The 264913-nt window shown below is 42.3% G+C and overlaps 9 protein-coding genes across 9 annotated transcripts; 5 read left to right on the top strand and 4 right to left on the bottom strand.

The window, feature by feature from the left end:
- The first annotated feature begins 102548 nt into the window (after positions 1-102548).
- tmem121ab (transmembrane protein 121Ab) lies at positions 102549-103493 on the top strand. The gene has a single exon (XM_070849760.1). The coding sequence runs from the start codon at positions 102549-102551 to the stop codon at positions 103491-103493; it is 945 nt and encodes a 314-aa protein (XP_070705861.1).
- A 13285-nt stretch (positions 103494-116778) lies between these two features.
- On the bottom strand, positions 116779-147500 carry slc24a4b (solute carrier family 24 member 4b). Its single transcript, XM_070849257.1, has 17 exons — positions 147338-147500; positions 142161-142268; positions 132600-132676; positions 129665-129739; positions 129494-129578; positions 129281-129384; positions 128856-128930; positions 128713-128738; positions 128505-128558; positions 125566-125660; positions 121745-121914; positions 121343-121484; positions 120562-120728; positions 119299-119413; positions 118790-118902; positions 118038-118103; positions 116779-117641 (listed from the first exon to the last, which is right to left on the bottom strand). The coding sequence occupies exons 1-17, from the start codon at positions 147498-147500 to the stop codon at positions 117492-117494; spliced, it is 1785 nt and encodes a 594-aa protein (XP_070705358.1). The 3' UTR covers positions 116779-117491.
- Positions 147501-159696: 12196 nt separating this feature from the next.
- On the bottom strand, positions 159697-168354 carry cpsf2 (cleavage and polyadenylation specific factor 2). Its single transcript, XM_070849577.1, has 15 exons — positions 168231-168354; positions 167697-167863; positions 167442-167601; positions 167238-167343; positions 167012-167141; positions 166791-166906; positions 166301-166488; positions 165887-166177; positions 165609-165709; positions 165068-165271; positions 164832-164984; positions 164321-164543; positions 163745-164059; positions 163058-163192; positions 159697-160211 (listed from the first exon to the last, which is right to left on the bottom strand). The coding sequence occupies exons 2-15, from the start codon at positions 167843-167845 to the stop codon at positions 160119-160121; spliced, it is 2364 nt and encodes a 787-aa protein (XP_070705678.1). The 5' UTR covers positions 167846-167863; positions 168231-168354; the 3' UTR covers positions 159697-160118.
- Positions 168355-168562: 208 nt separating this feature from the next.
- Positions 168563-170170, top strand: LOC139218044 (NADH dehydrogenase [ubiquinone] 1 beta subcomplex subunit 1). Its single transcript, XM_070849579.1, has 3 exons — positions 168563-168654; positions 169574-169718; positions 169991-170170. Exons 2-3 carry the CDS (start codon positions 169579-169581, stop codon positions 170025-170027), a joined length of 177 nt encoding a protein of 58 aa, XP_070705680.1. The 5' UTR covers positions 168563-168654; positions 169574-169578; the 3' UTR covers positions 170028-170170.
- Positions 170171-170212: 42 nt separating this feature from the next.
- On the bottom strand, positions 170213-176169 carry riox1 (ribosomal oxygenase 1). The gene is made up of 15 exons (XM_070849403.1): positions 176061-176169; positions 175739-175885; positions 175435-175601; positions 174630-174729; positions 173793-173906; positions 173310-173416; positions 173114-173221; positions 172936-172970; positions 172645-172823; positions 171532-171636; positions 171278-171419; positions 171060-171180; positions 170758-170857; positions 170584-170670; positions 170213-170452 (listed from the first exon to the last, which is right to left on the bottom strand). The coding sequence occupies exons 1-15, from the start codon at positions 176145-176147 to the stop codon at positions 170393-170395; spliced, it is 1659 nt and encodes a 552-aa protein (XP_070705504.1). The 5' UTR covers positions 176148-176169; the 3' UTR covers positions 170213-170392.
- Positions 176170-177073: 904 nt separating this feature from the next.
- extl3 (exostosin-like glycosyltransferase 3) lies at positions 177074-207385 on the top strand. The gene is made up of 6 exons (XM_070849471.1): positions 177074-177244; positions 195951-198586; positions 199680-199807; positions 201846-201990; positions 202114-202242; positions 204243-207385. The coding sequence occupies exons 2-6, from the start codon at positions 196451-196453 to the stop codon at positions 204450-204452; spliced, it is 2748 nt and encodes a 915-aa protein (XP_070705572.1). The 5' UTR covers positions 177074-177244; positions 195951-196450; the 3' UTR covers positions 204453-207385.
- Positions 207386-209528: 2143 nt separating this feature from the next.
- Positions 209529-215357, bottom strand: LOC139218117 (synaptotagmin-14-like). Its single transcript, XM_070849666.1, has 7 exons — positions 214421-215357; positions 214057-214194; positions 213124-213383; positions 211943-212374; positions 210890-211070; positions 210442-210498; positions 209529-209845 (listed from the first exon to the last, which is right to left on the bottom strand). The coding sequence occupies exons 1-7, from the start codon at positions 215355-215357 to the stop codon at positions 209529-209531; spliced, it is 2322 nt and encodes a 773-aa protein (XP_070705767.1).
- Positions 215358-224635: 9278 nt separating this feature from the next.
- LOC139217773 (cytosolic 5'-nucleotidase 1A-like) lies at positions 224636-231249 on the top strand. Its single transcript, XM_070849220.1, has 6 exons — positions 224636-224712; positions 224799-224991; positions 226776-226905; positions 227097-227219; positions 228343-228527; positions 229820-231249. Exons 1-6 carry the CDS (start codon positions 224636-224638, stop codon positions 230183-230185), a joined length of 1074 nt encoding a protein of 357 aa, XP_070705321.1. The 3' UTR covers positions 230186-231249.
- A 3276-nt stretch (positions 231250-234525) lies between these two features.
- LOC139218181 (cytosolic 5'-nucleotidase 1A-like) lies at positions 234526-240822 on the top strand. The gene is made up of 6 exons (XM_070849740.1): positions 234526-234713; positions 234850-235017; positions 235691-235820; positions 236012-236134; positions 237252-237436; positions 238729-240822. The coding sequence occupies exons 1-6, from the start codon at positions 234600-234602 to the stop codon at positions 239092-239094; spliced, it is 1086 nt and encodes a 361-aa protein (XP_070705841.1). The 5' UTR covers positions 234526-234599; the 3' UTR covers positions 239095-240822.
- The last annotated feature ends 24091 nt before the right edge of the window (positions 240823-264913 follow it).

A 264913-nucleotide genomic window follows, 5' to 3' on the forward strand; every position in this document is an offset into this window, starting at 1 on the left:
ATAAATTAAGTTCTGTACAGCTTTATTGTTCTGTTCGTTCGACACACTTAAAAACAAAAGCAAAGGCAGAGCACACAGCTTTCAATTCATTCTCAGTGCAGGGCTGTTGCACATACATTTTGGGGGCCAGTACTCAAGTGAAAAAAAGGCAAACATTTCATAATCACTCATGGAAAATAAAGAGACATACAGTAGTAAATCTTTTACTTACATATTCATTTCAATACCCATACACTCATGCAGATGCTTACTACTACGCATGTTTTCAAAGTGAGCAATTTACACAGAGATGACGGTCTTAAGCATTCACTATTTCTATGTTTGTCACAAGAAAACAATGCCACATTGTGCATGCGTCAGTGGTCTATAAAATAAGTACTCAAAATCGAAAAAAAGCTGTTATCTGAATAAATAAGATAATAAAACAACCCATCCATCAATCCATCCAGTTTCTGCTGTTCATCCTTATCCTTGCAGTGGCAGCAGACTAAGCCTTTTGACATGAAGGACCAGCAGTTCTGCTCCAAGCTCCCTCCTGATGTCTCTAAGGCTGAGCCCAGACACCCTGCGGAGGACATTAATTTCGGTCACTTGTATCCACTTCGCTCACTACCCAAAGTTGATGACCATAGGTGAGGGCTGGAACGTAGATTGACTGGTAAATTGAGAGCTTTTGCCTTCTGGCCTTCAGCTCCCTCTTCACCACAACTGCTGACATCGCATTAATCCGTCTGTCCATTTTACCCTCACTCAAGAACAAGACCCTGTGATAATCTAGGTTGGTCGTGAGTTACTGCCACAAACACCACAAACTATGGTCTCTGCCTTAGAGGGGCTGACTTTCAATCCCAACTGCTTTACACTCAGCTGCAAACCACCCCAGTGCATTCTGGATGTCACGGTCTGGAGAAGCCAACGGGACCACATCATCTGCAAAGAACAGAAACAAACTTCTGAGCTCGGCTGCACCTTGAGATCCTGTCCATGAATTCTACAAACAGAATGTGTGACCAGGCTTGGCGCAGTCTAACATCCATTAAAATGTGTTTGACTTTGTGTCGAGAACACGGACACAGTTTTCATTTTGGTATACAGGAACAGAATGGCTTGTAACAATAGCCCTGGTACCCCATGCTGCCGTAGCAACGTGGTCACAAGTCTTCTCCAAGTCCACAAAACACAAGTTGACTGAATTGACAAAAACTCCCATGACCCCTCCAACAACCCAGCATGAGTAAGTGCATTCTGCTCCCCTCTCTGCATTTTGTTCTCCTCTCCTCCCCTCTCATCTCCTCTCCTCTACTCATTTCTGTCTCCTCTCTTCATTTTATTCCCCACCCCTTTCCTTTTCTCATGTTGTCTTGATTTGCCTCTCCTCTCCATCTTTTCTTCTCATCTCCCTTCCAACACCTCTTTATTTCTGTCATCCTCATCTTTCCTTTGCTCCCCTCTCTTTCCTTTCTGCTCCTCTCTTTTACACTTCTTTCCTTGTTTAATTCTCCTCTCCTCTCCTCTCCTCTCCTCTCCTCTCCTCACACCAGGACTCTACCTATGATACCTCCCCAGGCTACTATTTCTTAGATCCACCTTAAGCACAGCTGCCATGCTCTCTCTCTTTCGGTCTCTCAAACACACACACAACAACCTGCCTTATATAAACACACAGTGAATACGATGCAACATGACTGCATAGCCCATTAACCATGTAATGCATATGTATTTGTATCAGTTGGCTGACAAAGGAACTAACCCACCAGAATTTACTCGCTTTCATTGACAAACTACTTTACATCAGCTGACTAATTGCTCAGCTAATAAGCCTAATGGTGGGCTATTATATTTATATATATATATATATATATGTCTGTATTTAAATGTTTTAATAGTAGTGTAATTTCACAACAGTGACAAGAAATGCTTAGGGCAAACATTGTTGTTACCTGGCTGGCTGTCACCAATGAAAACAGGTCAGGGAGATGTGAAGGATGCTGTGTTAACTGTGTCCCCTATGACATGGGATGTCAGAGAAGGTGGGACAGGCGCTCATGCGATCTCACCAAATTAGAACTAAAATGCATTTGACGGGGATTACAACACACTTTTAATTGAGACATGATGCTGTGGGCCAAATTTACAAACTAACATGTATAATTAGAGAAAGAAATATAATATAGGGCACTTATCCAGTCAGAGGGCAAAAGGGCACGTGCCTGTCACACAGGCTGTAAATCAATGATAATAAACCACACAATAATCACAGAGCTTCCTCTTGATATTTAGAGACTGTAGACACATCATGTCTAAAGGTAGAACATTTCCATTTTTCTTTTCGTGCTTTCTTTGGAGAGAATCTACATGCTGACATTATCGAAGGTGACATGAATTTAACACTTACATTTATGCACATGTGTCTGCACAACCTACAGGGATGAAGAGTTCCATAGGCGTCAGTAATTTGATGAATGTATTCTATGGAGCAGTGGTATGGTATTTGCAGAAGTAGGAGCGTGTTTTCATGTCAAAAACCAGATGAACCCTACATTTCCTGAGGAGCATCTGCCACTAATGTCAGGTATTGACATTAACCATAAACAGCCTTGAAAAACAAGAACTTCTTTACCCTCCTATTGTAGTTATTGCACCACCAATCAGAATAAACTGTCATTTTGTTCCACTTCATTCATCCATCCTGACATAGTGTTCAAGTCAGCCAATTTCTGTTTGAGAGGAGCACTTATTTTGGCTAGTCTCTCCCTAACAAATCATCAGTTGGTAGATGCCATTTTTAGTGCAGCGTGGAAGCTACAGAAGCAGTTGCAAAGAGCATTCAGGGTTTTTTTTCACAAGGACCAAGGTAAAATCCCAATTTAAGTTTTATCTCTATGTATTTTGTAACCATTTTTCTGTCATTTTTTTTTTTCATGGCTATGTTGTGCAGAGCACTATCATCAGTGTCACTTATCAAATCTGTAGCTTTTTGCAGCAGAGCTTCTTTTTCTGGTGACTGAAAGCGCCATGATAAACAGAATGTTACCTCCTGGATAAAAGCCCGTTTACAGGTCTCAGAGTGTGTTACTGCATGTGTGAAAAAAGTTCACTTAAAGCTGAAGCTGTTGCCTGCATGAAGTCAAATAAACGTCCTCGAGTGATGAAGAGTCAGTGCTGGTTTGGGCTGAAGGCATCAAGTTTGAAAATGAATAAAATCTGGAGGTGCAGAGGCCACTCTGCTCGAGTCCAGCCAATCTAATGGCTGTCTAATAGCATAACACACCTGAATGTCAAACTGCCAACGGTTGATTTGTGTTCATCAGGTCATCTCAGATTTAATAAGGAAGAAGAATGTGGGGAATAAAACAGAGAGAATACCCTTTTAATATATGATCCCGGAACGGGCTGAAGACAGCAGAAACGGCGCTTTAATGCAGCAGTATTATGAAGATTTTATTTTCCAATACTTTCCAAAATGCTCAGAACCAAAATGCTCTGTTTACAAAATTCATTGTCGCACTCAAAGACTCTCAAACCATTCACGCTCCTTCAAAATCTCAAATACATCAGTGCTAATGTTGGCATTTTGGACGTAGACATAACATTTCATAACTCACCTGATGAGAGCGACATGTCTGTGTTTGTTTTTGTGCGTGTGAATCACGGACACAGCTCGGGTGATGGACTTACTGAGCCACAGTTAATCTAAGCTGACAGTGACCTTAACCAGGAAACAAAGCTCTGGGCTATGAGCTGGAACACCGAGAGAGAGGGAAAGGGAGAGAGACAGCAGGCGATAACAGCGACAAAAAGAGAGAGAGAGAGGGGAAAGAGAGACGTAGAGAGACTATATAGCCAAAAGTTAAGTGTGACCAGACGTCACGGTTTGTCCGGTAGTGTCCTGTTTTCAAGCTGGATGTCCCAGTTTTTTCCGATGTCCCATGTCCTGGTTTTCAACATTCACTAACACATTTTCCCGGTTTTCACTACAATAAAGATAATGATTCTAATATTATTCTTGTTTTCAGCGCTAATGCACCATATGTCTGAATTCATAGATGATTGGTCTGTATGTGTTCCACTCAATTAATGTGTCACCGTCAAGGCTGTTGCTGGGCTATGAGGCTTGAGGGGCTCTCTGCCGTTATTTTTCAGTATGCTAACAGCTGGCTGCCGTGCCGAGGAAAAAGCCAGCCTTTTCTAAAGAGCTGCAGAAGGCTTCCTCCTTCCTTTATTAGGTACCCGGCGATGAAAGACGCAGCTTTCATGGTGTTTAAAGGTTTTCGTGTTTAAAAGTTCACTCAGCAGTTGTCCCTCAAATCTTTCTAATCTCGTGTTGATCGTTCAGGACGATTTTTTACTCATCAACACCTTTGTAAAAATATTGTTGATTATTCATCTTTAACTCTGAGGCTTATACATTCATCTTTGCAACGACATGTAATTTGGGGCAACTGGCTAACTCCCTCCATCATAAGAAATTATTCTTGACCATTAGGTCATGGGTCGTAGTGGAAAGCTGAGTGGTAATTTAACAACCAACCCTTCAATTAATGGCCCACCTGCTACCAACTGAGCTACAGCCACTCTTTCAGTGACCTGCACGAAACCCTGATCTCAACCCCATCTGACACCTTTGGGATGAATTGGAACCAGGACTGTGAGCCAGGTCTTATCGCCCAACATCAGTATTCAGCCTCACTAATGCTCTCGAGGCTGAATGGGAGAAAAGCTCCGCAGCCAGGTGCTAAAAGGTTGTGGAAAACTTTCACAGAAAGCTGTGGATGCACTATTATTGCCCATTGGTTTGGAATGAGATGTTCACATCACATATGGGTGCAATGTTTGGGTATCCAAGTACCCTTTGCCAGTATGTTTAAAAAAAAAGGCGGAGGAGTGGAAGAGAGGAAGGCAAGAACAGAGGGACAGCACGATAAAAGAAGGAAGGGAGAGAACGTTAAAGATAGAGATGGATGAATGAAGACGAAATACTGTATGTGTCATATGAAGAGGAAAAGAGGAAATGTGGGAGGCATCGAGGACGATTTGTATGAATGAAAGAAAGAGCGGCTGGGAAGAAAAAGGAGAAGCCAGAGATGGATGAATGGGAGCTGGAAGGAGCTATGTCAGGACAGGCGAGGTAGATGGATACAGGGATGGATGGAGGGAGGGGGTTAGTAAAAGGGACTGAAGGCAGTGTGTGGCCCTGGCCGTGTCACCGCAGGCTGTAGTGCTGGCAGCCGGCCAGCCGTGGGGAGGAGAACCAATCCAATCAGCTGTAATGGAGTCAAAGGTCACTGTTCACTCCTGGAAAATTGCTATCGCCAACTGCCTGAGCAAGAGACATCCAGCTAAAAAGCACACATACACACAAACACACAGATCACTCACTCCTCCAGCATCTGTAGTATATCCTGATAACAAGAAGGGTACATGTGTGTGTGTGGGTGTGTGTGTGTGATTGTGTCTTTGTGTATCCTCGTCAGATATAAAGAGAGTGCAGAAATAGAAAGGATATGTTTTATGCCTTTGGTCTTGTGCTTGTCCACTAAAATGGACAACCAAATTATTGATGATATCGGTAGTTAAGTACAGCGGTTATTGAACTCTCTGCTGCTCTGTGGACCAATACAGCGGGCACATGTACATTGAAGCCATGAGGAAGAGTCCATTACACTTTTTATGAAGCCTGTTGTTTCTGGGTTTACTTTATATTGTTGAAGGAAAAGTCTGCTGATCCTCTATATATTTCTTGTTATCAATAAATGCCATGAGAGGACCAAAACCAACAATCAATTAATCCTACAAACAAGTTTTGCCTGTGTAACCAAGGCCTGAAATAGTTTGTTCCTTTATTAGCATGAACGCACTTTTCAAGCTCCGCCAGGGCATCTAAACCAAGAATTTCCAGACTCTCTAAGTCTTTATCATCACATCTAAATTGTTACTATAAATGCAATTGAAAGAATTCACTCACATCCGTGGCAATCAATGTATAATGTCCCTTTGATTGTATATTTTGATGATCATTATTGATGGGAGCTGCCAAGAGATAACCAACAAATATGATGACTGGCTCGTTTAATTTCAATTTCATTTTGGTTTACATCAGTGATTGTGTAGATGAAACATCAATGCTTGATGAAAAATCAAACATTTTTCAGGGAGTACATCTAAATTCAAGCATATTCCTAACCATGAAAACAAAAGCATTTTCTAAACTCTCAGGACTTGACATGTGCGTGCACATCACATCAGTGTTTGATGCAGTGTTTGATTACTGCTGATGGTTTGGCAGTCAGACACCAAGAAATGCAGCAATGCACCGGCAGAAGGACAAAGAACAAAGGGAGGACAAAAGCTGCTGGCCAGTTCATGGAAATGTGGAAGTGAGCAATGCTGATTTTAAAATACTCCATTCAATATTTCTGGCTCTGTAAATGTTTGAAAAGTACGAGTATCCACACGACACATCTGTTTGTCCTCACGGATTCACACAGCACTGATGGTTAACTGTGTCTATTCTCTCCACAGGGCTTAAACTTTTCCATCAGATATTTTCGGATACTATTCACAGCTCAAATGCCACAGATTTGTCACAGTTCAAATTTCATAGCTCTGCTCCAGGTATTCAGTGACATTCACTCACATTCTTGAATTATAAATCGGACAATCGCTTTATTTCTAATGCACTGTACTACCTGAGTTCATGAAATGGTAATACTTCCCAGTGGCTTGGACCCTCGGTAACCACTTTTCCCTCACACCTTATTTCACATTACAATTTATCTTTGAATAGATTTAAAGCAGAGGGCTGCTCCTTACACCACTTAAGTACAGGCAGACAGAAACCTTTAATTGCACATTTAACCATCACAGTACATTTGTAGGTCGGGTTTCTTGCCAAAGCACATCTATAGCTCACTATTTGTGCAACCTTGGATTGCGATGAATTGTAGATGACATTTCATGCTTTATATCATTGCTGGAAGGGAGGAAGAACGAAGTCCTTGCTTCTGTAACCTGAAATTGAATTTCACTTTGTTTAGCAACCCAATTTCGTCCAGGTTATAGGGATTCCCTCCATAATTCGAGAGAAATCAACCAGAAGCAAAATTTTTAAATGGAACCAAATGTGTGCTTTATTATAAGCGTGACATTTGTTCGTGCTTTGGCACTGATCCATACATAAAAACATTCAATCTTTAAGTTATAATTAGGTTTAGATCTATGGTTGAACTAATTGGCTATTTAGCGCAAATGTTTCTTTAAGTAACTGAGGTAATTGGACCGCCTTACAACAGCCTCTGATCCGCTGTGCATGCAGGGCAGAGGGCGACAGGAAAAACCTTTTAGAGTAATACATGTGTTATAATCATTATCCTTTCCCTCAAGCCAAACTGCATGGTAAAAATAACCCTCGTCAATAGTCCCTGGCCAGGATATAGTATCTGTTTCCATTCTGAGTAATGATCACTGAGCTGCAGCACACCAGAAAAATCATACTGTTCAAACAAAGAGCCCAGAGGCGTCAGGCAGAGTGGCGGCTGCGCTCGTGCTGCTCTCATCCACTTTGCCTCTCAGGGTCCAAGAGTCAGAGATTGTCAAGTAATTAAATACTACACACCGCCATGATGTGCGTCGTGTCTAATTATTATCTGGACACCCCTTGACAGCCTGATTAATGCCTGGGCACGCTGCTCCCTTTGTTTCGTGCTTTATCTGTGACTTTGTTGACTTGCCCGCTCTCGTTTGCATCTTTGCTTAATCTCAGAGTGCATTTCAGGCATGAAATATGGCCGCTTTATTGTTTTTAATTAAAAACACATTTTGCTCAATTTCCCCTCATTACCACGTGCAGTGAGGAAAAGAGGAGAGGCATCGTTTTCTAAAGAGCATCTAGGACCTTTCTGCTCAAGGGTGTCAATTTGTGGTGATTTAAAACTACTTTTGGATTAATGGGGAGAAAACAACATTAGAGTTTTTTTTTTTTTATGAGGCGCTTAGGGGACAAATGGTCTCCAAACTGTCCTATCATTTAGTAGGCAGCTAGTCCTTGAAGTGCCTCAGCAGGGGCGCGTTAATATGAGACCTCACAACAAAACCTTGACAACCCCCTTGGTTGGATGCTTCAATGACAGCTGCACCTTGTGAATTAAAATTTGGGAAATTAAAATCCAATAGGCAGTGTAATTGATCCTCCTTGTCTGACCTGAAAAAACCTTTTTGCGATGCTCACAGCATAAGTGACAGAGACAGCCAGATGCCCAGTGAGAAGTAGCTGGGATAAAAATCAATAGGTCTCAGCATCTATTACCAGCAAAGGAGATGGAGTGAGGCGAGAGAAAGACAGGCGAGAGGGACACAGACAGCTCAACAAGGCAGCGATAGCTCGGGCAATGAGGCTGACAAAAGCGCAAGAGGGTAACGGGGGAGGCGGGGCCTGTAATGAACACATATACCGTGATGTTCTGAGATGTAGTGAAACCACTAAAAAAAAAAATAGGCTTCCATCCATTTTGAACGTAAGGCCTTGGGTAGAGGTGAAGCTCATCAGGAGATGTTATTGATTTTACAAGTTCTCTCACATCTTCACAAACTACAGTAGTAACAACTTTCCACTGAGATGATGATTAGATCATGATTGTCACGCACCAAGAGTGTGAATGTGAGGATTTCTTCCCCCTAAAACAGACATTCAGCATTTTGCAACAATCAGATTTGCGAATCTGTTGACGGTTTGTGATTTCCCTGGAGAGGTAGCCAGGCTGGAAATGGGGCAAAAAGAAAGAAGATAGGTGAAGAAAACACTACTCCGTAATTGTTATGGGTTTTTCTGCTGGAAAAGTGGCTCTTGTTTATCTACCTTGTGAAACCACTAATGAGGGCTGTAAAAGCGGCGATAAAGTGAGTTTTAACCCGGAATTACATTTCACTAATTTGACAATATCATTGTATGTGACTTATCAACTTTCTCAGGTGTCATACGTAGCAGCCCAGTTCAGGAGATTAAATTCTGATTATTTTTAAATGGCCTGTCATTCACTATGTCTATTTTTTTTATTTATTATTCTCTCATTCTACACTGAGAGTAGCATTTATTTATGGATTTGGCTTGTTCCAACTCTGCTTTCACTGAAACAAATATCCAAACCCTATGTATTTTTTATGGCCACATATGTCAACAAAGACATGCTGTATAAAGACTATAAAGACATATTCTAGAGCAATACGGGTCTGTCTTATATCTTCATTCATTACACGCTTATCCAATTATGGGTACAACTGCATTATAGTGTGTTGTAATTGTGGGGGGGTGGGAGGGATCACATCAATCTTTTAAACATCAGTTATTTATGATTCCTGGATCAGTGTCATCATTCCTCTGCATTTGGCATTTTCAGTGACGCTGTATGGGAGCACGTCCCAGTAAATAAAACAGCACATTAGCATTAGTTCTACCTAACGCTAGCGTTACTCGTCTTGTGTTGGCGGCTCCTCTCAGCAGATTTACTGTTTGTGCTCATGCAGCCTTGTTAAATGAGCAGTAGCATTTTAGGAACCACCGACAACATTTCGTGCCACAGTTGTATATTTTGAAGAATGTAAAGTTTTCAGGCAGCATTGCACACGGTAATCAGTGTGGAAAGTTGCGGATAGTTTGACATGGTATGTGTTTTTGGCAAGCTAGCAGGAGAGGTATGGGTCATACACACATACAGACACACACACACACACACACACACACACACTAGAGGCAAGAGCACAGAGTTACTTAAAAATGTTGTTGTTATCTTTTTCCATCCCTGTATATTTGGTATCCTTCAAAACTTTGTGATCTTCACTAGAATTTAAAGAAGCTCTGTGAGTTTCAACAATGTTTGGCCTCATAGCATTTGTAATGTCCGGCCTACTGGCAGGTCAGTGGGGTTTAACGGGTTAAAAAACATATCCTTGGAAGTGCGATCGAGTTGAGTTGGTGCTAGTGCGTTGTGTATGAATTCTTTCTTGGAGCTCCTTTATTGGATTTATCATTTCTTTATGAGTGTCTCTACTGCATCAGCAATACAGCGTGCTCTCTGAGTGGGCTAACAAGGGACTGTGACTGGTTTACGAGAGCAAACATTCCCTTGAGATGTAGCTGAACTGAACAGGTGATCTGCAAAAGGTCGGAGGTGCTGCGAAAAAAGGTCATCTTCCTCAGAAGTGCTGTCTCCTCCTGCTGCTCTCTACAACAGCTCAGTGACAGTCGATTCTCAGCTACGGGAGGTCAGACTGAGGCTACTGTATGCGTTTTTGCATTGACATACTGTATGCGTGTCTGTGTATTTTATCTCCTTTGAGCTGGCACTCTGCTCCGCCTGCTTGTTTCCGGGCACGAGTGTGCATCCAGCCGTCTGTTTACATATGTGCCTCCAGGGACACGTATGTGCAGTAAGCAAAGTCTTTGCCTTGTGCTCCTTCCAGCTTTCTCATCAGCATTCAGTCCTCCTCCCTCCTGCCACCTATGCTAGTGACCACCGGTGTGTGTGGCTGACATTTCTGGCTGCCTGAGGACAAAAACCACATATCTCGCCGCTCCGTCACCCCACTGCTAGAAAAAAGGTGAGTAGCTGTTATTTATTTCCCCTTTTTCTCTCTTACACAAATTCAGTGTCTCTTCACTGGACCAAAAACCCTGCTGAGGTTGTCCATTAGAAGGGGACAAGTACAGCAGTAATACTCAAATACAGCCTCTGTGGCCTATTTCGGTCTGCTCAAGACAATCAAGCAGCCATGACATAAACAAAGTCTGACTGGAATGTTTCCATAGCAACAAAAATATGGTGCAATGACATTTAAATCAAGGCCACTCTTTATTAGCCTCCCTTATGTTTTCATTCCAGGAGACAATAGAGAAACTGAAAAGAGCCCACAGGTCCTTAGTCTCCACAGGGTTTCTCACCACAGCACACAGTCTATCAGCACTCTATATTAAGTCTACCAGTAATTTGTCAGCAGCATAAAGCTCATCAGGAGAGCAAGATCCACTCATTACTTTCCTCTAGACTGTTTCATTTCCGATTTGAATCTCATTTGTCTCTCAAATTTCGGATGCACCCTTGGGGTTTGTCTCTTAAAACAGGGGAGCAGACTGATTGCTTTTTAAACAAGATGATATAGAGGGAGTGGAGTATTTAACCAGTCCATTTGTCTTGACGCAACATTCTGTTCACCTCGCCTCAAATATCGAAAGACTGCTTCCTCGTATTTTCAACCAGGCAGACAGCGACGTCAATAAGATTCAGCTCTAATACTCCCAACCCGAGGACGTTAATACACCACAGAGCCAAACACGGTAGCTATTTTTCTCCCCGCGCATCTCCTCATTTCCTTTCTTCTCATCTGTACTTGCTCCCCTCACTTTTATTCCTCTCTCTCCCTTTTATTTCTTTTTTTTTTTTACTTCTCTCAAGTTGTTTTCAGTAAATCTATGATTCAGCCACTGAAATCATCTTCTTTCATTTCTATTTCTGGGCGCTTCCCTCTTTTCACTGAAGGTGTACGTGGGGAGCGATGAATAGGAAGGTTATCGGGAGCGAGCTGAAATGGAACCGTCTCTTCAGATTAAGATGCGTGCCACCGTGCAACGTGCAGTGAATGAGAAAATATTGCAAGGCTGAGTTGTCGGGGGGGGTTGGGGGTTGGAGTTGGGCTTGGGGGGTGGGGAGCGGCGGCAAGTGGTGTCTACGTGAGGTGCCATGGCTGCCGGATTGAGGGCAACACTGTGAAACATCAACAGTGATTCAACTGTAATTTGTGCTACTTTATCCATTTGAGCCTGAAACCCTTTTGTTTACTACAACTTTCAGAGCTCTGTTGAGTCAAACCGCTAAATGTCGGGGACTAGAATTGAAAAGAGGTGTTCACACACTTCAAAACACATCAGTGTGGGCTATTTGGCGGCGAGTGTAACGTTATCAAGATGAGACTGTAGGGTGGGATTTCACAAAAGACAAAGCAAACAAAACACTCAAAGATTAAGCGCCCAAGGTCAGCCAAGAGTGAGTCAGATAGGAAAGTTTCTCTCTCAGATTAAAATTCATCTGCTTACTCACAGCTTGGATCCAACTTTGTGAACTCCTTTACACTTCAGTTGACTTTTTAACGATACCAGATGAATTTCGTAAATCCTTGGACAATTACAGATGTTCTGATGACCCTCAAATTAATCATTGCATTGACCGGTGACATTTCCCTTCCCTTAATTTGCTCCTGACCAGTCAGGGTCATAAACACTCATGGGAGACCAACTTAACAGAGTCCGGTGTGAACACTTATAGCCCATATGCTCAGGTTGCTTCCCTGCTGCTTCGTCTGGGGGAAACCAGACGGGTCCCAAGAAAAGCCTAATTCAAACCACCACCTGGTTAATGAGCGAATACTAGAGGAATGATTCATGGCAGCTGGATACAGGCTATCACTCTTTGACTTTCTGTGCCACTCCAGGGCTCAGGGGCTGACTGACTGATGGATATGGAGGCACCGCATACCAGAAAATAACAACAAAACTCTCACCTCTGCAATAAATTGTTTGCTAATGGATATGGACAACGTGCCACAGGAATTTATGACATTTGCGCCCTCATTTGTTGGAGCGGGGTGATGTTGCAGATGACATTAAATGAGTCCGGCTGCAGCTGCAGCTCACATTAATCATACTCTCAGAGTCAGAACCTGTCAGGCCAGATTAGGAAGGGAACAGAGCTGGCTTTATTATGTCACTCCCTCACTCCTGGGTCAAGCAAAATCACGGAAAGTTAAGCGTGGGAGTGCAATGTTTGTGTGTTTTTGCCACAGACTTCATAAAACACTATGATCCCATTCCATACAGTAGCAGCTGCACGCCTGCACTTCAGCGGTTGACTTTGTGCCTTTGTGCGCTTATTTCTGTTTGTGTGTCTTTGGTAATAAACCGTGATAGGTGTCGGGTTGTTGTGACATGAGTGGCTGGGCGGGTTAAGGCTTTCATTGGTCGCGGCTGGCCAGACACTGGAGAGGCGATCAGCTCCGGCAGCAGTTAGCCACAGCCCATCAGCAGGGTGACCTTACCGCTGCTCTGTAAATTTCACAGCTGTTTTTTGGGTGTCATAAAGATTATACTTAAACACCAGATAGCAGCTGATAAACAGTGATGCCTCATAAACCCCTTGCTGCAAGCAGAACACATTTGATACCAAAACAAGAAAAAAAACGTATCCCTTATCATCAGGATGTACTTTTTTTTTAATAGAGTTGAACTTCAGTGTGATTGACTGCAGAGGAAATATAGCGTTGGCGCTTGCAGCTGTTTTCTACTCTGATACTAGGAGTAGGGCCTCAGCCACAAAGTGTTGCCTCAAATTCTGAGATAAGAATTTCTATTGCAGTTATGACAGATGAGCTGCTGTAGACAGCGTAAAATTCAACAGGCTCTGCTGAGCTACCAGGAAACGTAGGGATAGGAGAAATTGAAATGGAAAGGGACAAAGAGAAAGAGAATTAGCAAACAGAACAAGTTTGGGAGAAGACAATGGGCGAAACATAAGAAGAATTCAAATCCAAAGTGCCATTGAGTAGACTATCATTTCAAGGCACAAAGCTTGAAGTCACTTGAGGTCTTTTCTCATGCATATCAATGTGTGTTCAAATTCCCTTTTACAATCAATGAGCCCCTCACGTCCTCAAATGTCAAAAATTACTGTAAGCATTGGGACGCTTGGGCACACTCCTTCCGTGCCACCACGTTGATTCAGCAGTGGGGGCTGACAGATTGGTGGAATAATGAACAGCGGCATGCTGGGTGAAAGCGGGTGTTAGCACGACTTTTTTTTTATGCTCTTCAAACTCTTGTATGGCAGCTACAGCAGTGGCAGTCCATCTTCCCTCCTCCTCTGCTCCTGCTGTTCCTGGAATGGTAGATGCTCATGCGTAGAAACTCTTTGAGCGACAAAACAAACAGGTTTGAAAAACTTCTTCTCCTTTAGAAGCCCCAGGTGACTTTAATGCCTTTGTGTGATCTGGGCGCCTTTCTTGTTCTGTCACACTTTTCTTTACTTATTAATCCATCTCCGTCTCGCTACAGCTTTGATGCTGCTGACAGCAGAGCTGTCCTGATTCTGTCACCAAAGAATCTCTAAAGGTGGGGTACAGTCATCATGATGGGGACTACAAAGGCTCTGGAGAACCCCAATGGTGAGATAAGAGGGTGTAAAACAGCCAAGAGTCCACACAGACGATTTTAGGAGCAGCATCTGAAGGCATCCCGGCAACAAAGATGAGGTACATTAACTGGCAATTTGTCCGTTAATGTACAGTACAGCTCTGTCGGGCTATTTGGAGCAAGAAGGCTTCCCAAAATGTCACACAGACACACACTCACAAAACACACACGCTTGCACACACACAGGTTTCAGTCGTAATGCCGGAGCAAGGTACATTAGTGCATTAGACATTTCTCCTCGGCACGAAACCCTCTGTAATCCCCCCCTGTGGATAGGACAGGCTTTGCGTTTGCGATTCCTTTGGAAAAAAGCAAGATGGAAGACTGGCAGGGTGGAGAACATGTAAGAAATGGTTGGGCAAGATTGTAGCCAGAGGAAATATGTTTCAGAAAGGAACATAATGCACCCTCTGGGTGGATTAGCAAACACTGATACTCACAGCCAGGGGGATGGCCTGTCAAAGCTCTGCAGCTGTAGCGAGTCCATTGTTGATACAGCACCTTCATGTCGGTGCATGCATTTGACAGAATATAGAAATAATTGATGAGAATAAGTTGTAAATGATTAATAGAGAATATTTGCTTTGTTTTGCTCACTGTTGACAGACAAGTAGCCCCTGGCTGTGGCTATGTATGTTGTTTCTCTTCCAAACAAACTAAGAGGCTATTTCAGAGATGGCGGCTATCCCAGTTGTAAATTACTTTGGAGTGGAGTCAAGGGTGAATGTGTATCTGTCTGTGTTTGTGTGTGGGCAAGTCGACCGGGGACAATGTCTATCCATCATTTCAGCTATCACATGGGGTTAAAATAATTGAAAAGTGTTGAAATTACAAATGATGGCATTGGAAGAAAACTGTAGAGCATGGGTGAATTCATTTGCTCAGTACATGCTGTTTGTCTCTGTTTATCCTGTGTTTTGTGAAGGAGTACAAACAAATAATTTGGTATGCTAAGTGAGACCTGCTGCATTTTATTTCTCTTTTAGCAACTGCTCCTCTGCTCTGAGCTGCTATTATTCTCATCCTCACTTCGATGTAGAGGTCTGAAGTTGATAGGGCTCCAGTGAATTAAAACATCAAAAACCATAAACACATGCTCTCCAAGCCTGTTTCACACTTTTCAAGGCAGGAAATCACTTTTGATAAATAAGTTTATGGAAATACCATGCAAGAATAAACTAGATGGATTGTCAAGCAATTTAATATTGATGCAGGGATATAAATGTTAACCAGACAAGGAAATTGCCTCAACTAATTAAAGATCACACACCTACCAAGGGACTGCACATGCAATGTGGCAGTAATTCAAATCAATCAAAGGTGCACCTTTGAGGATGTCTGGTGTCAAAATGTCAGGTGTAATTATCTTGTACAGTCATGAAAATGTACATTAACTAGGGTTTAATAACTTAACTGCCCCCTCAGGGTGCAAGCCTTATGTAACCACAGTGTATCACATGCTCACAGAAGAAACGACGAACATCATAGTCTTCAAGAAACCTAGTTGAGGTTTACTATCCATGTATTTTATTGTGCAGCAGAGGTTTTTAATCTTCATTGGTATTCAAGCTAATATTCTAAAGTATGCAAAGTTTAAAGCCTAAACAGTGAATGTTACTATTTGGACATTGAAAGGGTGGCATTAAACTGGCACAGAAACTGAAACTTCAAGGGGGAAAAAAAGAGGCTTTGGCTGTAAGAAACTTGTCTTGGCAAAATTTACAGCTTGGAGCTGAAAAAGTATAAAAATAAAAAATGAGGCACGGCATTAAAGCATCACAGTGCAGAGTGAAGAATAACGGACTTCATCAGTTTTGACCGTGGACTTAAAATCGATCCACAGGGAGCAAGAAGCAGGGTACATTCTGGACAGGTCAGTAGTCCATGTTTATCAGCAGTGACTATAGCAACAAGGAAAAGCAACAAATATGTAATCAAATCACTCGCACAATGTGAATGCATTCATATTGAGTGTTAAAAATAAAACAAAACTAGGCAAGTGAAAAAAGAAGTATGATATATACGGTATATATAAAAAACTAACTCCAAAACAGACAAAAGATCAAGTCGAGTCAACTCACTTTCATTTATACAGCATTGTAACAAGTTATCTCATGGCACTTTTCATCGAGAGTCATATATAGTTAAAATTCTTTAATGTACAGAGGCTCAACAGTTCCTCATTAAGAAAGCACTTGGCAAAAGGTGGCAGGGAAGAAATCTACCCTTTAACAAATGGATACCTGAGAACCTGGCTTTGGTGGTCTGCCTTGACCAATCATCAGACAATGTGTTTCGAATGTGTTTATAAATGGGTATCATTTGCATAACAATCAAAACGTAGTATTGCTAGATGAGATTACTTGAAGGGAGCATATATATGGTGAATGGTATTCGTCTAAGCACAGAATCTTGTGGAACTCCTCTTTTGGCGTGTAGGGAGGACTAATCATTCGTTCGTCAATCTGATAAATAGGGCTTAAACGTAAATGTGGTTCCCTTTAATGGCAATTAAGTGTTCTAGTCTCTGCAGTAGGATGTGATGGTGAGTGGTGTCAAATACAGCACTGAGATCTAACAAAACAAATGCAAAGAGAAGTTACTTTTCTGATGCACAAGGTCACTTCTAACTCATAAGAGGTCATTTGTGGGCTTTAAGAGGTTTAATACCAGCTACTTTATAGCAGTGTGGTATATAGTCAATAAAGACACATTGATCACATCTAGTAAAGAAGTGCTATGGGTAAGGCTTCCGTAAGCAGCCTAGTTGGAATGAGGTCTCAGCGACAGTGTGATGGTTTCAATCAGGGGTATTAAAATACAAAATCTCAAAGGTCCACAAAGAAAGGTCTGTTCTTTAAGGACAGTCAAGCTTTTAACACTTATACTGTACACTTACTTTGCTTTTACATTTTCCTAAGCATACCAGAGTGTGGCTTTATAAATCTGATGAAAAGAATACATATGCATATTTCTTTCTTTGTGCATACACAGTTTTAGTCATGAATCTACGCAGTGTTTTATGCATCTGGCCCCAGGTGTGTTCAGAGGCTCTTCAAGAGTTTTGTCAAGACGTCTGAGAGTGATCAAGGACACAGTGCTATGAATGCAGAGCACCCTGCAGATGACAGTCCCTCCTCATGAGTCACAAACGTAACTCGGGAAAATGTACTGACTCCTAGCAAACAAGTGTGGGGTGAGGTACTGATAATAAAAAGGAAAGAGATGAAGGAAATGACTCTTCTTCAGAAGACTGAGACGACTCTGGAGGTTCCTGCAGATTCCATCTTTCTCAAATCCTTTTTTTCAACCCGAGAGACACCAGCTGCCTGCAACACCATTGTGGCATTGTCTCCTGCTGCCACTATCTATCAGTTCATGCCTGCTGTGAACATGTTTAGCCCCTTCTCTTCCCTTTCTGATTTCAACCCCCATGAATACAGCACCTCAGAGTCTTGGGTCCAGTGATTCTCTGTAGTATTGCTGCACTTACACCTTTCTCCATCATTGAAGCCCCCCCTCTAGGGTCACGACTTCTGTTATTCACCCTCCTGGGCTCGCTGATTCTGTTACTTCTGCCCTGGTCTATAGTGCGCCCTTTGGCTCAACCATAACTGCAGGTTTCCTGGAGCCAGATGATACCAGGTACCAGGTGCCATGGATCCAACCAGCCTGACACTCTAATTCATTTGGAGCAAGATGCCAAATAGGTATTAGATGAGGCAAATTATGAAGGCACTGTTTGCCAGAAGCCTCCTGCCAGTTCTTAAATGGCTCCTACTACAAAAGACGGATACAGTGAAGCTGAAAACTTACCAGCTTCTATATGACACAGATTGATTAGAAGTTATTTTAATTTGTGTGTTTAAAATTTAAACCGCTGTTTATGAGATATATTCTGGACTATTCTGTCTATATGTCAGTTGTTTTTTTGCCACAGTTGAAGTAGCCCGCTGCCACTGACAATAAGGCCCACGGTCACGTCAGAAAGTATAACAGTAAAATGAATCTGTGTGTCTTTATGAAATATTTAGTTCCAGAGGCTGGTGTGTTATTTGTCTGTTCATACGAAGATTCAATGCTCTGCATAGTTCAAAAAACTTCCTTTATGTTCTATTTAGAATAAAATTTTACAATTGACAATAAGCAAGCAGGTTATTTTTATTGCTTTTTACTTGTGTAAAAAAAAAAGAAATCTACTTTTAAAGCCCACAGTTCTTTGGTTGTCAATAGATCCACTTTTGTGTCTCTGTGGTTTAGAGAGCAAAATCTGTTTTTCCTCATGCTGTTTTTGACAAAAACTCCTGAAATGACAAGAATTGCCAATTCAGTCATTTTGATATCATACCAAGGAATATTAAAGTAGTTTGAGTCAATGGTGGCCTCAGTCTGTGAGGTATCATATTTGAAAGAAATTTAGTTCTGAAGTTGTATTGAAGTAACAGTAAATTACCCCATGCTTTTGTCAGGACATTTTATAGTGCTGAAACGAAATTCATCCATTATCTATAACACCACGCTACCCTCGGGACTCAGAGAGTCTAACGGTTAACTAACAAAATGTAAATGCGAGGTTTGTGCATGAAGCACATCATCTTTGGCTGTGCCTTATGTTTTGTTTTTCTCTCTCTATGCAGCACTCATCTGTCAGCAGGCCTGTGAGTGTGAACAGAAATATTTGGATGAATGTTTCACACCCTTTCACCACAGTTGTTACCAGCAAAGTATTTATTTTACAAGTCAGTTTCTTAATGAGAAGGTTTTTCATTTAGTCTGTCTGTCATCCTTTCACAGACGTATGAATTACTGTTATATCAGAGGCAACATGTCTGATTTCATTTTGAATTAAGCCAGCATTGAAGAGGAGCAAACTGCCACAGACAGTAGTTATTTTTAAAATTAATGAAAAGAATGCAGAAAAGTAAAAACTATTTAGCAGCCGATTTTGTCTTCTGTGGTCTATCGACAGTGAGTCAGGCCACTCCAGTTCAGGAACAGGTCATTCTCCTTGTGCTGGGATTTGATAAGGTGTGTACACTGTAGACATATGATGGGGATGATAGGTAAGAATGAGTGAGTGTTCCCCCTGAGATATAGTGAGTGAAAAACAGTTATGGTCTGTTATCTAAAAACATCTTCATGGGTTCATGGCTTTGTGAACACTACTTTTGGACCTGGAGAGCCCTAAGCTCAGAGGAGCAAGGGCTCAGGGAGAAAGATAAGAGGTTAATGTAGCCTAATAAATGTTTTTTTTTTCAAGCCTGAATGTATCTGTCTTCATGAAATAAAAGAAAATGTGATGTTATGTCACTTGGAAATTGCAATTTTACAGTGGTGGATATGTCACTCCACTTTGTACTGCTAAGGGGCAAAACATGGTCAGCTTCTCTCTTGTCTCAAGTGTCTGCTCTGATGACAATCTCAAGGTGAAAGCCTTGTCCCAGGTCCTCAGCTACAGCAATAGGTGTGGGTGGTGGAATTACCAGGGAGCTGTCCGAGCCTCTGTCGAAAGGCTGATTTACAGAGTGTACCAGAATTAGTCGTCTTGCCAGAGGCACCAACATTATTGACTTGGAAGCAGTAGTTTGCAAAAACAACAGCCAAGAGCATGATGGCTCCCTTTACGGTTGTAGTACTGCAACCCTGATATAGTGGAGCCCGAACGACTGAATGATCACTGTCAATGGAGCCAGCACAATTTGGAAAATGTTATCGCTCTCAGACCTCTGTAGCACTGGCACTCTGGTCTTCCACCTTGGGATTCATTTGAGATGGCTGTAATTTTCGACAATCCAGTTTAGAAAAAAGCGGGTAAGGCAGCTGTGGCTCAGCAGGAACAGAATGCCGTGTGTTAACAGCAAGGTTGGTGGTTTGACTGCAACTTCCTTGCCACATGTCCTTGAGCAAAACACCGAGCCCCAATATCTTGTGATGATAAGACCAGCGCGCATTGTAGCATAGCTGCTGTTGGTGAATGGGTGAACGAGAGGAAAAAGTTGAATGAAAAGTGTTATATAAATGTTGTTAATAAAAATCATTCCATTGCAGTCTTGTTTTATTTCTCTGCATACCACATTAAAACTTGTCAAACATTATACTGGTTTGAAAAAGTTGTCTGCTTTAGCAAAACTAGCAAAAAAGTGAGACAGTGCTCCCAAAAAGAAGGACCCAGGAGAATCAGTTGTTTCTGTATCCCAAAACAGCATGTGCTTACGTTCAAGTGACAAAGCCCACTAGTAGTTGCAGCAGTCGCCTTTAATGTATCACAACTTTAAATGGTTTTGATGGACCACAATATTGTTCAGTCTTGTGGGCTCATGTCTTGTATGTGCTGACAGGAATGAAGAGACACTCCGCAAGCTGCCTCAAGCAGATGTAATTCAAGGTCATTGGAGGAAGGCAAACTATATCATCTTCACAGATAACTTTTATGAGTTCTGAAAATGGTATCAGCTCTGCTGCTGCATCTTCCTCAAAACTTTCGCAGTCATGCATTCCATTTTCAATGCTAATTTCAGGAATACCATCGAGAGAGGTGTTTGTTTTCAGAATTTCTGTGGTCATTGAAGTCATTCCCACACATTGTATCCTCATTCAAATCAAGTGATGAAATACAGAAAAGAGAGTGAGAACAGTTGGTTGTCATTCTATGTTGCAAGTGCAACTGAAGTAAATCAAATAGGACACAGTGATGTCTATGCTTGAGTGGCCACTGGGATATTGTGTAACGGAAACACTGATCCCAATGAAATAACCAGACATCTGATGGAAGTCAATTTGATAAGGTGAACAGTAGCAACCAGTAGTATAAAGCTGCACTTTTCTCGTATGCTACGTTTGTAGCTAATCTAGCAAGGAAGATAATGTTAGTTAGCATCCATCCATCCATCCATTTTCAACCGCTTATCCGGGGTCGGGTCGCAGGGGCAGCAGTTTTAGCAGAGATGCCCAAACTTCCCAGGCCCCAGACACCTCCTCCAGCTCATCCGGTGGGACCCCGAGGTGTTTCCAAGCCAGCCGAGAGATGTAGTCCCTCCAGCGTGTCCTGGGTCTTCCCCGGGGCCTCCTTCCGGTGGGACATGCCCGGAAAACCTCCCCAGGGAGGCGTCCAGGAGGCATCCGAAACAGATGCCCAAGCCACCTCAGCTGGCTCCTCTCGATGTGGAGGAGCAGCGGCTCTACTCCGAGCCCCTCCTGGATGGTCGAACTCCTCACCCTATCTCTAAGGGTGAGTCCGGCCACCCTGTGGAGGAAACTCATTTCGGCCGCTTGTATCCGAGATCTCGTTCTTTCGGTCATGACCATAGGTGAGGGTAGGAACGTAGATCGACCGGTAAATCGAGATCTTTGCCTTTTGGCTCAGCTCCCTCTTCACCACAACGGACCGATACAGCGACCGCATTACTGCAGACGCTGCCCCGATCCGCCTGTCGATCTCACGCTCCATCCTTCCCCCACTCATGAACAAGACCCCGAGATACTTGAACTCCTCCACTTGAGGCAAGGACTCTCCACCGACCCGGAGATGGCAAACCACCTTTTTCCGGTCGAGAACCATGGCCTCGGACTTGGAGGTGCTGATTCTCATCCCAGCCATTTCGCACTCGGCTGCAAACCGCCCCAGTGCACACCGGAGGTCTCGGCCCGACAAAGCCAACATGACAACATCATCCGCAAAAAGCAGAGATGCTATCATGCGGTAGTTAGCATAACTTTTCAAATTGTGCATCAATCCAAATAATCCCACTGTTATAGCAAATGTGTGTTCGCAGCTTTAAAACCTTTGTCAAACGTTGCGCAGACAAATAACATGATATAGAGGGAACAACAGCACAGCAACAAATATTAGCTAGGCTGAGAGTTAGTAAACCGTCGCTACAGTTGCTTCTGCAAAACTAAATTGCAGAGAGAATAAGAACCATTCTTTCTATTGGCCGGCAGGTGGGCGACTCTCCACTGGCTCCAGAAAGAAGTCAGATTGTATGGAGGTCTATGAGAAAATGAGCCTACTTCTCAATTGATTGCGGCAACCATGAAACCAAGATGGTGACAACCATAAAGGCAAACTCAAGGCTTCAAAACAGCAGTCCACAAACGAATGATATCGTGGCAGCTACGTCCACTTCTTCTATTCAGTCTATGATCATAACACTTTTCTTTCCTATTTGTTTCCTCTTTGGCTGTTTCTTAACAATGCAAATGTGTTATGTTGTGCCAGATTTGTGTGCCTTGTTGTGCCTAACCCTAACCCAGCCATGAGGAGATGTTGAGGCCATCCAGAAAGACAGAGCTTTGCCTGGGAGAACCTTAAGCGGCTAAAGTTTAGCCACTCTCTCCTCTCAGGCGCAGCCAGCTGTTCTGCCGGCCCACCCAGGCTCTCTGCAAGAAGAAAACAGCAGAGAAGCACAGGACGCCAGACGAATGGGCCATCACCACAGCCGACAGGAGAGATGAGACGGATAAGTGATGTGAATGCTGCTCTAAGAGAACCTTTGTCCGACCTAATAGAAAAGAAAAATGAAGGAAAATGCCAAGATGTTCTAAACTGGAAAAATGACGCCTGGACAGATAAGTTGGAAGAAAACCCAGGGCCCTCAACCAAAACCCAGGAGAAAATGTGCCAAAAATAAAAATAGAAAATAGGCTTAGTAGGATTTCTTTTGAGGGGATGAACAACTGCAAAAACTTTCTATTTTTTGATGATGCTTTCCCTGCCTTTGATCAATTTCCTTTACACTTCTACCCCTCAACTGTATTTGAATAGTTCTGATATGTATGAAAAGTTTTTTTCTTTGGAAGGCTATTGTTTGTTTATTTTTTCAAACACATTTAGTACCTAGCATTAGTGTATCAACATATACTTGGTAATTATTAGCCTGGTTTGTCAATAGTACATAAAGACAACTGCTTTTCTTAATGACTTTACACCCCCATGGTGCTGCTTGCAGAATTTATATTGTATACATTACACATCTGTTACTACTGTGCGATATAATTAGGCAGATCATTAGAGTACTTTAGGTTTCAGAAAACAAGGAAGGACAGACAGCATTCCACGTACCCGACCTGATGTGGGAGAAAGAAAGAGGCTGCCAGCAGTACGGCTGAAATGTCTGGACGACAGGAACAATTTTACTGAGTATGGATCTTTCATTTCTACAGAGCAGTTAGTTTTCAGATGAGTTGTATTTCAAGGTGTTAAGTCTTTCCTCTTTGTTAAGTGGGGGATGAAATCACAGGCATCTGGAAAAGCACCAACAACAATAAAGTCGCATCTGCTCTCAGCGAAGTCTTTCTTGAAGTTTTTGGAGTGAGATTAGCTTTCACAGGTTCCCCCGAGGAAGATGTGACTGTATTCCATGCAGATGGCTGCAGGAAATGAGAAAAAAAAAAGACCCATAAAGATATAAAATTCCAGTCCGCTGGTCAGCTATGATATTAAGTTAATATACTAAATGTAACAAGGGTCATATTTAGATACAGTTGATTTAACTCTGTCCTCAGGCCAGCTCTGTCCTGCCAAACACATACAAACAGTACATCGACATAAAAATTACAAATCCAGTGTAGTCTTTTTTCACAGGCCGTATCATTTTCAGAATGTGTATTATCTGAATTTGTGCACTTTTTCTTCATACTACTTGGAGGATCTTAAATGCTTATAAACAATAATGAAAGTATACTTTAACTAAACAAAATGTATAAATCCTAATCATGTGCATTCAATGTCTAATATATCACAGGACATTTTGCTCTGTAGGATTCATAGAATTCCTGAATTTATGCTAGAAGGCACAATATACTGTAAAGTGATTGATCTTTCTTCCTGGAAGTAGGTTTTTTTTTTTTTGCTTAAACCTAACAAAACCATAGTGTAACCATAAGGGTATCACATTTATTTGTTAACAGTGATTTGTAAAAACGTGATATCTAGATGATTCACTTGGAGACACATTTTCTGTCAGCTACAATACACCTTTCACTTCAAATGTTCTATTTACTGCCTGTACTTCCTGTTTTTCATTGTTATGACAGGCTGAATAAAGCCCTCGGTGCTGCCAAACTAGCATGGAACAGTTTTTGAAGAAGAAAATCTCCAGAAATGTTGGTGCGGCACGGACAATATCTGCGGCCAGCAGCAACACGAAGGACAGACACTGGAATGACGGCTACATGTCGTATGGATTCATCTTTACCAGACATCCATCATCCCCCTCTCCCTCTGTGCCTGGTGTGTGGAATGAAATCAAAACAAGTAATGGATCTGAGCAAACTTAATAGACACCTGACAACAATTCATCCGTCACTAGCCAGCAAGGACGCATTGTATTTTATTCGTTTGAAAAACCAACACAAACACCAAGAGGAAGTGATAATGAAGTGTGAATCTCATCCATCCCCACCACAATACAGCAGTTGTGTGCATCGTCCCGTCAGGTTTACAACTGAAAGTAAGTCACGTTTACTGACCCCACAGCCCCATTTCAGACTTGAGATTTTGCATATTTTCAAAGTGTGCCGCGGCTGACAAAGGGTTGAGAAGCGCTGGTGTAAGAGACAGGGCCATTGGTGTGGTTCAGGTCTTTTACAAGGGAAGGGCAGCCCTAGGCTATGTTGCATTAGAGGCACAATTAACTGTGTTAATATGCACTGTATCCTCCCCGCTTTCAGCTTTCTGACGGCCAGCAGTAGCTCTGACCCTCATTAACCCGGCCACTGTACCTGTTCCTCAACTCATATCAATAACCAGCTGGCCCTCACATTGCATAGTAATAATGTTGGACAAAGTCATATCTGCAGAAAGTATGTTATTCAGGAGTGGAGTGAGAAAAAAGTTAATTTCTCATTTATACTCATTTTTAAAATTAGAAAAATGGGCTCCCAAACCCTGCAGGCAGTGGCACACCAATGACAGTGTAATTTCGTTAAGAGAAAGCAAAATGAAAATTATCAACGTTTTACCCGTTGGCAGGGACAGATGGAAAGTTGGGAGAAAGGCCTCAGGATTTACTTAAGCAAAGAACAATGGAGGTAAAATAATTAAGAACTGGTATGTCATGCCACCAGAGTTGACCGAGCATAACTTTTTTACCATTCAGAGGAATGTAGCTGTATTTCTTTGTGCATTTTTGAGGCTTGAGTTGGATTCGTAACTGAAGTTTAAACGTCCTTTTCCTAATTCTGGGTTACTTAAAAATACACAAGAAAGTAGTGTCAGTGAAAGTATATAGATTCAATGTGGTGAAAAATCTTTTTGGCTAAAAATGTGTTTTATTGAACAGAAAAGAGGTTTGAAAAAGCTTGTTTACCTGTTTTCACACTGACTGCTCTTTAAGCTGAATTATACATCTCACTCGATCCGCGAGCCAACAGCTGAACTCTCATACAGAATAAATCCATTAGCTGCAGCCATGACTGAATGTGAAAGGGGCAGATGCAGAACAAAAAGCAGGTTGGCGGGCTGGACTCACATGGTGGGAATGAATGCCCAGAACAGGAGCCAGTGGACGGCGGATCATAGGAGAAGAGTTTGCCAGTGAAGTGAGCGGTTGCTCTCGTTAACCCCCAAGCCCCCCAACTCAATTTTCCCTCATTGTTGCGCTGTCTCTCTTTTACTTTCTCTTTGGATGCAGCTGCCTGCCTGCCTGCGTGCGGTTTCTGTCCATCTGTCTGGTACCTTTATCGACAGCCTCTTGTTTCTTTCCCTCCATATCTGCCACTTCTCCTCTGCACATCCCTCTCTCTGACCCTCTGGCCACAGAATTGACAGTCAAAAGAGCAACATCTGGCTTTTCATAAGGATCTCAAAGCCCCACAGAGTCATCCTGAATTATGACCAAAGCATTTCCTCTCAAATGAAGATAGCTGCCACATCATCTGTCTCCTCATTCACTCTCCCCAGCTGGCCACACAAAATGCCTGAAGATGTCCAAAAAAAAAAAAGAGAGTTTTCTGCCATTTCTGTGAACCAGGTGACAGCGATCAGATAACACAGAGGCCTGGCGGGCAGAACCGATTGTTTATGCATAACAGCTCTCAAACTGGTCCTTGACCCAGTTAATTAAAATACTGGTGGAGATGTAACACAAGAATGTCTTTGAAGTTAAACACAACAGTCCTATTCATGTTCCCAGATTAGCATTCCTTTCTCACCAGTTTGATTTAATTTACCAAGGACTGTGCAATTGCACTGCATCTGGAACACACTGCCACTGCACCGCATTAAGTAGACCGGTGAGTAAATAGAACAGCTGTAATTAGAGTTGGACTGAACTAAAACTTCAGTATTGCTGAGAAATCACTACATACATCCTGTTTGTTCTGTGTACGTGTGATTTTATTAGACCTTTGTCACAGAAGACGTTTTGCCATGTCACAATACAAAAAGCACTGGTGTGAATAATAAAATTACCGATGGCATGGTTGTTCATGGTGGCATGGCTCACCGGGACACTTGAATATAACAGTCATTACTAACTGTGTTTTTCCTGCTGTTGTTGTGACAGCAGCCTTTAGCGGGTGTGAACAAGTGGAATATAATGTTACAAGAGGAATATAATCCAAATATTGAATGTTGCACATGGACAGGCCGCATGGATTGCAGCTTGAAATGGAACAAAACCAATGCTGGATCCTCTTGTATCAATGAATCGTTGTTAACAGAACACCAAAGTTGACAACACATCTCTTCGCAACACAAGCCGTCAAATGTCATTCAACTGCTGCTGTGGAAACGTCCACACAGGCTTTAGTCAGTTTTTAAACAGTTTTATACAGTTTTTAAAAATGGAGCACAATAGCTGCCTCAAAAGAAAAAATGAAGACAATTCGAACCATTCAAACTTCAGCATTAAAGCAACATCATCATTGTATATGAAACCCCTGCTGTACAAGGACACCAAAGTGGTGGTTCAACTTCTATCAACTTCAAGTCCAGTGTATGTGAAAATTACTGGGTGTGGAAAAGTGTTGTGTGACAGCGGGGAGCCATGGTGTCCTGAGGGTGAGGAAATGAGAGAGGCAGTGGAAGGTGCAGCCAGGTGACAGGACTGGGGCTCCGTGCAGATGGATTGCCTTCTGACAGACAGAGGCCGGCCCACCACCTCTCTTCTTCGCAGATAAATAATAGGAAGGAGCAATGGGCAAAGACAGCCAGGAGGGATTGAGTCTCCGAGAGCCGCTACTCAAAGTGCAACGCCATTTATCAGTGTCACGGCAGACAATCCATGTTAGCCAAACACACAGCAAACACACAAGTGTACAGATGCACATAACAACCGCTGGCAACAGGCAAGGAAAGTCCACGTAAGAGATGTCGACTCTGGCTTCAAGCAATTTTTACCGTGAAACAGACCACAGACCAGACTGGCTTGAACTGATTTTCACCCGTATTTTATGTCCTCGTGAACCTCACTTTTTTTTTTTTTTTTTTTTCAAATTAAAAACTTTCACTTTCAAAGTAACAAGCAACAAGCACAGCTCAAAAAAGCTTCTGGTAATAGAAAGTGAGGAGAAAAATGGGGGGAACGCAAATGAGCTTCTCATTATGCATTCCTTGTTTAACTAGAGTGGTATTTTTAAAATTGGATTTTTATGCAGATTTTTGAATCATTGATTTTTTTCTTGAACCAGATTCTTGTTATTATGCAAACTGATAAAGCATGAAAATAATCATACATATGTTCATGCAGCACAGCGCAACTCACTTCTACTTTTACATATTCACGAACGCACGGTCAGGGATTTATATGACCATATTTACCCTTTGCTTATTGCACAAACGGGATCAAACAATGTGTTAACAGCCCCGAATTACCCTCCACAAAAGCATTTCAATTCACAGAACCGCACATGCATATTAAGCAGAGAAACACAACTGTAATATCACACAACATTAAACAAAAGTCAAGTCCCGCACAAGCACGCTGAAGTCTCCCATGGTAATATGATAAAAATCACTCATCTCCTGTGTACAATCACTAATGCATCAAATGAGTATTCTGAGCAAACAGATTTCAGAGTAAATATGAGCCCTGCTGCGTGTGACCTGTTGTAGTCTACAGAGCCTGATGACGGAAATCTTTTCCCAGTAAGTATGACAGCTCAATCCTGCGTGCCACTCCCGTCTCGTTGTCTTTATGTCGTCCTCCCCAGGCGACAGGTGGGGACAGGTTGACAGCTCTGCAGCAGCTACAAAACAGCGTAGCAACCCCATTCCGTAATGCCAGTACGGCCTGACACCCAAAACAGAGACAAAGATTGAGAGACAGCGAATGAGGGGTGGGGAGGAAGGAACCCACAGACATATTGTGCAGGGAGTTGGAAAAATGTAAGAGAATTTAAAGTGGGGTCACCATTTGTCTTCAGAACAGCTTCTTTGGATTTCTGTCACATGCTTTCTTAGCTTAGTGTCTGGTAGATATCGGACTTTCCTTCAAGCTTCAAGCTCTTTTAAAGGGTAGAGAATTTAGAAAATCTAATTCCTAATCGAAGGATCAGTGTTAATTACATTTGGCGAACTGATAGGCTATTGACATCACATTGTGCTTGTGCTGGAAAACAGCTTCATGGAATATGGGAACATCATGAGGCAACAACGTTTGCACCTCATGGTGCATCGATTTCTTGGACACAAACATCAGACCTGGGGGCTGCATCATAGAGTGAGACTGATGGCTTAGCCGGCTGCCCTCACGCTCACAGTAACTCAGGTTTTCCTGGTATCACAAAGCTGGGTACATCACAACGCTAACATACGCTGCACAGCTATCCCCAAGCACTGCTGACATGCAGGTAAAACGCAGCACCATGTCGCTATCGTAAATTGATAGATTTGCCGGTCTCGCATGCTCCTGCATGGGATGCAGGTTTTGGCGCTCGTCTTGATCAGCGAAACGTGCCAGAATGAGCTAGAGGAAATTATTTTTATTTTTGCACTTTTGGTGACAGGGGATAAAAGCGTGAAAACAGTCGGAGGAAAAAAACTGAAAAAATTGAGTCATCATTGAAGTGACATATTTATGGATCAGTTGAAACACCTTCTAAAGATAATAATACTCGACAGGGAATAAACATCTGCAGTATAACCATGTGTCCACTCTGAGAGTCTCTATTAAACAGAGAGGCTATTGCTGACTGTGCTAATGGCCCTTTGATTGTCTATAGCTGCATATTAACTGCAGGATCCGTCAATCATGAGTGCAATATTTTGGTCAGATGAGCCTTATAAGACTTTCCCCCCCCCCCTTTAGTATAAGCCTTATTTCATGCAGAGAGGATATCCTGAGTTTTCCTCTGTAGCTTTGACATCAGAAAGTATTTTTGTGTTTGGCTTATTCATAATCATTTGTCTATCATGTTACAAAGAGCACAAATATCTGTTATCCATTTATTTCTAATACCGAGACGCAGAAGAAGCTGAAAATTATTTACAGCCATAGCCTTGCTTTTAGCATTTCGATGTAATATTTTTTCTTCCTTCCACTCTAGTTGTGTGATTATATTGCATATATTTTCACCTCCCCAAATATAATTTTCTGCCACAGCAGCAATAACATTTCCTCACGAGAATAATCATTTAATCGAATGCCATCTTTAATACTCCGCTCTCGATGTGATGGTCTTGACTTGTAATTAAGAACTTTGTCTTTTTGCACAACCGGACTGAAAAACTCACAGTCCACTGAGCCAGAATCACCAATGTTACCGGGTACTGCTGCCCACCAAATGTTGTCCATACACTCCCCTCCAAAAGTATTGGAACAGTGAGGCCAGTTCCTTTATTTTTGCTGTAGACTGAAAACATTTGGGTTTGACATCAAAAGATGAATATGAGACAAGAGATCAACATTTCAGCTTTTATTTCCAGGTATTTACATCTGGATCTGATACACTACTTAGAAGTTAGCACCTTTTGTTTGAACCCACCCATTTTTCATGTGAGCAAAAGTATTGGAACATGTGACTGACAGGTGTGTTTTGTTGCCCCGATGTGTCCTGTTACATTGATTATTCAAACAATAAATAGCGCTGAATGTCTACGTTCAGTTTCAGATTTGGGTTTTGCCTGTGCAGACTGCATTTATAGTTAGAGGCGTAACCAACAAGAAAACCAGAGAGCTGTCCATGGGTGAAAAACAAGCAATTGTGAAGCTGAGAGAAGATGGAAAATCAATCAGAGTCATTGCACAAACATTGGCCATAGCCAGTACAACCATTTGGAATGTCCTGAAGAAGAAAGAAACCACTGGTGCACTAAGTAACAGACGTCGAACGGGTAGACCAAGGAAAACAGCAGCAGTTGATGACAGAAACATTGTGAGAGCTGTAAAGAAAGACCCTAAAACAACTGTTGACATCAGCATCAACCTCCAGAGAGCAGGAGAGAAGGTGTCACAGTCTACTGTTCACAGAAGACTTCATGAACAAAAGTACAGAGGCCACACCAGAAGATGCAAACCACTCATTAGCAAGAAGAAGAATAGGAAGGCCAGGCTGGAATTTGCCAAAAAGTCCAGAGACAAGCCTAAAAATTCTGGGACAAAGTTTTATGGACTGATGAGACAAAGATGAACCTTTACCAAAGTGATGGAAAGGCTAAAGTTTGGAGAAAGAGAGGATCTGCTCATGATCCCAAACATACAAGCTCATCTGTGAAACACAGTGGAGGTCATGTCATAGCTTCTTCTGGGATGGGCTCATTCATCTTCATTGATGATGTAACACATGATGGCAGCAGCAAAATGAACTCAGAAGTCTACAGAAACATTTTGTCTGCCAATTTAAAGAAAGATGCAACCAAACTGATTGGGAGATCCTTCATGGTGCAGCAAGATAATGACTCAAAACACACTGCCAAAACAACACAGGAGTTCATCAGGGGCAAGAAGTGGGAGGTTTTAGACTGGCCAAGTCAGTCTCCAGACTTCAACCCTATAGAGCATTTTACCTGCTAAAGAGCAGACTGAAGGGAGAAACCCCCCAAAACAAACCACAAATGAAAGAGGCTGTGGTGAAAGCCTGGAAAAGCATCACAAAAGCAGAATGCAAAAGTTTGGTGATGTCAATGGGTCACAGGCTTGATGCAGTTATTGCAAGCAAAGGATTTGCAACTTAATATTAGTCTTTTCACGTTAATCTATTTTAAGTCTATCTGTTCCAATACTTTTACTCGCCTAAAAATTTGGTGTTCCGTTACAAATAATGCTATCTTCTAAGTTGTGTATCAGATCTAGGTGTAAATACCTGGAAATAAAAGCTGAAATGTTGATCTCTTGTCTCATATTCATCTTTTGATGTCAAACCCAAATGTTTTCAGTCTACAGCAAAAATAAAGGAACTGGCCTCACTGTTCCAATACTTTTGGAGGGGAGTATATATTGGGCCTTGGATAAAAATTCATTTTGACTTACAAATACCATAAATAAATAACAGGCATCTGAATGACAGCATTCTGTTATGTATGGAGGTAGTGTTGCCAGTTCTGAGGCAATTACAACGAGACATAGATTTTAAACAGTCCTGCAGCCGTGTCTCTCCTTCCTTTTCAGGGCGCTTTAACTTGTGACCTCTATTTCTCTTTGCCAGTTCAATTTGTCTCTGCTTATTGTCGTGAGTTTTGAAAGTGTTCTACTCACTTCAAAAAGCCCTGCACGTAATTGAGCACAAACTGTGCTTAATTTGCATCTCCAGTGCTATTCTGTTAGCTTTGTAGTACCTGTTAGGGTGGGACAAAAATACACATTTATCGTTCCCATTATGGTCCCACCTGCTGTCAACCTGAGGAAAGGTTGGAGGTTTAATAAGCAAGACTAAATGAAAACACCTGTATGGGTGTGCATGCTCTTAAAAGTCACATTGAAATTGTATTTTCTGTCACTGATGATTTTTCATTTCTTATTGAGTACCAAAAAGATATGTAACATTTATTAAACATCTGCCCCTTATTGGTATTGCTCGGAGGGGGATGGCATACATTTTTCAGTGTCTGAAACATAATTTTTTTAGTGCAATATGTGTGTGGAGAGGCACTAAAAATGATCTCTAACATCGCTTTAATCCCAGCAGCCACACAGGCACTTAACCAGCTGGGGGTTAAGTGATTTGAACACTCTGTATTTACTGAGTGACTAAGTATGCTACTTTGGGTGCATGATTCGAATAAAAGAGAGGCAGCTAATGCTAGCTAGATCCTCTTCTTTTAATAATGTGGTGCAATTGCAGCACCAACCGCACATTATCTGCCAATGATGCTGTGTCACTGACAGAAAAGTAATGCCTTGAGGGGATTAGCACTGATGTTAGCGAGCTATGATGACTAGCCCCCAATTTCTGAGGGCAAATTAGTTATCCTGTCTTGCTAGCTTTCACTATCTTGAGCGGAATACAAACTTCATCTCAAATATTGAGTATAGTGAGGCGACTAAATGGCACATGACAATTGCTATGTCGCTAAATCGGGGGAAAAATTTCTCAGCGTTTGTAGGACATACAGTCTGCCTCCCTTCCCTTCAACAATGGCCCTCATATGTCAGTCAGCCACTTACATTGTTTCCACTTGATTGTCCAAAATTGGCTTTATTCTCATTTAAAAATGGAAAAACACACACAATGATTGTGGTAATTCAGATGAAATACTCTACACAGGAAATATTCAGAAAAAAGACCACAGTAATTGTCTGTTTGACAAATATTTGATGAATCTTCACTGGAATTCAAAAGCTTTCTGAGCTTTATAACCCAATGAACCATCATTGCTGCAGAACTCCTTGGATGGGAACCAGCCTCTGTGTATCAAAAGTGAACTAGATTCACCGCCAGCAGCACCAGCAAAGCAGACTTTGATTGACCATCAAGGGAAAACAGAGGTTCACTGCAAGAGACTAATAAGGACTTGGGGTCCAGGCAGACATCGTAGAGAACGTCAAACACTAAACGGGTTTATTGGCAAGTTTCTGACATTCAGCGGGAGGGAGAGCGGTTTAAACACACTGCTGGAGGGACACTGCAGTGTCACAGCCACTCACAATCTGATTTCTGGGTCCCAGTTCAGGAACATGTCCAATTGGGAATCACTTATGAAGTGTCTGGTGATAACAAGTGAGGCTGAGGCTTCTATCAGGAGCAGACAGATTCACGCTTGACGCCTGAGTCCAAATGGAAACCCTTTTCCGCTCAGAGGGGAGACCGAATCCAAGCCGCTGGCAGTATAGACCGCTGGCTAGAGGGTTTGCTTACACTTGTGGATGGCATGAAACAGAAAATTGAGAGATGGAGGAAATCAATCAAGAGAGGATAGAGAATATGAACGATTGTTAAAAAGAGAGAGAGATCTGAACAAGGAAAAATGTGTACAGACCCATGGCATAGGCCTACTGTAATTATTCTGGTACTAATAGAGGATAATATGACATTTTGAGTTTGTTTTAGTCCATTAATAGATGTTCTTCTCTGCAGTTGTGTATACACCAGTGACTGATGTGAAGCCGTGATGTGAAACAGTGAAACTGCTTTGATTATAGTTTGATTTGTTTTTTTAATCCGCATGAAACTCCCACAGCAAAATAAAAAGTTGATTTCCCCTCAAGAGAGCAAAATAATTCAAACCATCTTTGTTCAGATAACAAACTTTAAAATTGTAGAAGTTCTTACAGAATTTAATAGGATTTTAAATAAACAAGATATTTAGTGAATCTGAAGAATTGTCGTGGGGATGGATCTGATCTGACATGCAAGCTCAGTTTCATATATACGACAGCTACTGATGAAGAGTGTGTCATGCAGCTGGATGAGCCGGAAAGACCGCTAGAATCCACATCAGGGGTCACCAAGCTGCCGATCCACCTGTCAGTCTTTGCAAGTTAGCTAAGAAGTACCTCAGCTGAAAGGTAGTTTGTTCATTTTCGTCCACATTCAAATTCAAATTGTTCTCCCACAGCTGTAACTGCATCTGTTATGTTATGTGACTTCTAATTCAAAGCGATCACTTCCTGCTGCTCTTGTTTGACATTCAAAAGGCGGCTTTTATTGTGAAGCAACTGCAGTGAATGCATTGTTTGTGACTGAGGTCTGGCCTAACTTGGGCTGACTGTTGTTGCTGTTTCTTTTATTGTTTTTATGATCTTATTTATGACTATGTTTTTATTTTCTTTTACTCCTGTAAAGAACTTTGTGACTTCCTTACTTACTTACTAACAAATATTGTTTCGCGACAATTTTGGTGACACAAGTGCATTTTCCAGCAGTCAGTTTTAGATATTACAGGAGTAACTGTAACTGTAAAAGACTGCAAAAGCGAGATGCTCTGTTGTTTTTGGGAGAATAACATTGGAAAACCACCAAACTGATCCAATTGTAGATACCATACATTCTTTTTAGTCTGGCGGTCTGTCACTTTGTAAGGTGCATCTTCGAGTCTTATTTTGGGACCAGGTGAGGGTCTTTTGTTTCATCCTGTGAGTTAGCTTCCTTTTAACAAACCGTACACAGTATGTCTTGGTTTATATGTGGATTCAGATTTTTTATTTTTGTTAGTTGTTTCATTTGACTTCAGAGATGCTGCAGTCTAAGGAAAATTCTGTTGTTTCTTTAACTGACTAAATTTCCTTATTTTTGAGAAAGAATTAGTGCTTCTGAAAATGTCTAATAACCAGCTAGAGTTCAAGTGTAGCACAATAACAATTACCTCCAGCTCTATCATAGAAATGTCATTTCGCATGCGTGCTCCTCTCATTCACAGTTGAAAGCTATGTTTGACGGCCGCCTGCCTGCCTGACCTGAATTTGGCATTTGGTGCCCCAGACTGAGCCGGTGGGGGGCGGGGGGGGAGACAAAGAATCACGAATAAGCTGATGGACGGGAGACAGAGAGCAAGAGATAGATGTGACTGAATTGTTGATTTAAGCACATCACAGGGAGGAGCTCGGATAGATTGAGAGACGCAAAGGCCGGAGCACTGGTGGCAATGCAAAGAGACACGCCGGTCTTGAAAATCCTTGCATCACAGCTGGAAGTTCATCAGAGGAAAAGAGTTGAGGCATTTTTGAAACGAACCCAAGGGAGACAGATGGGGGAGAGAGTCAAAGAAGCAAGCCGAGTTGTAAGATTAGACGAGGTCAAGGGGATGAGCATGACTGGAATGTGTAACTAAGAAAAGTTGTATTTGACATCTTCAGCGGTTGTTTAGTCAGCTTTTACTAAGACATTGAGAAAGCTGTCATTGTACAGAGGTGGTGTGCTCAGAGAAAACTGTCCAAAGGCCAACAGCACTCCTTTCCAGACTGAATATCAAACATAAAGCCTGAAAGTTTCAATCCTTTATCTCCTTGCTTGAGGACTTTTTCCCTAAATGCAAGTTCAGGCCATAGAGAATTAGCACCATCTATTTAAAAAAAAAAAAAAACATGTCTTGTTACTACTGAACACCACTTATCCTGACTTAACGCCATGTTGAACCTTGTCAAGCACCTCTAGTCCTTGTCTGAGTGTCTCTGGGGCAGTGATTGGAGTGTCAAGCCGAAACACAGCACAGCACAGCACAGCACAGCACAGCACAGCACAGCGTAAGTGGCTATCTGGTGCTTCATTTGGGAACACTTAAGAGTCTCACTCCACTAATTACGTAGCTCTAATTAGCTTGCGGGTAGAATCCAGTAAATGCCTAATTGTCTATTGACATTATGCAATGAGCTGCAACAAAACCCTCTATCTCAGTTACCGTATCGCCTCAACAGCAAAAAAATATAGGCTGCTGAAAGTGTCAGTCTTGGGGGCTTGAAGTGTTGTGGCAAAACACAAGCACACAGTGGAAAAGAGAATGCGAATATTCATATTCAGTATTCCAATCATGACTTTTCAAAGTCAGTGGAGATGTAAAAGACTCAAGTCTGTCAGAGTTAGGCATAAATATTGTCCGTGTCTCTTTTTCTTTTTTGGCTCCCTGTGTCACAGTTTCTGTTTCTCCCTTTGTTGCTTCATCAAATCCAAATTAAATTAGATTTACTGAAGTAAAATACTCATGTTTGAGTGACAAAATAACAATATGAAGTTAGTGAACAATACTGAATTGCCAATAAGACATAAAATGATTAACAATAACAAACACTGTACCGTTCTGCAGCAGAGGCACACAAATCCCACAAGCAATTCTGGGATCCTCAAAAACTCACTTTCTTTGTTCAGGCAGAATGTATATGATATAGATGTAAGCATCTACGGATTCTGCTTTTCCAGCTTTGGGACTAAGCTCACATTTACAGCCTCTGTGTGTGTGTGTGTGTATATATATATATATATATATATAAATATGCTTACATTTCTTCTCGAGGCATTGGATATAATAAGAAATAACTGCACTAATGAATGCCTGTTATTCATGCTTTTAATCCAGTCCTCTCAGCTTTGCAGGTGGAACATTAGAAGCATCAGCAGCAGCCCAGTGAACGGTCAGTTTTTCAAGGGAGGATTTGAAAGATGGAATTTAGTCATTTTGGTCCTCTTTTGATGTCGCGGAACAGACTGAGCAGATGCATCGGGGTAGCTTGATGTGGCACTTGAAGCTGCTAGTGTGCTTATGAAAACAAGTGCCACATTTGAGAGCTTTTCTCCGTTGTCTTATTTTGGTGCTGTTGTGGGTAGAACTGCTGTTAATTCAATGTTTATTCAGACTTAGTCAGGGCATGTGTTCTGCTCAGGCAGACTCCCTCGAGGTTATATTATAAGACCAATAACCAGGCATCAAATCCTGATCCTATTTTGAAATCAAGACATTGGTTTGTGTTAAAACTAATCGTGTAGGCCACGTTTCATATGTGCAAATGCCTGAATATTACAAATGTTTATTTCTGGCTTGAGTGTATCTTAACTGGGCTTCTGGTAATAAAAAAAAGAAAACATTCTGTTATGAGAAAACTTTCTGTAGGCTAAAAGCCTCTGATGATGATGTAATGTTACTGAAATATTTAAACACATCCACTGATGACATGCTAACTAGCCGGCAGTGTTGGGTAGTAGAGGCGCTACAAGTAATGGGGTTACTAGTTTAACTGCAGTTCTCATTAGTGTGGTGGTAGCATCACTGCTTTTTGAAACAGCTTTTCAGTGGATTAGCTCTTTTATAGATCAAGTGGTGCAGTAGCTTCCACACATGCTATTTTCCCGAGCATTTCTGAAGCTCAAACGCAGTGAGAAATAAAACTGCAAAGGATCCATATGCAGATAAGTATGTATCTGACAGGAGCACCTCAGTATGATATCACCGACCAATCCTATCTTTACCTATCTGTTAGCCCCTGGGCTGATGCCTACAACGTCTCTGCAGCAAGGGAACACAGACACACGGGCTTAAGTTTACTTGGTGGAAAAGGGAAGCTGACAGCAGCAGACGTCCAACACAAATTGAAGACACATTCGGGTGATTCCCGTATAAGTGAACACAGCCAAGCTAACCATCACTTGTCAGTGGTTATTCTCCATTTAGTTAAAAATCTTTAGTTAAATTGTGGATCTGAACAACAAAAGGCCCACAACAACGTTCTTCATTATTAGAAAGATTTTTCCTTTCGTGATCTGTTATTTTCCCCATTAACTTTTATAATGGGCGCAGTAAAAGTCAGAGAGAATAGGTCTGTCTGTCAGCAACAAACATTTTTACATCATTTATCGTCATTTCCATTCATTCACATGTGAGGCTGATTAATCCTAAATGTTGGGTTTCATTTGAGTTACATAATTTCAATTTTCCCTGAAACGTTCAGTCTAATGAATAATTTCCACTGTCTAAGACACCATAATCATATTCTGAATTACAAAATAATGACTTCACAATCAGAATATTAATAAATATAGAATAAATAATGAATAAATAATGTCAGCCCATTCTCCCTGTGGAGACGGTTCCTGCGCCTCTAAGCAGGATGCAGTATACAGCCTAGATACAGAATGCAGGTTGTTCTTAATGTGCAGGTGTTTGTTAAACCGGTAACAGGCTACAGAGAGAAAACACTGCTGCTCCGGCACTGTGGTGTCTCCAGTGAATAAGGGGGCCCATAATTTCCACACCCCAAATCAGGACCTCAATATGTACGCACCACAGGCAATGACATCAGGATGGGTAGAAATTGTTTTAGCACTCAACACACCTGCCGAACGCATCGTTCAACATCATGGACACTGTGAGCGCAGCAATTTCATTTGGAGCTCTTTAAAAAATGTCGACTTTCTCTTCTGAATGACAGCTAACCGCTACCATACTGACAGGTTCTGGAGGGAAGAACTGCAAGCTTTAGCAACAGCCTTGACATGATACATTGATTGACTGAGGCGCAGGCCAATCAGTGTTGAATTCAGACGCATCGGGGCATTGTTTATATGACTGGGTGGGACAGAACATGATGAACATCTATGTAAGTGCTGAAAAGTGATTATAATTAATGAATTGTTCTATTTGTGGTGGCATCCCTCATTTAACCAGGTAAAACTCTCACTGAGAAACGTACACTACAAACGAGTGAACAGAATATCCCTTTAATATGAAATAGATCAGGTGCAGTCTCTAAAGTTATTTGGCAATGAAGAGAAACAATCACACCGACCGTCGGTATTACTTTCCTGATCCTTTATAAGTGACTTAAATTCCCCCACAGTGATTAGCTCTGACAGTTTCAGCTCCTTCTGTGCCTTATTCCAGGAGGAGGAGGAGGAGGAAGTGTATTTGAAAGCTTTTTGGCTTAATTCAGTTCTTACTGAACTGTTCTTCTATATTTAGAGAGAGAGCATAGTGGCACAGTGACTTTGGATTTTACACATGTAGGTACCAGCATTAGTAGGAACCAGCCCACGGAGAGATTTATATATGAAAACCAACCAATGCAAAAGTCTGCAGACTGGCAAAGAACACCGCTTAGCATGCCACTTAGTTTCTTCAGGTACGTTTATGGAGAGCAGATCACTGTAATTCAATGTGGTAAGAAAAAGTTGCCTTAATCAAATGTTTCCTACCATGAAGAGAGAAACAGGATTTGTTCCTAAAAAAGAAACCTACCATTAGTCACAGCTTAGAACAGGGGTGTCCAAACTTTTTTCACTGAGGGCCACATACAGAAAAACATACAAAGGGCTGGGCCACTCACTAGAAGTGAGCTGTATTGCTAACTTTAATTCACTAGAGGTGAATCAATCAAATGTAGGTAAATTCTGCTTGATAACTGAATATGATTCAAGAAAAAAAACAGCCTTTCCATTAGTGGGCTTTCATTTAGTAGTTGTGGTACAAGCTGGTCTTTGCCTTGTAGGCTCTTGTTCAGTGTGTTAAGGTGATCAGTGAGATCCACTAAAAGTGCCAACCAGAGAGGGTCACTGAGCTCATGAAGAGGTCCTTCTCTCTTCAAAACTGGTCCATTTCTGATCTCAGGGAATAAAACCGCTGCAGCACAGAGCCACGACTTAGCCAGCGCCCATGAGGATGGTAGAGCCCCCCCAGCACCAGCATCAGAGAGGGAAATAGTCTGTGCTAGAGCCCTGATGCTCGAATTAACAGCCTTACCTCCACTTTCTTGCCCCTCGGTGGACACCGTAGATTCCTTTGCGCTCGCCTGTCCCAGCTGGAGCCCCATCCGTAGTACCTCCACACAGCTCGTCCCATTTAAGTCCCATCATGCCAACTGGCAAAAACATCCTCACCCGTCGTGGTGCTCTTTAAACTGCTAACATCAAGCAGCTCCTCCGTAATGCAAAAGTGATCTTCATTAGTTATTAGCTGTGTTCTCATCGCACACCGCGTCTGAAACTTTCTACACTCACTTGCTGTCTTACGTTTCCTTCATTCTGCCATTTTGGGTCACCTGTAGCACATTTCTTCTTCACTTACTCATTTTATAGAGAAGCTGCCTCGTTCAAGACAGTTACTCCACCTAGCGGTGAGACTAAGAAGTACAACACAGTCCAGTGCAGGTTCCATGTGTGGGCCGTATTACGGTACAATTTTAGAATTTCCTGCGGGCCAATGAAAATTGGACCACGGGCCGCAGTTGGCCCGCGGGCCGTACTTTGGACACCCCTGGCTTAGAACAAGGTTGTGTGTGGTCTGAAACAAGTTCAGATCAACAATGACACCTAAATATTTTTAGGTTGTGACAATTTCAAGCCCTTGAGCAATTGAGATCTTTGGCAGATTACATATTAACTCCTTGGCAATTTGAAAATCACAGGTAATTGGATTTGTCGGCATTGAACACCACTTTAAGGTAGGACATATTATGCAAAAGGAAATTCAACATGAACGTTACCCCGATGTGTCTAGAGACCTTCAAACGATGAGAAAAGACCACGTTGGCTCATTTTTTCTAGCTCCATTTTTTATTTAATTATATTTTTGTATGTGTGACATCACATGCAGGGATCTTTTGATCATGTGAACTCCTTGATGGTCCCGCCTGATGACAACCTGAATTCATCTTGCCGCTGGCCATTGTTATGGCTCATGCTACGTCTGGTAATAAGGTGAGGATGGGGGAGGAAGATGAAGATTCTTTTACTTTCCAAAATTTCCCTGGGTCATTTAAGTCACTAGTAGTTTTAGAAAGGTAGAACGCAGATTTGGCCTTTTTGATGAGAATGGTAAAATTAATTTGGAGCTACCCAAAAATCAGCTTGGGATTTGGATTATTTGTCCTGAGCCCAGGCAATGTAGACTCAACATTTGAGGGGAAAACCAAGGAATGTTTCTACCTTTCACTCTAAATTTTTATAAAAGGGCATGTTTATTTATAATTTCAGTAAAAGCATCATAAAAATATTTCCAAGCTAGTTCTACATCATAAATAAAAGACATCCTGTTCTAGTCAAAGTCCCACGAATCACGATGAGAAGCTTGCTCACAGAAAAACTTTAAATCCTTAATGTTTAAGAGCAATTCGTGGTCTTGATTTTGGCAGCTGACTATAGCTACAGCATAATGGTCACTCAAATGATTTGCAAAAATACCAATGTTTGTTTTGTGAGGCGCATTTGTAAAAACAAATCAAAAGAGAGAATTTCTTTGCAAGTTAAGTTATTAATTAGTTGTGTAAGATTAAGAGTCACAGTTTTTACACAGATTTTAAACTGTCACAGACGGGGACAACCGGGCCCATTTAAAATCCCTAGCAAGGAGAATCTCATTAAAATCTAAGGCCAACAGTTGTTTGTTCAACAGTGATAAAGCCTCACTACTTGCTGTTGGGAGTCTATAACAACGTACAATAGTGATAAATTGACCGTTAAGAAGTTTCAATTTCATGGTAAGCAATTCAAATTGTCTGCTGAGAGATACTGATGAAAGGATTGTAGCGTGAAATTTGTTTTTTTTTTTAAATGTAAATGACGTCACCACCTTTTCTTGGACAGTCGCAACAATAAAAACATTGTAACCCTTAAACTGCAATGTCTTTGTCCGACATTGTCAGGTTTCTTTAGCCAGGATTCAGAAAAAAAAAAAATAAAAATCTGATTCAGATGATTGTGCCCAGATTTTTACTAGATCCAATTTAGGAAGTGGACTTCGGTTATTTAGGTGATAATACGAAGCCCTGGACTAGCTTTAAACTCACAAGTGGGTCCTCAAACAATTAAAATCTGGGCCAGGGTTAGGTTGAACATTTCCTGACAGTATTAGCTAGAGAATAACATGACATTTTCCTTTCACAGAGTTCTGTGTTGGCACTGATTGATTATTCCTTGCTACTGGTCTACTTAGGACATAAAAGTAAAATGAAAACAACCAGGCATACATGACTAAATAGGTTAATAAAATAAAATAGATTAATGAGATCATCAGTAGTTTGTGTAATCCAACTGGGAGAGCTCATGAAAGATTTAAAATCTCAATTTGTGCCTTTCTGAAGAATGACAGATGTGGCGTATTATGGCCTCCGGATCTTTCAGTCACCTCATGTGGATACAGTACATTCAGTCAAAAGAGAGGTTGAAAGAAATGTGTTGATTGGCATGTGCTAGGGAGGAAAAATTGCCTTTAGTGATGAAAGCCAGGTCACCGCAGTAAAATCTAAGTTTTCCACCCCTCTGAGTCAGATGATGACGTTGCTGGACGTCTCACATACAGAGGAAATCATGCCCAGGAAAGCAATGCTGTGGATAAATGAGTTAAAATCAGGACACACTAGGGTATAAAGGAAGAATTGGAATAAAATTTCAGACAGCACTATAAGAGGTCCTCTACTTAAAGTGGGATTGCATAATAAAAGTTGACGAGATGCAAGAAGGCTCATCGTGTTCCCTGCCTATAGATCATTCAAGTCATTCAACCATCAGAGTTACATTTCAGTTTGGTCATCGTATCATCTGGATAACTCCCAAAAATAATTGGTATTTTTCATAAACACTGGATATTATTCAGACAACACTAGAACAGCCACTCAGACATAAGGACAGGTACAAACATGCTGCCACCTTGGCTCACATATGAGCAAGATCCTCCAGGCTCAGCAGCTGATCCTCCAGGTCCGTGAGGGGTCTGTCTGCTCTGGCACAATCTGAGAGAACTCGCTGAGAGAAACATTTTCAAACCACAGTCATTTTCAGCTGAATACAACTAAAATCTTGTCATTATCGCTTAGTCTGACATCTCTTTTTGTGCCAAAGCAAAGAAAATTGAAATTCCCATCCATCACTGAGAAAAATACCATCAAAATGTGAGGCATTTTCCCAACTATTTGAATTTGAGTTCGTTTTAACTCGAGTAATTCTCTCGCGGAAACCAGGCATTTTCTATATTTATACATTTTACAGCTTTCAACTAAAAAAATACATTTGCTAGCTCATACTTTCACAATAAGTCAAATTTCACAGCGTGTGCAAATTAAACGGTGAGTGAAACGCTTAAGGAAGGAGAATTTTCTTCTCATTGCAACTAATTTATTTCTTCCTTCAGTCCTCTTTATCTACGCTTCTCTCCATTAAACGTCTGAATCGCTGAAGGTCAGCTGCACCATCTTTGTGTGTTGCAGTGCAGTAGTACTCAGAAGGCAAAAACTGAGGAAGAAAAAAGGAATGGGAGATTTTAAGATTTGGAAATGATGCTACACTACTAAACCCAGCAAAGACCTTCATGATTGAAAGATCTGAACTTTTCCATGGTGTTGAAGCTTAGCAAAAGTTCAACCACGAAGACTGTCTAGTCATGATTATTCTCACCTTCTCTCTCTCGCCTCTAACACATCGGCTAAGAGTAGGCATTTCCGCTTTGGCACTAAAACCAATCAAATTCTCGCTCAACCCCTCATGAGCCAATCCTCTCATGGCTGTGAAAAGTTTAAAGCTCTCCCTCTCTCTCTCTGCACTGTCACCTGTCAATGCAGCCAAACTAATGAGACCCTCCTCCACCCCAATCACCTCTAGTCCTCATCAGTTCATCACCCATGGGTCCTTCAGCCGTTCTCATCAGCAGTCTGCTCTGCATCATTCAGGACTTTGCATCACTCTTCACCCCTGCGTCTAGACTCCATCGGGGGAGTGCTCCTATCAAATGATACATCTTTACCTCCTATATACATGTCATTTTGATGGGGTCAAACTGCCAAAGGCTTTATATCCTCTATCATGCACTTGTCAGTAAATCTGCTTGATCACTCTTCAAGCTCTGTCTCTCCGGGTTAAAAAACACAGACTGAAAATGATTTTTCTACACAGCCAGGACAGTTTGTCAATATTCAAAACAAGAAATAAGAGAGCATTGTTCAGTTTTTTGATGGTTAACACAGAAGTCGTCATCCACTCTACTGAATGAAGCCCCGTTTCAACAAAACCAGAAATAATTATTTTACCATGGGGCACATTAAATCCATACCGGCCACAGTTGTGCTAGCACTCCTTTATTTCTAATTTATTAATGCTGTTTTATTTTATTACTGTATAACCTGAAGCTCAGGGTAGACCATTTGTAGCGGTGGAGGTTTTACGTAGATCACCCAGAGGTCCAACCTTGACAGATTGGAGGGAGAGGGTGGCTGGTTGGAGCGAAGGGGAGGGTAGGCAGAAAAGTATCCAGTTTGTAATGCACTTTGATTGCAGTGGTCGTATTGGGCTGAATTTTAACGGACAGTACGGCAACTTATGAACAAAAGAAACACTGTGTATATTACATGTCATATTCATCAACTGAGAGCTAATTTGGTCACCATAGTAATTAAGTCAGGTGCAGGTTGTGTAGGACGCCCCCACCAGTCTCACAGAAGGTGACAGCTTGATTTGCGGTTACTCTGAACATGAATCCTAAAAAGAAACCCACAGAAAAGTTTCCCTTTAATGGAGAGGACAAGGACAACTTTAATTTTTTGAATTTGAATTTAATTTTGAAGTGTTTCTCCAAAGGATTGAGAGTCATAACTACCCCAGTACATCTTGTTGTTGAGGTAGCCTTACAAAATAGTAAACAGGTGTATATCATTTTGCTAGTTTGAGCACATTCAGAAAAATTAACATTTAATAGTGCACTGGGCCAGTGAAAGTGAAAATTATTCATGTGTCCCAGGCTCCCTAATATGGTTGTTCCCAAGTCCTTACTTAATTTAATCTATTTTGGCAGCAAAGTTGGGGTTTAATGTTAGATTTATAAAAAGCCATTGAATCAGTGTTGTATAAGAGGGGTCATTTTTTTCAACATATATAATCTGACTGCTGTAAAAACACAGATTTAAAATGTAATTTTCAACCTCAACCATCCAGCAATCTTTCCGACTGCAAATCAAATGTTTATGCAACAACTTTTTCCATCTTGGGACTGTTTCGTTTCCATTATTATGTGAAAGCTGGTATTCGGCGATAAAAGCTGTTGTCTGTCACACACACTCAGCCTTCACTTGTAAAACCACTGATGTTTGAAATAATTTCTTGGAAATCTCAAAACGACTATATTATCCCCCCCTTCCATCTGTCTCTCCCACTTGCATGTTCCATCAAAGAGTATTTAAATGAGAAGATGTAAATCTGCTCTTGTACGGAGACGCTAATTAGCACATTTGCGCCTATATAATTTAATGTGACAACAGATCATATCATAGTAAACATGTAGCCACTCTCCAGCGCTACTTTACATTTCACTCCTGTTCCTCTTACTTTGTCGCTTAAGGAAATTAATTGTTTTCATGCTGTACACATGGCAAGCACAAAGGAGAATTTGCTTTTCAACTCAATCCCAGTTCTAATTAATTTAGTGCTGTCAGTCACTTCACAGGGTTCATGTCATGACAGGTGCAAGCAGGGTAACCGGAATACAGTGGAAGGACCCAAATGCAGATGACTAAGGCAGATCTGGTGCAGTGCGGTGCTTTAACGCAATGAAATCTGGCAGGGAACAAAGGAAGTGAAATGGTATATGAAGAGAGGGCTGATCGGGGGAATGAGCTGCAGGTGGGGAGATAGGTGGAGAAGCTCAGGTTACTGCAGGGCTGATGAGAAGTGGTAGCAGGTGTGTGCACGAGCGAGGCGGTCAGGTGATGAGGAGAGGAGGGGAAAATCCGAGGGCATCCGGTGGATATTTGGAGAATGGCATGTTTGGGCAATTCGGGGATAAGTCTGTGGCCTGGGAAACATGAGACAGTGACAGAGAACAATGCAGACTGTGGCCGGACAGATTATTGACTATTGTGTAAAGAATGATATTGACAGGAAGTGGCCCGGTTGTCTTTGGGGTAAAGAAATGCTGCTTTACTTGATGCCTTTCATGCCCATCTGTGTCTTGATCCCTGTGTGAAGAGACTGAAAAGGGGGTGTCGTGTGAAGAGGGTTTTGCCTGGATACAGCGGCATGAGTGGAGAGTTCCTCTTGACATCGGCGCTATCATTAATTCATTGGTGTGTTTATGAATCTTAGCTTTTTTGTCAAAGCTTGAAAGCATCCCTCTTGGTTGGCATGTGTGTGAGCAGGGAGACACGTGATTGTGTGTCTATGTGGTTGTATTTCTGAATGTCCGTGTGTGTGTGTGTGCGTGTGTGTGTGTGTGTGTGTACTTGCTTGCTGGTATCTCTTGGGGCCAAAACAACACTTCTACTAAAATACAAACACAGCAGCTCTGCAAAACTCAGAGGAGAATTGTATCGCTGCAGGTGTTTTTCAAGGTGTTGAGGGCCCAGTGAGAGCACTCCTGTTTCCTCTGTGCATGTATGTCAGTGTGCATGTAGGTGCGCATGCTCTTGCAGATGCGTACAGGTAAAAGCTGTCTGGTGGCGTGTACATATATGCATAATCCATCCATATCACAGGAAACTCAGTGAGGATAAGTTGTTTGCATGCAGTGTGTGCGCAGAGGTTGTGAAGGCGCAGGTGTTTTGTCAGTTTGTCAGGGTGTACAGATGTCACCCACCCTCAGGCAGTACCTACTGGTCACTTTCCACAACTCGGAACAGGCAGTCCTCCTTTGATATAAAGTGCCAACTCCTCAGCACAGAGCTGCACCACACAGGGTGAATTTCAGGTAAGATGAGAGGTGTATTAAGTTCTGAAATCTGCCCTGAAGCCTTACCTTTTCATTGGAGAACACACACCACGAAACACTCTTATAAACACACATATGCATCCAGCAGGCCACCTCAGTTTAAGCTATGGTAATAATTTAAAATAAAAACCTGTGAAAACTCCCTTCAAAGCAGCCTTTTTTTGCCAAACTCCAGCTCACAGACTAGATGTAATTACTACATGCACTCAAGATACATTAAAACTGACAGACTGAAAATATCAAAATATTCCTACACACACACACACACACACAAACACACACAAATTCTGCGTCGTGTATCCGTTAAGCATAATCTTATGTCTTTATATACGATGGGGAGTGTATTATTACTACACAAAGACACAAAGTAAATGGTTGAGTAAAGCTCCAACATTGGCAGCAGGTATGGCAGCTGCATGTCAAAGGGGTTGCCATGGTGACTGGGCACAGTCAGCTCAGCCATTCCCTCCCTCCTGCTCCCCGTCTCTCTCTCTCTCTCTCTCTCTCTCTTTTTTTTTATCTCTTTCACTCACTTTTTTGCTCCTAGTTATTTCGTCTCATACCGGTGGGCTGTTCTGTATTACTGTGGTGGACTTGTGGACATAGCTGACGAAAGCATCGGGGCAGAACATCCTCACACCCATAATGAGCATCATGAAGCTCATCATTAACATGTAAAGTACCAACACAAAAATCTGCCTTCCGTTCCTAGTGAGGGGGCATGTCGGAGAGAAAGTTGCACTGGTTCCTGCAACATGCCTTCATGTCTCTTTGTGATCGTTGTTTCCCCTCAGAGCACCATAATTGGGGGGTTGGGGGGGGGCAGTGTGAGCCCAGAGTGGATAATCACATCCTGACAAGAGAAATAATCATGTTCTGTAGCAGAGCAGGGCAGTTACATATCTCAGACACAAATGTCACACTGCTTTCTGCTCCCCTGCCATACATACTGAGGTCACCAAGTGCCTCTGTGTTAATTGCTTTGCCATGGACTTTGTGACACTCAGATGGTGCAGTACCCCTTTAAAACCCCCTGAGATCACGGCCAGCACAGCTCTGTATCCTCAGAGAGTTTACAAAGCCCCTGGTTTCCTGGCTAAACCCACTCACTGATTCTCAGCTGGCCTTAACCCGCTCCTTAAAGCCAGAAAAGACTTATGCAAAGACTTCCTTCCCGTCACTGTATTCACAGGACTGTCATTAATGCCATTTACTATGGTCTTTAACCCGCTCGTTAACACAGTCGATTAGTGCAGAGGAGCTAGGACAGGCTGGGACAGTGGCAGAGCATAATGGCTAAATGTCAGCCATATTCTGTCTGCAGTCTGAGCCCGTAATGAGAGCGAGGGAGCTCTGAAAATAGGAGCTATTGCTTGTAATGGGAGTCTAACGCAATGACTCAATGGGTTCTTTGTCTTGCTGAGCTCCCATACAGGAGCACAGTGACACACATGCGCACACACTCACAGTGGCGCACTGACGTTTAGACAGATAGAAGCGCACACACATGGGCACATGCAAAGCTTTCATTTCCTCACGCAGTGACTCAGAACGTCACACAGAAAAAGAAAATGACACAGACATTCATTTTGTGTGAACGCCCACACTTGCACATGGAAATATACCACATGATACATATACTTTGACTATATGAACCACATTATTGCACAGATTCCTCACAACGTCAAATTAACCCTGCTCACATCAACATCTTTTTTTTTTTCCCTTTCGTGGGGAAGGGCGCAGCGTGCTAAGAGAGGCCTTTCTTCTTTTACAAATGAGGCTGTGGCTTGCAGAGGACAGTGGGGAAGAACAGAAAGGTACAGAGAACTGCCACAGAGCAGCATTCCCCATCACTCCCATGTTGCTAGTGTGTACAGACAGCACAGTGTGTACCAAAACAGTCCTCTGTGCCTCAGATACATAATTTGCGCCTTGAGGACCTACTACATAAAATGTTTGAAAATGTAATATGATGTTTGAGAGCACCAATAAAATCAGGCCTTTGAGGCCCAGAGGATTAATGTCCGACCTACTGTCAGACTATGGCCTCGTGGTGGGTGACTTTATCAGAAAAACTCCCTACAGTATTTTTAACCCAGTGAAAATCAAACACTCCTCTCCCAACTGGATTACTGATATGTAATGTTTGGCAGGGTTTTTTTTTTTTTGCCATGTTCTTATATATAGAATGCTTTCCATTTTCTTACCTTTGAACGGTTCGAGAGCTGCTGATGCAAGGATAAACAGCTTAGTACTGATTAGGGGTGCGACAAATAATTATAAAGATAAATTAAAGATACATCATCACCTTTTTTCTCTTGATGCGTAATCATTTTCCGTGCGTTTTATTCAACTGACAAGCGCTGTAGCCTGAGATTTTCCTGCATTTTGCCCATTGACCTTACCACACTTAATACTTACATTACCTAAGATGCCACACGGTGGAGATGGCGGAGAAGAAAGTGCCGCCTTCAAACAAGTCAAAACTCTGGCAGCACTTTGGTTTCTACTACAAAGATGGAACAAACACAATCGACAAACAACATGTGGTGTATAAAACCTATGAAGGGCAACTAAGATACACAAGGAGTACAATAAATATGCATTGCCTCATAATGACATCACCCTGAACGTTCAGATGAAGTTTCGTTAAAAAAACGAAGGTTTCTGAGACTTGACCCAGACCCTGGATGCACAATATGAAATGCCTAGTTTCACCAAGGCCATAACAGCATTGTCTGCAGAGACGAGAGCAAATTTGGAGGACACGCTTGAGTTAACAGCCTGAAGTATGTCTACTCAGTACACTCTTTCTCTCTCTGTCTGTCCGTCTCTGTGTGTGTGTCTCTCTCTCTTTCATTCACTGACACACACACACACACACACACACATTCATTCATTCAGTCCCTCACTCACTCGCTTCCTAAACTGAGCAATAGACTCACAGAAAAGACATCTCTGGGCGGATGAGGCCAGGTCTGCATTCACCTCTGTATTGCTTCCTCAGTCGACAATGTGAGTTTTTTTTCTTTTTTCACATCAGTTGCACAGATACGGTGCTATATCATAGTAGGATTAGGAACCTCCAGTGCCGTGATATCATTATCACGAGCAAAAATATCATGATTGTGTCATATAGTGAGCATGTCTGCACTTCCGATTCCCAGTACTGAACTTAATAATCAGTGGTTACTGTGTTTGTTTGTCTATGAATATAAATGTTGAACTCAGAACTGTGAGACAATTATCTTCCATCACTAAGTTTGTATGCTCGATCAGGGTTCAAAGATGACTTCATTATTCTGTTAGAGAAGAAGAGATCTCCCCCAATCAACGTTTCAAATAACAGTGTCACTGTTTATTTTGGAGGAATTGGGGCTTATGGCCAAAAGGCACAATCATGATTTGTTTGGTTCTGAGTGGGATGAGAGCATTTTGGGATGCCAATCTGTTTCTGTGTTCGATGTGCCAAGTTCCAAATAGCACCAGAATTCTTCGGATGAACGTCGTTGACTGTGCGCCACAAAAGTTTTCGCACTCTGTGTTTTTGGGCCCACAGCAAATCCATGTTGGTATCCTTCTCTGGAATCCATACTCCAATGGCACGATGATAATATTCTTGTCAGGGCTTTTAGCTTTTCCTTGGACTTTCTTAAATCCTGACTGTTTGTGATAGTTAGTAAATGTTCTGCATTGTTTTACAGCTGCTTTCGCCGTAATGGCTTTGTATGTGTGAACTGATGGGCTATAACTGAGTGCAACCAGAAACCACAGAAACTGTGAACTTAAGTGAATCCTTGCATCTACATTGCGCTGTGTTAGGTGGAAGATTGGTGGCTTGGAGGCCAGCCTCTGTTTCTGAGCAGCCAGTTATTGTCAGGATAGGAAAAGAATATATGCACTAGCGAGGATAGAGGTTTTTATCTTCAAATTCAAAACATTATGAAAGATCATGTTATTTTAGTGGAATCGCCAGGTAGCTTTTTCTGTTTCACATTAAATGACAAATGCATTACATCCACTACCTCAGGCATATCGCTCAGTAAGTGGCAAAGTTGCCACCACCAGCGGCATTTATGGATAGAGTGCACTGTCTAGCTAGTTAAAAAGGTGTTTCAGGGCCCAAGCAAGTCACACACAGTTTAGGCTGCAGCCGTCAGTGCCGTATCTGAAGGCTTGGCTGAGGCTGCGAGCATGTGGACAGACCGCAACTTACTGCTTCCCCACTACCGCCTGGAACATCTCCAGCCCAGAAAGCCTGTGCGGCGAAAGCATCCACGCAAGAGGAAGAATTTGCCAAATTCATTGTTCAGCCGCAGGCAGACATGACAAGTGAGGATGACAATGAGAAAGACAAAAGAAAAAAGGGAAGGAGCTGCAGCAGATCCAGTATCAAAGGACCAATTTTGCAATTTATGGAGGTGATATCCAAGGAGGTATTTGGGTTTCTTGGCCGTAACCCCCTGCTCATCCCCCTTTATGCTCAGTGGGACATATTTTCAAGGATCAGCCAACCCACCTGTTTGGAGAGCTGCCACGCTGGGAGAACATGAAGCAGCAAGTTCCTCTCCTGGGGACCTCCACATCAGTCAAGGTCCCATACCGAGACCTCCGTGGGTAGTTTTCCATTAAATCTGAGCCATTTGGCCATGATACACCTGACACTGTATCTATGAAGTTGCTCATGTTATTCACAGTGTGCACAAGCACGAGTGTGTAAGTGTGTTATTTGTACGCCCTCTTGGGTAAAAAGGGTTAAATACCATCCATTAAACTTCAGTACATCTTTCCTCCCAACTTCTGGGCCTATTTCCTGTGCGACTCTGTGTGCTGCTACTTTAAGCGGGCTTTGATTGTCAGATGGGCTGATAACCCTTCTGCCTCCTTTCCCAGTGTCTGTCAATCACCGTGGAGCCTGTGAGCCAAAAGGAGCACAAGAAGAAATGCTGCCAGGAGGGAAGTGACACACAGGCAAAGAATTAGAGACAGAAACACACACACAGAGTGAGAGAGAGAGAGAGACAGAAGTAGAAACCTACTTTGGACCCATTAGAGGTCCAGCAGGCAATGTATTGGCTGAACTCAATCGAAGCCTGTTTCAGCATTTCTGATCATTAAACTAATGCCCAGACTTAGGGATGGAACTCGTCCCCTGTTGTCTCCATTAATCTATTAGCATTTATTGACTGGTCTAGTTTCTTGCTTGGAGATAATCATGTTTCCCCCAACATGCCCTATTTACTCTTGCTTTCTTTGCTGATTTGACAGAGCTAGTAGTTGCTGAGAAAGACTAACATGCCCAAACTGTCACATGCTCTGTGCTCATGCTCTGCTGGGGCTTGGCCTGTCGTCCTACACAGTATTGATGAGTGTGTGTACTGATGGCCGTCTGAGCTACTTAGCAAAAGCGATGTATCCAGTACAATGGGTTATAATGGAGAGTGATCAATAGGTTATCAAGATTTAATTAAACAAAGCAGATATTTTCAAATTTCTTTTGTATTTTTACTTTTCTTTTATGCTTGCTTTGAACAGTAGGCATGATTAATATATGGTAGTTAATGTAGATTCGACAATAGCTGTAAGGTCATTTGATTTATTTCATTTATAGCACTAAGTGAATAGAAAGTGAATCTAGATACAAAGTATCTAGAGTGTATACTCTCACAGCAGCATTTGCAACATTTCAGCCAGAAGTCAATTAAAGCTGCACAAATCAATATTGTCATTATACTGTTACTAAACAGTATTGTTTTTACAATATGTTCCTCTTACCCCACGTGGCCAAAGCAGTGCAGGTTTAATTTCAATGCAGTTGAAACAGTCCATTTGCTTGCAGAAGCCACGTCAATTTGCACTGAGCTTTCGCTTGGAATGTAACTTTGATGAACTCTGACACACATTTGCACCACTGACCAACTGGATACTGCTTCGGCAGCACTAGCCTTTTGGGGAATGGAGGGAAGTGGATAGTCTAAACTGGAGGAAGCACCATCCACTTTTACCCTCCTCTGCAAAATAAGAGACAATTCCAACAGAGCTTTCTTGTAAATAATAAAGTAAATTTGCACCCATTTAAAAGCATTCTTATAATTTTCATCTAAGGTAGAGAATATTTCCTTTAAACATTCGATTTCCCGTGTATCTGTTCTTACAGCGTAACTCTAATGGATTGCACTTCCCAACTTTCTTGTGGGTAGATTAATGAAAACCTTTTACATGCAACATACCTGCCATCCCTTATTTTCAACAGCATCTTTCCCCACCAGCAGCAGCAGCAGCAGCAGCAAGGGATGGATTCAGCAAATTAATGGTTGCACGCTGCCTTCATGACGGGTGCGCCCTTCATAAAACTCTAATGGCAGGATTGTGAAAAGCACAGACAGGATTATACAAACAAAGAGTGGAGGTGTGATGAGGTGTCAGAGAAAAAAGAAATAATTACCAACATGTGTCAGACACCCACCAGTAATTATGCAATAAAATGTGTGTGTGTGTATATATATATATATATATATATATATATATATATATATATATATATATATATATATATATATATATATATGTGTATGCATGTAAATTAAATTCACATGTATGTCCACTTATGCATATGTTTGTGTTTTATTGATGTGTATGTCGGGTTTTTAGAGCATTTGGGGGCAATCGTGCATGTGGGGGAATGTGCATGCCTCTGAGCCTGAGTGTGTGTGTGTGTGTGACAGTAATAAATGTGGTGAGAGGGAGGTGGCATCGGAGAGTGATGGATCGTCTGTGTGCTGCAGGCTGAGTCTCCAGGGAGGGACACTGCTACATCCTACCAGGGAGGGACAACTTAGAGTAATTGGGTCACTGGTACTGGGAGGAGAGTTTCCACCCAGCCATGCTTTTAAGTGAGAGAGTGGCACAGAAGGTAAAGAGACAGGAGAAGCGAGCGAGGATAAGCAGCGAGGTAGAAAGAGTGATAAATAATGAGAATGTGGTCTATGTGAAAGAGACAAGCAGAAGCAGAGGATAGCAGAAAAATAAGAGTATAAAAAATGGGAGCAATAAAAAAAACAGGGAGCAGAAGCACAGTTGGGAAGAAATAAGCTGCTATTTTGTTTTTTGATACCTCCTGGAAAAGCAGCCGTGATTACAGGCAGCCATGGATTCAAGGTTGTTTTTTTTTTGTTTTTTTCTTTCCGACACAGGCTGGAGTGCGAATGGATTTCAGCTTGCATGGCCTCCTATCAGGCGGTAAACAATATGCAAAAGAAAAAGTCCCTGAGCTAACTCTACTCACGCGTCCTCGTCTTCTTATTCCAGCAGAGTTCAGCAGTTAAATCAGATCAAACTCTTCTTTAATGTACACAAAGTGGTGCAAAAGACAAGTCAGGGAAAGAGTCTTTAGTGCTGCTTATGGGCTCCGAAAAGGGAGAAGAGAGAGGTAGAGATGGAAGGAGGAGACAGAGAGAGAAATGTGGGCGTCCTCTGCTGCTTTGGCAAGACTGAAAGGTCAGAGATTGAGTATTGTGTAAATCTATCACTACAACGCCGGAAGGCTAATACACTAGAGCTGGCTGCCACCCTGCTGTTTCTGGCCTTGTCTCCTACTCTAGCCTGACCAGGTCAACTGTCTCTTTCTTAAGTTTATGAAGATATACTGTGTACGTAAATCTCACATTTTGTTGAATTTGCAGCTTTTTGTCCAGGTTTTATCTTCAGCTGCATCAGCCTCTTATTGCAGCCTAAAAGCCCGCAGGTCAGGTGAGTTTGAATCTCTAATTGCCAATAGAGGTAAAAAATGTTTGGTTGTGTGTGAAGCCCTGTGCAGGCTGGGATAGGCTACAGGTCAGTGTGACACAGAATGAGAATAATTAAACTCAATGATTAGATTTGATATCTGGTGGAATGCATTGTATGCAAGAAATACAGCCCTTTACAGCTGAACCATGAACTTCTAAAGGATTTTAAAAGCAATAAATTGAATTCTGACTTTATTACTCTATACATAACTAAAAATGTATTGGCATCTTTGCTTGATTGGTAGATTATTTCCTTGCTCAATCAATTGGTATAAAAATGTCAAAAAAAAAAAAAAAGTGTGATATAATAATAATTTTGTAAAGTTCATATCATCAAATATTGTCTGACAACACTCCAAAATCTTAACATATTTTGTTTAATATCAAATAAGACTGATGCTAATTACAACTACAGCGGTTAAAAACTTTAGCCATGTTAATGCAGGTTTTATTTAGCCAAAGAGTGACGCTTTTATTGTTTCCAGCAGGTGCATCATCTAACAGTAATGACCATCTTGGACAAGCAGGCAACAAAACGGTGCCTCTTATTAAAACTTAACCTCATCAATAGAAACAAAGAAAAAGAATAAAACATCACCACAGCAAGTAGACTGTGGAAAAATATCACTGCAGCGAAGATGGGGGTCGCATAATATAGTATAATCACACAAATCTGCAATCACAGCTTTAACACGTCACAAATGATGGATATATAATTTATACTTTTAAACCACAAAGCTTCCCTTTGATTTTTGAATTTTAAGCATTATTGCACTGTTAGCCAGCCAGAATGAGTCACTGTGACAAATGGGAAAGAGAGAGAGGGGGGGGGGGGGGCATGACATAAAGGTTAAAACCTTGATTCAAACAAATGATGAAGTCAATATGACACAAGTGACTCTTCCTTCTTTTACTTTTACATCAATGCTCTTTATCTTTCCTTTTGCTCACTTTAGTATCTTGTACTGCGCTTCTGTCCTTCACCTCCTCTTCTTTTCTATCTACACTCACATCTCTGCTCCCATTCGTATTGTCCTCTAATTATTTCACCTGCACTCCTCGTCCCTCTGCAGTGCTATCCATCATCTGTTCAACTAGCCCTTGGACCTTTCGCACTTTTTAACTGTATCACTGCTTTCGTAGCTAGAATTAATGCCCATTACCTCACAAAAACCCAGCTTATCCAGCACAACGTTGTTATTCTTAATAGTTATTTGTCTGAGCTTCTGTTTTTCTTAAGCTAATCCAGTTATTGAATTTGCATAATAAGTAAAAATGTTGAGAATCAAAATATGTATTATCTGTTGTGGTTTACACATGCAATTAAATGATTTTTGAAAAATAGTTTAGATTAAGCACAGCAGTTCATAAAGCATGCAGGTTTCGTATTTTAATTGGGCTGCGAATCAGAGTTATGTAAACACTCCATTGTTTCAAATGGGTCTTATTACTGAGATTTCTTGAAAAAAAAAAAAAAAAAAAACTGCAAGAACAAGCTTTTATAGACTGGGTGTTAGCATTACTTCAAGTTTTATGGGCAAGAAACTCAAGAGACATTTAGGTTCTTTTTGCTGCTATCAAACTGTATGCTTAAGGATCAGCCGAGCAAATGTGAGCTGCACGGTCAATAAGATTCATTAACTCATGACTTCTGGACATGAATTGACTTTGTGTCTAAAATCAAAACCGGCTGTCAAACTTAAGAGGCCCTGAGTTGAGAAAATTCACAAATGAAAGGAGGAATCCAATGAAATATACATTTGTGTGCTTGTAATTCCTCTAGAAAATGCAATTTGTCACTGTTGGTTTGCCTTCCAAATGTATTTGTAAGATCAAAATACACCAATGTGTAACCCATAGAATGTATCTATCATTAATGAACATACTGTAATGTATTTTAGGGCAATTTGGAGCCAATATAGGGTAAAAAAAAAAAAACACACCCAACCAATATTCTGAATATTCCTGAATTTCTAAGATTGAAATCATAAATTTAAAAAAATTGATATTCTTTGAGATTAAAGCGGTACATTTATGAGGCGGGGAGGTTGTCAAGGAACCTCAGTGCTTCTGCTTGAAAGGCTGAATCAGCCTTGTAAATTTGTAACTTTAATCTCTTTTTGTCACAAATTTATGACGTTAGAGAACATGTAATTATTTTTTCATGAAAAATTTACAACTATAATCTCAGATATTCAGAGCTCCATAATCTTTTTAATTTCATTTGTTCATTTTTCCCAGTACAATGGCCCTCATACGGAGTCGTAGTAATTCTCGGCTTAGCAGTACATTTATAAATTGAAGAAAAGAATAACAAAATACTAAACTCACATCCCTTCGAAAGAGCTCGGGCTGACATGTCACTTGAGTGTCTTCTGTGGTTATCAGCTCCCCTCCCTTCTATATAACACCCCTGAGTACAATTTGAGTGTTTTGCAGCAAGATGGTCGCACTGTGGACTCAAAACCCTGCTATTCACCTCATTCTCTGCTATATTTTACTCTCTCATCATGCTCCCGAGTCAGTCTCACTCTACAGCAGCAAGCAGAGCTCTTCAAATTCCTCAGCTTATGCGGCTCAAGCTGTTTGGAGAAATATGATGGCGCTTTTATGGCATTTTGAAAATGATGCTTGCATTCCTTTCAACTTGCAGAGAGGGCTGAGGTGGAACTAAGACACTGTGCTTATGGATTTTAGCCACGCCAGCAGCATCACACCAGGAATAGCAATGTCTGCTAGACCACCACTGTAGCCCTGACAGAAATATGTCAGCAACTGGTGAATGGACTGTGATAATATTAAGTACAGACATTCATGTTCCAAGGAGGATAATTTGAACTCTTCCCTTTTTTTTTTTGGTGTTGAATGATGTGTCACAGCAGTTCAACGGTTAGATATTCATGAACTTTGGTACAAATATCCAAGCTGCCCTCAAGATGAATGGTGATAATTGTAACTTGCTGATCCCTTAACCTTCCATATATCAGGTGCCTTCAAAAATAATGATATTGGTGACTTTAGGCACAGCAGTGCGTTGGCTTGAATCATAAGTACAGCCTCGCGGCTGCTAGCGTGGTTGTAGAATTTTAGTCTTATAATAAACATCAGAATTTCAACTATCCACAAATTAAACGGCCAACGGCTGATTTTCTGAAATTTGTCTTTCCACTTGTCAGCCTCTGTTATGTGCACATTGCCATCTAAGCACAAATTTCTTGAGGCTGGAGGTTCACCTGTTACAGCACCTTAAACAATTTGGGTTTCAGCGCTGTGCTCGAGAGCCCCTCAGCAGTCGCTGCGGAGACCACACTAATTACATCCAGACCCAAGTTATTAATCAGCCTTCCTACCTCCAGGCAAATGGGCAATCTGAGAGTGTCAATCAAAAGAAACAGCGTCAATCCAAGCGAGATGAAAGCCTGGTGGAAAAGCTAATTAGTACTTGTAATGGTAAGGGAAGTGTGCGTTTGAGCTGTCTTACACAAGATTTCGTCAGTGCACACATACCATGCTGTGTTCACAAAGGGACAATCATATCAGGTCTCTGCCCCCCTTCTGCTCCATCTGGTCTTAGCTGGCTGCACCTTCACGCCACTAGAGGCTGATCAAACAGGTGGTCTGGGACTGTGTGTGAAGCACCAGACAATATGAAGTGAAGGAATCCTGTTAAAGAAAGAGAGGCCAAAACCTCTAGACGGTTCTCAGTATGTAGCTTGCATGAATATGCTGTTGCGTTTCTGCTGTAACGTCGCTCCATTTGTTACCAAAGAGAACGTTAAATCCCACTGACATTTACAAGATAATGTTAAATGTGTCTTTAAGGTCTTCTCATCAGGCGTCTTTGCCTGTATTTGAAGCCACAGTCAGAATGACGGCAGCGCTCACACAAGTCAAGACCAACTCCTCAATGGATGTTGTGAGGAGAAAGAAATATGTAAAAATCTAAAATCAAAGGTGGGTCGTGTTAGCTAGACTGTAGTCACAAGTCAAACTAACCTACGGGGATGACATTACAGTAAACGGAGCACACTGTATGGGGTTGACACTGCTAATTGGCTGGCATGCAGCACAACATTAACCACCTTCGTAGCTGTGTTTGCAGTAGTGATTAAGTTCCCTCAAAGCTTAAAGGATAAATGTGGTGATATTCTATAGTTTTGTTACTGTCAATAAATTCAGCTGTTAGCATCCTGACCCATTGTTTTTCAGATTAAAAAAAAGACCACAGAGCCACAACATTGTCAAACCCTCATACACCAACCTCATACACTACTCCCTCCTGTCCCTCCCAACCTTTTATTCAGTCCTTATTAACAATGAAAGTATATATTTATTTTCACCCATTTTCAAACCCCCTTCCACTCAAAAGTAGATTTTGCTCATTACTACTTCACTGTGTGTGCAGAGTTTGATACTAGGAACTTCTTTTCACATTCATCTGCTGAAGCAGGAAAGTTTTTCTAGGCTCACGTTAAATTTTAGTTTAAGACACGTTCTTACAAGCATTTTTTTTTTTTTATATCATTACTAGTGCGGAAGACGATTGTGGTTCAAGATGAGTGAGGAAGGATTTCTGAGTGAGGGAGAAGGTATGGAGATAATTTCAATATGTTTCAATGAGTTTTTTTGTTTCGTTTTTTTTTTGCACCAGGAACATACCAGATTCAAATTATGATTCCAAGCAAGTATTTTAATACAGTATGGCTTAACACGTGTCTAGAGGGAATCTTTTAAGATGAGAAAAGAATGGGCTCTGGGCATTGTTGGTTTTGGTCTTTTCATGGGATTCGTTGACAATAATAGAATATTTCAAGCCTTTCAGCCTCTTTTTATGGAGGTTTTATGTTTCTGTCCACCTCCTGTATATCTTACTACCAAAATAATACAATAACTCTCATTTACTCAATTACATTCTTTGAGACTTGCTCTATGCAGACAGAAAACAAATGGGAGACAATTCTGTTTTAAACACAGAGGCGATCAGTGCTCTTTTCAGCTTGAAAAGGTCATGTAACCTCACATTTTCTGACCAGAATTACTTCAGCCCTCCATCTTTTACTGGTACGGCGGCACAATATTAGACTGAGCCCAGCCCGCCCTTTTCATCTCACCCCCCCCCCCAATCCTGTTTCTCGCCCTTCCATCAACATCTATCAACTTCCCTTCAATCAGCGACTGCTCCCACTCCTCAGCAACTTGTTTCAGAACATGCTGATCCATGGACAGGTAATGAGGCACAAACGAACGATGGGTCACTATAGTGATTGAGCTGCGGGAGGTAAAAAAAGCCTGCCGGTTTCTGACAATGTGTCTCCCTGATTGACCTGTGACCAGTTTGTTATAATCTCTGAAAGCTTTGGCTCACCTCACAGCTCACCTGGCAGAGCAATACTCTTTCTCTTTCACTCTGTCCTTTACTAATCCCTCTGCCCCCCCCCCCTCCCTCCCCACCTAATCTCACTCCCTCCCAACCACCTCCTTTTCTCACTCTCACTCTCATCCTATACGTCCATTCAGTTCATCCCTGCAATTCAATTTCATTTGCTACATTAACACAGGACGAGAAATGCTTATCTTGCCAAAACATGTACTGTGTATACGAAATGAATGGAAAAACATAAAACAACAGGCCATTAATATGAGTAAGGATTAAAGTTGGTAATCCATCAAATTTACTTGCAGCCAAAGTACGTTTTGAACAAAGGATTCATATTCATGAAGCCATATGTGCCACAAGTCCCTTGGCTGTAATAAATATTGTTATGTTTTACATTCAGCTTTATCAGACATACAATCAATATGCAAATCATTTTTTTAAGGGGAGCTCATTCTGCCAAAAACTCAACATGCTGATCTAAGTCTAGTTTTATCTTGGAACAGGCCCCCTGTCTCTCCACAGAGAGTGCCAGGCAGGCTTTTAATGCACACCACCACCTCCACTCACATATCAGTGTGCACACAGAGGGATGCACACAATATGCTTCAAAGCCCCCAAGCTGGCTTCCAAATGCCAAATGCCTGCCTAATAAATACAAACACAAATTCATTAACACACACATAATGACATGCAGCCGCTTCCTCCCGTATTTCATTGAAATCCTCCCACATTTACACATTCGTCGACTATAAACAAGCCAAGGATACATGTGTCAGACTGCTTTCTCGCTCAAATCCACCTCATTGTTAACCTGCTGTGCTGTATGGAGTATAATCCTTTCTACTGCACGTATAATTTTCTTTTACTTTGACTGTCTCTGTGTTTTCACCCTGGCTCTTCATCATCCCTCATACACTCTTTGTCCCCGGCCAAATCCCACCACCTGTGCGCTCGGGTCCGGTCCCCACTGTTCTTATGGGGGCGTCTCTGGCCTTGTCCCTCCTAGCGCTGTCTGGGCCGACGCTGCTGCAGATGGGAGGCAAGAGAGAGGAGACATTACAGGTATGAGCTTTGAAATGGTAAGAAGCTCTGTTTATAGTGCAGTGCAGATGAAAGTGAGCCGTGAGGAGATGCACAAGGCCGAGGAGGGGGGGGGTGGCGGGAGGACGTGTATATGGAAGGGGAAGGGAGGATCAGAGGGGAGCGGACTCGTTTCGGCAGCCAACACTGCACCTAAACTACTGCCACTTACCTGGAAGGATTTCTCTCAATCTGTTTGCATCCTTCTTCCTATCTGTCTTCCTTCTATCTCTCCTGTGCTAAAACAAAATATGAAACAGGTTCACATAGAGGTGAAAATGAGAGGTACAAAATGCATAGACATCCAAACGGGAATCTGTAAATGGCTATGCTCAGCACAAATCTATATTTGCCACATTTCATACCGGCATCATTCTGCATTCCAGTGTGGACTTGTGCTTGTGTGTACTTGCATGTGCATTATGCATCTGTGAGAAGCAAGAGCAGATCAGTGCAGCCTCCTTCTCTTTACATAGACTGCATTGCTACATTTTGTTACACCACACTGCCCAGTCTTCCCATGGGGAGCATTAAAGTTTCATCTTACTGTACCCTATCAGATATCCTGAATCACAGAGAAATCACAAGTCTTGTCTGGCGTACATGTTGATTTTAATGAAGTATCAGTACACTTTAAATGGTTAAAAAAAAAGGGGGGGTTGGGGTGATGCAAGATGTGTGTGTATGTACCATATTGCCGACGAAAAGTATTTAAGTTCAAATGAATTTTAAGTACTTTAAACTGATATTAGGAACCTCAGAATAAATCCACACTCACCTGGTCCAGACAGCTGGGCTGGGCCGGCAACCGACATCAAAGCGCTGCTCAGAGCAAACACAGAAGGGAAGCTGCAGGAAAATAAAGGCTTAACATGAGAAAAAGGCCTAAAAGCAAGTAGTGTGTACAGAAAGCATGAATAATGGATAGCAAGTAGAAATCATGCAGATGAGAACAAATAGCAGGCTCCCTGTAAGAGCTGCATTAAAGCAGACAATATGGCACACATAACTGAAAGGAAGATTTCAGTGGATGTGGTGGAACATATGCATACACACAAATTAATGTGCACCAAACGGAGGAACCGTCTCATAATGTGTTTGACAGTAATGAGGCAGAGGCCGAGTGTTGGATTTGAGGAGCAGAGCCTGCAAGCAACAGACAGTCAAGCAGAGCATGTCAAATCACCCTTATGTGGGGCAAAATCATTATGTCACCACAGACTAATCTGCCAGCCACAAACTACAATTGGTCTTTTGGCAAAACGAGGGTCAGTGGCAGATGGGGAGAGGCTGGAACTGTGGAAGTAGCTGCTGGCCACACAAACACAGCGACTGAAACGCTAACCTCATTTACACCAGTTTCTGTTTGATTCCCGAGGGCTCAACCTAAGTTCTAAGCCCAAGTAAATTTGGGCCAGGCCAGGGGAGACCATGGCTTCAGCGCTCCTGGTCACTGGAGGGTCGCTTGCAGCTGTAGCAGTGCGTGCATGAAGCGTTAAAAATGCACATTTGCTGCAGAACTCAAGAAAATTGAAAGAATATAAGTCCAAAAAAAGCACGGCCCACAGCTTCTTTACAGTTTTTTGGTGCAGAGACAGAAAATGGAGGCAAAGAAAACAACCGGAAGGGAAAGGCATCCATCAGAGGGAGACCTTCTTACTGTGTCCTACTGAAGTTGCCATAATCTTCTGAGTATTTTGCCAATAAACTTAACTATTCTTCAAGCACTGAAAAGCTTTGCACACTTCATTCTGAACAAGTGACGATTACTGTGTGAGAAAAACAACATTTGCCAATTGTCAAGCTGTGATAAGTCACGGCAAATGTTACTTTTTCAAGAGACGACAACTGTTCCGCAAAAACAGACATTTTTTACTATTCAGAGACATTATTCAGAGAAACTTGTTTTCTCAAGTTTTGCAAACTGTGATGAAAGTTTGACTAAACTGTCTTTGGTTCGATGAAAAATGCACAGTTGCTGCCAAAAAACGAGGGAAGAGCATTTCTTATTATTTCAAAGAAGTGCACAGTAAATATGCAATTTTATTTCAGTTCTATTTCATCCAGTTAATGTCAGATATCTTCGTATGCTAGTTAGAATTAATAAAGGACCAACATATAGATAAATGGATGGAGAAAGAAAGAATACTTTTTTCAAACTTGACTTTAAATGATTGAATTTACATTGACTCAAACTTGTCTGTGAATATGATCCCTGCTTGTTAGCTGTTTTATGGTTACTTGATGTTTCAAACTGTGAAGCAAGGGAGAAAACATAAAAAAGTAAAGTAACTATTGACACTTATATTTTGAAACAGTGCACGTTCTCTCTTGTTTGGAAGAAGAAACTGAGACTGCATCCACCAATATACTTAACTCAGTGGGGCCAAGGCCAACCTCCTATACTGCAATACAAAAGTCTCTTTATTTTCATTTTGTCCAATTTTCTGCACAGCAAGCACTTTTACTTTTGATACTTTAGGAAACGAGTTTGAATTTGAATTTCTTAATTGAACATGGACAATGTACAAAGAACATTAACCTTATTTAAAACAAGGACAGATGTACAGTGCCAGGTTTTAGCAGGTTGCTATTTTTCCAGCATTAGTCCCAGGGCAGGTTAGCACAACAATACAACAGTATTATTGTTATAGATTGGTAGTACTATGACATACAATAAAAATACAAAAACAATCAATCTCACAACCCGACTGGTGTATTTATACATCCAGCAGTAATCTAGCATCACTGTCATTCATTTGTGGTCATGTTTTTGCTAACCCATTGAATCTAAGTCCAGGATTCACTCCCTTTTAGCTCTGCTTTTGGTCTCCACTGACTCCTCAGCTCTTTTGTGATGTCCACATAGCTAATCACTGGACAACAAACACAAACCAGATGTAATCTGAAGGCGAAATCAATTGCGATGTGAACAGAGCCAACGAAATAAGCTGCTTTGCAACTGGGCAATATGGGCTAAAAATTGCCTCCAGCTTTGGGCTTCATCTTCGCACCTTCTGATCCTCTTGTATTTCTGTTACACAAAGTCTGGCCCCAAGATTAGGCAATGACACAGCGACACAGATGTTGTACAATCTTAATCCTTTTCCAGTGATTGTGAAGCTGATGTGTTACAAAGTCAATAGCCGATGTCACTTTATCTGTTACTTCACTGGTTACTTGCATAGATTTTGTAAAACATTGCAGATAATGTTTTATAATGACAAAAAGATGTATCTGGGTGTACTGTGTATGTCAATGGTAGAGAAGCATCTGTCCATGCTGCCTAAGTGCGATTAATGTGGAACCCAAAGATAAGTTCCCTAATAGGATCTTCCACTATGTAATACTGAGAATTGATTTGCGCACAAGAAGACCTTGGAGTTTTGTGAATATAAAAATGGGTTTTTAAAGTAAAGTTTGTACTATGATACAACTGCTGCTTTCTTTTAGTTAAGGCTCAGTAAAGAACAGACACCATTTGTATTTTTTTTTTTTTTTTTTTTCTCTCAGGCACTTTACATTCTGCAGGAGACACACAGGTAACACCGTAGACTGTGGCCTCGCCCCTGTATGATGAAAGCACGCATCATATAGTCAACTTCCCCTCCTGGGCTGCTAGAGGACAATTTTTCCCACAACCAAAAAACACAAGAAAATCGTTACATAAAACTGAAGCTGGATCTAGAGATCTGACAGGGGAAGAGGAGGGGAATCCTCAATATTTAACACCTCTCATCCTACATTCACTTTGACTCGGCCGAGGAATAACCTTCTGATCTCCCCCATAAAAGCTCAGACAGTCGCCTCACATCTCCCTCTATCCCCGAATCTAATCGTCGCTGATTGGCTTATGAAATCCCTAATCATTGAAAATTACTTTTAATTTGATGTCGGTATGTAAGGGTTCTGTATGACTTTGAGTCGAGGGGTGAGTGCAGGAGGGTTTTTCTGTGCCTACTTCATTTGAAGTAGCTCTGTGCAGTCACTCTATACAGATGTGGTTTTGAAAGCTAATGAGAGAGAGCAGACTCCTCTCCTCTACGGGGGAAGGGGGCAGTCAAATCCATACCAGTATTCCTGTCATAACCCTGGAGGGACATAGCAAGCCTATGGACTGTGTATGGTGCTTCAGCCGGGACTTTACAGTGTGCTTGAATGCATCTTTAATGGCATCATGTAATATGTATTACTCCGATACTAACTTATACTATGGCCATGTTAGTTGATAAAGAGTGACCTTGTCCTGTCTATTTCATCTCCCCTTCCTATAATACTGTGTGGCATTGAGATAGCCAGTAATTATGCATCCATGCACTCAACTGTGAAGCTTTGACCTTATCTTATGTGATAGCATTTTAAATATCTTATGGTGGCATGTAACATCGATAATATTTTTCCTGCCTTGTGCCTTGTTTCTGCTGTTCAGTAGCAGGTTTACATGATTCATTACTCTTATTATTTTTCGCCAACCCAGAGGCATGAATTTATATGTGTCCTTTGGTCCAGACGGAAACATCTAAACTGATTTGAAATGGATTGCCATGAACTTTTGTACACACATTCATGGTCCCCAGAGGATGAATCGTAACAACTTTGGTGTTAACTAGACTTTCCATCCAGTGCGATCATGAGGCAGACTTTTGTTTGTTTTGAGTAATATGTCTCCTAACCTTCTGGATGGGTTGGTTCACGGTCCCCAGAGGATGGATCTTATTGAGTCTTTTACTTTTCATCCAGCGCTCAAAGTTTTCACTTATCTAGTGAAATATCTCAACAAATAGTGGCTAAATTTAGTACTTACATTCATGGTTCCCAGAGGATGAATCCTAATGACTTTGGTGATTCCCTGACATTGAGGTTGAACGCAGTGATTTCGAGTGGAATAACTATGATTTACTATTTATATTATTTCAACGGTACCTTATTACGGTACATTGTTATTCATTATCTGTTAATACACCAGCCTCCACTTATGGGTGCACACAGAGTGATAGCTGTTTAGAAATACATCAATAAAAAGTTAGATCTGTGCATAACTACAGTAAATTATAATGTGTTATTGACCATTTATGAAGTGTTTGTATCAGAGGTGTCCAAACCTTTTTCACTGAGGGCCACATACAGAAAAACATACAAAGGGCTGGGCCACTCACTAGAAGTGAGCTATATTACTAACTTTAATCCACTAGAGGTGATGTATATCGCCTCACCTCTAGTGGATTAAAGTTGGCAAAATCAATCAAATGTAGGTAAATTCTGCTTGATAACTGAATATGATTCAAGAAAAAAAAGAGCCTTTCCATTAGTGGGCTTTCATTTATCAGTTGTGGTACAAGCTGGTCTTTGCCTTGTAGGCTCTTGTTCAGTGTGTTAAGGTGATCAGTGAGATCCACTAAAAATGCCAACCAGAGAGGGTCACTGAGCTCATGAAGAGCTCCTTCTCTCTTCAAAACTGGTCTATTTCTGATCTCAGGGAATAAAACAGCCTTACCTCCACTTTCTTGCCCCTCGGCGGACACCGTAGAGGCCATTCCTTTGCGCTTCTGTCCCAGCTGCAGCTCCATCCGTCGTACCTCCACACAGCTCGTCCCATTTAAGTCCCATCATGCCAACTGCATCTGGCACAGCTTCAAAAACATCCTCACCCGTCCTGGTGCTCTTTAGACTGCTAACATCAAGCAGCTCCTCCGTAATGCAAAAGTGATCTTCATTAGTTATTAGCTGTGCTCTCATCGCACACCGCGTCTGAAACTTTCTACACTCACTTGCTGTCTTACGTTTCCTTAATTCCGCCATTTTGGGTCACCTGTAGCACATTTCTTCTTCTATTACTCATTTTATAGAGAAGCTGCCTCGTTCTAGACAGTTACTCCACCTAGCGGTGAGACTGAGAAGTACAACACAGTCCAGTGCAGGTTCCATGTGTGGGCCGTGTTCCAATACATTTTTAGAATTTCCTTCGGGCCAATGAAAATTGGACCAGTTTGGACACCCCTGGTTTATATACTTCTCAGAAATATTAGATGTGGGGGGTTGACGCACAGAGTTCCCCTGATTAGCTGATGTTACCATGCTAATGTGCTGAAGTAAGATGGTGAACATTATACATGCTAAATATCAGCTTGTTAAAATTGTCATTATGTAGTACAGCCTCATCAACCCGCAAGGGCCTGCACACACTTTGTCTCGTTAACTGTTTCATCTCCTATTTCTGTAATGATGATTATGTAATTGCATGGGGGCATTTTAATGTCTTATGGTATCATGTCACATAGATAATAGTCTTAATGTCTTGTGCCTTGATTCTGATCCCCAACAGCAGGTTTTTGTGACTCTATCAGACTTTATATTGCATTTAATAATACACACTGACTTACTGAGTGTCTGGGAGTTAATCATTCCGATCTCCCATAACATCACTCATTCTTATAATATTGCAGCTACCACTGTACTGCTGTGATACTTACATAGATGGCACCCTTCCCAAATTAATTATCGCATTAGTTCTTTTTTTTTTTTTTTTCTTTCGTGACTAATCCTTCCACCAGTGCTGTTGACTGTCATTTACTGTAACCACAGAATATGCTGCGGAAAACTGTTGCTCTTTTAAAAAAAAAACAAAAGACAAACACGCACAAAATGACGGGGCAGGAGGTGCCCGAAACAGATGGCTGTTCTCTCTACATAAGTAAATTGACCATAAATTCAATTCAATTCCCCAATGTGTGTGTGTGTGTGTGTGTGTGTGTGTGTGTGTGTGTGTGTGTGTGTGTGTGTGTGTGTGTGTCAGAGAGAGAGAGAGAGAGAAAAATGTACTACCTCTGTGTTCATCTTGTAGCTTATATGCAGCAGCAACATCATTTTTTTTTTGGCGCGGTCTGATTGAATTAAGCCAAATTGAATGTTTCTTTATCAAATCGCTGCCAATAAAGCTAAAGTCAAATGATTTCTATAACTAATGACAGTCTTTTCTTTTTTCTTTTCTTTCTTTCATATCTAGATTATAGGATACTGGAGGCTATTGGTTTCCCTCTTGTCACTCCAGCATATTTGAATTGAATAGTGATTGATAGAGCGAGGAGACAAGGGAGAGAGAGAGAGAGAGAGAGACAGAGAGAGAGAGGGAGAGAGAGAGAGAGAGATGGTTGAGCCCATCCGGAGGAAGAAGCAACTAGCGAAGAATCCTCAGCAGTTGCACTTGCCAAAGCGGCTCCTGGCAGCCAGCAGGCTCCGCGCTGAGCCCCTCACCGTTTAGATTTGACATCACATTTCTGAATACATCTTTTTGCGCCCCGCTCTCTGGCGCTGTCTGCGCTGCGTCGGACGCGCACGCTGGGAATGGGATTTTTCTTTAATGTAACTTGAAGGCGGCGGCAGTTGTCAGGACCGGCGTTTTCGGCGCCTCCTTCGCAGCGGATTTACAAAAAGCCTCTCTCCGGAGCCCGCGATGAGATCCAGCACCCTGGACAGAGACTGAGCGTTTTCAGCACCCTGGACAGCGACCGGAGCGTTTTCAGCACCCTGGACACAGACTGACCGTCCGCAGGAGGTAAGACAGCAGAGTTGAACCGCAGCTTTCTGTTTTTTTTTCTTGTTTTTTTTTATGCTCTTGTCTTCATCTTGGTAACTGCGAATTTCAAAAATCACTCTCCCTCAGTGTGTTCAACATGCTGGACTTGCAGGATAGATACAGAAGCCAGACCCTGCAAATGGGAATAGTCTTGGCTTTGAGAGAGATCATTTTAGTTTGTTTTTTTTTTTTGTTGTTTTTTTTTTAAGGCAGTTCAGCCGAGTTTCTCAACCTGTGAGTTTATAGGAAGAAAGAAAAAAAAAAAATCCCTTTCTACCGGTCTAGTTTCTCTCCGCCGCTCTTCTCACCATGTTAAACCAGTGTGTTTTGGCGCTCTGCAGCCCCACTGATAGTGAAGGAGGTGTGATGTGGCAAAGGATGCTGAACAGTATTCTAATAGTCACCAGGGTGGACAGTGAGCTTCCCTTCTCTCTCTCTCCGTCAGTTTTATTGGAGGCAGCTGTCTATTTTGAAGAGTCAGCGCGTGCTCAGGCAGCAGCGGCTCGTGCCTCCGGTCTGCGCTGAAAATCAGCCCATCCATGTTCTCAGGCCCCCCCACCACCACACACACACACACACACACACACACACACACACCACCCCCAAGGCACGCAGCTAACAGTCACTAAGAAAATATATAACCCTCACGACCCCCTTCTCTCCTCACCCATATTTCAGACTGACTGTCTGATAATGAGCACAGGAGGGGCGCTCCTCCCTCTTAACCCATGTATTTGCATTATAAAACATTTTTTTTTTTTTTTTGCTATTAATCCAGCGGGATTTACTGTGAGTGGGTTTTTCTGCTCAATGGCACTTCAGCAGGAAAACATGGCTGCCGCACGGGCCCTCCCTCCCTGTGGGGCTCTTGTGGCACCTGCCAAGTGTTTAACTAAGTGGGTTCAAAAGTTGAACACTTGCAGGTTTATCCATCATAATTCCTATAGTGTTTCGGAGTATTGGGTTCCACAAATGTCTGTAGGGTATTTGGCAAGATATTTGATCAACCAGAGAATAATATCTTGGCAAACAGCAGTGATAGAAAGAGCTGGAATGATTAGTCAATTAATCATTAGGCGTTGGGAAATAAGTAGGCAACTATTTTGCTAATGGATTCAAGCCCTTTTTTTCGATTGTGAACATTTGCTGCTTTGTGTTATGTGGCAAGTGGTTGGAGATCTATATGCGGTTGGAAACTTTAATGTTGGAGATTTAGATGTTGGAAGAAAAAAAATTATAATGGGCATTTTTCACTATTTCCTGTAATTTCATGACTAAATATTGAATCTTTTAATGAAGAAAATAGTCAGCATATTAGTTGATGATGAAAATATTGGTTGGAAGTGTTGGTAGATACTGTCAAGATCAATGATTTATTTATCTGACACCCTTGTAATCCCTGCTGCACATTAGCCATTGCTGGGATTAAACATGTGACCTTTTGGTGAGCAGACGGGTGCTTGAAATTGATGCGGCCACCCAGCGTTGGGTTTTTTTCTCCTTTGCTCCATGCATCGCTTGAACTGTCTGCTGCAGCTCTTTTGCACGAAGAAATTAATTCTGAAAATGTAAAGGAAGAAAAATGCCCATGTCAGGCCTGCTTTGAATAAGAGGTGACCCCCGTGTGTTTTTTGCCTGCGGCACTCTAACAGGCTCTGATAGTCTTTAACACACATTTACACACACTTACACACGTAAGCATACACACACACACACCCTGACTGTGTGAACCCACAGTGATGTAAGCCTAGTTTTTTTTTTTTTTTCTTTCCAAGCCTTGATTTTAATGATGTTCATTAGGATTTTGATTACACTGAATGTGTGATAACTCTCGGCTCCGTGTTAAGTGTGTCTGATATGTCGGCTCAGACTGTGAGTGACAAGAATTTAGTGGGAGGAAGCAAGACGTGTGAATCACAGTGGAGATGTTGCCACAGGGCTCCACTCTACTATCCTTAAAAGAAAGAAAGCAGGTTTTGATATGCCCATTGTGCCTGTGGGTTATTAAGCTCTAGACGCTACTGTATAGGAATGGCTGCTCTATATCATGGGGATGATGAAATGAATGCAAATTAATCTTTCATGCTCAATTTATTATCCAATAAATAGACTATGAATTTGAATGTGAATGGTGGCCCTACAGAGGGCAGGCCATGCAATTGCCTGTTACCTCTTTCTAAACTGCCTTTGTCTGGTTAGAAATGAAGCTCTCAGGGTTGGAGGGCGACTGAGACGCTGAATTCAGGACGTTTATCTGGACGCTGCTATACAGCAAAGCCAGTTTAACAGTCATTTTGCCACCCAGAGGGTTACTTCCTAACTGGTGCACAGTCTCTAACTGTCCCTCATTGAAAAACATGGTACAGCACTGAACCTCAGGGTCAGTAGTTAAGAGCCCTCATTGGCAACCAGGACACATGAGGTTGATGGGCCCTGCTTTAGATTTCTGCATTACGCAGATTGCCGACCGAGTTGCTTTTCATGAGTGTGCACTTTATGTGCTCATTGCACAGTGGATCATGTTACTGCATGCCTGGAATTCCATTTATGGGTCTCTTAAAATCCAGGCCCCAGCTAGAAACGCAATTAAAGTCAATATTGCTATAACTACATGACAGGCCGGTGTGAAAGCCATAGAGCGGGCCGAGGCTGTGAACGCCCACTCACCCTCCTCACTCCACAACCCCCTTCCCAATCATCCCATGCCTCTGAAAACCCCTCCCCCTCGCCCTGCTGCATAGTGAATTGTGGTCAATTTGAATGATCAACCGAAGACAATCTGGGAGGCAATGGCTGTCACAGAGAGTATTAGGCTGCAATGAGCCGCACCAATAAAAAATCTGAGTCCGGAATAGTCAATGTGATTTTTCACTCCGTCTCTGTTTCTATAGCTCCCTTTGGCACAGATAGAAACCAGAGAAATGAAAGTGGTTGCTTTGCTAGGCTCCACTCTGGGCAAGGTTGTGCCATGCTATGCTATGCTAAGCTGTACTCTTCTGTGCTGCGCTGTGCTGTGCTTCGCTCTGTGTCATTAACTGAAACACAGCTGCTATTGCACCCGATGCAGTAAGCACTCAGCTCATCTCATCGGTTCTCAGCCACTGGTTTTCCACTTCAGAATCACTGTGCTTCGGAGGGCTATAATCTCCCTGACATAATGGTGTCCACTCCAATCAATAGCCAAATGGCATGGTGAATCAATAGGTACCATACTGTACAATAACGTGGCCTGGGAGTGGCAGAGGGGAAAGCAGCCTGCAGCCATCACATGTTTAACTCTGGATACTCTTTGAAAATATACTCCTTAATTATGGATCAAAAATACCAACCTTGTTAACGAGCCATGTATTATGGATTGCTGCATGATCTATGCTAATGTAAGCACAGCAGTTGGAAAAAAAAAAAAAATTGGCACCACTTTGCTTGCTTGCTTGCCTCTCTCTAATCACTGCACGTGCAAACACACACACACAGTATATGCACCCAGAAGCCCAAAAGTAAACCTAAAACTGAGATATAAAACTTTGCATACTTAACAGTGTAAAACCTAGCAAATATCCATGATTGGTCAGAAAAAAGCTTCACTCCATCTAGATGAGAATCTCATTGCATTCATGAAATTTTAAATTCTCCTTAAAATACCCCTCCTTGACTTCTCCTTGATTCACTTCTGCACAAATGAGAGGTTCTCAAAATCAGGCGAGAAAGCTAACACTAACACTAACTGTTAGTGTTCACACATCTAACCTATTCAATTAACACTTCAGTGGCTTTCCCTGAGGAACCAAAAACTTCATTTGCTTTTTAAGTGTTAATCAAGCTTTGATCCAAGCCTAGCTAAGAGAACGCACAGATGAAACGGTCATTTTATATGTAACAAGGAAGCAGTGAAAACTTCTGTGCAATTTTATCGGAGCGGAAACAACTGGAGTGTTTCACATTCCAGAATAAATGCCCTTGAATTATCCAGCTGTTTGAAATGTTTCGTCTGTAGCATCGTCAGAGATAATATTATGCACAGCAAAAAGACATAATGGTTTTGGCAAGAATACAAATTGGAAAGGTAACTAGGTAAGGGTCACAGCTAGAGTTCAGTAACTGCTGTTATTCCAACAGAGAGGCAAATTGCCCTGACTGGAAGATAAGACATCTATCTTTCTGTCAGCACCACACTTTAACACAGTAAGAACTGATGTATGATTAGATCCAGCTTTAAAAAAATCACTGCCACCTTAAATGGCACTTCCGCTGTTGGAGGGCGATTTGGCAATCTGCTCAGCGTCTCATAAAGCAGAGTTGCGATAGCTACGCTGGACGTTTGTAAATCAAAGAGTTCAAATATGAGGAAGTCAACAGAGGAGAGGACTTTGCAGGATTTTGACCAACAACTGCCACTGTTAAGACGTAAGACGTGTAGGGGTTATTGTATCATAAAAATTCTGCACCGTCTGCATGGCGGTTGGTTCCTTGTCACTTTTTTGACTGTGGGTATTTTCTTGCCACCAGCTCAGCTAATTTGCTCCACTGGAGGATTTTTGATAAGAAAACAACAGATTTGCTTTGCACTTGAATGCAAAGCTTCTTCTTGTTGAGTATACATGCACAAATGTTACCATATGGCACACACACGCACGCACGCACACACACACACACACACACACGGATCCATCCCCACACACACACCTACATAGTTACAGCCTCCCATACACCAACCCACACATTGAAAACCATGCTTTAAACAGAACGTGGCTGTGCGGGTATATAGCGATGAAATATTGGAGCCATTGCAGCCCTCCAGGCATGCAGTTATCAGGGATACAGAACTGATGGGAAATCAATCAGCTCAAGTGGAGTGGCCGGGCCTGTGGTGAGGAAAGGAGTCTTGTCTTTTCCAGATGCATGCCTTGATGTCTGTAGCTCACTGATCTAACCACTGAACCGAAATATGCAAGCATTTATTTTATTTATTTATGGATGGATGGATGTACATATCTTTTTATCTATTCCCACGTTCTACAATATCTGCACAAGGCAACTATTATATGGTTATGGGTAGGGAAAGATCATGCTTATGGCAAATAAACTGTGGTTAAGGTATTGTTAGGGTTAGCCAACCAAAACACTTGATTGTGGTTAGGATTAATATAAAGGTGAATGTTTATTACTTGCGAAATGCCTGAACACCACTGCAAAAAACCCATCCTTGCTTACCATATTGGTACATAGGGTGCCCTTCCTGCAGTAGCTCTACACATCGATTGTGCGAAAAACGACGGCACTGGCTATTTGTTGAAATGCTTCAAACAATCTGTGTGCATGCACCCCAGCCTGATGAAGCACTGAACGAAACGCATTGCTCTTACTGCTCTCAATAATAACAACAACAATGAGATCCTTGATTATATTCTTACATGTTGAGTGTATGGCCTGTTTAGTCTGATTATGTGTTGATCTTGCAGCTGCAAGCACTCCCAGCAGTTAAGTACATGCTGAACACACACAAAGCTTTTTTTGTCTTTGTCAAGTTCCACTTTTTAATTGTAGTGTGTATAACATATCATATTGGACGTCGTCTTTTTCATCATGTAAATATGAGGACTTGTTGATCTATCTATCTATCTATCTATCTATCTATCTATCTATCTATCTATCTATCTATCTATCTATCTATCTATCTATCTATCTATCTATCTATCTATCTATCTCCGTTTGTGTGTTTGCTTGGCGCAGTTAAAAATGGGCGATGCAGCATGAAGGCAAACAGCAAACAGATCTGTTACATCTCTTTGTCAACCTCATATCTAATTCATGCGCTTTATTGTTCCTCTGCAGCTGCGTATATGTGCTATGAGGTGCAATGGTGGCAGTTTTGGCCCAAGCCGAATCCAAAATAAACAGGGCATGGGAATGTACTGTACTGTGGCTGGAGGCTTCTGGAGGATTCAAGTGTCCATAGACATTATTATGCCGTATCATCCCACAGAGACATTTTCCTTTATAATGATTTTAAGTAGGAATATAAACCCATTTTCATGCAGAGTTCTCAATGGCTTCATCTTGACAGGAGGTAGGGACAGGAAATGTGTGTCTGTCTATGCTCCACTTACATTTTCACTTTTTTTTTTTCCGCTCTTACAGGAAACAGCTTACAACAAGCGTAACCTCACATCCTTCGACTCCTGGACTGCCAGAATAACAAGCGCTCGCATTAATCTGCCAGCATGTGTGTCTGTCTGGCTGTGTATTCATATGTGCACATGCATGCTTTCATGCATAACAAGGGCGTCACAGCAGTGCTCCTGTTTCTGTTACAGAAATACTATTATATAGGAAATCAACTGTACCGTATGTTTCGCTCCTGATTGCTCGTGTTTGCTTCTGATTCTCCATGCTCTCCTATCATTACTGCAAGTATGTGCATCTGTCCAGATGGTAAGTGTGTGCATTTGCAGGAGTGAGTGCGTATGTGTGTGATGTGTGATGTGTGTGTCCGTATACATTTGTGTGCTCTCTGTATGAGTGCATTTCTCCCTGTTTGAGAATATAGTCCGTGTGAATGTGAGTGGGAGTCTACTTGAGCATGTGTTTGTGAGAGTATGTGTTAGCTTGTTTTGGTATGTGGTTGAGCATATGTTTGTGTTTCTAGGTTTTGTGCTTGTGTTTAACAGAAGGTGTTTGTGCATTCTAGAGAGGCTAGGAAGCACCCCATCGGTGACAGCGAGGCGTCAACAAGGCATTTAATAGTTTCCAATTCTGAAAACCATGAATCACTTTGTGCAACAAATAACATTTAATTTAACACTAAAGGCTAGAGAAATCAAGTGAGCATTTTAGAGCGAAAAGTATTTTTCGCTTCTTTGGCCCTGGAGTTCTGGTAGCCCACTGGAGAAAGATGACAGATAAAATAAATGGATAACATAACGAATGCAGATGCAAATGGCTTAATGAGCATGAAATCTATGCGAGTCATATATTTCCAAACATCACTTTCTCATTAGCTATGAAAAGCAGCCCTGTTTTCAGCTTTGTGGTGATGCTTTTTTTTTTTCTTCAAATAATCCAAAGGGTTTTGAAATGCTTTATTTAGTTTAGGAAGTAGGAGAAATTTCTCAACAAATACAGAAAATCCTGCAGTTCAAGGTTTCAAAATCCCCCAAATTGGGGTTACATGAAGTAAAATCTGCAAGTGATCTAAGGAAGCCAACATGACACACTCCTCTCTCTGCAACATATACTCACTGCACCCTTTCTACCATGGCGGTGTACTTAAACTGACAGTGCTCTTCTCACTCTTTGATGCCATGCTTGCTGCCATACCGCTCACCAAGCTATGCTGTCATATGCTGCTACTGTTGCTGCCAGTACTTCTGTTCAAAAGCCCCTTCGTCACCAAGCGTCACCCATAGGGTTTAAGATTGACTGAAATGGTTTTCACTGAACTGTGATTATATGCTATGGCATTTGCAATTGCCAGATCTCAGCCCAATTGATAATTCATGGGAGAGGTTTCCATTTTTGGGGTATCACAGGTCACAAGTGCAGGGAATAATTACTACATCGCATCACAAAAGATTGGGGACATCAATATTTTATAGCACGTTTCATAGTGAGTTATGAAATGTTCCACTTTTTCTTTTTTGCCGGGTGTTCTGTTAGCATGCAAGTGACAGCTAGGTTCAGATCACGGTCCCAGGGTGACAAGGAGGCTTGGCTTCTGGTGGCCTCTCCTGTACGCTGCCATACTGGTTAAGAAGCAAGACGAATGGAGTGGATCTGAAAAACAAGCTGATCCCAAAACCATCCAGACACAGTTTAATGGAAAGTGTACATCAAGGGCCAAAGGCACATTTGACTATTTGTGTATTGTGAAGTGTGAGTGTGTAGATGTCCTTAAAGGGAAGTCTGCTTGGCTGTGTGTGTGTGTGTATGTGTGTGTGTGTGTGTGTATATGTACATGCAATGATTTGCCTCCATATGTCTGCCTGCACAGCTGTAAGCTGCTTAAACTGATTATGGTCTGGTCCAGTAAGTTGAGTTATAGTTTGCATGTGCACATAAGTGACAAATTTCACCCAGCTGGAGGACACAAAAATATTATCATAATAGCCACAACATATTGTGCTGACAGTACCCGGCTGTACTGTTTATCTATTTACTAATGGACAGAAACAGCCAAAGCGAAGGTCGTATCAGCTAAAGCACTGTCCGAGCTGAATGAAAACAGTAGATAATAAGGGAACGTCATTGGAACGTCCTCTAACTATGCTTATTAGAGCAAGTTGAAACTGTTCCCGCAGAAAATATTGTTTGGACAACCTTTGTCGGAGCTGGCAGTGCTGTGCAGGTGTAGTTGTGTGTAATTACAGTGTGTATGTTTGCTTGTAATTAAGTCAGGCCCACGGAGTCAGCACCCAAGCCAGTCTAGGCTCCATGTGTGCAGTGCTCCAAAACAGAGGCTTTCGAGATTTAATTACCACAGAAACATACAGACACATGCACACACAGAAAACAGTGAGCCAGCAGACCATGTCTCATACTCTCTTGTATTGCTCTCTGTATTCCCCCCTCGTTTGTCACTCGCCAGCCTTTGCCAGCCCTCCGCAAATTCAATGGCTTTGTGAGGTGCAGGAGGGTGGCCACCATGGCAGGGAATTAACCCTGCTGTATGGGGCCACCTGACCCGTCTGTAGGACATTATTGCCTGTGTGTTTTACGTTTCAGCCCAGCGAGCGCAGTAACTATTGTGTATATCAGCATCGATAGAGATCAAGCCTGACGAGGGGGAAAGTCGGACTCCCTCGGCCGGGCTGAAGCCAGGACTGGTGGACTGATTAGTCCACATCGGCTGCTGGTAGCTGTTGCTGGGGGGGTAAACGTTGCTTCGTATGACTGTGGCTCTGAGAGGCAGAAGCAGCTGCTGTTGTGTCACTGCCCCTGGGCTGGAGAAGGGGGACTCTTGGGATACAGGGCTCCTCACCCCTGCTTCTCCCCCCTCTTCCATTAGCTCCCTATCTATCCTCCACCTCTCCCTCCTTCTTTCTTTCTTTCTTTCTTTCTGTCTTTCTTAGCAGCACTTAAACAACAGGCAGAAGATAATGCAAGGACACACACACACACACAGACACACACACACCCGGCAGTGATGTACTCTCACGTGTACCGCTTCGTTTTCTGTGTGTGGGCTCGAATACAAAAGGCTTGTCCTTCTTATCTTTGGCTGTTGTCTTTATGCTTGTGTCTGTGTGTGTGTGTGTGGAGGGGGGGCACACAAGCAAGTGTATGCATGCGCAGGCTTAGAGGAAAGTAGAAAAGAAATATTCCACATAGAAATGTGTGTAAGTGCTTGTGGGTTTTTCTTGTTTTCAGTGATGAGCCGTTTTGTTTTTTTTCTTCTTTTTTTTCCCTTACTGGTCTGTCTCTCAACTCAGCACGGCACTAATAGGCATTCTGCAAGCCACTCTGCTCTGCAATTAGCCGAAAACCATGGGAAAAACATTGATAAACAAAGATGAAACAATTCACGCCTTGCCCGGCGTAAAGCCCTCAATTGAAGTCAAATGCTATTATCATCCCAGCGATGCATTTCGGCAGGTGGAAGCCCACTCTGCCAAACAGACACTACTATGCCCTTGAAACACATCAAACAAAAGCAGATGCAAGTGCCTGTTTGCTGAAACACTTATTAAAAGCCCATATAGTCCATTTATGTGGGTGTTGTTACTGGAACCAGAGCTAAAGCGGTGGCGGGTGCTTCATCCTTGTCCACACAGTGCTCTGGCAGTGCGGGCCCGGGGCTGCTGCCCATAGTTTCATGTCAGAGCCAAAGACAGGGACTGCAGCCACCACCAGGGCTGAAAAGCTCCATCATCCAGCAAACACGCTCATCTATCCTGAGCTGGCCACAGAGTAAAAGAGATGGCTCGAGGATTTAAAAAAAAAAAAAAGAAAAGCGCATGAATTGTCTTTATTTTCTCATTGGTTTTCTATCTCTCCCTCATCTCGCATTCTCATTTCAGGCGATTTCTTTCTTGAAAATGTTTACACTCAATGAAACCCGACCAGCCTACTCCCTGAAGCCTGATGCCTTTGAACATTATTCTTAGCCACAGCAGATCAATATCACTACGTTCCCTGTCCGTCTGTTCACAGTCACTAAAACTTTGTAGTAATGAATTTTTTTTTTTAACCTCAAAAATCTCTATAGTTGTCAGATGAAACCAGCAGCATCTGGATCCTCCGGTAGGTTTTTCTTCTGAATGCTGTCAGGCCAAATAATATCTCTTGTATCTCATATAGCGCTTAATCTCTCGCCAATAATTGAAGTGTAATAATAATGAAACGCTCCCAGCAGTCACTCACAGTGATGCAAGTTGATGGAAAATCCAAACAGCAGGCTGTAAAGTGGACGGGTTGCATCACAGCAGCAGACAGACAGCATATTGTTTTGGTCAAACAAGTGCTTTCCCGGCACTCTGTTTACATCAGAGCTGGTCAACAGGAGTCAAGGAGGTGAATCGGAGGTTGACTGGTGCCCTGCTTCACTGGACTCAGCGAGTTTTACAAGGTCTCTGTCAATAGCTATGACAAGCTACAAGCGACATTGCTGCTCTCTTGACTGCACTTGGGAGCCTGTGGGTTTGTATAGTGAAGCTCAATGGGTAGAGCACAACATTAACTATTCCCACAGGGACTACACGGGAGTTTATAGTATGTATTTGCCCAGTGATAAAATACAGAAACAAGAAACAGGAGTGAAGCACAGGTAGAGGGGAAAATGCACCAATTAGGACGGATAGGAGTAAGACAAATATCAAGGAGCTTGAACACCTCAGAATAAACAACCAAAATAAACAACTAAGAAACCTAAAGGCATGCTAAAAATGAGAAAAACATGCATCAAACAGGTTTTTACTTATGTCAACTGTAGCCCACGTGGCACTATTCATGACTGCTGTGAGGTTTCGCTGCTTTTCCGTGTCATATGTGAAAGTATATTTCTAGCTTTTGAACTCTCTTATCTTTTTTAAAGTAGAATTTATGGCTGTAGCATCGGATTGCACTAGAGTTTACAGGGATGTCTCGTAATTGTGTTAGAAGTCTATATTGAACATAAACAAGAATTGATTTAATCACATGAAATCCACTTATATAGAAGCTGAGTCTTCTCATTCTGTGGCCTTGAAGCATTCTGTATCTGTATAAAAAAATTACTTTGCACAGATAGCCACCTCATTCTTCATTCCAAAGCATGATTCATGATTACTGTTCGACAACAGCATTGCATTATGTTCCCCTCCCTCCCTCTCGCCAGTCCCGTCTCCACAACTGTGGTTTCTGCCTGATCAATGCGTGTACCTAGCAACTCCATCTCTTTCTAATTAAGATATTTTACTGTGTTCTCCTCAAGGATTTCACAGAAAGGTCAAGCTGACTATTTTCTCATTTAGGTCTCGGAGCGTTCACAAAGGTCTTGTTTGTCACGACGACAACGATGCAGGCCCACCAGCCCAGTAGATCCATGTGACAAAAATGTCAGCGACTGATGACATTAGGGGTTTTGGGAGGTGTGAGACGTTGGCCAGCGCCTCGCTCAGCCCGCTCCAACTTCATCAGAGTTACTTACTGGCGTAATCACCTCATGTTTCATCAGAGCTTTCCGATGGGACAAATGATCGCTATAAAACACAAGGAAACAAATTAACCACCGGTGTCAAGATTTTAATAGTTCCAATTAGTCAACACTTTAGGGAATGTGCATTATTAAGAACGATAGCGTGCCACTTCCAATCTGTAAATTCCACCCAGTTTGCAGCAGTCAAAACAAACGTGTCCAACAGTTTTTACACTTGTCGAACAGCCTAACTTTACTGTAACTGCTGCTGATTAGTTGCACGACACATGATGTGAGAGCAGGCCGTTCAGTCAGACTGACATCGCCACTCTAAACCCACACACACATCATACCCACATGCCAGCAACATTCCCGGAGCTAATCCTGTTTTCATGCTGAAAAGGATGCCAGCTAAATATCCAGACAAATATATATATTTTAGGAAAACATATTTGTCTGCAACTTGTGTTTTTTTCCTCTTAAGTGTTGCCCATTTGTAAACCAACTTACATAAACCAAGCCAAGTGGATGGGAAATATTCCACTTTTTTAACTTTTTAATACTTTTGGTTTCCTCTCACTACTGCTATCAAAACCGAGAGTTGTGATTTGGATGCACAGCAGCTCCTGACTGATTTGTTCCCAGATTACATCCTTTGGAATGATTTTCTTTTGGCACCGTGTCCCTTGTCTGCAGTGTTATGATTCCAGACAAAGACAGTAACCAATCAGTTTCTCTTAGCAGGCTTTCCAGAGGTTGCCAGAACAACTTCTGTTTTTCCTGTCACTATATAGATAAAACTATTTTTTTTGTTTCTTTTAAAAACATAGAGCACTTTAAACTGCAACTGTAATAACACTTTGCATTTCATTGGACAGTTGTGGACTGACCACAAAAAAACCCAACATTGCCCTGCCTAGAGTGTTAGGCTGCTGGTTTGGTTAAGAAGATAAACGTAGTGTGCAGTAAAAAAGTAGGGGGACATTTCAGTTTAAAGAAAACACAAATATCACCCTTACATGAACCATTGATAGAACAATAAGGAAGAAAGGCAGAAACAAATTAAAAAGATAACCTAAAGACATCAACAAAATGAGCAGCCGCAGTTAAAATAATAAGAAGCTTTCAACCAGATAAAAAAACAACAATATGCATACAGCAAATGGGAGTAAAGTAAATAAAATAAATGTATTCACTTGGCGGAACTAAATCTATTATAGATACCTCTCAGGCCCCGACTGCGTGTCATTGCATCAGTCTGCCAGTTTGGACACAGAGTATTCTTTGCAAAACATTAGCACACATTTCTGAGACATGCTGGACCTGTGTTAGCAGAATATAAGGAATAATAGCCACCATTCTGCTTATATTAAACACCGCCGGTCCATTAGCCAAATGACACTGAAATAAATACCTTTGCTCCACAAAGAGTCCAATGGCCCCTGAGGCCTGGAAATAGCCAGACTGCTGAGTATCCAGCTGAGCCAGCCTATTGATTGTCCAAAAATATGTTCGCCCACATCTAGTCTTAAGGCTAAGCCCTGGCTAAGACCTGCACCTTGTTTACCTCTAACCAGTACCCACCTCCAATAGGTCCCTCACCCTTTTCTCTCCCACCCCACCCTGGCTTACGGAGCTCTACACTTCAGGCAAGAGAGGTCAGAGGAGGGCTCTGCCACCCCCGCCTCAACATGTCTCCCTGTACTCGTGTGCACAAAGAGGCTTGCCAACTTGCTGTGTCACACAGGGATCTCAGAAGGTGAGGTGCTGCTCTTAGCTCCTCACCCTACCCACACCCCCAACCCCATCCCCAAAACCCTCCTGCCCCACCTACCTCTGCTTCCTCAGCTAAAATGTCTTAAGGGAATAGAGGAGGAGTGGAGGAGGAAGACAGTGAGTAAGTGTGTGTGCAGATGATAAGGTGTATGTGAGTCTTTGTATGGGCGTCTGAGCATCTGTGCATGCGTGAGACATATTCGCCATCTGAGCCCGTGTTCGAGAACTTGTGTTTGCGTCTCAGAGTGCTGGCATGGTAGCGTGTTAGCAAGAGACATGGTATGTCAGGTTTGAGTAAAACCGTAGAGAGACAGAAGCAGGAAGGAAGAGACTTAAAAGCACATCGCCACCGCCGCTGAAGGTGTGCGGCTGTGTGTGAATGATAGAACGCTTGTGTCGCTCATCGCCTTTCTGCTCACGGCCGCGGTTAATTATTCACCGGGGTTGTGCTGCAGAGATGAACTGAGGGGCTCTGGGATAAAGGCACTGGAGGAGGAAGATGAAATTATAAAATCCTAATGACGGAACTCTGGCTGAATGGTAATTTCTTAAATTGATTTTGAAGAGGTGCCCAGACAGAACCAGCATGGAGAGACATTGAGATGAGGGGAGAGGATTCCTCCTTCTATCTCCTCTCTCTTTCACTCCCTCTCTCTCTCTCTCTCTCTCTTTTGGACATGTTCCAGGCCTGCTCACCTCTGGCCTAATCTTCCTTTTTATCTTACACTTAAGCTCCATCACCACATGTCTGTCCTTTTGTTTCAATCTCTTCCACTTAACCTCAACTTCTCACCTCCCTTTGCACCCGCTTTCTGTTCACATGCGCCGACGACGTGATTATCTCATTCGCTATTATCTCAGTCTGCTCTACAAAAAAAATGTATGGCCACAATGTAGAGGATGTGATTTGTAGTTAATGGGGTTAAGCGTGAAACATTACCAAATTCTTTAAACACAATAGTCATTTCAAGCCAAAATCTGCAATGATTATTATCTTTTTATTACATAATATTCTTACAGCACCTCTGTATGGTTCAAAAGTGAGTGATCTGCAAGATTGCTGGATTTTAGAATGAGGTGAAATGACTATAGCATGCGATACACTAGGTGCCCCACCGCTTTTGCTGCAGTTCCAGGGAGGACGTGCGGAAATGCACATGTAATGGCGGTCTTTTCCACAATTGCCACCAAGAGGTACATTTGAAGGAGTGAAGTTTGCCTGTGAGACCCAAGTTTAGACTTATATGGAGTTTGTAATTTGACAAATACCGAGCAGCTATCCTTTTATACTCCATACAGTAGTAGCAATTAACTGTTTCTGAATGGGCTTCAGCACTTATCTGTGAGTTGATTTAGATGTGATTCCCAAGGATAAAATGTGGGTGAGTTAGCTCACCGCAAACTATTCTCCTCTCTCTCAATAGCTATTGTTCGTTGGCCTAAAGCCCTTAATGTCCAATTGCTCCAGTGGAGTAGCTCAATGGATCTGTATGGACAGATCTGAGGAGGTTTACTTGAATTAAACTGCTTCACATTTTGTCATAGAAACACACACCTATTTGAAATCTCCCTCTCCTTCTGTCGGCTCCCTTTAGCATTTCTCCCTGTCCTCCCTGTTTATCTGTTTTCTCGTCCTCTGTGACCACACCACGACATCCTGGCCAATCCCATTGCCCTGTTATCCGTGTGGCGGGCCGCAGAGGAGAGCGAAAGGCACAGTGATTGACAGAGATAAGGCCTCTAATTAGAAGCAGTGATTGGGGGCTCCAGAGGGGGCTTAGCTTCCTGGCAGGCAGAGACAGAGGAGACAGAGACGTATCCAGGGCGCCCAACCCCTCCGCAATTAGACACACATCTGCTATCAGCGATCAGCTCAGTGTCCCTGGAACGGGGAGACGTTCAGCAGCACGTTGCCTGTCAATGTCATTCATTGTCCCTTCCCTCGCACAACCCGCTGCCATCCCACCCGATGGATTGGGGAGATACTGATAGTGCCACGCAGACACAAACACACACAGAATGAGAAAGCATGATGAATATTCTTTCAGAGTTTAACGCACACATGCAGGAGGACAGAGAGATGAAAACACGCCATCATGCATATACTGCCTACAGTGCACACGGCAGAAAAAAGACAGGTGAGATGCCCCAAGGTGTATGAATTCAGTCACACATGCAGTCATTACCAAAGGATGACTTTAAGTAAATGGCGTAAACATATAAACAAGAATACGCACACCCACTTGTACTGTATGTGCATATTTAACCTACCATTAGTATGCACACGCCTGACTCAGTGCTCTTACTGCAGGCTTTGAATTTACAGTGTGAAAGTACGATCAGCCTGCGGAGATTTTACAGCCCGGGCGAAATGTCACATCATCTAAGCGCCAAGTTTTATGACTCTAATCTGGGTGGCTGACACAGACGCAGCACCCACTAGCATGTTCAAAATGGAATAATAGTACATTATGACACACAAGAGCATATATCACGGGGGTTCTTTGCAGCTGGGGAGTGTTGTCGGATAGAGTCAATTTATTAGCCGATATGTCTACAGCCTAATTCCAAATATGAAGGAGCCGTCATTTGAATAATCTACACCAAGGGGATACTGAGAGGGCTAAGGGATATTTAACATGATGAATAAGCCTGAGCCGTACAACTTGTGATATCTGCTAAGGTCTTAAATCTAGAGTCCTAGGCAGGGGTAGAGGGGTGAGAATGCAGACGGAACAAGTCCATGTTGGTCCAGGACTTTTAGAAAGACAGGACAGACAAAAGGCCAGACAGCTGAACTGAAGAATAAGTTCAGGAGTGAGACACAGGGGGCCGGTTACGCATAGACTCCAACTAAAGAGATTTCTCAACAGAGACATCCGCTGAAAAGGCAAATTAGTCTAGGAACAGGCGTAATCCATGTCTGTGAAACTGGCCACGAGTGTTTTCTCTCCAGGGAGCCAGGTCTTCATTATAGCCCTGTTCTTCAATATTACACCCTAGTTTCTGCCAAGAGACCAGTTGCCTCAGCAACAAAGGAATTTGGCTTTAACATGGTCTGTTAAACATGCCATACTAGTTGGCTCCTCAGCCTCCTCTGTACATTACTGTTTAAAGTCATTATACAAAAAAATAACGCATGTTGGGAAGGCTCTTTTTCTTCCTCTCTTGCTACGCAAACATGAACAGCGTGAGCTTTGCCTTGAATAAATGACCTTGAGCGAGGTGTGTGCCGTGAATTCTCAGCATAATAGGAAGCAGGATTGTTAGCTCTGTGTGTGGTGAGGGGGGCACAGTCGTATCCCCTTAGCGCAGGTCAAAGAGGCTCTTTGGAGTAAGGAAGAAATCAGAACAGCAAAGAGGCAGAGGCTGAGTGGGAGACAGGGGCCGTGGGATGGAGGGGAGGAATCTGTGAGCTTGCTCAAGGAGAGAAATGGGAGAATTGGAGCATTTCCCCCTTGTGGATACTCAACATTTATGTCCAGACAGAGACACAGAAAGAAGAGAGAAGAAAAAAAAAAGACTCAGAATGTGTATTCTTTACGTCTGCGATTGTGTTTGTCACTCTCATATTAGAGTAAGGCACTTCTCTTTAGCATTTTAGGCAAAATCCTTCCTCTACTGTTAGCTTTCCAGCTCTTTCCCCGACACATGAGTCATCCTGGGGGACGTGAAGGAGAGCTGAGGCACAGTAAATAATAACACAGATCCAGGACGGTCACTGGGAAATATACAACCATCTTGCAGTTAATGCCACCAAACTTTCTTATACCTGCTTAAATTATCAAAGAGAGCCAAAATCACATTGCTTTTTAAAAGCCTCTTTCATTTTGAAAAGGTGAAAAGTCATACTGGAGTAATTTGTCCATAAGATAAATGTATCCCACCCATTTGCCAAGAATATCAAATAAACTGTGGTTAAAGGTTTAATACACAAGACTCAGCGTCTCAAAACAAATGTGTGCCTCATCTGAAGGCCCTGGATCAAGCTATTGACCTCTACTTGTTTCTAACGTGTTGAACTTTTATGGCCAAGGTACTTCTTGCATTGGCATTAGATGTAAATCGTGACATTCAGAATTGTCAGATATATTTGTAATTCTAGAGACTGGACTGGTGTGTTTGCTTCTGTGCAAACCAAAAGCCATTACTCTATTGGGGACTCATGGATGATTTCCATGTCTGCGTTATAAACGCTTAACAAATAATAATGTAATAAGCATTTGTGTTTCCTAGATGGCCTAAGTAATATAAAAATCGGCAAAAAAACATGTTGCAGATGTACCTACTGTCTCTCTGTGCGTTTGCCTGGCTGTGTTGATCTTATTAACTCCATGACATGGTGACACATTTGCACAGTATCGCACGTGTACAGCAGAAAGACATACAGCATTAGTATCTAATAGTATCTTTTAGATACTTTTAGATACTGGGCATCCAGCTTTGCATGACATAATAGGCTAAGATTTAATCGACTAGAATATGGTAAGAAAGGTATTCCAGTTAAAAATGGTAAAATGATTCTTTTTTTCTGTGCAGGGGTCAGCCAAAGAGCTTTTCTGAGAAACTCGTCTAACACTAGAAAGTACAAGGTTCCCCCAGAGAGCACAGACCTCCACCAAGGCCAACAATCCAGTCTTCTATGATATGCAAATCTGCAAGTGCAACCTCTATATATTTTATGTCTGGATATATTTCTAAAGCTCACAATTTGGTCAATGTTACTGCTTGTTTGGGAGTTGGATACAGAGCTGGTCTAAAATTTAATGGGGTTCGTCCTTGGCCCACGCTACACACTTCCACCAACAGTCATGAATATGGGGCCAGAAGTTCTTCTGTAACGCTGCTAACAAACAGACAAACAAATGGTACAGGAAACATAAACTCCTTGGCGGTAGGTAATTAAGGACAAGGGGTTGCTGACTCAAAAGGAGCGTCCTGGCTCCCGTTGATACAGACCCTTACGCTTTCACTCTGAGAACTGCTACGCTGTAACCAATCAGCCGACCAACCAACCGCACAATATGTTGTTTTTTTTTCCGACATCGTTCAAAGAGAATCAAAATTCATGGCCTATTAAAACGGAGTCTTTAAATCCAGCATGCCTGAAAGCATACCAATAGACAATATTATAAATAGATTATAATAGATTATAACAGCCTCATCCAGACAAGTAGAAATGTAAAATTTCACCTGATTCTTTTAGATTATTTTCGGGACACTGAAATTTTATTGAATGTCAGATCACTTTGATTTCATTTAATTTAAACAATGGTTGATTATGATTGGATTTAAAGGTCTAACTTGTTAGATGCCATAGGCTCAGACAATATTGCCAGCGTTCTAAAAGTAATTCCTCTCTTAGATGTTATTGCCACTTTTTTACTATAACACCTATTCCGGCGCCAGAGGTGTTAGCAGGCTACTTTTGTGCTGCCTTTTTCCGGCTCCTACCCCTCTCCTCTTGTCAAGATGCATTTTTATGTTTTCAACTTTTAGTGTTATGATAATTCAAAGCATTGCTCGAGATGTGACGAGGCACTGGAGTCTTTGACTGTGAGGCAGAGTGAAGGCGGAGTATTTATGAATGGCCTTTAACAGCAGGGGAGAGATGAACTGTTGGATTTTTCCCTGCTCTCGTTTCTTTGCCTGCTCTCTCCTCTCCGTCTCTCTGCCTCTCAGCCCCCACCCAGAGTCAGTGTGCGGCATCCTATTGTACGTGACATTCAGCCTCAGTGTGAAAATCAGCAGATGGGTAATTTTGTTTGTGTGGTTAGTGTGGGTGTGTGTGTTTCTGTCTGTGTATGAAGAAAGAGAGTGGGTGAGGGAGAGCTAAAGAGCAGGGAATAATTTATGACCGCTGTACCCTATAATTAGCAAAAACTAAATTGCGTGTCAATGTAGGAGGCAGTTAAATAGGGCTCTGCTTCTGTCAAAGGACATTACAAACCTCAAAAAGAACTACAGTAGCAGGCGACAGTGTATTTCCACTGACTCCCCCTCTGAGCTGAAAAAATAGGATTGCTAAAATGGGAGCCCATGGCCTGAATGATTTTAGACCCACTTTGGCGAGACCAAACCGCCAATAACTTGCTGATGACTTGCTAATTCTCAATTACTTTTTGGCGTTTAATCTGTTAATAAAGACGACAGCACAGCCCAAAGGCAGAATCGCATTTGGAAACACAGAGCACACTCTGAAGAAAAGATAGCAAATTGCTGTTTTTTAATTCTTCCTCTATACACTCTGTTGCCTATGAAGGTGCAGGCAAGCCTGAGGTATGTGTGTGTGTGTGTGTGTGTGTGTGTGTGGGGGGGGGGGGGGGGGGGGGGGTATATACATCAGCGTAGCACTTCTACAGATGGAGTCTCTTCTCATTTAAAAAGGCTGACAGCGGTTGGCTGATTGATCAGATTGACTTTTTAGCTCACAACAATCCCCCCAAGCTTCATCTGAGACCTTGAGTAAAGATGGGACGATATTTTTTCTCACCCATCAAATCAATTCACGACGCAGTGTTCACAATATGACGCCAGCACTGTTAGGTCTAACGAAAATAAAACTTTGACAGCAAAGAATGAATGTGCGACAAAATGCTATTATTTGGTTCTCAGCTTTAGTTTTTAGACAAAGGTTATGCCTAAACATTGAAGAGCTGCCTAAATATTTGTCACATGACAGGTATATACATTATATAAGATCAGATCAAACATGGTTTTGAACTATGGGTACAATTATGCAAATGTTTGATTCAAAATATTCCAACATCCTGTACATTTACTATTAATGTACAGTTAGACAGCATAACATAATCTATTTCATTAAAATCTCACAGGAAATCCGAGGGTAGTTTGAGAATCCTCCGTTAAGGCTTATCGCACCCTCTTTGCATCGCAGGCTGTATTTACACTGTGCATATGGAGTTTCAAAGTAAGAATATGACCTTGTCACCACCCAGTTTATGTCACACTTTACTGCTGTGACTCGAAGTAGTTAGACTCTAGACCTTAGCACGCCATGATGGGTTGACCCCTTAATGCTGATTAATCCTCTTGTGCAGGCCAGCGTGCACAGGCGTCACATTTTATTTTGAAATCATTAATTGGCTTTAGAGTTTTCATGCATAAATAAATAATCTACCCTCATGCAAGGAAGATATTTGGCTTTCCATTACATAAGGAACCGAAATGTGTAAAATAAACCAATGAAATGGATGCTCTGACCTTCAAAATGCACACACAACTGTTCCTGCACAATCGCCCGCACATCAATAAACAACAGTGGTAGACTGGTTAGTGTTTTTTTTTATTTTGGTGCAGGAGGAGCTTGTCAGCTTGCTAGCAGTAAAATAGAACAGTCTAAATAGTTCTCTAGATACTTCTCTGAAACTAGAGCTCTAGTGCCTTAGTCATGAGAGAGTAACGTAACCTGGGAGGTGGATGCATTCTTGATTTAGGTAGATAAACTGTGCAGCCTGTTGATTGCTCCCTGTGCTGCAAAAACTATGTCATGGCTGGTGGAAGTGCGGGTAAGCTACTGGTTGCTTCTTATTCGATACACTTTAAGGTGCAATAAGTTACACATTCGGTGCTGCAGAGTTTTTCAGCCCTTCAATGCGTATAATCCAATTTTTACATCACAATATATCAAGGCATTTAGCCAGATCAATACGTTTGAGTCACAGATTCTTTTGCATTCTTTGTCATCCTCAAGCTGCAAGAATTCAGCAGCACATTCTTATAAATTATTGGGCACAAACTAACATTTAATATCCATTTTCCTGACAGGCTTGAATGAAGATTGCTTTAGCAAGATCCTCTCTATATTCCAATGTTTTATTGTTCACAGTTACATCATTAATACCTCAGATTTTAATTGCTTATCGTAATGGCTCCTCTGCATTGACGATTGTTTGTAAATTGTTTGAAGAGCATGACATAACAGACGTTTATTAGCATGCCCCATCTGCTAGAGGGCCTCTGTGGGGGCTTTTTACATCAGACAACCTGATGTTCATGTCATTCTTTGATGGGTGGCATCAAATATTCCTAATTGATAAGAAGATGCTTGCATTACAAATAGCAGAATATGTCAATGGTGCTTGATGGATTTGACAAAGCTCATTGTGTAGAAAGGTCTAAGCAGCACACTAGTTTTTGCACACATGGTTAAATTAATTACGTGCATCATTATCATCATTAAATGGCACAAGTTAAACATTTTGATCATTGCATAAAGTGACACTTATATTCTCTACTCATAATAATTTGAGAGTTGACATGATTATTTTCTAAGTGCACATAATGAAATGTCCAACCCCTGTCACTGAGTGTCTACTGCGGATGAATATCTTCACACACTGGCCTCTTAGCTAACATTGTGGACCAAAATCTTGCAGCAGTGGTACAAGGAAACCTTGTATCACAGATTACAAGTTGGCCAAATTCTGGAGTCACGTTAATGCTTTTTGGCTTTTGGATCAGGATGTTGTTCTGATCAGCATGGAGGATATCACTTGATGTAAGTGACTGAAATCTCTCCCATGTACACTCGTACACTGTTCCCTATATGATGGACACTCAATAGTTGACTCCAGTGAGCAATAAATTGAGATTCAGATGCTTTGTAATCATCATCATTTTGCACAATTTCAGGTGCTGCATGGCTGTCATTTTCGCATTAAAGTCCGTGACATGAACATAGCTTTTATGTTCCATTGTAGGTGGTTTGGAGTTCAATATACGGTGCATAAATTGGAATCTAGACATTCAGACAAAGTACACCAGCAGACATAATATATATAATGCACTATATGGTAAATATGGAGTGAATTGTGACAGCCCATATTCTGATTAAAACTGTATATGACGTCGGAGATAATGCCAGACGAGGTGTCCATTATCAGGAATTAATTGTTGAGGCAGAAAACCGTCGGACAGCTGCCTCCGCAGAATCAATTTATTCCAGATTATGGACACCTCAAAGGACATTTAAAGTTATTCACAAAGGTTTCCCTGGTAACACCTGATGGTTAGACTAGTACCTGGAACAAGCCTTACCACTCCATAAAGCTCTTATGCAATAGAAACTTCGTTCATTACTCCAGTACATAGGATGAACCACAGATTCGACAATGTAAGATATTTCTAGTCCGCTCCGCTCATAGGACCTTCTGGCTCAGCTATGAGCTAAAAACTGCTAGCAAGATTCAAAGTCAATAGTCAATAGACAAGACTAGCTGGCTAACAAGCAACGACATTCTCCCCAAATTAATATCACGTTTTTTTGCGAACAAATGGTAGGCCATGTATAACGTTACTACCGCAGCCTGAAGAAGCTATGTGGGATGTGAGATGATCAATTTTGCTGAGTTCAGAGTTCACAGGATTGTAGCCCTGAGTTTCCACTAGCAGACAGTATGGCGTCACTCCCATGTGCAACAATCATTATGTGTGATACAGTCTCAGTGAGTTCAATAGGGCAGGGTACTTCCTGCAGCTTCTATGTTACAGTAGCCATCCTGTGGTGTTCAAGATCTGAACAGAATTCATCAAACAAACTAAGACTAACTCATTACTTTTGCTGTTGAGTTATTGGTTGTTGGGTTTTTATTCTCAATGAGTAATACATAATGAGTTACCAATTACATTTTCAAGTACCTTGCCCAACACTTGAGACAGGTCTGAGATGTGTTAGCTTTGTGTAGTGAGTGGAGGTAGAGGGCAAGCCTCTAACAAAAGATGAGTATTCAGTGCTATGTGCAGTCACTAGGGAATAATAATTAATTAGTATTTGATTACATTTTTCAAGTAACTTGCCCAACACTGTATGTATGTGTTAGTGCTAAACAGCACAACACATTTTTTTACACCTATATTTATATATATATATATTCACATATTTAGATTGTACATTTATTTTTTTAATTGTAAATGTTTTTTTTTTGCTTAACTTAAATGTGTGTTTACTTTGCTCAGCTTTGTTGTTCTCGTCTCCCTTTTTGTCTGATTACGTGTAAATACACAAGAGCAGTGGAAAAACCAAAGTCAAATTCCATGTGTGTGTTTGCATACTTGGCCAATAAAGCTGATTCTGATTCTGAATTATTCCATCAACATCAATTACCCATCAACAACTGCACACTGCTGAGCTGATTCACAACAGCATACCAAAAGCTACCACAGTCGCAGCCCACAGCTGCTAGAAAATGCTCAGCAGACACTCCTAATAAGTCCTGAAGGAAATGACTGTTATTATGCTGAATATAAGCCACATCCGTTTGACAGCAACAACCACAAGTGAAGTTTTCACAGTTGTACATTTATTTTGGTTTTGGTAAAGTTCCAGTGAGTAAATCTAAATTGCATGGATCCCTCTCTCAGAGATGCACATCACTTCTAAAACTTAAGAGTCATACCCTACTGCACCTCAGCGGAAGCAGATGCCAAGAAATTTGACACCCCTCAGCGAGTCGCACCGCAAACAACTGTCTAATCCTGAGTGAAATATTGCTTTTTTTTTTCATTATCATACAAAGCAGGTGCCGCTTTCAACAAAACACCTTGCCCATGAGACACATTCAAAGTTTTGCAACGCTTTGTCTAATACCCAGTTTCACTAACAAATGTAATAGACGCCGCATGACAGAATCGGACAAAGATCCTTATGTGCTGCCAAACATCTCCACTTAAAGGCAAATGATCTTGTGTTCAGTTTTAAAAACCCATCATCCTTGAAATGGGGAGCATTTTTCACACCATCAATAGATTTTCTTCACTTGCTTCATGGAAAATAAGTTTTTAAGACTCAATGTAAGATGAAATGATTTATTGAAAGGGACTTTATTTTTTCCTCTTTCTGCGTCTTTTTCATACTCTCATCATAAATCCCTGGCTGGTAATATTCAAATCTGTTTCCACTGCAAAGCTATCCGTTTTAACTCCCAGCTCATTAGCAGCACTTCAAATCCTCCTTGTATCGCATCTCTTTCGCCTCTTATTCAATCACGTGGAACAGCAACCCTTGCTCTCTTGCATCAGTCCCTCTCTCCCCCTGTCTCCCTCCATGTCGTCTCCTGTCTCTTTTTCTCTGGTTACTTTTCCCTCAGAGGACGGTGCATGAAGGTGACTGGTGTTGCCCTTTTACCTGCCAGTACACATCTGTTTTATGCAAACTAGAGGGAACAGCAGAGCGAGTGGGTGTTTAATTGAGATAGAAAACAAAGTGAGCTTTAGTGGTTGAACACTACCTGACAGAACTCAGGGGATTCTTACTTCCTACGTTACACACTACATGTAGCCACTTTTTGCTGCATTAACACAATCCAGAATGATAAATTCTGAATAGGATCTGCCAGGTTTTGATGTCTTTGGGAAGTCATTTTACCCTCAAGTGGGATGGAAAGCAAACAGAAAGGCAGCGTGACTGGAATGGGGTATGGATGCCACCTCCCCTAGGGTGGCCAGATTAGAAATGGCGACAGTGAACACAGGAGGAGGAATTGCAAGGCATGGCAAAAGAGCAAGCTTAGGAGAGGAAGAAGGGAGAGAGGGAGGAGGGAGTGGGTTATTGACACAAAGATTAAATGGATCTCCCTGTAAAACTCACTTCTGTCCCTGGGTGATCACACACCCAAATCATCATTAGAGAAATGAATATAAGAGCTGGTATCGCATGGCTAAATCAATATGCTTGTTAAACCATTGCATTGGTGCATGGAAGAATTAAAAGCTAGAGGAGTGCTTAATAATGTGTTACCATGGTACATGTGTGTGTGTGTGTCTGTGTGTGTGTGTGTGTGTGTGTGTGTGTGTGTGTGTGTGTGTGTGTGCATAGATGAGGGGTAATGGTAATCACTGCGGCACTTTATGCTCTTTTTGTGGCCCTCAATTTATAAAATTAAAGGGGCATCCAACAATCACTTGGAGGGACAATCCAATTATCTGTGTGAGAGGTAGTGACAGAATGCCATTGGTCGTTTTTTTTTTTTTTTCAGCAGAGGACATTAAAAGTAAGCTGGACTTAATTATTCAGGAATTCCTAATTGTTAGTAAGTCCCAAAGCCAAAAGCTAGGGACAAAGCAGCTGGGATTTATATGTGGTCCTGCTTCACTGACTGCAATCTGGGAATTTTGATAAAAGCGAGAGAAAATGAAGGGTTATTTCCAGGGGGTGACGTTATGTTTCGTTGATCAGAGCTGACAGCAGCATTAGAGGCTAAAGCACATTTGGGTATTAAAGCGTATTTTGTAGGTCAACTGAAATGTCCAAGACCACGGATTTAACCTGCAATAATTCTTAAAATGAGTGGGATTTCCCCACAGTGTCTGTGTTTCTCTTATTCCCACTGGGTCTTATTAAACAATGGCCAAAGGGGTGTTCATAGTCTACTGAGAGAGAGCATCCATCAGTTTATAAAGTATTGACAGAACATCATGTTTTTATCTTTAAAGCTGTAGTAATCAATATCTTTATATGAACAATGGCTCCAATGGCTGCACGTAATGTGAAAAGGGTCGCTCATATGAATCTACAGAGTCTGTCGGTCTCAGAAACAAAATTCCAAATCAATGCTAATGTTTCTTTGGTTTCTGCTGGATGTGGTAAAAGACAGTTTTTGCAAACTTCTATGTCATATTTTTGTCAGTTGCCCACACGTGCTAAACAACCAATTAATACTGCTTTACAGCTTTTTTCAGAAACTATTTACAGTTTTATTCTTGTCTCTTTTCAAGCTGACTCCTTCCCTTCTTTTTTGGCCCTGCAAGTTTGTAATAACATTAACGTGTGATTCATTCTTTCAAACAGTTATTGATATTTACAGACACAGTTGCCAATGCTATACAGAGAGTTGATGTGAATCCAGAACAATCATATTTTGTTTCAGATTCACAGAAAATTACACTGACACTTGTAATAATGCAGATTGCACAAAAATCCAGCCCTGGAACGTAGCCTTGCTCGAGAGTATGTCATGCAATTCACTCCGTTTGTCTAGAAAGTGATGAAATACTTCGAAAAAACTAAGCAGCACGACCATCATGACTTACATGTCACCGGTTTGACAGACTGAGGCCAGACTGAGTGGCAGAGTGCGATGTGAACAAAGGGAGAACAGAACATGGTTAGCATTTTTTAGACAGCAGAGGTTACAGCTAAAGAGCTGGAAAGAAGAGCGTGTGGGTGGAACTCAGTCTCTAAAGGGGACTGTGGCTTTATGAATGCTAACAAATAAGCCATGTTTTATCTCTGATAAAATCATAAAGGGTTCAAAATCTAATAGCGAGTGATGTAGGAGACACTCACTGATAGTAGAATACGGATGGTAAACCCCAGGATTCACTTTTTCAGAGAGGCAGATGAAAGAAATGGTTAATGAGAGATTGCATTGAGTTACACAGACCAGTGGCGAGGGGTCCGTACATAGTAGTAACTCTGTGTATTGACCTCAAACCTTTGATATCAGTCTTTTCCAAGTACAGAATTTCTACAGTTCTTAAAGAAGCGCTTCAACATTTCACAGCCATAACCACTTAAACAGTGCAAATTTTGGACTTTAAGTGTGTCTTGTCGTATGTGTATATGTTGGGTAACTAGTCATCTTCGCCCCCTGTGTCAGTGACTAACTGCCGGGTGGGATGTCAGAGGGCTGCTCTTCACTTTGATGATGACTCACTGTGGCATGGTGCCTTTGATCCTCTCCCCAGCTTTGTGAATAAAGAATACACTTTGATTGACGCTGTGCACATTATGGCCGTTTGAGAGTTGGCAGGGGAGAAAAAGACACGTCTGTCATGTTGAAAAGGCCCCTGTCTCTGCTACTGAGGGCCAAGTTGGAGGAAAGCACTTTTGAGCTGCTTTCAACATCTAACCCTACACAATGCCTATTATGGGAGCATACCCAGCACAGCAACTATCTATCCTTTGTCACGAGCAACGTGTTTGATTTCGGCAGCGCTTGATCAACACCCACAGCTATTTAAAAGCGCAGACAGCCCAAATACAGATTGGGTTAGTTACAGTTACGTGCCGAAATGAACCTTCATTGCTTATCACACACACAATGTGACGTGGCAAAGTAGAGTGAGGATCAGCCTTAATCAACCATAATGGGTGATAAAATGAGCTTAGCCACTGCAACAAAACACGGCCCTCGTCTTAGTCTCAGATCCTCCTCAGTATTCTAACCCACTGCAACCTCATAAGCAATTACAGGCATATTATGCAGGGACGACAGGAGAACGAGAGAACTGGAATCTAAGAGCGGCAAGTAACATGCAAGCCCTGCATCTTGTGTTTTGTCTAATTGATGTGTGTGCCTTTGCATTGCACAAAAACAGGTGGAAAGGACTAAACCTGTCGAGAATAATGATTTGGAAAAAAAAAGAAGCAAAACAGACATGTTTAGAATTTCAACATAGCACCACACTGACCCATTAGATACAGTAGATACACAGTGTGTATAATGCATCGCAGACAAGGCTAAGCCCTGTGAGGGCAGCTGAGTCTGGTGGTTTAAATACGTTAAGGAAATGTGCTGAGCGCCTCGGAGATGTCACACGCATTCATCAGCGCTGGAGGAATCAAGCTGACGTTCGAATACAGCCTGGCGGGTTATTGGAGACACGTCTTAACATGTATTCAGGGATTTGGGGATATAACACCATGCGATGTTATAATCAGTGCTGGATGCGTGTGTGATCATTGTGTGGTTACAGTGTGTTATCAGGCAGTAAAAGACGGGATAAAAATACGGCCTGCAGATTACCATCCTGTCAGCAACCTTCAAGGAAGGGACAGTGCACGTGTTCGAGCTTTTTCTACATGCACATGTGAGTGCAAGGTGCGCATACTTGTGCATTACATGTTTGTGTGTGTGTGTGTGTGTGTGTGTGTGTGTGTGCGGTGAGTTCCTGTGTGTGTACAAGCATTTGTTCAGCTGAGCTGTGCTGAGCTGTACTGTGCACTGAGCGAATTCAAAGCAATCTGCCACCTCTCCCAAAACTAGCCAAGCACCGACTGTAACACAAAGGACGGCGCAGAACACCTGCTGAGATGATGGAGGTGGCTGGCAGCCAAGACGACATATGGGTCTCATTCTGGCCCTAATGAAGACAACCTGACATAAATATCGGACAAAACGGACCGCTCAGGAGACCTGCGCCGTCCCACTACAGCGTTGCCGCAACTGACGTACACATTTGATCATGCTTGGGGTTTTTAGGCAGGGGGGGGGAGGAGAGCAGAAGGGTGGAGTGAAAGCAGAGTTGGGGATGTGATATGATACATTTAATGCATAACAATGCAGCTTCCCAAAAGCATAAACACCTGAGTCTTCTTTGAAGGCCACAGGTAACAGAACATACTATCCACAGTTGCAGGATGAAATGATTATGCTGCTGTAAACAAGTGCTAGCTCACAGCCCTCACAAGGTGTATGAAGTGTCAGAACACGTCAGTGCTGAAAGAAAAGCTTCTTGAAGCTGGGAAGACTTTATATCCTTAAGCTCTGAGACAAAAAAGACAAACATCAATGGAGAGAACACAGGTAATTAAGCTAAGCCAGTGCTTGAAAAAGGAAATGGTTTTCTTGTATATTCAAAAAGAAGCACCTGGAAATAGAACAGCTTAAATCTATACGCTTTTGATTTGATTTTTCTCCGCATGGTAGTGAGTGGAAGAATCCTGTGCCAGAATACTGTTCTTCTAGTTGTACTCACTGTCTTGTTCTTTGGCCCAAACTGACCCTCTCATTGTTTTTCTTTTTATAAAAATTGGCAAAACAAACAAAAACTAGCAGTAATGCCACTTGCTGCCCCAACCTTTGTCCTTGTTGTGATCCATGAGGAAGCCTGCGGACAGTCAGGGAGGCTAACTGTTAATATAACTGCCTGACAAGAAAATTGTGGCTGTTTGGAGAGATAATGGCCTGGACAACAGACACAATAATAGCCTCCCTGTGTGAAGAAATTTTGTACTGCCAGTTCACAGCCCTCCATATTGCCTATTTATAGTAATGCGCTGTAGCTGAAGCATATAAGTAAGGCTGAAACGTGCCAACCAGAGGAGCCCCATGCTGTCATGGGAAAAAAGTCACATAAAGATGTAAAACGATAGTCGTCACAGCTGTCAAATCACATATCAATGGACATTTCTTGCTTTCTTTTTTCTGCTGCTGCGGTGACACCCAGGGCTAATCTTCTGCCTCGAATTATACATAATAAATGTTGAACTGAATATGCAAAACAGAGCAGTGCACTCCTGTCATCATTTCACACAGACAAAGGTGCTTTCCTACTGTATATGACAGAGAGTATTAATAATCGTCTATTACTGTCGAAGTCCATCAGCTTCCTGTTTCGTAGGGCGCCTATGCGGTGGCAAATCACAATGATGACATCTCGTTTCAACGTTTCACGGCTGAAATCATATTTCCTGGGAGGTTCAAACCGTCCAATTTTGCACCCTGATATTGTCACAGCAGCTGTAATCCGTTCATTAGGGAAACAACCTCAAAGTCTTTTTTTGATAATTAATGGCATTTAAATGATGATGTGATGTACTGTATATGTGGGAGCAGGCTTCCTTATAGCATGTTAATGATCCATGGCATTCTGCTAATCAGTCAATTAATCACCATCTTATGAATTTAATCTCTTACTTAGGCTCTGTTCTACATAATGGGTTTTAAACATTCAAATCCATGCTTGGATTACAAATGAGGCTCGTTCCATGCCCTTCTTAAACTGGGCTTCCGCTGACAGCCTTTGATTTGAGATGTTATTAGATGGAACGTGTTATTTTTCAACTTCAACACAGAAGAATGTGTCGCAATGACAGATCACAATGCATCCATTGAAGTCTTTGCAAGGATTCATTCAAGTTGCCTTATCCTTTATGGGTGTTCGTACAGTTCATGTTCCACAGGGGTGTTTTTGTTTTTATCTCCGTTGAATAATAACCTCTCCACAATCTGTGGATCTCATTCAAAACAGCTCAAAAGCTAATTTCTTCTTTGGTGATTTCACACAGAGCGGCTGAAAACAATTATTTATCACCCTCTTAAATCACTCATAATCAAGAGCTCAGTTTGTCAAAATAAAAAGGAAATTGAAGTCCTTGATTTTAGGAAAGTAAATATAATGAAGGAACAATTTCTAATACATCCAATCCACTCAGTATCACTAAAAGCTGCCAATTGTTTTGCTTAAACTTTTCTTCATTAAAATTGCTGTTGGTGACAAATAAAGGTTGTGACATTTCCTTTCTTTCCAACCGATGCACCCTTTACAAAGGGGTTACCAGATTGTAAAATCTCCTCCTGACTGGTTAAACAGCATTTCTAGGAATGCGCTACAGACAAATCGGACATAAAATCTGTTTGGCGAGGGAATAGTTTGATATTTTGGGAAATGCTTACGCTTATTTGGTTTTTAGTCAAGAGTTAGATAGGAAGATCAATGCGGTTCTCATGCATGTACAGGAATTATGTAGCCGAAGTCAGGACCCAGTGAGTGTAGCTCAACATAAAGACACTTCATCCATCACAAAACACAAAAACGCTTGGTTGCAATATGATTTTGTTATGTTTGAACAGAGCCAGGCGAGCTGTCTCATCTTATTTCCAGTCTTTATGCTAAACTAAGCAGGCTCCAGCTACATATGTATGAATTAGTAGCATTTATAACTGCATGATTACCATGAAGAAGGGATAAAGACCGTCTGATAAGAGTTTTAACAACCTGGCAACCCATTTTTCTTAATAATGGCCTCTAACTCATATCTAAGTCATTCATACATGACTTGGTTAAATAACAATTAAACGTTGATAAGGTCATTAGTTCTATCTTACAAAGGGTGCATTATCAGAAAGTTGTCCTCTTATCTTCGTTAAAGAGGCACTTTTCTGACATCATATTCAAATTAATTGTCATGGAGAGTATTAATTAGTGCCCTGAAAATGGTTAAATAAAGTCTTCTTCTGCCGCGGCGGGAGTTCTCTTAAGTCTGAAAAAAATAACCTTGATGTTGTCATCATTTTATGCTTGTATTAGATAGCGATAGAAGTACTGAGGGTAGAGAGAGATGGGGAATGACACGCATGAAAGGTCCCCAATCACTTTCAAACCAGGGACGTTGCGGTTCACGGTCGGTGTCTTAATCGCACCCTTTTGCTTTGATTTTGATTTTTTTTTTTTTAAACCTGACTCTTGTAACTCCATCATCTTTTTAGAAACGCAATACTGACTCGCCTTAGTACCCCATCAAGATTGGTATTCAGTTTTTATATACACTGAAGGCTTTTAACTTGTCGTTTTTCTAATCACATTGACACACGTTCAGAAATACTGAGCTACGCTGTGGCCTACCTGCAGGGCAGATATGACCTGTTTTTTACTTTGTTAGACTGAACATTATTAGTTTCTGCTTTGGTCTGTATGTCAAGAGAAATCCGCTCGTTGCATTTTTTTGTGAGGATGGTGGGATGTTTTGGAATGGCTGCATACCGCAGAGAGACTGCAGCTGGTGCTCTCTGAATGATACAGCTATACCTTGATTTGAACCTCAAATGACAGAAACACTAATGTGATTTATTTGTGCTCAGCCTAAGGACCCTTTGTCAGGAGGAGCAGACAGAAATGAACAGAACAGAAAAGGGCGGCAGAGAAATTCTAGTTTCTGTTGAAGCTCACCAAACTCGAACAGAGGGAGACATTTCTGCTCAATTAACACATTTCACTTCCTTTTTTCTTTTACCCAGCCTTGTTTTCTCTGTATGCTAATATTTAGACATGTTGTGTTATTTATGGATGAGGCCAGCGCACAAGGTAGTGGGCTCCTGCTGGCGAGTTAAGCACTCGGCTTCTGTGCACTTTTTGTTTTTTTCTTTTTTTAGAAAAACACACACACACACACACACACACACACACACCTCCTGACCAAACCTGTCACACGCCTCGACACACACATCAGCTGAAATACTAAACAGGTCAAAACAGAAACACCTTGAAGCATCATTCAACAAAAATGGACTGTAATTGCAGACTGTAAATGCAGCTTGAATTGCAGGGAAAATAAAAACATGAGGAATATTATCATTATCAATATACAGTTTGACATGTTTTAGACACTGAGCGCGCATAAAGGAGACAGATTCTGACACCCTAGCAATCCTTCAGTAACAACTACACTGCATACATGCTGCAATCATAATCTTCTTGTTTCAGTTTAAAAATTTATGGACACCAGATTGCCTCAAATGAACCCTTTGCCATGTTTCCTTTCCCCATTTACCCTCTCTTAGGAAGAAAATGCAGTGCCAAGTAATGCAGACAAAAAGAGGTGCTGAGCAGTTTGCTACTATATGAGACTTTAAAATTGGTTTCTACAATTTCTCCTAATAAATCCTCTATTAATTTAACTCCCAAAATTAAACTATTGGGTATTATGGCCCCAAGTATGTGGAATATAATAACATTACCATTGGAGCATATTAAGCCATGCATCCAGATGTCTTGTGACACATCACAGACAATAGAGAGGTAATGACATCCTGAAGCAGTCGTACTGTAACATGTGCAATCTGTTCTGCCCTATCAATAGTGAAACAGGCTATATTTGAGCCGAGCTGACACATTACTTGGCTCCTCATATGTGCAGGGCCGTTGGCAATGAAAACTGTGTTATATGGCCCAGTAGTGCTGACAGGTTTCTTTCTCCTTCTCCTTCTCTTCTGCCCTCCCCCTCTTCTCCTCTTTATTTCTCCCTCTTCTAGGCTGTGGAGAGGATGGCACGTGGCAAGAGGAGGGGGGAAGGATGGATCTTCAGCCCGGTGTAAGAGCCTCCCCCCAGGGAAGCCGGCGCCGGACGCAAGGCCTCATGGGCCGTTGACCTGCTGTCTCCGTGATTTATGGCGGCTGGGGGCCTCTGGCCACTGCAGACTCCTCTCCTCTCTTTCCTCCATTTCCTTTCACACACACAGCAGGATTGCAAGGAGCCACACACACTGCACCACCATCTACACGAGTATCCAAAGAGGAATTCCTGGCACATGCTGAGCTGCAGCACGGGTTCGCATACATCCGCCGCTTCATACAAAAATAAACACCCACATAAACATCTCTCCGCTGCAGCACCGTGCCCTGCAATCCCATCACCACAGACCAAGCCTGCTCTCAGAGTATTCTCCATTTGACTCTGCGTGGATTACTATCAGTCATGGTGTGTCAGCTATAGAGCCCTCGGTGTAGCTGATGCTCGGGGGCAGAGGCGGATCAATGGAAGTGCGCTGAGTAACGAGGTGATGTTCCTGTTTTCACATGGTCTGAGAGCAATCAGCAGCCTGCATATCTCCTCTGACTCTACACACTGCTCTGCTTCTACACTACAATAGCCGTCCTCCTCTGTGGACTATTAGTGCCATGACTTATAGTATTATTTCAATATTAGACACACTAGCTGGACATTTGCTCCTGTGCACACCAGAGTTGTCAGAGTACTTTAAATAGACCTTTTTTTCTCCCACTGCAAAGGACTGGAGTGGCCACAGTGCCGTATTTACCTTCTGGAATATTTTCACTTTTGAAAGGTGGGGACTGAGAGTGAGAGCCAGCAGGTGCCCTCGCCATGGTGTTGCCGCCCCCAGACAAACGCCACGTGTGCCTGACCACCATCGTCATCATGACCAGCATGGCCTTCATGGACGCCTACCTGGTGGAGCAGAACCAGGGTCCCAGAAAGATTGGTGTGTGTATTATAGTGCTGGTAGGGGACGTGTGCTTCCTCATAGTGCTGCGATATGTGGCAGTGTGGGTCGGCGCAGAGGTGCGCACCGCCCGACGAGGATACGCCATGATCCTCTGGTTTCTGTACATCTTTGTCCTGGAGATCAAGCTGTACTTTGTCTTCCAGAATTGCAAGGCAGACAGGAAGAGTTTGGAGACAGTGGCCCGGAAGGCTTTGACGTTATTATTATCTGTATGTGTGCCAGGCTTATACTTGGTTCTAGTGGCTCTGGATAGTATGGAATATGTGAGAACTTTCCGGAAGAAGGAGGACATGAGGAGTCGTCTATTCTGGGTGGCTCTGGACCTGCTGGACCTGCTGGACATCCAAGCCAACCTGTGGGAGCCCCAGCGGACAGGCCTGCCCATCTGGGCCGAGGGCCTGATGTTCTTCTACTGCTACATCCTTCTGCTCATCCTGCCCTGCGTGTCTCTAAGTGAAATCAGCATGCAGGGGGAGCACATGTCGCCCCAGAAGATGATGCTGTACCCAGTCTTGAGCCTGGTCACCATAAACGTGGTCACCATCCTCATACGAGGTGTAAACATGGTGCTGTTTCAGGACAGCCGTGTTTCTACCATCTTCGTCGGAAAGAACGTGGTGGCCATCGCCACCAAGGCATCCACCTTCCTGGAGTACCGCAGACAGGTGAAGGAGTTCCCCCACCCGCAGAACGCTATGGCGCTAGAGCTGCAGCAGAACTCTGTCAGCCACACGCAGCCGCTGCCTAATGCCACCAGTTTGCCACATGAACCTTCGCCAGCGCAGGACGTCATTGACACATGACCGCCAGCGCTGCACTGAGCACCAGACCATTAGAAACTGACTGCTTTTTATGAAAGCTCCAGGAGCGGAGGTAGATAGAGAAATCAGCTGCATGACAGGATGACATTCTGCTCTTGTCAAGCCCACATGAACTGCTGTGAAACCATAAAAGAGATTTTCAGCATCACCTGCCTGTCAGAACATACTGTAAACCTACACTTGACTCTGAGTGCAGCGTGCAGACTTTAAAATCAAGTCAAAGGTTTTTATCGTGCTATTGTGTTTTTAATTGTTTAAAATGTTTTAAAAGTTCAAACTTTTATTAAGAGACAATCTCCACACTGCGCAGCCCAGTGACATTATGTTGTGTAATATGGACAGTTGGTCCCCCTTGGTGAATATCTTGTGTTTTTTAAAGGTCAGTTTTTCGACAGTGCATCTGTGGCATTTCCTTTGAATTCCAGCATCAAAGGACACAGCACTCAGCATGAGGCACTGATGGAGAGGAGGAGCAGGGAGTGACAAGGGTCAGTCATGGGGGGCTAACTGTGCTTTGCCAGAACAAGGTTGGTGACACACGAATGCTTTTCCTTCTGTGTTTAAGCTCTGTGGAAGCCCGATGCCTCCGTCAGTGTGACTCTTTACGACCAAAGGTCTGATTAAAGCAACGGAGCTCAGCACTATACGGTCCAATGCAGGCATCCAAGCGTGTGCTTTACTGGGTGTGCGTGCATGTGTCTACGTGCACGCACACTAGTCTATAGAATATGTTTGCCTGCAAGCGTATGTACAAGTGTCACAATGGGAGGTTTAGGTCATTTAAATTTTTATTTTGGAACAGATGTGAGTGGTTGATGTGTGTGATGAATTGCAAATGAGACAAAATATGTAGAGATGTCAGATAAAAAAAAAAAAAAACTATACGATGATGGGGTAAGATATTTTTTTGTTTCCTGTACTGTACATTCCTCTAAAACTAGCTCAAGCCTTGAAGTCAGAGAATGCAGAGATCAGAGTCCAGAGAACACTTAACTGAAGAATTGACAAAAGATAAAACATAAAATACAATAACATACAAAAAGAAAATACTTCTTTCTGATGTTATTCAGTTTATTATTATCATTATTATTATTATTAGCATTATTATTATTATTATGTACATTCTTTACTTGTTGGAGGCCAATGGTGTTTTAATAAAAGTATAAATAAAAGAATAATGATGAGAGCATGGTTTCTTTTTCAAAATTGTTAATTATGATTAAATAAGTGTTGTGTTTTTAGCTAAATTAAGGAATATTTGATGCTCTTGTTGTACTTGAAAGCAACAGCTACACAACTACAACAACTACAGCAACAGCACAGCCATTTCTACTCTGTTTTGCGTTGAAGAATCCACACAGCACATAAATATTTAGGCTGAGCAGCCTCCTCCTGGACTCTGGCAATAATTTTCTACCCCTCAGGCTACCACATTTGGGGAAAGCAGGCAATGAATTTATCTTTAAAATGTGATAAAAATGGATGAACGTTTTCTCAAATTGTTTCTGCAGTTTCCTCTGAGTTCCCTTTATCACCTTCCCGCTTTTTTGTTCTCTGAACACCAATCTTTTCTGCACTGATCCGGTATCAGTTATCAAATAGAGCTTTTACAGCCCGTGAATTGCCTTCATGTTCCGTGGAGAATTTTATTAGCTGACCCAAGTGGTGTGTTCGCAGGTGGGGAGAGGTCAGCCACATGAGGAAAGTCACTTTACTGTCGTCAGGTTAACGAAGGTTAACTGCTGATCTCAGCACACAGAGACACACCGAATGGCCCCATGCCATTAACATTAACTGTCAGCTGCAGAGTGACAAAGAGACTGGCTGGTTACCAAAGGAGTGACGTTTCATTTTACTTCACATAAGCATAATGTTGGACATCATCAAAACAATCACTCTGACTTCATTCGGGGTTCACAAAATAGTCCAAAGCAGTTTCTATTTGAACTTCAATGATTTTTCTTTTTAAAGTACATACATACACTGCATTTAGTCTTTGCCATTAAAACTATCATTAATTTAAACTGTTTTCATGGGCAACGCTACAGAAAGGGGGAAGATGTAGGTTGGTTTGCTTACTGTAATGCCACATATCCTTAGCAGAGCAAAGACAGCCATTGCAACAGTTCAATTACCTTTTTATGTATATTCAGGTTAAATTGTGCGTGGTTGGCAAATTGTTACAAGACCCAAGTTACAGTATATTTGCTTACTTACAAAGTTTGTTTTTGCAAAATATGCAAAATACAGAGACAGAAAGAGAGAGAGAGAGGGAGAGAGAGAGAGAGAGGGAGAGAGAGAGAGAGAGGGAGAGAGAGAGAGAGACTCACAAAATCTTGTTCAAGGAGTTTCAGCGCTGCAAGAAACTGAACACACACATTGATGTGCAGACCATATACGCCCACTATATTGTTTCTTCAAGCTCATCAAACAACCAATCGTTTAAGTGGGAGAGCAGGATCAGATTGGGGCTTACAGTATCTGTACAAACTCTTCTCTTGGAATCTCCTCTGTAGCAACATATTGATTGTTCTTGCCAGTGGAGTATTAAATATTTCTGAGGCGTATTTCTCCGGGCAAATCCAGTTAATTCTGGTGGTCGGCTTTTCAGTTCAGCTGCTGCTTTACAGTAACTCTGCCCCATAACGTTTAATTAAAGGAAAGAAATTACGTAGCTTTGACATGGTGTCGTGTTGCTGCTATTTGCTGGGGAATTGCTACAATTGAATTCTTTCCTATATGCTGATAATTATAAAGAACTTCATAGTTTTAGGTAGTTGTTTATACGGCTTGTTATATACAGAATACCATATGGTGTTTATATTTTACTCTTATTTATTTAATTGTGCATTGCAGGCAAACAACTGAGAGTGACAAAACATAATTAAAGAGACACAAAGAGAGAAAAAGCATTAATTTCAGATAATTCCTCAGTCTTCCAGTTTTTTGGTATCATTCTGGTTCGTACTGTAGCAGTGATAATAATATTGTATTCACCATGTAAATTGCTGAGATCTGGGAACATGGCATAAAAGAAAAGATCATGGTCAGACAATCATGCAGGTTTCAAACAAGCCCCCCTGCCAGCCTTATTTAGAAGAGAAAATCAGGGCGAACAGTACAATTATTACAGATTTTACACACCAGGAAGCCTCGTGTGAAGCTCTGCCCTGAGATAGGTAGCTGAGATAATTGAGATTGTTGTCTTCTTTACAACCATTCTGATCACGCAAAGGCGTTTGTTTCTTGCCTCATTCGAATTTGCAATTACTGTGGTGAGTACTTTTCATAACTAAAATCAAATTTTAATATATACATAAACCGCGGACATCACTGTCGCATCAATACATAATGTGCTGTTGGGCACCAGGGTGCAATTGGTTTTTTCCCTGTGTCTAAAGTCACTGTTTTCACATTAATGCAAACATTTCATTGCACTGTTTACTGTCAATCCTCCGTCACCCACAGGAAGAGATAGAACTCTCCCCCAATAAATAATCCCTCAAACTCCTGTCACCTTGCACACTTTACTGTCACACCCAGGTCTCTATATTTAGAACACCCTTGTTAGTGGGGACAGCAGTTAATCTAGTTCTGACTCCGTGCAACATAAATAAGTAGATTTAAAAAAAAAAAAAAATCTAATTACACACCTCATGCACCACAAAATGATTTGTCGTGCAAATGTAAATAGGCTATAACTCTAAATGGTGAAATGACACCAGTATTATCTTTTAACTCAAACAGAAGCAAAGATGCAGCATTGTGAAGCGACAAGATGTATTTGAGTGTTCGGAGTTGATAGCCAATGGCCTGGTTGGCTCTCTGGTGCAACTCACATTATTAAATCTCTCCTACGCCGTCTCAACAATCGACTCGGCAAAATGATTTTTTTTTCAAGGAATGGGAATGGACAACCAGGTCCAACATTTAATTAGAAATGTCCCCCTATATGAGTAAGAGCCACAGAACCAATCTTTGGTGCTATTTAGAACCTTTATGTCAGAGACTGAGAGCACACATTTTTGTTGTATGGATCACAACTCATTGTTAGGCTTACAGCATAATGCCACTATTGTTTGAATAAATCTTGTCGGCACAAGTGGTTGAAGGGGGGAAAAGTAAATGGCAAACTTGGGAATGAAATAAATTACCTGTGGCTGCCTCTGCAACAGATCACCTTTCAGAGACCCTCTGAGCGATGGATTCATACATAAATCACCACGCCTGCAAATCAGGAATGTAATTGTGCTCTCTCCATATGTAATAAGTCGGTAAAAGCACTCTTCTCCTCTCTGTCTGTAATTTACCGTGCATCCATGACTTCCTGAAGCACTTAGTGTCTGCAATATTAAATCAGACACAATCAGATGAAGGTGGCGTTTCCATTATTACAGTCGCTCTCGTGACCACCTTTGGATTTGCTGACTTTTAGGACTTTGTCCACTCAGTTGCTTCACCAGTTGATCTCTCCGCTTCACACTTGTTTGTAACTGTCTCGACTCTCACGCCATAATCACTTTGCAGGCTACAAACCCCTTCAACTGTACTACCCACAGTGCACAGTAATCTATATGGAAATCGCTCTTTGACTGAGCTTCTATCATAAAATAGCAACACATTTATTATCCACTGGAGGCTTGGTCAACAAAACAATGACCTTCAGTCCTACTGAAGGGTGCTAAAAGTTGGCTTGACAAAGTGTTTTCGGGATGATGACTTTTCTGCAGCTATATATTTGCATAATCACAGCTGTTCATGACAGACAAGCGGGTATTTTCAAAGTTTGACCTCACTCAGGAAAAAGAAGACCCTAACATCAAACTGTGTAATATAATGTTGCCATGGAAAGCAAGCTAGCTGGCTACAACTTCAGCCCCATTTAGCCTGTATTTGTCACATTTTAATAAATAGGTACCATTAAATGTATCCCGAATTAACTATTTCCAGCTTCTGTTTGCAATGTTCCCTCTGATGTACAGGCATTTATCAGTGAATTCCTCTGGCACAGAAGAAAACTTAAAAACATGATGTTTCTCAGACAAATTCTATTCAGTGTTTTTTAAGCAGATTTATGGACTTTTTAGACTCAAGAGTATAGAATAAAGATTATACTTACATTTCCTGTGTGTGACAATACTAATAACAGACTATTCACATCGGTTTCTTTCAAGTTTAAGTAGCAATTTAGATCACACAATTATTTGCTTTCAAATCTGGCAGAATTATCAGTTGTGGAGAGAGTCGCAGGCATGGATACTGGGTATCACTATCAACTGTCCTTATTAACCCAGGTCTTCTTCCTCAGGATCTCTGACATAAAACTGGACATTTGATGCAACCAGAATAAGTTTATATGTTTCTCACATTTATTTCTAACTTGTCAGCCGCACATTCTCAAGCTCTTAAACTTTAAACTTCATAAAGCGGATTTAAAAATAATGAAGAAGTGCATTTCTGACTGGGATACATGGAAATCACTTCAGTTTTTGGCAAAATCAAAGTGAAATTAATTTTACTGATTCAATATTATACGCAATAAATACCAATAGGCTAATCAATTTTTAAATCTATTCTGTTTGCTTCAGTGCCAGCAGTGTAAAATGGACTTGGCACAGCAAGCAAAAAAACATGATCCAAAGTGGCCTGTAGCTGCCTTCAGTCTTTTAGTGTGCAGATGATATGTTGTTAGTGTGTGTCATATTACAGATTTTCTGCATCACCAGCTGAATGCATGTAGCGCCCTGTGGAGACGCGATGCACTCAGGTTTAGATGCTGTGACTGCACGGCTTCTTTTCATGGCATTAGCAACATGCCGCTCAAGAAGTTTGCATATGTAACATGTTTGCTCCGCTGATAATCTGTGGCGCTTATGGAGAATATCATTAGGAAACGCCAGCAGATTTATCCACTCTCACAACACTGTGTCCCTGTGAATATTGTAAGGATCGGGGCGCCCTTTCCAAAAGAGGTGATCGGTGTAAAGGCGTTGCTTTTTACAACTAATTCAAGCTGAAACTGAAGAATATAACCTGCTCTGGACCAGGTTAAAGCTGTAAAGTAGGGAACACTGTTCAGCTATGACACCATGGAAACTCTTGTTTGTACAAAGTTGCTGTGATTGGCTCGTCGTGTACTAGCTAGCTGTTAGTTTTTTTTTTTAATTATATATCCTACTGCAGCCTTAAGTTTGCAGCATAAGTTGCCATGGTGATCTAGCTAACATCAAGTGGGACTTCCAGATCCGGACTGACAAACTGGTGATGGCTAACCAACCTGACATTGTGTTGATCAACAAACAAACGAAGGTGGCAGTGGTGATAGATGCACCAATCCCGAGCGACAGCAACACCAAGAAGAAGGAACACAAGCTCTAAAAATACCAAGGGCTGAAAGAGGAGCTAGAAAAGATGTGGGGAGTAAAGGTAGCAGTGGTGTCAGTGGTGATCAGAGCGCCGGGGGCGGTGACCCACAAACTGGGAGAGTCGCTCCGGCAGAGTCCAGGTACAACATCTGACATCTCTGTCCAAGGGAGCGCAATCCTGGGAACAGACAAGATACTCCACACAAACTCCCAGGCCTCTTGTAGAGGACCTGAGCTTGAGGAAGACACAGGGGAGCTGGAATATCCCATTTTAATTATGGATAACACACTGAATTATGACAATGGTCTCTACTGAAAACCAAGTGTCTGAGTCAGCTTTGTGTTTTCATTTAAAACTAAATTTGATTCTAAGTGTGAATCTATATTTCAGGCTTCAATAAATGCAAAACTTGGACTCTTTCCAGCACTAATGTGTTCTTGTAATGATGGATGTCTTTCTTCCTTAGCCCAACAAAAGTCCACAGGACTCTGATCTATGGCGCGCCGCACATCCTAACTCTAACCTTGATTTAAAGGCTGAGTGCATGACTCACCATTAGTTGATTTTTCCCAGATGGTCTTATCAGAACCATCAGTCTCCATTGCGCACGGCTTGCTTCACAGGGCTGACTACTTAATATTCATGCATACATAGATAAGAAGGTATTGTGTTACCTTCATGAACTGTTCAGCGTGTGCAGAATGGATTAATCACTGAGCCACAATGCACTGGGGAACAGACCGTGGGAGCTGTCATAAACTTATAAGGGTAAATGAAAGCTGAGGGAGCATCACGCTAGAAAGTCCTGCTGTTAGTTGTGAAAACAGCTGACTGTCCTCTCAGTTTATAGCTTGATTTCTATTACTACTATACTATTACTATTATAATACTATTACTGCTACTAAAAAAAAAGACCCCAAAACAGCCAGTGAGCACAAGTTTCACAGGTTCTGATAATGTCACCGTCCTCATCATTATTCAGTTTATTTAAATTTCATCTGGTTATAAAGTTTGCCGACAATTTAAATACCAGGAAAAGGTCACATGGTGGTAATGGAGTAAGACAGCAATGTAGCACTTAAGGATTATAGACAGTTATCGTAGAGATTCAAAACCATGTCCCACAATACACTGTCACAGTGTTTAAAGTCTGTCATGTGAATCACTTTTCAATCTTTTCAATCTCTCAACCCCGGGGTCACAAGGTAAGTGTATGGGTTCACAGATTTGATCAAGCAGAAAACAAACTGTCACTTCTACATTAATGCTACAACCAGGTTTATTTTTCTAGACACTTTTTGTTTGTGAATTACTGGGTCATTTTACGTATTCAGGCACCTAGACTATTTTACTTGAAAATCCTTTGAGAAGGCAAATGTCTCTTGGGTGACCCCCACCGAGTCCCATTTATGTGGGAGGGATGGCAAAAAGACCGTTCGAGTGATCAGGCTACTGTAACGTCATGTTAAAAAGTGTGATACATGTTTTTTTAAGCAAGAGATTACAGCTATTCTCAGAAAAAATTCAAATTACTTTCTGTCAACATTTTTTTGGTGAAAAGTAGCTGCGGAGAACTGTGAGATCTGTGGATTATCTTAACTAATCAGGAAATTGTTTCTCAAGGAGGTACTGCTGTTTAATTCTTTTTAATGAGTTTTTTTTTTTTATTGCTGTGAGCATCACAACAGAAATCCATTCACTTCCATTGAATTGGACTGCAAGCACAGATAATATCCAAAAACCTGCATGGATAAACACCACTGGAGGTAAGTGAGAAAATCCCTATTTTGTAATCTAACTAAAGTACTCTTTAAACCAGGAGTCCAAGTTCACCACCACAACCGTGTCAGTATGCTACAAGCCAAACTAGTATTTAAGGACATAGGGGCGACCCAAAGCTCCTTGTGTTCAGCAGCGCAGGATGCCCTATGAGGACTGCAGCAGGCAGCAGCAACCCAGTTTGCTCACCATCCATCACTGCAGCACAGCAATTTACCCAAACAGCAGAGTGGAGTCAAAAATACTGGCAAGGCACAAACAAGGAAAGAAAATGTCCCCAAACTGTAACTGTGGGGGCGGTAGGGCGAACAGATAAACAACTTTTCAAAGCAGGATTACGGTGCTGTATATAAGTCGAGGCCAGGGTGCGTGGGCCTTGTCTCTAAATGTGGCACAACAAATGGTGGAGGGGAGCTAAGCCGGCATTCAGGGGAGACATGCAGTGGCTGCCCAAACGGGCTTGTTAGGGGGCAGAGATGGAACTCATCAGTGCACAAGATCACGGCTGACAGAGGAGCTTGTTAACTGCAGCACGGTAGCCAAGAGGGTGGCTCATTAGGGAAAAGCACCAGTACCCTGCATGGGCCATGCTGGTCTCACCAGATGGCTGCCTGTCCGCTGGCTGATGGAGGATATGGACATTCATCATTAACAAATTATGTACAGTATGTTTTTTTTTGTGTGCTGGAAATCATGTGGAAATCATTTGTTCCGGTTATGGTTTAAATATGTCACAGTTTGATATTTGAAACTTCATAGTGAGTCTTACTCACTTGGGCAAAGAAGCTCCACTTTCATTTCATCCTGAGCTGTAACAAAGTTTGTCTGTGACACTGGGGTATGAAGCCCGTTGCAACATTGCCCCCTACTGTCGCCAATGACTAAAAATCCAGATTGATGGAGACGAGATGCAATAAAAACATGAATTTTCCCATCACTCGCCCCTCAATGGACTCTTCACATGTTGCCAGCCGACACTATAAATAACAAATTGTTTGCAATCACCCTGTCTGGCTAAGTACGGGGCTCTCCAGCTTGATTATTGCACAAGACAAGTTCCCAGTAAGGAGCAATAAATCATTATTCATTCACTCAGGGAGAAATACATGCTGTTGCAGCAATGTTTAAATCATAAGTGGGACACATTCATTTAGATATTCTTTTCAGGGAGGATACTTCAACCGAATAGCAGATAATTTATTCGCTGATCTGATCTCTCACATATCCCAAAAATTAAAAGTATTGTTGCATGGCATTACTTTGAGCAGTGGCTGAGTGTGAATTTATCCACTGCTGATGTGATTGGAAGAATGTTGGATCTTTAATTAAAAATCTGTAAATTTTATACTTAAGGAAAGCACCGCCAGCAGAAAGAAAAAAAAAAAAAAAAAGAAAGGATGCAATCAAGTCAGGGTGATATGGCCAGAATATATTAAATAGTTTTTCAGGGGGACATGAACTATGTTTCTTGAAAAGTGCTTTAATCACTGCTGGTGCAACAGAGTGGCCATGAGGAGTACATCAAACTCATTAACTTTACCTTAAGGGTCATTTCAAGAAAGATTTGTTACATATCTTAAACTGATCATATCAAAACGGTGAAAGCTGAACTGTGTCATTTGGCTTCTGACTTAAGGGCAAAGAAACCTGAAGTCAGCAAGTCTGAAGTTGTCCTCAAGTGTTTTCGCTCTCTGCTAATTAAATCTTACAGTAATTAATTCGAATAAATTACAGAGGACATTTTGTACATGATATTGTTTGGAGATAATTGAAGCTGTTCTGTGTAACTACAGAAATTAACATTTAGAGTAGTGGTTTAAACAAGTATCCAGAAATGAGTGAGAAGGAGGATCATTACGGATAAAACGGTGTAAAAATACCCCATTACAGCTCGTCCTGATTTTACACATGAAGTTCAGCATATTTTAGAATGTGTTCTATGCAGTCTGTCCAGACGGATCAGGAAGGAGCTCTCTAAAGCCCTGTTTCCCAGTTCTGGTCCTGGGGCCCCGCTATCCTGCATGTTTTAGATGTTTCCCTGCTCCAACACGCCAGATTCAAATAATCGGCTTATCATCAAGCTCTGCAGAAGCCCGATAACAACCCATTCATTCGAATCACGCGTGATGGAGCTGGGAAGCGTCCAGGACCAGGACCAGGACCAGGATTGGGAAACTCTGCTCTTAAGTCTGAAGTTGCATTATAGGAAGTGTAGAAACCAGTGTTTTTGGACTCGTGTGGAGTAAACAGCGCATTGCTTTCCTCTGAAACATAGTAGAGTAACAGTATAAAGTAGCAGCAAATTTAATTACTCATAAGTGCCTTAAAAATTGTATCCAAGTACAGTACTTGCACCATTGACTTCATCCAAAAAGTGAGGTCAAATGGTCAAATTCCGCTTTAAAGTCATTTTAAAACATCAGTTCATGCTGTGAAAAACAAAAACAGCACAAGCAAGATACATGTACAAATGGCTTCATTTAATTTATGCATTTCACAAACAATCCAAGAACTTATGAGACAAATGTACAGGAATTATTTTGCCATTTTATTTTTTTTTCTTCACATTATTGCTTTACAGTAAAATGCATTGGTTGGATATGTCCAGTATAGCAAGACAATACATTCATATAAGTTATACAGATGTCCTCGGTAATGTTTTATAGTAACTAACTTTACATTAAATATATTTTTTAATCATTTATTATTCTCGACAAACAACTCCCACGTCACATTGAGCTCACAGTGCATCAGGTCGCATTCAATCAAGAAACACATACCAGTCTTCTCGTGTTCAATTGCCATTTCTAAATGTGTGTTTTCTAAAGTGTGTGCGTCTTACTTTGTACACAGGATTTTCCATACAATCTGGATTTACGCAGCGCTACGACGAGTATGGCATCTGAATTCTACTCTCCCCATCTTCCAAAAAAAAAAAAAAAAGGGACTTGGTAACAAAGATGCGAGTCAGACAAACTGGTGAAAACGTACACTGTGTGTCAAGATGAGGACAAAAGAAAAGGAGCAGTGTGGTTTACCCCCCCCCCAGTTGTGGTGTCAGCAGTCAAACCTGGCAACCGGGACATGACCACACAGAGCAACAACAAAATAGACACAAAAAAACCCAAAAGAAAACCTTAACACTGCACATTCTGAATCAACTCAAGTACAGTACAGTACGGACGTGCCTTCCCCACAGAAAGCGTTGAAAAATTAGGTCCTGCATGTACAGAAGACCCGCTGAAAAGGTTGAGAGGGGGGGAGTTGAGGGCGGTGCACAAGGATGTCAGTGGGTGTGTGGAGGCCCCGTGTGGTCACCCCCGTCCAGCAAACAGCCATTTGAACCCCAACAGAGTAGCAGCTTAAGGGGGTCTGACTTTTTTTACCCTCCCTTTTTTAAAATTCCTTCAAATCTGCTCTCATCCAGGTCCTTTGAAAAGCAGCAACATCCTAAGGATGATGGAGGAAAGCCATCCATCCATCCATCCATGAGTGTATTCCCTGCTGCCCCTCTGCTCCTTCAACTGGGGTTGGTGGAGAGTTAATGCCCTTGTGCAAGAGGGGACAAGAGGGGGGGAGGAGAAAGAGGAAAAAGTGATGCATGTAGGGGGGGGGGGGGTGGAAATCAGCATTCTCTCAAAGTCGCTGTTCCAGAAACGTCCATCCTTTCGGGCTCGGTCCCTGGGCTGTCACAAAAACACACACCTGTGAGCTCACACATCAAGTACTACTAGACAAACCAACGTCACATCTCCATGGGATCCCCCGTCTTTATATGGCGACCTCGCAGGGGCCTTCTGTCACATAGAATTCTTTAAATTGAGATTGCATATACAAGTGCCTGCTGCCATCACTGTGGCAGAGGAATATTTAACACTTAAAAACACTCCTCGCACGCATTTTTTTTGTTGTTGTTGTTGTTTTTAGTCTCTGCACCTTACTTGTGGACTCCTCACAGGCATTTTTGCATGATGTCAAATGTCTTGATTGCAGTGTAGCTCGTAGCTGCCGATTTTTGTAAAGTGGGTCGGGCGGTTTCCATGGAGACGCCCGGAAGCCCTCAGCCTTTTGCTGTGCTGTGGAGGAGCTGCGTTTAATGTCCCAGCATGCACTGCAGACAGAGGCGGGTGTGCTCATGGTGTTAACGAGGTTCCGGTCTGATCCAGAGTCCAGAACCTGGTGTGAGACATGTAGCGTGGGCCCCATACTGGGCACGCACGCGCGCACACACGCGCACACACACACACACACACAAAATGGTCTCTCTCGCTCACACACACACACACACACTCACTCACTCACATATACACTGAAAATACACACGCACAGAAGGAAGCACTAGTTGATTCAGAATGAGAGGACGGCTGTTAAAGTGCAATATCTACATGTAACTCAAAATCAAGAGACCATGGCCACCTCCTGGAGTTGTCCATCTCTGAGTTTCCCTGATAACCGACGGCTGTGGTTGGCACCCCTGCCCTGGGTAGAGGGCCTGCAGTACCCCCTACTGGCCAGAGGGTGTTATAGCAGACAATCAGTGTTGAGAACCGTCTGGTTTCTTTGCATTTTTTTTTTTTTAAACAACTACATCCTGATGATGACAAAAATCAGATGCATCCCACAGATCTGGAGACAGTTTTTCCTTTTTCTCATTCTGAAGTTGTGCGAGGGGAAAAATTGACTAACCCATCACTGAATGAAAAGAACGCTGGAGTGGAGTCGCCACCAGCAGCCAGACATCCCTCTGAGTGGTCAAATCTCCTTGCAGCACAAAGCAAGAGAAGCATTTCCATGTGCAATTTTGTTTCAGTGAAAAACAGGCAATGTCCTATATTCACAACAAGCTCTCCTCCATATTTCATACGAGACAAAACCTTGTTCTGAAAAAATAAATACAAAAAACAAAACAAAACAAAAAAAAGTGTTTACAAGTTTACATTGTGCCGTGCTGCATATGCATAACACCCTCACAGTCAATCGATCTGGACTGTGATACATCTTGACACAAAGTGTCCTGACAAAATGTCTTTTTTTTTTTTTTTTTTTAAGAAAACAAAAGCAGATTTGATCAAGCAGATGAGGGTTGAGAAGAGTTGCGGAGGGCAAGTGAAGTAAAGCGCTAACAGTATCTGCTCCCTGATGCCAAAGGCCATGCCAGGGGAGTTGGGTCCAGGCTGGAGGAGGGGAGCTGCCAAGGACAAAGCCCTCCTCCATGGGGGTCGAGAGGGGGGAAAAAAGGAGTGTACGTCTTTTCTTTGGGTGCCGGGGTAACTGCAATTCTTTTAGGAATGACTTCAAGGAGAGTTTTCTCTATGTGGGGATTTTGGTAGTAATCATAGGACTGTTTTTTTCTTCACAGACTCTGGTTTGGTATGTGGAAAAGCTTTGGAAATGGTGTGTGGAAATCTACAATGTGAAAAACAGTGAAAACACACACCAACACTCAACAGGGGCACTTATGATTCTGAAGGTCCCCGACATCTAAAAGGCATGCTAGATGGGTAGAAAGTTAACAGGCGCACAAAAGAAATAGAGACTTTACTGCAATAACAGGCAACGCCCGAAATAATGGGCATTAAGGACTGGCACTGTGTGACAAGAGGACAAATTAGAGACATAGAATGGAGTCCACTCTTCCGGCGTGTACTGCCTCTTGGAAATGAAATTCATATTTGGGACTAAAAGGATTACGAGGAAGAGAGCGTGAGGGAGGAGAAAGGGTCTGCAGATAGGTCCAGTATTATTGAGAGAAAAAAAACAAAAAAAAAAAAAAAAGATTTGGGGTTTGCTATGGGAGCGTTGAGGTTTTGGTATCCAAGGCATGCTTGCTGTGCTCTAATCCTCCATGCACATGGGCAGGTTGACAAAGGTGAAGACATTGTACTCGATCATGACGGAGAAGCAGACGAAGACTGCGTACAAGATCAGGACGTAAATGCCCAGCTTCACGTCCAGCCTCCATTTATTCAGGTGGATCCCCAGCACCTGCACGTGTACAAATACGTCAGAACGGCTTGTGCAGGCCAGAGTGTAAAACTGAACGTGCACGGTAAGTAACATTTGTTGGGAAATCCCCATTTTGTTTTTTTTATAATCACATTGTGAAGTAGACATTTACTGCATTTCAGCAATACTCAGAAAATCCAACATGTTTTCCGCGAGTACATTTAGTACATTTTCTCTGGATTCATTCTATAATTTAAGGTAGCGTAATAATGTAATCTGTAATCTCTGTTTATTCCAAAAAGAAAAATGGGGTGATGTTATCTATATTAAAGCTGCATATTTTTGCTTTAAACCTGTGCGATTCACTACAGCAACCTACAGCCAGGTTATCTTATCAACGTGCACCACTACTAAACATCATTAAGTACTGCTCACCGTGAGGGCCACAGAGCCCAGCAGAAGCACCACCGAGTACACCAGGCCCCGACTGTTAATCATCACCTGCAGACAGAATCAGACGGACACATCAATTCATCTGCAGCTCTTTAATCTCAACATTTAACAGAGATGTGGAATAACTGAATCTTGGTTGTTATTCTGTCTCTCTCTCTCACACACACACACACTTCTATCTTTGTGAGGACACTCGTTAACATAATGCATTCCCCAGCCCCTTACCCTAACCATCACAAATAACCGCCTTACCCTAACCTGAACCCAATTCTAACCTTAAAAATCAAGTCTTAGCCCTCAAATAGCCCTTTGCAGCTGTGACGACTGACAAAAAACAACAACAAGTACAGGAACACACACGCAAACTTGATTGTCATAATGCATTCCTCAGCCCGTTACGCTAACCTTAAAAACGGTGAAGTTGTGAGGACTGGATCAAATGTCCTCACTCCTACTAAATACGTGAGGACTTGAACAAGTTTTTAAACATGTGTACACACACAGCTTTTACAAGCGTTTCCTAATCCTGCTCCTGGAGGCCCACTGCCTTGCATCTCTGCAATGTTTCCCTGCTCCAACACACCCGGTTCAGATGATGAAATAGTCAAGCTCTGCAGAAGCCTGCCAAAGAGCTACTCATTTGAATCAGGTGTTTTTGAGCAGGGAGATATGTAAAACATGCAGGGCACTGGGCCCTCAGGACCACAGCTGGGAAACATAAAACAAGTCCTCACCTCTGATCCATAGCTGACACACATGGTCTGTATTGCCCAGGGAACCCCCAGTCCCACCAGGATATCGAACACATTACTGCCAATAGTGTTGGACACCGCCATGTCTCCCAAACCTGCAACAAAACCAGATAAGATTATTAAAACAGCAACTTAGCTTTGAGCCACAATATGATGTTTTTCATCTACACTTTCAGGTCAGATGCGCCACTGTCTTATTGAAAATCAACATTTTGCTGTTGAGTACCTTCTAATATTCACAAAAGTGACATGCATACATAATGTCTATAAACAGCTCTGCACTATTTTCTCTTGTTCCCATGGTCTGTAGTATTCTGTACCCACATGTCTACACTACACTGTTGCACTAGCTTTGTAAAAGCAAAACAAAATGCACCTCTGTATAAGTGAACAGATGTTTTATCAATTATAGCTAACTTTGACATCTTTACTTACATTTTTCTGCATATTTGGAGAGCCAGTCTAAGAATGTTTTAGAAGGAAAGGTATACCTTGCCGAGCCACAATCAGACTGGCTATGCAGTCTGGGACACTGGTGCCTGCTGCCAGGAAAGTGATGCCCATGATGACATCGGGGATTCCCAGAGTGTACCCAATTATAGTCACCTGAGAGGAACATACAGTGTTGACAGTCAGAAATAGTATTCTCTGTTTGTGCTTCGACCAAATTCCCCATGTTTAATGCTTCCTTATTTAACTTAACGCAATTAACCGCGCAGACAATCATCTGCCACACGCTGATTGTTTCAGTCAAATGTTCTTTTGTTAGTGGCAACCGCTACAGATACGGCTCAAACACAGTTAACATCGTTACAGACACCATTTTTGTCAGTAAAAAGGTCAGATAGATTTTCCAGGCTGTTTCTGTTTTACATGTAAGAGCCAGAAAAGCCTCAGCAGGTCTCAGTGGCTATTTTGGTAAACGCATTACTTGTTGGATCATTTTAGAGTAAATGTGATGGATGGCATAACAGGAATGCACTTGAATACCAGGAGCTGCTATTTACCACCAGAGGGACAAGATGATGGGAATCGGTTACTTTTTTTAGTCATTTGCTGGCTCAGGTCTACTCCTTAGATGCAGACACAGCTGATTTATGAGGAGACTTTATTCTGTGGTCCATTTGCCATTTGAAATTAAACGTTATCGGTATTAAAACAGTCATCACTTCTTGAATTTCTCAGGGAATGTATACGCCATTAGCCAATTCGCAAAATGTGAATAAGTCTGGATCCTCTCGGTTCATTTGTGATTTCCAATGGGCACAGACAAAGATGCCTCTGGACACAATTGGAGGGACCTACAAGCAATGAGAGCAAACTTTGACATTACCAAAGCATTAAGTGCAGTTTGTTCTTTTAGAGAAAATATACCGTCTAGTCTGTTTAATACTAGCGTGTTGACGTTCCACATCAGCGGCAGCCATCTTTGATGTTTACGAAAATGCCTCAACGGCACTGCTCCGTCAGTCATCACATCAAACCCGCCCCATTTTAGATGAACAATTGTGATTAGGCGCGACCTGGGCCAGGTCAGCTGGAAATCTGTCTGAACGGAAGGGTGGCCAGATTAAGATGCATCTATATTATCCGGAGCAAAAGCTGTCGTGACTTGTACTATAACCACCCATAACCGTCTGGACACTTGTTTGGCTTTAAGGCAGTTACCTCATCCTCATGTTGACCGACTAACCATTCCAGCACTAGTAAGTAAAAGTAAACACCAAGGTGTCCTGGTAAGCATTCCCACTCACCATCCAGACCATTAAGTAGGAGAAGATGGCAATCCACAAGGTAGACAGGATGAAGGAGAGCATGAAGTATTTCTCCCAGCGAGGCTTGGCACAGTTTGGGACAGTGAAGAACAGCAACAGGAGCAGAGGCCACGAGATCAGCCACTTCACCTTGCTGCCAATTCCGTCTGCAGCAGAAATGCACAACAGATTAGCCTACTTCTGTTTTAGATCAACAAATATTGAGCAAAACATTTTACAGTATGTATGCTCTTTAAGAAAAAAAAAAGTAACACCCAGACAGCAAAAATGTGGTGTGTTTTAAAGTAGGTAAAACGAAGGGTTCCTTGAACACGAGGGGACATTGTAGAATTAATTTCGATTTTAATAAATCAGTTAAATTATGATCACATTGACCTTTAGTCTCCTTTTTGTGTCGGTGACACTTTAAAAGAAGAACAATCGAATCTGGTTTCCCCTCATCGATTATGTGACTATTCCTTCCAGCAACTGGGTTGCTAATGTAATTCTCAAGCAGACAAATTGACCTCTTTCTATTCTTACATTTTGTTTATATAATGTGAAACCACTGCCTACTCTGACATCAACTGGGCATCAATAACTACAGAGGTTGTGTTGCTTATTTCAAGCTCTTAAATAAGCAACACAAAAAAGACGTAAAAATAGATGTACAAGTGTGTCTGAAGTGTCAAAGATGTTATCCCTGTATCACTTTGACCTCCTTGAAGTCTCCATCCATTCAGTCCAAATTACACACACATACATCAAGTAAAATACACACTTGGAACATGAAACGGCGAGATTGTCTCGTTTTCCTCCGCCTCGGTGGGTTTGTCTTCTGGCACGTTCCCATTCTCGATTTCAACCTTCCCATCAATCACTTGTGTCTCCACTCCATTGGCAGCTTGCACCAACTTCTGGCGCTTTCAGAAAAAATAAACTAAGTCAAAGAGCACATGAGCAGGCACACTGCTACTTTCAAATGCATTTTGTTTCTGCAGTCATGAATGGAAAAAAACACACACACGCATGTACTGTGTGAGTGAGATAAGGAAACTCTTTGGGGCTTATAAAAACTTTGAAGTCACACACAAAGCTGAAAATGGCACACATTCAAAAGAAACTCCTGACATATAAGCAGCAGCAGCTGAATCCTCTTATTAGCAACAACGTCCAGCTGTACCTCAGTAATGATGAGGCGACTGGCCATTCGCAGGCGGGTCTTGGGTCCAAAATGGCTGGTGACCATAACCCGGAGGCCAGCTTCTGGAAACCTGTACTTCGTAGGACTGGCGTTAATGATCTCGTCCACCATCACCACAGATCCGCGACTATAAGCCTTGCCGGGCTTGACTGAGGGGTGGAGGGATATGATGCAAATGTAAAAAACAAATGTAATTAATGACTGATTGACTGAGCATGAATCTACTGGATGATGAGACAAGCACAGACCTGCATTTTCATTCATTTCTATCCATTTTATTTATTCATTCACGTGCATGCGCTTGATACTTTCCTCACAGTGAAATAAAGTTAATTTTTAAGTCAATTACACCCCATTGGAACAAAAAGTGCAAATTAAAACATGCCACGCCCAAAAAGAGTACATTTTTAGGATGGGGCCGCTATCCAGAGCTCTGTACTGCACTATAAGTGTGTGTAGTGTCATAATGTAGTCTGCAGCACTATAGTGTACTAAGGAATATTCATGGGTGCTGATCCAGAGCCATTTTGTCACTATGTCAGAGATAAAGCTGCACCAGGCAAGATTTTTATATCAACTCACAACTTTCCAATTACCCTAAATCAGAAAGCGGGCTCAGTGTGGACAGCTCAATGCCGACACAAATCAAAACTTCGGTGCAAAAAACGTCCCCTAAACAACGCAAATGTCTCACCTAGACAAGTCAGGGCACTTTCTGAGGCTCTGAAAATCATTCCTCCTTTCACTCAACTCCCATCTGATCTGGAAATTGATGTTTGGTGCCTTCGTGTTGCCCGTTGTTTCAACAGAGACGAGCGAAGTGATTTTTGGTAGGAATGTTTGCACTGCGTCTTTGCAGAAAACAAATAAGTGATCAACTGTGTTTTTAAGGTTTTTAAGTCCAATATCTCATGAAAAAAAAAAAAACACATGCTCAGACATGCTGTAAATGGGTCAACTAAGAGCATGTAACGTGTAACACATCTCCAAAACATTAACTTCCATAAGGAAGATCATTGTGATCATTGTCTTTTTCAAATATTCCAGTGGGTTTTTAAGAATGATTACCATTAAAATAGCCTGAAACACAATAAATCACTGACTTCGGAGTTGGCAGTTGCACTCAAAATGCACTAAGTTGTGTTTAGCGATTGAAGTTGGTCTTGTCTGAGTCGTTCATTGAGCGCAGCTAATATTGCAGGTGGTTTCTCCAAATGCAACACAAAATGCCACTTTTAATGACTACTGCTGTCTCAAAATTATTCAACTCCCTGAACAGAATCCCTCATAAGAGCGCTCATTTGCAAATAAGAGGTTGTTTCAAGCACACCTGACGCAACTAATCAAGGGCCTCATCAGCTGCATCAGGTGTGCTTGAGAGAGAATTCAAGAGAATTGTTCGAAAAGTTAAGAAAGGAGATCAGTTTCAGCACGCAAAAAACCCAAGAATATTAGAGAGCTGGAGGCTATTGCCAATGAGGAATGAGCTAAGATTCCTCAGGAACGCTGTCAGAACCTGGTGTCTGGCTATGCATCACGTTTGCTGCAGATCATAACAGCAAAAGGGTGCTCTAGTGATGCTTGTCAAGTAGGGGTTGAATAATTGAGACAGCGGTAGTCATTAAGAGCGGTATTGTGCGTTGAATTTGGAGAAACCACCTGTAATATTGATTGCATTGAGCCATTTCAATTGTTCTTGTTGGAGTTCATTGAACACAGCTGAAAAACAACTAATTTTGCCAGTACACCCGATTTGCTGTGGGGGTTGAACAAAGATTGCCCTCTCACTGGACAGGGACCATGTGGGAAGAGACTCGGCTGTGAACATGTGATAATAGATGGCACATATGTTCGCTGGATATGGCACAGGTGTTTATATGTGAATATGAATGTGACCCTCACAGATCTGCAGAAAATTCCCCTTCTGGGCTTGAGGTGTGATCAACACTGATGATTAACAGTCCCAAATGATCTTCGCCCTCTCAGCTCAGCAGCATAAACCGCCAATCCCCCCCCCCCCCCCCCCCTCACATCCCCTTGGTATAAAATATCACACCAGCTGGGTTTAACATCAGCATGTTGTGTGCAGGTACGGACATCGCATGATTTCTGGTAACTGAATTCAAATGGCTTTCCCAAATTGCCTGGTGCAGCTTTGAAGTTGGCCTACGAGTTGTAAATATTTATGGGGTTGACCAAGATTGATTTCAAAATCTGTGACATGAAAGATATAACCTCTGGCATCTTTGAGCAGACGGTCTCAAACTGTTATGCAGGTGGCCGACGCATTGAAACATACGGTCAGTCCACTTCAGACAATTTGGGCTCTGACAGAAACACATATCTTAGAATGTTTTATTGGCATCCCATAACTCCTCATTTGCTCTGTGCTCACAATTAGCTATAAGGTGCAGTGTATGGGGAAATAAAAGTTCTACAGTGCACTTATTAGTTTAACTCGGGCTTAATTTGACTTATTATGCATGCAAGAATGCACATAAATTAACTGTGTAAACAGAGCCGGCATAAAACATTTCCTCTTGTGAAATTCATTACCACTTCAGGAGAGAGTGGGTCTATGCCCCAGAGACTGGCAGAAGAAGAAAAGTAGTATGCAAGCACAAAAGAACTGGCACACAGCAGCACAACACTGTTGACAATAAGCAAGAGCAAGTTTAGTAAGGCTAAACAGACAGGCATGTTAACACTAATGCAGACAAAAGTAGGAAGGGTTAAATCTCTGAGCGGGATTAAAATGTCACTGATTAGTCGCTTCTGAAAAAGGTCAAAAAGGCAAGAAAGGAAGAAGTGGAGAACTGTGGCTACGAGGAATGCTAACCAAAACATGACATTAAAAAGATGTTATTTAGAAAAGTCAAAGTTTTTTTAATAAGTTTGAAACCCAAGACAGCAAAGTCCTCTGACATTAAACTGCATTACCAAAGGAAGATTAAAACGGGAACAGCATAATGAAGAGATTTTTTTTTTTTGTAAACAAGAGCCTTTTAGTTTGTGCCCCGTGTTCTCTGATAAACTTTGGTTGTTTATCCAGAAAACGACTTAGCAGTCAGTAAAAATCAATGGAGGAATATCTAACTTTAAAAATTACCGCAAGAAAATAGTAAGGGGAGAATCTGACAAACCGTCTCTTCAGGTAGTGCAGCTCACTGAGGTGAAAGGACTGAAGTTTTCTTGATCTTTGGAAAACCTGGCAAAGTGTCGTTCTGCAGAATCATATCTAAGAGGAATAGTTTGACATTTTGGGAAATGCGTTTATTTTGTTCCCTTGCTGAGAGTCGTGCAGATCGAGGCCACTCATGTCTGTACGCCTCATCAAAAGCGCTTTCCAGTCTCTAATGTAAAACTGAGCTAACCGGCTGTAGCCTTATTATTAGCAGGCAGATATGACAGTGGTATCGATCTTCTCATCTAACTGTCAGCGAAGGAAGCAAATTAGCATTTCTCAAAAAGTCAAACTATTTGCTTTGTGTACATTTCAGCAGAATGTAGGACAAGCTGAAGCGATTCGTGTTAGATCAGCAGGAAGGAGCAAGGATTAAAGCCACAGATCCTGTAACAGAAGGGAACAACTGCATTCCTCCAGATAATCAAAGGCACATTCTCTAAAATATTTCCATTTCGTAGCCCAGACAACTCCAGTCTTTCTTCAACATAGAATATTTGATTCATTTGCGGGCAGAGGGGAGTCTTTGGTACCCAGCCTGTCTGATTAGCCTTACCTGTTGAGAGTAAAGGCGATGACGGGTCGTCATCCCAAACATAGTCATAACTAGTATTACCGTCCTCCATCTCACTGCTGGCCGCAGCATTACCGTTGGCCACGTTCTTCTTTTTCGACTTGCCCATAAAAAAATTCTGCATGCTGGAGTTGAATCTAGTAAACAGATGGAACATAATCCCTAAATTAGAGATACAAAAATAGTTCAGCCTAAAAGTCCAAAAGGCAAAAGACATAAACAAGTTGGGACATTCTGTGTCAAGATTCCCCATTTGCAAATAGGGTTTATGAGCTTCAGATGAAAGGCTCCAACTTATATATAAATATAGATATGGTATGTATTAATTAGCCAGGATAACCTGTTTATTCTTCATACCACTATAGAATGAATTTACAGTTAAGGTGGCCTCCTTTCTAAAAAGAAAAACAGCGTCAGCATTACACTTTACAACAAAAGTGCCCAAAATTTGAATAAAAGAATAAAAGGAGGAAACAGTCAAAGTGTTCCCAGAAGCCCACACAAGGCTTTCATCAGCCACGCAGGCCTTCATAAAACCATTTGAGTGCCATTACATAAAAATGTTATCAGAAATACTTAGCACACCTCTGCTGCCTTTTGAAGCTCTTGTGATGCTGCCAGTGTTACCTCTGCACACATTTTGTTCAGGAGGTCCTAGACTGTCAGAAGCAAACGCTGAAAAACTAAAAACGTCTTATTTTGAGGGTACAAACCTGAATTAAGAGTTTAAGTTTATATTTTATACAGATTAGGAATGAAGCGCACACAAAACGGCGCATGGCTGTGAAAGTACTACCATTGCATTTTTTTTAAATAATAAAATAATCTTTATATTTTAGCTGAAGCTGTGACTTTCATCATAAAACTACATGAGCCAGCAATGTTCATGGTTTACACTGTGTGGTGTTAAGACTCATTTCCCTTGCAGTCCTTGATGAAGACATGATGAAACGACTGAGATAATGTTATTCAGATAAAAGCAGTGCATCTGTTGCTAAATGCATTCTGTACAGCACATTTTTTCCCCACTTTGAGGCCCCCAGTATATTTAGCCACAGACATCCACGACCAAACACGTGTGATTTAAGATTCAAAAGCATTAACAGAGATTTTTGTCAAGTTATTCTGCTTCATTGCATTTCTCCCTGTGCGGTTATTTGCTTTACAATTGGCTGCATTCACATTATTTGAGGAGGGAAATAAATAAAAAAAACAAAAATAAAATCATAGCTGAGCTGTGAAAGGTCACCTCAGAGCTAAATAAAACCCACTCTGCTCCATTTTGACTGGAACGGCCCAAAATGGTCAGTGGATATTTTAGGAAAGGGGAGACATATGACAGCATATCCTACAGTAAGCACTTCTTTCCTCCAAATGAGAAAGGAGAGGAGTGATCCGGTTAAGCCTGTGCTCTTAGCCACTGCAGAGGGAGAAAGATTAAACTCTTATGGCAGGGAGAGAGCAGGCTGCTGCTGAGTGTAACACAGATTATCAGCTGGACAGAGACGGCGGCACAGGACGACGTGGTTGGCATTATGCACTTTGGACTATAAAAGACACAAACATGGCGTAATAGATGGGAGTCTGTTTTGTTTTGTTTTTTTCCTCCATGATACAGTGCAAGAGACAGGGGACAAGATGTTCTCGGGGGCAGACTGTAACCCAAAATTGTGACCAGATGTCACGAACCCCAGGCAACTGACTACAAAGACATACTTCACTGATCCTTTTAGAACAACGTCAAATTCAAAACAAAGGCTGAAATGGGATAGATTCAAGTGTCTGCCCTGGGATAACGGTTCTGTGAAATAAAATACATCCAAAATAAGGATTTACAGTTTATTTCTGGTGTTAATGGTGGATATGTGCTGACTCTAAAAACTACTAATTGATATGTGGATCTTTTTTGAAATTAATGTCATAACATTTTGATCCCAAATATAAATGTCAATTATTCACAAATTAGACTTAAGGCCCAACTGAATGAAATAAAAGTTGACTCATTCCAAGAGCAATCTGTCCACCAGGAGGCTGCTGGGTTGAATCTCTGGACCAGATTTATCTTGTGAGCCTTTGGAGTGGTCTGACCCCTACGTTGGGAACTAGTGGACTAAACTAGATGTAGCTACTTGAGGTGGAGCTAGTTAGAACTACTGCAACAGTAACACTGCTCACACACTGACGCATCAGTAATAACCATGTTTTTTGATCCATAAACTATAACTGTGTTGTAACAAAACGCATTGATGCTGGTGCCAATCTTCACACCATGTATAAAAATCTGCAAAGCATTGGTTTGAAACGGTAGATGCAGGCATACTGAGCCATTTTCAATCTGCTAGAAGCTTGCAAGGTCAATGCTGAGATAAATCGACCAGTTGGAACGTATCTACAGCATGAACTTTATAAAAAAAAAAAAAAAAAAACAGGTCTCACACTTATTTACAGGAGGATGAGACAGAAGAGAGAGGGAGAAAGGAGCTCGTGCCCACAGAGAGAGCGAGAGAGAGAACGTGGAGCTGCAGCTTCGTGCATAGCTGACACTGGAGCCAAAAGCTCGGGTTGCTGTGACAAATTGATACGACTCAGGACCGCGGCTCTCCACCACATTAATGTCTGCTTCTGGGCACTCTGGAGGGGAAGAGTCTCCCACCGCCAAAGAGCCCTCTGTGGGGGATCATGTCACTGAGCCCCTCACACAGCCACTCCCCTCAACCCCTCGCCCCCAATATAACATTTTTCAAAATGAGCCTCAGACTTGGGGTCTGAGCTACATTTTGAAAATCTAATAATGCCATTTATAATATACCAGTCAGGGGCCATTTTCCTAGTTAATAAGTACTTTTTTCTTTGGATACTTTCAGTACATTTATAGCCAATAACACTTTAATAACATTTTTCTTAAGTAGGATGTTGACCAGATGTTGGTTATCAATCAGCTTGAGTGAGTAACAACTGATTTAAAGACGTGCAGAACTCACTTCATGACAAGGATGTATCCAGCATACATGACAACCAGCACCAAACTCTCCCACCTGGTGAAGGGAAACGCACACAGTGAGGGCTACAGTGACGATCGAATTCAGCTTTTCAAAATCATTAGAGGAACAAAAGTGTCATTTCCAAAAGTCATCATCAAAAAGTTAGCTTTGCTTTGAAATACACAGACACATTTACAGCTTAACTTACCAAACTATCTTCTCGTCGTAGATGAACTGAAAAAAGAAAGGGAGCATTTCTCTTAGATTAGAACTAAACGTTCAAAGAAGACAGTCACAGCTAGTGCTCATCAATGAATGCATGTGGTGAACTTGTAACTTGTCCAAACTTACTGCAATCAAAGCCAGAACAGACAGGATGTAGTAGAAGGAATCCCTGAAAACTGCCCACCAGGTCAATATCACCACCTGAGATTTCAGAGGGAAAAGTCATATTCACAGACATTTTTCAGCTGCATCCATCTGTATTTGAGCTCTGTGAAGCATTTTGGTTAATACATATGGCGTTATCAAAAGCATTTAATGTGTCAATTTCGCCTGACAGAAAGAGCTTGGAGAACCGTTTGAAATGATCCGTTTGCATTTCTACTAAGACCAGTACAGAAAAAACTAATTGAAGCAGATGGCTTTGTTTCCCCTCAGCAAAAAAAAAAAAAAACTTCTGCCACACATGTGCTGCTCTGCTGTCTATAAATAAACAGAATGATGCCGCTGCAGCAGGAAGCCTCCCCCTTACTCACACACACACAGACACACACCTGTCCAGCAAAGATCCCACAGACACCAATGATGCAAAGGATGTTGAAGACCGCTGAGCCAACGATGGTCCCCACCCCCACATCACCGTGGGTGATGAAGACACCTGCACACAGGGAGGCAGCCAATCAGAATCAACGGTGACACCAACCATCTGGGAACGTCTGAGTGTATGCACATACTCTGTGTGTCTGTGTATGTGTGTGTGTGTGTACCAATGACGGATGCAAAAAGCTCTGGTGCAGAACTCCCAGCTGCCATGAAGGTGGCTCCTGCAACATCTTCACTCAGATCTAATTTCTGCAGAAATACAGCACAGATGAGTGGTTTACACCGACAAACCAGCACTGTGCAACTGTCACACTGAAAGAGGAGACTAAAAGTACCTCGCAGATCTTCTCCAGCGCCGTCACAAAGTATTCGTCGCATGTTATGGCGAGGGCCAGAAACATGTAGAGTGTCTAGGGGACAGAAGCAGCAGAGTTTAAAGTGTGTGTGTCACAAGGGCAAGACAGAGTGAGAATAAATGTGTGTCCATGTATTAGGTACATCCTTGATCAGCAGAGATTAGGTGAGTTAATAGAGCCTTGGCAGAGGAAGATGTTCTCTCGCTAGAGGACAGGCGAAGGGGAATCTTGAAAAGACGGCACCTAATTGAAAGAGGACCTGCATCGAACTCAAATGTTAATTCAGTGACAAGCTGCTTTCCCTTACAACTTGAGAAATCTAAAAGGATCCGCATACTCCCGCTGCTTTGAGAGAGGAGGTCTGCCTATTTCAGCAGCTGAGGCCAGATCTATAAATTATAGATCAGGTGTGACATCATCATGGCCCGGCAGCTCCAACGGGCGTGCTCTGCTCTATGCTATCCACAGGGGGCAGTGCAGGACTGCAGTGCGATCAGACCCCCCCCCATCACATATTTTATCCTCCTCTCAGCAGTGAAGCCAGGACAAGATCAAGTCACATCTCAGTGTGCAACATTAAGCTGGGGACGCTAAACGGGTGGTGGTCAGGGTGGGAGACTGGATCACTTAGATTTGGGCCAAGACTGGTTGCATTTCTACATACAGTAGGTTCCTCTCAGAACAAAGATGTTTTTAGTGACACTGCAGTGATTATAACAAGGGTGTTAAATATTCCCGTGCGGAATGTGTAAGTAATATTTGTCCAGCAATAAAATTCTTCTCATACTGTGATTTTTCCTGATTCCACTTGCATATTTTTACCATTATGATTTTAAATGCATGACTTTTACTTGTAATAAAGATTTTTACTGTGTGGTTTTAGTCATTTTACTCAAGTTAGGCTCTGAATAGTTTGCCCACCTCTAAATGAAGATAACAACAACTAGAATAACCACCTCATGGCTGTGTGCCTCCGCAGTTCACACCCATGTCTGTCCAGACCCCAGATTAGCGTCACCTACTCAGTATGTGACCGAATGTGAAATATGGCCACAATCTCCCCTTCTGTTCCCGAGTTATGGCGTTGAATAACAACCAGAAAAGTGTTTTTCCAGAGCCTTATGTCGTCATAGTGAAGCTGACCTTTGACCTTCTGGATATAAAATGTCATCACTTCATGATTTCATCCTATTAGACATTTGTTTGAAATTTTGCCATAATTAGCGTATGAATTCTTGAGTTATGGCCAAAAACGTGTTTTGTAAGGTCACAGTGACCTTTTACCACCAAAACCTAAAAACAGTTCATCCTTGAGTCCAACATTTGTGCCAACTTTAAAGAAATATTGCGTATACGAGAATGGGATGGATGGACAAGTCGAAAGCATAACACCTCTGGCCGCGGCTGCTGCTGGCGTGGAGGCATAACAATGTGGGCTACTTCCCTCCACGTAGCGCGTATCCTCGGCAGGGATGCTAACATAATCTCTGAGATGAACATGCTGTGAAGACAAAAGTACTACTGTTCTTACACCCCTGGTCAAACTGGCTCTCGTTCATCATGTCAGTTTGCTGTCATGTCTATAAAAAGGTCAAAAGACACTGTGTGTTCAAGGCTATAGCTGCCATTGATGACAATAAGGTCATGTCCCCTTTAGTTAGATAGAAATTCATTCACTCACAGTCTACACTCCCTGTGTGTCCTTGTTGAGCTGCAGTGGAGGCATAATATTAAAAAGAATTGCGACGGACTTGGAAAAAAAAAAAAAAAATTGACCTGTCCTTTAATACAATAAAATACATTATTAAAAAAAGACCTCCATTCCTAAAACCCTGGCTGCAGCACTGGGTCCCATTTAACTTTTTAAAGCCAGCTAAATCCAGCATGAAGAGCAATACTTCATGCTGAGCAATCCTGAATAACTCCATGGAAATCCACAGGTGAGCTTGTGTCTTTATGTCAAGTCAGCGGAGCTTAGCATGACTGAACGTAGACAATAACGGTTTTCCATGTGGAGAAGCAGCTCATACAATATGAATAATGGCTATTTAAATGATATTTGTCCATATTTCCTGACCAGGGCCTGCATTTGCCAAGCGTCTCGGCATTGTTCAAATGAATCATCCTTAAATTTAAACTCTGACTGACTAAAAATACTCCACAGAGCACTGTTGCCATATTTATGAAGCTTTCTACACACACTCCTGAGTTGGCGCTCTCCTTTGAGAGACGCTTACAACACTCCGACACGAAACAAATTAATGACGTCTTGTAGTTTTTCCACTGTTACAATGAGTGTTCAGTCAATTCAAAAGACGACTAATTTATATATTACACAAATGGCATTTCATCTTTAATGGCTTTACGTCTGATTGTAATCTAGTGCTAGAAAGCCTTTGTTGTCTACCAGCCCTATTAAATGTGTCTTGGCTCCAATAATTTGGCGAGAAATTTGAGATACAATTTTCAAAATGCCAGGTACTTTGTACGACTCATGGTCTCACTTGGCAAGATCCTTTTAGTATTTACTGTTCTACCCATTTTCTTCCCCTATGGAACACTTCTTCCTGAGTAAATAAATGTGTGTGAGAGATCCCACCTATCTATTTACATAAAAAATGGCTGCATGCTGATTTTAATATGATCATACGAGTGTAATCATTTGAGCATTAAAAGACTCCTCGGTGGCATCTTTGCAATCTGGCATACAAAAACTGCTACCACAACCCCACTTTGCTTGTTTTTGGCTTTTAAAGCCCGGAAGGTAGTTAGGCTGCCATGCGAAAAGCTTCTAAAGCCACCTGCAACCAGCTGAGCTCCAATGAGAGTGTTGACTGGGGTCCAGTGAGATGGGAGATGCAGGTGCAGCAGCTCAAATTGGGAAAAAAAAAAAAAAACACAAGAGTCCTCTTACCGCCACAATGTGCAGCAGTACGGCCCCACTCTTTCGTTCTTCACTGGTGAAAAGGTCATCAGGGAACTCGTGTATTGCTGAGGACAGAGGAAATGTCACAGTCACCACACATCAGCAGCATGACAGCAAGATACATGTCCCCACCCCACTCTGAGAGGACTGCGTGACTTCATGATGGGTGCCGGTCTCAGAGGAGCAGGCCTGGGAGGCTCATAAGCCTGGTTTAGAAGGCTTACACTGAATTAGTTTGGTATTGGTAACTATGGGAGTGTAATTTCTTCTCTTCTTGTTCCATCTCTTTCCACTAGATTATCTAATACAGCAAAAATGTCTTCTTAAAAAAAAAAAAAAAAAAAAGAGGGTGTCACAGCCAGAGGTCAAATGCAAATTAAATAACAGCCTGTGATCATCATCCAAACACAAGCTGGAAACTCAGACATCATCACAGGCTTTGAATTTAAAAAAAAAAAAAAAGGACTGAAATGTCTGTCTGCAGTGTGTCACACCACTCAGCAACAAATGACTTCATACCTATTCATGGAGAAAAGAAAAAAAAAAAAAAAGCGAACAAGAACAGTCAACCATCACATCTCTTCAAAACTGATGTAAAAGCTTGGGCTATATTAAGAGCCTGAAGTCATACAGAATTAAAGCAAGCAGGCAGAAAAACCTCTCATGCTGAGGACTCATCATCCATCATCCAGACCTCCAGCTGGAACACAGTGTGATCATGGTACCGCCATACGGCTCCGATCTCTGGGAGCACAACCGCTCCGCAGTGCACCTGGCTGGAGACAGAAGCTGGCCGTCTTCCTGACGGGACCCAGCATCTGTGGTGTGCGGCCTCTGTCCGACCTGTTCCTGTTGGGCCAGAGCAGCAGGCTCACGTCTTAGCTTGTGTAAGCAATCTGCTTGTTGTGTTGCAGACAAGGAGAGATAAGACTATCATTAAGCTATAGTTAGCCTTATGCTGCAAGCACAGTAAACTATTCAACTGAAAAAAACTCATGGCAGTATTTCGAGCTCATGCTGAAGTTTAAAGTTATAGGAGTTCTGTAATTTCAGCTGTATTTGCACCTTTAAATATTCTGCGGTGATTTATTGGTCACCGTGATGTGGCTTTCACACATCGTTTGATTTTGTGTACTTTAAGTTTCTCTGCTGGAGGTGCACCATCATTTGGAGTCTGACCTAACTCTAGTGTTGATAAAATAATAATGCATTTTATTTGCAGTGCACTTTACATTAGCAAATCAACCAATAGGCAAATCAACAATTGAAAAATCAGTCAGCATCATAAAAAACAGCAAAAGAGAAAAGGTTTAGTCCTTTTTTAAAGTGCTGTCAATTAAAGAGATGCTCACTGTGACAGTTTATCCTGAGGTGGACATGGCTATAAGTACCAAACTGGATCAAGTGCTGTTGAGACATTACACTAAAGGCAACAAATGTCAACTTCATAATGCTGCTATATGAAAAGTTAAGGGATCGCCGGAGTCGGTAGAATTCATCCTCCGACCACCGAGAATGTCGGCACAAAATTTCACAGCAATCCATCCAACAGTTCAGAGATATTGTAATTTAGTGGACCGTCTAACCTTGGCGTCCCTAGAGCCATGCCGCCAGCCAGCATGGCTGTAAAATAATAATGAAATAGATGAGACCGCTTTGATGTGGTACTACTTATGCATAGTACACTTTGAAAAATTCAAATGATGCGAGAACAAAATGCTATAGTCTGAGCGAGCAGAACAATGTTGTTTACAACAGAAAATAAAAGCAAGATTCGGGCCCTTGTCACATATGGACTCGTGAAGTGGAACAGTGCTCACCTGAGACTTCTCGCTGCATCTGTCCCAACCTCACCGTTGCCTGTTCTTATGACATTCGATGGTGTGCACACATGACTGAATCAGCGCAGCATTTGGAACACTGCACAGGCAAATCAAATACTCCACAGTATGTAGTCCAAGCCCACTTAATCAACAGCATGCCTGCTGGATTTCACTCAATTACATCACATGTATGGAAATGTGGCACACTTTGTATCTCTGTATGCCATCCAGCACATCGTCTTTGCGTAGCAGAACAAAAAGCCACGCCACTAAAGAAACTACAATACTATTTCTGGCAGTGGGAAACAAACTAATCCGACCTTGATTCGTAGGGAGTTTTGGTGTCTTACATGCAACCGATTAGGTGACAGAATAATAAAAACTTGAATGCATGAGTAATGTAAAGTTATGACCTTAAAACGTAATGTAACTGCACAACACCTGCATGACTTTGGAGTCTCACAGCAACATTGACTGCGGCGGGCAGCTTTAGCTCATTTATTTTCTGACAGGTTTATGTGCTGAATGAAAGACGTCGGTAAGCCGACGGCCACAAGCGAAGGCGCAATCAATTGCAGGATTTGTCAGGTGTACCCTCAGAGGTGACTGAAAACCGGCTGATGCCAATGCAGACAGCTAAATTCCTACTGATACCTCATGGACAAAAACATCCCCACGACCACACATCACTGTAGCTGATGAAGGTTTCCTGTTGAGCCTCTGAAAAATATAAACACTGAAAACCACGGGAGAAGTATCAGGTTTGAATGTCTGCAGTTCGAGCCTTTTTACCTCCCGCTTCCATGTCCAGCTACCAAACCTGCAGGTCTGCCATTAATCAATAATGAAATGCCTTTGCCATCCATGTCCTTTAGGTTACTTGCTCGGCCCCTTTTACTGTATACAATCACGTCTGGCTGGGAGCGCGTTAAAAATAGGCAATCATAAAAAGGTGCTTAAAGGGCGCCGGCGCTGGGACAGCAGAGAGATGCCAGGCAGGCAGGGGTCACCTCCCAGTCCCTGTGAACAGTCGACCAGACAGCGTCTACGGGATTCGTCTGTCTCCTCACTGTAGAGGTCAAACAGGACATGAACATGCTTCCACAGCCGTTTCCCACATGAGCACAGGACAGGATGTACACACACACAGCAACAGAGATTGCTTGAGTGATGCATCTCAAATGAGGCCCATAAATAGAATCATAAATAATAGGCTATGTTGCCGAGTTGAATCATTCATCGAAGTGTCATTTTTACATAGAGCAAAGAAATAAATTGGAGAGGACACATAATTATGATGTGTTGTGGATGTATTTTTTTTGAAGGTAATGAGCTCCAATATTTGGTAGTTTGATAAATCATTGAAACGATTTGAATGCAAAGATTTGCAGGTGAAAGCTATAGAGTTTAGTTTCATCACTCTAAGGCCTTTACAGGCCTGACATGTTTTTACCTCAGCACAAATGCATTTAGACTGCAACTAAGACTCTTGCTGATATATAAATATTTGGCGTCTTGAACCAAATGACATGCCAGTTTGTTATTACTCACGCCACATTTTCTGAATCTTCAGGTAAATATGTATAATATGAGTGGTGCCAAGCAAGCTGCTTTCATAATAAAGTCCCTTGTTCTTAACAAAGGTTCTATGATCTGAAAAGAAAACAATCCTATCCATCCTGCTGTTCTTGTGTTTGCATGGGGCTGCTGTCTTTTAGTGGCAACAAGGGAGGGAGAGCATGAACGAGGGACTTCTGGATGGGGCGCTGCAGGCGGGAAGCAAAAAAAAAACACACAAAAAAAAAAAAAAAAAAAAAAAAAACACGTCCTCTTCAGAAGCTAAGCTACTAATCTAAAAATAAACCCTGGATTCTCTGTTTGGACACCTGACTGTGCCGCTTATGCAAGAAATTACTGGCAACGCTTTTGTTCATCCGTCTCCCCAACCCCCTCCGTCCTTATCTCATCAACCCCAGAAGTAATTATAAGTCCACACAGAGTCCTCGCAAGAAGTGTTGGGAGGATTTCAGGAGACGAAGAGATGCCATCGCTGCTTAAATTGAGGTCAGTTAGGGACAATGTGAAAATTATTAGGGGGAAAGGAAATCAGGGGAGGTCATTTTCTTTTGTTTTCTCACACCAGGTTTGTATCTTATTTCAGATCAGATAGTTAATAATAGCTTTAGTGTGAAAACCCTTTGCCATATGCACATGACAGCAATGTTTCACATAGGGGCCGGCTTTATATGACATGTACAACATTTTTTTTCTCTAATATAATGTCATGTTGACCAGTTTGACGGGCCCAGTACATGTCATTAGGCAGTAATTTCCATTATATAAAACGCACTAGACTTCTTTCTTATGTTTGCCAAAAATCAGTTAATTGCTAGTAAAATTACTAAATGTACAATTGGCGGGGATGTTTTTACCCCTACAGTTGTTCAGAGAAAATAACTATATTGTCTCTAGATAAAAAGGTCACAGTTGCAAATAAAAATCCCCTCAGATAACCTTAATGATTAAAGTCAGAGCATGCCCGACATTTAACATTTGCACAATTATGATTCCATAATCTGGTAATATTCCAGATATCATGGTGCCGTTGCATAATGGATCACAGTAATGAGCGCCCTGTCTTCGTCCTCAACCCAACACTCATACAAAGGTTTTTACTATACTGCGTCTACTAAATCTTAATAGATCAGTGCCTCAGGGGGAAAACAAAATGCTGTTATTTAAAAAAAACAAAAAACAGCTGAATCGAAATATTGTGATGCGAGCAACATGTTTTTGGCAGCGTGCCTGGTGCTACCTTCTGTCATAGCCCGCGCACCGACCCACAGACCAGCCAGGTCATTAACAGAATATAGTTGACACGCCAGTACAGTAGTCAAGAGACTCTTCAGAGGAGAACGATCCCTCTGGCTCATTATTAGACCATTAGATAATTATCTTGCTCCGGCAGACGTCAATGAGCAGCGTGACTTGACCGCGTCTGACATCAGCTTCTTGTAAACATGACAATGTCGCCTTGTTGGAAAAAAAATCTGAGCTTCACAGAAACCGTACAGAAGTTTGTATATGTTGGGAGCAGGGGCTCGGTAAACCCAAACCACACGTGATTATCTTACTTTTTTTAGGTCAATACTTTCACATGCTCAAACATCACATGTACAACTGCTCTCACATGGTCATGTAAGCACTTAAACACACGCAATTTCACCTGCATGAACACACTCAAATACCTATTACACTTCCACTTTTAGCACGAGTTCCCTTCAGCTTTTATGCGATGGTGTGTGTGAGTGAGAGTAGTCAAGCTGTTGAAAGGGGCCGAGCTGGTGGACCAGAAGACTCCTGGTTCAATAACCTAAAGGGGACACCGCTGTGAAACATACGCATTTAGCTGTGCACAGGAGAAAGAGGTAAACGACTCCCTCAGGGTGAGGTATGGATCTGCGACGGCAATGAGCGAACAGAGCCACTTTGCTTCTGTGACTGCATGTCTTTAGACCCCATGAAAGGTCCTTTCCAGCCTCCATTTTCATAAAAAAGGTATATATATAGCCAAAATCAGGACAGGATCCACGTTTGAGTTACCAAAAAAAAAAAAAAAAGGCAAATCTGAGCAGAGTTTGAATTAATAAATACATAAAGAGGTCAGGCGTGTTTGAACTGCACAGCTCAGTTGGAGAGCGCAGTGCAGGTGCTCGTGCCTGCTCTCGCAGCATTGTTCCACCGTTGGCATGCAAGCGAGAAGCAAAGCGAGGTCAGTTTCCATTATGCACAGCAGCATAATCCCCGCTTGTGTAATTCCCTTTTAAAAAGCCTCCTTCTGGTGTTTCCCTGGAGTTGAGGAACCTGCATTCCAACGTGGACTGGCCGCTACACGCGGGCAGATTTGCCCCTCATGTTGCTGGCAAATTTCCTGCCTACTGCCCCCCTAAAGAGAGCGAGAATAGTCAGATCCCATGTTTGCCTCAAATCCTGCCTTTTGTTTTTGCCAACAGCAGAACTCGCACATTACTCACTAGCAAACATTTACACCAAATCAACACCGCAGCTTCTGCAGGGCCATGGCGCCACCGCTTTGGGCCCCCGGCATGAGGAGTGGCGTGGGTGAGGAGAGAACCGTCGTTAACTGACATGCAACATTCACAGCCCCTGTCCGTGAGCAGATTATTGCCATATCTAAAACCACTATAATCAAATCCAGTCAGATTAATTCATAGCACAAACCAATCCATCGTGAAAAAAAAAAAAAAAAAACATTGCTTTGTTCACTTCTACTTTTTTGCACCGTTGCCTTCTTCTAGCAGGCCAATTATGCCATTCAAGTGGGAGTTCAATACATATTATTAGCAGCATCATTGTTAAAAGCAAATTATTCCTCCTGTAGAACATTAGCCACGGTGCTCTGCCCCTTCTCCAATTTTTCATGCTTCACACTTGGCGTCGGTGGGTGGGTATAATAATCATATAGATACATACAGAATACATATAATATTCTGTGTCCCCAAGCAAACCTCTCAGCGCACCCCCCACCGCCACTCCCCCCTCCCTCTCTCTCTCTCTCTCTCTCTCACCCTCTCTTTGGTCACACTCCCCACACAGTCTGGAAAAGCCCATTTCAACTCTAGGAAGTTAAAAAAAAAAAAAAAAAAAAAACAGCCACTACTTTTGTTCATGTTCCAAGTTGTAAAATTTAGTTGAATAAGTGAGAGTGAGCTTGTTCCATCTATCATGGGATCACTACAGGGGAAGTGTATCTCATGGGATGGTGTGACTCAAAGTCTGCATGTGACTGTTTAGAGTATGTATGAGCCCTCTGCAGTGTGATTTAGTCCTTTGCAGATTACAAGCATGCTTTGTAATCGAGCATAAAAAAAAAAAAAAACGTTTGGACAGCACCTTGTGCTTTCCAAGAGCTAGTACTTAATGGCCAATAAAAGAGCCACTTATGATGAATGGCTGCTTTAGTAGCACAAGTTTCAGGACAAGCAGAACAACATTAGCACCCCATGAACCCAGAGAAGGGCTCCCTTGCTGATCACAGAAATAATGATGAGGAAAAGGAAGGGAGACCAATGCTGGCTGAGTGTAATCTATGCAGCCCACAAACAGCAGCTTAATTAAAAGGGAGCTTCAGATGTTGCACACACTCAGCATAAAACGAAAAGCCTCCAATAATAATTCTCATCCAATTGAGCCAGGGTAGTGCTTTCCCCCGGAGGGTCGCACGCCAGTGCCAACGCTGGTCCACTGCTGGATCAGCTCTGGACAAACGACTGCATGGGGAACCAGGACAAACACATAGAGCTGCAGTGGGTTAGGTCCTTCACAATGAACAGACGCGTCTATTCAGCTCTTAGGGAAACTGGAGATGGTAAACAAATTTGTCATCCTAGACAGATTTGACCGTCTTTGCACAGATCACCAGCAGCCATTCTGGTTCATACTCCTTTGTGTCCCAGATTGGGTTTTTGTTTCACTGACAATAATTCCCCCTGACAAGTGCGACATGAACAATAAGTTAATTGCCGTCATTCAAACCTCAGTTTTCAAGCAACTTCCTTTTAAAAGATAACAGGTTTATCTGCTGTTAACAAAAGAGTACAACTTTTTGACACCACTGCACCAATTATTTTCATCGATGGTAAGGTCTGAAGTGGTTTAAGTTTGGTTTGTTAGCCATTACCTACCAGGATGAGCTTGTTGCCAACGTTACAGGGATCTACTTGTGATATTTGTGTTTGTGTTGCTCGCCTTGTAGAGTTGAGTTTGTACATACAGACTTGGCAGTCAGAGTGAAAAACTGTGTTGAGCAAAAAACAGTCCCATGAATCACGTCTTGAAAAAAAGCTTGTGTGATTTTATCTTATTAAAAACAAATCATCTGTCTAGAATGAATAAATCCGTTTTCTTGACATTTATGCTGTGATTTGACTGTCTTAAGATACTGGTCCTCATTCCTACTTGAAATTCATGTTCTTGGAGTGCCTTGGTAGCCAAGTGGTTACAGCGTCACTGTCACTATCAATTAAAAGGCAGAAATTCCCCCAAACTTAGCATACAAATAAATTAATCTAATTTAATTAAGAGTCACTCATACAGCCCACAGCTAGCCAAAACAGAGCGTCCTGTCAACTGAGGTGCGTCAAATCTGCAACTACGAGACCAAGGCCCAAGAACACAGAGTCATATGATCAGCTCACACCGACGAGGCAGAGCGGTGGTGGGATAAGAGGACGGAGGACTAGAGCCGATGAGAAATGTGTGGAATGTGAAGTCAAGTCTGGTGCCTCCAGTGTGGAAGACATTTGAATGGAAAAAAGGTAATCCTGAAGGATTAGGAGGAAAACTTTCAGCACATAATCTTGTCATTTGGCACTCGTTTCAATAGGACCCCGCGGTGAACTCTCAAAGCATTCAGACAACTGAATAGTTTATTATCATTGGTGTAAAAATGTTCGTTTGAATATAAAATAGCAGGTTACAGCACCAGTGATTCACTAATCTCTGAGGAGTCTGCCTGCTGTGACCACTAATGAAGTAATAGCCAGTTAGTCCTTACTGGGTCACTTGTAATGCTGCTGCTGCAAAAAAAAAAAGGGTACATTTTCAAATCACTTGCTAAATGTTTGCACCTTGGTGTCGTCTTCTATGTGCTAGACAAATACAAATAGTAACACAAACGTTGAGTTGCACATCATTAATATCAGGGCTTAAAAATCCTTTACATTTTCAATTTAGGAAGTTAATTATTACTAGTTAATTCCTACATTCTCTAAAGCCAGTTAATATCACAGCACAAGAAGTACAAATATTTCAGAAAATGTCCTAAGGGGACCAAACCTCTAATCTTGGCACCTTGGGTGCCATGTTTCTCTCCAAAGTCTGGCAGGATCACATGACAATCAAGTGAACCAGTGGATGTAGAACAAAAGTCAGGACTGGTGGCCATTCAAATGCCATGAAAATGAAAAGCAAGACAAACAAATGATGTCTTGCCGGTGCTGCCGGTACTTGTGCACCATTTCAAATCAATAATTTCATGAAAAACGTGGCTTTAATGATTTTCGTAGCCCGATGCAGACATCAGCAGTGTCAGTGGAAGTGTCAGCATACAGGCCAGTATGACTAATTACAGAGATTGCTGCTTCCTTTAAGCGTACCAAAGATGCTGTAACATAATCAATATGACCCTTTTAATAGCACTTTCAGTGCTTATAACAGCACAAGTGATCTAAACTGAGTCAGAACAATAGAGTCAAGCTGAATTAAAGCAAAGTAACAACTCAAAAACTTTAGTATTGGCTCTATTGGGAGTTACTTTTTAGCACCAATTGTACTGATGTATTGTTTTCTCTCCTAGAACAATAAATCACCTTACAAAGAGTTCACCCATAGACATCTGTGTATCTAATGATCAAGATAAAACAACAAAATAAAAGACCTCCCTCACTCACACCGAGTCTTGATAAAAGATTTGATTTAAAGAAGCAATAATTGATTTCTTTGCCCACTTGGGGCAGTTACGTCACAAGCCAAAATAATGAACCGGAAAAGGCTAAAAACGCACTGTGGAGCTGAGGAAAAATGCAGAGTGGTGTAATAACTCTCTGCTGGGCCATCACTACGAGTGACCTGCTTTGCATTAAAGTAATTTAACCCATTGACCATAAAACATGATGAGTGCAGCTGTAATCTCAGAATGGCATACCTGGCTCTGAACAGTTCTTCTGCTCCGTTTTATTGTCGGGTTCCGAAGCCATTAGCCGTCTTCCCCAGTGTTCAACATTCGGATGTCCCTCCACTAGCATGCCATGGCCTGCAATGGAAGACAAAAACAGCTTAGCTTATCATACATGCAACATGTCTAAACTTATAGCAGAGTATGCAAGTTTACAGCACAAAACATGTTGGAGTTTAATGCTCCAGATCACCTGGAATGACTCTGAAAGCATTTGCTTTATGCTGCAGGGAAACCTCAAAACTCCATTTTGCACATTTTAAAATGAGAAATCAAAACTAACATGGCCGCTCTGGCGCAGTATGTCTGTTTCATGACCCAAAACATCCATGATCATGATCACGGTCATTAATCCAAATAAGGCTGCAGTTCTTTAATCCCTTAAAAGTTTTTCGTTTATGTAGATATGAAATTTTCATCTGGCGGCAGCAATAACACATCAACATGCAGCTGCTGTGCCATTATGTGTTGGGGTGGGAGAGTGGGAGGAGGAGCATGCAAGTTTCATTTTTCATTAAACGGCTCTTAAGCCTCCGTAATGAGGGCATCAAAAACTGCTGTCCCAAATCTTTTATGTAAAATCATACCAACGTGCTGAGCAGCGTTTTTGACTTGCAATTTTCATAAAATGTCTCCATACAAAACGCAACGTTGAGATGGCGAAGCAGGATGATGGAGAGTATTTCTGTATAAGAGCTTAGGGAATAAACCAATGGTCCGTGTTCAACTCGTATACAAGTTGTTCATCAACAGACTACCTAGATCTGGCTCTTTGTTGTCAGTTACGCAATGGTTGTGAAAGACTTTCCATGTAGCAGTGAACTCACATGATCTGTTCATGTAAATGTCTCCTTGACAATGTGTCATCCTCATATGACCGTTCAGTCTCAGGAGGCCAATTGCCCCGACTTTGAGGAAGTAATGGTTTAGACCAGCGGTTCCTAAACATTTTAGACCATACACCCCCTTCGACATCCCAACCAGGTTGATACACTCCCAATCTCCCGCACCTTTTTTAAAAAAAAAAAAAAAAATTAAACAAAGAACAGCCTATTTATAGCTATGAAGGCTATGGCAAGAGCAAACCGACACGCACAGGCACATCATGAGAGAAGATAGGGGAAAATGCTGTCATATTTTAAATCGGAGTAAAGCAAATAATTTCACAAAAAGAACACATTTATGTAAATCAGCATTTTATATTTCGGAACGATCATTTGAACGCTTCCAAGGCCCTTGTCAGGGCATTTTTCTGCAAGAAAATACTATACAAGGACAGCCATTCCATTTTTCCTCTCACACACCCCCTGGAAATCCCTCGTCCCCTAGACTGCTTTTAGGGTACTAAATTGTTTTTCTAGGTCAAAGTCCTTCAATGACAATTGCCACCATAAAGACAGAAGTAATTTACATTTTACGGTAATAATATAGTAAAATTGGACCAGTAAATCAACCGACACATCAGTATCATGGCACACGCTGGCTAACTCTAGCACAGATAAGCTAAAGCCATGTCCGTCAGATAAAGACACTAAGATGCTCTGTGGAGCCAATGGGAACTTTGATTTGATAAAGATACCTTAAATTTAAAAAGGGAAAACAATCCAGTATTGGTCTTGTGTGAAAAACAAATATTACATTTTTCAAATATAAATTAAAAAAAAAACACCTAATAGTAGTCCTGGTGTACTGACACAGAAAGGACTTCATTAAACGGCTTTCTATCCAGTATAGTTAGACAGCCTGACGATCAGCAGGCGCTGGACAAACAGACTGTACACAAGGCGACTGCAGCTGCTTCCCACAGCTCGTCCAATCCAAAAGACCAAACCCTCCAGTCATCGCTCCAACCTGTTCCTCCTCACTAACCAGCTCAGATTCACTCCTCTACTGCCTCTGGTCTTTCCTTTTTGTTTTAATCCTATTCTAGCAAGGCTCACAAAAAAAACAACACTGTCCAATTTAGTGCCAGGAGAGCAACATGGATGCCAATTTGCAAAACACAAACAAACACGTTGCACATGGCCGGATCGTTCACATTCAAACAACAAACTGGTTCGGACATAGTGGATCATTTACATTGTTTTGGAAAATGACACGACAGTCCATCTAAATCTAATTCGTACAAGCGGTTATGTGTTGAAACGCATCGCCGCAACTATGAAATCTTCCAATTTTTAAAAATAGAGTCAGATGTTTCCTGGAAGACTACACAAGGCAGAACAACTGCATGTGTGCGTGTGAACATGAGTGTGCAGTGCACCCTGCCAAGCATCCGAGAGGAAAAACAGTGAAGACCTGATTCTGGTAGTACTTCTAGGCAGGCTGGGGGGGGGGGGGGGGGGGGGGTTAAATGAGGGCCTCAACCTGCTGTGGGGCACGACTTGCTTTGATCAATCGTTTTATTCTTCTTGTTCAATGACCACTGATTTGGTGCCCTCTTGTAAATTAAGAGGTTTTGATTAATCCTTGTGTGTTTGTCAGTGGAATTTGGTGGACAGGGAACTTGAGCCAAGAACCATTCAATTTACCTTGGTAATTGGATCTTTGATTTATCAGGTTAAAAAAAAAAAAAAAAAGGCAATATATTTGACATTAAATCTACTTGCTACTTTAAAGCAGCGACAGAGAAACCAAACGGGGAAAACAAAAGGCTGTGAGTACACCTCTATATTGAGTAGCAGAGGAAGACAAGAGGGTGCAAGCAATAATAATAATAGCACAGTGGTAATGTCATCCTCCAGGTCTGTTCAATCAGCTCAGCAGGGAGAGGGACCAAGGACAACCATCCATCAATCTATGTGCGATGAACATGCTCTACTTATGAGTGTCACATCTCACAGCACGGCACAGCACAGCACCATAACCCCCCCCCCCGCTGGCCATTGCCATCAGCCTGCTGCAGCTACCTGTCAGATCCGAGCCCTGCCCCTGCCTCTTGGAAAAAAAAAAAAAACACACCTGTTCTAGTCCCCCATGTGGAGCCCTGTTGCACTCACACGCAGCCCGATCAGCATGCACAACAGCATGTTGCGCCCCACCCCTCTTTATGGAGATGTAACCCAGGAGCAGTGCATCAAATCCCATCCATCTGGACCATTCAGCACATCAACACTCCCCCACACTACTATCAATCAAAAGAGGTGGCAAACACGGGGCACAGATTTTACTGTGACATGACAAACGCTTGTTCCTGATGTGATGGCTGAAAGATGAGAAGGCCACAGCTATTCAATTAGACAGATCTGATTATGGCGAGCTTTTGGGTCTCGTGGGTTCAGAGGGAGGGGGGGGGCATCTGGTTCTCTCTAAAACACTTCTCGTGCATGTCACCTTGACATCCCTCTGCCCCTACTGCTGGTCAGATAGGCTGGAATTCATGAGGAATGCCTTCTGTCAACACCCTCACATGGCCATCACTGTGTGGGTCAGGCAAACTTGATTAAATGAAAAAAAAAAAAAAAAAAAAAAGGCCAGCCATTAGTGACAAGGGGGCTTACTTTGGCTCCCAGTGCCTGCCTTTGGAGATAAGAGATTTGCACTCGCCTGTATGATATCATTCCAGAATAATCTTTTAAGCCTCTTGTTGTTTTTAATGTAATTAATAAAACTCCCAATACATCAGTTTCAGATCTACAGTCAGGCAGCGGTTGTGGCGAATTTACAGCTGCTTTCAGCCATGGGGCCTAAGTGGTTGCAGATGGACAGATCCCAGGTCAGTGTGTGGGGCTGGGGCTTAGGGTTAGAGGCACTTTGAGTATAAAAAAAAAACAAAAACAAAGAGAGACCTTTTCCCTTTCATGCCCACATGCAAGAACACATGTTTAAAATGCAGTATTAAATCTCCCCTGCACTAAAAAAATGTTTGCAATATTCATGTTGGCACCGTCTTGTTGTTCCCTTCATACACACTGCACAGTCCTAGGGGTGTGTTTTGTCTAGTTAACCTGTGATCCCAGTGGTGTGTGTCAGATATCATTCTTCACCAGCAAAATGTCAAGGTTGGTCGTTACATTACATAACTGTGTGTGTGTGTGGGATGCTCTGCGTGTCAGTGTTTGTGCAGGCCTGAGGTAAGAGTTTTGACATGTGTGCATGGGAGGGTGTGCTGTTTGGGGGTGTCCGTTTCTGCGTGTCTGTGCGCGCGCCTGCATGGGCATCACACGCATCACGCATGATCAGCCATCTGAGTCGTTTGCTCAGCGAACACCTCGGGCATCAGCTATGAATATTGTAACATTTAAGCAAAAGCAGCCTGGTGTTTACCCCCCCCCCCCCCCCCTCCACCCACCACCACACACACACTCCATTTTAAATGATCGTCAGTGGCCTCTGCGTAAAATCAGCATCCCTCGGTGGAACCTGGAAGCATGACGATGCTCGAGAGTGACTGAGGTGATCCAGTGTGTGCAATGGTGTGCGAAGCCCCGGGCCAGACGCGATGATGCCAGTATTAACTACGATCCTGAGCTCCAGTGTAGTGTGACCGAGGATGCGCCTGGCGCCAAAATATAAATATATATACTTGGGAAAAAAAATCAAAAATTGCGTGCATTCAGGGGTCGGTCACTGATCGATGTGTGCATGTGGAGCTTGACGTGTGAGTGTGCCGTGATTACGAGCCTGCCTCGCAAATTAAAAACGTGCCGCTGCCACGGCGCGCACACTGCGGCATACAGGCTACGGACAAACAGACGCATGTATCCTCCAACACTGAGGTGTTATTAAAAAAAGAAGAGGCTGTGAGCTGACATTAACATGTGCAGCTGACTTTTACTACTGAGTGTGATTGGCCAGAAACACCGAACGCATCTTGGGCCATTTACTGCATTTTTACCCAAATTACAGACTTCAGACTAAAAAAAAAAAAAAAAAGGGGGGTAGAAACGCGCAATCAGAGGCAAACACATTTTTGGAAAGGAAGAAGGACCTGCTCCTATTTGAAAACACACACGAACACACCGCTGTGATCCCATGTCCTTGACATTAACGCGTTTGTTTCAGTGATCGGTGTGAATGTGGCTCTGATCACCATTAACTGCTGTGCGTGCGGGTGCGTGATTTCACTGCAGATTTCTGAGCTGCTACATGCTCCGTCCTCAGCTCCCTGCGCCCCGGTGCATCTCAGCAGTCTCTCCCCCACTCACCTGTCTTGGTCAACAGCGCCGACATGCTCCACGCCACGAAGAGGACACTGCAGATAAAGCACACCTGAACGAAAAGCATCTCCCTCCTCTTGCGAACTTTAAATATCTTCGCAATTATTGTCTTTTTGGACGCGCTCACGGTGTCGGTGTCGTCCCGCTCCATGCTTCGCAGCTCGGCCGGCGGCCACTTTTTTTTTTGTGCGTCCTTGAGAGCCGAAGAAACTGCCGCCCCGCTTGCCTCTTCACACGGAACACAGCCGGGATGTGGTCCTCATTTCAAGCCGTCCAGGGCGCAGATGGAGAGTAGTGAAGCGGACAGTTTTCTCCCCCACCTCCTCCTCCTCCTCCTTCTTCTTCTTATTCTTCTTCTTCTTGTCTCTAAGAAGATGCCTTTCCGCTGCTGGGACTGGTAGCCTGGGCAATGACACGGCGGTCAAATTCCGATATAGGTCTCCAAATCAATTCAGCGACGCTCCTGAATTCGGATTCTGCAAGAGGATGGGTGTCGGACGGGCTCCCATTGCAACGTGCATCCTGTCCCGTGAGGGAGAAAAAAAAAAACAGCTGCAATATCCTCTATCCGTGTAGTTTCTGTGTTTGGCATAAAATGCGTCAGTGTCCGGTCATAAACGTGAAATCTCTCAGCTGCGCCGTATCGCGAATCCCACGCACCTGCGCCTGTTAAGTGAAACCTATCTGTGTTCATCAAGGTTAATTGTTAAATTCGGGCAGCAGTCGTGCCTCGCTCGGGCGCCTCCCCCTTCACGTGAATCCCTCCTCAGTGCAGAAAAGCCGAGCTGATGAGAGAGGACCATCAGCTGCCCTCCTACCACGCGCCCTTCATCCCCTTCAATGAGACCGGGCCCCTTTAACTTTCCCGAGGACTGCATGTGAAAACAGCCAGTGGGAGGAAAAAAAAAATCATGCTCTCCTTTCTTCTAACTCCCCGCTGTCCTCCTTGAAACCTCCGGACAGCCGCCCATCGATCAGCTGGACCCCGGAGTGTGGCAAAGTGTCACGTTATTTGCGCGTCGCCGTGAGCTCAAACGTGTAGGTTGGATTTGTGCGACGAGGCGAGTCCTATCATGCTGCTCCAAACAAGCGCAACACAACACACCCGTATCCCACCACCGCTGTGTTATGAAACCAAATCCAATATCTTTCTGGGTCCCGAGCACAGCCCCTTTAATAACTGGCCTACAACTCACCTGCTATCCTCATTCTGATATCATGCTGAATAATTGAGGTTATAGATCTTCAGGCTCACGGGCATCAGCGCCCGCTTTTCCCCTCCCAAATCTACAACCATGAAATAATTAGTCATTACCTAAAGGTTTTTTTTTGGCCAAGAGTGTAATGGTTTATACGTTTTGCCCTTCAGAAAATTGCTTCACGCAAACAGAGCTGTTGAGGCTGTACATAGTAGAAATGAATAATGTAATGGGGACCTTTTATGTGAGTGAGGCAGTGGTAAATTAAATGTGGGTAAATATGTCCTGCAGTCAGTGATCATTAAGAGGCAAACAATTACCATTATATGAAAGAAAAAAAAAATCAATTTCGCTGTACGTTCAGAAAAGCATTAAAATGAAAGAGCCTGACTTTCACTTTAATGTGTCGTGAATTTTCCACAAATGTACATGTCAGCTTAAACTGTGAGTCCAGCTGGACTGAGCCTCCACAAACCCCTAATAAGTGTTTGATACTTGGCAGCTCTGCAAATGTGACACCCGTGCCGGCCAACCGAGGGCTCCTTAGAGCCAGGGAGACTCCATGGCAGTGATCTGTGAAGGTCAGGTGCCACTGCTCACCTGTTACTTGGTGCTATCTGTTATCACCTGGAGCCTCCTGGAGAGGAGGTAATTGGACATTTTCATTCCCTCGACTCTAAAATGCAGCCTACATTGTATGGAGAGATCACTATGTTAATAGACACTTTAATAGAAGTAGCCAGTTATTATAATTATCCAATCAAGGGTGATCTAATGTTGTGTTCAGGACAAATACATCACAAACAGACTGGATGTTCCCAAAATCTTATCTTGTACTGCTTCCCCCCCCCCCCTCTTTAAAAGAGTGAGATTCAAAGTTGATTGTTTAAAAGCTCTTGCTAATAGATACAATTTTACAGACAAGCCCTGCTGTTTTCTCTAATGCAGGCCCCCCCCCCCCGTTATTACACAGCAGTATATATATATAGACCGCTCCAGGAATGATTAAGTCTCTTCCAATTGTTGAACTTCTAATTGTTTGGCCCATTCGATTAAAAGCACTTCCACTCAGAAAAATTTACAAGAAATTGTCCCACGTTTTTGGGAAATGTGCTTATTCACCTAAGCCTTTATTGAAGAGTTACCAAGAGTTAGATGAGAGGATTAACGCCACTCTCATGTCTGTCACCTTATGTGTAATGCTACAATCAGGAGTTGGTTAGCTTAGCTTAGCATAAAGACTGGAAATCAGGGGAAACAGCTAGCCTGGCTCTGTCTGAAGGTACCTTTGCACCCACCAGCACCTCTAAAGCTTATTCGATTAATCTTTGCAAAAACTCAAGTGTTAGAATAACAATTTGTGGTATTACAGGGGGGTTATGTGATGGACTATTTTTTTGCAGTGTGCAGTCACGTCTTGTCCTCAACAAACTGTTGTAACCATATTTTGTAACTATTGATAACAAACTATTGATCTTTTCATCTAATTCTTGTCAAGAAAGCAAATAAGCACATTTCCCAAAATGTCAGACTAATAATAATGCATTTTATTTCTAATGCACTTTATATCTGACAGTACAGATCTCAAAGTGCTATTCACGTTAACTCAATCGTGTCTCAAAATCACAAACAGCACACACATGCATGTGTGTGTGAGTGTGTGTGTGTGTGTGTGTGTGTCACAGGACTTGTGAGGCTGCAGAGCAGAGGCGGCTCTTGCTGCCTCCAGGCCTGCTGTGGGTCACCTTAACTGCCAAGATAACAGACAGGAAAGCTGCCGTGCCCTCGCAGCCATCTCCTCATACAGGTTGACAAGGCTGAAACAGCATGTCAACTTTTCCAGCCACCACTGCTGCCCACTTAAGCAAAAACCGAGCAGCAAGTAAGGGTAAAAAGCCTCACACTCCGACACAATCTCCTGCAGACCAAGGTTATGTAAGATCAGTGCTGTCCCTGTTGGTGCAGTATGAGGCAGACCTCCAAACACGTTAGTCGTCATCTCTCAAGAGCATCCAAGACTTGGTGTGTGGGCTACTGGTTGAGTGTAAAAGGCGCTGCAGGTTATTAGTCTGGGCTTTTGGAATCTGTCTGCAGGTCTTGACTCTATCCTGCAGCTTGGGTCTTCACGAACACACACAAACACTCACAGACACGTCAACATGTGTGACCCGTGCCCGTGCCAAGGGATTAGTCCCCTTCAGGCCCCTGCCCACACAGCAGGCAGGCAATTGCGAAGCAATGCCAGGGCCTGCTTACAGAGATTTAGCCACTGCTTTACACTCACTGGCTTGGTCAAACATACACACATGGCCTCCTTTGCCGTCTGCAGGACTGACTGAATGGCCGCTTATCTGCAGCAGAGATAATAATGTGTGTGAACTGTGGTTTGAGCTGCGGGGAGAAGGTGAAATATTGGCTTCGTAGGAGTGTTTTAATGTGCGCAGATGTCAAAAGGAGCAGTCAGTGTAATGTAAATGTGTTGTTTGATATAAATGCCAAGCATGTGTCATGTCCTTGCACAGCAGATCACAAATGACTTGATGTCAAGAGTGTTAACAATGAGCTGTGTGAGTATTGCACAACAATTGCTGTTTGACTCAGCCCTGCTCATTTCAGCGTCCAACTCCATCACTGCTGTGATGATTCATGTGGTTTATTCACTAGTTTAATACAGTTATTAAAATCCAGTCTTTTATGGCTGTACGGCAGAACAATGGCACAGTTCAGTTTTTTTCACATTTTGGACATATTTTTCCAATACAAAATCTACTATGTAGGCTTTTGAATCAAGTACTGAGGGTATGTCCCAGTTAAACAATACACTGTGGATACTTAATGCTGTCAGAGGTTTATCACTAAATAGTGAATGATTATCAGCTGCTTCTATTTACTGTGATAGATGCTGGGATAGATTTTGCTCCCTCTATGTTCACATTTCCATTTTTCTGAGCACTTTAAAGAAAAACTAACCTTGAACGCCACAATATTCCTATTACAACTGAGGAGTCAAAATGCAGTAAAATGCACTTTGGTGTAGTTCAATACACTGCAAGGTTTTGCTACTACAGCCTTACTTGGTCTGGCTTGACCAATAGCCTTTGGTTATGTTGTCTAATGGTAGCAAACTTTAAATAAACATTGGTGTGTAACTGAAATCACCAAGTCATACTTTATGATCTGATGATTATCTATGTCTTTATGACTTTTCTCTATTTGTGTAACTGTAAAACAACATTTTAGCACAGATTACTGATTAATATTTTGATGGTTTATGGTTGTATTACTTGCTCTCATTTAGATGATGATGTGTTCAATATACTCACTTGTGAGCATCTTGGGCAATAAAGGGAACAAAAGTTACAGTCTTGCTTTAAGGATTAAATATGCAAATTTGAAAATCTGCAATTCCATGACAACAGGACAAACTCAGGTAATACGTTCCCCAAAACAGTGGGGAACTTACTGGTTAATGCTAACGGCTGTAATAATTGTGATGGACACAAAAGAGGAAGTCAAGTGACGTTATAATAAAGTAAGAGTCCTTGTTGTCTACTGTTCCCAACCCAAAAACAAAGCAGTTATTTAATCCAAAACTTTGATATTTCCTTCAATCTAACAAATTAGTTTTTGTGCCTAAACCTAACCAAACCACCATTGTATTGTTGCAATAAATGCATTTATTTCTCAACAGAGATTTGCAGCAGTTTTGGAAAGCACAGACGAATGATGTCGTCCCGCAGATGGTGTCATCAGATATTTTTCTGGTTTAACTTTGAGGACGTGTGCTACAGAAAATGGATCTCGAGATGAGATTGTCTTGTTTTTGTCTCGTCACATCAGAAAAGTTCAAGCATTCAAAAACTTTGTGATTAAGATAACACTGTAAAAACTCCAATATAATTGTGAGTATAGCTTTAAATTCTCTGTGTTTATATGACACAAAGGGAGAAAAGGGCAGTTGGAATACAGTACGCCCTTTCGGAGTGTTTGCACAGTAGCTACACGGCGCTGGGATATCCCGTGTATAAGTGAGGCTGATTCTGCTGAGGTATGTTTGTGGTGGATAGAGATGACAAGGTGACACTGAGCCAAAAAAGGAAGTGTGACACCATCCATTAATGCACTGCTGGCATTGTAACGAATATTTTACTAATTATCTGAAGCAAGTAGACAGATGGAGGGAGAAATATCCCCAGCTCTGAACCATTTTTTCTCTCAACCTGCCAACTACTGCCAAAGCCCACTTTAGCCAACGGCTGGTACTAACAGTACAGTACAAGCTCGCCGTACATGCACACACACAGGAAGCGTCTCTGGAGACCTGCTGATTTTTACTCCTTGCATAAGCTCCTCAGTCAGCAGCAGGAAAAATGAAATATTAATCAAGAGTGTTGAGCATTCTGTGGCAGCACTGCAGGTTTATTTGTATGCCTGCTCAGGTGTGAAGAGTAAACAGGGCAGAGAGGAGCAACAGAGTCTAATCTGTGTATTCTGAAGGCAGAAGTCATCTCCTGCACTGCTCGCTTCATCTTCCATGACATGAAAACTCACCCATACCGCTGTCAACAACATAAGGCAACTCAGTCAACTCCAGAGAGCCAAAATCAGGACTAAACTTTACGTTTCATGCAGTGCTTTTTATGCTGTGGCTACGTGAAATACAGGGTTGTAAGCTCCGACAAAATGTTGGAAGCCTTGATTTGAGATTTTGTTGCAAAACTACTGTTTCAAGGTCAAGAATGTACTTTCATGTTCAATTTGAGGCTGCTGTTCGCGCTGAGGGTGTTCGTGTTATTTTGTCTACCCATTTTATATGACAAATCTGGGCCTGATAACAGGAAGCAGACTTTTGCTACTGTAGAATAAAATGTCTCTTCAACACGTCTGACCAACTATCTCATCTCGTCACTTGTTGTTTTACTTCTGTGTTAATTATTCCTCAAGCTGTCACTTCTAATTCATTATTCTGGTGACAAACTCACCAGTTCTACCAAACACTCTTGTTGTTCACTTACTTTCCTTCAATAAACTGCACTTCATCTATCAAAACGTCACACTCGTACCCTCGGCTCAAGATATCAAATCGGCTTTTTTTTTTTTTTCCACTGGAGCTTGAGCATCACGACTGTACGAAATTGGACGACATTCACTGTTTTAGGCGCTCTGCTGCCTAACGACGGATAGTGGCCAGAGGAAAAAGACTGGCCATATCTGAAAGCCATTTGTAATGAGCTGCACATAAATAACTTCATTATTCTTTTGTCTGCAGAGAAGAAAGGGACGGGTAGGCAGGCAAAGAGCAACCTTTTCCCCTTTGCAAAGAACAGTGGAGAGTCCCATTCAGCCTGACCAAAGAGGTTATGCCAGTAGAAACATGCAGCCCATTCATTGTGGGGAGATAACATCAGAGTTGCAGAGACAGGGCCACAAAGTCTATATTAATACAGCCAGCAGTATACCCTGAAACAGAGGGCAAGTGAGGGTGAGTTCTCCAACTTCATACACTTGGAGCTGGGGATGGAGGGGTGCGCAATAAAGTCAGCGAGCCAGTAAATTTCCCTGCTGTGTGATTTCATCACCACGCACACCTCCATACTGGACACAAAAGTTATAGGCACTGTGTGGTGGGAGGATGAGTAGGAGTTGTTAATGTCATAGTGTTATTATTCATAAGCAGGCACGAGGACTGAAATGTGCCTTTTGATGAAAAAGTTAGCAGAAATGTTCAAGTAGACTTGTGCTCCGGTACAATTTTACACATGGAGATCAGTTAGCGTCCCACTGGGAGTGCTGCGCTGTGAAAACAGTGGTGTCGTTTCTTCTGTGACAAAAAATAAAAAATAAAAAATTGATGAAACATTTCAGATTGGATCCGCAATGTCAAATTTTTTGCAGATAGCCTGAGTTATTGTGATTTTAAAGACGTGGGTTTAAAGACCAAGCAGGGAGAGTCCAAGACGCTACTGAATTGTGGGAATTGTAGGATCCAGTGTTTTTGAAGGTTAACCCATACTAGAGTTCTCCCTGGGATTGGCTCGAGCCCCCCTCCCCCTTAAGAATAGGCAGTATGGAAAATGTATGAATGAACCCTTACTAGTGACTGCAGGGCAAGGTCAACCTCTGCCTCTTGTGATTCTTCCTCCTTAATGAAAGTGCAATGATAAAAGGAAGTAAAGTAACCGGTGAATGACCCCTATTAAAATGATACATTCATCCAGTGGCTTAATGCTGGACTAGCAACCAGGGTAAGTGGGCAGCTGTCTGGGGGTCTGGGTAGAATTACATTTTGCAGTCTTTTAAATGCATAGATCTAATAATAATAATAATTTCATGTTCAAAGTGTGTATTTCTTTTATCGCATTAGGTTTTACCGCATAAAAACTTGAGACTTGAATTTTTTGCTCTGCTCAGGTCTCAAGCCAGCCTTGAGTAGGTCAACTCCCACAGTGGTTGGACCAAAGCTGACGTTTTTTGAGGCTTAAATTTGGCGCCTGTCTCAAGCGTACAGTCCTTGAAGTTATCATATTATATATATATGTGTGTGTGTGTATATATATATATATATATGTATATGTATGTATATGTGTGTGTGTATGTATATATATATGTATGTATATGTGTATATATATATGTATGTATATGTATATGTGTGTGTGTGTGTGTGTGTGTGTGTGTGTGTGTGTGTGTGTGTGTGTGTGTGTGTGTGTGTATATGTATATATATATATATATACACATATACATATATTTACATATATTTTGCATCTGGCATGAGATGACTAGAATAAGCCCCAAAAGAGAACACAAGTGACAGAAAGCTTTAGCCAATCTAAAAGAAATTGTGGCATACGTTCCTGTGATGGGACACTATCAGACTTTGTCTGAGCCTCGCTTGTGTTGTTCAACAAGTTAAAGCAAGCAGAATAATTTGGACATTCTGTCTGACCTCGGTCTGCAGACCACCGCTCAGAGTGCTGGCATCTAAACTGAACTGCATGAAGATAAACAGTTGTAGTGCTGAGTCACTTCTCTGGATTCACACTCCTCGGCCAGGCCTCTACTTGTTTTCACATCAACGTCATTCACTGCAGATGATTCAGCCTTATTACACGGCCCTGTGTCATGCCAGAGAGGCACCCTGAGTTTAGGAGAGACGTCTGCAGGGATAAACACAGAAAGCTAATCCTCATCATGTTTTCTGAGCTTGAATTAATCATCGGCAGGGTCTCCTCACAGCTCTCAAGGCGGTGTCAAGCATGTCACGTCGGATCAGGCCGGTTACTTCTGATGTGCTGAGCGGAAAGAGCAGGGCAGCCAGGCTGCATTCTGCTGACTGGCTGGAACCACATGTCAGCCTGAATGCAGTTTGCTAAGAGGCTGATACTCCCCTCATCCAAGAACGTGTTTCCTGATCCTATTGCCTACGTCGCCTCAAGTTACGGACAACCAATTGGTCATGTTTGTTTTGCTCTGGGAGGAGAAGAATGTGCTGTTTTGTACCCAGGCCAAGCAAAACAATCTCATATGATCTGTCCTAAATATTTAGTCACATACACATGACGGCTAAGTCATCCCTGCCAGAGAACCAGTCAGGATCAGTCCCAGCTATGACTGCGCCCAACAAAATGCTTTGTTTTATCAAAAAGGAAAAATGGCAGCTGCAGTATTGTGGACCGTGGATAATCTGGCAGCAAGTGCCTTCGTGGATTTGTGCTCGTGAGCATTCCCGCTTTGTGGATGGGTGTGAAGAGCAGGTTGCATAAGAGGATCACCTCCATAATGGTGTAATTCAGGATTCCTGCGTAACATGGCCTGTCTGTGTGTATCTTAAAGAGTGGGTGGGCAAGAATGGCTCCTTTACTGAAGGACCATTACCACGGGACGATGCTGGCACATGGGGATTAAACCACAGAGGCAGGCATTGGGGAATAGATGGAGGAAAAAGCAAGAGGAAGCCTAGAGGAGAATTACAATGTGAACAGTGGGAATGTGTGAGGGGGGGATTAAATGAAAAGACTGAAAAAGCAAAACGAACAGTTTCAATTTACTCACCAGCGGGTGAAAAACCTTCAAAAGACTACTTTTGGGTTCTAAATGTTGTGCCAAGCTAGCTGTTTGCCCTGCTTCCAGTCTTTAAGCTAAAATAAGCTAATCATCTCATTACTCATGTTAGTAAATACTGCATTCGCACAATGTTGGAAGAATGAGAAGACCAGTAAAACCTCCCATCATATCAACTTGACAGCATTAACACATTATTGTATATTAAATATGGGATGTTATTTAGATGTAACCACCACCTTGGTTTTAAACCAAACGAAATGACATGAGCGTGGCACAGTCATAAAAATGGTATCCCTCTTCTCTTAGCAGGAAACCAAAATGTCAAACTAGTTCTTTAACCTTTCTGCATCGTTGGTTTCCTGACTCACTGTTTGTCGTTCTCTCTTTATTTCGCATTTTGTCAAAGGGTGAGATGAAAGCGGACCAAAAGTAAGGAGGCATAGCTACAAATGTTTTAATGTCTAGCAACTGTCACTATGTCAAAGGACTGCTTTGTATTCATTTACAACCTGTGCTTAAGCTTGTAAAACACCAGTAATAAAGCTCCCGAAATCAACGTGATGTCCATTTGGGCAGAGTGACAAGTTCCATTTTTAGAGCTGGGTATCATGGGATTTTTGTGCCTTGTGCTATGTTTGAATATTGTGAGGTTTCATAGAAATCCGTCCCCTTTTCACTTTATTACATTGATGTCATTGGCATTAAGTGGTCTGCTTAGTGAGTAGACCGGGAATTCAAAAGGGATTAAACTCATTCATCCTCCAATCCACACAGATGAATGGATACACACGACCAAGATGCTCCGTTTTGAGTACCGTTTCCTGCCAGTGAGTACAGTGTGAAATGCAGAGGGGTGGTCACCCTGGAGCCAGGTTTTTATGGATTAATGATTTGACGTGGTCTGACAGATTGGCAGGGCACTTGTTGAGTTGAGAGCAGATCTCCCTCTGGCCTCCAGGGGGCAGAGCGGCCTCAGTGCCCTAGGGCGACTCTGCCCTGTGCTCTGGGCTTAGCTGCTTGTTACATTAAAACAGGGGCTTCTGTGACAGAGTCAGCATTATGAAAGCTAAGAGGATTAGCTGATGGACATTTCTGGCATTCCCGGTCAATTATCAAAATGAAAAGCAGTGACTGGGCAGGGCTGGCATGCTCTGTGGTACAGAAGAGCTCCTCTCTCTCCTCCTCATCTCCACTCTCGCTCTCTATCTCTCACTCAGCTCCTGTCTGTCACAGGTTACTGAGGTTTAGGCGAGGAGAGAAAAAAAAAAAAAAAAAAAAAAGAAAGAAAAAAAAAAAGAAATAAATAATGGCATCATTGATGTGTTTGTGGACATGAAAGTTTTTTGTTTGTGTGTGTCTGTGTGTGAGCCACAGATTAAAAAAGAGCATTTAAATTTTAATGTTTCTAAAGTGCAGAACTGTATGTTATGCAACTGTATAAAAACCCGGCCTGCACGTCAGCCAGCCATCCGTGCTCAAGTCTAACTCCTCCAACCATGTGCATGATCACCCCCCCCACACATACACACTGTAAGGCTGCTCGCTTTTACTGTCCTACGTGTGTGTATGTGTGTGTGCACCCCTCTGTGATTGCTTAACAGGCCATCAGTGTAGGAGGAGTCACCATTATGATGTACATGGGATGATGAAGAGTTGAGGGCGATATAGAGGAGTTGTGTATGTGTGTGTGTGTGTGTGTGTGTGTGTGTGTGTGTGTGTGTGTAGGGAGGGAGGGAGGGAGGGAGGGAGGGTTGTTTTGGTATATCCATAAAAGTGGCATTCCGCAGCTGCCTGTGTTAAGGATCTACCCCGGGGATTCACACAACGCTGCAAACGTAATCAACCGAGTCAATGTGCCACCACGGCTGCGGTGGACACATCTCTCCAGCAATGACACCCTGCCTCCCCTCCATCCTCAACGCCGGCAACATTCCCCTCTTATCACCCAACTTTCTAATACACCGGTTAGACCTCACTGGAGCACAGCAGAGGTGAGGCTGTACATCCATGTGTGCCTGGAAAAGATAAGAAAACAAACTGCTGAACCGTTTCATTATTTTTTACCCCGTCACAAACAGCCGGGGAGCTGAACAGTTTTTTTTTTTTTTTTTTTTGCTGCGAGAGACAGTTGCCTAAAATACAGAGAGAACGGTAATCCTGGCTCACTACATAGCAGGCTGAATAATATTCAATCCCAGTTATCACTTCAGGGACAATGTCATCTCACCACTGTATTACAGATGGTCCTGTTGCATGGGCAGATTTGATATGGGTATTCAGAGGCCGGTTAGATACAGCTGAAAAATGTCTCCATCTGGTGTTGCTGCAGTTACTGGTTGACCTAGTAGGCGGTAAATCTTGTGTGGAGATAAACAGCACATGCAAAAAAAAAAAAAAAAAAAGGTCACATCAAATATGGATCGGGCTGGGAATGATACCTTTCATTACCTTGGTTTGAACTATACTAACTTTTTTTCAGTTAACGAAATTATCCAAATTCAGAGTACACATGATGCTCATTGAGCCTCGTAGATGGTTCTCTCCTGTGGCTCTGGAGGAGATTTGTCAAAATTGAGTAAATTAGCCTGATGACGTCATAAGAGTTGTCTCAGTTTGGGTTTGAGACATCAAATTTGTTACAGAATGTATCCTGCGTTACAAGCTGAAGGTGCAACATGGAGGGTTGGATGAAGGTTCAATGAAAGATGCTATCAAATTGCATTTTGGAAAGTGTAGGACCCGGCTTTTTCTTTTTTTTTTTTTGGAACAAGGAGCTAAAACTCAGGATAGCGTGGCCTTAGACTATTTTCTTCCAGTTTGTCTCGCTTAAGGCCCCCACTTTCATGCCATAATAAATCACTGCACTACCCCTTTAATGTTGGCTTGGCAAAAGCAGCCATACAAGAACTTTGCTTAAATAAAATACTGTATAAAATGCCTAAATTTTCCCCAATAACCTGAAAATATATGCTGAAAAAAAACATGTAAATAAGACTATGGCTTTACAATAGGATGCAATATATCAGTTTTTGATGATTGATGCCGTCACATTTTGGTCAGCACTTAAAAAGCAATAAGATTCAACTGTGAAAGAAAAAGACTGTTTTAATGACAGAATAGGAGGGGGGACAACATCCTGTAGTCCAGCCAGTGCATTAGGATGTTACTGTACAGTGGGTCGAGTTTTGGGAACATCAGGATTCTACAGTCTGTTCACACGGAGAGTCCTGGGGAAAGCATCTGCCTCTCACTTTGTGGAGGTAAACTAACAATAAAAAAAAAAAAAAAATATTATCTGAAAAAAAAATTATAAAAAAAGGGAAAATGTACAATAAGGTTTGCAGTGAAACAGCTGGAGCCACCCATGAGGCTGAGGTAGCCTGAGTGTGGTACACTCTTCTCCTCTGGGTAAAGTCCTCGTAGAGGATTGTCTCTGTGTTGCTGTGGTATGCTCTTCTGCGGCGTGTCCTCCTCCTCCTCCTCCTCCTGCTGCTGTTGCTGCTGCTGCTATACCACAGCGTACTGCTGATACAGCAGCTCCCGGATCTTATAGTAGTCGTCACACAGGCAGCCTTCCAGGCCAATGCGTCCAGCCTCCGTCTGGACAGAGAGGACCAAGATGCAAAGGTCATATGGGTCCTTGTATAACAGTCACTCAATTTTTCTACTATAGTGCGGGTGAATACCCAATTCTGATTGGCTGTGGGTTGTCCATTAATATCTGATAATGGACAGCTACAAAGTAGCTCCAGTCAAAGTGTGTTGTTCATCGATCTAAACTAAGTACATAGTATCAGCCAGTATCTAACATGAGTAACCACTGCATGAAAAAAGATCTGAATTATTTCCAACAGTGTGTGTCCTCCTTCAGGTCCTCATCCTCTGAACACCACAGGATGGCGATTGTAAAATAGAAGCTGCAGGAAGTACACTGCCCCTCTGAACTCACTAAGACTTTGCATCACATAAGCGATCATCCCATATCCCGTTCGCTCTTCACCTCGCTTCTTCAGGCTGCAGCTGACAGTATGCATGGCTCATATTTGTTCTAAAAATCTTGACATTGATTTGGGGACAATGACATGGCCCGCTAGCTATTCTTGTTGGTAAACATACTGTCAACTTATATTTAATATGTAATTATATTATATATTATAATAGTAATATGTTTGTCAACCGCATGCAGCATGAATGACTTTCAATCTTATTAGCATAGCGCAAGCTTTCTGGTTCACAGCTGAGCCAAAGGCTTCTATGAGCTGTCCAGACCAGAAATATCTCCCAGTGTTAAGTCGCATCCATGGTTCGTCCTATTTACTGGAGTAGTGAATGACATTTGTATTGCATTAAAAATCATAATGTAATCGTAAGGTAATGATTGTTCCAGGTATTAGTCAAGCCCTAAGGTTGCACCAGGAAATCTGAGTAATGGTTTCTGAAAAAATAGATTTTTACTTGCAAACGCATGAAAATATCAATTAATAATCTTCATTTTTCCCCATTATCATGTTATTTCATGCTCACCATGGGATGACAGGATAATGTTCATAATGAGGAATTAATGGAGTCCGTGGAGGCAACTGAGGATGGTTCTTCAGCCTCTGCGTCGTCCATTAATTCTTGATAATGGACACCTCGTTGGGCGTTGTCGCTTCTGTACAACATGGTTTCACCTTTAAATGTGGACGTGCAAGTCCTGTACAGCCCACTGCCTACATCTAAGATAAACATGTTTTCAATTCGTCTCAACAGATGTTCACAGGCTTGGGATTTAAATGTCTAATGAAGCAATCCACTTTAAGTTTTCCCATTTAAATAGCGCACACAGACACACACACACAAACACACATTCCTTTAACAGCCTTAGTTCTCTTTGATTTCATTTTCTGGGTTGCGTCTATTTTAAGTTCTTGTCAATTATGCATTTTGTTGTTGGGATCCTGGCTCATTCCTACTTTTCCTTTTACTTTAGGTCTTAAGTTCTGGCTGTGAGTCTTTTTTTTTTGCGTGTTTCTTTTGAAGTGAGATGTTTTCATATGCCACTGGGGTTTTTTTATCCTACTTAAGAGAGCTGTATTTGTTTCTCTTTGTGTTTAATGTTCCATTTTGTGTTAAGCACAATGGTATAGTATTACGTAAACAAACATTAAAAGGTTCTCCATAGGACATTCAGTACATTAATATAGCATTAAACAACTATTTGCTATGTAAAGACACTGTGGAGTAATGGTACCCTGAGCAGGGAGTCACAGCCATTCAGTGTGTTCTAATTAGATATTTTCTGTTCATTTTCTTTGGTCGCACATGCATGTTAGTGCATGCAAGTCTGTGAGGAGACCTGTAGCACAGTGACACAGAGCTGAGGAGTCGGAGCCGCTGCCCAGCAACAGACTCAGCTAAGCTACTGAGCTAACAAGGTAGCACAAAAGCAAAGAGAGGTTGTCAGTGAGAATAGCTGAGAGACCTGACCATGGAGCTGCCACGGGGGCAGTGGGGGAACGGGGGAGGGAGGTTTGAGGCACACATTTGCTTTGATTTGAGAAGAAACACACTTGTGCTTTATAGTTTAAGACATTATTATCTTCATAGGTAACTTTTTTGTAAATACTTACCCTAAAATTGACCAAAGCACATTTCTAAACAGTATACTCCATTGCACACAACACCACGTAATTGTAATTATTGTTATTTGATTTAGGTTCACAACCAATACCACACATCAAAAGATTTTCATATATAATCGACAACCTAATGCCTTGGTCCATGTTTCTCTAGACTAGTGATTAAGCTGCTGAAAAACAACCTGCACACTGTGCTGAGCAGCAATGACTGCTTGGGATGCACAATCAATCACCAAACAAAGGGAGAAGCTGAATGTGTCATACTGCTTTACAACAGTATTAGTGTGTCTTATGGGGACGGTTTTCAACTGTGCACCGCTACTTGTGATGGCTCACAGTCAACAGAATCTAAGACAATAAATACTCCTGTCATTAGTGATGTATTCATTCTGTGCCTACTTGTTGTTGCAGTGATTAATTATTCTCTTCGAGTAGTGTCGAAGGCTTTGAAGGGTACAATAGAAGCTCCTGGAGGATACAGACAGGAGATGTGAAAGGCCTTTAAAGTTTTGTTGGAGGCATCTTGTCTGGACACTTAATACTCTTAAGTGTTGTACAGGTCCTTTAATTCTACATTCTTTTAATTTCATTAAAGCATTTGCTATATATCAGCTCTGCAAGTGCTGTCCACAGAGTCCTAAATATGGACTAATAAATATGGACTAATACCAGCTCAACATTTTAATTGCGTGGTTTTGGCGAAAAACAAGCCTGTGCCATATGTCTTCTGCGTTGGCCACTTTCCCTGTTGAGGGCTAGTGGTGACTAGCGCTGCAGGGAGCTGATGGATAGCATGCTTGCAGAGCCAATGGGAAGGACACTCACCCTGCGGACGGCCACCATGTTGTTGCAAACCAGCACCCCTCCCACAAACTCAGCCTGGATGCCCTCTCTCAGCAGGACCTGCTTGAAGTCAGACAGGCGAGGCTCGTTGATGAACACAGACTGATGCCCTGGAATCTGGAGGGAGAACGGAGGAGAGCGCTGAGTAGCTGTGTGAATTGTTCATGCGCCCTTGTGGATAGATGGCACCAGAATTGCATTTCCCATGGCTATCTGTTCTGTTCACCTCTAGACTCACCTTGGGGAAAAACGTTCCCTTATCCTTTCCTGACAAGGAGTCTTAGGAAATGGAAAAATAAAAAGTTTTTGGCCATCAGCTGCAGCAGCTGCTGGGACGTAAAAGTGATCGGTTGCTTGTACAGGCCATATTTATTATTAGGTTAGCTTCCAAATGAGAAGCAGGATAAAGCACTCCATTAAGGCTTCTTCCCGTAGGAAAATGTGCTCCTCAGTGAAGTGGAAGACATCTAATAAGCAGCTCTTAAACCTGGAAATCCTTGTATTCATAGATTCTGGATTTTTCAATTAGGGAGAGGGAGCTGGATTTAAATATAACATTTTTCAGTGGGCAAAAAATATCAGACACCAATTATAATTCCAAGCAATGTGGAGAGAATCTAATGATATATCATTGCAACAACTTTGCTTGACAGTGTTTGTTGGGCTAACCTCGTGTGGAGGCAGTGGCTCCAGCGTGGGAATGACATCACTCTCTTCAGACATCTCCTTCTCGTCCTCCCCAAACAGGTTTTTTATGGCACGCTGTGCTGCCACCGCCGTGGCGCTGTGATCGATGCCCAAAACGGGGGCGATGTCCATGGCCAGCTCGCCGTCCTCTGCCTCCTCTTTCACCCCCTCCTCCAGCATCACGCCTGTGTCCACCTTCACCACGCGCATGTCCAGCACGCCGTCGATCCAGGCCAGCTCAGTGTCTTTGGCCTTGCAGAACTGCAGAGAGCTCACCAAGGAGTCTTTCAACCGCACCTTTACCGTGAGAAGATGAGACGAGATGAAGACATTGAGCGGTCACGGAATGGTTGCTTTTATGCTTCAGCTGTTGCTAAAGAAATCAACCATGTAGCAGTTAACTTCTCGGCTCGATTGCCAAGCAGGTTGTAAAATGCAAAAAAAAAAAAAAAAGACCTGATAAAGACAGATTTATTTTACTATTTCACAGCAGAATGTTTTAGACTTGAATCTACAAAACCAAGTTAGTAAACCAAGTAGGGCTTTGCTGAGGCTGACCTGGTAGATGTGTGTTTCGCTGGTGGCGTCTATAGTCTCCTGCAGCTTGGGTGTGTAGACTTTGATGTCCTTGCTGAAAGCCTTGCAGGACTCAGCCAGGTCGAGGCTGGCTTCTGGAGGCCCATGAACGATCACCAGCTGTCTGGGCTTCATCTGATTAATAATCTTCTTGATGGAGTCACCATCAGAGCGACCTTCGTAATCTATGTATGTTACCCTCGCTCTGTGGAGGGAGGAAGACAGAACAACGCTTTTTAGTACTGCTGATTTGTCAAACATTGTTTAATACAGGCAAAGACAAGATTTCTTGATAGACTTGTCATTTATGCGAGAGAGAGGTTTGCTGAGCAGACATAACCTTTTCTTTCTGCTGCCCTTTCAAACAGTAGCGCTCATTTACACCTGGAGGCCATCCAACACACCACAGCGCTGTGCCATTGGCCACTGATCAGCTCTGGTGGCAGTTACAGGAGCTTGTAACAGACACAGACAGATTTAAAGGATCACTGACCTAATTTCAAGATTTTCTATGCTGGAGATGCATTTGGTGGGAACAACAGAAAGATCCTGATCCATGGGCTCATCTCCATTGGTCAACCCGGATTCCAGCTTGCTTTTCTCCTCCTCTGTGGCTTGCAGTTCAGGAACCAGAAACTCTTCTAGCCTGTGGGAGAACGATAATGGTTGATTGACGATGGCATTCTGCACTCTGTAATCTGATGATCGCGTGTAGCAGTGTCGTAGTACCTGATGATTTCCCCATACTCATCCCATTTGATTCTCTCTTCGTGCGAAGGGAACATCGGATACGACTTTTTGGCTTGCTTGAAGAAACTGCCTTTGCGGCTCCCCTCTGCCTTCATCATCAGGTCGTGGTGTTTCATTTTCACCGCAGCTGGCTGATCCAGGTCATCGTCCATATCGCTCTCGTCGCTGGAGTCTACATCCACCCTGCAGGTGCATGAAATCAACATTAACTGTGTGCATGCAAGTTGAATTTTTACCAAGGACAGACAACAGATGGTTGTTCTGTTGCAGAGCATCTTTTTAAGTGTCATGACTCATCTCCCATTCACAGATTTCCATTTAAATAGCCTGTTTTACATTTGCAATCTAGAGCACCATTTACATTTCTGTTGGATTTTTGCATAATTGAAAGTAAAATGATATAAAATCACATGTTTTATTACACTGTCAGGCATTAAGCAGCATCAGCAAGACAATCAACAAAAAAACACCCAACCCTTAAGCGCGCAGTTAATCCCTGTTTGTTTTTACTGGGACTTACTCTTTTGCTTGTTCAAGCTTTTTAGCTGCTTCTTTCTTTATTTTATCCTTTTCAAGATATTCCTCCAGCTCCTTGCCTTCGAGCTTCACTCTTTTCCTCACCTGTCATAATGAGAAGGGTGAAAGATGGGTATGGTGCAAATGATACAATGACACATTTTGTTGTTTCCTCAGCTGGGTATGAATGTGACAGACGGGAGCTTCCCATGGGGCAAACGCTGCATGAAGAGATAAAAACTCTCTGTCATGGTGAACCAGCATCGTGGCAGCAGGTCTCACCTCCAGATCCAGCATCTTCTCTCCGGGGTTGTCGATGAGGTAGCGGGCCAGGGTTCCAGGTGTAGTGCGGTAGGTCAAGATGACGGAGTTTTTGGCGTCTTGGCACCACTGGATGAAGAGCTCTCTGGAAAAGCCGGACTCCAGGTCCGGCTGGCTGCAAAGCACCACCTTGGGGCTGGGAACCCGGGACAGGTCGGCCAGACTGTGGCAGAGGGTCAAGTGGCGGAACTGGAAGGGGTTGTTTCTCTTGTCTTCAAAACACCTCATGAGCTTATCACTCATCCACTCCACCTACAAAAAGCCAGAAGATTACCAATCAGTGCATTTGGCCAATAGTGTGACTCTCTAACTATAATATTAAATGAATAAGGAACAGCACAGAGTCTTTTAAGTGTGAAAATCTCTGATTGATACCTGGGACTTGGAGAACTCCACCACATTATAGCTGACATTGTTAAGCAGAGCTAGTGGGTAAGCTCCCAGCCCAGCATCCTTTGTCCTCCAAATCTGATCCAGGAGCTGAGCCAGCTCCAACACACGCCCAGCTGTGTCCACGGCAATAAGGACGTTGCCGTTACCACGAAGGGTCTCCATTACATTGGCTGTGAGTAAAAAAATATAAGTTTTCAATTTGGCACTGTTAAAGAAATTGGAAGGGCTGAGAAAAAAAACGTAGGAGTATTATAAAGGAACAGTTTAATCCTTGTTTAACAGAAGTGCTAATAGTTTGGGGAGTCTCATAGTTCCTTTGAATTTCAATTTTGAGATAGAAACCGGGATTCTAAGCTTCATTTGTGAGACCATTGAGACATTGTTAGGCCATCTTAAATGATTATCAATTAAGTTGAAAAAATATGAAATTAAATACATACTGCACTACCACAGTCTTGTGAAGAATACTTACTAAGGAGCATCTCATCTCTTTGTTTGCGACGTGGCTGTACATATGTTGCATTGAAGGAGTCTGTGATGAGTAAGGAAGGGCGACTAATGCTCTCCAACGTGCAGCCGTTGAGGTGGCTAGAGAAGAGAAATGGAGGGAAAAAAAAAAAAAAAGGTGGTATGAACTAGCAGCCAAACTAAAAACTAAATTCCAATTCATATGAATGTTTTATCTGTGCTCACATCTCCCTCTTATGGTTAAAGTCCACAGCATAAACAATCTCCTCCTCCCCGTCCTTCACAATTTTCCAAATGGTGCCTCCTATCATGTGGCCAGCTGGAAGAGGAGTGATGGAAAGACCGTGCCCTTTCCCTGTCGGGTAAAAAGAAACAGGTAAAACATTTTAGTGTGATATAAACAGGGGGGGGGGGGGGGCTCCTGATCTATGAGAGTATGCAACTAACTCACCTTTCAGATTGACAATCTGAGAGTATTTCAACTGCTGAATTTTATCAAAAGCAGAGTCCACATCATCAAGGGTGAACAGTGTGAAATCTTCACTGTTGTTTCGAGACTAAGAAGAAAGAAGGAAATGATTAAGGACGTAACGGCAACCATGCATTATCAATAAATAACTTCACATGCATGACATTTCCCGCGACCCCATCTCACCTGATACAGATCGTACATGAACATCTGACCCATCTTGTAGACAGGGATTGTAGCATAGATAGTGCAGTTTAGACCCAGTTTCCCCACAGCATATGGCAGGGCTCCGAGGTGTATGGGGTCAGGGTGGGAGAGGAGCACAGCATCGACCTGATGAACATATCTGGAGGGGAAACATAGACACCACACGCTCGTTTCGACACACAGGACAAGAGGGGAAACTGATGCGATCAGAGGATGGACGGAGGCCATAATCACCGTTTCATGGCATCGATGACGTCCATGGAGAAGTTCTCATCCCAGCCACAGTCCAGGAGGAAGCGGAATTCATCCACCTGCAGCAGGTAACAAAGGGCCGACTCCTCCTGGACCCCTGACACGGCTGTCAGCTTGATAATGGACGTCATTTTTCTTCAGCAGTCACGCTGAAAATTACATTAGCGTTGAATTATGCAGAGAGAAACGCAGACATAGCAAACAAAACGATGCCACATACGCTGAACAGTGTACGGGCTGACCATGAAACCCATTCAATTCAATCAAAGACAGCAAATAACAAGACGGGTTGCTTGGTATCATACTATAATGCTGCGTAAATTCGGTCTGTGAGATATGTAGTTGGCTAGTAGAGGAACAATAGGTAAATTAAAAGTTTAGTTGCTATCCACAGCTAGTTCGCACAAGACATAACGTTAACAAATTACCCGGCAAAGTCTGTCTATTTAGCATGCGAGCTACACTTTAGCTTGTGCATGTAAGTGACTCCGAACAACAAAGGAACGTTTATCATACCGTTAAATACGAGCTGATGTGAAATTCTTCCCGTTAGAACAGAAACAAAACAAACAGATTATCTCTATTTTTCCAACATTTTGTCTAACGTTTTTGAATGCACACTTTTGCTAGCAGACATGTTAGCCGCTGCGTCATGTGTGAAAGGGCAAAGGAGCGTACCAAGTGTGGTGGTGTTAATACGAAGTAATTGTATGACAACACGTAATGATAACTTTTTATCGTATTGTATGAGTAGAAATGTGTTTAACTATTATAAAATCATATTTTTAAATGATATAATAACCTACCATAAGGGCAACTACGCTAAATATAATGTTTGTATTGTTCAGATATCACCGCCGTGTTTGTGCAGTTGGTAGAGTCCAATGTCCTCTGCCTGGTGAATGAAGAGCTGAAGGCCACGACTCGGTGTAAACAGAAGGTAACATTTATATATTCCAGCGTGGGGTGTTTTTATAATGTGGGTCATTTAACTCTACTGTAACGTGTTAACTGTGCAAAACACAATTAATTGTTTTAACCAAGAAACCAGTTCCTCACGAGAACGTGACACTTATTGCTAATGCTAGCTAGCTAACTGATTAGCTAGCCAGTAGCTGCTGGCTGTGATGTAAATAACTTGGCTTATATTTTCAGCATTTTAGCTCCTATTAGTGGATGGCTGTAATGTAATGCATGGTGCAAATGATGAAATGACAGCGCCCGCGCGTACGGTTGAACTAATCGCTGAGTTACACTCGATACACTAGATGTCTAATTAGTGAGGTTTATAAATTACCCTCTATTAACTTTAGTTAACTCAGGTTTCTGGTGACAAAGGTAAGCAACAATGAAACATATGAAACCTTACCTTCCATCATGTGTCCACAATCATAAGCTTGTGGACACTTAAGCTTTTAAATATTTTACATCTGCAGCCTTGTCACACAGTTTTGTGGAAGTCCTGTATATAAGTAAAGACATTTTATTTAGAGTTATTTAGAGGGCAGCCTACTACACTGGGCTGAGAATTTCCAGGAAACGTAATAAAAACTGCTATTCTCTCATCATATCATGTGGATACTTCAGTGAATCCAGTAGTCTTTACTATGCAAATGCAGCACTGGGCTGAGACTTGCAGATCTGCACTGCAGAGGAGCTGCAACAATGTCATGATCTTGACTAGGAACGTCACAGTTTTTAGATGAACCGAAATGATTCAATTTTAAGCACACTGGAAGTCGATATGTGAAAGCGTCAGTCCCTCTAACTGCAAATATAAGCACGTCTGTCTTAGATCTGATTATAAAATCAATGCCACATTATTCATGCTACAATCCGTATTGTGCTTATTTCTGTAGGAGCCATGGTCAACTTTGTAGCACTTGCTCGTGAGCATTGGGTGAACATATTCGTGCCCATGGGTTTTGTGATTGGATGGTACCTCGACAAACAACAGGACCAGAAGCTGACGGCTTTCAGGAACAAAAGTGTTTTGTTCGGCAGGTAAGACTATAAAGCCATTTTCCTCCCATGTTTAAAAGTAAAAACATTTACTCCTTGGTCATAAGTGAATTAAGGATCAGGTGCATTTCAGTGTGGTATCAAAGAAACTGATTCCAGCCTCTAGTTTTATGTGTTATCTTGCCCAGTTGCTGAGCTCAGTACACCTAAAACATTAAATCCATATACAATTTTCTGTTTGGTTGTGATAGTAAGTATATCAGAAACGTGCTTAAAGGTCACCTGTGCAACTTTCTAACTTCTGTTCTCTTTAGGGAACTGAAGCCTGGCGAGGAGGTGACTTGGAAGTAGACTACCCCTACTAGGAATGTGTGCAGTCATCCTACAGTGTGAATGACAGACGAGCGGCTCTGAAATCAGAATATTTATGTCTCCTGTATCTCTGTTTTTGAGTTGTATCAACTGATAATAAAAATGCCCTTTCATCAAAATCATTTGATACTTGGTTGCGTAACATGACATCACTTCTTTTTTTTAGAAAAAAAGTTTATTTGATGCTGAACAGAGAGAAAAGTCATAAATGGGTCGTTCAGATCATTCCAGTCAACATAGTGAAGACTATTTGGGACACGAAGTGTTTTGCATTAAGGATCTTATTTTGTACAAGGGCAATTTGAATCTGTTCATGCAGTCAGCATGACTGAAGAATCTGGTCACTACAGAGGTTCTGCAGTGTGGATAATCCCCCTCTCAAAAAGCTGCTCAGCCAAAGTGATCTAGGAGGAAGAAAATAAAACCAACTGAATAACAACTCAAACCACTAATTTCAGAAAAACAGGCTTAAATGGTAATCTGTCAGAATAAATATCTATGTAAAATGAGCTGTGTTTTAATAGGTGCCACATACCCTGTCCTCTGCAGAATCGCATGGGAAACTTCCCACCGTCACAAACTTGGGATATGAATGGATCAGAAACTCCATGGCATCTGTGTGCTGTGTGAGAAACAATTATCAGGCGGTGACAACAACATTAGAACGCTATGTTCAAATCGTGAGGTTCACGCAGATCTTCCTGTCTACCTCTGGCTTTATTTCGAAACTCTTGAGCTCCTCTTTGTGGTAAACTCTGGAGTTGTCTGTTGTGTAATAAAGATGAACAGCTTCTCCATCACTGCATAACCTGGGAAGAGAGAAAGCTTATGAGCTGAATCGCTTTCATTTACATTTCTTTTTGATGTTTCTGCTTTAATGGATCGTAGAAGCAGGCGTTCTTCACACACACACACACACACACACACACACACACACACTCCACATTTAGAATAGTCTGTTCCAAACTTGCCTGGTGTGAACGTGCTGTGAAATGCAATAAAAAGTTCTACCTGGCACATCCAGCACGGAGGACTCTGACTTTGGTCTGCGCACTGATGTGTGCACCCGCGTCCATAACTTGCCCACGCTCCCACCTAGCAGGTGCTCCTCGCACACTGCTGGCCAATTCCTCTGTGGGAGAAGGTATGAAACAGTTATGAAACCCTAAAAAAACTCTTTCATGCAAAAGTTCTTCTGAATTAACTGAATGCGAGTTTCCATCATATACCAGGAGTGAGCATGGGAGGAAGGCAGTCATGGAGGAACTCTCTGGCTTTCTGATCCACGGCAGCATCAACCGGGGCGTAGTTTGCTAGCTTCTTCATCAGGCCGTCAACTCGCGAGAGGAATTTTGCCCTGCGTGGGTCATCCTACACACACGCAAGGAGGACTTTGATCATTTGTGTGATACTGGTCAAACGCCAAGGGTGGTGATGGTGGCGGAGGGTGACGAGTACATACGAAATAATTATGATTAACTACCTTGTCTGAGTTCTGTACTCCCATGTATGTCAGGTATTCAAGAGGTAAACCCTGTCTGAACTCCACGTCCTCCTCCATTGCAATTTCCAATGCTGCTGGAACCACCTGAAAAAAGGAAATTAAATATAAAAAATATAATACAAAAACCTGGTCAACTGTTTAAAGGTCCCATATTATGCAAAATGCACTTTTAAAATATCTTTTCAACATAAATATGTTATTGGGGTCAGACAGGATTTGTTTCTCTACCTCCAGTTAAATGTGGGTGTCTTCTTCATGTTAAACCATGTGGGCTCTCTCGCCTCAGGTCCGTTATTCTTTCGCTTATTCCAAAACACACTTTTGTCACTAAAACCATAAAATGCTTATTTTCATGTTAAGTGCCTGTAGATTAGTGATGCTCAGTATTCAAATCCAAAACAGAATCAAAACGGAAAATGTGAAAATGACCTTTTACTCATGCCTTAATGCTGCACTTTGTTCAGCTCTTAAGTTTCTGATTCGAGTCTTTGCTTTCATTTATAGGTTAAAAAGCCGTCTTGGCTTGTCTTTTTTTTTGTTTGTTTTTTTATTTTTGAACTGAAATTGAAACATTAATCCATGGGGCTCTTATATTTTGGATTTTGTCTCTGCTGAAGAGCACTTATTGCTGTGGTGTTTTTGCATTACACCGTCTGCAGATTACCAGACAGTTAACACAGAGGGAGTGGCACTAAAAGATGTTTCCCTTTATAATCTTAAACTTTGGTTTTATGTTTTTTTTTTTTTTTAAATGGGCTGTTAGATCATGTGTTGCCACAGCTCAACAAGAAGCACTTAGCTCTTCTTCTGTGTTCCAAAAAAAAAAAAGAAAAAAAATGCATAATGTTCTGCGTGTCCAAGTATTTTCCAGGAAGTGTTGAATATGTTTAGATCAGCAAATGTAGAAGCTCTCATAAAGTGGCTCTAGGTTAAATTACACTAGTATCACAAGGGAATTGCCATTGGTTGCCACGCTGTGCCCGTGATGCTTCAGTTAATCAGTAAATAACTGGGACCTGCTGATGTCCCCTGATGCTGCCTTTTCATCATCCGTGTAGGTTTGTAATGAGAGCCTTGAGCAGAGTGTCTCACCTTCTGCAGCAGCTCCCCCCAGCTGTTCCTCTGGTAAGAGGAGATGGTGATGTGGAGGGAGTGAGCGTCTGGGAGGCAGTCGCCCTGGTGGATGAACCCCCGGGGGAAGTAGAGGAGATCCCCGGCTTCCAGCACCACCTCCAGGATCGGCTTCCCGATGTCCGCCTGATCGAAGTTCGCTGGAGAGGGAACGCAGAGCAGTGCAGAGATACTTTGAGTACAGCGAGTAACACACAGTAAACAGTTATCTGTAAATGAGTAAGGTTGTTTTTTTGTTTTTTTTTTACTCACGACTTGAAAGCACAGGCAAGACCTCATCTTCTGTCCTGAGAAAAAGTCAGAAAAACAACTTCTTGGTATCACTTAACCTCTGCCTGCTTGCACTTCTATTTAAAGCATAACCGGAATAGCTGGCAACTGCAAATAATTAGTGCACATGACATGATGTTTTATCGGTTTTATCTCTCACCGTGGGCTGTACACCCTCCAGTGCTTCTTCCCCTCCAGCTGAACCACCAACGCCTCAATGTCGTCATAGTGTGGAGCAAAGCCTTGTGTTCCAGGCGGTGTCAGGTATCTGGTTCACAGACAACGCACGTTTAATGGTGATTGAGAGCATCCTGAAGGGTTTTTCCCAGACGGACGCGGCCCCAATTTACACTTACACGTTGGCGCCTGCCATGCTGCCAAACTGCTCTTGAAGGATGGAGAGAACGTTCCACACGGTGGAGGAGAAAGCCTGGGGATTCAGCAAGCGGAGGGAGCAGCCACTCTGAGAAAAGGAGATGCGGAGATGATTACTAATCGGCAAGGAGAGCAGATGGTGCATCGATACGGTTGGTGCACTCCACACAAAAAGACTTCGCGCTCGCAGCCCCGAAAGTATTAAAATTAACATACTGCTTAATCCATAAACATGCACCTAACTGATTTTTAATGAATGTGCTCCTGGAAAATGTGAAAGTGAGAAGAAACTTTAATGACCTCCGCAGAGAAAGCTGGTGCAGCTAGCCTGCTGCAAAGGGCCCAATTATTGTGAGTGTGATCGTACAAACCCTGACTGCAGGAATGCAGAATCGCAGCTGTGGTGCATGAGAGATGGTTACACGCTGAACACAAACCCACTCCCACATCCCGTGTGGCCTCACCTCGTAGAAGTCCCACACAGTGAACGGCAGAGCTCTCCCTGGAGGGTTGTGCGTCTCCCTCGTGCCGTTGGTGTAGCTCGTAACATCCAGGTTCACTCCATACTGGACATCCTCCTGAAGTCAAACAACGCAGGCATGTGCGTCAGTAGGACAGATCTGTGGCTTCATTCAGGTTTCTTTTTTTTAATTTTTAAATCAACTATTAAAAGAATGCAACGTGAGACTAAATCTTGCAGTTAATCATTGAGGAACAAATCCTGGTACACAACTATTAGAAATGAAATAAAACCAACTAATAAACGGATGTACAGTTTAAATGCAACATAACTGAGGTGGCATTGAAAATGTGAATAGTTGCTTCCTGTTCTGTTTCTTTCTTTATCTAAATTTTAAAATAAAAGGAGACCAAACTTCACAGAACGTTCTTGATAATTATTCGTCTGTGTGATTTGAGAAGCAGTGTCTGTAATTGATGTGAACAATCCAGTAAAAACATGGTTTTGTCTGAGACTTCTAGTGGCAGAGAACAAACCTTGAAGTGCCAATAAAGCTGCCAATGCAAGTCTGAATTTTTGTGTGGATTTAACTGCTGGCAGATTCTGGCAGGTGATTATGCGACCACTCTCCAGTGGTTTGGATTACTTGTTTCCCCAAAAAGGAAAAACATTCCCACCTTCAATGAAGGAAATTGTCTGCTTTGTCTCTACACTTGCATCCACGAGTCCTACGGTATTTTATGACATAACACACCAATGACTTAGAGCACGGGTGGAGAAGATGACTTGACAGATGGATGGATGGATGGATGAGTGTCTGGGTACGGTCTCGGACCCTCACCTGTCTTAATATGCGATCAAACTCCGCCGTAGAGAACAGTCCCTTGTAGTAACCGGGATTCTGACGTTGCACAAGAATGGGCTTCTTCTCCCACGTTTCCCTTTGGACACAGGAACAATGTTAGCCAGAGAATGGAAGACTACACATGGTATTATGAATGCATCCATCAGAGTTATCATAGTTTTGTCATTTTCATTTTGTTTTGTTTTTATGTTTGCTTTCAATTAGTTCCTAGAGTGGCTTTGCTCATTTTAGTTTAGTTTTTTATTAGTTCCTGTTTTTTGGGTTGTTTTTGTATTATTACATGGGCAGTGTTTGTCAGGGGCAACATAGTACAGCACAGACTTGAAGGCAGTTAAGCTACAGTCATACAGACATCCCAGTCTAAATAAACAAAAGCACTAATGCCTCTTCATGCTTACTGTGTTGACAAATTTGACCAAACTGACAAATAAAATGTTTTTTTCCTGCAGTCTTCACAACATGCAATACTTTTTAATATCTCCCATTTCTTTTTTTTTTCTTAACTGTGCATATTTTCATATCTCCTCCTGTCTGCTGTAAATGTCCCCGTCGTGGGACTAAAAAAGAAATATCTTATCTTATCTTATTATAGACAGTTTTCACAACCACACAGAATCACTTCAGCTTAATCTAGTTTAAATTTTTTTTAATTTCAGTTTAACTAAAATCACTTTTTTCTACAGCTAGTTTCAGCTTTTAATTTAGTTTTAGTTCACTGTAATAATCTTTGTATCTCTGCACAAACAGACAGACAGACAGACGCCAACACACTCATCTGCACCTGAAGAAGGACTTGGCAGGAACGGGGTTGATGAGCCACTGGAACAGCTTGCTCGCTCTCTCCTTGCTGTTGTTGACTTGTGCCAGCTTGGCCAGCAAGGGTTTTAGATCCTCACCATCTCCATTCACACTCTGCTCCTCCTCCTCCTCCTCCTCATCCTCCTGCACCTGAAGCATAAAGACTCCGTGAAGCCTAACCGAACAGTCCGAGCATTGCTTTAGGGGTCATAACAGAGGCAGAGGTGGAGGTGGTCATTAACATAGCATCTATTTGTTTTGTATCTTTGCAGCAGGTGCAGACTTACTTCTGTGACTCCTCTCCGGCTGTCCTCTCTCTGTGCAGACTTCAGGAACTTCTTTCGCATTTTCTTCCTATCAGACTTTAATTGAGCTTTAACTGTGCTGACCTTATTAGCCCCATTCTCCTTCTTCTTTTTCTTCTTAGCTGTCACCTAGAACATTATACAACTTAAATTAAGAGTGCACACAGTCAAGCAACACGGTTAGTCTGAAGATAGCATGGCTGAAAGACTAACCAGCTATCAGCTGTGACAGACAGGACTATAACGAAGCAGAGCACCGGAGCAGTAAACCAGCACCCAGCGCCTTTATTTCAATCGTGTCTACCTGCAGGGAAGGCTTCTTAGAAGGAGGAGGCACGTCTGTTGACAGCGTTTGATACAAAGCAAAGGCTGACATGTGTTTTCTCTCCATTTTCCAGTGTCTACGTCATCACCCCGCGCCTGCACGAGCTTCTTCTTCTTCTTCTACGGCTCGTTTGTGTCCGTTTGCTCTTTAAGGGGCTCACTACTGCCACCCATAGAGTTGTACTACAAGCTACAGCCCAGAAAGGACTGACTAAAAAGTACTTAGAATAACTAAACTAATAAACGTACAGGCAACCAAAAAAAAAAAAAGAAAAAGAAATTATAAGATAAGAAATACAGTTGTTTTTTTTTGTTTGCTTATGAATATAAGCTTTCTGAGAGCAAGACTTGCAGACTGATTACACATTTCCATCCAGATCAATAGATCATAAGTAAGGCTGTGGTATGTTTTACTTATTGTCAGTGTACTGAATGTTATAAATCGTGTTACTGTATGTTTACAACTTTCTTTTTTATGGGTTTTTTCTTTTTGTTTATACACAGTCTGAGTCCTGAAGAGCTGCCGAGGTCAGTGCCATGTGATCAATGTCATTGTGTTTCCCAATCAATTAAAATCAGCAACAAATACGGAAAATAAGATAAACAAAACAAATAAAAAATGAAGAATATCAATCTATAAAGATGGAAGATGATGAAGTCCTTCATGGAAAGTTTTTTGTTTAATGTTTTAGTTTCTATTTAATGTTTTAGTTCTTTATTTGTCATTGCACACACACACACACACACACACACACACACACACACACACACTGAGCGCATTATAAATAAAATGTATTATTATTATTATATTTTAATACAAATGAATAGTATATATTATCTCATTGGACGTGCTGTGTTTCCTGCGTGGTGCCCACTAGGTGGAGCACTCTCCCAATATTTCATGGGTTCGAACGGCACAGCTAATCAACACCGTTTCCCACCATGCTTTGCGGCGTGCTGTCGCTGCTGTTTGTCCAGCCGTCTCTCCAACAATGCAGCTTTTAATGGTGCTGTGAGCGGTGCGAGCCGAAAACGCAGCAGCACCGCAGGCTTGTCCGGGGAACGTAGTCGTGCAAATCCAACACAGCGAGGTTTTTTCGGTTTGACAAACGTGGCGGGCGGCTGTGGCTCAGTTTTTAGGACATCCTGGACTCCTCTGCTGGGGTGAGTAGCTGCTGAAGCTAGCGTCGGTCTGCCAATGTAGAAGAGAGTAAACGCATTTTTGTTGTGACCGTTGCTGCTAGCAGGCTAGCTAATTGGCCAGATGAGACATATGGCCCCTTGTGTCTTTTCCCTGCAACCCCCCTGTCCACTTTTAACTCTAGATCCTTCAGTCCTCCTCTACTCATTGTGCATTATGGTTCTAGCTGGCGTACATGTAAAAGACTGGTAGGTTTTTTTATAAGACTTTGAAGCAGTTGTGTCGTTCTCTGTAGTCGCTGCAAGTCGTGAGTCTGTTTTGCTTTGATGTCAGCTCAGCCACACGTCAACCAAGCCGGTGTAGTCGGTGCCTCACCGTCATGTAACCAGTCTGTCTGTGACTGCCAGGTCTTGTCCAAAAATGTTGGCTTTCTAAACATATTTTAATATTAAGCCAAAGCGTGCCGCTCTTTTAGTAGGAGTGAAACGTCACGCCGAACTCCATTCAAAAAAATGGCAATTAATATCTACTTATTTAAAGGAAGGCAAACGTACTGGCATGATCTTTTATGCCGATTATTATGACCATAATAAGCTTCTGATTAGGTCAATATGCTTAAATACACCGACGATCGTTTCTGTGACGCACTGGCCATCGTTGTATCATTCAAAGCAAGAACACCGTTCAATTATAAAATTAACATTTTTTAAATGGAAGTTCTGTTTGCTGTGTTCAGTAAAAGGCGAGGGCTTTGAAATCTCACTCATGTTGCACCTTTGCCACTCAGAAAAGTTGCATTAACTATAATCATTCGTGTGCTATGAGATTTAGAGTGAGCTGCTGAGATAATGTGCATTGTTGCTATTATGTTTATCACAGAAATGTATGAAACAAATAAAATGTACGTCTCAGTTGCTATCCAATCTGTTTATGAAGATAGACTTAACATTACATCTAGAGCTGCAACAATTGACCAGTGATGAACTATTTCGATAACTGGTTTAAGAGCAGGTTTTTAAGGGAAAAAAGTTGAAATTCTCTGATTCCAGTGTGTTAAATGTGAATATTATCTGCTTTCTTTAGTCCTCTGCCACAGTCCAGTGAATATCTTTTGGTTTTGGACAAAACAACACGTGAGGACGTCCCGTTGGGCACTAATTGGCATTTTCACCATTGTCTGACAGATCAAGCAACGCATCAGTTAATTGAGAAAATAATTGTTTATTGCAGCCGTAATTGGAAACACCTCTCAGTGCAACGCACACAGAACATAGCGGCACAATAAAACTCCTAAATGACCGGAAAACTGAATTGACGCCACTCTAAAACACTCCAACCAAATTCTGACCTTTACAGCCGACAGGGCTGGATTGTCTTGCAGGGCTGTTGTATGTGACTGCAGTAGGTTTTGCTAGGTTTCCCTAATGAAGTGGAAACTGAGTGCAGATGTTGTGTGATTTGTATTGCAGTCATCCACCAATGGGACAGAGGAGCTTAGCCCAACCACAGCACCACAGAGAATATGAGTTGAATGAGTGAAGACTGCCTTTTGTAGTTTGGGAAATGTGCCCCAGTAGCTGCTATTAAGGCACGGCTTAGCATGTTTGTGGGAACACTGAGGTTTCTGCCAGGAGCACTGCTTTTATAACATGTTTCAGTAACCAGTGAATCCATTTTCACTCAGGTTTTTAAGCCCAAAGTTGAGCACTTAGTAGCTGCTTTACCAGAGTTGTTGGCCCAGAGCTGTGTGGTCAGTTTGTTCGTGGCTGCAGGGGATTGCACGCATCCCCAGCGCACGCCTTTGTGCAGGTTTTACTTGACAGGAGGACATTTTGGTCAAGCCACTGAATACATCATAGAAAATGAGTGAATATATGAGTCAAATTTGATTGTTTCATTACACACTAGAAGTTGTGGCTCTCAAAGTCTGAAATTTGGTGGGAAAATAAAGTTTCAGAGCACGAACATTGTGCAGTGTCCTGACGATGCAGAGAAATTAAAAGGGCTCAAAGGGATTCTTAATGTAGAACATAAAATATTCACCAGACGTATAGAGGCAGCAAAAGTGTAAAAGTTCAGATTTCACACTGCTGTCTGGATTCTGTGTTCTCTCACTTCCAAACCAACATTCATCTCTTTTCTATTCGTCAGTCTGTGCGAGATGTGTGAGGTCTCTGTGGCAGTAAGTACAGACCGAAGTGTAGATTATAGGTTTTGTAGGTCGGATGCTTCTCAGTCAGTGCTGCAGTCCGTCAGTTTACCACTGCAGACGCTGGTGTTGCTTACTGAAAAGTGTTTTTATGTGGAGGCACTCCTCCGTCTCTGATATTTGTTTTTTTTCAATTAACTAAACAAAATTAAAGCTATGATTGAACAAATTCTGTCAGATCAGTACAGATCTGTCCAAAACTAAAATGGTCATATGAATTTTATTTCTAACCATCAATAAGGAGCATGTATGAATCACACTTGTCCTCGCTATGGTTAGGTTGGACCACAGCTTGTATTAATATGGACTGATCGGGCCCCTGTGTATCCCACTGTGGACATGGTTATTGATCTTTTTCTCACAGTGGTGTGATTGCTACGTTGTCTTTGAATGATTTTTTTTTTTCCTGTGGTCGTGTGGTAATGAACAAATGCCACAATGCAGAATAATAGCAAAATCAGCATTTCATCCTGTGACAGCTTGTAGATGTGCTGCCCTCATCGAAGAGTTTGGGCACCTGCCTACTGCTGCAATTTTCTTTAGTTTTCACATGTGTAGAGGACATTCTAGTGGTATAAATAGCAGTGTTTGATCACTGTAGAATATTTTGGTCTGATACAGATGCAGATAATTAGAGGGAAATAAAATCCCATTGAGCAGGGAGACTGTGTAAGCTTTGCAGCATTTTCTTGCAAATTAAACCTGCAGTTTGGGTGCTGATCATAATAAAATTCAAATTAGTGCCAGTTTCACACTCATTTTACCACATTATTAAAAGCTGGATATAAGCGATATTTTTATAACAATGTATCCAAATGACAATGTGACAAACGATGTGTGAGGGGTCGCTCGCAGTGATGAACTAAGTTACCAAATCTGCGGCTCCCCTCACCTTTACTGAGCTTGATGGCAAATTTTCGCCCATTGTTTACCTCTCTGGCCCACAACTTTATGGGTTCTCCCTCATCGGTTTCACAGGGACATCGTGCGCTACCTGCTCATCACCAGTCGGCAGACAGACGAAGTTGGTGACTAGCTGGCGAACAAAGCGGAACATTTGGCAGCTAAAAAGCCAGCCTCAGGAGTTGGTCAAGACCAAAAACAACTAAAAGAGAGGAAATATTGCACTAACATTCAACAGGTGGGCTGTAGCGGGGCTCCCAATGGATGATAATGTAGCTCTGTAACTGCTGGATGCGCAAACAAGCAACTTCTTGCTGACAAGTGGTGATAATATGTCAGTGTTGTGTTCCCAACCCTTTTCTGCTCCCCCTAAGTGGCTAAAAATGGTTTAAAGTGCAGGTTTAAATGAAGTGCAGCCATTACTAACATCAGTAGTTACACCCAGGGATATGCCATATGTCGATATAGATATAGGCGAGAGAAAAATGTCTACTGTTTCATATCATGCTGTGTCATTTATTTCATTGTGTCGCAAAACACACTCTTAACTTCAATATTTTTCATCATTTGGATGACACTTCGTGGTCTTCCACTCAGCATGGATGCCAGTAGGGAATTTGCATGAAGGCAACACAAACAAACATGGAGAAGAGTGAACGTGACAAAGAACAGGATACTTCCAGATAGGATGCCAATAACACGAGGAGCTCATACCTAAAAGAGGGGCTGCCTCTGTTCTATGGACGTGGTTTGTGTATGAAAAGTCTGACACGGAGCAGAAAACCGTACTTTGCACATTATGCGGCAGACTGGTCCCCACAACAGACTCAAACACTCGAAACAAACAAATGAAAATTATAAATGAAAGGAGGAAAGAATAATCTGTTATCAGTAAATGCCTTGATTTGCTGAGTATATAATAATGTAATAAGAAACAGGCCTTCTGGTAATTTCATATGATCCATTTATTCATTGAATTTACAGAAAATGTGCTATATTGTGATATGTGTTGTTATCTGCATATGAAATTACCTGCATCAAGATGTGTGATTTTGGTCAGATTGCACAGCCCTAGTTACACGTTTTCCAAGTGTTGAATGTTCGTGAGATGTAAGGCGTCATCCGACAAAATGCCACAAAGTGTGTGCACGGGTCTGTAATAGACAGAAGACAGTTTGACATGTCATAGCGGCACAGATGGAACTGACAACATTATTTACGCTCTTCTCCACTGAATTGTCCCAGTAACCCATGCCAGTGAACCAGCATGCACAATACCAATGCCCTGGGACTGTGACATCTTTTTTTTTTTTCATCATGACATGCCAAATGGCTGCTGGGAGGAGGGTTTATTGTGTCAATAGCCAACGGAACTTGAGCTAAAAAGCTCTTCCATCTGTTGTCAAAGGCGTGATAGAAGGTGCCAGTATGCCTAGTAGGGTTGTCCCTGCTAATGCGTACATCTTCTGGTTGGTTGTTCGATTGGGTCTTTGACATGTTCTCGTCTGGCCAAATTCTCGGTACTCGGACACTTACTGGTATAATTTTTATAAGGAGAAAAGCTCCCTTAATCCAATTTGTTCATGCATTTATAATGCCAGCAGGGACAGCTCTGTTGATTACACCATCCCTCACCCCCGACAATAATATCATCACCCATCATGATGTTTCACTGTGGACATCGGCATATGCCGATTCAGCAGACATTGCACAACCCTAATACCTAGTTAATATAGCGTCATTAAGATGTGATCAGTTGCCCTGACTCTCATCTTTGCTTGTAAAAAGCAGGGTAATGCAAATGTGTTTTTGCTGTTCGAGTGCAAATATCTGCCCCAAAAAACAGCTGAATGTTTGAACAAGTGACACTGTTAAAACAGCTGCCATGTGATGGGACATGTGGCAGGACATAGACCTCAGGGAACAGGGGCAGTCAGGGCACTTTGCTTCACCAGCCGCTGCTTCACAGCACAACTAGGTCCACCCAAAGCAGCCTTTGTCATGGAGGTCCCTGCTCCCGAGGCAGAATTAAAGACCTTTATTCTGAACTTTTCGGCTGGCGTGTGATGTGGTAGAGTTGTGGTTTGTCAGCACAGCACGCCACTATACTAAAACCAGGGTCGGAGCATGCATCTTTATTGCAGCCCTGATTCGTCATTCTAATCTGCTAAAGTTTCACAGGCCAGAGTGAGAGAATTTTGGCTGTGGTGTTGAACTTTGAAGCTTAGTCATTAACTGCCATGTCCGAGTAATGAGGGTCTGGATGAATCACCGAACGGAGCCGCTGCTTCCTGACTTGCTTTCTGTCAAAGTGTCCCGCTCTCGTCTGACAAAGTGCAGAGGTTTAGCTCTACTTGAATAGTTGAGTGTTCCCGGTGTGCAGAACGAGCCCTTCTACTCTAATGAACATCTGCTTCGAGAGGCAGGAAAAGTTAGGCTACATTAACCCGAGGACAGCTTGTTCTGTATGTTTATTGAATAACAGAGGGATTTTATTTATTGCGCTAGCCAAGAGAGAAATAAATGGCATGAATAAAAGTTCTGACGAGAACGGATGCGGCAGCTCGTAGCTGTGAGAGGAGGAAAATGCTGTGAAAAAAGAGAGATGGAAGGGCTAGTTTTATTTTTGGCAGAGTAAGTAAACAGCAGCTCTCTGTGCCATGCCTGCTAGTCAAGCAGCAGAATATCCTCAAATAGAAGCACCTTTTGCCTACCTCCAGTGGACCTTAGTTAGTGTACGTCACTGTCAAGCTCAGGGTAAATGGCAGAAGCAGTTAATAATAAACACTTTGTTGCGATCACTGTCCCAATGAGGACGTCACTTTGTTTTTCATCGTCGTCCCGATTTAATTTTTTACTCCAGGTAATAAGTTTGATCGGTGCCACCGCACGATCCTGCCACTTGTTGTCACAGTCACGCTGAGTTCAAGCCCAGTGCATTTGTAAGGCTGAATGGGCATTAACAACATGACTTAAAGTAGTGTGAGTGCCCTACATTGACACTCAGGTGCAATCTCTTTTGGGGTGGTACACTGCAATAATTCTCCCATGTCAGGGGCTAATCACCCTGGCTCCCCTCCCGCAATCCATCAGTGTCTGGAGGACGGGGCTTGCGGGGTTCTGGCAGCTGTTGTCGGGCTGAGTCAATCTGTTATGGTCTACGCCAGCCTGCACAGGAGGGGGAGAGGAAGAGCTCTCAGGAGGACACAGTAAGCGAGGCTGCTGCCACTGCTATGGCAAGATAACAAGAGGATTTATTTGTTAGGAGGGCAGAATTTCAGGGCCTGTGTGTTAATTTTGCAGTGTTACCCACTAGCTGTTTTCTCTGTAAAATATTTGCAGGCGAAAGCCAGGTCGAGGGCTTTTATAAATCCAATATAACAATAAAACTATTGGCGGTGAAGCGAAAACAGTTAGTCGATGAGCAGAAAATGAAGCGGCAGCAAATTTGATAATGTGTGATCGTTTCAGTAATTGTTTAAGGCATTTATCAAGTAAAGAAAAAAATCTGAGGATTGGCTGTTTTATGTCTGTATGTATTGAATGTCTTTGAATATCTTTCTGAATGCTAGTCAGGAACAGCAAGGCATTTGATGGCATGATTTTGTATTCTGGGCACACGTGATTGACATTTTCTACTATTTTCTGACATTTTATAGACTAAACGATATGATTAATTTGGAAAATAATCAGTAGATATATATAAGATAATACATATAATTGCTAGTTGCAGAGATAAATGATAGAAACATTACTATTTGCTGCAGTGTGCCAAATAACTGGAACCAATATTGATTTAAATGCACGGACTTCTCATATTTCTATCTCATAATCTCCACGCTAAGCTATTCTGTTGACAAGAGACTTAACTACGTTTACAGTCTGAATATGTCAGCTGCTTGTTTTATGTTGGGCCGGCGACTTCTACTTTCTAACTTAAAGCCACAGTCGGTCTTTTCAAAAATAAAACGCTTCCTATCTACAAAGGAGATGTCAGTGACTGTCAGGATATTTATGCAAGCAGCATCAAAGCAATATATGTCTAAATTGGTCTTATTAAAGGAACGAGGACGGTACTCAGTGGATTTAAATCACTTTTGAGTTTTAACCAGGCATTGGCTATTTTTCTAAGTGATTATCATGGCTTACAAACTAGTCCTGTTTATGGATTTAGCCAAATTGCTGATATTGCAGGGCTGGCACAGAGTGGTTGTTGATGCTGGGAGAGGGAATTGGCAGAGAGCTTACAATTAGATTCAGTCGTCAAAGCAAATATTTAGAGTTGTAGTTCCATTTGCAGACTGTTCAGAGTGCACAGCTGTTCACAACTTTTTGAGGGCAGACAGAGGAGAAAGGCACAACAACTTGTTTGTCAGACACTTATTCCCTTGTCCTGCGTGGATGTGACACAGGGAGCGGAGAAAATGTTCAAAGTGAGGCAGGTGCTGTCTGCAATTGTTCGAAATAGGCCGTGCAAATGAGCCATTATGCACAATGCCAGCGCTATGACGTATTCATTTTATTTATTTTTTTTACACCTGTGTTCGCTGACTCAGCGCCTGCTGTGGGAAAAGACATTTAAATGTTTGTCTAACATGGCAGCTTTTTATTCATGAGAAATCTGAGATGGTGAGCGCAGACAGTGGGTGTGATAACAGGTGACAACAGCTGTTGTCATCAAAGGTTTCACTGTCACCGCCACCGTTGATCCTCGCATGCGGGCAATTGTTTACCACCGCATGGAGATCCCCTGGATAAAGTTAGTTATATCTGTTCCCACTGGCCCAATGTGTTCACAGTTGGCGGTCCACGATATACAAGCATTTGGGAAGCGCTGCTTTAAACCACTTCATGTACTGGTTTGTTCATCTTCAAAGGATTATGTTAATCAGAGGAGGACTAGTAGGTTTAAGTTGTAGCTGGTACTTTCCCTTCCTCTCTGTTCATACACAAGATTTAATAAGATTTTCCAGTGTACATTGGAGCAGCATCTAAACATTATTAACTGGTTTGTTTGATTAATAGAAACTCCATTGTATATTTTGAATCTAAGAATTTATTGTTTGAAATTGCAAACTCGTTTTAACATTTGTAGAATTGTTCCTCACAAGGAAAAGTATCTGCAGGGAAATGCTATACATTTGAGATTGTGCCGTATCATTTGTACTTTGTTAGCTCCCCCTTTGAGATCTCTGCTAGTGTTAAGCCACAGCAGGACTGGTGTGATTTTTGCATCAATGTGGTGGCATACCTTGACATTTCAGACATTCATAGCTGGTTATTCAACCATTATACTGCAACATAAAATCACCCCAAAAAAAAAATTATGTATTTCCAATTTTGTACAAGGACTCGCTTATAGAGAAGCAGAATCTGCTGGACACTGTGGCGTCCTTAGATGTAGCTGCAGTGACAGAAAGAGAGTTTTCTTTTGACACGTGAGAGCCTCTGCTGCTGTGAACTTGACATGTATTCAATCACAGAAGCTTCTTCCACTCTGGAACACAAAAAGACTCTTCATTTCTGTCCTCATTCTTCTTCCTCCCGTCCAGGACACACTGTTGTAACACTGAGCTGTTGAAGTTCTTGCAGTCGTGACGCCTGGATTCACTTTGCTCCAGATAAAGCGTGATTATAGCCTAGGCGCCCAATTAACGTCGGCCCTGCCCTTCAAAATTGTGACATTTGGACTTTGGACTGAAATGTCCCAATCTCTTGATTAATGAAAGGAGTGTGGAGATTGATTTAACTCTGTTTGATAAGAATCTGGTTAGAAAAATTCAGACAACCTGTCTTATTTTGGCCCAAATCCGAGTATAACTGAAGCAGTAAATTCTAACCTGAATTCTATTAATCCTCTACTAACGTATGCTGAAGGAGGGAAAGACTATTGATCCATGAGGGGGGATATTGGGATATCTGTGCCAAATCTTTACACGCTGAAAGATAAAAGTGAATCAAGAGGAAAAGATGACAAAAAAGAACGAGTCCTGGTTTTAGGAGTTATTTACAGAGGATTTAAGTAAAGAGGTGAAATAAAGAAGCATTAGTAGTTATTGTAAAGTATGAAAACAAATGTAGGCAGAAACGATACTACTGTCATGTGAGTCACAGAGGTGGCACACGCAATGCTGGTAAATGCAGCCGTGTTCATCTTGAAATAGGTTTTTGATTCTGTTTTAGGTGACGCTTTTTCTGTGTGCAGCCTCAGACTCTTCTGTCCCTTTTCATCTCTGCCTGAAGTAATTATGCAGACGCAAATGGTTAAATGAGTACCGTGTGGCAGCCTGTAATTAGATTTTTGGTAATGAATGCGTCAAACACCAGTCGCAGGCATTCAGGCACAGAAATTCCCTCGAGGCCGGACAATAAAGTCGGCGCGTCACAAGGGGCAACGACGTGCCCCGTCACAGGACATGGACGAGCTTGTTTGAACTTGGGTCAGCCAAAAATGTTTTGTCAGTGAGATTCCCAGAACATTAGAGCTGTTCATACAGAAAATATTTGCCAGGCTGTGCTGCTCAGAAGGGAAGTATCTTGTCACCCTGAAACATTAGTCAGAAAAGCCTGTAAATGAAGATTCACCATGTGCAAAGGAGCTGTTAACCCAAGTGTTACTTTCCAAGGTTTTTACATTCTGCAAAGAAACAAGACCAGACAAGTCTAGTTTAGCCAAGCCACAGTTTGGACCTTGTGGGGGGAAAACTCAAACATTTGACCTTGCACTGTGTGTCCATAAATTTGGTAACAATTTAAGCTTTAAAAGGCTAACTTCACCCTACTGAAATGAGAATACTGATGAATATCACAACTGTGATACCGTCTGTAACCACATGATTATGTAGTTTCTTCCTCTGATCAGTCAACAGTATCAGCCCGGCATCACTGATTAATTCAGGAAGCGTAGCAGTACCCACTCTGTAGACTAATCAAGAAAGCTAGGTCAGCTAAAATACTCGTAGGATCAGAGAGCAAACAGTTACACATAAACAACATGTGCACTCACAAATAATACAGCAGCTTACTGTTTGTGACCACACATTAGAAATAAATTCTGGTTTATCTTCTCTGCAGATGTGATTTTTCCACTTTATCCTCTCTTTCTCTCTGACATTTTCTGCACTGTTGGATAAAGTGAAAATGATTGAAAACTAAGTCAATAGCAGCTGCTGACGTGGATTCAGGGGTACTCTCCAGTCGGTCCGAGCTTTAGTGCCACAACCGTTCTCTTTACAGAGGCGGCAGACATTATAGAAAGTCTAGCAAATCCTCTCCACACAGACACTTCACAAAGACATTTCTCTGCAATCCAGCTCACGAGTAAATGGAATTTCAAAAAGCTAGTGGGAAAGGCAAGAAAATGGTCAAATGTTGATTTTCACACCACATCAAGAACAATTAATTGTGTGTCTTGTTGAGAGTCAGCTCTCTGGACTTATCTCCTCCATCTGTATTTGAACAATTACAGATTGAGTTGAACACATTCGCTTGTCCTTCCTGCTCTCCTCTGTTGACTGGCAAGCTGTTATTCAAGGGCACGTGGGTATCAGACTTCAAAAACAGACAGCAGGAGAACCACAATTGAAGGAAAGATGAAAACCCAGCTGCAAATAGCCAACTTTTCCCTTTTTGTTTAAGGGAGGAGCAAAGTAACAATGCTAACCAGCCATTTTTGGGAAACCTTAGGACACGTAATTAAATTCGTGCCTACTGTGTGAGTTTCTGAGAAATAAAAGGCAAGGAAAAATTAAAAATGTCAGAGTATCCGTTTAGAGGTTTTTAGAAGTGGGAGCTCATTAGAAAAATGTGTGAGCTGTTGGGGGATGGGGGAGGAGGGGGGAGTCCTGTGTGTCTGCACGTCTGCTCCGACTTTAATTGGCTGTCACATTCTCAATTCTCACCAACACAGCGAGTCTCTCCTCGCCTCACCCTGGCAGGGCAGCCCGTGCCACAGCAGTTTTACAGCAGAAGCTCCAGTAACAGATTAGCATTCGCTGCAGAGTCAGTGTGATGCATTTCGTTTATCAATCTTCCAGCTCTTACAAACCCAGAACCTCGTCACTGAAGGCGTTCACTCATCGGTCGGCGTACATGCTCGAGTTGCCGGAACGATATTTGGGGGTTTTGCAGGTGATCTCTCTTTGCTCAGAATTTTATATTTGTATCTTGGATTGTTTTTTAATCCCACAAGGACATGGGCACCTTTCTTTTTGAAATGCTCTCCTGTGTAATCTTTGTCGTATTGCGGGAGCTTTGGAGGTTGGAAGGCACCCAGGCCCATCTGTCATTATGAACTCATTCCTTTTCTCCCTCTCTTTCCCCCCCCCCCGGTTGTATCTCTCTGTTTATCTACATCCCTCTCTGTCTCTGTCTGTGCGAGCTGGGTTTCGGCAAAGTTATAAATACGTATCACCAGACAAGTCGCGTGTGATGTTTGTCTCCAAACAACAAGACGGTAAAGGGTGGGTTTTCTATTTGCCTCCGTTTGTCTTTGTCTCTCTCACTTCCCCATGCACACACTGAGAGAGAAAGGTCAACACACTCATACATTTTGCACTAAGTTGGAGGTGATCCACATGGAGGGCGATCTTAATTACTTTTGCGCTGGGTCATCACTACACCGATACTCTTGATGATCATAACGGCCTCATTGTCATCTCTTCAGCGTTATTAGATAATAAAAGTAACTGCAGAGAGCAGCACCTACAGCATCTCTGGAAGGTTTTCGGTGCTCATACTGGATCTGGTACTTAGAATTTGATACTGTCATTGTCAGTGACTAGTAGTCACTAGTTTAAGCCATTAGTTGAATCGTCGCCACACATTTATGTTAAGTTATTCATTTAAATGAATATCTTTGGGGGTCATCAGCAAATGGCTTGAGCTCCAGGGCTGAGAGGACTGTACAAAACTGTAATAATGGGTCTTTAAAATAGAAACTTGACAAACGTGCTCAGAGAGCTGCAGCGACACCAACAAATGCAGTCATGATTCTAAATGTGTTGGAAAAACTAGCCAGGAGATTGCCACCTTTTTTGGGTTGTCCTCTTTCATCTCAAATGATCCAACACTTTGGATCTCCTGCCTGACTTCTAACTATCTAATATCTGTCCATGACTGACTGAGCGTCGCCATTTCCTGTGACCAACTGACCAATGAAAACTTCGACAAAGACTCCTCTCATCTACTAATGTTTGGCAGACTGTTGGGGGGTGGGCAGCCCTCATCATTGCAAGCATGTATTTGACTCCTTCGTAGTCTGGTTTCTGTCTATCTGGACTCTCTAACTGTTGGACTTTATGCTCTTTTGGGTTTAGTTTCTCCATCTAATTATGGGTAAGGAAAAATGAACAAAGCAACATATTTTACTTTCTGTATTGCTGTTACTGTTTGCCCCTTCATTTATGCATGTTGTTCAGCATTACATAATTCATTTTCATTTTACTCGCGTTGCTACATAATGGGGTTGATACCGCACCTGAGGGCTTTGCAGGCATTGAACTGAAACCAGGATTAGGTTTTCACATTTCACGACATCCCAGCATCATTCGGAGTACTACATCCATCATATTCAAGTTTCTCAAAACCAGAATAAGGCCATAACCAGGCTTCTGACACCTGTAGCATCCATGCAAACAGTTTAAGCTGCAAGATGCAAAAAATTAGTCAGAAATGCCAATCACAATTCCCCAGAAACTCTTAACATACTGCATTGTTAAAGCACAAGCTCAGGGTCAAACAATCCAACACAGACACGTGAATTAAGTTTATGCTTCAGTCACATGTGAAATTTTTTTCTCATCCAGCTGCCTGATTACACAACTAGATATCTACATACAGTGTAGATTTTCTTTAAACCATACATATAATACCAGTTAAATAACCCACTAATAATAAAATGAACAAAGAATATACAAGAGGAAAATGAAAGTGAATCTTCGCATTTGATTATCTGAATAATCAAAATTGATCGACTGTTTTTTTTTTCCAGCACTAAATCAGGTCACACCTGATGCTTTGTCCTCAAGAGGAGGAAAATTTGATGTCTTAGATGTTAAATTCTTACATGTTTTGACTTTTCATTACCGTTTGAGGACCACTCCACAGCCCAACAGTCACCTCTGTAATTCAGCAGTGAATAAGGTCCTTGAGATGGCTCGGTCAGCCGTCTGCAGATGAGCTGTGATCCATGGCTGTAACAGCTGCTCCCCTCACAGCCCTATGACTGTGCCTTCCCCTGCAGCTGCCTCCATTTTTTTTTTCTCCATCAGCTCCACAGGGAATACCCTACTCCGATCCTCTCCATGAAATCACAATTAATTATGGGAACTGTTGTCTGCAAGCACAATGAGCCAGAGCTCCTTAAGTGGGGAAAAAAGCATCGGGGTAACCTGGAGTCCCAGCAGGCAGGCTGAAATACAGCAGCATCGCCCCCAGAGACCTGTGCCCACTGCTACAGTAAAAGCTACTATTGTGTGTGTTGTGAGTTACACATGCTTCAGTTTTCACTTCTATCTCTTGTTTTAGTTATGATTGTATCTACTGATTGTTTTCTCGATTCATCGTTGGGTCTTAAAAATGTGTGAAAATAGTGGAAAAATACCTGCCACATTTGCCCAACACCAAAGGTGAAGTCTTTGTATTGTTCAACCAACAGCCAAAATGAAAACAATGAATGGGGGCAAAATAGAAAAGCAGCAAATCCACACATAAGAGAAGCTGGAAGTAAGATGTATTGGCCATTTTGCGAATCGACTAATTGGTTGACTATTCTTAGCTCCAGTACAGCTCCATGTTAGGGACAGAATGGAAGGATTTTAAAGACAACACATGACAATTCAAATGCTGAATCACACCCATGACCAACTAAGAAGATTAAAAAAAGAAGGTTTAAAAAAAACAAACATTCTCAGTGCTCATAAGCACATATTGTAACGTAATACGTGTGGAGAACATTTATTTATGGAGAAAGGAAAAAAACAGAAAGTTGTTTTTCTTATTGATTTCACGTTCACAATAAGTGGTCCCAGCCTTACAGTACATCTGACTTTCCTGCCGCTGCAGTGGAAGTGCTAAGTGGCTGACTTCATCTCGTGACAGTGCAGAAAGAGTCCTTCTTGTGTCCTTGGTCTGGATTTACTGTGGGTTGTGGCAAATGCGGGGGCAGCTTTTTTTTTGTGTGTGTGTGTGTGTGTGTGTGCGTGTCACAGATATAAGAATGAATTGTGAGGCTGATGGCAACACTGATGCCACCGTCAGTAAGTCATTCCACCACTTTCCACTCTCCAGACTGAAATAAATCAATTACTGGATACATTTCCATGAAACTAAACAAAATAAAATATTTTAACTGCTGTCATTGTGTCTAAGTACATCTGCAGGATTCAGTTTTTGCACTTCAGACTAGAAGCCCAACCAGACTGTCTGACAAATAACACATTGCTTTATCATAGTTTGCCTTTTTATTTATTTTCAGCTCGATTAAGCAGTGAGTCATAGGTAAAGCAGTAAAAGAGCGTGTTTGAAGTGGTGTGGAAAATCACTGTCATTCCTATCATTAGAAGATAACTTTTTTTTTTCTAGACATGAAAAGAAAAATCAAAAATCCATATCCTTAATATTTCAGACCTTGCAGTAGCTCCCTCCTGGCGCCTTGCTACCCGAGTCCTTATTAAAAATACAAGCCGTGTGATCTTTCTGTTGGCCCTCAAATCCCTCAATTCGTCTCACTATCTGTCAAAAGCTTAGTCAGACGTCTCATAGGCAGGCAGAAAAAACGGCAAACACCCTCACTCTCAACTTTGTCGCAGGATATGCCACTCTTCAGAAACTTCAGCTTTGACTCATTCACAAGCTGCTCCCGCCGCCTTTTCTCATCTTCCCCACATGAGATGCAACCCCTTGAGTCGAGTCGACTGCGGTCAAGTAAAAACCTGTTATATCTGGATGTCGGTCCCGTCTGTGCTTTCTGTTCCTGAAGAGAGGAATTTCAGGACTGTCCCAGAAAGCGCAGCCAGTGTGCAGAGACACTGTTCAAACATTTATACAAGCGCTTGCCCTCAAATGTCTGGGAACTTGGAAGCAGCGTCCCACTTCTTCATTCAGACTCTGAGCTCAGCACCTGCTGCTGTTGTTCTTTGCACTTCAGATGAAGGTATTTTGCCCAGACCTGCTTGGCATTAATCACAACATGATGCATCTCTGAGCGCCTGCAAACTCTACATTACATTCTTTCACACTCATTGACTTGGCATGAGCTAAGTACTCGATGTTGATTGATGTTAAAGCCTGTGTTTAATGCATCTCGCCGGGTTTTCATACCTCTAAATCAAATTAACAAACTGCCAGACTAATGCAGTCTGCGTTATTCATAGGCCGGACCAGTAATTTGCTGACTAAGTCATTGCTTGCTCAGTGCTCACCATGTGGAGCAAAAGGTTTTCTATCTGGGTCATCAGCGAGGCGGCTGTGCTTCTCCTTTCCCCTGAGAAGAGCACTGACGGCTTTATTTGAAGATGTTGCAGGATTTTGCCCTCTGAAAGGGGGCTGGATTGTATATCAAATCTGTATTGATTTTCAGCATGAGTAATGGAATATTTATGCTATAATAGACAGAGATTAGTCGTCATCTGTGCGGAAGTAATTCAAAATGGCAAAATCTATCAAAATAATTCTAATATGTTGCAGTGGCTTCATCTAACACTGCAACTGCAGACTGAAGATAAAGGCAAGGACGGGCATGTCAGTATCTCTTTGTGAGTGCAAATGTTTTTTTATAGCTCACTCTCACACCTTTGCTGCCTTGTGTGCCTGAAGCTTACATGTGAAAATGGCTACAACAGCAGCCCCTTAGGTGCTTAACACCAGACCGTGCTGCAGCTCAGCGGTAGGTAATGATGGCATTATCATTGATCCCCACAAACGAAGTCCAGAGCGATCGATGCTTTCCTGTGTGCTCTCCGTGCAGAAAGCAGTCAGATTAAGCCGACTGGAGCGGGGCGAAGACATTCTGCAGATTAGAAATCTACATCTGAAGAGATTGAGATTTAGGTTCTATCGGTGCGTGTGTTGCTCTGTTCCCCAGCAGCAGCCACAGGCAGAGCTTTAAAGCAGCATGTTTTTGGCTGCAGATTAGGCTTAGCAGCAGCATTTGCCAACATCTGTCTGCCATTACCCCTGTGACACTGGCAGTCATGCAGCAATTAATCAGACTGTTGTGATAGTTGTCTCTCGGTCACGCTGCACCTCAGGCACATCACTAAGCAGCAGGATGAGGGTCAGCGTTCAAAGGGTCATATGTCCCAGGAGTTTTTTTATTGTACATGTTCATTCCTGACTACACCAAAGACCACTGGCCTGTAGTTACTTTGCAAGACCAAGGCCCCTTGTCTAATATTAACCTGGATTGCTCCGTTTCCTCATTTGACTGTGGCTGCACCTTTTGTAGCTAATAATAGACTGTACATTCACTTCTCTGTCTAATGCATACTGATGCTCTGTTGCCACTTAAGCTGGCATTTGGAAAATCTAAATTAGCTTGGTAACATTGTGGTAGCACTGAACATTTTCTTGTCTATTGTTGCTGCTGTAACATGCAAATTCCCCCCTATGGGGGATCAATAAAAGAAGTCTAAGTCTAAAATGCCGATGTATCCAAGTGCCTTCATGCTAAATGCTGCCAGATAACTCCGCTCTATTTGACAAGGATTTTAAGCCTTTAGGAAAAAAGCTTAATATTTGCAATTTTCAGTTTCTCAAATGTGAGGATGCTGCTGTTTTTCTTTCTGTCTCTATAACTGTAAATTGAACACAGACTGATGTGAAGATGCTACCTTGATAGTTTTCATTAATCCATTAATCAAGAAAATAATCTGGAAGTGAATTGCTAATAAAAATAATCTTTAGTTGCAGTTCTATTGTGAAACTTACTTTTACGTGACAGTAAGACAAATGTGTGGCCAGAGGTGTGTTCATATGGCCGTCATGATTTGCCAGTACCTTTCCTTATTCCTCTCTTTGACGGGCACACACAAGCTGTATTGCAAGATGCTGTTTTTCAGCAGAGCCAGGGCAGTAGTAATCTGTAAACATCAGACATGCCAGTCACATGGCAGCAGCACAGAGAAGTGATTACTTGACTCGGACAGGATGAACGATGGCTTTTTGCTGTGTTTGTTTTTGAGATGGTATCGGTCTACGTTGTGATCTAAGCAGGCAGTAATGAAAGCGCTGCAACCACAGAGGTTTGCATTAACCCAGGGAATAACATCCTTATCATGAAGAGCTGTTATATCGCAAAAAGGTAAACACCACCTGCATTCCTTTTCGCCCGTGGTGTCCATGACTGAGTCACTCTGAACTTGCACTGCTTAATCAAGACTCACTCTTGGTATTGTGGGTTTAGTTATGTGTTTGATAAGGACTGTTTGCCTCTTTGGTTGACACCCTCTTGGCTTGTTAAAAGCAGACTGTTTTCTGCTTGTGGAATTAAACAATCTGTGCTGAAATTTAGACTGTGCCCACGATGTAAGAATCTTTCCCAGACATTTTCACCTGTTTAAGTGGGGCTACTGCAACTTCCAGTTTTGCTGTGTTTTGTTTTTTTTTTTTTTAACCCAGGGCTATCTTTTCAAAACATCTGCACATTGAGAATACAACTGCTGATGTGTTTTTTTTCCTACGTTCATTGTATTTTCTAAGTGAGCTGAAGAGGAAGATGCATTTGACGTTCTTGCAATGATCAGAAGATAAAATGCGCAGCACTGTATCCTTAAAACTCACCTCCAGTTGCCTCAGGAACATTTTGAAATAAAGCTGGCAAGTGTAAAGCAGTGTGCGTCACAGCGTGTTTCCCTCCTGAAAGCCTTTTTCTCTTCAGAGCTAGTGAAGATAATTTCACATCACTTTCTGAGATGGACTGTTATCAGGGGTGCTCAGTAATTTGAGTCAGTGATGAGGTTGGGATGCAGGAGGAGGCCCTTAATGAGATTTGCTGGAGATGCTGTTGGTGTTGGCTTGCCTGCTGCGTGTAGTTTACTAGTGATGGCTCTACCCTTTTTTCTGCTCTTTCTGTGTGACTTGGAAGAGAGGAAATTGAAAGAAACGGAAACCCCCCCAAGTATTCTGCAGCACGCTGATGATTTTTTTTCCTTCCCTGGACCAGGCAATCATGCACTGAATGCAGTGAAAAACAGAATTAGCTGCAGAGTTTTGCTCTATAAAAAAACCTATACAGTGGGTGACTGTGGAAAGACAGACTTAATATATGTTACTGTGGATGTTACATCAGGGCCCTGCAGCCTGTCACCTCTTGTGTTTCTGTAATGGCAAACATGACAGTCCTCTTTAATTTAAAGGCAAAAAGTGACATCTAGGCCATATGTAATGAATTGTGCAGCTTGGTTCCATGGGGAAAAAAAATTTCATTTCATTGAAGCATGTGTATTTTATTAAGAGGTGCGTGAAAGAATTAGATATTTTACTGCTCAAAATTAAGATTCTTTTAATGGGTCCACTTCAGATAGTCCATTAAATGCTGCTCAGGCATCACTTTGATGTTGCCACAGATTTAATTATTTAACCATTGTCACTCATTTTTCTTTTGTTCTCTCTCCCAGATTCCTGTTTTGAGAAGGACGAGACGATTTCTGAGGTCGCATCTCTGAACGTATTCCTGACGAGGGGCCAGAAAATGAACACGTCCCACATGGAAGCAACAAGCCCACCCACCTATCTCACTGACCTGTGAGCAGCCATGTCCTCCTTGCATCACCCATTGAGGGGAACCCCTCTCCAGATACGGGACTGTTTTCTGACATAGATTAGGAAGGATAGCTGAACCTCATAATAGAAATGGCATTAGTTTGTGTGGGCTATAACACAGCAGTGTACATATTAGAATACAGGTGAGGCTGAACCTCTAGCCAATATTCACAAGACTCTTTAAAAGGAGGTAAACAGCCTCAGATGACCTTTACAGAAGGACAGAGCTACAGCCCAGCTTTGATGATTTAGTGTCCATCCCACTGCCTTGCTGACAAGGTCGTACCATGGCTGCTGCTGATCTCCATAGCAACGGTTCCTTGGTGGGGCGAGGAGCAGACTGAGAGAGCCAATAATGCAGCGTAACGGTGGTGGGGTGGGTGCCGGTGGCCAGCCATGGGTGTTGCGGCGTGTGCGTCTCACCTGGCTCAGTTTTATGCTCTTCTTCATCCTGGTCTTCTTCCCACTCATTGCCCACTACTACCTCACTACCATCGATGAGGCTGGGGGTCCCGATAAGCGCATCTTTGGGCCGCGGCCCGGTGGTGAACTATGCGAGGCTAAGCATGTGCAGGATCTGTGTCGCATCCGTGAGTCGGTCAGCGAGGAGCTGCTGCAGCTGGAAGCCAAGAGGCAGGAGCTCAACGGGGAGATCGCCCGACTCAACCTGCGCATTGAGGCATGCAAACGTAGCATTGACAGCGCCAAGCAGGATCTGCTGCAGCTGAAGAATGTCATCAGCCAGACAGAGCACTCCTATAAAGAACTAATGGCCCAGAACCAGCCCAAGCTATCATTGCCGGTCAGGCTGCTGCCAGACAAGGAGGACCCAGGACTGCCACCACCCAAGTCTGCGCGCTCCTGCCGTCTACGCTCCTGCTTCGACTATGCGCGCTGTCCTCTTACGTCTGGGTTTCCTGTGTATGTCTATGACACAGGCTCCTATGCATGGGCTGACTATCTTGACCCACTGGTTAAGCAGGCCTTTGCAGCGTCAGTTAAGAGCAACATTTATGTAACTGATAATCCCAGCATTGCCTGCTTGTATTTGGTGCTCGTAGGGGAGCTACAGGAGTCCTCCTCCCCACTGCCATCTCCTTCAGAGTTGGAGAAGCAACTAAAAGCTCTTCCTTACTGGAGATCTGATGGACACAACCATGTGCTGGTGCATCTCTCAAGAAAGTCCATGACACAGAACTTCCTGTATAATGTGAGCACAGGACGGGCGGCAGTCGCTCAATCCACCTTCTTGGAACAGCAGTACCGTGAGGGCTTTGACTTGGTTGTGTCCCCACTGGTCCATGCCCTCTCAGAACCAAACTTCTTGGAAGTGCCCCCTCAGGTTCCTGTAAAGAGGAAATACCTCTTTACCTTCCAGGGAGAGAGGGTGGAGTCGCTGAGGAGTAGCTTACAGGAGGCACCCCCTCAGTCTTTTGAGGAGGAAATAGAAGGAGACCCACCAGCCGACTATGACGATCGCATTATTGGCACCTTAAAGGCAGTGCAGGATAGTCACTTGGATCAGGTGCTGGTGGAGTTCACCTGCAAGAACCCACGGCCAAGTTTGCCGACTGAGTGGGCTCTTTGTGGAGAGAGGGAGGACAGGCTGGAAGTGCTCAAGGCTTCAACCTTTGCCTTGGTGATTGCTCCAGGGGATGGACAGCTGGTGGCCTCAGCAGGCTGTGGGATGAGGCTCTTTGAGGCTCTAGAGGTAGGGACCATCCCAGTGGTTTTGGGGGACCACTCCAGACTACCATATCATCTGTTTATTCGATGGAGTGAAGCTGCCATTATAGTCCCCAAGCCTCGTGTCACAGAGCTACATTTCCTGCTGCGCAGCCTATCGGACAACGACATGTTAGCTATGAGGCGGCAGGGCCGCTTTCTGTGGGAGACGTACTTCTCCACCTCTGAGAATGTTCTTAACACTCTTCTGGCCAGCATCAGAACCAGCATCCAGGTTCCTGCTGCACCCATCAAAGAAGAGCCCGCTCAAGAGATTCCTCACAAAGCAGGGAAGCTGGCAGGAACCGATGCCAACCTGGCTGACAATGGTGACCTGGATTTGGGTCCCGTCGAGACAGAGCCACCGTACGCCTCTCCGCGCTTTCTCCGCAACTTCACGTATACAGCTGCAGACACCTACAGAGCATGGAACCGGGCACCAGGGCCTTTCCATCTGTTTCCGCATACTCCTCTGGACCCTGTGCTGCCCTCTGAAGCCAAATTCCTTGGCTCGGGTACTGGTTTCAGGCCTATCGGTGGAGGCACGGGTGGCTCGGGGAAGGAGTTTCAGGCAGCTCTAGGAGGGAACGTGCCCCGAGAACAATTCACAGTGGTCATGCTGACGTATGAAAGGGAGGAGGTGCTGATGAACTCACTGGAGAGGCTGAATGGACTGCCATACCTCAACAAGGTAGTGGTGGTATGGAACTCGCCCAAGCCTCCATCAGATGACCTACTATGGCCAGACATTGGTCTGCCGATTGTGGTGAGTGCTCCTTCAGAGAATTCTTTCAGTTCAACAAATGCATATACAGTCATCTAAAGGGTGTTGGTTTCTTTTGTAAGAAATACATCTCCTTCTTTATACCGTCCGTCTGAAAAGCAAAAAAAGTAACCAGTAACATTTCTGATGTGTCAGAGGTGGTGCAGAGTTTGCTTAAGTACATCACATTGAGTTGTTTGGGTCAGCACCTCTTTGAAACTCCACACAAAGGGTCCATACAAATTATCAGCAGCTTTTATCAAAGGATGTGAAAAAGTGTGACGTCCATGAATGATAAAAATGTTAGCTTTTGAATTAAGCCTGAAAAATAAAATATTGATGCCATTAGTTTGTGATAGAGACTGTGAACTAGTGGTTAGCTGTTTTTGCCAAGCTAATATGTTTACTGTTATTATATGGCAAATGAATACTTAGAATATATTCAAACCTAAATATCACTTACTTACAAGTCTGTGCCAAGCTGATTTTACTGAAGAGGCAGTTTAATCATGAGTCATATGCATCATACCATGAATCAGTCACAAGCTTTTTCTTTAGTAGAGATCTTTCAGTTGCTCTGTTCAATATTTTTATATTTGCAATGGATGAAATTATGTTATTGCACATAATTTCCTTCCTGCAACTCTACTGTATTGCTTCACTCTCACTGCTCTCATGAAGTTCGTTTGCAGCCACTGAAGGCAGCTGTTGTTGGTGAACATAGTGGAGCATTTAGCAACTAAAGAGACAAGTTATCAGGAGGATATGTCAGGAGTTGACTTACATTTACCAGGTGGCCAGAAACGCAGCTGAAATGAGTGTTAATGTTGATTTGCATCTTCTGAATGTGCACATAATCGACTGCTAACAGGTTCACCACATCAGCTTTAAAGGTAGATAATATGTCGATGCTGTGTTTACAGCTTGTTCTGCTGCCCCCAAGTTGTCAAGAAAATGTACTGTAGCTTTATATGGGTCAGGTAGATGTACAAAATGATCTTTTCTGACTAGAGTTGCTGTGAGTGTTAGACAGAGAAGTGTCACGACAGAACACAGAAATGTTCCTGCTAAACAAAATCCTGTCCTTCAAATGTAGGTTGTCCGCACAGAAAAGAACAGCCTTAACAACCGTTTCCTTCCCTGGGACGCCGTGGAAACGGAGGCCATCCTATCGATTGATGATGACGCTCATCTCCGCCACGATGAGATCATGTTCGGGTTCAGGTCAGTAATGACGACAGGAGATGCAAGGCTCTAGATGGAGATCGAGAATCATTAAATATTTCTATTTCAATGCTGCTCGTACGAATTCCATATGTTGTAAATCATCTCACGTGCTGCTGAGCATGAAGCGCAGGTGGAAACGCCACTATTAGACCAAGCACAACTATTTTTAGTAAACATACCATCTCAAATCCAATGGATCGATCCATCAGAATGCTGTGTTTGGTTTTAAATGCAGCCCTTATTTTAACTGCAAAGAGAAAAGAGATATTTATCATTGGAGCTCAGTTTGCGTTCAGAGAGGTGTTTATTCGGCTGTATGGTGATTTTGGAGGATGTAGTCTGCGGTGCTGTTGAACTGTATTGTGTCATAATGGCAGGTGTTTGTATTATTTTGTCAGCCCTATTTATATTAGTGAGGGAAAGCTAAATAAGTGTAACACCTCTCTGTATAATGCACAGTTCAACAGCACCAAAAACTACATCTTCCAGAATGATTATACAGTTGAACCAACACCTCTCTAAAACAGACACAGACTAAACTCTATAACCTTGGAGGACTGGAGGATTTAACGTAGGGCTGTTGTATTAGACTGGATTAGTTTTGCTTGGTGTACCTAATAAACTGGCAACTGAGTGACATTATGACATCCTGGTGTTCCAGACCTTTGTCTGAGGAAACTGATTTTTAATTAAATATCCCCCTCTCAGGATTCACATATGCAAGGGAAGCACACTATAGATAACATTTGGGCAATTTTACAGTGTCTATGAAAAGTGTTCACCCATCTTGAAAGTTTATATATTTTATTGTCTTCCAGCCTGAAGTCAATTCATTTAATTATTCATTTATAAAAAAATGTTTACTGGGCAACTGGTCTGAAAAATACAATTTGGAAACCAGTGAATCTCTTTAAAATGAATTGCCCCCATGAAATATAAAATACTTGTTTGCAGAAGTAGACACCTTTTTATAAGCTGCCCATTGGCAAGGAAATTAATAAGTTGCTTTCTTAGATATAATTGTGTTTTTCTCAGGAGTAATGCTGTGAAGAAAGTTGAAATTGAGCACAAAAATGCACTTTGAGATTTGTGCCTCCAAATGTAAAGTGCACTATTAATAAAATGTATTATTATTATAAAGCTAGAAGGGAAAGGTTCATGTCTCGTGAGAAGTGAAAATGTCCAAAAAAAAATGCAGAAGTGTCACATTTCTGAAAAGACTGAATTAGACAGAGAAGCTGCACCAACGGCCTGGGACAGAACCACAGAAAATAAAAGGGGAACATGCTGCCCAGGCCTTGTACTTATGATTCATTTGCTAATACTGCACTCAAACAAGCTGAATGCGAAGGCCATGTTTAAGCCAATTAAATGAGCGTGTATGCCGTTAAGTTATTTTGGTGCACCACGCCTCCCTCTCCAGACTTGTCTACGACTTGGTGCTGTAGCAGCTTGTCCAGGCAGGCAAAGTTTGGCTCTGTGTGTGTGTGTACGGGGTCATTTGTCATGAATTATCTCAAACTCCCCCAGAATTACACAGGAATGCTTCCTCACCTCCACTCTCGCCAAAGAGGAAAAACCAGTCAGCAGCTGAGTGTGTTACACATGCGAGATGTCTCGCCTGAGCTCATTTGAGACATTAGATGGCTCTTTGAGATTTCTTGGATCTTCTGTGTCTGTAGAAAGAAAGTGTCTAATCAGATATACTGAAACACTAAATATGAGCCAAGAGTACCACTTTGGCTTTGAACGTGTTAAAAACTGTCAGACTAATAGAAGACAACAGAATGTTTGCTTAATTGCTCCCAAGAGGCAAATAGTCGTCGCATTGCTTATATAGACGACATGCTAAAACAGATGGATGTAAAAGGGTGGCATATGGACATACAGACACTAATGACCATAAAAAAAAGTAACAATAAACTGCAATAAAAAGTAATCCATAAAACATTTATTATATTCCGCATCGTCAGCCTGAATTGATTGATTGAAAACGAGGAATCCTGCTGACGCTGTGTGTGGCGGTGTCTCACAGAGTGTGGCGCGAGGCCAGAGATCGCATCGTGGGTTTCCCTGGGAGGTATCACGCGTGGGACGTCAACCATCAGTCCTGGCTCTACAACTCCAACTACTCCTGTGAGCTCTCCATGGTCCTGACAGGAGCTGCTTTCTTCCACAAGGTCAGATCTTGTACCCCACATCCTCCAAAAAATCAAAAATAAAAGCATACAACATTCAGCCAAATGTACCTTTTTGCTTGCCTTATAGCCGTGTCATTCACGTTCCCCCGTGTGTTTTTGTAGTACTATGCCTACCTGTACTCCTACGTGATGCCCCAGGCCATCAGGGATATGGTGGACGAGTACATCAATTGCGAGGACATTGCCATGAACTTCCTCGTCTCTCACATCACCCGCAAGCCACCCATCAAGGTCAGTGTCAGAGCACGCAGTCCGGCTGAGCTCGGCTCAGCACCGGTAAACTTTCTGTGTCCCCCAGGTCCTGCACATTTATATTTTTGCCCACTTTGCCTTGCTATTACTCAAACTGACATTTCCAATACTCCACACAAATGATGGATCAAAAACAGAAGATCGAATTCTTGCATTATGCTGGATTTTTTTTTTTTTTTTTTTTCCCTGGATTTCTATTGGAAGGACATTTATTACCGAAATGCAAATTTATGGCCAGACAAATAATTCTAGCAATCAAGTCAGGGAAGCTGTTGGAACAGAAACACCGCCGCAGCCCTCAGTTTAAGTTCTTTTTGATTTAGTGGGGTGTTAATATTCAGGGTGTTTCAGAGGGGAATTAAGGACGGCTTTGATGGAGTGTGTTGCATGACGGCAATTCACTGCAAGGAATAATGCCTTGTGAATAATGAATTTGGGGCAAGTTTGAATGTGGAGTCTTAAATGGTGACAGACTGTTACGCTTTTGGTCCAAATAAGACAAATAAAACAGAAGATGAATTGCTTTTTATGCATCACTGCTGCTGAACTAACACTTAAACTCAATTTTTGGGAATGTTTTTCCTTTTCTTGAACATTTTTTTTGTAGTCTGTTCCTTATTGTTCTTTTTTTAATTGACCAACCGCTAAGCCCTGTCCCATTTTATGGAGCACTAATGCATTTAGATTTATCTATGATTACTTAATAATGGTGTCAATGAGCCCAGTGGGAGAAAAAAGCACCATTGATAGCCGGCTGACTGATTTTGTCAGCTGTAGCCAACAGCTAATTAAGCTAATATTAGGGTGCCCCCCCCCCGAGCTAGTATAAAAAGCTAGCTTCAGATGACTTTTGAATGTTTCAGGATGTGTAGTTTTAAAGCTAGAATCTTCTAAAGAGAGAGCATGTCCCCGGCAAAAAGTCAGCATCCTCACTAGCTGATGATCCATGTAGAAGACATAGTTATACCGTAAATGGTCTGTATTTGTATAGCACCTTTCTAGTCATTGCAACTGCTCAAAGTGCTTTTACATTACATCCACAGTCATCCATTCACACGTCATTTGATGTAGATGATGTCCCACTGATGTAGATGAATGATGAAGACTATTTTTTCCACACACTGAAGCTGTGCTTCAGGAGCAAGTCGGGGTTCAGTGTCTCGCTGTCAATCAATCGCAGGATCGACAGCTCAATCCCCGGCTCCTCCAAATCTGCATGTGAAAGTGTCCTTGGATAAGACACTGAACCCCAGCTTGCTCCTTAAGCACAGCTTCAGTGTGAATGTGTGTGAAAGAAAAGTCTCCTCCAACATAGATTCCTCCTGTATGAATGATGGGTGAATGAGGATATGATGTAAAAGGGCTTTGAGTTGGCGCTATACAAATCCAGACCATTTACCATTCAGAGAAACTGCATTGTTCATATATTGCAGTGTACAGCTAGTTAATCCTAGTATTCTAAGTAAAATCGAAGGCCAAACTGGTATTATACCATACATTATATCATAATTCAACCCCCTTTGGCTGCTTGGGTAACACACTTGTTCATATTTTGAAACTCTGTTTTCACATGAAGTGTCACAAGAGGACAGGCTTTTAGGATAAGGACAGTTGACAGTAGCGGCTTGTTTGTTCTGTAAACATAACGCCGTCTCGGATAATGGGTTTGGATGGGGTTGCTGGAGTCTAAACTTCCTAAAATCCAACAAAAAGCCGCTAACGGTGCTAAACTTGGATAGCTTTCAGGATCGGCTTCCACGAGGAAATGCATCACAGTGGAAGTTGTGGCATAACCCATAAACCTCACAAATGAATGTAGTTAGCGAATTAAATGCTTCTTGGCCTTTGTGGTAACAAGTGGTTACTACTGTAGGGATTAATTTTCTTTTTTCAGCTACCATAACTACCAATGACATACAAATACATCTCAGAGTAAATATCACTCATGTACAGACTGGCTCTCTCTCCATGTATCTTAGGTCACATCTCGTTGGACTTTCCGCTGTCCCGGCTGCCCTCAGGCCCTTTCTCACGACGACTCGCATTTCCACGAACGTCACAAATGCATCAACTTCTTCGTCAAGGTGTACGGCTACATGCCACTGCTGTACACGCAGTTCCGTGTGGACTCTGTGCTCTTTAAGACTCGTTTACCCCACGACAAGACCAAGTGCTTCAAGTTCATCTAGCAACGGGCTGAGTGGCCCAGCAAAGAGCCATAAGCAGAGTGGACCGAAGGACTGGAAGTTTTTAAAAGAACAGCAGCTCCCGCTGAAGCCAGATGGACGGACTTGCCAGGTAAATGCACAGAAGGAACGTTCGCTGGTAGGATTTTGCCCCGGGGGAAAGACAAGTTAACCTTAAAAGCTGTTGGCTGGTGGTCTAATCCCACAACTCTACTGAAAATTTGAAGAGTGGAAGCTGAAAGGGACCACTGCCAACAAAATAAGCCTTTTCAGTGGATGTCACTCCTCCTTTTTCATGTTCTTCAATCATGCTCAATCATCAACCACTACAGATGTCATTTGCACGTCTTAACGGCCTGCTGAGGAAAGAGGGCTGTTGTACAGAGTGTACAGAAGCTCTCCCACAATAAAGCGTACCTGACAATGGAGCTCTGTTACTGAATCTCTGACAGACTGATGTCAGGTTGTGTTCAGCCCAGCAGCCTGTTGACAGCTTGGGAGAGCAAAAGTGGCACATGGCTGCCACTGTTTGTGTTTTTTTTTTCCATTCTACAGTTACAACCTGTACTTCCTGTACATGTACGTGAGAGAAGCACTGATGGTCAGAAGTATTTTATTGATTTTTTTTTTTTTTTTAAATAATGTTGTTTAAATGTGTAAATCTCCATGTTGAACAAACATTTTCCAGAACCTCTGCCTGTGGGAGATCAGACACAGACCCTTTAGTCTGAGAACGACGCAGGACCTCGACAGAAGAGTTGGCCCAATCATGTCCAGTAGTGTCACGTGTTCCAGAAGGAATTCACTTCAGCGGTCACCATAATGCCTCGAATCTGTCATGAAAACCAGCCGCCATTTTGTCATTTTGTTATGCTTACAGGATCCGCACTCTTTGACGGGTGTTTTAAAATGGCCTGTTTTTTATGCTATAGGGTGTTTATTAATGTTTGTAAAGTTGGTCCGAGGTCGAAGTAGTCACATTTAAATGTAATAATATTAACCAATCAACGGTTACAAGGTGAAGAATCACAGCTGCCAAAATCAACAAAAACTAGCTTTGGATGTCTAATTAAGGTTGTAATTATAAAGAAAGTCTTAAGTGAAATTTAATGTACTCTTAGGATTATGGTAAACATTATAGGCTTAAAGGGAATAGTTTGACATATTGGGAAATGCACTTTTTTATGCTGGCAGAGAGTGAAATGAGACAATCGATAGTTCTCTTAAATCTGTCCGTCAAATATGCTAGCTTAGCCTAGCTTAGCTTAGCCCAGTTTAGCTTAGCATGCAGACTGTGAGCAGGGAGAATCAGCTAGCCTGGCTCTGTACAAAGACAACAAAATATGCCCAGCAGCACCTCCGAAGCTCGCCAGTTAACACGATGTCTTGTTTGTTAAAACCAACAAGCCGTTTCCAGTGCTATGCTAAGCTAAGCTAACAGTTAGCCTTTTATCTGGGCTCTATTGTAATTAACAGATATGAGAGTGGTAACTATTTTCTCCTCTTACCTCTCCACCAGAGAGCAAACAAGCACAATTCCCAAACTTTTTAAACTACTCTCTTGAATAAATTGCCATTTCTAGCTTCACATCTTAAGTATTCAGTGTGTCCCGCCATGTTTAGGTCACCCTCCTGTGTAGAATTTTTCCCAGCCCAGACAGAAACGTCACTTTACAGTCTCGCCATATTGGTTCCACTTTGTCTTTATTTTTTTTTTTTAACCATTGCTTGATGAATGTTTTCTTTGCCAAATAGGTACGATGTCTGCTGCTTTACAGTATAATTTGCAGGGTGCACAGTGTGACTGGTTGCTAAAGGGATGCACCCCTATCCACTCTGCATGGTACTTTACCAGGAGTCAATCCATTGGAGCCCTTCCCATGTATTATAAATCCAAAGTTCTTTATTTGACATTGTCAGACTTAATTCCTGTAATCTGAACAAAAGATTAACCTGAAAAGATCCCTTTAAAAAAGATATTGAGATAAGTTTAGGGCTTCTATCCAAAATGAGGTTCTAACTGTGAGGATGCTTTTATCAAACAAAAACTCTCATAAGTCCATGGTTCCTGTATATTTATTGAATATATTATTAAAAAAAAGATTTTTTTTTAAAACTGATAATGACACATTCAATAAAATTACATTGTAGTTTATTATTCCTAATCGCAAAAAGGTCCCAACTTGATTGAGCCGTCAGTTTATTTTATTGCCAAGGAAAACTAGCTTGTGCCACTGAATGCTTGAGGGGGAACTTAACTGAGCGGGGAGCAGCACTCGGGCAGGCAAATGTGGTTTATGACCTGCTTCTCAGAGAGGTCCACCCGTAACAGAAAAGTCATAAAATGAGCTTCTGCTACAGCCAGTGGATACCTCTGTCCCTGCCTGATCCAGGTGCTGCTACTCTCTGGCCCCTCCAATGAAACAGAAAAACATTTGATCGGTCATGTTCTGCTAGAATGGATGAACGAAGAGACAGACTCTTAATTACACCGGTGTAAAACGGCAATACAGCCACACTAGAAAAACCAGCCTGGCTCCTAAGCCCTCAGTCACATCATTTTTATTGCTAAAGCTTTGCTTTAGCGCTCCGGAGGCATCATAATTACCTGGCTGACTCTAAAACTGTCCTCAGGGCATAGATGGGGTCGGCTGGTATTTCGGAGACTCCCGTTCCTCCAGTCCTTAGATTCCCCCTTTTAGGATCTGAGGCACAGCTGCTTTTCCCCGGCCCACAGCAGGATAAAGTTCCCTGGAAGGCTGCAGTCACTCTGCAAGGTGTGAGGAGTTGTGAAACTTTGTGCTCCTGGGTCTGATCCACGACTGTGGGCGAGGCTCCGGCCACCTGCAACGCTGCTCGCGCTGCACCAGACTGACAGAACATACTATTGAAGGCCAGACAAATGGAAATAAAAACTCTCAACATTGTTAAAACATTATCTGACTCATGGCCTCATTCTTTTCTCCGTCTCAGAACTTTATTCAAACAAATAGTTTGACCTTTTTTTTTTTTTTTTTTGGAAATGCGTTTATTTTCTTTCATGTCGAGAGTTGGCTTGTTTGATGAAAAGACCGATGCTGCTTATGTGCCAGAATGGTAAAAATGAACCGGAGGAGAATCCAGGAAGTTACTGACCCTGAACAAGAAATCCTATCTAGCGACGACAAATTATTTAATCAGTGCAGCAACCACAATGAAAAAGGGCAAACAAGACTCAGTGTTAATTTGGAACCCTCATTCATTCATTCACTGGTAGGTGAATTCTGGTGCCCTTTGATGGTTTCCACTCCTCGTGCTGAGCTAACCGGCTGCTGTCTGTAGCTTTAAATTATCCCAGAGACATGAGAATGGTATCAGGCTTCATTGAACTCAGCAAAAAAGCAAATCAAAAAGTATTTCCTAAAATGTCCAACTGTCCCTGCGATGGTTGTAAATTATGCACACATTGTGCTTAAAACTAAATCCAAGCTTGTGATTAAAAACAAAAAAAACTTAAAATAGCTGTTTCGCTTCCTACAATCAAAAGCCAGTAGTTTATCTTGTGGAATGCTACACATCTGGTTTTCATTCATCTTCTAATGAACAGAATTTGACTTTGTAGAAATTCAGGCCTGCGTGCGAACTGAAGGGAACGAGGTTCAGCTCTGACATCAGTGGGACGAGGAGAGAGAAAAATGCTCCCCACACCCCTCGGCCTCAGCCAGCACACAGAGGAGAGAGGGTTTCAGGCTCTTTGCTCAAACTCGGGTGTGGCTTTGTCTTCTGTAGTTTTTCTTTTTTTGGAGGGGGGGGGGGGTTCTGACTCAGAACTCTCTCCCTCTGATGAAGGTTAAAGATTGGATTTGTTCCAGATGAGAGCAGAGCAGGTACAACCACATTTCTCACAGTCCTGGGCAGTGTTTTCATTTATTTTCGCCTTTATTTAATAACACATCTTCCATTCAGCTGTAATGAGAAAGTATAATGCGATTTACCATTTCCCTGTGATTTCATTTTTGCCACTCGCAGCGAACGCAGCCGAGGCTGTCGTTTGCACTGCCTCACTGGAACAGCCGGGTTTATTGGACTGCGCAGGCTTTTGCATATTCCTCCTCAGCGGGAAGCACCGTGTTTCTACATGAATGAACATGGCTGAGTTGTCAGAAGGCTGAATGGTGAGAGAGGCTCAATCTGTATTACACAGAAGAGGAGGCTGCTCTTTGATACCGGTGGCATGCAGAGCTGTGTCCAATTCTGTCAGAGACTCGGCGAGCGCAAGACGGGATTTCATTCCTCTTGTTTAAAGTGGCGTCGGATGCATAGTGTTCTGAGTTATGCGAGACCACAATACATTCTCCGGAGAGAAGCCCATTAGACTGGTAAACCATTTGACTGATAATCCACAAACATAAAAGGGGAGACCAATGAATGGATCTTGCATAATGTCATGTGCATGTAAACAAACTGTACAAAGCATAGCTCGTAAGCGTAGTTGCAGCATGTTGTAGGCCCTTTTGTAACAGTCTTTTCATTGCCTTCTCTTTTGTCAATGGCTATGACTGATAGAGAAATGTCTGGTATGCTGGTGGCGGCTGAAGTCCAGAGAAGCCCAGAAGACACAGGGAGGAATCTGCTGGTCCCGGACCGAGCTCTTTGGTCCAAGATTCAGAGACGGAAAATGTTTTGGAAGAGTCGTAACATTGTCTTGTAAACAGTTAGTGAGCATGCAGATCTTTCTGTAGGCAGAGTTAGTGGAGGGTAAACTGTTCCCTTCTCCTCTTAGTTCCGTGTTTCTAATGTCGTTTTCATTTTTTCGTTGCCTTTCTCAGTCTGCGAAAAGACCCGAGCTGGAGCTTACACCTCCACCTCCACCTGTTAAGTCTGTCTGCCTCAGAGAAAAGTGGCAGATTAAAGGGTATTCATGCAGTCTCTGGCAGTGAAGACTGGGAACCCATGCCTGTCTTCACACCTGTATGCAGCACACACACACACACACACACACACACACATCACACATCTCACAAGGTGCTACCTGCTGCCTCAACACTGACTGTTTGAGGAATGCTGTTAATGGAAGGTCAGTCTTCATAAATCTTGCTCCTATGTGTCGGTGAGTGTGTGCCAGTGGCAGACCTGCTGTCCCTCCGCCTCCTTCATCTCTGTCCAGTGGGCCTGCTGCTCCTCGCTGCTGCTGTTGAGGCCCAGGGAGACCCAGCCCAGCCTCTCCCTGGGCCTCATGCTGCTCCGCCGGCAGAACACCGTCAACACCAGCGACACCTCGGACAGCTGGAAGAGCGCCACCTGGAACACGAACGTCTCCTTGTAGGTGGGGTTGGGCTGGCCGCGGCATACGGCCGTCTTACACTTGGACATCTCTTTCCCCTTGGAGTCCAGCATGGTCAGCTTCACGTAGGTGTCTGGAAGGGGGGGAGAGTGGAGGGAGAGTGTCATCAAGTGGCGGGATGTAAGTACTGCAAAAAAAAACATGATCTCCAGTAGATGGAGCAGAGGTTTTAAATAGGTCACTTCTCTTTGTGTAATATAAGAAGTAAACCAAAACTCTGCTGTGCATTAGAATGCGTTTTAAAGGGTCAGTTCACAAAAACAAATTTAAAGTATATTTCTCAACTGCTGCTACTGGCATCTAGCCATGAAAACAGTTTTTCAGATATATCTGTCCCTCATGATTAGATGTTAGCCATGCTTACAGCCTTAAAAGTCACATTTCACAAAATTAACAGAAACGTACTTTTCCAGAATTAGTGTCCTTGTTAAAGTGGACAGTTTTCAGTGGGACTATTTTAAGCCAAGAATTAAAACTAGAAACTCTTCACTATGAGGTCTTTTTGCAGAGTAGTCGTACTCTATATCCTCTATATGGATATATGGATCATTGTTAAAGGAATAGTTCAACATTTTGGAAAAAACAAGTATTTAGGCATGCTTAGCTTAGGCGTAGAAATATAGTGTGCACATAATCCGGATAATGACAAGTAATTCACTGCTGGCTTACCTCTCATGATATAGAGCTGTCCCCCTACAAAGTGCTTTATACAACAGAACAGACCGTCTGTGGCACACACCACGGCACACAAGGATGGAAAGAAGGAGGAGAGGAAGTAGTCAGAATTACCAGTTTAAAGACTGATACACACTAGAAGGGCAGCTTTCATGGGAACCCTGATAAGCAGCAATTGTTTCAGCTTTATAGCTTTAATCGCTTAGGTTATTAAAAAGTTGTTACTGTTGCCAGGAAACATTTAAATGTAATGGTGCGCAATTTGTTTTTGTTACATGCTGCTGGGATTCTTGCCAAAACATTTTCCAAGTGTATCAGCACACCAAGGGGAGGGGGAGAATTTTTACTGAAAGGAAAATACACACTGTCACTCAGCACCTCATTCCAAGCTGGCACAAAACCCACAAATTAAACGACTGAACATGGAGGCCTTTGTACGTACTGACGGGTTTATCCGAGGCCGTGGTTTTGAAGTGGCTTCCCTGGATGACCTCGGCAGATAACTGGCCCGTGGCAGAGTTGTATATGAGACCCAGGAGGATCTCTGGCGAGGAGGAGTCTTCAGTGGAGCGATAGGACAGAGCTCCGGCACTGCGAGACACACTCACCAGGGAGCCGCAGCCCTGCAGAGAAGAAACACACTGGGAGTTACTCAGAGGGGAAAGAAGGCAGCGGTGTAGTCGTTTTTACAGTGTGTGCAAAGCCTTTGGTTTAGAGTCCTGATGAAAGAATAAGGCATTTCAAGCTGGTTTCACTTTCATCTCGGAGAATCAGGCCACCAAATAACATAAAGAACTTTTTAGCTATGACAGAAATATCTCAACCACTACTGCTGCTAAGTAGTTGAGATGGATTGCCATAAAATTTTGTACAGATTTTTCATGGTCCCCATAAGATGAACCCTACTGATTTTGGTAATCCTCTGACTTTTGCTCTAGTCGCTAAGATATTTGCGGCTTTGAGTAAAATGCCTTCAGAACTATTGGACGGATAGCCGTGAAATTTAGTCTTGACATTCATGTTCCCCTCAGAATTAATTATAATAACTTTATTGAATTTAGATTCATCAAATACTTCATCAATTGCCTGCCTAAGCTGTACTTTGTGTGTACTTTAGTGCAAATTAGTATATGCTTAGATGCTAAACATTTAACCCGCTGAACATCAGCTTGTTAGCATGCCGACATTCAGCTCAAAGCAACATGGAGGATTTTCTGTCTTACATTATGGTAAATTGAATATTCTTGGGATTTGGACTGTTGGTTGAACAAAACAAGACGCTGCCTTGGTACTGGGAACTCATGATGGATATTTTTCACAGTTTTATAGTGTCGTAGACCAAGATGATGACATTGAAATGAAACACTGTTAGTCCTAAGTTTTAAAGCCCTAGACTACTTTGCTCTAGTTTATATGTTCATTGTCAGACCAGTACCACACTGCCTCAGAGGAAACTATGCACAGCGCAAAACAGAAATTCACAAAGTGTTCTCACTGTAAGTTCGGAGCCTGGCTCCAGGGTGACAGGTAGAGCGATCTTGCCCTGCAGGTTGAGCTTAGTCAGGTAGAACACCTTCTCTCCCAGGACCTTCTCTTTTTTCATCCGCCTGATGCTGTACAGGCGGAAGCGAACAGCGTAGTCCCCCAGGGCGTCCTGTTCCACCCTGGAAAACTTGAATGTTTCTGTGAAGACAGGACACGGGCCCTTCTGCACGCCGGTCTTGGCCCGCTGCTTCTTGGTGGGCAGCAGGACCAGGTGCACCTGCCACGCGATGTTGCCTGTCTGTTTGAGCGCAGGAATGTCTGTCGCCGCGGTGACCGTGACGGCCAACCACTGCTCGCCGGAGTCGTACTCGAAGGCGACGTCCAGCGTGCCGTATTTGGCGAGCGGCTCTGGCTCGTAGGGGAGCTGAGGACCAGAGCCATCCTGAATGGAAGGAAGAGAGGGAGGATGAGTGTGAAAGAGGAGGGAGACTGATGTGTTAGAGGCACTGAAAAAGTTGCTGTAACTTAATATTCATCAGCTTCCTCCTCTCCCTTTTCCTCCCTTCATTAACTTCTTTCTCAGCGGACTTGGTTAGATATGAAGTGAAAGTTACTGATTTTCTCAAAAGAGTTTACAAGAAATGGAAAGAGTGAAGTGAAAACGGCAGTAAATGAGCTTCTGAGAGCTCCTTAAGTTAATTGTCAAAACAATCTATTATTAAACTACAGGGTGTTGTGCAGGGTGTTGTATTTTTGGAGTTCTAATTAGATTAGATTCTTAATCACCATTTTTTTTCTATTCAAAATAATCTCCAGTGATTTCCCTGATTTATTGTTGAAAAATAAAAAGAATCCTTATAGATGATCCAGTTATGGTTCTAGGAGCTGGTGGACCAGCAGAACCTTCTTCTTAAATCCACCTGATCCTCCTGTCTCCTTACATTAAGATGACCTGTAACTGTAACTGACACTGTAACGGAGCATTTTACAGTGAGCAAGTCATCTTATTACAGAAGTAGTGTCACATTAATTAATTGTTAATAGTTATGTCTTCTCATATAATGGTTATGGTGAACTACAGGACAGGTATAAGCTATAAGCTATATATAGAAGGTAATTTTGGTGTAAAAGTAATTGTTCTGTGCTGCTTTAGGACACAGACAGGGGAACCTAGAGAGGCTTTGACCTCACCTCTGGTCCCAGCACAGCTGTGCTGTCACTGGGTATGTCCTCCTCACAGCCTTTGTTGAGGTAGCTCTCCGTGTCCTGGTCCACGCTGGCTTCACTGGAGCAGCGGGGGCTGTCGTAGCGCTGTGGGGACGACGCCCTCCGTACCCCACGCTCTGAGCGGGAACGTGAGGAGACGCGCGCCGCCGAGCCCTCGTCCTGGTACGGGGGAGGCTGGGGCTCACCGAGGGAGGAGTCTTTCTTTATCCTCTGGATGCTGCTGGCTGTTAGAGAGGGACACAGGAGGAGTAATGTGATATGAAAGGTGTGTGTAACTAGAGTCCACCACAGAGTCCAGTGCCCGACCTTACAGGTGAGGTTACTCTGTTGCATGAATATATAATATGTACACAAGTGTATATAGAACTCTACATAGCTCCGTAACGCCACATTTTAAGTACTTATTTTTCAGGATTTTATGATCCTTATTATGATATCTTATGTTTTATTACACAGCTTTGTTGAATACTGGATTCTGATGGTCAATCACAGCATTCTATGGTCTGTTATTTCTGTATAGCAGAACGTTGCTATGCTATCGATAAAAGTCATTTTTAACTGAATGTGTTGTGTAATAAAGCAGGATATTGCACAGCGATCAGCTCACTATTGCAAAATGAACCCCGACAGGATGATGCAGGACCCAGTGAATCACCCCCGCCACGCATTATCCCTTACATGATACACTATCAATCTTCACACTGTTCTTTCACTATATGTGTTTTGTGATCCTCCGTTATTTTCTTCCTATTCTATCTAATAAATCAAAAGTGTGTCTTGTATGTTTTGTAACCTTTCTGTTTTTTTTTCTATGTATGTTGCTGCAGTCTTGGCTCCTGCTCCTGGTTAAATAAAATGATGGGTCGCATGAGTACAGCAGCATGTGCAGACTCTCACCCGGTTCACTGGAGGCCTCGCTGCTGTAGCCTCCCTGCTCACTGGACTGTTTGCGTGTGTTGCCCCACGCAGATGTTGTGTTCTGCTGGGCCACGGCCTCGGGGACTTTGTCCTCCTCGCTGTCTGATAAAACTCCCTCTGGACAGAACACATGGAGACTCCAGTTCAAGCGTCACATCGATCCCACGAAACATAATATCTGCATTACATGAGATCAAAATAAAGAGGAAGGTGCTTGAAACTGGCACGCAACACCCTGAAAAGGAAGGTGAGTTTTAGGGAGAGAACTTCAGGCTGTGATTTTGCAAACCAAGAGAAGAGGAAGAGACCCAGGTGGAGATATAGAAGCAGCACACCATCTAACCTTGGTTGCTTTTCTTTTTCTTCTTGCTTTTCTTCCCTTTCTCTTTCTTCTTCTCCGCATCCGAGGCTTCCTCCGACTTCTTCGAGCCCCTTTTTGCTCCTTTCCCCTTCTTCTTGTCTGACTTCTTCTTTTTCACCGTTGAGGAAGTTCTAGAAAGCTCAGCCTCTTCCTCGTCATCTCCCTCTCTGTCAAGGCTGTCATCCACCTTTTCCTCATCTCCCCCCTCTTCTTTTTGCTTTTTCTGTTTTGATGACTTGCTTTCAGCCTCGCGCCCGGGTGACTGAGGAGGTTCGTTACATTCATCAGCTCTTTGCGGAGCACTGGATTGCTCTCCGCTGTCACTCTCCTTCCCGTTGTCTGTTTTCTCTAAAGCATCGGCTTGCTCCTCTTGCTCTCCATCTTGGGATTCCTCTTTGTTTTTCTGTGACTTGGCTTCTTTCTCCAGCTGCCTCTCTCTTCTTTCTCTTCTCCTCTGCTCTCTCTTCTCCTGCAGCTCCTTCTGCTCTGTCTTCCTCCTCTCTTCCTCTGCCAACTCTGCTTCTGTCTTTTTCACTCGCCAGCATCCGTCCCTCCACTCCCACTCCGGCTGGTTCTGAGCGCTGTCTGCCTCCGTGGTATCGCTGGACTGGTTGGTCTTTGGGGCCGCGCTGCTTGTGTCTGAGTCTCTATTCATTTGCCACATGCTTTTATTGCTGGCCTTGCCTTCCTGTGCAGTGGAGGTCTGGCCAGACTCCTGGCCGCTGGTGTTCTCCCCATCTTCCTCGTCTTGCACCTTGTTGATGATAGTCGTGACCTGTTCGGTGAGTTGGTCGCTGACGGCATAAGTGACATCGCTGACGGCGTTGGCCAGGTCGTCCACGCGGCTGGTGACCGAGTCCAGGATGGAGGAAATGTTGACAGATGGGAGGTTCTGCTGGAAGCTCTTGAAGAAGGCCATCTCTCAGCCGGGGATCCCGTCACCACGCTGACCGCTAGATTACCTCATCAGAGGCACTGACACGGACATGTGGTTGTTAGCAGGGTGTGGTGCCAGCATCACTGCGTGTGCTGAGACCAACACTCTGATTAATACGCTCCAATATGGTGGTTGTAAAGGTTAGAATAAATGTTTTGTAACAAGGGCTCTGTCACAGTGTTTTTGTATTCAACTATCATGCTCATAATATGGTTTTAGAAAGCAACCACAATAACATCTACATTAATTTATGAACTGGGATAGTAGCACTCCAAAAATACAAGAAAATCTTAAAACTACAGCCTCTGGTTTACTCTATTTTTACACATTTCATTCTTATCCTCAGTGTTTTTCCCCAGTACTAACTCTGCTCTCATTTATTTCTCATTAATTCTGCCTCCTCCCTTCCTCACTCCTCATTTCTCCATCCCGTGGCCTGGACATTGATCAAGGTCCGCCATCATCACCGATGTTCCAATCCGTCACAGGAGCCAAAGGTGTATCCTGTGCAGAAGTGCTGATTGAAATGTTTGTTGAGTGGTCAGCTGATCCGATTGGGACAGGAAAAGGTACGACTGGCTCTAACGTTATTACTGTTTATTATTAAAATAAAACATATCACATATGTAGAATCTTACTGATGATATACCATGAAAACATAATCATGCATCTTGTCTTATTTAGGATAATATTGCAGCTGTACGGTGGTGCGGTGGTCAGCACCTGGGGTCTTTCTGTGTGGAGTTTGCATGTTCTCCCTTTGCTTTTGTGGGCTTCCTCCCACGGTCCAAAGACATGCAGGTTAGGTTAATTGGTGACTCTAAATTGCCCGTAGGTGTGAGTGTGAGCGTGAGTGGTTGTCTGTCTCTCTGTGTGTTGGCCCTGTGGTCTGCTGGCTATTCTGTGAAAGGAGGTTGGTGCTCTGATGATGGCTTGTTTGCTGAAACGCATCAGGATAAAAGATAAAATGGTAAACTGAGGCCATATTATGAGTTGTGTTTTGTTTTTGGAGTACTGCAATCCCAATTCATACTGTAAGATGTCATTTTAGCAGAGGAAGTGCACTTTATATACAGATTAATATTAGTCAAAATTACAATATGCATCATTAAGACTTTAATTGTTTAGGTGTGACTGATTTGAATAATTTGGTTTCATTCAGCAGTGAACGCTAAGCTAATAAGCGTCCTTCTGTGTGTGAATGCAGCCACTGTGGTGAGTCTATAGGTGTGTTAAGTACCTGGCTGGTTGTTCTTATAGCCACTGAGATGTGACAGATCGTCAGGACTCTCCACTGACAGCTTGTTGCTGAGGTAAAGAAAAAACAGAGCCATCAACGCCATGAAGGCTGCAATGGAAGACAGGACACCCAGAAGCTCAGGAGAGACTGAGGAGAGGGAGAGCGGGAATAAAGAGGGAGGGAAGAGTGGAGGCAAGGGAGGAAGAAGAAGGACAGACAGAGAAAGAGAAAATTAGACAAACATAAGTCATACTGATTGTGGAAGCATGTGACAGTTTAATTTCCAAGCCAAAGTATTTTATTTTTACAGTTTCCCCATGGCTATAAATAAAAAGACACAGATGGCTGCAAGCTAAAAAATGTTATTTTGAACAAAATGCTTTTAAGGCTGTAAACAACCCCACTTTGATACCACAAATAATCCCATTTGATGACTGGCATCTTATTTTGGAATCAAACTAATCTAATGTTGCTTTGTCAGGGGAGCATTAGCTATTGTACTTTTCAACAGTCAGTAGTTTTTCCACTTCTAAGGCATACCAGATAAAATCTACAGCAGTGTATGTAGGCCAACCATACTTCATGTAACCATGCAGCCCTGTGCTGCCGATGTGCTATTTTTATTAGAGCCTCAAAGGGACTGGATCTTACTAAAACATAGACTCAGTAAAGCAGCCAAACCGCACTGGGCTTGCACTTAATAGGCTACGACACAGACACACCGCAATGTAATAACTGGAGAGAAGGGGGAGTGGGTGGACAATGAACCATGAATGGTATTTCTAAAGACCAAATGCCTCAGTAGAAAGGGCAGCTTATACAATGAAGCACACTGAAAGTGAGGCTCTATGATATGCGGCATCTCAAGTTCAAGTCCAAGTACTTAAGGCGAGTAATACAGTTTTTCATCCCACAATTACATGGGCATATTCAGCAGTGAATCCCTTAGTATTGTATTAGATCCGCCAATCTTAAAGGCTTTGCACCTCCACACAGGTGTTCTGAATTGACCGTTCACTAAAAATCGCCCCTGAAAAACGTGTGTCCAGCTTAGCAACCATGGGCAGGCCTGCCAAGCTCTGGATTCCTCCGAGGCGGTGAATATGTACAGTAACGCTATGCATTTAAAGAGCTTGGGGGTGGTGTGTTTCCAAAACCAAAAGCACGACAACAAAACTGTGAGGAACAGATTAAACTGTGTTTGTTTGCACTAACATAAGCAGCAAAAGTGTCCAGCTAACTAGTTTACCACTCGCAGAGCATTATGTGAGGCCAGGAGTTAACATATCGACATTAGCCCTCACCCTGAAAGCCTGTAACATCAAAAGTGAAGCAAGCTGTTTGGATGTACAAAACAATGAGCTAAAGGGTGCTACAACGCTTTGTGGAGCAGAGGGACTGCAGAACTGTGTGATTCCTGTCTGTTACTTCTTCGTAGTTTATAGTCATTTGATTCACTGTCATCATAAAAACATTGATTATTGTAGCTTTAAGGTGTCACCAGCATGTGATAGTTTCTATTTATCCTTCATGCCAATTTTATTTTTGATTTTTGTTTGTGTGTGTTTCATGTTGTGTGTTTGATTAATTTACTGATTAGTCATTTAACTGATTAGCTGAATGACATAACATTAATCGTCGACTATCTTAAAGATTATTTTTTTGATTTTTATGATATTTTTCAACAAGAAACATTTAAGTTCCAGCTTCTCAGCTATGAGGACTTTCTGGGTTTTTTTTTGTCATTATTTGATAGTAATGATAACAATGGGTTTTTGACTGTCAGTCAGACTGTTAACAAGACATCAACTTCAGTTTGGGAAATTTTAAGGGGTTACCTTCACCATTTTCTGAAATGTTCTTGACCAAACAGTTAAAATCAATCGATAATCCAAATATTTGCTCGTTGAAGGCTGATAAAAATTTTAAAAAAAGAAATAAATTTGTGGCAGGTATCAGGCCAGTGTTGGAGCATGTGGTTTGTAGCAGGTGTTCATTGCAGAAACGAGCATCACCAGTCACTGACTAAATTGGTCAGCAGTGTGAAAGCTGGTTTCTTCCTGAGAGCACAAATGAGAGAGGAGGAGAGAAAACAGAGGCTGAGTTTCTCAAACCTCCCGACCACAGACTGAACTTATGGACAGACTTGCTTCACCATGGCAACAGGCAGAGACCACTGCAGCCTGACAACAAGTGCTGCTGCCTGCTGCAGACTGCCAAAACGATGAAGGCTAAAATTCCCAAGAATGGCAAGAGAAATAGGGGAGAGATAAGAGAGAGATGTGGCAGCAGAGGCTTACCTTCTCTAAATGAATATCCTCTTTAAAGCCAGCTGTTCCCCAAAAAGCACTATCAGTACTTCTGCTGCTATAGATAGTAAATGATCTAAGAAGAGGAGAAAAACAAAGTTGTCCCGCTCTGAAGTAATCCGACATGTAATAAATCCCTTACACTTAGTCTGGTCCAGCACTTGCCAGGCTTACGTATCAACTCTCACTGCTGACGGTTGTGTTGATTGAGCCTGAGTGACCTCTGCAGCCACGGGCATGGCGGCCACTTGTCGAAATGAACGGCTTATGGCCCTGTGCCCCAGCATGTGATGACACTTCATACATGGCCTTGCTCTGTAAATGTCAACAACAGCTGAATAATTTAGACACCTGAGGTAACATGATCCCTCCGTCAATGTACACTGGAAAGTAGAGCAGCAGCAGCAAGCCGGCCTTTGAAACAGCTAACAATTTATTTTTATTTATTTTTTTATGTAATATCCATCATTCTCAGGAAAGTCTGATATTTCTCTTAACAGCAGAGCAGATTAAAGTGGATTGATTTGTTTTCCTTCTCTGCCACCTCCCTGTCTCAGTCTCTACCTTTTTAACACCCGTCTATGACTCTACTCCATCATCTCTGAGCATGTGCATGTACTTGAGTGTCTGAACGGAATAAATAAGAAAACAGAACCAAATAAATCTTCTGTTTTTTTTACCGCGTATGAACTAAGGTTGAACTCAGTACTCTGAACTGAGCCTCAGGATTCAATCTGCTTGTGTTTTTTTTTTTTTTTCCAGGTAATGACTCCAGTAATCTGACTAACAAACATGAAAGCGCAGCCACTGAAGCGTTGAATGTAAAAACAGTAAAAATGGATAACAACCTCAGAGAAACATGAGCTCATTTAGATGAAATGTTTTCAAATAAAAGCAACGGGAACAAGTGATTCTGCCATGTTTCCGCATCTTTTTGGACACAGACAGAAACAATTTGTGTCAAATTTCCTCATTGTGAACATTAATCTTCACTCATTTATTCACGTAAAGGCCCAACTTTTAAGCTTTTAGACCAGTGCATATTTAAGCTGGCTGTAGGTTATAAGGAATGCTTGTTTAAAAAGTAGGTAGGCAGTCTGGAAATGTTGCTTACACATGGACCTCTGATACGAAAACAAAACCTCCATGCTGAATAAAACATGAACACACAGCTGGCGTCTTTTGCTGAAGTGAACAAAAACTTGATATGCCATGCATAATTCACACACACAAACACACATTATGCTATCTGAAGTCTATATAGCGACACACCAAACTTCGGGGAAAATTCACAGGAATAAGGGAGGTTGAGAGCTTGGGCTAAATATTTGGACGTTGCAGTCTTGTGTGCTTTCAAAGTGGCGCGGTGGAGCGCAGCCAAGCATGCAACATCATTATGATCAGGCTGAAAAACAAACAAACACACTCAAAAATCTACTTTTATGCTATTGCTGACACACAGGTGAGCTGGTAGCGACTCGCTTGTGACGTGGCCTCACCTCTTCTGGCACAGATGAGCTCGTGAACACCGCAGTTCCTCCCCCCTCCTGGGAGAGAAAGACATGAAAAGGTGGGAGTCAGAGGTTAAAATGTGATTCCGTGTACTGGAGAAACATATGTTCAGGCCTCAGGCGAGGAAGGGCTAGCAGATGGTTATGCCAACAAACATAAAACTGATTAGCTGGAACCAACTAACCAAATGGTTAATTTTGGACATCAGGTTACATAAACGTGCCTTAAGGAGGACGTATTTGTGTATATATGTGAATATCTGTGAATGTAAGTTCAAGGGCCTGGCTTAAAAATATAGTTCAACATTTTTATTCACTGCATTGCTGAGAGCACTCGTCAGTGCAAAGTAAACCTGTGTTTGAACTTGTTCTGAATATCAGTGGATCTTCTGGAGAAAGAAACACTGGAAGCTTGAAACTACATTTGGAGCAACTCTGATCTTATAAGAAGCCATTAAACAAGTCACCCTGGTTTAGAGGAAAATCTGTTGATGATGCGATTCTTCCTAAAAGATTTCCAACACTTGTACTTTCTCAATCATCCGTTAAAAACAATACATTCAAGATCAGTCCCGACTATGAAGCGCCACTTCATTACGGCAGGCCCCGAAATCGAATAGGTCGACAGGACACACACTTAAAGCTTCACGTGTAGAACAATAACTCGTGTCTGCTGTGATTTTTCCACTAAAAAATGTTAAGTTGCTTCCATGAATACTAAAAAAGAAAATCCATAATCTATGAATAGTGAACACAACGCATGCCCAACTTCACTGTAATACACAGTGTAGGCTGCAAGTTTCCACGACACACTGGTTGCATTATGGGATCATAAAAATCATGCTCCACACCTTGAACTCCTCATCTTTCCACCCTTGGTAAAATAATTAGAATTAAACACATGATGCCTGAATCAACAATTAAGAAACATGATTTTAAGACTTTAAGTCTTAATCTTTCAATTCAAGATTTCCCTATTAACAAAGGCTAATCTAACATCTCCAAGTATATTCTGACTTGTAAAAACGCATTGATCTCCTCTTTAATTTAATGCTGAGTGTATGTGATGTGAACTCCAGATGTCTTCGTGTCCATGCCCCTGTGCTGCTGGTGCCCATGGCGGGGCAGTGCTGTTGTGTCTTTATTAAACCTCCCTCCCTCCCTCTCACCCTCCCTCCCTCCCTCTCAGGTGTCAACAAACACCGCTGCACGCATGGCTGCACGTGACACCATAAGGAGGGTGCCCGCACAGGACGGGACAAGGCACGCGCCCCGCTCCTCACCGACTCCATCCTTTAGTCGCCGCTCCGCCATGTGTCCCGGTCACTTTCACTAAAACCCCGAGGACACTGTTCTCCACCATCATTCAGGCTCACACACACCACCCGTCAGCTGCATCCTCAAAATAACGATTTAACACCGGCGGAGTGATTCAAGAACTGTAACCGATCTTCTTCCTCTGATCGATAATAATATTACACCATATTCCTCCGCCTAATGGTGTAGTTCTTTAACAGTAGCAAAACAAAGTAGTTGCCACGTGACGCTAAGCGGCAGCCTGCTGCTATTTTCACTTACAGCCAAATAATATGTGTTTAAATGAATCGATACCCTGTCACATGCGTGTGTCATTCAAATGTTTCACGAGCGGTGTCGGGACTATGTGTGTCTCCGTCCACTTTTAGCATCACTTCACGCGCGCATCCCTGCGGGTGTCCGCACTCCGGCAGCTGCTAGCTGTCCCGGCTCCGGAGCACTGCGGTACCCACGGCGTGCTTTAAAAGAAGAAACTGGATTTAACAAGATAACAGATGACACGCTCGGTGAAGGTGAAATGTGATTTTTTTTTTTTAAAGACAGCCGTTCTCCTTCTGTCCCGAGTAAAGTTTCGAGTCCCCGCAGTACACCTGAGACCGGAGTACTCACCGTCTATCGCCATGATGCTCCGTCCCGGACTCTACCAACTGTGGGGGGGTGTGATGTGATGCAGGAGGGAGGTCATTCATGTGCCAGCGGACGGTATGTGTGTGTGTGTGTGTGTGTGTGAGGAGGGGGGAGAGAGATTGTGTAAGCACTGGTATTTAAATAAGAGCGCCACTATTAGGCTAATGTTAAATACACGATGTTTAGAAATGTAAATATATATGATATATTTAATGGAACAGGCTACAGATGATATCAAATAACAAATAATAGCCTAATGTGTATTATGGTTGTAGTAGCTGAGGCAGCATGACCTTAAGATAAAGGCACATCTATGTTTTGCACAATATGATTAGTTTTTGTTCACGTGTCACATTTGGTACATGGGGCTACAAGATATTGTTATAACCCTAAAAACCTACAAATGGTTTAAAAAAAAAATCTGATCAAATGTGCACAATATTGTCATTATGAAGAGATTTGCTCCAAAATCAGATATTGTATTCAGGAAAAAGTATCTAACAGCTGTGTTTTGAGGATTCTTTAGGAAAGGGTATTATCGATGAGTGGGGGAACATATTTTCATACTTGGAGTTAAATTAGATCTATCTGTGTAGTTTTTTCTTATTTACACAGGGGTTGATGTCATTTCCTTTACACATTTATACAATATATACATGTTCATTTTATTTATCTTGGTTTTTGGGTATTGGTCCTTGCCATGCTCTGCATGCTCTTTCATTGATATAAAAATCACCAGCCAGGTAAATGGTGACTCTTCCAAACAAAGTGAAGAAGTGCTTTACAGCACGTGAGTTGAATTAAATAACTTTTTATGGCACAAAAGGGGAACTTTTCACAAAAACATGCAAAGATTAGAGAAAAGTATAAAAGATTTGTGTCACACAGTCTATCCCATCAGTCCTCGGACGACCCCCCAGATTTATCTTCCTGGACCTGAACAATAAAATGCTTCTTGTCTACTGATGAATCTGTTTTACAGTCAGTCACAATTGGCATCTTCTGTGAGAGTACTTTTACTTTACCTTTTTGCTGGTAAAAGGCTACTTCTGTATTCTTAATTGAGTAGAGTTTTAACTGCATGACTATGACTTATGATGAGGTGTTTTACATTGTTGTACTGATATTTTTTACACAAGTAAAGAATGTGAGTACTTTTCCCACCACTGCTCTTTGGACATCTCAGCAGTAGATGGTGTTGTTTAGCTGTAATTGTGCACCATGATGCTGTTTGGCCCCCTCCCTGGTGTTTGGCAAGGGTTCACTTCTTTGTGAAGGTAAACCAGTTCAGGCAGACTTCAGCAGCGTATCTTTGGGCAGATCTGTCCTGTCATTAAACCTCACTGTCCCTCAGTGCCCGTGCACATGCAAGATGTGCATGTGCACTACAGGAAGTGTGATATATCTGGCTAGCAAGATGAGTGAGAAAGCAGCCATGGCCATGATTTAGAGAACATCATAGAGAAGTGTTTCACAGAGACATGGCTGCACGAGGACGTGCCTGACTCCAACGCGTCCAGACTGTACGGGCAGACAGGAGGGGCAAGACAAAAGGTCACCTGAATGGTGGTAGAAACTGAGGCAACATGACAAGATGACCTTAAGATACAAACACACCTACGTTCATCTATTTTTTAATAGATATAATAATAAATTTTTATTTACATGTCATACCAAACACTTGGCACAGGGGATTACAAGACACTGTTATATATCAAACATCACAAATATGACAAGTGCGACAATATGATAATATACAAAACTGAGAGAAAGAAAATCAGTCATAACATTTTACACACATGTAAATAATTTCAGGTGAAGTGCTTGTGTCCAAAATGTCAAATAAGTTGTGCACTGTACAGCAGCACTTATAAATATATATAAATAAATGCAACAAGACTGAAGTTTAGTTGAGAGAGGGCATTTAATAAGTCACCTCTAATGTCTAATGTGTCCTATGTGAAGAGCCATGTTTATAAATCACAGTTAAGTTGAATTGATTTTCTCAGATGATGAGAAAGAAATAAGCAGAGTACACACACACTTTATGTCCACATACTTTATATTTATGGTCATTCTCCCGCTCAGCCAGTCAAGAGCGAGTACTGCCCCGCTCTGTCTGCGTCACTACAGACGGACACGCCCCCTCCCTTGGCTATAATTTAACCAGATTTCCGTATAAGTTTCCGAGCTGCTGCCACTTTCGCCTTTATTCTGAGCTTTTCTTCGCCTCAGGACAGAAGCAAGTTTTTAGAAATGAGTGAAATAAAGCCAAGCGATTTATCTCCAACTGAAGACAGCGGAGAGGTGAGAGACTTGGCAGACTTTGACAAACTTTCTATCACACGTGTTTTTACGCACATTTTGTGGCTGTAAAAGTCCAAAAATTAGCCTGGTTTTGAAGGCACGTTCAATGTCTCCTCTGCCTTTCCATCCCCTCGCAGCCCAAACCCCGGTATGCTGTCACTGTCGCCGTCTCCTCTCGCGCCCTCTTCAACATGGTGGACGACAGGAAGATCTACGAGGAAGAAGGAGTGGAGAAGTACGTGGCTCATCAGGTGGAGCATGAAAACGAGCCCCTGAAGCCTGGAGCTGCTTTCCTCTTCGTGCAGGTAGGCCAGGGACCGTTAACCTGCTTCAGGTCCCTCCAGGGTGTGGTCCCTGAAATTCATCATCTCGGTTGTTTGCACTGTCACTGTTTAGTGCTGATGTTACACGCTGTGCTGCACCCAAGGCCTACCTCACTGAGAACAGGCAGGTGTTTCGTGTTTGGCAGTGCCTGATCTTTCAGTGAAAATCTACCTATCAAAAGACAATTTCTCTCTCTCTTAATGTAACTGGCAGGATGCTCATTCATTCTTTAACTGATAGATTGCAGGAAGTCGCCCATCACCCTTGATGCAGCTTCCTTATCGACTTATGAATTCCTCTTTTAGACCAACTAATTCATCCTGCTGCCAAATATGTACAGGCAGGCCAAAAGAAGGCGTTAAAGCTCCTCTGTGCTTTCTGAACTCCTTCACTCCGTCTAGGAATGCAGTGAAACAAGTCATGAAACTCACACCAGACTTCAGAGAGAATTATTTTTTTTTTCTTTAAGAATGGAGGAGGTCTTTCCCCGAGATGATCAGTGTAGCTGCTGGTCATTGAATGAGTCCACGATTCATACTGATGTCCACAAGGTTTAATCTTGACTGAAGGAAGAACACTTGGTGGTACACCGTGAAAACTATAACCACAAACATGACAAAATCACATTTGAATCTTGAAATGGCAATAAACAAATACCTTTATCTCTCGCTTCTTTCTATACAAAGTATACAGTTCATTGACATTTATTGTAATTGATAATTACCGTGTTCGCCTGGATGACCAACAGAAAACAACTTAGAACAGACGGGATGTAAAATTGGCTGCTTAACCCGCCCGATTTCTCTCTCTCTCTCTCTCTCTCTCCTGCGCTGCACCTTGCATCTGTGCCGTAAGTCACATGACATTTAATGCAACTTAATCAACCAGAACGAGCAATAAACAAAAAACTAGACTAAAACAATTATTTTATGAGGTGACAATGACCAAAAGTACACCAAATAAATATTCCAACATTGCTTTAAGAAAGTAAATTTACTTGGTGATCGTAAAATTTATAGCTTGCTTTGTTGTCATGGCAACCTAAGGACGCTCAATCAGCGTCAGCTACAATCAGATCTGGTGGTTCTCCAGATCTCGAATGTGTTCATGCACATTATCTCCCTGGGGTGATTGCATCCCTGTTGACCTCTCTTCCTTGGCTGTTGCGTAACAAGGGATCTGCTACCACAGCTGACAACAGACACACTGCAGGTTTAAGGTTTGGCTTTCTCCAAATGTAAACCTGCCTGGATTGAGGGCATTGAGTAATCAGTGACTCACCGGAGCACGTTAATTGTTTCCATTGCACCATCGCTCCTTTCCACCTACAAGCAGTGTCTTAAAGGCAGAAATTCCACAATTTCAGCTGTGTGAAGCAGCAAAAACTGTGGAACAGAGGATTGATTTCAATCCTGTAAATGAGGACACTTTATTACCTATCAATATAGAAGCTGCATTATGCTGAAGCTGAAGTTATGGGTAGACTAAGTTGCCAGTTTATTAGGTACACCAAGCTGTTGTGCAGTCTGAAACAACAGCCCTGCAATAAATCCTCCATTCATGAAGGTCTTAATGTTAAGCAAACATGTAACGATGCCCTGATGAAGGCCTTTGTGATTTATAAAGCATATTCTTTTGTTCCAGTGTTGTTTTAAAGTCTTTGTGTTCTCTGTTAAACCTGTTTGACTACAGTTCAGATGTTGAAATGCGTGAGTTGTAACCTCATGTTGAATGCTCTGGCACGATATCCTGTCCTCTCACACAGGCGCTGATGAACGTCAACTCTCGGCTGAGGGAGCTCTACCCAGACAGCAAGGAGCTGTTTGACATCGTCTTAATGACTAACAACCATGCCCAAGTTGGAGTGCGCCTCATAAACAGCATTAATCACTACGGTACGCTGCGTCCCGAACCAAACATTATCGATTGTTTAGCGTGGCGATGGTGGCTCAGCCGCTGCAGCAACACACACGATGCAGAACAGCACTCAGTCTAGTAATTACACACTAGAAATGAAGGTGTTGCTGTTGTAATTTAAATGGGATTTCTTTCGCTGCACATCTCCAACTTGCTTTTATGCTTTCAGATTTGACCATAGAGAGGTTCTGTATGACGGGAGGGAACAGTCCTATAGGCTACCTGAAGGCCTACATGACAAACCTTTACCTCTCCAAGGATGCAGAGAAAGTCACAGAGGCCATAGAGGAAGGTAAGATTTCTGGCACACACAAACCTTTTTTTTGTATAATAAATAACCGTCTCTCTCAGCTGCCTCAAGGTGTATTCGTACTGCACTGATATTTACACACTTGATTTTGTGTGTGTGACTCATTCTGGACCTCACAGTTTGCAGCAAGAAGGAGGAGGTTGAAGACAGTCTGTGGTATATAGCTCCCTGTCATCCAAATACACACAAAACAAACAGATGTAGTGCTGAAATTGACTGATTAGTTGTTTTACAGGAACTTAATTGACAGAAACAATCGATTGGATGATCCACTTAGTTGCTTTTCAAGCAAAAATGCAAAACATTTACTTTTCTGGCTTGTCGAATGTGAGGATTTACTGCTTTTATCTGATACTGAAAATAATCATTAGCTGCAGCCCTGCTTGTGCAGTTTGTTATTTAAATAAAATCCGCTTTGAGCATCTCAAAATAACAAATAGATCCATATGAAAGGCCACATTTGTGCACACTCATGTGATGCATGCTAACACTGCCCCAGACATGGCAGCTATTTCAAATGAGGCACATCTGTCCTCGGACACGGACAGACTTGAAATCTCTACACCCGGCCTCATGCTCATTGCAGGCGGCATGTTTGAGATTCTGTTTTCACACCAACAAATCTTTACAATTCATTTCACCTCTGTCCTTGCTCGAGAGCAGCCACAAGAATAGATGGAGAGTGCACTGAAACATTATTCTGCTGCTCACTTATGCCGCCATTTCAGTTAGATGATCTGTATCTGCGGACAGTTTTCTATTGCGTACCACCACTGGTCAGACCAGGTCTACCCTGATGTACGCCAACAGGTTTACACTTTCTGTTAAGCCTTTATTCTTAGTGTCACACCCACAACTGACTCAAACAAAACAGTGTTGTCTTTCAGGAACAAGGAAATTTGCCAGAATGTTTGTCGTCGTTAAGCTTGTGTTCCCTCTACATTTGAGCATCTTCATGAAGACAGAAGTATCGTGCAGCAGCAGTTAAAACATTTTTTTCATGAATAGGAAGTTGCCTGCAGCTGTGAGGTATCACATTTTAGACTCCAGAGTGATGGATGCACATCCCAGCATGTGTTTTTAACCAACCCTCCCCGTCCTCCAGGCATCGCCGCAGCCACGATGTTTATGCCGGAAATGGAGACTGAGCTGAGCGACACTCAGCTGAGGGTGGCGTTTGATGGCGACGCCGTCCTCTTCTCAGACGAGTCAGAGATCATTATGAAGGAACACGGCCTGGACACTTTCTTTGAGCACGAGAAGGAGTTTGAGAACAAACCTCTTGCGCAGGTAACTGATTGCTCTTTCTATGTATATGTTCCTGTGAGAGGCGTTGTGCGCATACTGTCCTGTGTATGCAGAATACAAGCTGACATAGTTAAGTGGCTGGTGTGGTCTTCTGCTGCTGTAACCCATCTGCATCCAGGTCTGACATAGTGTGCAATCAGAGATACACACCCCACCTGTAACGAGTGGTCATTTGAGTTACTGTTGTCTTTCTGTCCGGCCACAAGATGGTTGCACGTGAAAATCACAGTAGTTCAGCAGTTTCTGAAATGGTAAAACCAGCCCATTCTGGGACCAACAGTTATGTGTGGAGGTAACTTCTGTTAAAGAAAACTTAATCCAGGTCCCAGATTGGAGAAAAGCATCTTTACTAAAGTTCAGATGAATACAAATGGTTATGATGAGTATTTCACTGCACAGCGGAAAGAGAGAGTTCACTGCAGTCATGACATTTCTTCTGAAGATCAGCATTCAGAGCAAGGTTTTATACCATTACAACAAATGTGGATTAAAACAGTAGGATGTTGGCTGGACTAATCCAGACGTCTGAATGATGACAAAGGGTGAACAGAACTGGACAAAGCGGTTTAACCATACAATCTGATTCAATCTATCAGTGGCTTAAGGCTATCTTCCTGGGTGAGTATTTCAAAGAGTTTACTCACAACGATCTCTTAGTCGAGGCTAAATAGTTTGTCAGCACAGAGTTTAGAGTCATACAGAAAGGCAGGAACTTCATCTTGAAACACAAAAAGAGTCGCTTAGATCACTTTTCGTCCCTGTTCTGATGCTTGGTTTGAACTTCAGCAGATCGTCATGACCATGTCTCTCTGCTTGAAAGCAGTGCCGACATGTGGTTGGCTGATTAGATTAGTAGCTAAGGAGCAGCTGAACAGGTGTAAGTCATGTAAAGTGGGCTGTGAGTGGAGTGCATGCTATGATTAGATGGGAAAACAATGATAATCAGTACTTTCTGCCCTCAGTTGACTGAACCCTTGTAGATTCCTACGGGGGGACTCAAACTGAATAGTCCATTGTCAGAAAGTAGTACTGCATATGTGGAAAAGTGGCTTTTGTGGCTTCAGAGGGAGCTGTGCAATAAATTACCTCAAGTAATATCATGCCAGCCTGGGTTGTGACTGAGGACAACAAGGTAAAAGGTGTCTGTGCACTTAAGTTTATGCAGTGCAGCACATAGATCATCAGTTGGCAGTTTTTGATGCTTCCAGCAACCTAAGAAAGATCTAGCCAGTCCCAAAACATTTTAAATGAATGTGACTCTTTGGCTCTTTCAGGGCCCCTTAAAGTGCTTCCTGGAGGCTCTGGGGAAGCTCCAGAGAAAATTCTACGCCAAAAACGAGCGTCTTAGCTGTCCCATCCGAACCTTCCTGGTCACGTCCCGTAGTGCTGCCAGCTCCGGGGCTCGTGTCCTGAAGACTCTCCGCAGCTGGGGCCTGGAGATCGACGAGGCCCTGTTCCTGGCCGGGGCTCCTAAAGGGCCCCTGCTGCAGAAAATAAAGCCGCACATCTTCTTTGATGATCAGATGTTCCACATTGAGGGAGCCAAGGAACTGGGGACCATATCTGCACACGTCCCCTATGGGATCGGACAGAAGTACCACAAGGGGAAACTCATCGAGCAGCCAGTAAAAAAGGAATAACCTAGAAATCATTAAAAAAACAAACAAATATGCACTACGTTGGCACTTGCATATGAGGAGATTTCCTCCAAAAGAAAATATTGTATTCAAGCGAAATTATCTATTAAAGGTAATTAATTAGTAATACAATCTACAAAGTTTCCTCACTCTTGGAGTTTTATAAAATATTTTATACTGATTTAGGATGTTATTGATGAGTGGGGGAACATATTTTCATATTTGGAGTTACAAAAGGTGCCACATACTATTTTAACTTGATTCTGTTTTGAAGAGAAACATCAGATTTATTACCTATTGGTGCCTTTTAACCGTACTGTCTCAATACATGTTTACCTTTTTAGTTTTATTTCTCATTTACACTGAGATTAATCATTAGTCATGTTCTTTACACTTTTATACAATATACACATGTTTATTTTATTCATCTTGCTAATGGTCCTTGGCATGTCCAGTATGACCAAGGTGGGAGAATGTATCTGCTGTAGTAGGTGTGTTTTTTTTGGGGGGGGTTTTCTGCATTGGATCTTTCGTAGAAATGAGTTTTATGCCTTTAATATGACCTGTTAATGTTACCTATGGATCTAAAGGGAAATTTATCAGGATGGGTTGATGTTGTCATTTTCATTGTTGCTGTATTTTGCTGTCGATGCACCCAGACTATATAGAGCATATGCTTTATGTTGTTCCTCAGACTGTTATGCTCATATTGTGTGAATTGTTTACACTCAGCATAGCAAACTCTAACTGTTTTTATATAGGAGTGACTACATATACTGTATGTGTTTGCAGATTGCATTTTATGTATTGCATGTTTAAAAAATATGTTAGTACCACTTTCACACTCACTTGTTTAAATGTAAGCGCTCACATTATATCTGTTATATCTGTCCAGTGTCAGGTGAAGTGATGTTTTACATTGATTGCACTCATCATATGGTAACACATGGAAATTACTTTTGGACTATTTCACTTTTCTGTACTCTGATTTCTATCCAGCCTGCACAGTCATCCTCATCCGCTAATGAGCGTAGAAGGACTCAATAAAGGAATGTGGAGGAACCCCAGAGGCTGGTCTTTCTCAGCAGTTTTATCTTGTGATCCTTTGAGGGCAGCTGACCAATAGCTTGGGAAGATATAATACATAATAATAATCATAATACAGTCACAGTCAGTAACAGAAGCCATTTTTTTTTTATAAAACGAAGGCTTTCACGTTTGATACATTATACATTTTTGCTGGTAATACGTTTGTGATAAGTAGGGTTTTTAATTGCTGGAAAGTTCCTTATGATGTATTTTTAAATTTTTGTAGTGAGGAGAGTATTTTTTCCACCGCTGCTCTTTGGACATCTCACCAATAGATGGCGCCGTTTAGCTGTAATTGGTGTAGTTCTTTAACAGTAACGAAACAAAGTAGTTGCCACGTGACGCTAAGCGGCTTTTTCACTTAAAGCCAAATAATATGTGTTTAAATGAATCGATACCCTGTCACATGCGTGTGTCATTCAAATGTTTCACAAGCGGTGTCGGGACTATGTGTGTCTCCGTCCACTTTTAGCATCACTTCACGCGCGCATCCCTGCGGGTGTCCGCACTCCGGCATCTGCTAGCTGTCCCGGCTCCGGAGCACTGCGGTACCCACGGCGTGCTTTAAAAGAAGAAACTGGATTTAACAAGATAACAGATGACACGCTCGGTGAAGGTGAAATGTGATTTTTTTTTTTTTAAAGACAGCCGTTCTCCTTCTGTCCCGAGTAAAGTTTCAAGTCCCCGCAGTACACCTGAGACCGGAGTACTCACCGTCTATCGCCATGATGCTCCGTCCCGGACTCTACCAACTGTTGGGGGGGTGTGATGTGATGCAGGAGGGAGGTCATTCATGTGCCAGCGGACGGTGTGTGTGTGTGTGTGTGTGTGAGGAGGGGGGGAGAGAGATTGTGTAAGCCAGAGGTGTCCAAACTTTTTTCACTGAGGGCCACATACAGAAAAACATACAAAGGGCTGGGCCACTCACTAGAAGTGAGCTGTATTGCTAACTTTAATCCACTAGAGGTGATGTATATCGCCTCACCTCTAGTGGATTAAAGTTGGCAAAATCAATCAAATGTAGGTAAATTCTGCTTGATAACTGAATATTCTTCAAGAAAAAAAACAGCCTTTCCATTAGTGGGCTTTCATTTATTAGTTGTGGTACAAGCTGGTCTTTGCCTTGTAGGCTCTTGATCAGTGTGTTCAGTGAGAGGGCCACTGAGCTCATGAAGAGGTCCTTCTCTCTTCAAAACTGGTCGATTTCTGATCTCAGGGAATAAAACAGCTGCAGCACAGAGCCACGTGCGCTGGCTAAGAACCAGCATCAGCATCAGAGAGGGAAGCTTGAAATAGTCTGTGCTAGAGCCCTGGCGCTCGAATTAACAGCCTTACCTCCACTTTCTTGCCCCTCAGCGGACACCGTAGATTCCTTTGCGCTGGCCTGTCCCAGCTGGAGCCCCATCCGTCGTACCTCCACACAGCTCGTCCCATTTAAGTCCCATCATACCAACTGCACCTGGCACAGCTTCAAAAACATCCTCACCCATCATGGTGGTCTTTAGACTTCTAGCATCAAGCAGCTCCTCCGTAATGCAAAAGTGATCTTCATTAGTTATTAGCTGTGCTCTCATCGCACACCGCGTCTGAAACTTTCTACCCTCACTTGCTGTCTTACGTTTCCTTAATTCTGCCATTTTGGGTCACCTGTAGCAGATTTCTTCTTCGGTTACTCATTTTATAGAGAAGCTGCCTCGTTCAAGACAGTTACTCCACCTAGCGGTGAGACTAAGAAGTACAATACAGTCCAATGCAGGTTCCATGTGTGGGCCGTATTACAATACAGTTTTAGAATTTCCTGCGGGCCAATTTTCATTGGCCCGCACACCCCTGGTGTAAGCACTGGTATTTAAATAAGAGCGTCACTATTAGGCTAATGTTAAATACACAATGTTTAGAAATGTAAATATATATGACATATTTAATCGAACAGGCTACAGACGATATCAAATAATAGCCTAATGTGTATTATGGTTGTAGTAGCTGAGGCAACATGACCTTAAGATAAAGACACATCTATATGCATCTATGTTTATGATTATTTTTTGTTCATGTGTAACATTTGGTACATGGGGCTACAAGATATTGTTATAACCCTAAAAACCTACAAATGGTTTAAAAAAAAATCTGATCAAATGTGCACAATATTGTCATTATGAAGAGATTTGCTCCAAAATCAGATATTGTATTCAGGAAAAAGTATCTAACAGCTGTATTTTGAGGATTCTTTAGGAAAGGGTATTATCGATGAGTGGGGGAACATATTTTCATACTTGGAGTTAAATTAGATCTATCTGTGTAGTTTTTTCTTATTTACACAGGGGTTGATGTCATTTCCTTTACACATTTATACAATATATACATGTTAATTTTATTTATCTTGGTTTTTGGGTATTGGTCCTTGCCATGCTCTGTATGCTCTTTCATTGATGTAAAAATCACCAGCCAGGTGTGGTATATATAGAAGTGTGATATATCTGGCTAGCAAGATGAGTGAGAAAGCAGCCATGGCTATGATTTAGAGAACATCATAGAGAAGTGTTTCACAGAGACATGGCTGCACGAGGACGTGCCTGACTCCAACGCGTCCAGACTGTACGGGCAGACAGGAGGGGCAAGACAAAAGGTCACCTGAATGGTGGTAGAAACTGAGGCAACATGACAAGATGACCTTAAGATACAAACACACCTACGTTCATCTATTTTTTAATAGATATAATAATAAATTTTTATTTACATGTCATACCAAACACTTGGCACAGGGGATTACAAGACACTGTTATATATCAAACATCACAAATATGACAAGTACGACAATATGACAATATACAAAACTGAAAGAAAGAAAATCAGTCATAACATTTTACACACATGTAAATAATTTCAGGTGAAGTGCTTGTGTCCAAAATGTCAAATAAGTTGTGCACTGTACAGCAGCACTTATAAATATATATAAATAAATGCAACAAGACTGAAGTTTAGTTGAGAGAGGGCATTTAATAAGTCACCTCTAATGTCTAATGTGTCCTATGTGAAGAGCCATGTTTATAAATCACAGTTAAGTTGAATTGATTTTCTCAGATGATGAGAAAGAAATAAGCAGAGTACACACACACTTTATGTCCACATACTTTATATTTATGGTCATTCTCCCGCTCAGCCAATCAAGAGCGAGTACTGCCCCGCTCTGTCTGCGTCACTACAGACGGACACGCCCCCTCCCTTGGCTATAATTTAACCAGATTTCCGTATAAGTTTCCGAGCTGCTGCCACTTTCGCCTTTATTCGGAGCTTTTCTTCGCCTCAGGACAGAAGCAAGTTTATAGAAATGAGTGAAATAAAGCCAAGCGATTTATCTCCAACTGAAGACAGCGGAGAGGAGAAAGACTGGGCAGCGGCCAAAGCCTTTTTTGACAACCTCAAAACACAGAAGCCAAGACCTGTACGTCCCTCGCTGAGAAACTTTCTATCACGCTCGCGTGTTTTTACGTACATGTTGTGGCCGTAAAAGTGCTAAAAAATTAGCCTGGTTTTGAAGGCACGTTCAATGTCTCCTCTGCCTTTCCATCCCCTCGCAGCCCAAACCCCGGTATGCTGTCACCGTCGCCGTCTCCTCTCGCACCCTCTTCAACATGGTGGACGACAGGAAGATCTACGAGGAAGAAGGAGTGGAGAAGTACGTGGCTCATCAGGTGGAGCATGAAAACGAGCCCCTGAAGCCTGGAGCTGCTTTCCCCTTCGTGCAGGTAGGCCAGGGACCGCTAACCTGGTTCAGGTTCCTCCAGGGTGTGGTCCCTGAAATTCATCATCTCGGTTGTTTGCACTGTCACTGTTTAGTGCTGATGTTACAGGCTGTGCTGCACCCAAGGCCACACCTATCTCCCACATTATCTCCCTGGGGTGATTGCATCCCTGTTGACCTCTCTTCCTTGGCTGTTGCGTAACAAGGGATCTGCTACCACAGCTGACAACAGACACACTGCAGGTTTAAGGTTTGGCTTTCTCCAAATGTAAACCTGCCTGGATTGAGGGTATTGAGTGATCAGTGACTCACCGGAGCACGTTAATCGTTTCCATTGCACCATCGCTCCTTTCCACCTACAAGCAGTGTCTTAAAGGCAGAAATTCCATAATTTCAGCTGTGTGAAGCAGCAAAAACTGTGGACCAGAGCTGTTGATTTCAATCCTGTAAATGAGGACACTTTATTACCTATCAATATAGAAGCTGCATTATGCTGAAGCTGAAGTTATGGGTAGACTAAGTTGCCAGTTTATTAGGTACACCAAGCTGTTGTGCAGTCTGAAACAACAGCCCTGCAATAAATCCTCCATTCATGAAGCTGCAGTTCAGATGTTGAAATGCGTGAGTTGTAACCTCATGTTGAATGCTCTGGCACGATATCCTGTCCTCTCACACAGGCGCTGATGAACGTCAACTCTCGGCTGAGGGAGCTCTACCCAGACAGCGAGGAGCTGTTTGACATCGTCTTAATGACTAACAACCATGCCCAAGTTGGAGTGCGCCTCATAAACAGCATTAATCACTACGGTACGCTGCGTCCTGAACCAAACATTATCGATTATTTAGCGTGGCGGTGGTGGCTCAGCCGCTGCAGCAACACACACGATGCAGAACAGCACTCAGTCTAGTAATTACACAATAGAAATGAAGGTGTTGCTGTTGTAATTTAAATGGGATTTCTTTCGCTGCACATCTCCAACTTGTTTTTATGCTTTCAGATTTGACCATAGAGAGGTTCTGTATGACGGGAGGGAACAGTCCTATAGGCTACCTGAAGGCCTACATGACAAACCTTTACCTCTCCAAGGATGCAGAGAAAGTCACAGAGGCCATAGAGGAAGGTAAGATTTCTGGCACACACAAACCTTTTTTTTGTATAATAAATAACCGTCTCTCTCAGCTGCCTCGAGGTGTATTCGTACTGCACTGATATTTACACACTTGATTTTGTGTGTGTGACTCATTCTGGACCTCACAGTTTGCAGCAAGAAGGAGGAGGTTGAAGACAGTCTGTGGTATATAGCTCCCTGTCATCCAAATACACACAAAACAAACGGATGTAGTGCTGAAATTGACTGATTAGTTGTTTTACAGGAACTTAATTGACAGAAACAATCGATTGGATGATCCACTTAGTTGCTTTTCAAGCAAAAATGCAAAACATTTACTTTTCTGGCTTGTCGAATGTGAGGATTTACTGCTTTTATCTGATACTGACAATAATCATTAGCTGCAGCCCTGCTTGTGAAGTTTGTTATTTAAATAAAATCCGCTTTGAGCATCTCAAAATAACAGATAGATCCATATGAAAGGCCACATTTGTGCACACTCATGTGATGCATGCTAACACTGCCCCAGACATGGCAGCTATTTCAAATGAGGCACATCTGTCCTCGGACACGGACAGACTTGAAATCTCTACACCCGGCCTCATTGTAGGCGGCATGTTTGAGATTCTGTTTTCACACCAACAAATCTTTACAATTCATTTCACCTCTGTCCTTGCTCGAGAGCAGCCACAAGAATAGATGGAGAGTGCACTGAAACATTATTCTGCTGCTCACTTATGCCGCCATTTGAGTTAGATGATCTGTATCTGCGGACAGTTTTCTATTGCGTACCACCACTGGTCAGACCAGGTCTACCCTGATGTACGCCAACAGGTTTACACTTTCTGTTAAGCCTTTATTCTTAGTGTCACACCCGCAACTGACTCAAACAAAACAGTGTTGTCTTTCAGGAACAAGGAAATTTGCCAGAATGTTTGTCGTCGTTAAGCTTGTGTTCCCTCTACATTTGAGCATCTTCATGAAGACAGAAGTATTGTGCAGCAGCAGTTAAAACATTTTTTAATGAAATAGGAAGTTGCCTGCAGCTGTGAGGTATCACATTTTAGACTCCAGAGTGATCGATGCACATCCCAGCATGTGTTTTTAACCAACCCTCCCCGTCCTCCAGGCATCGCCGCAGCCACTATGTTTATGCCGGAAATGGAGACTGAGCTGAGCGACACTCAGCTGAGGGTGGCGTTTGATGGCGACGCCGTCCTCTTCTCAGACGAGTCAGAGATCATTGTGAAGAAACACGGCCTGGACACTTTCTTTGAGCACGAGAAGGAGTTTGAGAACAAACCTCTTGCGCAGGTAACTGATTGCTCTTTCTATGTATATGTTCCTGTGAGAGGCGTTGTGCGCATACTGTCCTGTGTATGCAGAATACAAGCTGACATAGTTAAGTGGCTGGTGTGGTCTTCTGCTGCTGTAACCCATCTGCATCCAGGTCTGACATAGTGTGCAATCAGAGATACACACCCCACCTGTAACAAGTGGTCATTTGAGTTACTGTTGTCTTTCTGTCCGGCCACAAGATGGTTGCACGTGAAAATCACAGTAGTTCAGCAGTTTCTGAAATGGTAAAACCAGCCCATTCTGGGACCAACAGTTATGTGTGGAGGTAACTTCTGTTAAAGAAAACTTAATCCAGGTCCCAGATTGGAGAAAAGCATCTTTACTAAAGTTCAGATGAATACAAATGGTTATGATGAGTATTTCACTGCACAGCGGAAAGAGAGAGTTCACTGCAGTCATGACATTTCTTCTGAAGATCAGCATTCAGAGCAAGGTTTTATACCATTACAACAAATGTGGATTAAAACAGTAGGATGTTGGCTGGACTAATCCAGACGTCTGAATGATGACAAAGGGTGAACAGAACTGGACAAAGCGGTTTAACCATACAATCTGATTCAATCTATCAGTGGCTTAAGGCTATCTTCCTGGGTGAGTATTTCAAAGAGTTTACTCACAATGATCTCTTAGTCAAGGCTAAATAGTTTGTCAGCACAGAGTTTAGAGTCATACAGAAAGGCAGGAACTTCATCTTGAAACACAAAAAGAGTCGCTTAGATCACTTTTCGTCCCTGTTCTGGTGCTTGATTTGAACTTCAGCAGATCGTCATGACCATGTCTCTCTGCTTGAAAGCAGTGCCGCCATGTGATTGGCTGATTAGATTAGTAGCTAAGGAGCAGTTGAACAGGTGTAAGTCATGTAAAGTGGGCTGTGAGTGGAGTGCATGCTATGATTAGATGGGAAAACAATGATAATCAGTACTTTCTGCCCTCAGTTGACTGAACCCTTGTAGATTCCTCCGGGGGGACTCAAACTGAATAGTCCATTGTCAGAAAGTAGTACTGCATATGTGGAAAAGTGGCTTTTGTGGCTTCAGAGGGAGCTGTGCAATAAATTACCTCAAGTAATATCATGCCAGCCTGGGTTGTGACTGAGGACAACAAGGTAAAAGGTGTCTGTGCACTTAAGTTTATGCAGTGCAGCACATAGATCATCAGTTGACAGTTTTTGATGCTTCCAGCAACCTAAGAAAGATCTAGCCAGTCCCAAAACATTTTAAATGAATGTGACTCTTTGGCTCTTTCAGGGCCCCTTAAAGTGCTTCCTGGAGGCTCTGGGGAAGCTCCAGAGAAAATTCTACGCCAAAAACGAGCGTCTTAGCTGTCCCATCCGAACCTTCCTGGTCACGGCCCGTAGTGCTGCCAGCTCCGGGGCTCGTGTCCTGAAGACTCTCCGCAGCTGGGGCCTGGAGATCGACGAGGCCCTGTTCCTGGCCGGGGCTCCTAAAGGGCCCCTGCTGCAGAAAATAAAGCCGCACATCTTCTTTGATGATCAGATGTTCCACATTGAGGGAGCCAAGGAACTGGGGACCATATCTGCACACGTCCCCTATGGGATCGGACAGAAGTACCACAAGGGGAAACTCATCGAGCAGCCAGTAAAAAAGGAATAACCTAGAAATCATTAAAAAAACAAACAAATATGCACTACGTTGGCACTTGCATATGAGGAGATTTCCTCCAAAAGAAAATATTGTATTCAAGCGAAATTATCTATTAAAGGTAATTAATTAGTAATACAATCTACAAAGTTTCCTCACTCTTGGAGTTTTATAGAATATTTTATACTGATTTAGGATGTTATTGATGAGTGGGGGAACATATTTTCATATTTAGAGTTACAAAAAGTGCCACATACTATTTTAACTTGAGTCTGTTTTGAAGAGAAACATCAGATTTATTACCTATTGGTGCCTTTTAACCGTACTGTCTCAATACATGTTTACCTTTTTAGTTTTATTTCTCATTTACACTGAGATTAATGTCATGTTATTTACACTTTTATACAATATACACATGTTTATTTTATTCATCTTGCTAATGGTCCTTGGCATGTTCAGTATGACCAAGGTGGGAGAATGTATCTGCTGTAGTAGGTGTGTTTTTCTGCATTGGATCTTTCGTAGAAAGACCTGTTAATGTTACCTATGGATCTAAAGGGAAATTTATCAGGATGGGTTGATGTTGTCATTTTCATTGTTGCTGTATTTTGCTGTTGATGCACCCAGACTATATAGAGCATATGAAGTGTCAGTTAGCCTGGAAGTGTACGTCATAAACATCCAACCAATGCTTTTGGCGCAATCATCCTCTTCTTCTCTTTCAGTTTTCAAACATGTTCTTCGTTGTGCAGTTTTTGTGTTTATTTGATCACCTCTGATTTCCAGTTGACTTTTGATAAACATGTTGAGTTGCAAGTCATCCAGTCCTATATTTTTTTCAAATGAGGAAACATAGCAAAACTACACCACTTATCTCCCCTACACTTTGGGCTTCACCACCTCTCACCCAAAGTTAGCTGGGATTGGCTCCAGCTCCCCCGCGACCCTGACGGATAAGCAGTATAGATGATGAGATGAGATAAGACTTTGAATTAAAATCTCAGATCTGTAGATTTTCTTTAAAATCTTTTTTAATTATGTTTTCAATCTATCTATCCCATTCTTGTGAACAAGATATTTCAGGAATGCCTTGAGGGGATTCCTTCAAATTTGGCATTATTTTTAACACCCACTTAGAATTAAGGATGAAATGGTTAGATTTTGGTGGTCAAGGTCACTGTGGTAATTTCCCAGAGTCGTCAAGTTTTCACACCTATGTTCTAAATGCACCCCTGGACCCAGCTTTCCAGCCACCACTGGTCAAATGTGTGGTGTAGTGTCTGATATGTGTCTGTAGTGAGTATAAATATGAATGTAGTGTTTGGTATGTGCCTTTAGGGCATATGATGTTGGTAGTGGTCAGTGTTTCTCTGTTTTGGATCTGTGATCGATTATCTGGAGACAGAGAGACTGGGAATTGCTTGACCTGGGCAGTGGAGATCTGACCTTTGCTCCCCCTTACTAGATACTGGGGGATGGTGTCCTTCTAATATATCCTTGTACCCCTAAAACAAAGAATAGAACTGTTATATGGATGAAAACCAGATGTTGGGATGTATGGTCAAAGGAGGTATAAGAAGTGACCAGAGAGGTGGCTCGAGGAAGACGAGGACAGAGAGACAGCAGATTCGGCCGGGGGTTACACTGTCTGTTCCTAGAATTGGCTGAACGTTTTCCCAGGCCTCCATGGTGCCTGTTAGACAACTGACCTTTTTGCAATAAACCTATTTTATTCACTAAGTCGTTGTCAGCGGAAGTTTCCTTTCATCAACTGCATATCATCATCATCAGAGAAGATACGACAGTGGCACAACCAACGTAAGCAGAGTTCCCCCACTGCTCTTCCCCTTTACTCAGCTCTCTCTTCACCTGGCTCTCTTCACCTATGGACCCTAGAGGGTCCAGGTCCAAGCCTGAGGCCCTCCAGCTCCAGCTCCATAGCCACATTGCCCCAGAAAGGGTGCAAACATATTTTGATGTTCGTGTCAGGCAGAGTACTGACCCCAACATTATTTTAGCGGAACTGTGTGACACAGAGTGCCGTTGCACTTGTCATCAATTTGTGTTGTATTAACAGTAGATTTGATTTTGTGGTAAGATACAAGCATTTCTTCCATTTTGTGTTGGCTTCTTTAAAAGGGAAACATTTATATCATTTATTTATTTTGTTATTTAGCTACTTTTACTTCACTGATATTCCAAGTATAAAAGATACATTTATAGGTAGAGTTTATATACTCTTATTGGACACATAGCTGCTTCAAAGTCAGGGGGAACACCAGCAGATTTTTTTATTTTTTTAAATCAACCCGAATTTAGTATCTATAACATCAGACATCAGATAACAGATAAAAGCACAAACATAGTAAACTTTATTATTGACTCATTTTTATTTTTGTTATTTAGGCCGGATTATTTACTTCTTTTTTATTATTTACTTCTACTATTCATTTATTTATTTATTTATTGTCATGTTATGAATTGAAATGTGGGAAGAAACCGGAGCACCCGAAGAAAACCCAGTATGGGAACTCAACAGAATCCAACTGTGATAAAGGTCTATTAATGGCACTGATCTTGAAGGAGAGACATTTTCTAATCTTTGCCACCACCATCCTCCACCCATCTGACTTACTACATTGTCAGGTGAGATGGAAGATGTGACGGTTTGTTAAGCCATTAAATTGTGTCCTTCCAGATGAGTGTGGTACAGTTAGGCCCAGAAATATTTGGACAATGACACAAGTTTTGTTATTTTAGCTGTTTACGAAAACATATTCAGGATACAATTATATAATCAACATGGGCTTAAAGTGCAGACTCTCAGCTGTAATTTGAGAGTATTCACATCCAAATTGGAGCAGGGGTTTAGGAATTACAGCTCTTTAATACGTAGCCGCCTCTTTTTCAAGGGACCAAAAGTAATTGGACAATTGACTCAGAAGGCTGCAAAAAAAAATAACAAGGCTGCATGGGCTCTTCCCTCGTTAACCTGTCATCAATTAAGCAGTTAAAAGGTCTGGAGTTGATTCCAGGTGTGGCGTTTGCATTTGGAAGCTGTTGCTGTGAACACACAACATGCGGTCAAAGGAGCTCTCAATGGAGGTGAAACAGACCATCCTGAGGCTGAACAAAAAGAAGAAATCCATCAGAGAGATAGCAGAAATGTTAGGAGTGGCCAAATCAACAGTTTGGTACATTCTGAGAAAAAAAAGGAGTGCACTGGTGAGCTTGGGAACTCAAAAAGGCCTGGAAGTCAACGGAAGACAACAGTGGTGGATGATCGCAGAATCCTTTCCATGGTGAAAACCCCTTCACAACATCCACTCAAGTGAAGAACACTCTCCAGGAAGTAGGTGTCTCAGTATCTAAGTCTACCATAAAGAGAAGACTTCATGAGAGTAAATACAAAGGATTCACCACAAGGTGCAAACCATTAATCAGCCTCAACTAGAAAGGCCAGAATTGACTTTGCCAAAAAACACCTGAAGAAGCCAGCCCAGTTCTGGAACAGCATGATGGGAAGAAGAAAGTTTGGAACAGAATTGGAACAGCTCATGATCCAAAGCACACCACATCTTCTGTAAAACATGGTGGAGGCAGTGTGATGGCATGGGCATGCATGGCTTCCAATGGCACTGGGTCACTTGTGTTTATTGATGATGTGACAAAAGACAGAAGCAGCAGAATTCTGAAGTGTATAGGGATATACTTTCTGCTCAGATTCAGCCAAATGCAGCAAAGTTGATTGGACGGCGCTTCACAGTACAGATGGACAATGATCCAAAACATACTGCAAAAGCAACCCAGGAGTTTTTTAAAGCAAAGAAGTGGAATATTCTGTAATGGCCGAGTCCAGTGTTTTGAATGTATGTGTGTCAGTATTTTGATTAAAGGAAGCAGTAAGTATTGTCACTCTGTCATTGGGAACTTTACTGAAACGGTACACCAAGGGCCCTGAAAACTTGAAACTCTCCAAGTCCTTTAAGTATTTTTCCAAAAGCTCTCTCTTCGGCCTAACCATTTCTCTTTTAAGTATTTCCTCGGAATCCTTGATTAAACTATGTATTAGGCTCCTTTTTTCTTCGGCACTGATAATATCATCTAAAGCTGGGGCCTGGAAAACAGCCATTGCATCAAGATCATCCAGATCGCAATTTGGGTATTCACTGGCCCATTTTGCCAAGTACTTATTCAAACATTTGAACTAGGGGAAAGAGGTGAATTGTTCACTCTGAGGTGATTCACATCTCTCTGGGTCTTCTGTTTGCAAATACAGTAGACCTCTGATAGTATTTGTCGAGTGAAATCTATGAAGTCTAATATACACTGAGTCCACCGCACTTAAATGTCTCCTCTTAAATTCAGTTGCAAAAAGCGTCCGTGTAACTTCAATAAACATATTATGGATTGTGACTTTTTTACATGTCGATTTGATTATGGCGTCATCAAAAACGGCAGGCTCTCCTGGCCAAGCCTTGATGACTGCAATCAAATGTAAGATTACCATTGTGGTGCCATACATAAAAATAAAGGCACCATGCCACAGGGGGACGTGACCCCCCCTTCCATAAAGTTGTCCCCCCCCCAAAAAATCATTGGAAACACAAATAAATAATTTTGAATACAATAGTTATGTTCAATAAAAGCACAACACACGCGGTGCTAATTATAAACGTAAAACAATGTGTTTCTTAATTGTTGAAAAATTATGACCCCCTTATTCCCCAAAGTGGTTTGGTCCACATGCTGTTTTCCGATGCGCGGGGCTACCGGCAGCTCTGCCTCAGTGAGTGACCGTCACTGATAGTGAGGAAACTAACCACACCGGTGTGTAAAAGCCAGTAAGTCATTTATTACGACACTTGTTCAACAAGCACAAGTTTGTAACATGAAAAGTGACATTTCTCCTGTTTTGTCCAAAATCTGCCTCTTTTTTTTTTTTTATCAGCATGCTGATTAAACTAATGGCTAGTTAAGCTAACAGCTGGTTAAGCTAATGGCTAGTTAAGCTAACAGCTGGTTAAGCTAACAGCTAGTTAAGCTAATAGCTGGTTAAGCTAATAGCCTACAGCTAATGATTGCTAACAAGCTCCAGTGCCTGCACCTGAATCCAACATCCAGGATCCAGACCTCGTTACTGTTCACTGTGGATGTTGTTTCTGTTTGGTGATGCTCTACCAATGGATTCAAGATCTATTCTCATCAGAGGATGGGTCGAAAAAATAATTTGAAAAAAAGAAAATTAAATAATCAGGCATAAATAATGTGCTTTTATGTTGTGATGTTATTGATTTTAATATAAATACAAAATTCAGGTTGAAAAAAAAAGTTTTAGGTCTGTATTAGAGCGTTGATGAAGGGAACAATTCACTGCTGGTTTATGCTCTGACTTTGAAGCAACTATGTGTCTTATAATAAGTAAGATTCAGAGGAGAAATGGTACTGTAAGAGCCATTTCTGTGCATGTGTTCCATTTGTATTGCATTAGATACCTTTGTTTATTTTTGCTGTGAGCTTCCCACCACTTGGGGCATCCCTGCTGTGAATTGTGAGAGGGCATATAATCAGCCAGGTGATGCACCCAGGTGTGGCTGATGAAGAGAGGCAAACAGTTTTAGACCGTGGCGTGGCGGTGACGTGTTGTGGCGTTTTAGGTTTGTTTGTTTAATTCTGAACTGGCAATCTGCAGTCTGCATTGGTAAGCAGACAATATTAATAAGTGTGTAAACGTCAGACTCGTATTGGAAGCTGGAACTGAAGAATGTAAACAATAAACAGCACCATATTGTGGATCAAAGCAGCGGAGTGGACATGTCATTTTACACGCGTCGAAACATCCTCACCATCAGCAACCAGGTGCCCCTGATCGATTGGCAAAAGGGGTCACTACAGGTACCAAGTAAGAGTATTGAAGCTCTAGACTTAGACTAGTTTTTATTGTCATTCAGTAATTAACATCACAGATGCTATCACAGAATGAGATGTCGATGCACAGCACGAATAAAAACAAAACAAAACACAGAATAAAAACACAAGAGCAATGTGAAAAAGTTCATGTAAATGGCAATGCAACCGTTGCAGTTTATATTTAGATCTAAAGAGTGATGAGGTTTTGTGGGAGACTGATTTGTCACCGTAGTAACTTGTTGACAATAGCAGGAAGTCTTTTGTACTTTGACAAGCATGCCCTCACTGATTGGCATTATAAAATTATTACTTTAAAAGTGAGGAGGGTACTTTCAAAAATCAACATGATGAATGACAGGTTTGTGTCAAATGTATGGGCTTACGGTACATTGGGGGAGTGAATTTAACCATTAGCATAATGGTGCAAATTGAGATATTGCCACTTAAGTCTGTGCATTCATCGCGGTAACAATCACTATTTACAAAATGACATATCATTTTGGAATCATATTTGTTAAAAAAATATCTTAAAAATGTAAAAAGTAGGCTACAGTGCTTTATGTTGTTCCTCAGACTGTTGTGCTCATATTGTGTGAATTGTTTACACTCAGCATAGCAAACTCTAACTGTTTTTATATAGGAGTGACTACATATACTGTATGTGTTTGCAGATTGCATTTTATGTATTGCATGTTTAAAAAATATGTTAGTACCACTTTCACACTCACTTGTTTAAATGTAAGCGCTCACATTATATCTGTTATATCTGTCCAGTGCCGGGTGAAGTGATGTTTTACATTGATTGCACTCATCATATGGTAACACATGGAAATTACTTTTGGACTATTTCACTTTTCTGTACTCTGATTTCTATCCAGCCTGCACAGTCATCCTCATCCGCTAATGAGCGTAGAAGGACTCGATAAAGGAATGTGGAGGAACCCCAGAGGCTGGTCTTTCTCAGCAGTGGAAAGTGATTAACCACATTTACTGAAGTACAGTAAAGGTACATGTAAGTAACTTGAGCATCTCCTTTTTTTTTTATGCTTTTTCTCCACTACATTCATGTGACATTCACTGGATTTTACATTTTTGAAAGATTATCATATTGAAAATTGGATCACAACCCTAATCCCTTATGACTTACAAAAAGCCCTTTTAGGGACCTTTTTTTTTTTTTCCAAATTATGATGTCTTTTCTAAACTTTGAGATAGCTTAAATTAGTGAAAAGTCCAAGAAATGAATAACATTCTTTGTTGCAGAATTGAGTTTTTCTACCATTCTACCTCATTATTCCAGTTTTATCTTGTGATCCTTTGAGGGCAGCTGACCAAGAGCTTAGGATGATATAATACATAATAATAATCATGATGCAGTCACAGTCAGTAACAGGAGCCATTTTTATAAAACGAAGGCTTTCACGTTTGATACATTATACATTTTTGCTAGTAATATGTTTGTGCTATCAAGTAGGGTTTTTAATTGCTGGAAAGTTCCTTATAATGATGTATTTTTAAATTTTTGTCTTGTTATTTTAACGTAAGTGAGCAGACTATTTTTTCCACCGCTGCTCTTTGGACATCTCGCCAATAGATGGTGCTGTTTAGCTGTAATTGCCTGTTGTGATGCTTTAAACACTCAGTTTTTCCTACAGCCTTGTTTTTGGCAAAGTCACTTCCTTGTGAAGGTGAACCAGTTCAGGTGAAACTTCGGCATCAGAATCTTCAGGTAGATCTGCCCTGTCATTTAACCTCAATGTCCCTCACAGAGAGTGAAGAGTGTACATGTAAGATGAGAGTGGGTCTCATCTTACATGTACATGATGAAAGAAGCCACAGGAGGGAGCTCCTGTTTAACTAGATTAGAGAGGAACAATTTATAGAAACCCCATTTTTAATGTACACTTTTTCTACAGTATAGTATACTGTATAAGTATATACTATAGAGCATAAAATGAAAAACATCAGGGAAACATCACTGGAAAACATTATTTACACTTACAAATAAAAATAAAGTACTAAAAAAGATTCTAAATAGAAGAAGCAGCCCCAAAAAGACAAAAAACAATGTTTTCCTTTCCCAAGTGTACAATGCTGTGAGGTGTACTGCCTCTTTTTTGTTATAACTGAGCTCCCACTCGGCCCATTTTTACAGGTACCAAAATATCACTGCAAAGCACAGCAAGAACAACAAAATGCAAATCAGTCTTCGGTGTACTAACATTAGGTCTAATTGGAAGTTAATGAGCTATCCTGCAGCTTCAGATTTATTAAAAGGGTCGGAGGCTCATCAGTTTTGGACTAAAGTAAAATCTCATATCAGGTAGGGTAACGTTCATTTGCACATATAACCTACACAATAATGATATGAAGCTGGTTGGATATGGGCAAAGTACCCCTTTAATGTTCAGGCGGAGCTAATTATAAGAATTTCACCAACTGTTCAATAGTTTGATCTGTAATAAGGTATATTCTATAAGATCATAATGTGTTTTGTATTGAAATAATAATCTGCAAAATACCTATATCCAGTGTGCATTTACTGAAGTACAATTTGAGGTAATTGTACAGTACTTTACTTGAGTATTTTTGTTTCATGCTGCTTTCTACTTCTGCTTCTCTACATCTCAGGGCGAAATATTTTACTTTAATTCACCACAACTATCAACTTTATTTTCTAATTACTTTGCAAATTCAGATGCTTGCACAAAACATACCAAAATATGATGTTTTATAATAAATGTAACTTTCCCAAAGTACACAGCTGAAACAAGTAGTTAATTTATTTGTCATATACTTCTACTTAAGTAACATTTTCAATGCTTGCGTACTTCTACATCTTGGTATTTGAACTTTTACTCATGTAAAAGGATCTGAATTCTACAGATACGATTTAACTTTATTGTATATCTGTCTGTAGTTGAGTTATTCATCTTGTCAATAGAGCATCTTTGCAGTGAGGCACGATTTTGTCAGGCAGCAGAGTGTGTGTGCATCCCTGTGAGCCGGGACCAACCGGCTGTTGCCATGGATACTCGGTGCTGACACCACAAGAACTGTGTAGGCTTGTTGAAGATATAATTAATAACAAAGGATTAGAGGCAAAGGTAGCATGGGGTTCAGTATGAGAAACCTCATCACGCAGTTACTATAATTGGCAACCTTTGTGTGTGTGTGTGTGTGTGTGTGTGTGAGAGGACGCCACAAGAAAAGTTACTGGAAAATAACCGTGGAAACAGTACTCTTGTACTCTGCTGCTGCATTTATCTTCTTGACAAGCAATTTGCTCTAAATATGTTTTCTTGGTTGGTGGCCAGAAACTTGTAGGTAGATGTTTTCTGACAGTAATGTATTTGGGCCAACATTACCTTGGTGGGTGTCTCAATGCCTGCGTGCTGGGTATCTTGGGAACATTTATTAATAATAATGAGATAATTGATATCTATTTAGTGAACTGTGCCATACACAATTGCATATGGAAGCTTCATCTCTTGTTTACACTGCGTACAGGCTGGAATCAGGTTTGTTTTTGGCCATGTGGTGTGGCTCTATGAATATTGGTCTACCATTTTCTATTCAGACCAAAATATCTCAGCTGCTATTGGATGGATTACCATTAAATGTAGTACAGATCCTCAGAGGGTGACGCCTAATGACTTCCTGTGATCCTCTCTGGTCCTTCAGTCTCAACAACTGAAACTTAGAAGAGATGTCCAGAAGAACATGATGTCCAGAGATGATGTGATTGAATCTCCAATACCTTTCTTTATGACTTAAAACAGCTTCAGCTGCACTTTGTGTGCAAACCCGCTAACGTTGATGGTGATGTTAAGGTTTTGCTCAGCTGCTAACATGGCTGTGAACTCTTCTTAGCATACTGATTTGAAGATGTCATTCAACAGCAGCAAGCTACTGCTATCTACTGCAGATTATGGTTACATTTAAAAAAAAAAACAGGTTGACGCCTTATTAAACTGGTACAATGCAGAGAAAGTGGCATCTAATTTTATGCATAGCCTGTAATAGTCGTCGTGGATAGTTCTAGATGCTAATAATATTAATAGAACAGAAAGTCTGGCATTTCATTTTAGCTGTACCCAATAAACCAGAAACTGGAGTTTGTGCTTTATTTGTTAGAATTTAAGGTGGCGATCAAGATGTTTCCCATACTGTCCGCAGTGTTTTTTGTGAAACTTCCCCCGAAAACCACAGAGAAGCTAGCACCATGATGTCCTCTTGTGTTGAGCTTCTGTTGATCAAGTTGGGGTTTCTGCAGGTGGCACTCATTTCTTCATCTGTTCAACCATGAAGCCTGTCAGCACTCGTGATTACAACTGAGTGAGTCTGCTGCACGATTCTACAGCCACCATTTGCTGTGTGACTGAGTTGGTGGAGCACACACACAGTGACATGACAGGCTCTGTTGACAGAAAACTGTGGTACGATAATGACATGTATTGAGGTCAGCTGGTCCCCCTCCCCAGCAGCACATCCATATAGAAATATTATCCATGCTACTCCGAACCCACAAGAATTAAAGCTTTAGGTTAAGACGCTGTAACTGTACTGTATCCACATGAGGAGAGTTTATATTCTTGAATCCAGGACAGATCTGTTGGTGGATGCTTTGTAAAAATTAAACCATAGGCCGGTTTTGTCTGTGCTAACACACTTCTTGTTTGAAACAGATGCTCATCGCCCATGTGGTATGCGTTATTTGCTTCTGTAATTGCCGTCTGACTGATGTTATTGCAGACCTTACTGTGTGTTCTGCAGGGATCCCAGGAAACCTATCTCTACACCTCCAGAATGAGCTGGCTCTTATTCAATTTAGCCCATTCTCATTTGATTGCACAGTGTGGTTCTCTGAAAGCGACCCCACAGGTCTGGAGGCATTGACAAGTGTCTCTGCATGAGATGGATTACTGATGCCACATCAGGTGACACGCTGTTTCCTCATCTTGGCTTCTCACACGTGCACCTGTTCCTGTTAGCCATTATTGACAGGCTCAGCTGAGATACAAGACAGTCGGTAAGCTCCAAACCCGAACGTCCAATACGCAGAGCCAAAGATGGGAGCAGGTTAAGTGATTCTCTGAAAATCCTCCAAACTATCTGAAATCAATCGCTGCTATGCCTGTTGCTTTAAAAGGCGAGCAGCAGAGGGAGGCTGCGATCTTGCTGAAAGCACATTGCTTTAAGTTTTAGGTCGGGCTTTTCTGGTGCTCTCATACAGGCTATTAATTCGCTGACACATTTTATCAGTTTGTAGGGTAAAAACATTAAATGGTACAGAGAGGAAATAGAAGATTACTTTTTCTCCCAGCGTTTTAGATTTATCTGCCCTGTGTGGAAGGGATCGGCCCGCTCTTTGTCACTGCCATTTTTAATAAATGTTCCGTGCTGTTTTTTGCTGTAATTCAGCCACAAGTTAAACTGGCTTTTGTCATTTTTAGAGGAATCCAACTTACCTCCTGTCCAGCCAGCGCTTGGCATGAGGCTGTGTGGACACTTGGGAGAGCAGCACTCTGATCTGGTCAGAAAGGCGGGCTGAGCATAGACAAAATACACTGCCATAGTAACAGCTGAGCAGCACAAGGCCATACTTCCTGATGGCCAGAGCTGATCAGCTGTGTCCGCTCTGCAGGCTTAGTAAGGGACACAGAGTGTGGCCCCTGCAGAGTCTTAGCCCAGGAAAGCAGAGTGCAACCACTGAGCAAGCAAGCATCACCAATTATCTCCACCTCTGTGCTTGTAGCAGGAATCCATTTCAGCACCATTACCTCTGGGCAGCCATGGGCTGACAGTCTCTCCCGTCAGGGCGATAGTTCTAAATTGGCTCCCACCCCTCTCCTCCTCCTGAGATTGAAAAGAGATTATTAAAGACATTCATCATAGAGAGGCCTGAGCCTGTCTGGAAAGTCTGAAAATGGTGAAAAATGACGGCAAAATGGAGAGGTCCTGAAGAAAGGGGGGGGAAAAAAGATGGAGCGGAGAAAAGATGATATAGAGATTTGTCTGTGTGCTGAAGGCTTGGTTCTCCTCCCTGGTACCAGACAGGGTGGTCCCTTGGGTGTCCTGTGAGCCGGCTCGGCTGTAGCAGCAGGCAGGGTGTGGGGCCCAAGTCTGAAGGAACGCATGCGCACAGCAGGCCACCCAGTCATGGCTAAAACCTTACATATCGGATGCAGCGCTAATGATACCCCTGGAGACCGAAACAGTCTGGCTCCTGCATGTCAAGATGCACCATACAGTATATTATCCCCGTCTGATTCAAGTGAAAGACTTGGGGAAAGACTGTATATGTGGGACAAGTTGAAGGCCTCCTCTCTGATCTTATGCTCAGACACCAAATTAGATCATAATGGTTTGGAATATTATAGATTCATGGTTAAGAAATCTTAACAGCCAAGAATATGAGTATGTTTTTTGTGGTGGGAAGACTATCTTACATTAGTACACACAGCACAGTAAAGAAGACTGTGAGCTGAAGAGCTGAAAGCCGCACTTAGTGGTTTCTCCTGTTGCAATTTCTAGAGGACTAATGAGCCCTCATTTTCAGTTCAGACGTTGTACAAGCATTCATTTTTAACTTGTGCTTTAGATTAGGGTTTTACAATAAGAACACTCCACATGGCCGGGCTTGTGTATGCAGCATTTCATTTCCATCAAACTGCTGCCATTCATTTGCCATTCTAATCTCCTGCACTCCTCCCATGCACAGACTAACAGAGGTGTTATCGATGCAGTTATGTAACCACCTGCATATTGATGAACATGAGCGCTATGGAATGCCCGTATGCATTCACAGTTCAGTATGTTAAAGCTGTCTTCACGATACAGATTGCACACATGCATTGCATGACTGAATTAAGGTTTAGAAGAAGAAACAAAGTGCCGACCAACACTTGCTTGTGAAACCACGAATTGGTGGATTTTGAACTTTCGAAAGAGCTAGGCACGCTGTTTTTACCTGCTTCCAGTTTTTACGCTATGCTCGGCTAACAGCGTCCTGGCTCCGCTTCTGGACTTGCATACACGTGTCTAAGCATGTCTGCATGCGTAGACATGAGAGTGGTATGGATATTTTCATCTAATTCTCCTTTAAAGACATCTATCACATTATATACATTAACACAACAATAGAAATGTATGTTGTGGAAAACATTTCATGTACGGTAGTATAAATTGTATTCCGCCATTACTCCACAATAGAAAATGTGTTTCCCTTTGAAAACGTTCTCTCTGTCTTAGAGTTTTTTCATTAGCACCACTATTTTGTTAATTGGAGATATTGATAAGATTACCGTAATCCATTACTCAACAAGTCCGTCCATTAGCCTGTGAGTCTGTGTGTCAGCTGTCATGTGCTCTGTTGGATCAATGCTCGTCTACGACCACTGACCTGGAAAAAGCTGAAAAAGCTTTGCCTGCTCTGCTATCAATAGACGGTCTAATTAAGAACAGCACCCTCGGAGTAAAGCTCTGCTCAACTAGCAAAGACACTTGCTAGGATTGGGCTAAAATTCCCTCTCATTAAACCCAAACTTGAAGCTTCTGCAGATTAACAGCTGAGGAGCTGTGATTTTCACTGTCTTTGATTTTAGCCCAGCAGAAGAAGATATTATAGTGTTTGTTAGGTGATTATTACAAAAAAGTCAGTGATAGTTTTGTTAGACTGACTTAATAGGACAACTCCATAATTCTCTGCATTAAATTTTAAGACATGGATGTCCTTGCCTGACATAGCAGGGGGTTATCCTGGCACTAAAGGAGGCCATCTGTTCAGCCTAGAGTGAAATGTATTGGATCTCTTCTAGGTCAGGCTTACACAGTAATGAAACAGGATTGGGGTAGAACTCTTTAAAATTGGAGCTGTCCACTGGACCGTGGATCATGTGCCAGTTAAAACAATTAAAGGAGGAACACATCCATGCAGGCAACACTCAAGCCGATGGAAGGGACAAGCAGCACAACGAGTGTCCTCTCCCAGAGAGGCAGAGCGAAGCGGGGCCAGCCATCAGCAAAATCTTGGGCCTCCGCTGGAGATCTCTGCCCCATGTTAAACGGCGATCAGGTCTGGCTGGAGGAACTGATAGGCCCCCCATCTCACCGGTTTGACCCCAGCCAGCCGTCCAGCCCCAGTGCCCCCAGCAACAGCTCAGGAGGCAGCAGGAGTGGCAGCGAGGGCACCGCCAGCCTGTACAGCTGGAGCTCGGGAGTGACCTGCCTCCTGCACAGCTCTATCAAGAAACAAAGCCAGGAAGTGTTCCAAACTCGACTGAGAGAGGAGAGAAGGTGGGGGAAGCTTGCAGGATGTCCTTCCAAAGGGCCTCATGGCAGAGCTCATCCACAAGCGGAGCAGGGAAGAGGGGGCGACCACAACAAACTCCACGCATGGCCAGAGCGAGGTTGGCTGTGTCAGGGGAGGGGCTCCACACAGACCCATGGCAGCACTAAAAGTGTAAAACTACAGTGGCTTCTGGAGGAAAAGGTTGAAGCCAAACTAAAGTTTTCACAGTTCCTGGATGAGGTGTCATCCAACGTGCTTGACCCAAACTGCCTGCAGGCATTTGGGAAACCAGTCTTTCCCTCCAGCTTCACCACTAAAACCACAGCTCAGCCTGAAGACAAGATTCAAGAGGCGACACAGTGGAGCCCCAGGCTGTCCTGCTCAATGGCCCAACAGCAGGGCTCCTCAGTCGAGCCAATGAAGACCCAAGAAGAGCAGACTCCCTCTGACCCACAGAAAACCTACCTGGAGACCGACATTGATGCTGTGAGGAAGGATGATGAGCCACAGGATCTGGAGATAAAAGCAGAGACTCCGCCGCTGCTGGAGATAGACGAGGAAACCGTGATTCCACCTCCTCCACAGTTCAGTCAAGGGTTTGAGTTTCATTCTGACTTCCCCAGATACCCTTACAGATCTGCCTCTCTGCCCAGGGGCATCAATATGGTGAGTGATGAAAGTCATCCCAGTCTTTAATCAAAGCCAGGCCTCCAAACATATGTTATGATTGGAGCGGAAATTGTTTCTCGCCGAGTTTGAAAAGATGTCTGAATAAATCAAGTCTTTGGGTGATTTGAATGAGGGCATTTTTGCACTCAAATCAAATCACTGCATCATTCAAAGCATAAAGAGGTAAATGAATAGATAGGCAAGTTAGAAAGTTACAAGTTATTTGTCTAATGCAGTTTATGGGGTTCTGTTTCAATCAAGATTTTAGCAAAAGTAGGCAGGAATAATGCTTGCAGCCGTCACAAATGGAAATGGATGCAAATACAAAAAACAAATATGGTAGACATATTGCGATCATGTATTCATGTATTACCACACATATTTGCATACATGTGTACAAAAACTACAATATATATATATATATATATACACACACTTAAAGCAAAGGAAAAAGAGACATTTTAAACCTACATTAACCTACATAACATTCTTGAAGCAAACTATAAGCCAAACACTGACTTACCATCACAAGTTGACATTGTGCAAACCATATTATTATCTACACATCCAATATCTAGTGATCATCTGGCAATCGTGTTTGTCGACATTACTCCCTCTCTTTTAGCTCTGTTTTTGGTCTCTACCAACTCCTGAGGTGAATATCTGGCTATTTAGCCACTATATGCTCCACTCCGCTCACTAGCTGGTCGCTAACTGTGTCTGTCTGCCGTTCGCTGCTGTTTGGAGACAAATTCAATGCTAAAAGGAGAGTGAATATTGGCTCGACAAATCCAATATTGGATTTGTCAAGTGGCTGGAAAAACAACTCCAAATGATTGCTAGCGTAGCGCCATAACTGCTGGGTGTGTATTTAGGCAAAATACTCAAATTATTTTGTCTTTGAAAAAACAAAACAAAAGAAATATAAACTTGGTGTGTAAAGTTATTCCGCTGATCCACGCAGACGAGCTCTCACTCAGCTGATCAGATGGATGATGATGATGATGATGATGACGATGTGTCAGTGAGTGCGCACAGGAGCGCTGGCTCACGCTGACCAGTGAACAAGCTTTTATGGGTATGCTCATTAGAATTCTACCCATCAGCGGCTCCTTCACACAATGTGAGCCGAACAATGCAGTCATTTACTGACTCAGCCCACTCACCAGCATTCTTTGTGTGACATCCATCATTTACTCAGCTTGAGACATAACCTTGCTAAAATGGCTGTGGATGCAGAGAACCCGTTCAAACAACTGTTTTCCTCCAGGAGCAGCAACCAGTGGTCTCAGTGTGCGTGTCACAGGAAGACAGGGCCTGAGGCTCAATTAGCAATTACTGCATCAAAAGTGAGTGTATTTGCAGTCTCAGCATGACGTGATGCTTGATGATAATTCATCCTGCTATCCCTCATTTACTACAAAATGTGTTATTTCACTATAGCATATATATTTTTTTAATTTAAGCTCAGACATCACCATGTTTTGTATTCCCTGGACAGTGAGAAGCGTCTCTGAGCAAGCGATTTCACTGTTCACCAGGAGTTCTAATTTGCAGTCTGTCAGTGTTTCTCTCCCGAACCCAAAACACACTTGACAGATCTCCGAAAAGCAGCACTGTCATTTAATAATAAAGGAGAAGATCACATTGCCTTAATTTATTGTCTGATTAAAATTCAGCCTTTGCCGTCACCTTAGCAACTGCTTGAAAAAAAAAAAAAAAAAAAAAAAAAAGGTGGGTGGTGTGGGGGCTGAGAGGCAGGCATGTGAGCCTGTTGGTGTTCATCTCAGTGCAGAGTGTGAGTGTCTGAGAGTGTCGCTGCAAAGTTTCATCTCCTCACACGAGTCCTTGTACTTGTGCGAGCGCGGTAACAAAACATTCCTCACAGGCACACGGCCTTCTGCTGTGCGCTCACCGAAGATGCAAACTCAGTTCGCTTAGCATCCCCCGCGTTAAAAGCCTGCTTTTTTTTTTTTTTTTTGGTTGTTATTCTGACTTGGCTATGCTTCCCAATGACCCCAGAGAACAAATAATCTCTTGCTTCCTTCATCAATGACTCAAGCGCACATGCATGAATCCCTCCCAGCTAACTACTGATGCTGTAGGCCCACTTTCCAGCATTCAGAAAACCGTGGAGCACAATAACACGGCAGCGTGGGTGCCTCGCTCAATCAGGCCTGCACCCTAAATCTGAATGGAGACGAGAATGTTGGGGGAATATTCTCAAGATGATGCATAATTCATCGCCTTCAGAAAAAGAGCCAGCAGCAGGCGCGTCTAAAACGTATTCTCCCTAACAGTCTGGAGCTTGAGATGTAAGATGCAACAGATTGAACCACCTGTTTCTCCCTCACCTCCCCCTTCTCTCCTTCCTTTCTATATCTTTTTCCACCACCCCCCTCCTCTATGTCTCTCTCTGTCTCTACTCCCTCCCTCTCTCTCTCTCTCTCCCCGATTCAGCACCCCGACAAGGATATTGAGTTGCTGCCAGTATCCCTCATGGGGGGGCTTGCCATGTATCTGCAGTCTGGCTGCAATGGAGGTTTCCGCTCTCCCTCCACACTCCCTCCCTTCCCTCTTCTCCTCCCTTCCCCTCTTTCCCCGTCCCTCTCGCCCTCTCCTCTCACACTCCTAGTTCGATATGATTGTTCTCCTCTCACCTCAAGTGAGTGCAGATGTAGACAGCCAGGTGCAGCCTGATGAGCGTTGGATGGAGTGGAGGGAGAGGAGCGAATGAGGGAGAGCGAGGGGGGAGACGGAACATAAACAAAAACAGAGGGAAACAGAGAGAGCGCGCCTGCTGAATATGTATGTTTCATTTCTTTTTCGGAGGAGTGTGTGTGTGTGTGTGTGCTGCAGCGATGCTCTACTTGGCAGCTCCCGGGCCAGTTTGATGGGTCCCCTCCACTAACGTGCTGTCATTTCCTTTAGGTGCCTGATGAAGAGATGAACGGCATAGACACCATCAGGTGAGCTGCTCCCTCTCTCTCTCCATCTCTCTCTCTCTCTCTCTCTGCACATATTTTCCAGTGCTCCATCATCACGCCCCCGCATTCTCTCTGTTTTCTTCCTTTAAGCTCCTTCCCTCCCACTCTTCCTCTCTGTCTTTCCACTCTTGCACAGTCTCTCTCTCTCTCTCTCTCTCTCTCCCTCACTCCCTCCGTCTTCCCTCCTGGCTCAGCTGCTGCTCCTGCTGCTGTTGCTGTTGGAGTGGCGTGGTGGTGCTGGAGGTGGCGGCGGCGGCAGCGGTGGTGGGGTGGCGTGCTGGTGGTGGGGTTTCTCTGAGCTTTAAGGGAAAACCAATCCAGATAGCATATAGAGAGGGGTTTTCTCCGTCCTCCCGGCGAGGCTCAGGCAGCAGGATTTTTATCTCTCGGTCTCCAGGATGAAGCTGTGCGTGAGCGGAAGGTACTGCTTCATCGTTTGCATCTTTGATTTGGATTACAAAGCTGGCTGAATATGTGTGAATGTGTGCGCGTATGTGCTCATCTGTATGTGATGTGGCTGCACTCACAGCGACGGTTCGTGCTCTCTGTGTATTGATGCAGTGCTGTTAGCAATGATCTGCTTTTCTGATAGTTTGTCAAAGATGAAAGGGTGGTATTTTACAGAACAAGGCTGACGGTTGTATGCAGGGAATCTCTTGCCAAAAAAATTCACTGCAGCGTATGTGGCGTTACCATGAAAGCTATTTTTCTCTAAGGGATCAATCAAGAGGGTTTGTTAAATTAGTCTTGAATGTGTTAAGGTAGTAAACATGTCCATCCACGACTCTTATATATCTGCTCTGCAGACAGTCACCTGTCGGAATGCTCCTATAACACTGATTAATTACTCTGCATGATAGCACTGCTTTACCAATATGAGCAACTAAGCAACAGCAATTCAGCAATTCTATGTATTCAAACAAACCTGACAGTCTCAAGTGTACACAAAAAGCCTAGGTGATAACCGAGCTGATGCCTTCACATGCCTGCATAAACAGATTTTGATGAGCTCATTACGAAACCACAAGCGCTTACCACTTTTCTGATTAAAGTTGCATTACACGGGAATTAAAGCAGCAAGGCATATATGACGTTTCCTCTCTCTCATCCTCCTTTTTACCTCACTGTCCTACAGTAGGCACGTTGTAATTGATACTATTACTAATGAACCATTATTAATCCGCCACAGATGGAAATAGATCCCAAGCTTTCCCTTTTGTGTTCGATTACCGATGGTATTATTACGATTTCAGGCAGATTACAGTTTAAAAGCCATTTAACCAGCCGATGAGGGGTAATTAATCTGACGGGGTGTTTCTCCAATATCAGACATCAATTGTCCTCACCTCTGTGTCACAGCTTTAATTGAATTATAGCAGCTCTGCCGAGATAAGAGGGGGTTGCTCCTGTGCCTCTTCTCCTCGCTCTTCGCCAAATAGGGAAACAAGGTCACCTGTGACCTCCGAAGAAGCCGTGACGAGGTTATACAGGAAGCTGGAAGTACCTGAGACTCTGGCCACACCTCTACATCCCACCCGCCCCCATCTTCTACCCCCCTCATACCTCATCTCCAAGACGCCTTCCAGTCAAAGTGATGAAATGTCCTGAAATATCTCTCTCTTTCTCTCTCTCTCTCTTTCGCAATTTCTGTCCCTCCCTCGGCCGGGCTCCTGCGTCGGGGGCCCTGTGGCGGAGATAGGGATGTAAATTTTACATGGAGACACACTGGAGCAGGGAGTTCAAGAGCAGAGGAGACCTCTTGGTAGGATAAACAGATTTAAAGTTTTAAAAGAGTTTTTAAAGTGGTGTCAGAATCCTCAAGCAAATTCCAAAATATCTTTTGCTGAAAACAGTTTGAAGTGTTTTATTTTGAAAATGAGATCGACACTTGCAGAAATCAAAGGAAAAAAAAAAAGTGACAGCTGCCCTTCGAGGATGATTGACAGCCCAAAATTGAATGCTGCTCTCTCGTGTGACACAGTTTGAAGGTTTTCGATTATTTCATCGACCGTACTGTCAGTAAAAGTGCATTTAGAATAATCTATACTCAGTAGTCTTCGTTCAAAGCACCATGATTATACAGAATTTAAACAAATCACATATCGGCATCAAATGGTGGTTTATACAGGTGTTTAAATTCTTAGGTTCAAATCATCAAATATCACTGCAGTTACTGAAATAAGATATGGAAGAAAAATATTCTTATTCAGTTTAAACACCCTCTCCTCAAGATCAATTTAGTTGCTGTTCTGGAGCGTTTGATCATATCATATGATCTTTATCAGCTGATGGGCCTATTATTCATTGAGACATAGATGTGGAAATTACATTTTTTTTTTTAGCACTTTAGGGACTTCAAAGCTTCAAAATTCATTCATTTAACTAGTGGGTAAAGTAAAGAAAATGTTTTTAGAAAAGTATTTGGCCACTGCCAGACTGCTCCACTGCTCCTTCACACAGATCCTTCCAAAGGACATTCCCTGATTTGGCGTTTTGATGATGGTCGTGACGAAGGCCACAGCACACAACTCACATCACTTTCACGCTCATTAAGCCACTCAGTGACCCTTTTCTATCCAGTATAAAAGCCTCCGCGTTTGTAATGTGCCTCCACTCATTTATTCAGGCTTTTCCCTTTAACGGCATAGTCTGACCATCTGGGAATTGTGCTTGTTCACTTTCTTGCTGAGAGTTCGAACAGACGATCAATACCTCTATTATGGCTGTCCTTTAATTATGAAGCCACAGCCAGGAGACGTTTAGCTTAGCTTAGCATAAAAAGTGTGAACAGGGTGAAACAGCTAGCCAGGCTCTGTCTGAACACCTCTAAAGCTCACTAATAAACATCACATCTTGGGTGTTTACTTGCAACTTGTCATTTTTACACTTTGGTTTTTGTACAGACTAAACAAACGAGATGCGTGTTAATTAGTGATCTCATTACCTTTGGATAGAGCCAGGCTGCCTGTTTCCCATTGTCCCACTCGTTATGCTAAAGGGCTTCATATTGAATTAACACGTACAAGAGTGGTGCCATTTAAGTCTCAGCAAGAAAGGCAAATAAACATATGTTCCAAAAATGGCGAACTACTCCTTTAATTTCAATTGAACTCCACCATTTGATTTCAGATGACAGGTGGTAGACACTGCTCATCCTTACCAGTGGAATTATCAATGTAATTAAAATGAATATTAGAAATATGAAACACTCTAGCCATTGTATGGTCCCTGATGAATTAGGTGTCCATTGAATCACTTTTATTATAGATGAAGAGACATTTATATGTGTGAAAGTGGTGTGGGAGAGTGGCTGGTCTGAAGAGGCAAGAGGTTAGTTCTGATCTGTTTAAGTGGACAGTGTTGGTCTAACAGACTAATACTCTCCTCTATCCCTCAGTGGTTTGAACAGTCAGCCTCTCTCTCCCACTCTGTGTCTGGGTCTCTCTCTCTCTCTCTCTCTCTGGCGAAGCATTGACAGCTCCTCTGGGGGTCGTTAAGTGTTTCTTATCATCTAAGCCCTATTATTCCTCCTCCCCTTTGCCCTCTTCAGCACCTGCGGTCAGACCGTACAGGTCAGATTTATCCCTCACGACGATAAAGCAGTCGGCCATGTAAATGGCTGAATGGCTTCACTGCCTATAACAGCTGCCATAACTCAATTTTTTGACTTGAATTGAACATTTACACAGCATACACAGTATGTGTTAACTCAAGTCCTTTGTGATATAAGAGCACATGATACTAATTCAATAAAATGGAAAATGAGTCTTGTAACTTTTAGCTAAACTAATGCATGGAGCACAATTGGAGTCATAAAATGAGTGATATGATATGATGCTGCATAGTGCGTGTTAGGTGACTATATCCACCTCAAGTTTTCAAGCCTTAGCAGCCACAAGCTAACAGCCAAACCAGACCAGATGAAGCTAGAGCAGCAAAAGCCCAGAGCGTATTGCATTTTGTTCCTTTTCAATTCTGCTTTTCAGTTGCAAGAGGAACGATGTTATTTATGAGTGACATAGTCTCGCTTTAATGTGCTTTTGTTTGTGTCTAACAACAGCAGCAGGGATGTCAGGGACTAGAAGCTTCTTTTTTTTTTTTTTTTGTAGATTTGAGTTAAAAGGTAGTTCATCTTGGGAAATTTGCTTATTCACTTACTTGCTTAGAGTTAGATTAGAAAGCCTGACACTCTTTCATATCTGTCTGTTAAATAGAAAGCTGCTGCCAATAGATGTTTATTTTCGCATAAAACTTGGAAGCAGGGGGAAGCAGCTAGTCCTGCTCTGTCCGAAGGTAACAAACTATCAGCACTTCTAAATCTCATTACTTGACATGTTCTGGCTCGTTCGTTTAAAAAAGTTTGTGCACTTTTCACATTTGCAGTTTGTTGTAAAACCGTGAATTGTGTGTCGTTGGAGATATAATGTGTCTCTGAATTTCCTTAAAACAATAAAATTGCAATAAAATTAAAGTATTTTTTTATGAAATACATTGTCTTACTGAACAGATACCACTTGCATGTCTGTATGCTAAATATGAAGCTGACGTACATACACTAGAATATATGTATCTACTGTAAAATCACACGTTTTTACACGCAAGGTTTTGTACAGGCTAAACAAACAAGATCTAACATGGTAATAAGTGATCTTTAGTGGTGCTGCTAATGGGATTTTCATTACCTTTAGACAGAGACAGGCTAGCTGCTTCCAGTCTTTGTGCTACGCTACAAGCAGCTGGCTGTAGTCTGATATTAACTGGACAGACAGTGGAGAGTGGTAACAATCTTCTCACCAGAAAAGCAAATGAACACGTTTACCGAGATGCCTAACTATTGCTTTAAACTTTCATTTTAACCAAACGTACACAATTTAAGCGTAAAATGACATGACGAGGAGAATCAAACTGTGAGGGAAGTTTAAAGGAAATTAAACACATACATTGTTGTTTTCTTTCTGATTTCTGTTGCTTTCTAACCTGCTATGAATCCAAACAGGAGGTCACAGATTACACAATGCACTTTTTTTTATATGCCGCTACATTAATGGCACTATGCTGGAGTGTTATTTTAATATATTGCTTTCTATATTTTAGCAGTATAGTCTCCTTTTTTTGTAAAAGCTCCATTCATGCATCCCTCAGTTGAGGCTTTTTAGGCTGCCTCTTGAGATTCTTGGATGGGCCAGTAAGTGCATCTGAGCCGCCTGCTGTATGTATATAAGAGCGTGAGGCAAATGCTTATGGACACACACACACACACACACACAGACAAATATATCAACACAGAACGCAGAGCAGTACACTGCAGCCTAGCAGATTTGCAGAGGTGGCTCCTTTGTTGTGTCTAATCACTACCTGTCCATTCAAGCTCCACTTGTAAACAATATGTTGTGATTGTGGGCGGTGTGCCGTGTGCCGTGTGCCGTGTGTGCATATATGTGTGTACATGTATGTGTGCCTGTGTCTGTTCTATTTTTAATGAGATGAACTCCTTTGAAAGCTGCCTCTGCTTCTCTGTCCCATCTTCTTGTGGTTGTGGCTGAAAAGATGGCAAGCACTAGACTTGTTTTTGTGTAAAAAGGAGTCAAATGCCACAACATTTACTAACCTATTTTAGGAAACAAAAAAAAAAAGAGAACACAGATTGAAAGAGAGTGACCAGAAGTGCGATTTTTTTTGTTTTTACTCTAAACTTTATGGAAAAATTGAAACGCTGAAGCAAGTCAGAACCACTGATTTTGAACACTTAGTAATCATCAGGGAGCTTTCAAATCGAGTGAGTGGTTTCAGCCGAAGTTTCCGTGTAAGTGTGTAGATTCTGGGTCGGAAGAAGACAAGGTCTCGGTGGCTTTGCTAGGACAGCTCTCAGAAGGATTCACTGGCACTGTAACATGATTTCCTTGTCTGGAGGCTGATAATGTTTTCTGTAGGACAGAATGTGCTTCTGTCTGTGTGTTTGATGTGTATTTCTATGTGTGTGTGTGTGTGTGTGTGTGTATGTATGTCAGTGCTCTTATGGCTTTTTTTTCTCCAAACTTGTACGTCAACTTGCATAATTTGTCAGTTATTGTCAATTATATATGTGGCAATAATTTAAATTCTGATTAATTTATGTTGGCACACAAACTAAAGTTTTAGGTTCTCATTATATGTTAACTTGTGCTTTTAAATGTAGAATTATATTCATGTCATTACAACATATTCAGAGTATTCAATATCTACATTTCATTTGAAAAATAATCTTAAAAATCTTGGTGAAAATCAAACTACAAAACGTATATAATGACGCAAATATACAGTGATCTGATAATAGTTTGGCACCTCTGGAAATATGCTTCTTGCGAAGAGAGAAGAATGATTCCATTCTCATGTCTATACGCAAAAAGTAAGGCTACATCCAGCAGCCGGTTAGCTTAGCTTAGCATAATGATTGGAAACAGTGGGAGTCAGCTAGCCAGTCTCTGCTAAAAGCTAACAAAATTAGCCCACTAGCACCTCTAAAACTCACCAAGAAATACTTTAATCTTGTTAGTTTAATGTTAAAGAACCTTACGAGTCTTGCCAAGAGACAGTCTAGCACATAACCTTTAATAAAACGACAACTTGTTGTTGCTACACTTTGGATTTTAGACAGATTTAACAAATGAGATAAAATATGTTGATTAGTTTTAAGCAGCTTGGCTAACTGTTTCCAGTCTTTGTACTAGGCTAAGCCAGGCGAACATTAGAGTAGTATAAGTCTTAACTCTAGATTGAAAAGCGAATTAGCATATGCCCCAAAATATTGAACTATTCCTTTAAAACTCATTCATGTATACTAAAAGTGTCCAACTCCGAACTTATTTCATCTCCTCACAAACCCCTTTAGATTTTTAACGCAGTGCCATACTCAGTCTAAACGTCACTTTTAAACTTGATCTGATGTTGATGATGGACTCAGCCTGTGGTTGTTTTTCTGGATTTCAGCTGAACAGAACTTTGTCTATTTATGTTTGTATTTGGAGCTCAGCGATAGCCTCCATCACTCTTCCGCTCATCCCCAAATCCTCCCAGGATGGTTGTCATTATTACACACTCCCCTGTGCCGAGTGCCATCGGCGGCACATGAAATCCGTTCAGCGGGTTATTATCCCCTGCTGCTGCTAATGATGTTGGTAGTTGGTGTGTAACTACTTATGTGTCTGCTCCAGAGTTAATCAATGCTGGACAGAGAAACAGCAGAGACATAAACCCACATACACTCACAGCATAGTACCCTAATTTGGGAGTTGATTTTTCAGTTAAACTGTACATGTCAGTTGGCTGAGTGACTGCTGCAGGTTAGCGTCCTTGTTAATCTGAAGGCATACAGGGCGGAGAGAGCGTCTTCTTCGCCCTCTTTCTCTGCTGGTGCTGCATGAGTCAGCCCACTCGGGTTCCCCCGCTCCAACGTTGAGGTCTGGGCCTGCGATAAGGGTTTTTCCTGAGAGCCAATCTATCTGCGAGGTAGATGCGATCAGGAAGGCAGAAAGAGAGACACAGCCTGGCAGAACAGGCGGGAAGAGGAGAGGAAGGAGAGAGAGAAATTATGATTTTCAGTGGAGACTTCACACCCACGCTCTTTGTTTTTCATCTCTAATTTGGTGATGGCTCCTCTCCCTTTCCTGTTTTTGGCTAAATTGCAACCACTCTGGCTAGCGTGCCCCTTCCCCCCCTCCTCTCCAACGCTTCCTGCTTCTCCCTTTCCCAACTTTAATGTCCTCCTCCTCCTCTACCACCTCCCCTTCCTCTTCTTTTCAATGCTCTGAGTTCCTCTCAAATGTCAGCATGGCACGAGTGGGTGGCAGGCAGCGCCATCTGAGCGAGCCCCGGCTATGGTTTTGCTGCAGTGTGAGGATCAGCTGAAGGGAGAAGGAGCGAGCGAGTGAATGAGCGAAGGAGTGAGAGTTGTTGTGTGTTGCTGGCTTGACACCTGACGTGGCCTGAGATGTGT

This window comes from Pempheris klunzingeri, chromosome 18 (genome assembly GCF_042242105.1).
Source record: "Pempheris klunzingeri isolate RE-2024b chromosome 18, fPemKlu1.hap1, whole genome shotgun sequence".
NCBI lineage: Eukaryota > Metazoa > Chordata > Actinopteri > Acropomatiformes > Pempheridae > Pempheris > Pempheris klunzingeri.

Bases quoted from the DNA above. Each gene is read 5' to 3' on its own strand.
- tmem121ab (XM_070849760.1), top strand. From the start codon at position 102,549: ATGGTGTTGCCGCCCCCAGACAAACGCCACGTGTGCCTGACCACCATC.
- slc24a4b (XM_070849257.1), bottom strand. From the start codon at position 147,500: ATGGAGCGGGACGACACCGACACCGTGAGCGCGTCCAAAAAGACAATA. The intron at 129,740-132,599 runs GTAAGAGGACTC...TCTGTCCCCTAG, and splicing joins TACTGCTGCACATTGTGGCG to ACACTCTACATGTTTCTGGC. The intron at 128,739-128,855 runs GTAAGTTTGGAC...TTCTTTTTTCAG, and splicing joins CTGTTCTGGCTTTGATTGCA to TTCATCTACGACGAGAAGAT.
- cpsf2 (XM_070849577.1), bottom strand. From the start codon at position 167,845: ATGACGTCCATTATCAAGCTGACAGCCGTGTCAGGGGTCCAGGAGGAG. The intron at 166,489-166,790 runs GTAAGTATTCTT...TTTTACTCACAG, and splicing joins AAGAGATGAGATGCTCCTTA to CCAATGTAATGGAGACCCTT. The intron at 164,985-165,067 runs GTACTACGACAC...GTTCTCCCACAG, and splicing joins GAGTATGGGGAAATCATCAG to GCTAGAAGAGTTTCTGGTTC.
- LOC139218044 (XM_070849579.1), top strand. From the start codon at position 169,579: ATGGTCAACTTTGTAGCACTTGCTCGTGAGCATTGGGTGAACATATTC. The intron at 169,719-169,990 runs GTAAGACTATAA...TGTTCTCTTTAG, and splicing joins AAAAGTGTTTTGTTCGGCAG to GGAACTGAAGCCTGGCGAGG.
- riox1 (XM_070849403.1), bottom strand. From the start codon at position 176,147: ATGGAGAGAAAACACATGTCAGCCTTTGCTTTGTATCAAACGCTGTCA. The intron at 174,730-175,434 runs GTGCAGATGAGT...CTGTGTCCAAAG, and splicing joins CCTGCCAAGTCCTTCTTCAG to GGAAACGTGGGAGAAGAAGC. The intron at 170,453-170,583 runs GTATGTGGCACC...TCTTCCTCCTAG, and splicing joins GCGATTCTGCAGAGGACAGG to ATCACTTTGGCTGAGCAGCT.
- extl3 (XM_070849471.1), top strand. From the start codon at position 196,451: ATGCAGCGTAACGGTGGTGGGGTGGGTGCCGGTGGCCAGCCATGGGTG. The intron at 201,991-202,113 runs GTCAGATCTTGT...GTGTTTTTGTAG, and splicing joins GAGCTGCTTTCTTCCACAAG to TACTATGCCTACCTGTACTC. The intron at 202,243-204,242 runs GTCAGTGTCAGA...CATGTATCTTAG, and splicing joins CCCGCAAGCCACCCATCAAG to GTCACATCTCGTTGGACTTT.
- LOC139218117 (XM_070849666.1), bottom strand. From the start codon at position 215,357: ATGGCCTTCTTCAAGAGCTTCCAGCAGAACCTCCCATCTGTCAACATT. The intron at 214,195-214,420 runs GTTAGATGGTGT...TGTTCTGTCCAG, and splicing joins GAAAAAGAAAAGCAACCAAG to AGGGAGTTTTATCAGACAGC. The intron at 213,384-214,056 runs GTGAGAGTCTGC...CCTCTCTAACAG, and splicing joins CGAGGCCTCCAGTGAACCGG to CCAGCAGCATCCAGAGGATA.
- LOC139217773 (XM_070849220.1), top strand. From the start codon at position 224,636: ATGAGTGAAATAAAGCCAAGCGATTTATCTCCAACTGAAGACAGCGGA. The intron at 224,713-224,798 runs ACTTTCTATCAC...CGTTCAATGTCT, and splicing joins GACTTGGCAGACTTTGACAA to CCTCTGCCTTTCCATCCCCT. The intron at 228,528-229,819 runs GTAACTGATTGC...TGGCTCTTTCAG, and splicing joins AGAACAAACCTCTTGCGCAG to GGCCCCTTAAAGTGCTTCCT.
- LOC139218181 (XM_070849740.1), top strand. From the start codon at position 234,600: ATGAGTGAAATAAAGCCAAGCGATTTATCTCCAACTGAAGACAGCGGA. The intron at 235,821-236,011 runs GTACGCTGCGTC...TTATGCTTTCAG, and splicing joins AAACAGCATTAATCACTACG to ATTTGACCATAGAGAGGTTC. The intron at 236,135-237,251 runs GTAAGATTTCTG...CCCGTCCTCCAG, and splicing joins CACAGAGGCCATAGAGGAAG to GCATCGCCGCAGCCACTATG.